Here is a 260,680-nt window from a genome sequence, read left to right as displayed (position 1 = left end):
GTCTATAGCAGACCCCCAGCACAACATCACCCTTGTTGTTCTCCCCTCTAACTTTAACTCAGAGACTTTCAACAGGCCTCTCCAATTTCAGACGGAAGCTCTGGACAATCATAGGGCTCCTTTACATAAAGTGCAACTCCTTCCTCTTTGCCCTGCCTGTTTCCTGAACAGTTTGTACCCATCCGTGATGGTGCTTCAGTCATGCGAGCTACCACCACGTGTTATTCTGATCACGTCTCAGCTCAGTTCCGTGATGGCGAGGACTTCCTCCTCGTTTCCCAGGCTCTGTGCATTTGTGTACAGATACCTGAGGTAACTAGTCAAGTTCCCCGATTTCTTGGGAAGTATGAGAGCACCTCCCCAGTTGCTTCCTCCTGCTTCCCCTTACCTCAGGGCTTTAGTCTCCATCCCCTGGTGAACCTAGTTTAAAGCCCTCCTCACTAGGTTAGTGAGCCTGCCTGCAGATACTCTTCCCTCTCTTCATCAGGTGCATCATGCTCTTCCCAGCAATCCTTCTTGGAATAACATCCCATGGTCGAAGAAGCCAGCCAAAGCCCTGCTGGTGACGCCACCTGCGCAGTCAGGTATTGTTTTGCAGGATGTACCCATTCCTGCCCAGGCCCTTTCCCTTGACTGGCAGGATTGAAGAAATTATGGCCTGAGCCCCAGACCCCTTCACCCTCGCACCCAGAGCTCTGTAGTCACTTTTGATCCACTCACTGCCTCCTCTGGTGGTATCATCAGTGCCCACATGGGTGAACAGCATGGGATAGTTGTCAGAGGGCTGGATAAATCTTGGTAATCCCTTTGTGACATCTTGGATCCGGGTCCTGGGCAAGCAGCAGACTTCCTGAGACAACAGGACAGGTCAGCAGATGGCTCCCTCCATCCCCTGCAGAAGTAAGTCTCCAACTTCCCACACCTGTTGCTTCTTCTTGGTGGCGGTTGTCATGATCCTTCCCACCTTGATGAGGCTTGGCTTGTCTTCCTCCACCAATGGAAAGTGCTCCTCCCTCAGTTGCTGGGGCTGCATCTTTTCTCTAGACTAACTGCTGCAGGCAAAGATGAATATTTCTGCTTGCTGCCAGGACACAAGCTTTCAGTTTCCACCCTCCTGGGTGTCCATGTCCTCTTTCTCTTCTACTGCCACCTCCTGCAGTTTGTGCTCCAGTCCCAGAGATCTCCAGCATCGAATTGATGAACTCATGAAGGAGGATGCTTTGGCGCCTCACCACCTCCTCCTGTAGCTCTCTTGCCTCTTCCCTGAGACATACCACCAGAAGGCACTCTCCAACCTGGCCATCATTGGAAGGAACCTGCAAGCCGCAGTCCCCCACAGCCAAACCTGGACCTGGGTGGTCCAGTGAGCGGTCCTGCCTGGACAGAAACTTCACAGGTGCAAGCAGAGGCAGTGGCTCTGACATTGCGACGTCCTCCAGCCATTTCCCTTGGTCTCTTAATCTGCCTTCTCTTACTGCCCTTCTTCCAAGCCCACCTGCCCTAACAAACTCTCCTGGAACTTGGCCGGTTTACTACTCCTTAGCCCCAAAAGATTTTCTTCCCTGCTTCCTCGCACCAAACTGGAAGGCTCTCCCCGCAAAATGGGTGGGGGTGGGGGGGCAGGCAGGCAAACTGACTTGTGAAGTGCTTACCCTTTTTGCTGGCTCCCTGGTCACTCAGGCAGACCTCATTTATATCCTGCTGGTCCTGAACTGGCTCCATCCCCTCATTAGGACTTTTGTCAGGCCCATACAGCAATCACTTAGCAAGCAGCAATAACTCAGCCAGCAATACTCCCTTCTCAGAGCCCACTCCCCAAACACACAGAGCAAGCCAAATGCAGCTCTGGATCACTTACCTTCCCTGGGCAGGATCTGGTGCCTAGCTTCTCTTCCACTTTCTCCTGTTGCCCCCAGCAAGCTGCCTGCAAACTGCTTACCCTGTTCACTAGCTCCTTGGTCACAAATTAAATTAAACCATAGTGATGAGTTATCCCATAGGTGAACTGTTTACTGTATTTTCAGACTTTTGTAGGGTTTGGGTGAGAACTTAAAAAAACAAGCAAACAACCCACCACATCTAAAATGTAGTCAAGCTGATGCTCCAGTCACAACTTGACATTTTTGATATTAGAAATCCCTTCCACTATAGCAGCCTTTAATTACCCCAATATGACCAAACATGACCCAAAGCAAATGAATATGCTGTGGGATCCAGCCAATGGACACTCTGGAGCCAATTACTAAATACCACGTTCTGCTATACTGCGGCTGAATCTAGCTGTTCTACTGCCCCATGCTCACATATTACAGTACATGCAAGTGAATGGTATAAGGATGAATGGTGTGCTCCCATCTCAGGAACTGTGCCTGTGCTGCCTCAGAGATTCTATCAACTGTGAACAGACTTAAGACAACCTTTGCAGTCAGTACACAACACAGAACACAACACAGCTACTTTTGTGCTCTACCTTTATAAAAAAAACTACCAGTTTGCAAAGGGTGGGCAAGTATCAGAACTTACTTTAAAAACAGAATTTTAAGCATGTAACAATGGAGAAAAATGCCTTATGGTCTAGGTCAGCAGGACAAGAACATGGAACAAAACCCAAAGCACATTAGCTACTTTTCCTGAAAATGCATTTATTTCTAACTCATTTCTGAAGAGGGTGAAACAAAGTGAAAGCAGTTCCATATTTCAGAATGTCAAGTGCTATCCACAGTAGACAATGGAGAAAGACTGTTTTCAAAAGAAAACCACAGAAGTGAACCCAGATCTACTGAGCTACTCAAATTATTTCAACAAGGCAACTGAATGGTTCAGACAATTGGTAAGAAGCCTTCCGTCAGTAACTTGTTCACATTCAAATCATGGTTGCTTGTGACTTAAGCCACCACCTGATTAGCTACCTGGTGATATTTACAGTGTGCATTCCTCCGTAGTAGGACATGGGCTGATGTCTCAGTTGGCACACCCACTGGCACTCACAAGCACCAAGAAATGGACAGCAGGGAGAATGAATTAGCCCCCCGCACTGGTCTCTTCAGGTCATGCCTGAGGCACATTGGCAGGCAATTTTGCATTGTCCATGCTGCATTTGTTTTGGGATCAACTAGATAATCTTTAATAGAGGCAACCCAGCACCTTTGGTGAGAACAGTGTTCATGTAAAATATATATAAATAAAGCAAGGAGTCGTATAGATGTTGTAGCCCTGACTACACAAGCCACATGGACTCAAATTGGCAGAGTCAACTACAAGTAAGGAGTTGGGGCCAACTGAGCTTTTGATTAAAGTTGGTGCAGTGCCACTGGTGCTTAGGGAACTGCACCTGCTTACATCAGTTTGGCCCCCAGTGCTATTTACTATAGTTTTTACAATAACTTGAACTCGCCTAAAAACCAGTGTGAAAAGAGCTGCTGCTGAAGAACTAGTAAGGACCTACTCAAATTGCAATTTTATGATTTTCGTGGAAACTGCAAAAAATGGCAGTTTCCATGATTTTGCATGGAATTGCAGGAAAAAAATAGGGACTTTTTAAAAATAAGAAGCTGGCTCCCCAGTGGGGATGGTGGGTGGGGAAACTAACTGGCACAAAGGGGAGCAGCCAAGATGGCAGCCACCCCATCCTCCCTCCAGTGCTGAATAGCCAAGAGGGCTGCCTTTCATGCAGCCCCATCACTTTCTGCCAATCAGTGGCGAGGGTGAGGCCACATGAAAACCAGCCCACTCCGTCAATCAGTGGAAGGGGCAGAGCTGTACAAAAGGCAGCCCTATCAGCCTATCAGTGTCAAGGGGCAGGACCACTGCAGCCCCCTTAGGCCATCAGAGGTAGAGGGGGCTTGCTGTGATAAGTCCACAATAATGGCAGCCAGCGCAATTGCCCATCTGCCACCTCTATTTTGGTAGGTCCCTAAAGAATTAATCCTTAAACCAAAATCAAGTGAGTCAGTAACCTAACCCAGTTGCAGGGAAGTCCTCATCAGCAACAGAATTAGACATCTGTTACAAGAACAGATTACTGCAGGACGTGTTATATGGTCCACACAAAACCCAGCAATTAAAAAAAAATTGTCTTTATCAGAAATTCCACTGGGGAAAATTAATTCTCAGTTCTCCTAAGAGAAACAATACTACGGTGTTCTTCACGAGGAAGCTTATTGAACCCAGCCTGCTGAAAAACAGTGTGCAATGGTTGCACCCCCCCTCTGCTTGGAGTGGTTTAACAGAAAGAACACCAGTTTTCATACTTGTCCAAGCCAGCAGGGAGGGACACTCTGGAGCTTGGATCCTAGCCATCATTTGGCTTTTCTTGGCTGAATGAAAAATTCAGCTTAGGATCAGCAAGAATCCTGTGCTTTCTAGAATATGTATTTTCTATGGCCCACATCACTGTTGAGGGACACTCAAGTTGTTGCTATTCCCATATGTTCCCTCACAATTTCACTGGTAAACCTCAAGTCAATTTATACCAAGCTGACAACATGGCAGTGCCACTGGCCAGCAGTGTGGTCCCAGCTGAGCTGCCTTGACTGAAAGCTTCCAGGTGGGACTGGGAAAACAAGCCAAATATAAAAGAAGTGTGAAATCTTTAAAACTGTATGAAAAGTCTGTTTGCTATAGCACAGCACATGCATATGTTTGTATTTGGAGAAGAATTTGTTCCTTCTGGCACTTCATTGGCCCAGCACACAGGTCCACTAGCTGCAGGGTTATTCATATAGGCTTGTACAGCAATGTAGTGACGTATTTTTTCTTGTAACGGTGGGTAGCACTAAGCACCATCACACCATCCTGAGGAAGAAGGAAAAAGAAGGCAGCATGGTGAAACCCTGGGCTGTGTGCAACTGGCAGAAATGGGAAGTGTCCCCACCCCCAACTTTACCTTGATAGAAAGTGCATAGAGGTGGTTCAGCATAACATGATTGGGCTCAGGAAGTAAAGCTGGATCACACTGAAAAACACAGGAGGAGGAGTTACTACCTGTTGTCTAACAGATAACCCCTCAAACCCTTCTTCTGTCAAATTTATACGGAATATTTTCTTGTGTTAGGGTTGGACCAGAGGCAGAAAGGAGGTTATGACCAGGCTTGCTGTTTTTCAGCAAGTTCTAACTGTTGTGCAGTACAGAAATTAGGATTCATGGAGAGTCAAAATGTCACTGTTCTTCTAGTTTTGAGGAGGGAGTGGGGGAAGTTGTACCTTAAGTTTCAGGGAACTATAGCAAAACTATGCATTCTCCCTTAACACCAGCCTAACCCATTAGTTTCCATACAATAGCTTTTTGACACTATCCGGTGGAAAGAAGATTACTACAAACAGATCACTCTGGCTTTCGACAGAAATCTTGCCTACTGGGGTATACTTCCAAGTTTGGGATTGTTGCAAGCAGTCCAGTGCATTTCTTGGACACCTCATCCAAAGAAGATTTGCTTACTCACAGATATACCAGTGTCCTTATTCAGGATGACCTGCAACAGGTGTGGTGGAAGAATAGGTGGAGACTTGAAGCGTTCCTCTGGCTTACAAATGTAGGGATCCTGGTGGTAGGGTCCAGGGGGTGAACTTGACAGCTCTGTCAGGAAAAAGTTGAACATTTGACTTTGAATATTCTGTTCTTTATTATAAGTCCACCAAGTCCCAGCAGCAGTTTTCATCTAAAGAACACATGACTGGTAGAAGCCAGCAGCACACAAGCATGAGAACAGCATTGGCTGATAAAAATATGAAAGAGACTATTTCAAGATTTGGACACAGAAATCTGAAGACATGTAAACCTCCCTCATGTTAAATACCTAAAGTAATCTAACTCAGACCTGCACATGAAGCATGGACAGGCAAAGTTTCAAGGTTGCTGGCTTACTCCTAAGGTTTTTTGATTTCTTTGCCTAACATTTTTATGGCATGTTTAGGACTAGATGCCAAGACAGACTTCCTTTTACATTGTTTTTTTTTCAGTCCTGGTAAACCCTAGAATGATTACTTCTAAGGAATTCCTTCATGCACACAAGGAAGTGCAAACAACCCTACCTGCAGTGCTGAGAGGCGTGGGAATCAGAAGCTGCATGTCTGCGCAAATGACGAGAATAGAGGATGCTTGAGGAACTGCAGAAGTCTGCTGCAGCACTGGTATACAAGCAGACATTCTTCTCATCACCTCTCTTCTCATCACTAACTTGAATGATCCCACAATCTACCCCAACAAAAAGCTCTTCCAGGTAGAGGTGGCCCAGACTAGTTTTGTGTGTGTTTCTGTCTCTCCTTCAAGTCAGCAGAAAGGGCTTTCTAGAAGGAAGATGCTGATTCTGCCATCCTCCAAAGTCCTACTGAGTGGATGCAATCAAGCTACTCTCAATGTTGATACAGAGTCGACAAGTTGACCCCAAAGTTCATTTGTTTTGCCTCTTGCAGTGCAGTTTTATAGGACAGTACTTATGGAAAAGTCACTCACATCAGATGAGACTATCTTCAGTTACACAAGGACACATTAACTCCCAAAGTAATAAAGCCAGTGAAACCCTGTCCACCAAGGCTGGCAACAATGGTTTCAGTGTCAGGTAGTATTGATCCACTTCATAGACCAATGAACTGTGATCAGACAGGGACTTACTGCTGATCCAGATGGGATCTGAACCAAGGACTATTCCCACTCTTTTTAGATTATTTAACTCTATACATATGCAACAGATTTAGGTATAAGGAGAGATTCATCCACTTTGAAGCCTTAACAAGACCAGGAAACTTTTGCACAAATTCAAAGGCAGGATATAAAAAATTAAAGGCGATTCATACCAGAAACATCCGAACTCTTTTGGGAGTCCACCATCAAAGCATCAAATACTTCAAAATCAGTTTTCTTCACCTGAATGATATTGTTAACTGTACCAAGCTGGCTAGTGACTACTGGCTGGAAAGAAACAAGTAGATAAAACAGAAAATGTTCAGGTTTATGAATAGTCTATGATTTAAACCAATATCACACAATCCTCATCTTCAGCTTATTGTTTAGCCTCTTGTTAATGTTGCTGGATGTGATACCAGTAGCCTTCAGATAGACAGTTACCTAGACCAGCTGGTAAAAACATCGACTGCCTGAGCTTGTTGAAACAATCCATCACTATTGTTAGCAAAGGCCCTTTCTGGGAACAGAAACTAATTAATTTCTCCTGTTCTTGTCTATGAATCAAAATTTAAGTGCACAGAATCACAGAAAATGTTACCTCAGAGGGATCATGTGTCCACTGACCATCCACATAGAACTTATACTGGTGCTCTCCTTCAGGCAGGTCCAGGATTGCTACGAAATTATTGTGGCTGCAGTTGATAACAGGCAAACAGTTAAGCCCTTATTCTCAAAAGTCTGTCCATCAACAGTTCCACTTCACTTATCACAATATAAAGTCACTTGCACCTCTTGAAACCTTTTCATTCTTTAAGAGAGTTCCTGAGTACACAATTGCCTATTTAATACCTGTCAGGCATACAAATGCCATCACTTAGATGTACAGAAACAAACTAGAGTTAATGATTGCCTCTGTGGTGACAGATTAGTACCAGCTCTTTTGATACAACACTCAAAATGTTTCACAATAATGCTCAGTGCCAAAGAATCCTTCCCCTGGCCAAGGGGTAATGCTGGGGTTTTGCATTCTTTTTGTTATTCAGACTAACATGCATCTACTAGCTTTGTCCCAACAACCAGAACTTCCCATATAAGATCAGTTCACTCCTGCCTTTCAGTATTTTCTACCCACAAGTCTGTCTTGTTAAACGAACAAACAAATGGAAGATGAGTGTGGCAACTAAACTATGCCCTGAAAAAGCCACTTTGAACACAGGCAGTTTGATTAACTTGTCATTCCTGCTCCGAGTTCCCTGCCTGTTTTGAAGTTCACTGGAATAGTGAAGAAGGTCAGGCAGAACCCATGATAAGTGGACTGGTCACGCAACTCCCTCTCTCATTTTACCCTAAATTTGGGGGCAAAAGTGTGCAGAGTGCAGTCCCCATCAGACCTGGTGTTGCCATTTGAGTTTGAAATGAGTATCCACCAGAAAGACAGGCAGTAAGAAAGCTTATTTGATTTACAGCAGCCGTTGCCAACTGCAAGTTAGAGGGATAGATGCCTCTTTAGATTAGATACTTAGAAATAACAATGGGGAGAATGAATTCAGTGAATTCATAAAAGCTCTAGAGACTGCTCAGCTGATCTGTTGGGCAGAGTATGCCACAAAGCTCTGAATCTCTCCAATCCCTCCTTCTGAAACTGCATCATGTTTATGCTTCTAGCTCAGACCTCCAGAGGCTTTCTGGGCCTGACTCCTGCTGCATTTTATACATTCCCTGTTTCCCTCCACTCCAAAAGTAACAGGGATAGCAATGCTCTGTTAATCCCTTTTCCCTACTCCTGTCTATACATCGCCCATGCTACCTCAGCATGGAATTCCTTTCCCAAACCAATGCTATAAGACACTGGTATACAAGTTCCATGTCACTGCTTACAATGCAACTAAGTTGTGGATCTTCCCAGCATGTCCTGCCTTCTGCAAAAGATTTCTACTTCCTCCTCAAGAGGTTTCAAAGACAATGGTGAAAGCAGCAACAAAAAGAGTCCAATAATCTACTTTTAAATATTACCCCAACTTCAGACAGATAAGATGTAAAGGAACAAGTTTATTACCTCCGTGTAAGAGGGATTTTGCTCCAGTTGTTGAAAGAGCCTGATAAACAAACCTCTTTTCCACCCCCAGTCCATCGAAAGACCGTTGGTCGAGCTTGGGTAGGGGCTTTTTCATTCACTTCCAGGTCTTGTCGCCAGGCGAGGAATTCCTCTTTCTCCAGTGGAGCCTACAAGCACAACATTTTACTCAAGGACAGACACGTGTTGGCTCCTCTGTAAAAGGTAAGGAAAACCCCCAGACAACTAACGATTTGCAGAAGGCAACTTCTCCTTCTGCAGAGCAGTAAACCCCTAAGTTGAAAAATCAATTCAGAGAAGGCTACTATTAGATGAAGAACTGGAGCTGGTACCTCAGCAAACTGTATGCCCATCTGTTTGCAAAAAACACTCTTCACCCTGTTAAGAGGGAGGCCCCCATACTTCGCAGGAAATATTAAAATGAAAGGCAAAATAATTAATTTAATTCACAGCTGCAGCAGGAAATGCAAACAACATCTGCATATGTTTAAGCTCAGTGGTTAAAAAGGGAATTTACTAGAGAAGCCATTTGTTAAGACTCCACAGAATTCTGCAGAGAACCTGCACCTGGATGAAAGGACGATTACTGTGTACACAACATGTGATTATGTTGAAAGATTGTGGATTAGATGTTCTTCCTGCACCCATAAGGGGAAGAATGGGGAACTAAATAGGGAATTCTAACAGAACTTTTGAGATAGAAAACAGTAACGCTCCAGACAACCATCGTGAGTAAGGCAACTAAGCTTAAATGAGCTCAAAAAACACAGCAAAGGAAGCAGGTGTACTGACACACAAGACTTGACAAGAGCTCTGAGCCAGTAACCTTTATAGCTTCTACAATTTATATTTGTTAAATATATGGTACTTCAGCCACAGGAATCTGCTTAAAGGTCAAAGGAATAAAGAAATAAGAAAGTTTTCTTCTCTTAGTTTGGAAAGAAAGACAGGCAGCAATGTTTCAAGTTTCTAGAAATAAGTTTGTACAGAAAATAGCTCAAATATCATTAATTTCCAAGAGACAAAACTTAAAACTAGACAGACTTTCTAAGTCAGCAAGTGTCTGTATCAAGAGGTGAGTGCACTAACACAGGATACCTTCATCTCTTCTGAATGGAACAGGTCTGCATCCTCAGGACTGTCCATCAAGATTTTTGGTCTGTCACCTTTTGTACTAATGGCTCCCCCTGATGCATCTCCTCGGGATGCCTTGTGCCCGCCCTGGCGCTCTATTCCAGCTCGCTCACTGCTTGTGTTCCCCATTTTGAAGCCTTGAAAAGAAAAAGCCAGCATGACATACACATCAGTGGAATCAGAACTCTGCTCTTCTACTTGAAGACTACATGCATACCAAGATCAAATGGCCCTGACACAGACTATATCCTGACGTGTATGACAGCAACACTGGAGGATGGAATACACAGATACCACTGCTGTTTTTGTCCTCCACATGAATCTGTAGATAAGACAGAAGACCAGTTATGGGACTTGGAACCCATTCCTGCCTTGCAGGGAAATCAGAGATAGCTCTCACTGCCATGGATCCATTGTATCCAATGACAATTAAAAGTAAAATGCAGAATCAAGAGTGGGGCAGGAGCAGGGGGCAGAACCCAAAACATCCTCCTTTCCAAGGCACTGTTCAAGTCCATGAGTCAGAATTCCTCTGGCTTCTTCAGGCCTTGTAGAACCTCACTTCCTGGTTGCCCACTGGGCCATATCAACAGGAGGGATGAAGGATTCTCCTGGCTTTGCATAGCCCATGGCCTGGTAGTTAGGGGGCATTGTCTTCATAAGATTTTAGTTCAAGCCCCCTTTAGCTAAGGGGGCTAAAATCTGTACCTCCTGGTTCCTGGATAAGTGCTTTAATCATCAGGCTGTTAGACTATGACAGGGCTGTCCAATTTTAATGCAGTACGGAGCTGCACACAGTACCAATGTGCAGTCCCTGAGCCTTACGCCTTGCAGGCTGCATGGGCTGTTCCCCACCGTACCATGCCGGCTGCACCAGTAGCACATGGCTCCCCTGCCCCATGCCAACAGCATGTGACCCTTGCCTTCACCTTCCTTCTCCTCCCCTCCAGTGCAAAGGCTGCATGCAAACCTCCATGCCCTTGTGTGGCAGTAGGAGGGGTGGCTGCAGGATCCAATGGGCCTATGTGAACCACTCACAGGCTGTCCAACTGGACTAAAAGATGAAGAAGATCCTCTTCCTCCATCAGCCACTCCACCTGGATTTACTCTTACCAAAGTTTCAGGGGTTTACATGGAATTATGCACCTTCCCAAGTGGAACAAAGCATAAGTGGCCATAGCATATCCCTCCTGGGCATGCTCATAAGCATCTTGCCACATAGGTGGAAACAGGGTCTGTATATCATGTATCTGCACAAAGATCTTCTTGCACATCTAGAAGTAAGCATACAAGCAGCACTTTTGACAACACCAAGCCAAATAGGAAATTAAAACCTGTGCAAGAATGAAAGATATTTTCTAGCTTTTCTCTAACAACGTTTTATTTTTGAAACAAAAAACAGCTTGAAAATTCTACTCAGAATAACCATGGAAATGAGGGAAGGGAAACATCTCTCACACAATTTTCTGAGAATGTCACCATTTATTTCAAGAGGCAAGGAATTTTGTGATATCTTTTATTAGATCAAGAGCACAGTTGGGAGAGATTTAGACAAGCTTTCAGGCACAAAGTACCCCTCCTGTGCTTTTCTTTGTTTTTTACTCTAAGAGTAGTAAAGCCTATTAACCTCAAGCCATGGCATTTCAGTTGCCCATGTAATGCATAATTCCATGTAAACCCCTGAAACTTTGGTAAGACTAAATCCAAATGGAGTGGCTGATGGAGGAGAAAGAGGATCATTATCTTTTAGTCCAGTTGGACAGCCTGTGAGTGCTTCACATGGGCCCACTGGATCCTGCAGCCATCCCTCGCTACTGTCACACAATAGGGAAGGGCATGGAGGTCTGCATGCAGCCCTTGCACTGCATGGAGGGGAAGGGAGGAGGAGGAGGCAAGGAGCAGAGGAGCCATGTGCTACTGGTGCAGCCTGCATGGTAGGGCAAGGAACAGCCCCTGCAGCATGCAGCCTGCATGGTGTATGGCTCAGGGACTACACATTGGTACTGTGTGCAGCTCTGTACTGCATTAAAATTGGCTAGCTGTGTCATAGTCTAACAGCCTAATGATTAAATGTTTATTTATATACATATACAAGCCATCCCTTCAACGGGAGAAAAATGTCAAAAGTACCTGAATGACTTCAGTGTGCAAATTTCACTAACTTCTAATGAGTCCTAGGCTCTTCTGTGCCAGAATCTTTTTTTTAAAAAACAATGGGACAGATTCCTAAATCATATAAGCACTTTGCATTTGATGCTGGTTCCTGCCAGTGAGGGAGAGGGGAAACTCCATCCAACTCCAGGACTGTATTTGTGATCCAGACTTTCCAAAATGATCTGAGCTCAACTAGGAGCTTTAATTTCCCAATTAAACTGACAGGGCACCATCAACCAGCAAGCCACGTATGGGGTCTCCATTTTTCTAACCTCCTGTTTTTTTTTCTGTCAGGGAACTGATTGGTCAGAATTGATAGCTTTGTAAGCTGCCACCTGCCCCCTCCTTTCCCTACCCCTCACTAATTTTACTTGTACCGTTCCTCAATTTCTTCATTTCAGGAAAAGGTTAATAGTTAATAAGGTACATGAGAGGTATTCTCTGCCTTAAAGGAGAAAGATTCATGTGTTGCATCTTTGAGAAACTGAAGCCAGAAGCTGTGAAAAAATATCCTTAATACACATACAGGCTGTGCTGTGCATGTGCAACAGCTAAATAACCATTAAACTCCAAGTCTTTGTTATAACCATTCTGAAAGCTCCGAGTAGCACATAAAACCCAAGGAAGAATTAAGCAGCTTGCAAGCTTCACTGTGTTTTTCACATGCAAACGAATGGAAGTGTGCACATGAAAGAGGGGAAAGCCCTTCAGGGGAAGAGACCAGCTTGAGACCCTGCTTCAGCGGCAAGGGGCAGGCGGCTTGCGATGGAGTTATCAGGATGGGTAATGTGGCAAAAGCAGTCCAGTGGCGAGGAGCAGCTGCAAGACACCTCGCACCAGGAGATGCCAGTTGCGGGAGGTCTCATCGTGAGAGGTGGGGAACCTGCCCAGAACAGACCCCCCCCACAACAGGGAGGGGCTGCAGGTGAGTGAGGGGAAGCCAGGAGTGTGAAGAGACCTGCTGGGGTCAGTGGCTTCTCACGCTCGATGCAGCTCAGACAGATGCAAGCAGGAGGAGGAAAAAGCCCGAAGGGATTTCCAGATGAGGCCTTGCCCAAGGCCCAGCCCAGCCCCCAGCAAGGAGGGAGGTGCCAGATTCCCGCTCAGGAGCTGCCCCGGGGCCTCGTGCTTTGGCTCCACCTGCCCAGGGCCTGCAGGCGAGCTGTGGCCTGGCAGGGGTGGGGCTGGGACGCCGTGTTGCCAAGTCTACACTCATTACGGCACGTGCCCTCTAATTTCCACCCTTGTGCGATACACAACAGATCACACTAAGAGGGCTCAAGAGCAGGGCAGTCTGGGGGGCAGTTCATTGATGCAGCAGCAGGTGCAGCGCCGAGTCTCTCTCGGGGGATCTGAGCCGGCTCCCGGGCTCGGCGCCGGCTGGCCCCCACAAACACGAGCGCGTCACCCGCAGCGAGCGACCCCCGCGCAGGAGGAGGACACTTATTCGCAGGCTGCTTTTTTCTCACGCTCGGCAGCTTTTCAGAAACCCGCTCACTGCAGCCTCCGCAGCCACCATCGCATATTTCAGACCCGGCAACGCCGCAGGAGGCGCCGGTTCCCGCTCCCGCTCCGCCGAGAGCCACCGCCTCCAGCCCGCCCCGCCCCGCCGCGCTCTCACCGGCCACCGGAACGCCAGTCGCGCCGGGAGGTCGCGCAGAGTCGCCGCCCCGCGCTGAGCCGCTACCGGTTCCGGCTCCGCGGTGCGCCCAGTCCGGTCCGCCGTGTACTTCCGGCCGGAACTCGGCTCCTCGGCCTACTTCCGGTATGCGCCTGGTGGTACTTCCGGTTGCGGGGCTCAGGGCCTGTCTCGGCCTCCGTCTCCCGACCGGGATTCTACGAGCTCTTCTTCGCTCCCGTCCGAACGGGGGATGGGCTGGCTCCAGTCGCTGGCTCCTCACCAGCACGGAGCGCGCCGATGCCCAGTGACCCGTGCTCCAAGAGCCGCTGACGGGCCGGGGCCAGGCCTGGCCCCCAGCGGCTCGCACACCAGCCCCTGGCCCCTCCCATGGGCAAGACCCCGCTCGCTGGGGCCGCTGCACCTGCCCCTTCCCCCCCCCGCGGGGTTTTGCTTTGAGTGAAGGGAACGGGAGAAATAGTTGGGAGTCAAACAGGTGACAGGGTTGGCGAGCCTGGAAGAGTTATGCAGGCTGCAGTCCCCTCGCCTGAGACCGAGGCTGAGGGGTTTAGGCCCCAACAAGCAAGGAGCTGATGCTTTTGTGGCCCAGCCTAGAGAGAAGGTTGTGAGGGGGTGGCACATATGTGGGTCCCGAGAGCAGAGCACAAGGATGGCTCCCTTCAGCAGTGAAGGTGGGAAACCTGAGTCAAGGGAGACAGCAGGAGCCACAGAGCAGATTTCAAACGTTACCAGGTGTTGCAGAGAGAGCTCAGAAGTGGGATGACTGCAGGAGTGAGAGCGGTGCCAGAAAGCGGGTGACGAGCAAACAAACCAGCCCTGCATACATATTCTGGGAAGCTGGTTTGTCCTGTTGGCTTTCCAGCGGTCCAGCTGTGGTGGCTGTACAGGTAGCTGAGACGTGCTGAGCCAGCTGTGAAACATGATCATATGAGTGCAAACACAGGGTATACAGTGCCTGTCAGATTGCCTTTGTCTACCATTGTATTAAGCTGAATCCCAACGGCTGCAAATAAACGGAGGGTTATTTGTGGGGTGAAGGACTCCTGGGACTGCCTGAATCCTGGTTAAATCCCAGGTACTGAGCCTCACTGCTCTGGCTAGAGCTGGAGTTGATGCAGACATCAGAGAAGGTCCTGGGAATCTGACGGGGAATTCAGCAAGATCTCTATTCCATTCAAGTGTGGCATTGTACCACCAGCATTAAAGTGTGGAAGGATCCCTATAGAGAGGAATAGCACAAGTGTGAACCTAACTATTGGTTATTTGCTAAAGAGAGGAGTTCTCATCTTGGCACTGAGTTATCTCTGATTTGTTTTCCTTTAAAACAATGATTGCTTAATGTAAAATGTCCTCTCAGTCACACAACCATAATTTCATGTAGGAACATTGTTTGTCACTAAGGGGGAATTAAAATCTTTAACACGAATGATCCCTGAATTCATTCTTCTACGTTTTGTCTGTAGGTGGTACTACACACTCAGTGTGTGTACTCCTAGGCTGCTTTAAAACACATAGTAATGGCAGGTATTTCCTTCAAGTGTGTCTAGACAGCCTACTATCAATAAGTCAGATGCCCTCAAGTATGTGTTTTGGTAGAGGGAAAATATACTTTGGCAGAGACATTTTAATTGCAACCCTCCGTGACAATTATTTCCAGCACCTGTGTATCTGTTGTCCATTGTAGATTGTCACCCTATGCATTATCAGAGGCCTCTGAAGATTTCAGCTTTAAAAAAAATATATTGTTTGTAAGCAACTGAAATATTACCAAGGCTTTCTGGAAAGGTCATAGTTAAAATGATCAATAGTCCAGAATGGAATTCTGGCTCCTCTTCTGCCAATTCTAATTTTTTTTTAACAAACTATCTAAATGGTACTGGACAATAGGATTCGCTTACAAAGCTCCCCTTTCTGGCCCACTGTACAGCCTGTTTTCTTCTGGAATGGTCAGGATGGAGGGAGTAAAAGTGAGGATATAGGTTGAAGTAATCCTTTGCATCTGACTTCAGTGGCACTGAAAATTCTCTCAAGTCAGTTTGTCTATGCTCAGGCTCCTCTTGCACTTCTTTCTGTGCTCATGAAAAAATGTTTCCTCCATGGTCTGCTATTCACATTTGCCTTGCATTTGTCCTTTCTATAGCATTGGGGAAGAAAGGGATCATGGGGCTTTTGCTGCTTTTACATGGGAATTGTGTTTTTAATCAGTCTAAGCCAGTGGTTCTCAAACTTCTTTTTTTCGCAGACCACTTGAACATTGCTGAGGGTCTCAGCAGACCATTTAAACTTTTTTTTGCTCTACAAATCAAAGCACACAACTCACGTTTTTATATCAGTAGTCTTACCTTTCTAATGTGATGGATGTGCTTGTTGTTTTGAGCAAAGTTCTGGGAAGTAGGGTGTAATCTTTGTCAGCTTTAGCCTTAGGTCACCTTTCTGCGGACCACCTGAATGGAGCTCACGGACAACAGTTTGCGAACCTCTGGTCTAAGCCATGTGATGGGGGCAACACAGTTGCATACAATAAAAACAGACCAAATAACTGTCAAATAAAGCATTACATTGAAAAGGGCAGCAGAAGCATCAGCGGTGCTCTCTCAGGGCTTGAGTGGCCAGTGACAGTATGTTCTGATGAGGCATGCTTCTAATTTTGTATTTTGTTGACTGAACAAGAGGCTCTGACTCATGACTTGATAACTTGCTGGAGAGTGTTGTGAGTGGAGCATGCGTGGGAACTATTTTTCCAGATCCTGCAAAACAGTTAAATTCTCATAAAATCCAGCTATTCTTTTCTAACAGCTTTGAAACCTTTTAATTTCTTGTCTCCACACACTGTTTAGTCTATTTTTTTGCTTCCTGAGCAAGGTGCTATCTTGGGTACATCCACAGAAGCAACTGCAACGTAGAGTGGAGATACCTGCCTGACTTGACTCACTTGCCATTTGCCTAGTGGGACTGTTGTGCTTAATTGTTCAACATCTAGTCAGCCGGCCACACTGGTTTAAGCTGGAGCATTCTTACTGTAAGGCTCACCTCTTCTCATCCTCTCTAACAGAGCTTTATCAGGGTGTTTGTTACTGGTAGGTGCTATAGTTAGAGAATAGGCAGTGGGCATTGCTCCAGGCACTCCTAACCATCCATAATGAATCCAAGAGGGATGGACATAAATACCACACAGAAATCATCACACACAAACTCCTCCCCAGTCTTTATATGCATGCAGTGCTGCCTGTCCCCAACAAGGGAAATAGTGGGAGAGCAACCCACCAAACAGGGATTAGCCTTTCTGTCCTTGTGGGGTGGTGGAGGTGGTTTCCATAACTCCTAGAAGCAATGTGCTGCTTGTGAATTATGAGGTGTGGATGATGTTACACCTGGAAAAAAATGAAGTTTAATGCTGCTGTCTGTGGTTTATAAATCATCATCCCACCTCCTCTCTAGCATGTCAGCACCCAGGATTCAGCCATCTGGTGGAGTATCATTTTCTCCTCTTCACTCCCTACTTAGAGCCCAAGTCTCTCACAGCTGTTAAAAAGCCTAGTGATGTGGGAAGAAAGAGATTATCTGAAGCCATGCTGGAAGGGTCTGGCAGAGCATTTCCACCCACTAGGTTATTGGAGCACTGGAAAAGCATTTGCACCCCCTCGGGTTACTGGAGCACTGGAAAAAAGGAAGATGGGAAGGGTCCCTCCATTCTCGGTTGCTCCTTTCACTGCATTGCAGACTTGCCTTAATGCTCTTTTTCTCGTTGCTAGACCAGGTTTAAAGTAGAAAAGGAGCTGATCCAGATTCCTACCCATCAGGTTTCTCCAGTCCTAAGGTCCCAAATGATGTTCCTTTTTAATTTAATTTGCCAGAAGGTCAGAAATGCTAATTGTGAGAGGTGTCTCTTGCCTTCCAAATGGCCACACTCCTGGGCTGAGTCAAAGGAAAGCAGGGCATTTTCAGTGATTTTAGAGCTTAATCCTGTTCTGAGTGGCTGTGTCTACACATGCATTTAATTGTGAAGCAGACTAATTAGCTGAAGAGTAAAGCATCACCATCTATCCATGTGATGCTACTAAGCATGGTAAACTAAACACTGCCATAAAATAGTACTGCTGAGGGCTGACTGTGGGTGTAAATTATGCCCAGTTAGTCCAGCCAGGAGGGCCAGACTCTTGTCTGCCACCTTGCCACATAGCTATGCACTTTTAGCACCCTCATACCCCAGCCAGACCCTCTGCTGCTACTCAGAGCCCAGGGCTGACCCCTGCCAGTCCAGCCCAAGCAGGGCAGTGGCTCTAGCATAAACTGCTTCCCCTGGCTCAAATTGTTGCTGTCCCAGGTGCATTTGTTGTCCCAGGCACTTGTGCTGTACCCAAGAATCGTTTACTCTGGCTGGCTCGAACCACTCTGGAGTTTTTTGCTTTGAATTGCATGTGTAGATGCACCTAGTGACTGCAAAGGTATCCCTCACACATACTCCAGTGGCTACCATACTTCTAGGGCAAATAAAGTTTCACAGTCAGATTCTCCAGGGCATGAAGGCAAATTTGTGCCACTTTGCTCTCTTGGAGCTGCTTTAAGTCTGGTGTACATGGCCGCTGAAGGTGAAAGCAGTTCTTTTTTCCCTTTTCCCTGGCTGTTGGTATGAAGCACAGGGGCAAGGCAAATAGTTGGGCACAGCCCTGTCTCCTGCATTCTGGTGAGCCTCTGTACCTTGCCAGTCTCAAGCTGCCAGCAATATTGCCTGGTGCAGAGTTGCTCCAAAATAGGAGAGTATAGTGTTGAAAGACCCTTCCCACACGAAACTCCTCAGCTGCACTGAGCACTCCAGCATCATGGCCTTCTTTGTCACTGGAGAATTTTCCATCATATACCAAGCATTTTCATATTATGTTTTCTGTAACGAATGTGAGAACATGAAACAGAAAAGAAGAGCAACAACAAGCCGGCCTATCCATCCCCTTGTTCCTTTCAGGTTGCCTGTCCAGCATGTCGGTGTGCGCTGCACTCCAGTTATAATTAGAGACTTCTGAAGTGGCTCTTGTGGAAAAAAGTGTCACCCTAGCAAAGAGAAGGTCACTTTGAGAGACTCTGCCTATGCACCTCACAAACACAAGTCACTTGAAACCCAAATCACCAAATGTAGTGGCATTAGCATTTGGTATCAAGTAGGCTTGTATTTGTTTTTACATTTAATAGAGTTTTCTACTTGGATACTTGAGCTGCCGGGCCCTGGAGGTCAGGACTGAGTACATCGGCAGGGTGGAAGCTTACTATGGCCAACCCTGACTTAGTTCAATGGAGGGGCAGGCTGAGCCAAAACCCAGGTTCAATGAGTGGGGGAAGTTTGGATCTGGGTATGACGTTTCCAGACTGGGCTGAGTCTCCCTAAGCTGCAATATCTGCTCCCTCCTCAGTAAGCAGTGAAAAAGTAACAAGGCCATGTTGCTTTTGAAATCCATCCCTCCCACTCTCCATTGAGACCCATAGCTGTTGGGGTGGCATAAAGAGGAGCCCATGCTATTGGGGTAGAATAAGAGAATAAGCCCATGTCAGCAGCCTTCATCAGGGCTCCTCACATCAACACTCACATCATAAAACCACTAGGAGGATCCTATAGGTTATCTGGGCTATCAGTCTGCTCCTTCTTACCTCTTCTTTGCATTTCCTTATCATTGGTCACAGTCTGTAATTTTTCACTTTCTATAACTACTTTGATTGCCCCTTCATAGGGCCTTCTCCTTCATAATCCAACCCAAACCCCTTGTTCTCTGTCATCTTAAAACAAAATAAAACTATCCCTTCCTAGAATCTGTAGCAAAAAATCCACACGATCTTTGTTAGGCTTCATATCACATGGTTAGAGCACCATTATGGTGATACCATTTTGTTGCCCATGTTAAGGTTGGGTCTCAGTGAGACTTCTTGCCCATTTCACACAACAGCTTTTAAGGGATTTAAAAGCTCCATGCCTATGAACAACCCCTGTTGTCAGGTTTTAGAGATGAGACTATAGAATTTTATGTTAGCCAGATTTATTTTTACATTTACCTATTTTGTGTTTATGTTACTCTGATAGCGTATGTTCAGTTTTATAGTTGTGTAGTTTGGTCCTGGGACTGAAGCAGTGACCAGGGAGTCAGCCATTCTGGGCTCTGTTCCTAATTCTGGCACTGACACCCCATACTCCCTCGGAGAAATCACTGAACTCCTCCTTGCTTCAGCTAACTCATCTCTGAATTAAAACAAATAAACACTGGTCTCCCATCATGCGGGGGGTTGTGATAAAGGTACACTAAGATGGATGGGCAGAAAGTGCTCAGGAAAGACAGAACATTGTTTCTATTCTCACTATAAATTATCACCTGGAACAAATCAAACTCTGTTCCCTTTGGCAACAGAGACACATTGTGGATGAACATGGCCCACTGGTATTGTGCATGGTAGCCACAAGTCTTAGTATCTGCCATAGCTCATGCTTACACTAGAGGGCAATTAAAAAAGAGCCAGTACTTAATTACTATTACATGGCGTTCTTTGAAGTATTATAGTAGAGGCCACATTATCTTATAGCTTGCATCAGTTCTCTTCAGGTATAATGCCACTGACTTTGACTGTAGCCCATTGTGTCCAGCTGTCCCATAGTAGCCTGCAGGAAGTTTGGCAGTCTCACTAGGGGCTTGCTCACATTTTAGGAATAGATGGTGATGCACTGCATGCAGAACAGGCTGTTGTGCTTGTAAAACAGGAAACTGCATGCACAAATGGAAATTACCAATAGAAAATACCATTTACCCCTGAAAACAGCACATCTGGGGACAGCTCAGCTTTTCCTAATGAGCCTGCTAACTAAATAGATCATCTGAGGGTTGGACTGGGGTCTTGTAAGAGAAAACAAATTGGGAAGCAGTTTGTCAAAGCTAATGCAATTCTTGTGGGAAGGTCTGGAATAACAGGTCTGCTCTGGGGGCTCTGATTAGCCACAGAAAAATGAGAGCCAGGTATGCAGCAAGTTTGCATGGACCTTCCCTTGGCTCCTTGACTAGAGGAATTCTCCACTTGAGAGTGGTACAGTCTCCAAGACCATTTTCTCCCTGAGGTCTATGTGTGCTCCCCACAGCAACAAGGGCATCAACTGAAGCCTCAGTTTGATGATACAGCCTCTGTCCACTAGAAGCCAATACATCCCACTTAGGCCACCACCAAACAGCCATCAGTTACTGAAGAAAAACTAGTGTTGCATGGTATAGTAAGCAAAGTCTTCATATTCAGTCACCTGGCCCCATGGGCCATCTTTTGCCCTGAGAGCATTCATTTCTTTAGTGGAAACAGTAAATTATATATAAATATATACACACACATACACACATACACACACAAAATAAAGAATACCTGACACAACAGGCCTGCATCTCTTCTTACTGATGAGGAAATTGGGAGCAACTTCATTCATAACAGAAAAGATAATCAGGATCCCCAACAGCAGAGACACAGGTGGAGAAGCACACAGCTACCAATGATATTTGAAGAGATACATGTATGTGCAAATGGAAATTACCAACAGAAAACTCCATCCACCCCTGAAAGCATGCAGAGTATTAACATACAACTACAGGCTGTTTTCCAGACAAAGGCAGACACCATTCCTCTCTCATCCAAAAAAGAAAAAAATGCAGACAACATCTAGAACACAGGCACAGACAGAAGTGACAGTTTTCACCTGATCTGATTTCATAGATTTCATAGACATTAGGGCTGGAAGGGACCTCAGGAGATCATCGAGTCCAGCCCCCTGCCCAAAGGGCAGGAAGTCAGCTGGGGTCATAGGATCCCAGCAAGATAAGCATCCAATTTACTCTTGAAGATGTTCAATGTAGGTGCTTGAACCACCTCCGCTGGCAGACCGTTCCAGACCTTGGGGGCTCGGACAGTAAAGAAATTCTTCCTTATGTCCAGCCTGAAACGGTCTTGTAGGAGTTTGTGACCATTCGACCTCGTCATCCCTTGGGGCGCTCTGGTGAACAGACGATCCCCCAGATCCTGGTGGTCACCCCTGATAAACTTATAGGTGGCCATCAGATCACCCCTGAGCCTGCGCTTTTCCAGGCTAAAGAGTCCCATGGCTCTCAGCCTGTCATCGTAAGATCTGTTTTCCTGACCTCTGATCATGCGCGTGGCTCTCCTCTGCACTCTCTCAAGCTTCTCCACATCTTTTTGAATTGTGGAGCCCAAAACTGGATGCAGTACTCCAGCTGCGGCCTCACCAAGGCCGAGTACAAGGGGAGAATGACGTCCCGGGATTTGCTCGAGAAGCATCTATGGATGCACGCCAGCATTTTGGTCGCTTTACTAGCCGCAGCATTGCATTGGAGGCTCATGTTCATCTTGTGGTCAATGATGACCCCCAAGTCTTTTTCTTCTGTAGTACTAACCAACGTAGCACTGCCGAGCCTATATGGGTGCTGCAGGTTTTTCCTCCCAAGGTGGAGAACCTTGCATTTTTCGGTGTTAAACACCATGAGGTTCTCGTCTGCCCATTTGCTGAGCTTGTCCAGGTCAGCCTGGATCACCCGCCTATCTTCTGGCGTGGATGCTTTGCCCCAAAGTTTGGTGTCATCGGCGAACTTGGCCAGTCCACTCCTGACTCCAATGTCCACATCGTTAATGAAGATGTTGAACAGTATGGGTCCCAGGACAGAGCCTTGAGGGACCCCACTGGTCACAGGGCACCATGATGAGTGACTGCCATCAATCACAACCCTCTGGGTCCAACCACGAAGCCAGTTTCCCAGCCAGCGGATCGTGGTGGAGCCAAGGCCACAACTGGGCAGTTTGGCCAAGAGGTGATCATGGGATACCAGATCAAAAGCTTTTTTGAAGTCAAGATATATGACATCAATCTCTTCTCCCTTGTCCAGGTGATAGGTCACCTGGTCATAGAAGGAAATGAGATTGGTCAAACAAGACCTACCCGCAACAAACCCATGTTGGCTGTCCCTTAGAATGTTAGCCTGGGCCAGTCCCTCAAGGATGGCCTCCTTAATAAACTTTTTTCTGGCTCCAAAGCACAGTGCCTCAGTAATTTCTGTCTGTGCTTGATGGGAGCAGGGCTCAGCGGATGCAGCCTAACACTGTTTTCAAAATGGGAGGAGGGAAGGGAGTGGAGGGAGCTTGTTCTGCGGGTGGCCCAGCCAGTGCTGGAAGGAGGGGGAGAAGGACTGGAGGGCCAAGGGGCCTCCAATCCACCCCTGCCCCTCCAACTCCAGCATGGCTGGGGAAACCGCAGAATGGACCTCCCTCCACCTCCCATCCTGAGTCAGCACTGGAGCTGCTAGAAGGTGGGTGGAGCTAGGGGAAGAGGCTGCTGATACAGGGCCTGTCTCCCTAGATCAGCTCCAACTTGGGGCTCGATCTCCCATCCTCCTGACCAACAGCTAATGTCTGTTGGGTTGGGAGGATTGGCCGAATTCATGACGCTTTCTGTGAAATGCCAGGAGTTAGACCTGGGAGCTGTCCACTTGTCCTCTAATACAACAGTCATCAAAGTTGTGGACAGACACTTACAGACACAATGTGAGCACACATGTACAGGTGACCCTAGAATTGTGGGGACACAAATGTGTGCCCATAGCTACAGGTAGGCTCAAGGGGTGCACACTTTGATGAGCAAGAACTCTGGCTGGGGATGAGTCACTGTTCTGGCAGCCAATTATTGGCTGTTATGCTGACAGGAAGCCATCCAGGCCCCAAACACAGCCTTAAAACTAACAGAGTGGGCAGTGTTGAGCAGACTGTACAAATCTTCCAGAAAGCTGGTAGACTGTCCTGATCCTAGCATCTTGCCTTGACTCCAGCTCCTCCATTTCTGATATCAATGTCTAGCTTCTAACTTGTGCCATGTCCCTGACAATGAATCAGGAAAGTGGACATAGCGGGTAAAAAGAAGGTATCGGGTAAGGTGGGGCCTCTGCAGGACACGCTAGGAAATCTAGTGGTCACACCAGACAACAAAGCTAACCTATTTAACAATTTCTTTGTCTCCATTTTTCTGAGCAGGGACCGGGGCATCCCTCACCACTGGGATCCCTGACGGGCCCAGGGGAGGCGCAGCCAGGCCCAGGGTCAGTGAGGACCTAGTCAGGGAACTTCTGGTGGGACTAGACATGTTCAAATCAGTAGGTCCTGACCATCTCCACCCCAGAGTGCTGAGGGAATTAGCAGAGGTCATTGCGGGACCCCTGGCACAACTTTACAAGCATTTGTGGTGCTCTGGCGAGGTGCCAGGGGACTGGAAAAGGAACAATGTGGTCCCCATTTTCAAAAAAGGGAGGAAGGAGGACCCAGGAAACTACAGGCCCGTTAGTCTTACCTAGGTCCTGTGGAAGCTGTTTAAGAAAATTATCCAGGAGCACATCTGCGAGGGACCAGCAGGGGGGATCATGCTTAGGGGCAACCAACATGGGTTCATTAGAGGCAGGTCCTGTCAGACCAACCTGGTGGCCTTCTACAACCAAGTCACAAAATCCTGGACACAGGTGTCGCGGTGGACATAATCTTTCTGGACTTTAGGAAGGCCTTCAACACTGTCTCTCACCTCATTCTCATTAAGAAATTAGGCGACTGTGGCATCGATGCCTAAACAGTCAGATGGGTCGCTAATTGGCCAGAGGGCCACACCCACAGAGTGGTGGTGGATGGGTCATTTTCGACCTGGAGGGATGTGGGCAGTGGGGTCCCCCAGGGCTCGGTCCTTGGGTCTGCACTGTTCAACATCTTCATCAGCAACTTGGATGAGGGGGTGAAAAGCACATTGTTCAAATTTGCAGATGACAGACACTAAGATGTGGGGAGAAGTTGGCACACTGGAGGAGAGGGACAGGCTGCAATCAGACCTAGACAGGTTGCAGGGGTGGGTGGATGAGAACTGGATGGGACTCAATACTGACAAGTGCAAGGTGCTGCACCTGGGGAGGAAGAACCAGCACCATACCTACAGGCTGGGGAACTCCCTTCTAGTCAGCACAGAGGCAGAAAAGGATCTTGGTGTCATTATTGACTCCAAAATGAACATGGGCCAGCAGTGTGGGGATGCAGTCAGAAAGGCCAGCCGCACCTTGTCATGCATCCACAGATGCATCTTGAGCAAGTCCAAGGAGGTGATACTCCCCTCTATGCAGCGCTAGTCAGGCTGCAGCTGGAGTACTGCGTCCAGTTCTGGGAGCCGCACTTCAGGAGGGTCAGCATCGAAAGGGTCCAGAGGAGGGCTACGCGCATGATCAGGGGCAGCAGGGCAGGCCCTATGGGGGGAGGTTAGGGGACCTGAACCTGTTCAGCCTCCACAAGAGAAGGCTGAGAGGGGACCTTGTGGCCATCTATAAACTTACCAAGGGGGACCAGCAGGGAATGGGAGAGACCCTGTTCCCCTGAGCGCTACCAGGAGTAACTAGGAAAAAAGGCTGTAAGTTGACTGAGAGTAGGTTCAGACTAGACATCAGGAGGCGCTACTTCACTGTCAGGGCGGCTGGGATCTGGAACCAACTTCCAAGGGAAGTGGTGCTGGCTCTTACCCTGGGGGTCTTCAAAAGGAGGCTAGATAATCACCTAGCCGGGGTCGTTTGACCCCAGCATTTTTTTCTGCCGTGGCAGAGGGTCGGACTTGATGATCTGCTCAGGTCCCTTCCAACCCTACCAGCTATGAAACTATGACCCTGGCACAATCTGTGGCTTCCTGACTTGGGTTCCCCAACCTCACATCTAGATTCTGGCTTGGCCACCAGTCCCTGACTATGACCCTGTCCTGGCTTTTTGGCTCTGAAATTAGTTTTCTGATCCTGATTGCACACAGGTCATGACATAGGTAGGCCATCTATAACCCCATAGGTAAAGACTGAATTTTTGCTGCTGTAGCCCTTAGTTCCTGATCAACACAGATACCTCTGTTTGACTCAGCATTCTCATAGCGATTGTTCAAAAGATTCTGGGTGCTCCAGTGCTAATCTTCAGTTCATGAATTGTAAAGCTCCCAAGTATGCTGGCAGGCATGCTTCATAGGGATTCCTTTTCATATTGTCCTATTGACATTAATTTGCAGTTCTGCCTAATGAAATATATAAAGCATGGTGCTTAAACACTCAGCCAACACACTTTGTACAGCAGAGCAGAACTCTCTTATATTTAGAAGCCTGGCTCTAGGGTTACATATCAGGATACATGCACGTTGCTGTTTTGCAGAATGCAGCTGTCCTGCAAGAAATGAAAAGTCCTAATCTGATCCAGGAGCTGAGGCCAGCAATTTAAAGTTTCCATCTGTCTCTGCCTATAATACATGCAGGAAGGAAGAGGGGGTTCGACTTTGAGAATCAGCAAGTGGCTGAAAGATCCAAGAAGGGTTAGAGAAAAATCTGAAGCCTGGAGGATTTTTTTACAAGGAAAAAGATTCTGTTGTTCTGTGTAGGGTGCAGCCCATAAGGAGATGGGAGTTCCTGCCCTGGCATTTTGTGCTCCTTGAATTTTCTATAGCTGCTATTTGTTTGGATCCACCAGCACTTGTAATACAAACTTGGCAGTTCACTTTTCTCTTCCACTCATGCTGCATGCAGTGTGTATATTAATAACGAACCAAATCCAAAAGGTGCTTACCTCAGAGGGAGGCCCTTTATGTGGGGGTAGGAAGGGTGTTGTGCATTTTCTTTTTCTTCATTCTTTAATTACTGCCCCAAATCTGCCTTTCCTATTTAGTCCTCGCAAAAGCAAACCTATTTGTTTCACTGGCCATTATATTAGGAAGATCTCAGTAATTATGACAGGACTTCATGCTGTAATGCTAGGAATGTTGAGGTCTGATATAGCCCATTCTCACTGCAAATCACTGAGATGCTGTTGGGAGAAAGAAAGAAGTAAAAAAATGACATATTATGACACCCACTTTCAAGCAAAATTCTCATTTGAAATCAGAGGAGAGTTTCAGTTAAAAGCATTGGCACAATGATGATGAAGATGTTGATGATACCTAGTATCTGTGTATAGCACTTTTCATCAGCAGCTCTTGTGGTGCTTCCCAGAAGAGGTCAGTGTCATTAGCTTCATTTTACAAGATAGGGAAACTGAGACAGAAATTAAGTGACTTGTACATAGTTACCCAGCAGGTCAGCGGCAGTCTTCTGAATCCTGGTCCAATGTTTTATCCACCAGCCAATCTTGCTTTCTCTATTAAGTTGGAATATGCTGTAGCTCAATGAAAGATACTACTGGTGTTTGGATAAATAAATCTAACTAGTTGTGAAAGCTGAATAATGCATCCTGCTAAGTGCAGCTTACTAAAGAACCATACTCTTTGCATTGAACTCAGCTTTAACTCAGTTCCATCCATATTTCCATTGCGGCTGGATGTTTTCCCATTAAACTGACTTTCTCTTGTGGGAAGAACCATTGGTCTAAATTCTCTCCAGAGTCAAGACAGAGCAATCCACTAGCACTATCTGCCCTGAATTCACTGACGTTCCTGTAGCTCATATTGTTTTAGGTATCTTTACATATATATCTTTTCTTTCTGCTCCAGAGTACATTGTAACTATGCCTACATCAAGTCAACACAGCAATTGCCAGTAGATGGTGCTCAAGAATATGTAGCACTGTTCTTGTAGGGCCAAAACAGCTTCTCATGTACTGAAAATGGTTTCCTTTGGCAGCTCCTCTTGCATTTGGAGTAATTCTTTATTCTTAAACACAAATATGCATTAAGACCCCCCCAAAAACCGGCTTGCCCAACTGTACTGAAAACAGCTACGAAAAAAGACCTGTAGACTACTTAGGGTAAAGATTCGCCTGGCTTCCTATGGTTGATGAATTAAGGGCCTGAGGGATGGAGGACACACTCACTGGCCAGTGAGATAGCTCTCTGTAGGCAATAGGGGCTCCAGTACCTTATAAGAAAGGACCTCACTGGACTATCTTGAGTCCTTGTAAAAGATGCTGAGGTGGGTTGGTCCATATCGCCCATAAAAGGTGTGGGCAGGACAGGTGGTATTAAGGGTGCAGACAGAAGTGTAGCTCCCTGCTGTAACTGAGAATGCTTTGCAGGAAGCGCTCTGAGTTACAGTGATCTCCTGGAACAAACAGAAGTTCCCTGTTGGTTCCGGGGAGACGGGAATCTAGTGCCGCCGGTTTCCCCTAGCAATGGCCTCTCTTCTCTCCCAGCCTGTCCCTGTTTCAGACTGGGAGGGGGAAAAGGAGGAGAGGGAGCTTGTTCTAGGGGTTCCTCAGCCTGCTCTGGAGGGTGGGGTGGGTGTATTGGAGCCCCCAAGGTGGGGAAGCTCCAATACACCAATCCCACCCTCCAGCAGGGGCTGAAAAATCCCCAGATCCAATTCCCTCCACTCCCTTTCCCCCCTCCCACTCCAAAAACAGTGATAGGCTGGCAGGAAGCACAGACAGACGTTAGAGAAGATGCTATGTTTTGAAATGTCTTCATCTGACCCCTCATGCAACGAGGGGTCAGATTTTCATCTGATTGGCCATTTTTGAAGCTGTCTACAGCTGTGCACTTGTGTTTGGCTACAACTATAAACTGCTTTCTGTGGCCAAATCGAGCGCAAATTGTCACGTCTGTCTGCACCCTAAGTTCTTTTGTCCACCCAAATGTCATATCAGTTGCTGGAGACAGTTGTCTTCTTGGTATGGACAGGCTCAAACAATAGTCAACTCTCTCACACTCAACCAGTTTGACACTGGCTGTCAAATACAGTTGAAAATTCTATTACAGACAGTCTTATTGAACATACGTGGATAAACGAAAAGCACTGATATGAGTACATTAGTAAAACAAAACCAAGATTAGCCATGACATAAAATCACTAAAGAACATTAGAAGAACTACTAAGTTTCTCTTTCATAAGACTTAAGTGGTCTAAAGTAAAAGTCTATTTTTATACAACTCAATAATGCTTTAAATCAGCAACACTTATCTTCAAAACCAATGAAGAAAGGAAGATGCAATTTTCAGTTAAATTAATGCCAGATTTCAAAGGCACTAAAATGCCTACAGATGCAGATAGGTACATAGTAGGACTTTCAAAAGCACCTAAGTAAGTTATGTATCTAACTCCCTTTGATTTCAGTTTGGATTAAGCACTTTGAAAATCCCCTTAGACACATCGCTACAGTTTAAGGGACATGTCCACACATGCAGGCATGTGCCAGCTCAAATAGCAGCAGAACAGATTTGTGCCAGAGATTTGTGCCTCAGCACACATGCCTAAACATTCACTTTGGTGGGGGCAAATTGTGCTGCTTGGGGCAAACTGACCCTGCCCAGCTCCTCCTGGATCTTCAGCCAGGGGGACCTAGACGCTGGTGCCAGCACCTGAGCTGGCCCCAGCAGTATAAAAAGCTGCCCTGGTGAGCAGCTCAGGGCTACTTGCCCTCAGGAGCTTCTGAGGCCCAGCCAGTTGGTATCTGGGCACACTAGCCTCTTGTGCCAGCTGGACTGTTGAAGCAGCCCTAACCTAGAGCGGCTTGCAGCAGTCTGGCAGTGAGGGCTGCTGCCTGGCTGTGACCTGCGATCTGCAACAGCGTCTGCCGTCTTGGACCTGCAGCCCTATAACTGCGTGCCTGCCAGACCTGGACGAGGACTGCATGGCTGCCTTGGCTGTGGTATTGGCACTGCTGCAGAGCCTCCTGCACCTCTGGGCCAGCTGTCAGTGGGCCATGGCTGCACAGTTGGATTTCAGGTGGTGCTGCTGTCATATCTTCTGGTGCTTCTGCTCTGCCATCTGGACAGTTATGGCCCAGAAGATATGCTCATTGCGGTGGCCCACTTTGAATGATCAAAGCATGTGCTCTTGGCCCCAAATGGCCAGGTCAGTCACCTAGTCTGCCCTCCAGCTGGGTCCCTGGTACTGGCCCTGGGTAGGCTTCTTTGTTTGGGTCTCACCACTTGCATCGCCAGCAGAGATCCTGGTGCTCCCTGTTTAAAAACTGCAAATTCTCTGATAAGAAATGCAAATTATCTCATTAAAATACCCTAAATCTGTGTTCTTCCACTATTAAAATGAAATGCTACTATATATAGAGAGATCAGTTGGGCAATGTTTTATTGACATAGTTACAATTTTAAAGCCATTTAGAAGCCTACCAGTGCCTCTATCATCATAATAAAATGAATTCTAAATACCTATACACTTTGGCATTTGCTTTTGTTTTATCATAGACAAATCAGAGCTGCCCCTGCCCCCTTCGCTCCCCTGGATGTGGGGCACTGAGCAGCACTGATATGCCAGTGCCCTGCCCCTGCCCTTGCCCCTTACTCCCAACCCTCAGCCCCTGTCTGCCCCTTCTAAATCTCTCCCAGCTGCAGCTCTGGCCCAGCACCAGGACATGAGTCCAGCTGCAGCTGTTCCACCCACTGCTTTGTGGCTCTGAGCAGTGCCAGCCCTTACTCTTTTGCCCTATACCTGTGCCCAGGCCTCAGCAAGCCCCATGCTGTTCCTGGGAAACCCGCAACAAAGGCTCAGGAACTGGGCTGGACAAGCTCTTTCCCATCCAGGCTGGTCTCCCCCTGCACAGGTGGCTTTAGGGGGCAGGGGGTCTCTAAGACTGGCTCTGGTGGCCTCTCCTACCCAAAGCATTCCCCTACCTTTGACCCTCATCTGTCTCTCTCTCACACACCCCTGCTGCCACCTCCCCCACTCCCACCAGCCGATCACACACCCAAGTGGTTTCTGGGACTAGGAGCCCCCCACAGGCTGGGGCCATATATCCCAGCACTGGTGTGGGCACAGGGCAGGGTTGCAGTGCAGCTCCCACCAACAGGTCCTGTCCCAGCCCATTTGGTGGCTGGGCATGCAGGGTGTGAGATGTATGGGGGGGATGTTGGGTTTGGAGGGAAGGCGTGTGTGGGAGGTGGGATTTATGGGTGGGTATAGGGGTGGTTGTAGGGTTTGTTGGGGGGTATGGAGTTTGTGTAGGGCTTTGGGGGTGTGGGGTTTGTGGATATGGGGTTTGTGGCTGGGTATTTGGGTGGGGAGTTGTGGGGATGGTTTGTGGGTGTGGGCGAACTGTGTGGGTGTGGGAGGTACTGTGGGGGTGGGGGGATTGTGTGTGTGAGTGTGGGGGGGACTGTGTGAGTGAAAGGGGACTGTTTGGAAGGGGTGGGTCAGTCCCCTGCCCCCCTGCCCACTTCCCCACACAGTGTACAGCCCCCACTGCAGCAACAGCAGCAGCCATCCCAGTGTACATAGCTCACTACTGGTAGAGCCCTCCTGCGGTGCGGTGTGGTGTGGTGCAGCCCCAGCTGCCTGGGACCTGGCATGACTTGTGCCATGTGGCACTGCACCAGCCCGGCCTGCTAGCACATGCCCTCAGGCAAAATTGGATCACTCAGGCTGTCACCCAGAGTCCTGGCACAGCACGTAGGGCCTGTGTACTCTTGGACTGCCTCCAAGTGCTCTGCATGCCCCAGGGCTGGCCTGGGTTCATGCAGGAAGGATCTGGCCTGGTCCAAAGGTACATGGCCCCTGCATGCAGTGCTGGAGCCCCGGGTGACAGCAAAAGCAGCCTGGTTTTGCCTGAGAGTGCGCGCTAGTGGGCCAGACCGGCACGGTGCCACGTGGCACATGTGGTGCCTGGTCTTAGGCAGCTGGGGCCTTGGTGCGCCACGGGGTTGCTCTGCCAGTAGTGAGCTAGGAGCACCAGAACGGCTGCTGCTGTGGGGGTGGGAGGCTGTGTGCTGTGTGAGGGGGCAGGCAGGGGACACGTCCCTCTGGAGGACTCAGCATCTGGTTGGCTAAGGGCAGGCTCCAGGAGCATACCCTGCGCTGCTTTTCTTCAGCGGGTTTTCTTTGATACCAGGATTTCCCAGTATCAAAATTAGAGTCCATGCTGCAAATATGCAGTGTGGGGATAATTTTTTCATTCCCAGCATGCCTCTTGTGGCATCTCAAACTATTTTGAGATGCCACAACAGGCATGTGCTTGCTCGTCTGGATGCACCCCAGGTGTCTAAATACTTTTGAAGATCTGACCCACAAGTCCTTACACTGCCAAGAGCAGAAGTTCAGATTATTCACTATACTGGATTTTCATATGTTGTAGAAAATTGTAATACAGGATCAGATTCTGATTTCTATTATACAACTACAAGTCCTAATGGACTTTACTTTGGCTTACCAGTTCAAATGAGACTGTACTCTTGCCTCTGCAGGGACTTCCTGCAGCTATCTTATTATTTAATTTCCCTGAACATGTTCACCAGTACTGCTGCCTGATCATCCCTGCCTGCTAGCAAAACTACTGTGATCAGCCAGCCAGTAAAACTTCTGAACATATTAATTTTCATTGGCTGGTATAAGTTAGACTGGAGAAATGAACTGCAATGCCATTTAAGCCAATGGAATTATTTAAGGTTTACACCATTGAGAATGAAAAAGATCTGACCCAACGTTTTTAAAATACATATTTCTGTCTTTCAGTCTTGCCATTGTGTGTGACTTTTGGCTAATTTGGAAGAACAAGCAACTAAGGTAGGAATTCTCTCACTTACCCCAGACCAGAGTAATTTGGCTCAAGTCAGCACTTCCCCTGAACTTAAACTAGTTTGTCAAAACAGAGTTTAGTCTTTTCTGGTCAATTTTGGCTTTGCTATTTTACTACATTATTTCATACTGATGAAAACTTATATCTTCAGTCAAAATAGAATACTAAATGCTCTCCTCACTGCATCACTTGTGTGCTACTGACAAGGCCAGGTAATACTTCCTTCTTGGTTCCATTCCCTTTCTACTGAAATCTGAATTTTTCTAAAATAAACTTGGAAAAATAAATTAATCACTAAAATAGGAGAGACTTAAAATGTTAGAAAGTCACTTCCCACACACCTGAATGAACATTAATGAAAACCAATTTTATTTTGCCTCTCCATGACAGTTTTATTACATCTGATATAATGCAAGCTACAAAAAGTCCCACAAGACATTTGAGACCAATGAACCAGTGTCCAAACATCATTAGGAAGTGCACAGGATGGGCCAGCTCCTGGTCTTACTGAAGTCAGCAGCAAAACTTCCAGCTGGAGAAAATTTACTAGTGTAAATAATAAAGTAATTGTTTTTACTGGACTCACAAAAGATTTGGAAGAACATCATTTAAGAACAGTTTGTATTACTGACTTCAATGAAAAACACAATTTGGGAGAAAGGAACAAACTGCAGCTCTGTTGGCATATACACTCTGTTACCAGGTGTATATACTTTGACAGGTATAGGTTTCAGAAGATTATTCTCATGATAGTATATTTGCACTCATTGCAAGCACAATTCTCCCCCACAAGTAGGCCTGTAAAGTCAGAAGAATTCAACTAACTTCAGTGCAGTCATTTCTGATTTATAACAGTGTAAATGCAAAGCAAACTGAAGTTGTAATAGTAATGAAAAGTCTATGGAATCACAATGGCCTACATCAATGGAGTATCTGGCCCACCATGTTAATCTTGAGCACAGAATGTATTGGTTACAGAACACATTTATTATTTCAACAAGTTTTCAATCCAGAAAATGTAACTATAATTCTGTGCTTTGGTAAAATGCCAGGAAATTGTATTAGCTATGAGGCAGACTCTGTTCCCTTATGTATGTTGGGCAGTTTTGCACTCAGCAGTCATTGGGTTATTAGTAAGAAAGTGGTAGGATTTACCTCTTTGTTTATGGGAGGACAAGATAGTGAATGAAACAAAAAACAGTTATCAAGGTGAGGTACAAGGAAACAAACTAATTTGTTAGAGGCACTGTAAAAATGGATGGAGAAACATATTACTAAAATACAAGTCATTTGACAAAAGAAAAGAAGAGAAAATTTATCTTACATACACAGACTGGACAAATGTAATGATGAAAATGAGCTCAGTGCAAGTTTGATGCCAGACGGAGGCCAATGGGAGGTGGTTGAGCAATGGAGGACAACAGAAAGATCGTTTGGAGAATACTTTGAGATTTGTTGCATGGAACAAGAGATTCCTTAATATTCAAGTGATTGACGTCAGCCTTTGGATGGTGAAAAATCCAAAGTGAAAGAGTGTAAAGCTCAGGATCTCAGAAGGAAATAGCTGCAGTTTCAGGGTGAATTTGTGGCATGTAAAAACTATCATAAATGCATTATTATTATGATTACTATACACTGAGACAGTTTTAAAATATAATACAAATCTTTAAGGGCCTAATCCAAAGCCTGCTAAAGTCAATGGGGATCTTTCTACTGCCTTCAGTGGGCTTTGGACTAGGCCCTAAATCACAAACTGTAAACAGCATAGACAAGTTGGCTTTGTTTCACTAAGTTCAGCCGGCAAACATCCATGGATCCAGGATACATTCTAAATAAAAGAGAAGGGGAAGTCAGTCGTTAAAGGCCAAGTACTCATTGGACACTAGAACAGGAGGGTGTGTGTTGATTTAGACTGAAATTCTTTTGTCAATAAATACATTGCACATGTGGACACACCGCTTTCATTCACTAATTTTGGACTATTAGCTCATCCACCAGCAACTTGCCTCTAGAGAGAGACTTGTAGGGTAAAATCTAAGTCTGGAATGAAGTATTTTTCTTCTTCTTCTTCACACTTTTCATTCCCAGAGGTTTAGAGGATAGTATTCTTCATGCTTAGTCCTGGTCTTCAGATAACATTCTGAAATGGCACAAAAATACGTATTTTTAAGTGAGGGGGGAACAGTGGAGTTTGACTGAGTTTAAATTATTCATTCTACAGGCCTAATGGATGCATTATTAATGGTGCTTGTTCCTGTTAAACAAACATCCCACTGGATTAGTGGTTCAATAAGCTTTTGTATCAAAGCATTAAGTTTCTATTGGCACCAGTCAACTGTCAGTCAGGACTGCATTTTTAATCTGAATTACCTAAATCAATGCAGGTTATGAACTCCTGAGTGCCAGGAAATGGACTGATGATTGCTAAAGGGTTGTTCAACATTTCCATACAGGCAACAGGAACTCTGGCTCCTTAAAGTGCAAGAACCAGCCAGACAGCAATGCTTTATGGATACTTCAGCTACACACACACACACACACACACACCCCAGCAGGTAAGTCTGTGGAGGAAAGGGGCGTGGGGGAGGGGAGGAAAGGGGAGGGGCAGATCAAGGCCCCCATGGTGAGGGAGGGAGTGGGGCAAGGGTAGGGGCTGGGGTGAATGGGGCCAGGGTGGGTTGTGGGGCGGAGTTGTGGGCAGCTTATCGGGGGGCATCGCTCCCCACCATGGGCAGCTTGTCCAGGGGTGCAGGGGTATGTGCGCACCCCCAGGGAAGGCATGGCAGGGCACGTACCCTCCAGATTTGTGTGTGGAGTGGAGGTGGACTGCCCACTGTGGGCTGGGGCTCTGTGCCCTGCTGTCTTTGCCCCGGGAGCTGTGTGCTGGCTGTGCCGCGTGTCTCCTGCCCGCCTGGCTGTGGGAGGCACAACATGGCATCATGTGGCTCCTGAGGCACAGGCAGCAGGGCACAGAGTCCCAGCCCACAGAGGACAGCCCACCTCTGCCCACAAATCCAGGCGGGCACATGACCCCATGCCTCCAGTAAGGGTACACGCAGCAGTGGGAAGCTGCATCCCCCACCCCTGTGCCTCTGGATGAGCTGCCTGTGGCTCCGTCCCATGACCTGCCTCAGCCCTGGGGCCCCATTCACCTCAGCACCTGTCCCTGCCCCTGCTGCACTCCCCCCCTCACTGTGGGGGCCTTGATCTGCGCTCCCTGCCCCTTCCCTCCCCCGGCCCCTTCCCTCCACAGACTTATCAGCAGGGCACTGCTCTACAGGCTGCATTCTTGGCCACATGCAGGGTGTGGCTGCTCATGTAATTCTGTGTCTATGTGTGCCCCCTGCGCCCCCCGCTGTAATAGCCCAGGCCCTATGCCCAGGCTGCCCTGTGGCTCCTCTGCACTGCCACTGCGGCCCTGCTGAGTGGCCCAGAGGTGGTGGTGATGGCATCAGAGTGGAGCCTGGGTGAGGGCTCCAAAGCCACATGCGCAATTAATGCATTAAAAAAATTAATGCAAGAACCAATTAACACATTAATTGCTCACATTAACTGTGATTAATTGACAGCTCTAATCAAAATGACACTACTGATATCAAAGGAAGCTGAGTCAAGCAGTCTAAGGACAGAAGGGGGGAGTGAAAAGATCTGGCCTCTGATCCAGACTCTTCCAGATATACTGTGGACAATTCACATTCTCTCTCCACCCCCAGTTTTTCCTGTGTTAAATGTAGAATACTATACCTTCATGACTCACAGGATCTCATTACAAGGCTTAATATCCTAGTGATTGTAAAGGGCCTTGAGCTCTCAGGTAAATGATGGTAGAGAAGCTGAAAGTATTCTCATACATTTTTTTCCTTCGAAATAGATATTTTTAAATTAATAAGAAAAATTAGTGTGCATCTGCCCCTAGCACAGTAGATATATGCTTGCCCTCAAACCTCCCTGTGGGGATTATACCACACAGAATCACATGGCATACACATGCAGCAGGTCTGCTCTGTAACTGCAACATGTAGAAGCAGGCTCAATTAATCAAGTCTGCTGGAGTGTGGTAATTACTGTGCTCTAGCAGACTCCACCGTCCCATGTATCAGTGTCCCCACACTGAAAAATGGCAGCAGGGGTGCTTAATCACCCCCACTGCCATTTTTCAGTGTGGGGACACTAATTGGTGATACTGGGCTCTTGAAGCCTCTCTAAAGCACGCACCCACCCTCCTCCCACCTCCCAGAGCATGTGTATAAATGCTGACAATGCCCACAGATTACTGAAATCCCTGGGAGTGTGAACAAGTGAGGACTAGCATTTTTGATTCTTTGTAAACTGACATTTCCCACCTTTTCCCTGAGGGCCACTGCCTAGGGTTACTTTTTGAAATCTCTGCAATTTGCCTGAGGTTTGATCTAAACTGAGATTAAAGAGGGAGTCAAAAGTTTATGCTCCTCTAAACTAGTATTAAAATATCCTAACAGTGTGGATGAAATTCTAAAGTAGCTGAATACAAACCACCCCTCTCATGTGTGCATCTACCAGCTGGAAACTTGACCCTACCTTTGGCATCTAGGTTTATGATAAGCTAAGAGGGTGAGCTGCTGATGTGAATGAAAACAGCTCTGGGCACTTGTTCATTGGTAGGAGCCACTTGCATCCCTTTCCTGTGGTATTTTGGCCACCTCTTCTCATACTTATCCTGTCTGTGTTTTGGAGTTGAAAGCTGCTCAGGAAAGCTAGTGTTTTTACTTTGCTCTATCAGCTCTTAGCCATTCCCCACATTTCTATTCAACTCATTCCAGCTTGCTTTGACTATTGAATCCCATCTGAGACTTGAACCAGAAAAATGGTCTTTAGCTGATATGTTTCCCATATGCTTAATGGGAAAGAAAAATTGATTTGACCTCTAACTCCACTTCCAGCAGCACCCTCATCACCACCCACACACACATTAGAGTCAACCAAAATGGTTTTAAAAAATAAGGAGAATGGAAAGCTGCACAGAATCCTGGACTACTGATAGGATTTGGAGCACATCCAGCCCAGGGACTGGGGAGTGCAGCTCCCTCTGGAGTGCAGTGATAAATACAATAAATAAACACACTTTTAAGGGAAAAAAGTTGGAAGGCTGGACTCCTCTTTGTTCAATTAATGAAACATGAACCAAGAGTTCCGTTTTCTTCTTGCAGCTAGCGGGACTGAGATGAAATCTCTCGCTGCACAGGCCCTGCCCTTGTCAGCATGATAGAATTTTAAGATCCTCTCCTCCAAAAACGCAGGTTTGGCACTAACCCATTCACCATAGCAGTGTTAGACTACGCTAGCAAGAGATGTGAAGTCTGAGCCAGTACCCAGTGAAGTCAATGGAAGCAGTGCCACTGGCTTCAGTGAGCACTAGAGCAGGCCTGGAAAGATCAGGCCAGTGTTTTTGTTCAGCAGAAGGCAGGGAATTCATGCTGTTTACTACGATCAAGCCGGAGACAGAGTCAGGGCTCAATGCACAGCGAGGTCTACAATTCCCAGCTCTGTTTCAAGCTTTAAGGAGGTTTGCTCTTGCAGGTCAAAAACAGCTTTTCCCCCTTAGGCCTCAACAGATAAAATGCCTTTTAGTTTGCACTTGGGCCTAAGCTCCACGGTGACGTACGTGGTGTCTTAAGTTACAGTTTAGCAAGGCAGTGCAAGTGTAAGTTACATACCACCAGAGTGTCTGGCGGGGTGTAGCAGAAAAGGAAGCTGAAAGGATAGGGTAAAAGTTATAGCATGTGTAAAGAACAGCCTTCTTTACCTTTCACCTTCCTCTTGGACCTCATCAACATTTGGGAATTCAGCAATTTGTGGAGCTCAACCAGCAGTGACTTGTAAACATAGACAAGGGCATGCCAAGGTTTCCATGAACGGAGTAAACATGTCTTCCCTTTGCATAGTTAGCCAAAGTGGTGCATATACTAGGTTCACTTAACTGCATTTTTGAGTCAGCATTGGCTTGGCCTGCTTCTGCTCAACTCAGTCAACTTCCAAGTGTAAAGGAAACCTCTATTTGCTGTTTCCAGCTCCAACCCTCTTCTATACTTTTGGCATGTAAGTTACACCAATTTTCATGCACTTGCCAAAGGTTAATTTCCATCATCTACAAATCTGGCTCCTGAGTTGGATTTGCTCACATTTTTCCATTTTCCTTTATTTTAATCTTTTCTATATTTCAAGGACAAAATATTCAACAGAAAAAATAACAACATAAAAACACTTGCATCTCTGCAACAGGAAATTTTAGGAACGTGGGCACTGATATCAGAGAATCGGAGAAAAATAGGGCTGGAAAGGAGGTAAAAGTCATCTAGTCCTCCTTGCTCAAAGCAAGATCATCCCTTATACTGTATAAAAATCATACAAACAAAACTGAAAATATTCCACTCACCCCCTAGAAACCAATCAGTTTAACTGTGGAAAAATGTGCATTTTTTCCTTTTTCAATAAAATATTTGCTGGTATGGTTCCATTGATTTCAACAGAGCTCTAATAATTTAGAACATACATGGAATGGGGCAAATGAGATTTTTAATTCTCAACAGAATTTTCCCAATGGAATTAAGGGCCCAAATCCATACTGTGTTGAAATTATCCATTTATCATCGATTCTAAACATGATGCTCTTTCTCCAAGGCTACTGCTGCTCAGCCTGTCAACACATCCACTCTTCTAACATCTGAGCTCTAACTACTCTGTGTGTTTATTTTATAAACAACATTTCAGACCAAATTTAAGGGTGAAACTAAACAGTAGGTTCACTTAACTTTTTCTGTCGTTGAGGCTTATTAGTACTGTATACCTGAACTGACCCCACAGCCAGTTTGTGGTACAGCAGTTGAAACACAACAGTGCCAAATTATAGCATGCTTCAGCATCCCATAATGTTAAACACTGCAGTGTCCTAGCAAACATTACTATGTTTAACAGGCTCTTTCCCATCTTCTTAGGCAGCTGTCGTCCCCTTCCCCCCCCCCGCCACTTGACATACATGTTTTTAACTGTCTGCCCTCCATGAGAGAACATCCAACCCTTACAGAAAGGAGGCCAAATTGTGCTCTGTGACACTTGCTCACAGCCAGAATTTGGCTCAGCATCTGCCACCGGGCAAATCCCTACTAAGAAGAGAGTCACTAGACGTTGCCTTCCATATTTGAAGGCCGGCCTCCCAGCTGTACCTGTCTTGTTGGTGCATCCAAATTCACTTGCTGCACTGAATAAAACTATGTAGGGAGAAGGGTTTCTCAGAGGGTAGGAACTCCCTGAAATATGAAGAGCTCTTCTAGTTTTTTACCTGAAACCACCAGTCCCCATGGTCTATCTGCAGTCTGCCTCAAAGCAATCTCTTGGCACTTCTTCTGGTGCATAAGCGGCTACCACACCTGGCCACGTGCTCTTATTCTTCCCGGCTACGTCCAATATTTGAGCTCATGCACAGATGTGACCAGGCCCCAAGCACAGAATTCCAAGGGCCCCTGGTACCCGCCCGGACTGCGCAGTCCTGGTAGCGCACAGTTATTTTTAGATGCTACGTAGCATTGGTATCATGGTTTGTGCCCACCAATACTACATCGCTGTAGCGATGAGTTATGTTGCTGTAGCTCATTGCTATGGCGATGTAGTGTCTTGTGTAAATGTGCCCACAGAGCATTTAAGCTGACAAATCAAGTTGGACAAATCAGCCTGGCTTCTATAAAGGAGCAGCATGTTGGAATTCTTCGAGGGAGTCAGCCGGTGGATAAAGCAGGACAAGATGTTATACTTTATCATGGGCTATGTTATTTTTCAAGTTATATCCAGTGTGAGAAGCCCTAGTAGTCAAGGGGGAAGAGGGAAAGTTCGGTCATGGATTAGAAACTGGCTGAAGGACAAAAAGCAAAGTGGAGGAATAAAGAGTCAATTTTCCATCATTTAAAGAAGATCCATATGGGCCATCCCATACATCTATAATAAAACTGTCATTACTAGTGATCCGAAGAGGAGGTGAACAGAGGCTGGAAAAACTGCAATTGACCAGAACATCTATGCTAATCAGAACCAGAAAAGACTTGGGGGGTGCATGCAGAGGGACCTAACAATGCCTGGCAATCAGGGAACAGGGCAGAAAATGGAAATCAGTGCTACAAGATAAACATGAGGCTGTACACTTGAAGGTACAGACTACTCGGTTCCCAATTAACTGTCAGGGCTTAGAAAAAAGGCACAAATGTAGCTGTAAACAGGTGGGTACAAACAGATGGTTTCTTTGAATGTGCATAAGAAGTCAAATAAAACAAATTACAGGCCTGATTCTCAATTACTATGTTGCACCACTTGGCAAATCAAGGGGCTTTAAATCAGTGTATATACATCATTTAGACACAGTTTAAGGTTCCTTCATATTACAAGAGCAATGTAAAATGGTTCTGGTATAAATAACAAATTGGACGAAAGTGTGGTTGCCTTTTGGCATGCTTATTATTAATTAATATAAGATAATTAATGATATTTGCATGAATTTCCTGTTACTAGAAAAGAGACGCTGGTCTTACTGTCATACTAAGATTTGGCATTTATATGCGGCAGTGCCTTGCACCTAAGAATCTCCATACATTTCATTTTACAGAGTGGGAAACAGATAAAGGGAGTGTAAATGACTTTCCCAAGATTAAACAGTAACCGTGTTGAAAAGGTCAATAGAAAACTCCATGTTCCTAATACCCAGTCCTTTGTTGTAATCCACAGATAACAATACTTCCTCCACATCTACAAACAAAATAGTATAAAGTTTGCTCTTGTAGGATATGAGAGTGAATCCTTGAATTTTAAAATTAGGCAAATATGATAATCGTTTCTCTTTTAATAATGGAGCCCCTTGTTCAAGCAAAAACTACTTGGCATGGAATTGATCACATTTTACTTACCGTTGTGAAATGAACTACACAAAAGATTCCAATGATCACAAGGCCAATGATAATTGATGCAACAGCAACCCAGAGTGCATTGCGACCTAGTCTTTTTGATCCATCTATGTCTCCTTGATTATAACTATTTAAAGCCTGCAGAACAGAAACAGAGAGTTTGTGACTATTGGTAAACAAAAATATTTCAATTGGTTTCACCAGTAATTTAATTTCCTGCAATTTTGCAACACACAAAAGACTCCAGAAAACAGACCTTTACTTTATAAATATATACTTATACTAAGGGTTAAGTTACTAAGGAGTATGATTTTCAACTTCTATGTTAACTCATTTTCAGGACTCACTCTTTGCTACTTTAGGTCATGATTCTACAGATGTTTCTCATGCTGCTTATACAAGTAGTCCTACTATAGTTATCAGCAGAAAGAGTGTCAATTCAACCCTAATCACACTCATTGCTGTGAGCTAGTGACTTGCATCTTCCTAGAATTTTTTTTTCAGCTTTATGTCAATTTTGATTTCATTCAGTGGAGCAGAAATTGAATTGCTTCATTAGCAACAAAATAAATACAAAAGCTAAAAGAAAACCAACCCCTCCCATTTATTGTTTGCATCCTCATTCCCACACTGTGTGCAACCATACGCACATGCATGCAGATAGTGGCAATGTGTAGGGGGTGCACAAGGGTGCATGTGCACCCTCTGAGAGTGGTGGTGCACTCCCTGACAGGCCACATTCCCCGCTTAGGTGACGGCCAGATGCAAGCACCGGTGCCACCCGTGTGAGCACTGGCCAGGGAGTAGGAGTGCCAGATGAAGCACTCCGGCCACTTGTGGGAGTGCTGCGGACGTTTCCAGGTTGACACACTTGGCTGTGGGGGGACTCCCCCATCCCGGTGGGTGAGATTGGCTGCAGGGGACACCCCGACTAAGGTGGCACCAGTCGCCCATGCATGCACACACATAGATTTAATAGATTTCATAGACGTTAGGGCTGGAAGGGACCTTGCAAGATCATTGGGTCCAGCCCCCTGACCAAGGGGTAGGAAGTCAGCTGGGGTCAGATCACCCCAACAAGATAAGCATCCAAGCGTTTCTTAAAGGTATCCAGAGTAGGTGCTTGCACCACTTCTGGGAAGAATCTATTCCAGACTCTGGAGACTCAGATGGTAAAGAAGTTTTTCCTTATGTCCAGTGTAAAATGGTCTTCCAGCAGTTTGTGACCATTCGACCTTGTTTTCCCTCAGGATGCCCTGGTCAACAGATGTTCCCCCAGTTCCTGATGCACATCTCTTATATACTTATAGGCTGCCACCAAGTCACCCCTGAGCCTTCACTTCTCCAGGCTGAAGAGTCCCATACCTCCCAGCCTCTCCTCATAGGGCCTGTTCCCTTGACCTCTAATCATGTGCATGGCTCTCCTCTGGACTCTCTCAAGCTTCTCCAACTCCTTTCTAAAGTGTGGGGCACAGAATTGGATGCAGTACTCCAGCTGTGGCTTCACAAAGGCTAAGTAAAGTGGGAGCATGACTTCTTGGGTCTTGCTTAAGAGCATCAGTAGACGCAAGCCAGTTTTATTTGCTTTGCCACCTGCAGCATCACATTGGTAGCTCATGTTCATCTTATGGTCAATCATGACCCCCAAGTCTCTTTTGGTTGTGGTGCTAGTGAGTGTAGCACTGCTGAGCCTATAAATATGATGTGGGTTTTTTCTTCTGAGGTGCAGCACCTTGCATTTCTCTATGTTGAATGTCATCAGGTTTTGATCCGCCCACCTTGTGAGCCTGTCCAGGTCGGCCTGAATTGCCAGCCTATCTTCTAGAGTGACCGCACTTCCCCATAATTTGGTGTTGTCTGAGAACTTAACCAGTTTGCTTCTGATACCCAAAACCAGATAATTTATTAATATATTAAAAAGTATTGATCCAAGTCCTGAGCACTGCGGGATGCCACTGGTGACTATACACCATGTTGACTCGGTTCCATCAACTATTGCTCTTTGGGTCCGACCACGGAGCCAGTTCCCTAGTTATTAGACTGTAAGGTTATCGATGTCGCAGTTCCCCAATTTTACTATGAGGACATCATGGGAGACCAAGTCAAAGGCTTTTTTGAAATCTAAATATATGACATCAACCTCTTTTCCTTTGTCCAGGTGATGCATTACCTGGTCATAGAAGGAAATGAGGTTGATCAGGCAAGACCTACCCACAACAAAGCAATGTTTGCTATCTCTCAGAATGCTGCCTTCTGTTAGCCTGTTGTTGATGGTTTCTTTGGTCATTTTTTCTAAGATCTTTCCAGGGACTGAGGTCAAACTGATTGGCCTGTAGTTCCCTGGATCTTCTTTCCTTCCTTCCTTTCCTGAAGAGAGGCACCACATTGGCCCTCTTCCAATCTTCAGGAACCTCTCTCAAGTGCCACAAGTTCTGAAATATCCTTGCCACTGGTCATGTTATGATGTCAGCCAACTCTTTTAGCACTCTTGGGTGTATTCTGTCTGGGCCAGCTGAGTTGTGGATGTCTAGCCTCTCAAGCTATTTTCTCACAAGATCTTTGCCAATTATAGGCATATGATCACCCTTACCTTGGTAGTCCTGCATCCTGTCAGGCAGGGTGATCCCCTTCACAAAACAACTTACCTTATAAAAGACACAAAGCAACTTACCTTATAAAAGCCAAGAACAGAAAACCAGGAGCATGAAGAATATATGTGCTGTAAGTAAGCGTATGAGCAAGCGAGATGAATGTCACTGCAAGGTCTGTAAATGGACCTAGTTCATATCCCATTTTTTTCCAGTGTTTATTTTTCAAAACCAAATTTTGAAGACTTGATTATTAGTTCCTTGTTAATGAAAAAAACAAAGTAAAGACACTTACTGTATGAACAATCACTGGGCAGGGACTTTGCCTATTTAGATTTTTGTAAAGCATTTTATATTATTAATTATCATTATAATATAAATGTGTAGGTGTGCAGCATACACAGTGTTCTGAGAACAGCACCCTAAAATTAATCTGGCATTTGTATGAGTGCATATCTTCAAGTATATGCTTACATACTATATATAGCAACTATTCTATAGTAAGAGTCATAAACTATAAGACCAGAAGGGGCCATTGTGAACACCTAAGTCTGAGCCATCTCTAGAAAATAGTCCATAGGCATTCTCTGAGTTAAATCTTCTTTGTACTAGATTGTATCTTTTACAAGCACTCTGATATGGACAACCCCTATATATTCCAATTTATGTGAGGCAAATGGCATTTGGTAACTATTCTTAAAATTCATCCATTGGAAGGATTAGTTTGAAAATTTAGGGGAGCACGATGGCATGGGAACAGGTCCAGATTTCTTTGTCAGATCAAAAAATGGGATTACCTGCTGTATTTCCCGGAGCAACCAAATTAGTCACAACTTGATTTTTTTATTATTTACTGACATTCAAGACATATGCAACATGTAGGGCTTACCCAAGACACTGAAAGAATTGGTCAAATAAACCAGTCTGTGGGCTAAGTAATATAGATTTTCTTTAAAAAATTAATTCAGGAGGCGGCAGCTTATACTATTATTAAAGTATTTAGTTGTGGGTTGCTTTGTACAACAGACAGAATTATAGCTAATTCAAGGCAAGTGAGGGAACTCAGGCTATGGACAGCAGGAAGAAAATTAACACAGGTGATAATAACATATACAGTTGAGTTTAAAGGCCCAGTTTTGCCCTTTTTTTCATGCTAAAAGTCCAATTCCACCCTCTCTACAGAGTAAAACAGTCAACAAAAGTGCTTCATCCTCATACGTGTTTTGTGGCCAGCAGCCAATATTTTTCACTTAATTTGAGGTTTTCCTGGCAAATTGTCTTAAAGAAAGCAGTGTGACAAAGGAAATAAAGCAGTTGTTTTTTACAGTTTGAAAATTCTTTCACTGCTCTGTGCTGTGTCCTATTTACAAAATGCCTTATTTGGGAGACTTCAGATGGAGATTTATTTGAAAGACCTTAGTATGGTCTAGTGCAGTGGTCTCCAAAGTGGAGTACGCAAGACGATCCACTGGGGTGCGGGAAGAAAATATTAGAACTTCTATTTATATTTATATAAATATACATATATTGGGGGTGCGTGCTTACAAATTTTTTACTGATAGGGGTGCGCGATCAAAACAGTTTGAAGACCACTGGTATAGTGCATAGGCCCAAAATGGAGATACTGATATTAAAGGAGAGATTCATTGCTGAATGAGGTACTGTGAAATCCAGTGAGTTTCCTAATGACTACTGCCACCCATGATGACCCTTATGAAATCTGATGGGGTGATTTACAGAGTTTGCCTGGTTCAGCTACGGTGCCTTAAACATATTTTGCCACAACAGCAAGTCGATACACATAGATCTCTTGTACTAAGTCTGATAGCATAGCACCATGCTAACCTCTGCTGGTTTAAGTGAGTGCTCTAATTCCGTGGTCTGGCCTGAGGAAACACAAGTCTGTACCTAATGATACCTGGGTTATTGTTGTGACCTATGAAATTTAGGACCTGTCCAGTAAAAACAGTAGGAACACGAGAAATGATTACACTGGCATCAGTGAGCTTTGGATTAGGCCCTCAGGGAAGAGCACGGAATGATGGTCTTTAGCATCCTATCTACAGAACTGGGAATCTGTAAAGTACCAGTACACCTGGTATATCTGTTTCTGTGGACTGTGCACACTAATAAAGGAAGCTGTAATTGCTGTAACCACAAGACAAATACATCTTTGTGGCCACTGATAATAAGGATGGATAAGACATCTCAGAGTTTTGGGGTGGGGGTTCTCAAGATGCTGCTAGTGGTCCCAGTTAAGGGTAGTAGAAGGCTACTCCTGTGCACTTACCTACTTTCAAACATTCGTGCTTAACTGTAACTTTGAATTTCACATTCTTCTAATGCCTTTCCATTTTTAATAATACTTTTACCTTTAATTTACTGATACAAACTCTCAACCTTCAGACTTATTTGTGAATACATTTATGTGACACAGTATCAGAAAAGTATTTCAGTTAATATAAATCATATACTTTTGATAGGTAGCTTTCCTGCTGTTACATACCATGGTCTGCTGTTACAGACCATGAAAGTGCATTTGAAACTGAGAGGACACCAAATATTACTGCATAGCTTTTGTTCCCTAAAGACCCAATCCTTAATCTTAGAACTGTTTAGCCGCAGTCAGCATCAGAGGAAGACCAACAGACTGTAATAAGGGGTATCATTTGCCAGACACTGTATATGTTCTGTTTATTAAGGAACATCCAGGGTTTCATGGGGCAAATCCATCCCTGGTATAACTTTCTTGAGCTCAATGAAGTTAAAGAGAATAAATAAATTTCTGTAACTTCCTGACTTAAATTGTGGCTGGTGATTTGTTTTTGAGCAAGGGCTAGTGCAAGTAGAAGGAATAAAGCTAAGCAGGAATTGGATTTTCCATTTAGTGGGAGATCCTGTGAGTTCAATTTCCCCTATCCTCCCATTCTGGAATGAAAACAAAACAGTTCAACATTTTTTTCAAAACAAAATTCCTGCCCCAGGTTTGTTTGGGGTCAGGAAGAAAGTTTCATTAGGATTTTGCTGTTAGTTTTGGACAAGTCAAAAGTGAAAAATCATGTTTCTAATGAAAAGGCAAAATGCTCCATTCTGAAAATGTTAAAGCAGGACACTTTTACTTGAACTGCTTTATGACTTTCTTTTAATTTTTTCCCCCTTAAACTTAACTGACACCCACGTGTTCCTGTGAACTATATTGGTTTTCACAGATGGGAATTTCCTGAAAGAAAAATAGCTTGCTGCAAAATTCCCAACCTACTCCTGTAAAGGAGCTTCTCTTCTTATAGTCCTGTAAGGCAACTGGGCTTCCTGAAAAGTATGTTTCCAGGGATGAACTGCATATTTTGTTTAAGAAAACCAACACCTCTGGTGGCCAAAGCCAAGAGCAGATCAATGTTATTTATTTATTTATTGAATTCAATTTAGTTACTGTAACAGCAGTCCCCTGTATGTTCCCCTGTACAAGGCTGTAGACACCCCAGCACACAGTCAGCTACATCCCTCTTTTTTAAAAGTCATTTTGTTATTTCTGACTATACTTTCTAACTGGAGCTACATTCCCACAAATGTAGGGAAACATTAGCAAATATGCCTAAAGCTGACCAGGACAAATGCTTTTTAAGCAGCATTTGAACACTGAGAAAGGGAAGGACAAGCTCCAAAGGACATGTTGCACCACTTTGCACTTCCACTTCTTCCAAAGACTTTCTGTAATGCCTCTGCTCAAGAAAACTAGCAGACATTCACATTCAAACAGGACGAAGCCAGTTGTGGCCTGAATTGAATTGCCATTGTGAACCTCAGACCCTGAATTCTAGAACAAGTAAAACCAGGCAAAAGTGGCCATATTGCCCCACTGGTCTCTCAACTCAAAGGTCTGAAGGGGCATTGCCAAAAACTAACAAAGGGCATTAACCAGAAATGCCAAGTGGAAATATACATGAAAGAGCCAAATCTTGTTCCATGTAAAGCCAATATGAAGCTTACCAGGCTTCAGTAGAAACAGGGCAGGCACAAAATTAACAAAGGTGTTTGGACACTGGAGTCTGAGCAGAATCTGACCCAGAGCTCAGTGAAATCAGTGCAAGCCTTTTAACTGAAGTCAGTGGTATCTGGATCAGGCTCACAGTGAACAGAGTGGAAACTGAGGAAGATACTAGAGGATAACAATGCATCCATTCACTTTGCTCTTTTGCAGTGCCTTTCATGCTAGGACCCTGCTCACATCTAACTAAAAATACAACACCCCTTCTTTAGGTATTAAAAGATACTGAAAAATCCTTTTTTGAGAGCACTATGATCTGTCTCTGTGGTGGGGTGTATCAAATGGTTAATATAGTAAAGCCATACAACAGAACAGCAGAAGCAGAAGAGAAACAAGTATTCAATATCCCACTGGAAAAGCAGAGCAAGTCAGGTGGGGAGAACATAATTATCCAAGGAAGAATTTTGGAAAGGACACTGGGGTAAACAGATCTCCGTATGCAAAGTGCCAAGGAACCCTCAATGACCTCAGCTCTCTTGGACCGCAGTTTAATGGCTTATGCGAAAGAAAGCATGTCTAGCACTACAGGACTACATCACCCTCCTCGGCTCCATGGAGAAAAGGTTTTGCTTGTATTAGTTTTCAGTGTATTGCCTTTCAATTTTCTTGACTGTTCCCCTGGTTTTGATGCCATGAGCAAGAGAAAGAGAAGCCCCTGATTTCTCCTCTCTTAATGAGAGAGGCAGGAAGTAAGGAAGAGAAAAAAAAAGCGTGGGTAGGTAGAATCTGTTCCCAACTGCAGGAAAGGAAATATGGCCTAAAATGGCTAAGCCTGAGGCCTCTAAACTTGAGAAAAGGTGGAGTGAAATCAGGGAGATCGAAGGAAACAGAGCAGAAATTATAGAGGGCAACATGAGAGACAGAAGGAGCTTGAAAACAAGTCTGTCATTTAATCCCCAGGGTCGGTTAGAGCCCAAGAGATGATGCATTTCTTGTGAACAGTATTTTGGTTGTCAGCATTTGAGAAGAACTTTGGAAGGATGTGACACAAATGGAGACTGAGCCCAAGCCCGCCCCTGCTGGAGTCGGTGGGAGTTTTGCTATTAACTTTTCTGGGAGCAGAATCAGGCCCATACTGGAAGTGGGCATGTCACCATCTCTACTAGCAACAACTCTGTAGCATTCTTTCTAACAGCAAGGTCTCTGATTATCTCTACAGCCTGGGCGGCCAAGTACCTTCTGCAAGGAACACCGCACAACACTTTACTGGGTATGAATATAAATCTGTAGGGATTTTGCAAAATATCCTGGAAAACAAAGGATTTAGATTCCAGAAGATGTGAATGTGCAAACAAAATAATGTTCCAGTGCAGAACAGGGTGCAAGTTCTGGAAGAAGCATTTACAAGTGCTGAAGGTCTATGGGGTGGTAATAGGGTTGCTTCAGAGAAACCTGGGCAGATTACTGGTGTGAGAAGGGAGTGGTTCAGAATGAGGATGATGTGGAGACAAAGGACTTTCATGCAGAAGTAAAGAGCTTTTTCTCTTCAGGGAGTGGGAGGTTAAAAGCTGCCCAGGAGTGTTCAGCATTCAGGAAGTGCTCTTCCCACAATGGTTTCTATATATCCCATAGAGACAATTATTTGAGCCTGCCTATAAAAGCCCATGTGATTTTAAACTGAGCTGTGGATAAAGACCTCTCCATAAGGAGAGAACAGTGTTGTAAGGATCACCAGGGGAACTAATGAGCCAGTTTCTGCCCTCAGCTGTTACATCTGTGCAATTCCTTTGGCCTTGGTGAAAACACAATTTTGAGATTGCAGCAAACAGGCATTTACAAACCATCATGGTGAATTATTATTTTATATTGATATAGTATCCAAAATATTCACAGATGAAAAGGATGCTAGAAACCATCAAACCAAACAGCCTTCAATCAAGAAAGACGGTGTGTAGCATGAGATTTTTAAAAACAAAGAAAAAGGGAAAGGTAATGACAGCCAATGCCCCGCATCTCTGCAAAATGTGTCCATCAGGAACACCTTGGAAATGTTATTTGAATTAATGTTCATATTAAGCATGCATGTTGGTGTCCAAATGTGGTTACTGATTAGTTTTAGACTACTGCGTTTTATTACATTTTGTCTATGTGTAATTATATTAGTACATAAATTGATGAGTTATTTTTTTACTTAGCTCTTCAGCCTATCAGATAAAGATGCAAGGTTAATCTTTTAAAGTCCTTCAGTCCTTTAACAATAGTAGCTTACTAACAGTCTGGGTCATATCAGTTTTAATAAACTGAGACCCAATTCTGCTGCCATTATCCAGACAAGTAATTACTCAAATGGTCTTGGTGAAATCAATGGGGCTACTTTGGTTAGCAAAGATCTGCTTACACAAAAGTTTGTATGGACCAGCCTGTTTTGAACCAGTGAACTTAGTACATTGATTTTCATGTGTTACTGAAAAAGAATTCAAAGTATCCGTGCTTTACATCTTATTATGGAAAAAATAGTGTCAGACTGTCAGAAAAGCCACTATTTACTGCTAAAAATCACATCTGTGGAATGTAAAAGGGTGAAGCAAAAAACACATCTGTTCAGGATTCTGCTTCACAGTTTTCACTTTCATATGCAAATGCACGTCAGATTAAACTTCTGCAATATGGAATTAGCTGATCTAACAGATGTAGTTAATTGCTATAACCTTTGTCATTAGGATAACAGGCTAACAAAGGCCAGGCTTGCCTCATCTTTCTCTCCATATTTTGTCTGATAAATATTTCAGTTTGTATTTATCTAGCAGGAGAACTCTATACTGAAATGCTGATTTATGATAGACACTATTATCTCTTAATGGTTTTGGCTGATCCACTGAGGTACTTAGGCACATGTCTAACTTTGTTCATGTACATTAAAGGTAGGAAAGTGCTTAAGTACTTTACTGAATAGGGAATTTAATTGTCAGTAGGACTGCCAATAAAACTGATGGAAGAAAACACTTCAAGATTCAGGACACAACACTTTGTAACTTTCTTAAGTCTATAAATCTCCACCTCCTTTCTGTCAAGTGTGAGCAGCACCATCTCCCAGGTTCCCCATGGCCATAAGGACAGCTGGATAAAAAAAAACAACAACAAAAAACCCATCTTGGCAGGTCTGGGCTGATGCTGGTAAGAAGAGGAGAGCTCTTAGAAAAAAACTTGTTTCCTCAGTCACAACCCCCACGATCCAGGACATCTGTCCTCACATTGTTAGTCAGTCTGCAGTCCCTGGATTCATTCTGCTACTGCATGCCTGAAATGTTAAGTGGCAAAAAGGACCCAGTTCTCACCATGATCCACCAGAACGTGCACCCCACCTGCCCCGCTCAGTTCTGACCCTGGAGATTTGTGCCTTCGTGACCTCCAAACTTGTGTATCGTTACTTGCTACATAAATATCCCAAAGTGCTCCAAATACTACAAAACAGCAGCCCCTGCCTTTCAGCACAGGTGGCTATAACACACTCCTTTTCTTTCTCCCCCTAATGCTCTCATTGGCCCCACGGCCCAATTCCAGGTCTCTCTCCTGACATCCAAAGTCCTCCATGGGGCTGGCCTGAGTCACTGAGAGATCAAGTCTTCCTCTGCCCTCCTGCCCCTTCAAAACAGGAGCAGGGAAACCAGTAAGTGCAAGACAACCTTCCTTGCATCCATGCTGGCTTCCCTCACACGAGGGAAACGAAGGGTTGCAGGACCAACTCCACCCAGAACTTAATGGAAACAGCTTTTAACTTGGCTTTCCCTTCCTGAACTTTTCCAAGGGAAACACAAACTAAAACACCTCTAAAAGAAGCTAGTTTTCCTAGAGGGTGGGAAGGGAAGAGAGAAAGTATTTTAAGTGTTTGGAAAGCACTCAAGAGCCCACAGTGAGGTGGGTCATGAACATAACTAGATAGGTAGGCATCCAGAAACCTTTACTCCCATGTGCTCCCATCCCACAGCAGTGAGCATCCCAGGCGGGGCTTCTCTGTGCATTTGAGTAGAAAGAGCAACTCGGTTCTTTGGTTCCCGACATCGGGGACACAGACCCGATCCTAGTTGTCTAACGCAAAATGGTGGCTCAGCCAGTAGTCCAAAAGGCACAGCCCTGTGTGCTCACCTGCTCTAACCCCCTGTCAGACCGACATGCAGCAGCTGGCAAGGGGGAAGAGTTGGAGGTGATGTTTCAGGTTTGCCCCCAAAATTGTCAGGAGCAGAGAAGCTGGCAAGTGCAAGACCAAGCTCCCTTGCTCCGGGGGAGGGGAAACCTGGCTGTCCTCACGTGAGGGCAGCTGTGTGCACACGTCCTTTTCACTCTCCCCTAAGACCTCTCCTTGGCCCCGGAGCCCGGTTCCAGGTCTCTCTCCTGGCATTCAAAGTCCTCCAAGGGGCTGGCCCTAGGCACTGAGAGATCACGTCTCCCTCTGCCCTCCTGCCCCTCCGCAGCGGGACCAGCGCTGGTGAGGGCAAGCTGGCCCCCCTCAGGCAAAGGAAGTTCGAGGTTGCTTTTGAGCCAGGACCACCGGTTCCTGCCAGCGTCGCGGGCGAAGCCGAGTACACGGGCCCCGCCAGCCCCCCGGGCCTGTGCCTGGGGCCGGGGCACCTGTGCTGCTGGGCGACCACCCCTCCTCCCGCCGCCGCCGGGACTCACCATGACGGAGTAGACGAAGGCCACAATGTTGATGGGGTAGGAGGGGCAGAAGCAGGAGAAGATGGAGAGCAGCAGGTAGTTCTTGGGCATGGGCTCGGGCGGCGGCCCGGGCAGCTCTTCCGCCAGGGTGGTCTCGGGGCTGCTGTCCAGGACCCGCTTCAGGTCGGAGCCGGCGGCGGGGGCCGACATGGGCGCGGCGGGGCCCGGGCGCTGTGCGCGGGGCTCGGGGCAGACGCGACCTCAGCCCGCTCCTCTCTCCTCCCCGCCGCCCCGAGCGCCGCCCTCGCCCGGCCCGGCCCGGCCCTCGCTTGGCCCCGCGCCCGCGCCCGCGCCCGCTCCGGGGCGGGGCGGGGGCTGCGGGAGCCTCCCGGCGCCTGCACCGCCCGGTCGGGTCCCCCGAGGCCGCCGCGCCCCGCCCCGCCCCGCCCGTCCCGTCCCGTCCCGTCCCGTCGCGGGACCCCGGCCAGGCGGGTGCGAGACGTGCCGGCAGCCCGCGCTTTGCTCCGGGGAACGAGAAACCGCCGGGGGCTGGCGCCGTCGCGGGAGCGGGAGCGGGGCTGCCGGCTGAGGCTGGGGCCGGGCTCCCCCACAGTACCTCAGTGTGACGGAAGGGCACAAGCAGGTCGGATTCACTGACTCCCGGAGACACTGAGGGCGCTTGCACGCGTGGCTTCTATGCCCCTACATCGACAGGGTGGGGTTTTAATTGAAATCAGTGTCGGGGTTTCCACGGCCAGGGGCTCAGTTCTTCCTTTCTTTCCCCAGTGGAGCCTGCCCGTGGCCTGGGGAGGGCCGTGAACTGCCCTGAACCGTGGGAGCCCCCGTCCTTCCCTCCGTGGTGGCAGCACCCCCGGGGCTAGCAAGGGACTAGTTGCGGCTAGCAGGGGAAATGAAGGGTGACAAGAAGGGTTTCTACAAGGACGTCATCAACAAGAGGAAGATCAGAGAAAGTGTGGGTCCCTTATTGAATGGCAGAGGCAATTTAGTGACTGATAATGCAGAAAAGACTGAAGGACTCTCGATGCCTTTTTCACCTCAGTCTTCACAGGCAGAGGTCAGCTCCCAGATTACTGCACCGGGCAGCACAGTTTGGGGAGGAGGTGAGCAGCCAGCAGTGGTAAAAGAACAGGTTAGGCACTATTTAGAAAAGCTGGATGTGTACAGGTTCATGGGGACAATGCACAATACACCAGAGGGTGTTGAGTGAGTTGGCTGATGTGATCGCAGAGCCACTGGCCGTTATCTTCGACAACTTACGCTGATTCGGAGAGGTCCCAAACGATTGAAAAAGGGCAAATATAGTGCCCATCATTAAGAAAGGAAAGAAGGAGGATCAGGAAACTACCGACTGGTCAACGTCACCTTGGTTCCTGGAAAAATCATGGAGCAGGTCCTCAAGAAGTTCATTTCTAACCACTTAGAGGAGGTGGTGGTGTTTAGGAAGTGCCAGCATGGATTCACCAAAGGCAAGTTATGCCTGACCAACCTGATTACTTTCTATGACAAGATGACTGGCTCTGTGGTTGCAGAGAACAGTGATGTGATATATCTTGACTTTAGCAAGGCTTTTGATAAGGTCTCCCACAGCATTCTCGCAAATAAGCTAAGGAAGTATGGGTTGGATGGACTGTAAGGAGGATAGAAAACAGGCTGTATTGTTGGGCTCAAAGAGTAATAATCAATGGTTTGTTGTTTTGTTGGTAGCTGGTATCAAGCAGAGTGCCCCAGGGATTGGGTCTGGGGCCAGTTTTGTTCAATATCTTCACCACTGATCTGGAAGATTGGATGGGTGCACCCTCATCAAGTTCATGGATGTCACCAAGCTGGAGGGAGGAGTAGATATGCTGAAGAACAGGGTTACAATTCAGAGAGTCCTTGATAAATTGGAGATTGGACCAAAAGAAAACTCATGGCATGCGTCCACACGAGTGCGCACGTGGCTCTTGCCCACCTCAAACTCCTTTGAGGCGGGGCAACAGGCACATGCGGTAGTGGAAAAATGTTCCCTGCGCTGCAAGGGGCGTGAAAATTAGACCCCTGGATATCCAGGGGTCTAAAAAGATCAAAGCTGAAAAAAACGGTCTGGAACAATGCCCTGAGGCAACTGGAGGCTGGGTCTTCCATGGAGATGCTTTGGCTGCCAGAGCATCTTTATGGTTGGCCCCTCACCCTGGTGCTGAAACATGCAGTGGGTCAGGCCTCATGTTTCAGCACCAGGGCTCTGGTGCCAGTGAGTAAGGGGCTGCAGGGGGGGGCTGGAGGAGGGGCAAGGGGACCATGGGGGGGACCCCCAATGTCTCCACCCACTCCCCCAGCTCCCCTGCCCCCTGCCGGGGCCAGCCTCTCCCCCCACAAACCCCCCTAAGGCGCCTGATCCCTACCTAGGCCAGCCCCTCTCCCTGCCAGCCCCCTGACTCCTGCCCTGTCTGGCCCCATCCCCCCAAGCTCCCCCCGATCCCTGCTCCCCCACCCCATACTTAAAAAAAAACAAAACAAAAAAACCCAGCACTTACCTCCAGTCTGACTGTGTCTGGCTGCCTGGGGCACCACCCGCACAGTATGGGGCAGGGTGACAGCCCCAGTGGCCCCAGCCCAGGCCCTGCTGCCCCCCCCGCTGTCCTGTGCTGCCCTGGGGGGCTCTGCCAGGAGGCCCTGGAGCCCCCACACCCCTGCTTCTAAGGTGAGCAGAGGCTTTCCCCCCCCCCTTTTTTTTTCTGTTCTTTTTCTGGGTTTTTTTTTAAGTGATGGTGCCTGGGGTTGGGGGAACAGCCATGGGGGCCTGGGGTGCAAGTTGGGTGGGGGTGAGGCTGGGTAGGGCACCCATTGGGGGCCTTGAGGAGCAGGGGGTGGGGCTGGGTGGGGCAGCCATTGGGGGGGCTGCAGCAGCTGGTGGGGGATGGGGCCAGGTGGGGCAGCAATCGGGGGCATGTGAACCTTGTAGGGGAGTGGTAGCCCCTGTGGGGGCCATTTGGCCTCCATTGGGGAGCTGTACCTCTCGTGTGGGGGCCACACCCCCTATTGGGGGGATGAAACCCCTTGTGTGGGGGCTGAATCCCCCTTTGAGGGGCCAAACCCTTTGTGTGGGGGATGAACCCCTGTTGAGGGTCTGAACCCCCTGTTGGGGGCTGAACCCCTTGTGTGGGGACTGAATCCCCTTTTGGGGGGCTGAACCCTTTGTGTGGGGGACAAACCCCCTGTTGGGGGGGCATAGCCCTTGTGTGGGAGCTCAGCCCTCTGTTGGGGGGCCGAACCGCTTGTGTAGGGGGCTGAATCCCCTGTTGGGGGCCATAGCCCTTGTGTGGGGGACCAACCCCTTGCGTGGGGCCCATTGCCCTGTGGGAGGGCAGCAAAATATGTATTCATGAATTCATGAAACCTGTATGTAGCATTCACTGTATTATTATGATAAGTGACTTGCTTTAACACTGTAAGATATATCCATAAAACATTGTCTAACTGATTGCTGTCTCTGTCTCACTTTCTTTATAGTGGTCTTTTGTTTTATTTGCGGAGGAACATGGATTTGGGGGTATTTTAGAGAGTGAATTGGGTTTTTTTTTTATTAGGGATTTTTCAGTTTTCTAATATGAAACACCAGAATTCCTGCTAGGGAAGCCAGTGACAGGACCGTGCTTGCTCAGAGTTAGCACCTTGGACCCATCTGGCTGTGGCTGATCTGGACAAATGGGGCCAGGGGACATGCTTTGACAGTTCAAAGCAGGCCACCACAGCCAGAACATCTCCCAGGCGATAGCTGCCCAGATGGCCGGGCAGGGGCACAAATAGCAGTAGCACTGCACAAAGGCCAACCCTGCAATTGCAGTCCACAGGCAGGTGGCCCAGAGGGCAGATGTGTCTACTGGCTGTGCACTCCCCATCCAAGTCTGGCAGGTGCACAGCAGGTCACAGTCAGGCAGCAGCCTCCACTGTCAGGCAGCTGCAATGGGTAGAGGGTGCAGGGAACTCTCAGGGCTGCTTCAGCAGTCCAGCTGGTACAAGGGGTAGTGTTCCCAGGTACCAACTGGCTGGGCCCCAGAAGCTCCTGAGAGCTAGTAGCCCTGAGCTACTTGCCAGGCAGGCTTTTTATACTGCTGGGCCATGACAGGGCAGCTTTTTATACTGCTGGGGACAGCACAGGTGCTGGCCCCGGGCTCTAGCTCCCTGTGGCTGAAGATCCAGGAGGAGCCAGGCAGGGTTATTTTGCCCCAAGTGGCAAAATTTACTCTACAACAAAGTGCATGTCTGAGCATGTGCGCTGAAGCAAAAAGCCCTGGCTCAAATTTGCACTGCTTCTATTTGGGCTGCTGCAAGCGCACATGTTTGTATGTGTGGATGTGCCCATGAAGTTCAGTAAGAACAAGTGCAAAGTCCTGCATTTAGGACGGAAAAATCTCTTGCACTATTACAGGCTGGGCGCCAACTGACTAAGCAGCAGTTCTGCAGAAAAGGACCTGGGGTTTACAGTGGACAATAAGCTGGATATGAGCCAACAGTGTGCCCTTGTTGTGAATATGAACAACATACTGGGCTGCATTAGTGGGAGTGTGGACAGCAGATCAAGGGAAGTGATTTATTCCCCCTTCTTTGGCACTGGTGAAGCCACAGTTGGAGTACTGTGTCCAGTTTTGGGCCCCCCACTACAGAAAGGATGTGGAGAAATAGGACAGTCCAGCAGAGGACAAGGAAAAATGGCTAGAGGGGCTGGGGCACATGACTTATGAGGACAGGGTGGGGGAACTGGGTTTACTTAATCTGGAGAAAAGACTGAGGGTGGGATTTAATAGCAGCCTTCAATTACCTGAAGCATGGTTCCAAAGAGGATGGAGATACACCAGGGGTTTTGAACCTTTTTTAACAAGTGTACCCCTTCTGTCTCAAAGTTTCAGCTCATGTACCCCTTTATATTTTTTTCTTGTTTTTCATGTTTCCAACTATGTAAGACCCCCATGATGAGGGAGGGAGTAGGGTTGGGGAGAGGGCAGGGGCAGGCTCTGCACAACTGGGGCAAGGCATGGGATGGAACCACAAGCAGCTCATCCAGGGGGTGTGGGGGTGTGCGTGTGCGTGCGGGAGGGGCTTCCACTGCTGCGTGCAACATGAGAGATATGGGAGGGGTGCCCCCAGATCTGTGTGCAGGTTGAGGGCAGGCTGCCGCTGTTGGCTGGGGCTGGGGTCGCATTGGGTTCTTCCTGGTAGGGTGGTTGGGCCAGGGCTGCGCTCGGGGCGGGCAGCAGTGGCACTTGTAGGGGGCTATGGAGGGGGTTGTAGTTAAGTCTGCAGGGCTGTGAGGTTCAAGTGAGACATTGCTAGGAATTGCAAAATTGCAGAAGAAAGCAAAATTGCAGATGAAACGATAGGCTGAATAGTCAAACATTGAAACTATTAAAAAGGATGGAGGGTCATTCACCCCTGTGGAGTGGAGAGAGATTAGCAGGAATCAGGGAGAGGATAATGAGCCACGAAGTCAATTGACTCCTGCAGCACTGACTGAATAAAAATTCTGCTGCTCCTCCCAGGCAGTTGGTTTTAAAGTCTGTGTGGAGCAGGAATCAAAGAGCAGTGCAACTTCACTCTGCCTGGATCTGCCTCTGGTCCTACATAGATCTTGGCTAGAAACAAGCAAGAATACCCAGTGTATTAGGGATAGAAATTGAGAGAGGTAGTTAGCTGTGTTAGTCTGAAGTCAGTCACAAGGCTGCTTAGATATGCACCTTTATAAACTAACTAAATTATATATATATCATTTATATCTATCTATCTATCTATAGATATATATAGGGTGCATCTACATGTACAATTAATGCAAAAGGATAAGCTCTGGAGCTGTTTGTGGCTAGAGCTGTGGAGCCATTGCTCAACAGCTCAGGACAGCTGGTTACTGACACTCAGGTGAAAACTGAACTCCTAAATGACTACTTTATTTCAGTATTTCACCTAGCCAAGGGAAAAACCATGCCAGGTAGGGCACAGAATGGGAATGGTGGGAATGACCACCTTCCTACTATTGATGTTGAACTGGTACATGACCAATTAAAAAAAATAGACATGTATATGACAACAGGACCAGATGAACTTCATCTGAGAGTGCTGAAAAAGCTGGCCAAAGTCATTGTGGAATCCCTGGTGAAACTCTTCCAAAATTCGTGGTGCTCCAGAAAGGTCCCTGAGGACTGGAAGAGGGCCAATGTTGTGCCCATCTTCAAGAAGGGGAGGAGAGAGGACTGGGTAACTATAGGCCAATTAGCCTAACTTCCATCCCAAGGAAAATCCTGGAAAAATTTGTTAAGAAGTCTATGTGCAATAAGTTTGTAGAAGATAGGATTCTGAATGACAGTCAGCAAGCATGGCTTCATCACAGGCAGGTCTTATCTTACCAAGCTCATCTCCTTTTATGACCACGTAACTCACCACCTGGATAAGAGAGAGGAGGTTGGCATTGTATATCTTGACTTCCAAAAGGCCTTTGATCTGTTATCCCACAATGTTCTCATGGGAAAATTGGAGGATTGTGGGCTTAACTGTGCAACCGTTAGGTAGGTAGAAAGCTGGCTGTGGGGTAGGACCCAGAGAGTTCAAATGAACAGATCTGTGTCATCCTGGTGAGAAGTGGCCAGCGGTGTTCGTCAGGGGTCTGTGCTTGCTCCAGTGCTTTTTAACATCTTTATCAATGATTTAGATCTGGGGTGAAGAGCTCACTGGCCAAGTTTGCAGATGACACCAAGTTATGGGGAAGCATGGTCACACTTGAAGATAGGCTACAGATACAGGCGGACCTAGACAGGCTGGCAAGTTGGGCAGAATGGAACCTAATGAAGTTCCACATTGAGAAGTGTAAAGTGCTCCATCTGGGGATGAACAATCCCCAACATACTTACAGGCTTGGTGGCGCCAAACTGACTAGCACCATAGTATGAATATGAGCTGGCAGTGCAACGCTGTAGCCAGCAGTACAGATAGTACTCTTGCATGCATCAATCAATGCATCTCAAGCAAAACCAAGGAAGTTATTCTTCTGCTTTACTCAGCATTGGTGAGACCTCAGCTGGAGCACTGCATCCAATTCTGGGTGCCACACTTTAACAAGGATGTGGTAAAGCTCGAGAGAGTCCAGAGAAGAGCTACCCGTCTGATCAGAGACTTGCATGGCAAGCCACATGAGGAAAGGTTGAGGGACCTGGGACTCTTCAGCCTAAAAGAGAGAAGACTGAGGGGACCTAGTAGCAGCTTACTGCTACATCAGGGGAATACATCAGTTCACAACTGTTCACCAGTGCACCCTTGGGGAAAGCCAGGAGTAATGGCTGCAAACTCCTGGAAGCCAGTTTCAGGCTTAACACTAGGAAAAACTTCTTCACAGTCAGGGTGTCCAGTCTGTGGAATAAGCTCCCTCCAGAGGTGGTGCAATCTTCGAGAGGAGACCAGACAGTCACCTTGCTGGAGTCACCTGACCCCAGTTGTCTTTCCTGCCTAGTGCAGGGGCTGGACCCGATGACCTTGCAAACTCCCGTTCAGCTCTTACAATCTATAAATCAGTCTTTGAGGCAGAGTACACTGCTCCCTGGTGCAGCATCTACAGGTACACCTGGGACAGCAGCAATGTGAGCTGGGGCAGAGCAGTTCTGGGTTGGCAACAGGCTTGGGGAGTCAGCCCTGGGCTCTGGGTAATGGGGTCAGGTGGTGGAGGGGCTGGTTGGGGCATGAGAGTGCTGAAAGTGTGGAGCCATGTGACAAGACAGCAGGCAGGAGTGACCCCCTGCTGCCTGGGCTGCCTGGGCACATTTTGCACCTGCAGTCACCAGCCATACATTCGTTTCATTGCAGTTAATTTCTGTCAGGAGATAGTACTGTCCCTGACAGTACTATGTTATGGTGGAGTTAATTAATTTACTGCATCTTAATACCATTGTACAGGGAGACAGTGATGCTTTACTGGAGAGGTAATTAATGTACTCTGAAGTAAAGCTCATGTGTAGATACATGTGTGCACAGACACACAGACACAGACATACACACACACTTTTGTGAACCCAAGTTCACTTCGTCAAATGGAATTGCCATATTTGTTCATAGTTAAGGTCCAGCTGGCCTAGCATCTGGTTTCCAACCCCAGCTATCACCAGCTGCTTCGGAGGAAGGTGTAAGTCTCCTGCAGTAATACAAGGAATACTTTGTCCCCTCACACTAGCTCTCACCCAGATTTCTAAGAGCAAGAAACTGGTTTAAATCTTGAACCAACATATTTAATGTCTGTCTGAAATTTTCATCTTTGTTAATTATGACAACCTTGAATATTTCAGTCATCCTTACAACAAAATCTTGCTAAATTTTGGGTCATTGTGACTTTTAGTGGTGGTGAGCTACACAAGCAAATTATGGGTTATACTAAAAGTATTTTTCTGTTAACAGTTTTGAATTTGTCACTTTTTAATTACACTGAATTGTTAAGATTAGCCATGGTGCGAGGGTGTGGGTGTGTGGTTTGTGGACAGGTGTTGGATGTGTGTGGGGGGAGGGTAGGGGTGTGGGGGTATGGTGATGTCTGCATGTGTGGCCCCCCCACACTCCCCCAATAGTGCACAGCCCCTGCTGCTGCTGGCAACAGGAGTAGCAGACAGTGGGCCCTTGGGGCTCTCATGGTCCACACAAGCAGATTCCCCCTGGCGGCATATGGCTTGGGCAAGTTCTGTGAGCTGTATGTGGTAGCAAGGAGCAGAGCCAGGTGGGTTTGGCTTCGTGTGGAGCTTCTTGCATCTCACATGCAACTCCTGGGACCTGGCCAGAGCCATGCACCATGGTGGGGGGAGGAACCCTGTGCAATGGAGCCCGTGACCTAACCCTGCTCCCTGCTGCCACATGCAGCTCCTGGGACTCCACTGGGAGGCAGGGAGTGGGCCTGAGCCAACTTTGCTCTATCACGTGGGGGGCTCCATGCCTCTTCCAATGCAGTCCTGTGATCTATTTTTTTTAAATTTGTATCCAAGGCTGAATTAGCCAAAAGTAATTCCAAATCCAAAAGTCCAGAACCATATGTGGCCCTACTACCGGCCAATGTCCTCCACCCACACCTGGGGATTCAGATGTTTCCAAAACTTTTGGCAGGCATCCTACTTGCAGGCCCAAGCCTGGAGGCTTGGGGTTTGGATGCCCCCAAGTTTCACAATGCTGAGAGAGAAAGAAGATAGATGCACACAAACCTGTGCAATGGTCTATGATGGTGGAGGGGGTAGGTCGAAGAAAGTTTCTCAGTCTATAGAGTCTTATCACAGGGGTCCTCTTTGAGGGGAGTGGAGTGGTCCATCATTGAAGATTCTTCTCAGAGTCCATCAGGTGCAGAGCGGGGTTCAGGTGGTCCCCCTCTGGGTCCAGTCCAGTGGCGGTCAGTCTGGCAGGGTTGGTGTACTGGTGGTGGTCTGTGGTGTACTTGACGTAGATGTCATGGGACCAGCGGATGTTGTTGGACACCGTGAGGCAGTGCATCAGCTTGGCGTAGCGGTCGGAGATGTGGCAGGCATGGAGGACGCTCTTGTTGCTGGGGTTCCAGGCTCTGAGCATTCCCACGATGAGCACGTCAACTGTCATATCATAGCCGTGGCCCCTCCGGATGTCAGCCAGTGGGGTGTACTTCTCCCACTTGCAAACCTGGGCATCGTTGAAGGCTTGGCACTGGTTCTCAGAGGGGATGATAATATGCATGATTATGTTCTTCTTAGCCTCCTTGTTTGTGATGACCAGGGATCCTGATTTTCCGTGATAAAGAAATCACAAATTCTCTGATAAAAATCCCAAAATTCATGGTTAAAATTAAATGTCCCCCTACAGCCCCGCTGGTGTTCCTCACTTCTCCCCCATGTCCTTCCATCCCTGCTTGTGTCCCGCAGCCCTGCTGGAGGGGGCCCCAGCTGCCAGGGCTATAGGGCCAGGGACCCAGGTTTGCAACCTCCTGCCCCCAATGGAAGGCAGCGGCTGCTACAGCAGGAGCATGAGCTGTCTCCTCCCTGCTGCTTGCCTCCTGCAGGCATGGGCGGGGTCGGCTCCCAGTGACAGCATGCAGCCCCAGGGGACAGGGGGGACCTGCGCCCTCCAGATCTGTGTGGGGGTGGGGGCAGGGTGGGTGTGCGCTGCCCCCATGCACACAGAAGAAGTGTGGCCAGCGCAGCATGGAGCTTGCAGTGGCAGGCAGCTTTCATAGATTTATAGATTCATAGATTCATAGATGTAAGGTTGGAAGGGACCTTGTAGATCTTCTAGTCTGACCCCCTGCTGTGGGCAGGAGAGAAAACGGCTCAAACGACCCCAGCCAGGTAAGTGTCGAGCCTCCTCTTAAAGACCTCATGCTTGGCCCCGCTATGCGCTATGCCAGTCGCACATGCTACACTCCAGAGGGCCTGGGGGAGGGCAGCAGGGTGGGCAGCACAGCATTTGCGAGTCAAGGTTTGCAGCTGGGCAGGGTTGAGGGTTTTCTGCCCCTTTTGCAAACAGCTCTTGTGGGCTGGAACTCAGCCAGCCTGCAGAGCTCTTTGCAAAAGAGAGAACCCATGGGTTTCTCTTCTAAAAGGGAAAATACACGTTTTCTCTGATAAAAATGGGAAAACCATAGTTTTCTCTGTTTTTCCGTGGGAAACAGAAAACACAGATCCCTGGTGATGACGGTGTCGGGGTGCATCTGGCTCTGGCAGCGTGGAATGGTGCGGTTCACAGACATCTCCCACATTGCAGCCAAGATGGCCCTCACCAGACGGTCCTGGACATCATTGTGGCGGAGCTGCTAGGCTCTGGCATGCGGCCTACAGCGGCACAGCACGTGGGGGAGGGGCTCTGCCACATAGTCTCACTGTTAGTACTTCTTGTCCTGGTGGCTGAAGCGGATGGCCCTGTTCAGAGGCAGGCAGTTGAGGCAGGCACAGTGGAGGAATTGCCAGTCCATGTAGTGCATGAAGCTCCCGCTGGGCATGAAGTGGTTGTTGGAGTCCTATTTCAAGGTGACGTTGAAGACCTTGCCCTGGTCAGGTTTGGCCCTCAGGTCACTGTCGTACTTGTTATGGACAGCATCCTTCAGGAACCGCTCCAGGAAGGTCCTCATGTGGGGTGTCACGGTGACACAGTCAGTGTGTGAGGCTGGTTGCAGAGAGAATCCCAGCTCCAGGCACTCCTTGGTCCAGGTCCAGGTATAGCTGATGCACTCCCGAGGTGGCACATGGTGCTGCGGGCTCGGCTGCACAGCGAGGCAAAGCCCCTGCCATCTCTGTCGAACTTGCCCTCTGGAGAGCTGCTGAGGAAGGTGGCTAAGTCACATCCGGTAGGTTGCCTTGTAATCCTCTTGCTACTACACTTCATCTGAGTCTTCAGGAGGTATCTTGGGATCTGCACGTGGCAGCAGGAAGCAGGGAAGGTTGCTGACTCCACTGTGTGGGGCTTCCCCTTGGTGGTGAGTCCTGGGACCTGCACGTGAGCTGTGGGAAGTCCCACGTGATGGAACTGTGGTGGCCCAGGCCCAGGCCCCACATTCCCACCACCCTGCTGGGTGCAGACCCCGTACTCCATGCCCCACTCCCTGTGCTCTTGCCCAGCTGCAGCTTCCCTCTGCCTGCCACCGCTTCCCTACCTGCTGCCCGGAGCACTACAGCAAGGACAGGAAGAGGAGCTGCTGGAGGCTAGAGGAGCAGAGCAGTTCTCTCGGTGGCTGCAGCTGCAGCTGCAGCAGCACCAGCCCCATCCAAAAGCTGTGTGCTAGCTGGGGCTGGGGCTGGGGCTGGGACCCTCCTGCGCACAAGGGTGGGAGCACAGCATGCTGCACTGGTGGTAGCGGGTGGGGCTCAGCCTCATGTTGAGCACAGCAGAAGCAGCCACGGGCTGGGTCAGATACAATTAATTGGTGGAAGCCCGCCTGTGAGCTGGCACCCCACAAACTGTATTTTGCTTGCCCCTGGACTAAATGGACCCTGAAGCAAAGATGTTAAAATGACCTTGTTACTGTACTACAGGGGTTTTCAACCTTTTTAAAGAAGTGTACCCCTTCTGGTGGTGGTGGCCGGATGCAGAGCGGGGGACGTGGGGTTTGCACATGGCCTGCTGCTGCACCCCAACAACCCCCACTGCTGTTGCCACCCACCGCTGCTACCCACCACCCTACACTGCCACGCACCACTTTCCCATAGCTGGTTGCATGTGCAGTTCCACGGGCTGCTGACAGGCCTTGCACCCGGCCAATTGCGCACCACCCATCAGCAGCCCATGGAGCCACATGCGCGACTAGCTGTGGGAAAGCAGCACATGGCAGCAGCACAGGGCGGTGGGCAGTGGTGCGGAGTGGCGGATGGTGATGGTGGCCACCATATACGAGCCACCATGTCCTGCTGGCTGGGCAGTGCCTGTGTGGCCTGCAGAGGGGCACCACTGCCCTTGCTCCCCCCCAGCCCTGCTCCTGAGAGGCGGCAGCGTGGGGTGGTGGGTGGCTGTGCTCTGTCCCCACCTGCCCATGTGTACACCCTAAGACCTTTCCAAGTACCCCTAGGGGTACACATACCCCCAGTTGACAAACCCTGCTGTACTATATTCAATAGTTAAACAAATGTTGGGGTTTTGAGTATAGAGACTTTGGCCTTCTTGATGCCATGGAAAACAATTACCATTAAAGATCTTTTTAACTGTTCATTAAAAATATAAAAAAGTAGAGAAAAACAGTTAAAGCATTTGAAATAGAAAGTGTCAAGTAAACCTTTTGTTTTAACAACACCTCTTACTGTCTTTCACTTTAGCTGTGAAGTTTTTAGAAGGAAATAACTCTGAATGACATTCTTTTAAATTGGGGTGGGCAATTATTTGGGTTGGTGGGCCACTTAGAAAGTTTTGGTGAGCTGTGAAGGGCCGGGATTACCCTCCTCCACCCCCCACATGCAATAGATCACCAAAACTCCTTAAGTGGCTCTGACCCACGCTTGGCAAGGTGGTTGGGATGGGGCTGTGGGTGGGCTGCAAGTGGTGTCCAGAAGTGGGACAGGTGGGTGGGGCCAGGGCTGGGGTTGGGATTGGAATTGCAGGACTGTGACAGCATGAGGCTGAGGCCCAGGACAGAGCTGCAATCTGTTGTCCTCATACTCCTGCCCGTGGAACTGATGCCCATCTCAGGGTTATTTAACAGCATAGAAAATAAGCATCTTTTAAGCTGTATTCTAGGATTCTGAAATAAAATACATGCAGAGAAGCAATCTGCTGATCTATCAAAATGTCAAAAGGAAAAGTGTCCACATCTTTAGGAATGGTAAGAATTACTCTAGTTCATTTGCTTGCCAATTTTGCCATTAGTATTCAAGTGCTGACTTTCTGTAGTTGCAAAATAACTGATATAGCCTCCAGGGACTTCTAATGAAGAACAATAGCTTTTTGGCTAATATTATCAGTACACTATTTACCTTTTGAATCTAATGCAATCTTGTTAGTTCACTCCAACACTCAACAGGAAAAACAGGGAGATATGGACTAATATTTAGACTCTCTTTTTAAAAAATAAAGTGCTATTATACCCCTCAGAATGGAATGACTAAATCTGAATTGTAATAAAACAGTTTTGTACTTAGGTTGCCAGCACATAGGTATTTAGTGCTGTAAATAATATTGTTTGTATAGTTTTCCCTCCAAAGCACTTAGAATGAAACACAGCCACTTTAAAACCATAATAACCAAACACCCTCTGATAACACAGCAGGCCATATGGCACCATTGATTTTAGAACTGACTTCAATGGGAATGGAAAGCACTGAGCATTTCTCTGAAACAGATCAGTAACTTCCAGGATCAATCAGAACTTCAATCCTTGAAAGAGCTTTCTGGGGCTATAGGGACATGTCTACATTGCCCTAACTTAATTTCTTGCTGTGTTTAATGGCCCATTCCTGCACTCTTTAACTTAGGTTAAAACTTTCATTAGTAATGTTACCTGAGTAAGGTTGGAGAGACAGGGCTGAAAGTACCTCTCCCTCTGCACCCCCATCTGCCCCACACATGCAGGTGTGCATACACACAAGCAGAAAATCAGCCATTTCTGATCTGGAAGGACAGTGACTTACTAGGGACGTGCAAAGTGGGCCCTATTAAATTTGGATTCGGATTCAGCCCGAATCAGGGACAGCAATTCAATTAGTTGGTTCGGATCACTGTCCCTGATTCAATTTGGCCAAATCCCGAATCTGAAGATTCAATGCTGATTCGGAGAATCAGTGATTCGGCCATAGACACAGCTTTAAAAGTTTTTTCTACGTACCTCAAGGTACCAGTGCAGCTCATGACTGCTGCGATGCTGAGGCAGATAGAGCGTCCCACAGGAGTGCGGGATGGCCCTCCACGTGCTTGGCGGTGAATCCAGGAGGCACCAGTCACTGAGATGGGGGGGCACGAGGGGGTGCCCGTGCATGCTCCCTGGTAGACCCAGAAGTGGACTGGAAGTGCTACTGGTCCGCTTCGGGGTCAGCTGCCAAGTGCGCTGGGGAGCCCCCCCGTGTTTCTGTGGAACCCTCCATGCACCCCAGAATTGCAGCGTTCACGAACTGCCTGCTACCTAGAGGTGTGTAGAAAAAACATTTAAAGCTGTGTCTATGTCTGAATTGCCGAATCTTTCTGAATCAATTTGGAGGGTTCCGATCTGATTTGGAAAGATTAAAGGGTTCTCTGATTTGATTCGGATTTGGAGATTCAGTCACTGAATCGGGCTGAATCTCTGCCAGATGGAATCAGGGACTGAAGCTTTGCACAGCTCTGCGACTTACCTCTAACCAATGGGGAACAGCAGGGAGTATTTTAGCTGAGGATCTTCAGGCAGAACTTCTCCCTTATTAGCAACATGCGATATTAATGTCCATGCAGAACAGGAAGTGCACAAGTTTTTAATGAGTAAAAAGTAAACAGATTTTAAAAGTGGTGGGATGTTTACTGGGGGGTGTTTACAGGAGATACTGCGACCTTAGCTTAGCATAAGCATGTGTCTATGTAACTAGTAATGTGCTCAAGCAGCCATGTAGCTAACCAGGCTTTATCAACTCACACAGATATGGTTTGAAGCCCTATCCTTTAATTTGTACAGGTGCAAAAAATAGGCACCAAAATTAAATGTAGAGATTCACAGAAAGCAGAGAGAGAGAGAGGATCTTAGGTAGTTACATTTGGAGAATGACTTTTCAAGAATATAGTCCTGGAAGTGAAATTTGGGGTTGATACATCTCTTTTATCTGTAGAAACACTAAAGTCTTTTGGAGCAAAGGAAACTGTTAGAAAGTATTAATGGATTGGAAAACAAGCAGAAGACAGGAAGTGGCAGGGTGTACAGCGATAATGAAGAGATTACAGTAGTTGGGGGCAATTTTTAAGATGTTTCCATTTGTGATAATGAGAGAGAAAGATCATCTAGAGGCATGTGAGACAAAAGGTCTATCAAATGGCAGCTGCTGCATCTGAATGTAGCAGTTTATTTTATTCAGAAGATACTTTAAAAAGCAAGAAGTGTAGCCTGCTAGGAGGAAATTGATTAATTTTAAATACCACTGAATTGTCTCCACTTAACTGAGAGAGAGAGAGCTACAGATACAGATACAATAAATATCTGAGTTAATAGATGAAGAGGACAGAGGCAGTTTATACTCCTGATAATCTGGGAAATCTCCTGGCCTGAATGACAACTGAAATGAGAAGTTTTGGCTGAAACTTTACAGGAAATATTTTTGAAAAATCAGCTTTCAGAAGTTACTCTTACACCTGTCAGGGCTCAGAAATAATGAAATCTCTAAACTGAATTAGGCTATCTGACAGCATGGGGCAGAGTAAACTAGACCTCTGAAGAACGAAATCAGATGCAGTCATTTTATATGTGGTCACTTCTGGAGAGACAAGAGAGCAGACCAAGTTGTTTTCCAGCTGTTACAGATAATACAAGGTATCTATTTGAACAGCTGCACTCTGATGAGAAAAGAAGTGATATGGTAATTATGCCAGTTTAACCTTTCAGAATAAGTCCTCTGTTATTTTTTTATGGCAACTGGCAGGTTGAATTGGGGCCCAAATTCCTGGAGATTTCACAGGAACATTCCAGTTTCAGTTTAAGGGCATGATTAGCTAGGATACATTTCTAGGTCTCTCTAACTTTGCTCAGCAAGTATGATCAGTAATACTGTAATCACACTGATAGCAAAAGGGCAGAATTTTGTCCATGTTGGTTCAATAGTGTGTCTGCAATGGAAGATTATAGGCCAAATGGTTTGGAGGCTAAAGCGAATGTGGCAGGGAGGCAGAGAGGAAATGTGGAAATGCAAGCAGTCGTGTAAGCGGGACAGGGGAAGGGAGGCGCTACCAGGACACCAGCCTTGGTCACCAACTTGGGTGGAGGGGCACAAAATAGCAGCTGCTGCACTTCTGGCCTGGCCACTACCACATGCCACTGCTGCCACCCAGGATGCTTCTGAGTGCAAGGAAATTTCCTGTATACTCTTCTTCACTCCCTGCCCCTTCAGGGACAAATATAAAAGTGGGTCCTGAGCCTCAGGGCTGCTCTCTCCTGCACACAGAGGTATGCATTTTCCTAAAGGGAGAAAGAAGGAGGCAGAACTTTGGTTCCCTTCCCTGCACTGGCCCCTAGAGCTGGTCAAGTGAACCTGGGAAGGGGGCTTCCACATGCCAGAGAATGGACAGCTGTGTCAGGGACGGTGCCTCTTGAGACACTGTGCCTATCAGAGGTCCCTTGGGGGGTCACTGTGACTCCACACTGGCGTTGCTCAGGTCCATGTATAATGAGTGCATCCTGACCCTGTGGCCATAAGGCAGGAAAGGGACAGCAGTGCCCATTTTAGATTAATCACTGTGCCCATTGTTAGTCTGGAAGAGAGAAGACTGAGGGGGGATTTGATATCAGTTATCAAAGTCCTGAAGGGCAATTGTAAAGAGGATGGAGATAGACAATTCTCTGTGGCCATAGGGGACAGAGCTAGGAGCAGTGGTTTCAAACTATAGCAAAGGAAATTTAAATTAGAGATTAGGAAGAACTTTCTGATTACAAGGGCTGTTAAGCATTGTAACAAGCTACCTAGAGACATCGTGGAATCTCCATCCCTGAATTTTTGGAGAGTAGGTTAGACAGACACTTGATTTATCACAGACTTACAGAGAGGTCAGGCTGGAAGGAGCCTCCAGAGATCATCTAGTCCAACCCACTGCCTGATGCAGGATCACCCCTATCCAAGCCATCCTATACAAACCATAATTTAAACTCTATATAAGATGACTGTCAACTCTAACACAGCACAGACCTAACATTGTAACCTGCCACAGGTAAAGCAGGGGAACTACAGCGACAAACATCCTGTTTCTATGAAATGCCAATATACGCTAAAAAAATCCCAGGTAGAGGACCATACCCCCTGCTACAGAGGAAGGCAAAAACCCCTACAGCCTGCTGAGTAGATTTGCCTTCTTCAGTTACGAGTTCCCCTTGGCTTGTTAACAAAGGACCCACAATTTCTTTGGTCCTTCTTTTCTGGCCAACATACTTAGGGATGATCTTGTCTTGAGCAGGGGGCTGGACTCTAGATGGCATCATGACATTTCTTCTAATCCTATAGTCCTATATAATTCTGGGGGAAATGAAAATGGTAGACCCATAAGACGGCAAATAATGTAATCAAATTTCACTATTAAACTATTGAAATATTTGTATACTCCTTAAATCCCATTCAACCAAGGCTTACAGATGCTTTGTTTTAAAGAAAATCAGCAAAAAGAATATTGTGTAAACCAGTGGTTCTCAACCTTTTTAGCCTCAAGGCACCCCTTGTTAGACTTGAAGCACCTCTGGTGAGACTCAAAGCACCCCTTGGAAAATACCATCTTATTTTTATCTCATTTTTTTGACTAAAGAAAAATAATAATGCAATTGCTCTATCACAAAGACCTCAGAAAAACCACAACAGGTCAGAATGTTTTTAATCATTTGAATTCCTATTTGAAATCTCTGGGTTTGTCTTGTGAATCACGGTTGCACACCTAACGGTGCTGACATTGCTTGGCCCCCCACAGCACCCTTGGAAGGCTCTCAAGGCACCCTGCCACTCTGGCTGAGGATCACTGGTATAAACCCTCCTCATTGCCAAGACCTTCGAGTCTGAAGACCTTGTGTTTATATTAGATGTTGGGAAAGTGGCAAATTTTCAGTTGGTCACTAGAGAAGATTAATTTTTGATAATTTCTTTCTTCAATCAAAGTATTCCGTAATACTCTAGAAACATCTTATTGATCTAAGGACCCCTCTACATATTACAGGTATTGTGCAATTAACTGGTTAACTGCACAATTACCTTAAGACCAGCTACATGTGCAAAGAAGCTGTCACTCATAAAAAGCTAGAGCCAGCCATAAGGTTAGACATGGAAAATGTGTAAAAACTTTATAGCTGGTTGCTATCAGACTTTAATCTGCACATGTAGCAGTGTCTCCCCTGCCACTCAGAGCCCCTAGCAGTAGGGATGCACCATGCCTAGCCAGGGCTAGGAGTCCTGCAACTGAGGGGACTCTCAGTCCTAGCAGCTGATGACTATGGGTCCTGGCACATGGGAACCAGAGTCCTGCAGCTGTGGATGCTGGGCCTGGCAGCCTGAGGGGTATAGCTGCCCCAGGGGGTGTGTGAAACCCCTGAGCCTGTGGGATTGCAGCTGCCATGATTCCCGAGGCATGGGGGCTTCATGCACCCCTGAGCCTGGGAAATCATGGCAGCCTTGATCCCCCAGCCCCAGGCTACATTTCCTGAATCAAAGGTAAATGTCTGTTCACTTTTGTTCCATTTTTAATCTCTGCAGTTTAGACTGACCTGCAAAGACTGAATAAATTCAGCCTCAGGCTTTTTGACTGTCTGTTTGACCTTAGCCAAAAGGTCTCAATCTAAGTCAGTAGGATTCATAATAAACTGTAGCAGAATTTAATTTTGATGCCTCTGCACCCAAGTAGAGTGGCTAGTAGAGCGACCAAAACGCTGGCTTGCATCCATAGATGCTTCTCAAGCAAATCCCGGGACGTCATTCTCCCCTTGTACTCGGCTTTAGTGAGGCTGCAGCGGGAGTACTGCGTCCAGTTTTGGGCTCCACAATACAAAAAGGATGTGGAGAAGCTTGAGAGAGTCCAGAGAAGAGCCATGTGCATGATCAGAGGTCAGGAAAACAGACCTTATGAAGACAGGCTGAGAGCCATGGGGCTCTTTAACCTGGAAAAGTGCAGGCTCAGGGGTGATCTGATGGCCACCTATAAGTTTATCAGGCGTGACCACCAGTATCTGGGGGAACATTTGTTCACCAGAGCGCCCCAAGAGATGACGAGGTTGAATGGTCATAAACTCCTGCGAGACCATTTCAGGTTGGACATAAGGAAGAATTTCTTTACTGTCTGAGCCCCCAAGGTCTGGAACAGTCTGCCAGCGGAGGTGGTTCAAGCACCTACATTGAACACCTTCAAGAGTAAATTGGATGCTTATCTTGCTGGGATCCTATAACCCCAGCTGACTTCCTGCCCTTTGGGTGGGGGGGCTGGACTCGATGATCTTCTGAGGCCCCTTCCAGCCCTAATGTCTATGAAAAAAACCAAATATATATATATATATATGTATATATATATATATACATATATATATATATATATCCTCTAATTCAGTAGGCTGACACAAATGCATATACAAACAGGTTGTTCCCTAGTAAGTCTCTTGCAGTTAATGGTTATCCAGTTGGTTTCAGATGTTTCAACAATCTCCTTCCCCCTCTTCCAGCAATAATAATGTCTATGCAGCAAGAATTGTGAAGGAAAGAAGTTTGCCCATGGACGTGCTGAAAGCATGTATTTATTTTATTTGTTTGTTTATTAGATTTATATGCTGTCCTTCCCAAAAAAGGCTCAGGACAGCTTACAATAAAATGCAAAAAATACAGAAACAGAATAAAATATTAAAATAAGAAGGGACAACAAAAAAATACTTCCCCCCAAACTCCTCCCAAATTCAAAAGCAATCCAAACCCCTTCTACTCCCCTGCCACAGACTAGAGAGTGTTCCCCAGCCCAACCTCACCTCCCAGCCCACATTCCCATTTAGTTCTGTGCATTAAAAGAAGTAGAGAGGAGAGATGACCTTTGTGAGACTATCGTTGGCTAACTTGCTGTGGCTATCATTTGGTGATTCTGAATGAAAAGATAGACTGAACCTCTCCTTTCATATTAAGAAAATAAAGGTTGTACTATATACTGTTGTAAAGGTAATGTTTCTTATCTCTGAAGTAAAGTTTTCTGAATTGGTCTATGATGCTGATGTCTGAAAAGATTAATAAATACCATACAGGTAGTGCTGGAAACAAAGAAGTGCTTTTTAACATTTATCTTTGTCCTGGACATCACTGAGTGCCCTCATATCCCCACTGACTTCAATGGGAGTTAAGGATACTAAAGTGTTATTAATTTATGAGAATGAATTAAGCACATATAGTTCTCTGATTTGTTACAGTTGAAATATTGACATTAGTTATACTTAGTCCTCGGACATAGTAATAGTTGAATACTGTACCAAAGGTGATCCATGGGTTTTTTGTTGTTAATTTGGTTCTTCCTAACCCTATTATGGTGAGTAGCCTTACAAAAAGCTAGACAGAGTTGGCCATTTGCCATATCAAAATTATTTCCTCTTGGATCCACAAAGAATAGGTAAGGCCAATTGGCAGAATGTGATTCAAGAAATTTATTCAATGTGACTTGCTGCCTTGGTTATTCTTCAGCTGTCCTTTCCATGGCCATGGAGGAAGGTTTTCCATAAGCTCACTGGATTCAGAGGCAGAATTTCCATTGACTTCAACAGTAGGTGATCTTACTACTTAGGTTTTGGGGGGCTATTTTGAACATACTGCATTTGGCTCTGTTTTAACAGTTGGATTAATGTATTCTATGATCGGTTTTGTGCATCTTAGTATCAATGTTGTTATTTTTACCACTAACCAGTCATTATTTTAATACTCTACCAGTTTTTGTAAGTTATTATTCCCTCTTTCTGTAAGTTAGCCTGAGTCTTTGTTGGGAAGGATGGCATGTATATTTAATAAATACACCTCAGGGAATTATGTGCAGAAAAATTCAAAATTATGCACAGAAAAATTCAGAATTATGCTAACTTAATTACTTTTATTTTTTTGACAAATTAAATATAACACAATTTGAATCTTCTTTAGAAATATATGCAGGTACTTTGTATTTATACAACTATATAACATATTTTGTAACACAGTTTGTGCGGGGGTTGTGTAGAGGTGTGAGGTGTTTGGGTGTGTGTGTGGGGGATTTGTGGGGAGTTGTAGGGGGGTGTGGGGTTTGTGAGGTGGGTGTATGGGAATGTGTGGGCTTTTTGGAAGTGTGTGTGGGGTTTGTGGGAGTGTGTGTGGTGTTTGTGGGTGGGTGTAGGCCTCCCTGCTACAAATTCCCTCCCCCTGCCCTGCATGGTGCATGGGCCCTGCTACCGGTAGCTCAGTAGCAGCAGGCAGTGGGCCCACAGTGTGCTCATGGCTGCGGCAGGCAGAGCCCCTGGTGGTGCATATCTCCGGTTGAGTCCCAGGGCCTGCACATACTGGCACGAAGCCAGCCTGGCCTGCTGGCGCAAACCTTCAGATCAGATCAGGCTGACTCTGTGCCAACATGCATGGCTCATGGTGCTGCATGTGGGAGCCATGCACCATCAGTCTGGGTAGGCTCCATGCCTCCACATGGGGCTTCCAGCACTCCAGTGGGAAGCCTCACATGGAAGCACAGAGTCATGTACCATTGGGCTGGGTGGGCTCCTTGCCTCAACATATGCCTTCCTGCTGGAGCGCTGGAAGTGCCACATGGAGGCACAGAGCTGGTTGGCCTGGGCTGATGGCGAGCATCCCCCACCCACTCACACATGCCCCCACGCCCACCCACAAACCCCATGTCCACCCCCATCCTGCAGGCAGTAGCTTCCCTCCCCACTACACAGTGGTCCAGTCTCATGGCTCTGTGCCTCCACATGGGACTCCCAAGTGGAGTGCTGGAAGCCTGGCAGAGGTGGAGGCACAGAGCCCTCTGGGGTTAAAATATGCAAAATTATGCAATTATGAATGGCCATGCCCTTTATGAGCAAAATTGTACAGGCAAATAATTTCATAATTCTCCAGGGTGTAAATAAAATAAACAAACAAACAACATTATGTAAAACAAACAAGTAACATTATGAGATAAATGCATGTATTTTTGTATTACTGGGGCTAGTTCATGCTGAAGCTTTAAGCACTATCTAGAGCAACGTTTCTCTACCCGTGGGTCACAACCCAAAAGTGGGTCACAAGAATATACAAAAGGATTGCAAACAAACTTTAAAAATGGATTCTCCTTTAAAGGAGATAAATGTGGGAAACAGTGGCTTTTCCCCTGCAGTCTGACAGAGTTTCAGCCTGCAAGGGGCTTTTTGGGGTCCCCCATACCCCATTCTCACCCGCCCCATGCACTCACTCTGCTCCACAAACTGGGGGCCTGGGGGCAGCAGGTCAGGAGCAAGGGACATTGGGTCAGGACTGGTCATCGATGTTTACAAATGGGTCCTAGTCTAAAAAAGGTTGAGAACCACTGATCTAGAGGGCGAAATGGTTGCATTACCTACCTTCTCTTATTCTACACACAGTTTTGCGGTCATCCTTCTGTACTTCTACACACTATCTTTGCTTGTGAGTTGGAATCTGGGGCTGAGGTTCCCAGCACAAGTATAACAACAGAGGTCTGTACCTACTGGGCAGCAGTGGCTGGGCTGCTTGTGGTAGCTCTGGTGGCTGGTCATTGGCAATGACAGTTGCCCTTGGTTTGTGGGGGTGTAAGTAGGTCTACCACCCATTATGCTCTTGCTTCCCAGACACTATCAGAGGTTCCTGGTGAGATGCTAGTTACTTTGGTAATTTTTTTCACCAGCAACAAATTTGGGAGTAAGGAAGTTCCCATGTGACAACAAACGATTCCTTTCTAGCTCACAGCATCTCTTTATTCACTGTTAAACTTTACATACTGTTATTTAAATTGAAGTAAATAAATAAATAATATGCCTATAACAAGGCCTAAGATGCCCAGACCCCAACACCAATAAAATAATTATCTAGCCTGAAATTGCTACTATTGGTACATTGCCTGCATCAGGGCAGGCAATTATTTTGGGCAGAGGGCTGCTTACCCAATTTTGGCAAGCTGCCAATGGCTGCATGGGTAGCCCTGCCCCTTGACAACTGCCCTGCCCCTTGGTCACCATTGTGGGACCAATGTCCCAATGTCTTGGGACCAATATTTCAGGGCCAGCACCAGTGGGGCACAGAAAGGGGTGCAGGCTGGCAGGGTCTGTAGATCCGGGCTGGGCTGCACCAGCAGGGAGAGGGGGGAGCTGGCCTGCCTCCATGGAGCCCCTGCTGGCCGGGACCAGGTACTCCTGGTGCCCTGCCAGTGTTGTCCCCGGGACACCGGTGTGAGCCCCATGCACCCGCTCACTCCCAGTGCCCCCCAGCCCCATGGTACAGGTGGGGGGCAGTGCACAGCCCCAACCCCCTATTCCCCAGCAGGGAACAAGCTGGTGCTGAGTGCAGGGAAAAGTGGTCCCTTGCCCACCCTGTGACTGGCATTCACTGCTGCAGCCACTCACAGCCAGTGTGGGGCTGTCCTGAGAAGGCAGAGGTACCCCCAGGTGGGCTGTGAGAGGCCACAGCGTGGGGCATCAGCCACAAGGCAGGGGAGGGGCTGCTTTTCCCTGCCCTTAGCACCAGCTTGTAGCCTACACCTGCTGCCAGCCTGGGCCCCATGCCAGCTCTGGGCTCCCTGTTGGGGCTGTGCACGGTGGCAGCAGCTGTGGCCCCCCCGCTTGCTGTGCTGGACAGTGTTTGCCACCACCACCTCTGGGCTGCCCAGCATACAAACTCTGGGTGGGCAGTAGCAGCAAACACTGCCCAGTGCAGCAAACAGGGGGGCTGCAGCTGCTGCCACCATGGCGCAGCCCCAATGGGCAAGCCCGGAGCTGATGCGAGGCCCAGGCTGGCAGTGGGGGAGGGTTACAAGCTGGTGCTGAGCATGGGAAAAGTGCCTCCACCCCTGCCCCATGGCTGGTGCCCTACACTGCAGCTCTTCGCAGCCCACATGGAGCTGCCTGTGCCTGCTCAGGGCAGCCCCGCACAGGCTGCAAGCAGCTGCAGCAGGGAACGCTGGCCATGGGGCAGGTGAGGGGTTGCTTTTCCCTGGGCTGCTTTTCCTCAGGGTCCTTCCCTGTCTGCGGTCCTCCCCTGCCCTTCTCCCGCCCCTTACAGCTCTGGAGCAGCCACATGGTCCCAGACCAGAAGCCCCTGCTGGGTGAGTCTTGCTGTTGTAGGAGTCTGCTGGGCTTCCCCTGGGTCCTACTGCCTCTGGGTCCTGTCATTTTTGCCAGGAACCAAAGGCAGATAAATCTAAATTTTCTAAATTTTTTAGGAGCCCCGTGGGCCGGATAGGATGGGTTCTCAGGCTGGATTTGGCCCATGGGCTGTATTTTTCCCACCCCTGGCCTACATTATGTGCCTTTCCATTCCCACAGCATTCTAAAAAACTCTCTCAGTCCTTTCTCTATTAAGCCGACACCTTCTGTTGTATGCCTGAAATATCAAAAACTTTGGATGTTATTAGACTGACAGTATTTATTTATATACATATTTATTTACTGTTTTAGATTTATATGCCTGGAGAACTAGCTGAAGAGTCTAAACACCCTTGCAAAACTGCCATTTGTTGGGTCCATCTAGCCTAGTATCCTGTTTCACACAGTCAGAGAGTGGACGCTGAGAAGGAAGGTTAAATGGGGCATGTCCAGCATATTTTACTCCCTCTCCCACTGCACCCCTACTGCTGAGAGACTTTCCCTTCAGAAGTTTAACTATTTTGAACTGGGCTAAACTATCAGGTTCCATAGCATCGAGGCAGTGAGTTTCACAAACGAATTATATATTGTATGAAAAAGAACTTCTTTTTGTTTGTTTTAAACCTACTACCTAATGATTTCCTTGTATGTCTCTTAGTTCCAATATTGTAAGAGATAGTAAATAATAAGTCCCTACTTACTTTCTGTGCAGCATTTATTATATTACGTAAAACTTTGTCCTGTCCCCTCAATTACCTGTTTTCTGATCTGAGAAGTCCTAGCCTATTTAGTCTCTCCTCATATAGAAACCCCACCATACCCCAATCATCGTTGTTGCCCTGTAAATACCCTACCCGGACACCCTTCTCTTCTGTCTCCCTTGCTGATGCAGCCAGGACAATGTAGCACACGGAGAGGTTGTTCCTCTGGCTGAACCATGCTACACCACTGTGAATTATTAAAATACAACAATACTATTTGTGGGCTATCATTGCCTTTGTGCTGAGTTAAAGCATCTTGATTGGCATCTGCCATGTCTCTATTAGGCAAAAATCAAAATATATCATTGTGACACTGATGCCTATGGTATTTTTTTGCTTGAATTGCCACATGTGCTTTGATCATTGAAATATAATATTCTGAATTCTCAAGGGTGCTCACATGATAACTTGTAAAAATCTTGTGTGTAATATGCACAAAAATTGACTGCTGCTAGTAAGGTCCTTCATACGCTGTGCAATGGCAGCACTCTTATCAGCTTTTCATTTTATAAGGTTTGGGATGACTTGGGGGCAAAGACAAACCACCCGCTGCCCCCGCAATTCAATTATTACCCGACTGAATTCACTGGATTTCGTACTTATTGAATTACTAGTTATTAAAACCCTCAGATATTACCGTGTAAACTTGATCTTGTTTTGCTTGAGTTTTGCCAAGGACTCAAGTTAGATAAATGCATTTGGCACATGTTGAATTAAACTAGGTTCACTGGGGGATGGAGACCAAAGCCCTGAGGTAAGTGGAGAAGTGGGAGACCTGGCAGAAAAGCAAGCAGGATGGGGCAACGGGGGAGGTGGTTTCATACTTCCTGAGAAATCAGGACAATCAACTAGTTACCTCAGGTATCTGTGCACAAATGCACGGAGCCTGGGAAATGAGGAGGAAGAATTGGAGGGCTAGGATTCAAGTGACCTAGATAAATTGGAGGATTGGGCCAAAAGCAACTGGGCCAAAAGGAATCCTGTGAGGTTCAACAAGGACAAGTGCAAAGTCCTGCATTTAGGACAGAACAATCCCTTGCACCACTGTAGGCTGGGGGCTGACTGGCTGGGCAGCAGCTCTGCAGAAAAGGACCCGGGCGTTACAGTGGACAATGAGCTGAATATGAAGCAGCAGTGTGCCCTTGGTGCCAAGAAGGCTAATGGCATACTGGGCTGCATTGGTAGGTGTGTTGCTAATGGGTCAAGGGAAGTGATTATTCCCATCTATTCAGCACTGGTGAGGCCACATCTGGAGTACTGTGCTCAGTTTTGCCCCCCCTTCCCCCCTACAGAAAGGATGTGGACAAATTGGAGAGGGTTCAGGGGAGTGCAACAGAAATGGTGAGGGAGCTGGGGGACATAACTTATGAGGAAAGACTGAGGGAATTGGGTTTATTTAGTTTAGAGAAGAGGAGACTGAGAGAGGACTTAATAGCAGCCTTCAGCAAGAAAAGAGTCTGGAGCTGGACCGTTCTCAGTGGTGGCAGATCACAGAACAAGGAGCAACGGTCTCAAGTTGCAGCAAGGGAAACTTAGGTTAGTATTAGAAAGAATTTTCTCACTAGGAGGATAGTAAAACACTGGAGCAGGTTACCCAGAGAGGTGATGGAAGCTCCATCCTTGGAGGCTTTCAAAATCCAGCTAGACAAAGCTTTGGCTGGGATGATCTAGCTGGGGATGGTTCTGCTTTGTGTAGGGGGTTGAACTAGATGACCTCCTGTGGTCCCTTCCAATTTTAACTTTCTATGATTATATGAATTACTTTGCTTAGGTTTCAAACCTTTCTGTAATTGAGCAAATGCTAAGTATTTTATATGCTTTTAAAACTTTAGTAGCCGAGAATGGTGTCATGCATTGTGGTTCCAATGCTAGTTTCCACTGGACAGCAGCATTTGTTTACATCTAGTCTGACAAAACTACACCAATATCGGATGTAGTTAGAATTCATAATTAACAAAGCATACTCCTCTTTGTAGCACTTGCTTGGAAGTTTCAATTCTACATTAAGTTGAATACTACCTGTTTCTTTCTGAGAACAATCATTACCAGGTGTTTAAGATCAGACACTTTCTCAATTATAGCTTATTTTTCTAAGCTGTGCAGCTAATTTTCCAGGTATTTACTCCAATTAGAATTCATTTCAGATATGACTCTGCAACACTGTGCAGTGATTTAGACTTGCAGAAATACATATGAATCTTCTTCTGTTTGTTTAAATGAGAAGTTCTTAATATATTTTTTATTTTCTAGCAGTTTTTTGCTGAAAAAAATTGGCATTGGCTTCTGTGGTTAGAGCTGCAGCAATTTTAACAACAGAGGCATCATTGCTATTCTGGAACAGTCATGTTTATTTGTTTCCTATTTTATACTAGGAAGCACTGGAAAAATATGTTGGAGCCATTCATGTGGGTTTTTACTGGAGTGTTTTCTAGGATTACTTAGGATTCTTCTAATAATATCTTGGTTCATTATGGTTATCAAAGTTTTCAAATACATGGTGGATCAAATTCAGCTATTTCTTATCCTAGTGTCAGTCTAAAATCTCTCATTTGGCTTCCCTGGATTCCAAATATACCTTCCTGTAAGTGAGGGCAGGATTTGACACAGTTTATGTAACTTTCATATTTGGTCCTGTGTATATTTTCCTATGGCTGGGCTTTGTATGTCTGTATTAGTCATGCTAATTAGTACGATTAGTGCCTGCCTGAACTAACAGGCTGAACCCAGGCACTGGGGAACTCTGGATGTGGATTCACATCTGAACTTCGGGGGTTAGGCAGGGTACTAATTATTTGGTAAATAATTTATAACGTTAACACTCTTCCATTGTGTGTCATCCCATGGGAGCTTTCACCCCCCTCCACCCCAACACAAGCTCACTTTTCTCATTAAGGCTTTGCAATACAGCGATTAGATCCATCTTCAAATTTGGATGTGATTCACCACTGCATTACTTCAGTTTTACTTCAGTGGAATTACAACAGCCTAAAACTGAAGCAGCATAATGGTGAATCAGGCCCCAACATTTTCTTAGATGGCAACTAATCTTATTACTCCATTAAGCGAACTTTTACTGAGAGAAAAAGTACAAGGGGAATGCAGTCCTGTGAGATGATGAGAACAGCACTGTATGACAATACTGCTTCCCCTGGGACTGTTAAGCAGGGATGTTCTTGAACACAACCCACCCACCTGCTTCACTTGTGCATGCCAAACCCAGGAATATGGCCATGAAGCCACCCTGTTCTCCAGGACACCAGAAACAGATGTCTCAAGGACGCATGGGGGCACCTCCAGAATGGCTCGATGGCCACATTGCTAGGTTTGGTGTGTGCAAAAGAGAAGCAGATGGGTGTATGCCCTCAAGAGTGTCCCTCCCTGAGAGCAGCAAGGACACAATGCAGGGCATGACTCAAGGGTAGAAATAATTGGACTTGATTTCCTTGAACTTGTGTGTCACATTTTTAAATAATTTCTAATAGCCTAGTCAGAAATATATGCTTGGTACCAGCATTTTTGTGCCCCTAAAGGGGGCTGCAGTTACATATCAGGGTATTTGTACATCCATCAACTTGATTTGTCCCAGCAATCAGGTGCATAGGTGCAAAGAACCCTGGTTTGGAACAGAAATTTCATTCTAAGGATAAAAATACAGCTGCAATTCTACCCTTAAAAGACTGTCTGCCATTTCTAAAATGGGCCGTTTATCTCCTGAAAGCAGTGTTTGCAGCTTATGTGACTGCTCAGTTTAATGATAAAGTTTTCCTATTAAGTTTTTTGGCCCAGAAAATTTGGTGGCCCTCTCATGGAACTTAGAGAGGGCTTTTGAGAAAAAGATATCAAATGTTTCTTTCATGCCTATAACTTCAATTCTTTTGTATCAGGACACATCAGTACTGTATTCTGGAAAGTCTGCAAAAATCATGTCTGTTCTTAAGTACTGTGTGGGCTTTCTGGGGTTCTTATCTCAATTACTCAGATTATTTGGGTCATAAATGATTGTGTTCTTCTCCCATCTTCTCTTCCAGCTAACAGCAGAAGAACAATTTAATCTTCCCTTCCAAACCTTCCACAGTTTCTATTGCATTTTTAGTAGCAAATAAATCTCTTAAAGGAATAGGAAGATGTTGGTTAGAATATTCTTGGAAAGTCTCTAATATATAGGGTTGGCAAGCCGGTCAATTGACTGTTCAAATATTGTCAACTGACCAGTAAATCACATAGGAAACAAACTAATAACTCTTCTGCGCATGAAACGAAGGGAAGATCAACAATAAAAAGTAAACTTACCTTCACTGAAGCCATTGACATGTTCACTTTAAGGTGTGGTGGGATCTGCTCCACAAGCCCAATGATCTTGCCTCCTGCTGTGCCACACCTGCATGGCAGGACATGTGATTTTGTAATCAGGTATTAGATTCTAATTGTGCTTGCCTTACCAGTGCAGGGGGAACTAAAATCTTGATCCTGGGCTCCTCTTGCACCAGCAATTTGAAAGCCAGGTTCCCACAATCAGCTGATTGTCAGCTGGGGCCTGGGATTGAACCAGAGTCTGGAACTGGCTCCAGTCTGGTCCACCCCACCAGTTGACAAGCAGCTGATTGTCAAGACCCCAGCTGGCCAGAACCTGCAGCTTTTACTTAACCTCATGCATGGAGACCCTGGGATTGTGCGTCCTGCCCAGCTGAGTGCTGGGATGTTTTCTGACATCCTTGGTATCTGGGGACCCCAGGATCAAGGAACCTGTCTCTGATCCTGGGGTCCTGTTATACTGGGACCTTTAAGAACTCTGTGCACAGCTGGGCACAGAAACACACAGTTTTCTGATACCCCAGTGCATAGGGATCTTGGGATAAGGGAAAGGCTCCTTGATCCAGGACTCCCTGGGCACCGGGGATGTCAGAAAACTGCACCTACAGCCTAGCGGAAGACATGATTTTTAAAGGCCTAGGGTGCAGTGAGCCCAGTGCCAGATCTAGGCACAAGCTAAGTAAGCTACAGCTTAGGGCCTCACATTATGAGGGGCCTCTAAATATGAAAAAAAATATAGTAAAACCTCACAAATCTGGTGTGCTCGGTCCTGAGCACATGCTGGAAATTTGAAAATGCCAGTATTTGAAACTGGCATTGCAGCTGGTCATGGAGCTGGGGAGAGGTGTGGGGGGTAGCATCAGCCAGTCCCAGAGCACCAGCCACATGCAGAGCAGTGGCATGGGGTGCTTAATGGAGGCAGCAGCAGCTGCGTGCAAGCTTCCCTCACTAATTCCAGGCTGGCGGGGGGAAGAGGCAGCCGGTCCCGAAGCAGCGGGGGAAGTGCCTGATTGTGCAAAAGCAGATTTGTTCCCCTTCTTATGGAGCAGGTTCTCCGGCACCTTTGTTCTCAAGTATATTATTAACTAGGATCCACTTTTTCTTTCTGAAATCATGACATTCGTTAGCACAAATTTGCCCATTCATTTTGGATCCAGTTGTGGTAGCTGTACTGAAGCTAAGAGCAGCTACATAGGGCTCCATCCAAACATGGGGCTCAGCAGTTGGATTCTTTGGGTGGATCCCCATATTAACATATATTTCTGGCCTGGCAGAAAAAGGACAGCTCTACGGCTGAGCAGGTTCCCATTGTTTGAGAGTCTCTTTGGCTACTGTTGCGCTTTGACTGGATAGTGGAAAGATCAGTGTATCACACTGACCACAGTGATGCTGGATGCATCTACTAGGAATCTACCAAGTCCATCTCAGCTCTACCATCCCTTTCCAAGTTTGCTGGATTCCATCACAGCCAATGCTTATTTATAGCAGAGAACAAGATTTTGTTCATTGTAAAGCATCCCTCCCAATAGAGGGCTGGAAATTTAGCGTATAAAATATGTTTATTCCAAGATCATAACATAACATACATAAAATATGTAATTCCACTGTGGGATTACATGAATTTAATCCAAGTATGCATTGTATCAGGGCAGAAGTATACTTGAATCCATTGTCAGAGCACTCCTGACATTCTTCTAATGCTCCTCTGGATTATGAGCCTGATCTGCTTCTCACTGAATGCAATGAGAGTTTTGTCATGAGCTTTTTCTGTCTGAATGGAAGCCAATCTACGGATGGTCATTTATGAGTGTAAAAAAAGAGTTATGGGAAACCCATCTCCCCATCAGCCCTGCAGCAAAGGTAGCCATAATCTGTCTTCCTAAGTGCAATTTGTGTGCATGTGCACAGGTTGGTTTCGGATTCCATCGCCGGTATGTCAGCCAGCATTGCAGCCCTCACAGACGATGAGCTCATTAGCTTTGCAGCTCCACAGAGAGAGAATTGCCCCAGCTTCACTTCTCTTTGCCCTCCAGCTTCTGGGTAGAGGGCTGTCGTTCTCTAAAGATGCAGCAGAGGAGTGTGAACTTGGACACATCATGCCTTCTTCCATACTATACTGCAGGGGTGGGCAAAGACCAGCCTTTGGCCAGATTGGGTCTGTGGCAGACTCCATTTCCCAGCAACCCCTGCTTATGTCGCTGCAGCTGGTTTCCATGGAGACCCCAGCAGCAGTGACAGCGTGGGGCCAAGGCTTCCATGGAGACCAGTCCCAGCAGCGCTGGCAGGGCCCGCAGTGAGGCAGGGAGCTGCTCTGGGGCTGGGCTGTTGCGGTGACGACACTGTGGTCTGGACCCGGGGCAGAGCGGCGATCCAGGCAGGGGCGTGCAGGCAGCGGATCGCGGCTCTGCCCCGGTTCCAGACCACACTGTCACCACTGCAAGATCCCAGCCCTGGCCGCGCGGCAGCTCTCCACCCAGCCGTGTGGCCTGCCAGTGCTGCTGGCGCCGGTCTTCATGGAAACCCTGGCCTCACAGCGCTGCCACTGCTGGGGTCTCCATGGAAACCAACCTATGCTGGGAAATGGAGTCTGGCTCCTGGCCAGATCCACCATTTTGCCCACCTGAACTGCACTGGCATCATATCTCTTTTCTTTGTCCTCTGCATCATTCTGGCTCTAAGACCCATGGAAGAATCCCAAGTCTGAGGAATTTGCTTGTAATACTATAGAAACCTTCCCCCACAAAAATGCAGTTTCTTGGAATTGCCACTTGCTCCAGCGAGAGGACACACTATGGTAAGAGGACGCACTATGGTGCAGCTAAACAACATGAGCTGGCAAGTGACAGCTTTTTGCTGTCAGTTGCTTGAGGGAATTCTTTCTGGAGAACCTGCTCCAATAAAACAGAAATCATTTCTATGAAATACAGAGGAATCACTCCCTGAGGGATCTCCCCTCCTTTTACATGCTTGCAATGGGAAGTTAATTTGCAATAGTTACTTCCAGAAGAATGCACTTAGCAAAATGTCTAGTCCAAGTACAAAACTGCTTTGTCACCAAATAGCTCAACGGAGTCCTGAAGAATAAGATAAATCATTTTCCCAGGAGTAAAAAAGAAAAAAATCCTTAAAAATTCAGTGTAACCAGACCCCTTGTCTCTCTCTCTCCCTACATCCTGAACAGTTGGTGCTCCCTAGTAATTGTTTTAAGGCATATGAGAAGATAGATACCTTGTTAGACTCAGGAAGCAGAAGTGGGACAGTTAAAAACTCCTCCAAATTGCATCCTGATTAATGACATTTCTTCTATTTTTGCCCTTTCTTCTTTTTTTTCTCTTCAGTTTCTTTTGATGATTAGAAAAAAATTACTGCTGGGTAAGTTTATTTTTCAGTTTGCTTGGTGTAGGATTCTTGCAGAGCTCCCAGCATGGTGATATTGATTTCTCAACTCTTACTCCAAATAATAGACTATAATTGATTTGCTGGGTACAAGACCAGGTTGGTCATTGGCCTTGTTGCAACAACTTATTTTGGTTTCAGTGACCAAGGACTGTGATCCAATGCCCATCCAACGCCCATTATAGTTAGAGAGAGTCTTTCCATTGACTTTAATAGGAATTGGATCAGGTCCCTAATGCTCTGGGGCTTGTTACTGTGTGCTTTTATCTTCTGGAATGCTAGAGCTCTGATATTTATTAACAAGTCTTAGCAAAAAGAATTGCTGTTATTTATGTCTAAAGCCAAATATAGCTACATCTCTTTTAGACACCAGCACCGTGCCATTAATTTATAAGACAGCAGAACAGAGTGGTGACACATGCTGCTGAAATTCCAATTAAACAGATATACCTCTATTTCAGAATATAACAAGAATGATAGTGACATTTATTTACAATGAAGCACCATATCTTCGAGAAGAATAGAGGTATTTATTTTACAATGTCAATTTATAAGAGGCTGCTGGTTATGGCTAAAATAAAACAGAGGAGGAGTATTGTTTCTGACACAATAGAATGGTTTGCTCCCTTTCTTGTATAGTAAAATATTTCCTCTGTGAACAACCTAGAGATATTTATCTCAAACCAGCTAATAAGCAGAAGGGAAGGCTAAGTGAAGGAGATAAGCATTATTTATTACTTTATGACCTTTTAAGGTACTCATCAGCCTAACATTAAGGCAGTTCACAAGTAATGATGAATGTAGCCTTCCAACTTGTGAGGCATGAAAAGTAACACTGGAATAAGAGCAGAAGCAAAAACTGAGGTCCAAACACCTTGGGCATGTTGCTTAGCCTGTGTGTGTACCTCCATTCCTCATCTGTAAAATAGGGAAAATGTTAAAGTTCAAAGCACAAGGAAATACAGAAAGACCCAAGCAGGGGGCTACGTAGTAGAGGATGGGGGTAAGGGTAGGAACACAACTAAGTTACATATGAAATATGCAGCCAACTAAGCCTGGGGTGGGGGTAGGAGGGGAAGGAGGGAGGGAGGGGGCGTGATACTCACTCACAGGAGACGCTGCACAACAATACTGCATTGCAATAGGGAGATGCTATGCTACCCTTCCTTGCCAGGGTGCTGTGAAAAAAAAATGCATAAAAAATTGTACAGCGAATTGTGAATACCATAGATAATTATATATATAATACAGGAAACAAATGTGCTATTTCGTTAATGATCATTAAAATATGCTAATGTGTATTAAGTGTCACTAAAAACCATGGGTGCCTATAGACCAGGGATGGGCAAAATATGGCCTGTGGGCTGGATCTGGCCAACAGAGGGGCTTTGTCCAGCCTGCAGTGGATCCCTCAATCCTGCCTAGCTCAGGCATCCCCCCACAGTAGTGTGTCCTGCTGCCTCCTGGGCATGCAGCAGGGCTGCAGCAGCCCTGCACTGGATTGCCTTTTTAGGCAGCTGCTGGCCCTAGCACTGTGGTACTGGTGGGGACCCCTGTGCAGCCCCATCCTGCCCTGCACCTGCTGTGGACTCGCCTGCTCGCTTAGAATAGTTGCAGCAAGAGCAGCACCAGTGGGACAGAAGTGTGCTTGGCATGAGGAAAAAGCAGACCCTCTTCTTCAGTGCTGCCCAGTGCTTCCTGCAGCAGCTGTGTGGAGCCTGTGCTGGGCTGGGCTGGGCTGCCCTGCACTGTCATGGCTGCATCTGGGCTGCCTGGAAAACCCCACACTGAGCACACTTCTGCCCCACTGGCACTGCTCTTGCAGTAGCTGTTTAGAGTGAGCAGGCGAGTCTGCAGCAGGCATGGCGTGGGGAGGGGTGGGACTGCATGTGGGTCCCCACCAGTACTGCAGGGCTGGAGCCAGTACCTGCCTAAAAAGACTGCCACAGCCTTGCTGCATGCCTGGGGGTGGCAGGACACACTCTGGGTGGGTGGTGTGGCACAGGCGTGGGGACCAGGTCAGGGCTGTGTGCATCTAGTTGATCTGCTTTTGCCAGGGTTAGTCTGGAGTGGGTGTGGGGCAGGCTGTGGCTGCACTCTGCTGGCAGTGGCAGGGAGGCACTGCAGGGTGTGTGGGCTCTAGGTTATTGCGGGGCAGGGGCGGGTCTTGACTGGCTGAGGGGGCCATGTGCAGGGGGCTCCCATGCATGCCCCACTATACTAACAAACCCTCCGCCACAAACCCCACAACCACATTCTTCCCCACACAAAATCACACACCCCACAAACACAACACCCCTCCCACACATACCCACTGGTCTCTGGGGAAAGCCCTAGTCACTACTACCTGTACACACCCCACCACACACATGCAACCACAGCCCCCACACACACCCTCCCTCTCCACACACCCCACGAACCCAATAGCCACCCACACATCCCCATAAACACACTCCCACAAGCCCCCCATACCCACAACCCCCCATAAACCCCATGCCCCTCAATCCCCCATACCTCCCTCCACCCCCCCCCGTAATATACAAGAGTAAGACTCCATTTTGAGCTATTATGCAATCACCTCTATACATACAATGCAAACACACACAAATCAGGACAAAAAATTATTTAAAAAAAAAATTAAAATATGTTATTGTAGATGTTAGATTCTTAGTATATAATTTGGTGGTTTTTTTCCTGGTTCCAAACCTTCTTCCCAAAAGGAGTACTTCCAGGGCAAGGGCAGGGACTTCTGGTTTCAAAGATCAGGGGTTAGGGTGTGGAACTTCCAATACCAGGATGGTGACCAGGGGGCAGGGCATGTGGTAAGGGGAGGAGCTACTCTAGCAGCCCTTGACAGCTTGTCAAAACTTGTGAAGCAGCCCTCCAGCTGACATAATTGCCCGACCCTGCTATAGACATGCTGTGAGGCTGCTCTGACATGCTATAATTACAATATGTTGGAGTTGGCTCACCTAATCGTCTGTGTATTAGTGTCCCTGCTCTTCAAAATGATGGCGGGGGTGCTTGAACTAAAGCTTGTTGAACAAGCTTTAGTTCAAGCATCCCCTCCACCATTTTGAAATGTGGGGATGCTAATACATGAGATGCTGTGGTGCTTCAATTACAGCGGCTCTCAAAGCTGCTCTAATTAAAGCGCCCACCCCTGGAGCATGTGTAAAAGTGCCCCATGCTCTTTAGTTAATATGCATTAAGACAGACTAATGCACATTCGTCTAGTACCTCACAGTGGAGGTACTAGATTTAATCCATGTAACGAAAGTACATTAGTGCACATGTAGATGTGCCCAGTAGGTAGCTAAGGCTTATTCAAACAAGGAGAAGTTATAGTTCATACAGCTTTTTAGATGTATGAAAAAGGTAAAGCAGCATCTCCCACACAAGATAAGAAGATTTACAAGTACTAAGGAACATACCTAACTACTTTTCCATATAATTACATTAAATGAAAAGAGCTGATTTTTTTGGTAAACCAGGGAATAATTTATACCAGTGGAGAAACATAAGCAAGTTCATGGATCCAAACTGCAGAGAAAGCCCCAGCATCACAGTAGTTGCTACAGTATGATGAGTCTCAGGATAGGCATAGTCATACTGGGTACATCCACACATGCTATTAGCATGAAGCAATAAACTCCAGTGCATATTGTGCTAGAGTTTATTGCTCCCTGGTGCTGCATCTTCATGTGTGCCCAGGACCACAGCATGTTGAGCTGGATAAGAGCAGCCCTGGCTGGCAGAGGGCCCAGAGGGTCAGCCTAACACCCTAGAGCTGGTCAGATGTGGCTCAGCGTGTTGGGCGGGACCTGTGTTGATGCGCAGTAAATAATACCTCTGCAGGATAGTACTTGTATTTACAAGTACTAACCTACAGCGGTAGTTATTAGTTTACCGTGCCCTAATAAAGCAGCACATGTACATGTGGAGACCTTACAGCAGCGCTAATTAAGCAGCTGGGTAGTAAATGTCTCATGTAGATGAGTTCACCAACTAGTGAAAGTACCTTAAAAAGCACATGAAGCCAAAAATGGCTGGAGCTCACATGGCTGTACTTTTCCTGGTGTGTACAAGATCACAAGTCCTGCTAGCCCTACAACCTGAACTGTGCTAGCAACAAATTACTTAAAAAACATTCAGCACAGGCAGTTCTGGCAGCTTCCAAACATAGTGTTTCTGGAATACTATGACTGTGGTATAGTTTTTATACCCTTATTTTCACAGGGAATTTGCTTTAATAACCACTCTTTTAACTATATATTGAAAAATCATAAGCGATGGAGCATTACCAAGAGGCAAAAACAGCACTTTAATGGCAATCAGTCAAAGATCAATAATTAAGGTCATTGCATCGATACACTGATCAAGAACTGTGCTCTTAAATTAAAATGATATAAGTAAGTTATATTACAACATTAAAAAGTTCAAGCTTATTAAAGTGAAGTGAGTGTCTCCCAGCTGCCAAGAACTATCTCGTTCTCCACTTGGGCAAAGCCAGATGGGCAGCAGTACCTCCCTTCTCTTCCCACCTGTCCCTCTGATGGGGCCTTAGCTGTAGAGAGTAGCCAGCCAGCCACTGGAGACAGCTTCAGAAGTCATCATTCATACAAATTCCAGCAGCTTGGACTGGATTTTCTCTGACTAGTGCTGCTTGCTCCAATCCTCTCCCCTCCCTTCCTCTTCCCTCCCCTCCCCTCCCCTCCCCTCCCCTTTCCCTCCCTTCCCAATCTTTTCACCTCAGTTCCTCTTTTCACCTGAACCTTTCACTAGGGCTGTGCAAAGCTTCGGATCATGACTTGGAGATGATTCAGATTATTCAGAGGCCGAATCTATGAATCTGAATTGAATCGCTGGAAGCTTTAGGCTTTCTGTATTGATTCAGAGCTTTTGAATCACTTCGGAAAAGATTTGGAGCCAATTTGGTGATTCGGCCATAGAGTATAATGGGGAAGCAATGAAATATGTATAACTTTGTTGTTTTTTATCTGATTTGGATGAAACTTGCAGGGATGGCAACTGCTGCTGAGGCCACAATGCATGCCAAGTTTCAAGATGATTGGTACAAGGGATTGGGGGAACTGCACCCCAAATTCTTGAAAGTAAACCTCATGTCACATGTACATGTTACACCACAGGGGGGTGAAAACTGCAGGGGTGGTAGCCCCTGGTGAGGCCACAAAACCTGACAACTTTCAAGAAGATCGGTGCAGGGGTTTGGGGGGACTGCACCTCAAGCTGCTGATAGGCAAAACTTGTGACACAGATGACCCTGTGTGCACAAAGGTGGAATGGGCTGAAAACTGTAGGGGTGGTAGCCCCTCCTGTGGCCACAAAGCCTGCCAGCTGTTGAGGAGATAGGTGCAGGGCTTCTGGGGTCCTGGACCCCTTGCTGCTGACAGGCAAAACTCGTGACATGGGTGCTTGTGCAACTGTCTGTCTCTGTCTTGGGGCAGTTGATTGTCTGTATTGATTATTTCCTTTCCTTAGCCTGTGGTTTTGTAGGTGTTAATTGTTGCTAATTAACTGGCTACATTAGCTAGCTACTATGTATTGAACTGGTCCCTGAGTGAATCATTGGTAAGTGGTAACACAGTAGCTTAGCACCCAGGCCTGCAGTAGTTTCTCCCCCCTCCCCCTGCCCCAAGACAGACATAGTTGCACAAACACCCATGACACGAGTTTTGACTGTCAGCAGCCAGAGGTCCAGGGCCCTAGAACCCAGAAGCCCTGCACCCATGTCCTTGACAGCTGGAAGGCTTTGTAGCCACAGCAGGGGCTACCATCCCTGCAGCTTTCACTCTGCTGTGCCTTAACACACCCAGTGTCACCCATGTCATGAGTTTTGCTTGTACGCTGCTTGAGGTTGAGTTCCCCACAAAGCCCTGCACCTATGTCCTTGAAACTTGGCAGGCTTCATGGCCTGAGCAGGGGCCATTACCCCTGCAGTTTTCAGTCTGCTGTGCCTTAGCACACACAGGGTCATCTGTGTCACAAGTTTTGCCTATCAGCAGCTTGAGGTGCAGTTCCTCCCAAACCCCTGCACTGATCTTCTTGAAACTTGGCAGGCTTTGTGGCCTCATCAAGGGCTACCATCCCTGCAGTTTTCACCCTCCTGTGATGTAACACATACATGTGACATGAATTTTGCTTTCAAGAATTTGGGATGCAGTTCTCCATGAACCCCTGCACTGATCTTCTTGAACCTTGGTAGGCTTCATGCTCTCAGTAGAGGCTACCACCCTTGCATGTTTCATCCAAACGAGAAAAAAATAACAAAGTTATACGTATTTCATTGATTCCCCATTATACCCTATGGCTGGATCTCCGAGGCAGCTCCGAAGCTTTGGAGCTGCTTTGGCAGATCAAAGCAGAAACACGGTCTGGAGCTCCAGATTGGATCGCTGGCATCTGAAGTGGCCGGATCTGAAGATGGCTTGAATAGCTGCCTACTCGCACAGGCCTATCTCTTACCCTCTTCTCTGTGCTTAGTCTCTCCCCAACCTCATTTACTTTTCTTTCCATTTATCTGATCCTCTCCCAACATCACACTGCCCCAAATACCATGACGCCAATTTGACTTTTGTTGTCAGCATACTGTTGCCATTGGTGGTGTTATACCCCTTCCTTCCACCTGTATATTAAACTTATTTAAATTGTAAAACCTCTGCTACTGTGTTTGTACCGTGCTCAGCAGAACCATTCCTGGTTGGTCTTTAGACACTACAGTAAGCATGACCAATAGGGAGATGCTGATACCAGACAGCTGTGTTTGAACAGAAGAGAGTGGCTGCTATCAATTACTGATCTGGATGGAAGTGCTTAGGAAATGCAGTGATGGGTACTACAGAAAACTCAAGGACAGGTAGATCACTATGATAAAGTCTAATGCTTTGCAGCCCCCAGTATAGGTTAAACAGCACGTGTGGTACTGCCCAGAATCCCCAGTGCTGCATTTTACAATCTCATCCTGACATATACTGCCTGCTCAAACTTTTTGCTTGTAAGTGGGGTGGGGAGGGTCCAGTGAAGGCAGTCTTATGGCAATCTTGCTCCTATCCTGTACCTCAGCTATGCTTTAGGACTTTCAGAGTCTTTTTACATCCTTCCAGCCTTTTATCTGGCATAAAAGGACTGGATTGGGGGTGATGTTCTTACTCAGCACTGAAGTATTTATAGGTCCATCAGCAAGTAGGAAGCTGCTATGTCTAACCAGGGACTTTGTTCTCAGAATTAGAGGATGGCAAGCTTTAGATCCAGATTGTCATCACCTGGACAAGAGGAAGAGTGGAAAGTTGCAGTTTTTTGGGTGAATGCCTCCTCTTTGGCAAGAAAGAAGAAAGGAGAGACAGAAGAGCTATTTATTTCCAACTAAGATGTGCAGAGGATGACCTCTCACTCCTTGAAACACTGCATCAATGAATTATCACATTCACCACTGATATGATGCTTTATATGTTTAAAACACTGCACAGATGTTAGCTAATTACATTTGACAGAAATATCTAATGGTACCTGTGGATAGATACATTAGGTCAGATTCTCGACTGGCTCAAATGAATGTAGCTTGACTGATTTCAATGGAGATATACAGATTTGTATAAGATGGATCTGGATCTGGCTAGTTGTGTTTCCATTTCTTATCTGTCTGGGAAGAGCTGTAGTCTGCTGTTTTGCTAAGAATGACATCCTCAGTTCTGTACAGTATTCCACACCTATGGATTCAGACTGATGGAAAAATAACTGTCAGCCTATGTAATGACAGCTCAAGCACGAGCTCACAGACTGCTAAATCCTGATGGATTTTTGGCTTGCATGTAATATCAGCTGCTACCACAAGATGTCATCCCAGGCCAGGTAATGGAGCATGATTTGCATGGCAGATAAAAGGATATAGTTAACACAACTCACTTTAGTAGAGATGCTTTTGTACCAACCATTGTAAAATGAATTACAAGAAGTGAAACATGAGGATTTACTGTGAGATTTGTACAGAGGAATGACTCAGAGGGGGAGAAAGGAAACAGAAAGAGGATAAAGACTGAAGGAAGAAAGTGAGTGGGGTGGGGAATGGGTGGATGTGAAGCCAGAGAAGTAGACAGAAATGAGCTCTGGAACCCTCATCCTGTCCTTATTTGTTGGGATTCTTCTGCACGGACATCAGTGGGTACTGGATCAGCTCCCAGAGTTTCAGAGTGGAAAGGGCTTAGAATTGGCCCAGGAAAAACTTGCACAGGAAGAACTCACACTTCTGCTTGCAGATAATAACTTCGATTTACCGTAACTGGGCAGTACATATTGAGGGCTACAGGTTGTACAGAAGGGTCAGAGTAGGGAGGAATGGGGGTGGGGTTGCTCTCTAGATGTAAAGGAACACTATACATCTACCCTTATCAAAATGGGATCAGAGGAGGAGAAAGTTGAGGCATTGTGGGTTAGGATACATGGAGGTCGAGGGGAAAGGGACTTGGTGGTGGGGGTCTGCTACAGACCACCACACCAAGAGGAAAAGCTAGACTTGGCATTCTTGAGGCAGCTCTCAGAGGCTGTACGATCTAGGGACATGGTTGTCATGGGGGACCTAAACTACCCTGACATCTGCTGGGAGAAGCAGTCTGCCAAATCCAACTGTTCACATAGGTTCTTAATCTGCATGCAGGACCTTCACTTAATGCAGGAGGTATATAGTCCCACTAGGGGGAATGCCTTACTGGACTTGGTGTTGGCTATGGGGGAAGACCTGGTAGGGGAGCTGCAGGTTCGCGGTCACCTTGGGGACAGTGACCAATCGTATTCACCACACGGCATAGGGTGGGTAAGATGACTAGTAGGGTGGAAGTGCTTGACTTTAGGAAGGCTAATTGCAGTGTGCTTAGGAGTCTAGTCAACGACGCACTGCAGGAGAAGAGTATTGGCAAGATGGGAGTCCAGGAAGGGTGGTCGTTCCTAAAGGAAGCGATCCTTCAGGCACAGAGGGAGACTATCCCAGTACAAGGGAAAAGGGGGAAAGGAGCCAGAAAACCTTCCTTGACTAAACAGGGAAATCCAGGGGAGCCTAAGGGCAAGAAAGAAGGCATATAGGTGGTGGAAGCAGGGGGAAGCTACCAAGGAATAGCTTCTTGGCCTTGCAGGGAGGCAATTAGAAAGGCCAAAGCAACGACAGAGCTGAGGCTAGCAACACAAATTAAAGACAGCAAAAATTCTTGTTTAGGTATGTAGGGAGTAAAAGGAAGGCACAGGGCAGCATAGGAGTCCTACTGAACAAGGAGGAACAATTAGTGACAGGGTAAGGGGGGACAAGGCTGAGCTATTCAATGAGTTTTTTGCCTCAGTGTTCCTGAACAGGGCTCAAGATAAGTCTCCTACTGGGTTCTTAGATGGGCATCAGAGGGACACCAACCTACCAACTGTTGATGCTGACTTGGTGCAGAGTCACTTGGATGGCCTGGATGTGTTCAAGTCAGCAGGCCCAGATGAGCTGAATCCGAGGGTACTGAAAGAATTGGCCGGTGTCATAGCAGAATCGCTGGCACGGCTGTTTGAACGCTCATGACGCTCGGGTCAGGTCCCAGAGGACTGGAAAAGGGCCAACATGGTCCCTCTTTTCAAGAAGGGGAGAAGGAGGATCTGAATAATTATAGTCCAGTCAGTCTCACCTCCATCCTTGGAAATGTCTTTGAAAAGATTATGAAGGATCATATTTTTCCAGCGGGAAAAATAATGCAGCAGGGAAACTAGCATGGATTCGTAGCAGGTAGATCATGCCTGACCAATCTGGTTTCGTTTTATGACAGGGTCACAAAATGCTTAGACACAGGAGTAGAGGGGGATTTTGTTTTCTTGGACTTTAGCAAGGCCTTTGATATGGTATCTCATCCTAGTCTCAGAAATAAATCAAGAGCCTGTGACAGATGTTTACATGGTCCGGTGGGTGGCAAATTGGCTCAGTGGTCGCACCCAGAAAGTGGTAGTAGATGGGTTAGTATTGGCCTGGAAGGAGGTGGGTAGTGGGGTCCCTCAGGGTTCGGTCCTTGGACCTGTGCTCTTCAATATCTTCATCAGTGACTTGGATGTGGGTGTGAAGTGTACTCTGTCCAAGTTTGTGGATGATACTAAATTGTGGGGTGAGGTGCATACTCCGGAGGGTAGGGAACGATTGCAGGCAAACCTGGACAGGTTAGAAAAGTGGGCAGTATACAACAGGATGCAGCGTAACAAGGACAAGTACAGACTGCTGCACGTAGAGCACAAAAATATCCAGCACACCTGGCTGGGAAGTGACCCTCTCAGCAGCATAGAAGTGAAAAGGGATCTCAGAGTCATAGTGGACTCCAAGATGAACATGAGTCACCAGTGTGACAAAATCATCAGCAAAGCTAACCCCACTTTATCATGCATCAACAGATGCATGACAAATAGATCCAAGGAGGTGATACTTCCCCTCTATGCGGCATTGGTCAGACTGCAGTTGGAGTACTGTGTCCATTTTTGGGTGCTGCACTTCACAAAGGGTGTTGATAGACTCGAGAGGGTCCAGAGGAGGCCACTCATATGGTTAGGGGCTTACAGGACAAGTCTTATGGGAGAGACTGAGGGACCTGGACCTCTTCAGCCTGCACAAGAGAAGGCTGAGAGATGATCTTGTGGCCGCCTACAAATTCATTAGGGAGATGCAGCAAGGGATCGGAGATGCTCTGTTCACCAGGGCGCCTCTTGGAGTAGCAAGGATCAATGGTCACAAACTGACAGAGAGCAGATTTAGGTTGGATATCAGGAAAAACTTCTTTACAGTAAGGGTGGCCAAAATGTGGAATGGGCTTCCAAGGGAGGTGGTGCTCTCCCCTACCTTGGGGGTCTTTAAAAGAAGGCTGGATAGGCATCTGGCTGGGGTCATCTGACCCCAGGACTCTTTCCTGCCTAGACAGAGGGGTCAGACTCGATGGTCTGTTGAGGTCCCTTCTGATCCTAGCATGTATGAATCTATGGGTTCAGAGATGAATAGAAAGGTAGCGAAAGTGAGAGAGAAGATGAAGGTGAACTTTTCCCACCTGTAGAAGAGCTAAGTAAATAGTACCATGTTGATATGAGAAAGTGGGAACATAGCAGAGCTTAGAAGGCTCATACTCATGATCAGGAAGAAATGGGCCACAATCTAAAAAATCTCTTTCTTGGCTCCTTTCAGAGAAAGCATTGGTTCCAAACTGAAAGAGCATGAAATAAGAAGGTAAAACGACAAAGCTATTATCAGACTTCATTAATATACTGTAGTGCAGTATCACGGACCCTTCAGGGATCATTGTACTGACCTGCATCACTGTTTTTCTTTAGCTTGTAGCTAAAAGATGAATCAAACTCCATGGTTCTGCACAATAAGATGCTCCTCTAGGTGTTGTGACAGGCTTGCTAATTAATTATTTTATTCCAAGCTCAATGCCTTTTTTCAAAGTTTTAAAAGATGCTCAGCTTCCATTTCCTGCCTGTTACTGGTTAGAAGTCCTTATCATTTTTGAGTCAGCAGAGCAATGGCAAATGTGTGCTGGGGAAAATGGTGAGAACAGTTACCTACTTTTGTAAAGCTGTGGAGTCACTACTGGAAAATGAACAATTAAAAACAAGCACCTAGAATACAGAACATTTGAATAACAGTTTTAATAAGGCAAAACTTTAGCCATATTCAGGGGAAAAAATCTTATAGAACAAACAATGTAAAAATCAAACATTTTAGCAATTAAGACATAAAATCTGATACAAAAAGCATCCCGTTTAAAGCTTCAAACAGACCTGCTGGAGATTATCGAAAGCAGAAGTAATGGAGCAAAACTGTGGAAGACAGAGCTGTGCAACAAATAAGCAGATAGAAAACTAAAAACAGGAGGTGGTATTATAGACAAAGGGAAAAAGGTGGAAAAGTGTTATTCCCGCTCAGTTCTCCATTGCTATCTGTTGAGTATTTCTGTCTTCACTCTAAATAGAAACTTAAGACCGAGGTTTTGGTGATCCATGATGTCATCCGAAAAGGAGCAGCTATTTTTAGTTTCTATTCTGTGTTGGTCACTGCATAAATCTAGCCTGATAGTAAAAATCAGCTCTGTGAAATCACATTTCAGTGTGTAAATGGCATACACAATCAGTATGTTTTTCAAAGGTGCCTTTCTTCCAAATTTCACTGACGCATACTTCAACTACAAACAGATCCCTGCTTGAAGCAACAAGACTGTCTTCTTGTAGCTAGGAAACCATCTTCTTTGACCATTCAATAAAAAGGTGGAGCACTTTGCATTCTTTTAGGGATTTTGACTTGAGTCTGCAGCCACCCTTTGTAAACTTCTTCTTGGATCTGAACAATATTTTCACGCACAAACTGAAATACAATAAGGAACTTTCCTTAATGCTTGACATTATATATTGGCATATATATAAAAGGTATTGAGATAGAATAATACATCAAACGACTGCACTATATAACGTTTGACTGGCTGCCAGAGAGACCAATCTGATTTTGGAACAACCATTCCTGAGGCTACAAACTGTTAGTACATCAATTTGTGTTAGCTTGGTTTGACAAGGATGAAAAGAGAAAGAAGTATTTTACGTTAACATTCAACAATAGTGAAGGTTAATTAAAATGAATAAAAATTGAAAACTATGGGATCATCCATGTTATTTATATCCTCAAACTGTCAAAGCCATTTTAATGTAAAGCTTTGCTTTTACCTTGAGCTTGTGTTATATTAAATTGGCTTAAAGTTGAATAAAAACATTAGCCTCAGCTCTTTTGTCAAAACCAGCCAGCTTACACTCAGTGATGTTTTTCCTGTTCCTGAAATACTACAGCTGCCTTTATCAATTCCAGCCAGAAGGAACACCACAGCTTCCCTCCTCTGTGTATATTTGTAAAGAAAATATAAGAGGTAGGAAAAAGAGCTCAGCCTCATTAATATCTCTTTGTTTTAGCAACCCCTACTGGCAGTAGAGCAAAGGAACAAAATACAGAGGAAACCAAATTGAAACAAGAATCAAAGACAGACAGCTATAAAAATAAACTGCAGCAACAGAGAATACAAGGCTTTATAAGGACACTATGGATTTGGAAAGGGGAGCCACAATAGCTAACAAATGCTCTGACTCTGGAAATATCTGATATAAACAGATGTTGGGGATCAAGAAGGAATGGCTAGTGTTCATAAGAGACCAAGTAAGTGCAGCATAAACAGGCGGGGTAGAGAATGCCCTCACCTGGTAGCCTAGTGCAATTGTTCTCAACCTTATTAGCCTCAAGGCACCCATCACTTTTCTGAATTTAGCAGCACCTCAGATTCTGGCTGCGGTTTACTGAACTAAAATCTAAATTCAGAAAAGTGATGTCGGGCTCCCTTGAGGCTAAAAAGGCTGAGAAACACTAATCTAAATGGTACTGGGGAGGGTGGCGGTGGATGCCAGACCTCACTCTGCTGTGCTCCGCTCTTTTCACTGCCTGGCGCCCCTCCCCATCCCTGAGGGGATAAGAGTGGTCCCTGTGGCCAAGGCTTCTCCCATGGGGCTGTGTTGGCAACCAGAGCCATCTGCCACCATGGCTTCTCCTGCTGGCTTTGGAAGTGTGGGAGAAGCCACAGGGATGAGCTGGGCTAAAAAGCATGGCTCCGAACATGCATCAACCTGCTTGCAGCAGAGCACGGTACTCAGAGAGTGGGGGTGGGCAGCACAAGCATGCCAAAGGGCAGGGAAGGGCAGCAGTGTCAGGTCCCCAGAGGAGCAGCTTGCCATGCTGCTGAGATGCTGCAGCGGGTGTGAGGAGCTGGATGGGGGAAGGAGAGTACTTTGTGGACTGGGTGCTGTGGCACTCCACAAAAGATTTCATGGCACCCCAGGGGATAATCATTGGCCTCATGTTTAGGACACTTTCCTGAAAACAGCTGAGATAGAGAAGGTTTGAACCTATCTGAGGTAGGCCTAGAACCCAAATCCTGCACTTGCCAGGCCACTAAACTATTGGGCAAAAGGTGAGTGTGTGCTCCTTTTTGCTATGTGTGCACACTCAGCAGCAGTCAACCAGTGTGGCCTGTTCTTCACCTAAAGAACTGGGGATTGAGGCTGAGTTCAGTTACTTCCCAGCACTGATTTGGATTGCAGGCAATTTAGAGCCTTGTTACATGGTAATTTTGGTTAGCTTCTGGAGTTCTTAACCCCTGGATTGTCTGCACATTAACAGCTTAATGTGGCATTAAACACTTGTTATATGGCTCAAAGTTATGCCACTGCAGGGCAGGATTATCTCTGATCTGTACTACCAAGCGCCTATTCCATTAAGGTGTGGCCATTCCCTACAGATGTGCTGCCCAAATTGTAGGGCTGTGTGAAGCTATGGTCCCCAGTTGGATTTGGTGGAGATTCAGCCTGATTTGGTGGCTGAATCTCTGAATCCAAATCAAATCAGAGGACTCTTTAATCTCTCTGAATCAATTTGGAACCCTCTGAATCAATTTGGAGAGACTCGGACAAATTCGGTGTTTCAGACGTAGACGTGCAGCTTTAAATGTTTTTTCTACATACCTCTAGGTAGCCGGGGCTCTGCATACTGTGGTGCTGGGGCAGATGCAGTGTCCCACAGGAGCATGGGGGGCTGTGCAGCGGACCAGAAGCACTTCGAGTTCATTAGGGAGCATGCTGGGGTGGCCCCCTTGCACCCTCTGGCTTGACAACTGGTGCCTCCTAGTCTGGGGGGGCACCTGGGATCCCCCTACAGATGATTGCTGGGCTGGGGGGGCATGGAGGGACCCCCAGAGCGCTCCCCGGTAGACCTGGAAGTGGATTGGAATTACTTCTGGTCCACTTCTGGGTTCACTGCCGAGCACGCTGGAGAGCCTCCTGTGCTGCTGTGGGACGCTCCATCCACCCCAGCACTGCAACAGTCATGAGCCCTGCTGCTACCTCAAGGTATGTAGAAAAAACTTTTAAAGCTGTGCCTGTGTCTGAATCGCTGATTTGCCAAATCAGCATCGAATCATGAGATTCAGTTTCAGCCAAATCGAATTGGGGACAGTGATTCGAATCAATGGATCAAATCACTGCCCCTGATTCAGGCCAAATCCAAATCCGAATCGAATACAGCCTGTTTTGCACACCCCTACCAAATTGGAGTCCTCCGGTATCCCAGGAGTCCCTGCCTGTAGAACAGGGATAGAAGCCTGTCTTGGCTCACCAGTTGTCTAGTGGCAACTCACAGCTACAGCTCCTAGTCCTACCTTGCTCACCAGGCCTGTTATTGGCAAGTCACAGCTGTGCACATAGGGGACAGTCAGAGAAGGGTGTGACTGCTCCGAACTCCAAGCTAACAGTAACACCAATCAACATTTGTACAGTTCACAGTGTAAGGTGTAGCAAGGCCCTTAGGCAGGAGTTAAATGTGTAAATATCCAAGTTGTATCACTTCTGAGCTTATTCAATAGGCCAAGTTTAGGTACCTACATAGGTTTTCAGGGAAAAGTGCAAGTGCTTAATGATTCTAGGAGCCCAAGTAGTTCTGCAGGTGCTGCTGGGGGATTACCCTTTGGACATGCACATATTGCTCCTATGCCATTTGTGACAGCACTGGTGAGAAGCATCACCCATTTCTGCTCTGTATATGCCAAACCCAGAACGAGGTAAAGTCAGCTGTGGACACCCCCATCACTGCTCTTAAGCAAGTCAGAGACCAGTGGTTTTGAGACTTGTGTTGGAGAGATGTCCCCAGGGCAGCTTCACTGCCTTATTTCAAGGTTTGACACATGTATCAGGAGTGAGTGGGCAGTGTTTTACTTCTCCTAAGAGCCCTTTGTGACTTAGGTGCCTAAATTTTGTTCAAGTCCTATTTAGGAACCTGCAAGGTCAATCAGGAATTGACCCTTGATCTTTGCCTTTGTACCTCAGTACCCACCATGCAAGATGTGCAGTTACCTACGTGGTTGCCATCAAGAGGTTTCTGCAGATACTGTGGATCAAAGAAGGAATGGACTGAGCTGACAACCAAAAACACAAGGTGGCATCATTGCCTTGTCTATAAATGACTTATTTGGACTATGCAATGTAGATTAATATATAATCTCTTCTCTTTCCTTTCCATGCTTTCTTTCCTTTCTCTTTCCCTTACCCTTCTCTCTTCTGCAAATTGTTTCTGAAGACACTTTATTTGAGCCACTTGAGAGGCTCTTTAAACATAGCTGGAGCAGCTTCTATCTGTAAATGGCTGAAGGCTCATCAAACAAATGTGCACTTTTCATAGTTCACTATTGTGATCCTTTTCCTATAGTGGTTGGCAGACATCACAGCCATGAATTACAAGTCTTTTTGGGCACTGTAGTGACTGAATATTCTTTTCTACGTATTCTAGCTATTACAGTGTCATTTTCACTCCAGCAGCAAATAAATAGGTAATGAAATAGGAATAAAACAGTAATCATTAACAGTACTTTGCAAGGAGTTCAAAACACTCTACAAAGGGGGCAGTGCTACCTACCTTGATCTTGCACAGACACAGTCTGCAATTATATATCATTGTAATTTTCGATTGAGTAATCACACCAGAAGGTGTCTGGCCTTCCTCTTGTCCCCCATCTCCCCTTCGCTAGAATGTTTCAGCTCACCTCCACAGCTGCAGAGATGTCTGGAGAACACAACTCCCATATACGTAGGTCACTCAGCACCTTCAGAAAGGTGCTGGGACGGATCCTTAAGTCTGGGTTCTTGCCAAATTTTTCCAGTTTCTTTAAGATTTTCTGTGTGCGACTGTCATTCTTCACAGCATTGGGCAGTCTGGATATCAAACTCAGAAACCTTTAACAGAAAGAAGAAAAGAGCAGCGGCTAAATAAATAGATGCCTTTGAAACTGATGTTTACCCAGCTGGGTACCTCAGACCTCCCTGAGATACTTTTGCTTGGTGCAGTTTCTAGGAAATGATGGAAAAAACCACTTGTTTTTATTCTTCTCAGACCTCTGCACCCAATTCCTCTTGCATGGCATTAAAAACACCCCTTAAGTGTTCATTTAAATTCTAGGTGAAAACCTGTGGTATGGAAGCAAACAATCAAATATTGACAAATGTTTCCATTTTACTTCTGATTTGCCCTTTTCATCTTTTGTCTCTCTATTTTGTTTTGTCTCTGTAGATTTTCTAAAGCAATCGGTGCCTGATCTGACACACTGTCTGATTTTCTTTACTGTCCCTTTTCCTGTTGCTGTCATCATATTTTTCCCCTGTGCTGGTTGACATAAATCTCACTGATGTGAATGCACTGTAACACTCAATCTTTGCCATTTCACTCTGAATATGGAGACTCAAGAAAAGAATTACACACTGCAATAAAAATAAAGCTCTTGTGAAAAGACTCCCATTTTCTCTTGACTTTCTGTGTAAATTTTATAGTGCTGCTTTGACAATCCCAGAGATGGATGTCTCTGACCCTATATGGTCTCTTCCAGACGATATACATGTGAGGGACTGCAATAGTGTCTCTCTAATCCTATCAGAGTCCTGAATACACTGGCATATCAGCTAATCTTTAGCAGAAAGTGCCACCTCTCTCTAGTAGAAGACAAATACATACATGTCAGCAGCAAGAGGAGGGTCTTCCCTAACCATTAAGACAGGAGGCAACTTAGTCCTTGTCTATACCAGAAGTCCATTGCTTGTATGGCTACACTAGCAAACAGGGGGCAGATTCAAGGGGTATGCTGGGGGTGCAGCTGCATCCCCCTTTAGCTGTGTAGCATGTGCAGGGAGCTCTCTGAGCTTACCAGCTCATCAGTGCAGTTGCTGCTACAGCCTGCACTGGTGCCATGCTCAAGTGCAAGGGGTGAATGCTGCTGCCACTTATTCCCCTCCTCTTTTCCTTTGCTGCCAGTTTTGATAGCAGGCAAAGGAGTGTGGAGTGTGGGGTGGGGGGAAGGAGGGTAATCAGCAGTGGCATTCACCCACTGAATACCAGAGGCAGGCTGATGTAGGTTCCAGCAGCAGTTATGCTGATGACTTGATGAGCTCAGAGAGCTGACTGCACGTGCCACCTAGCCAAGGCCAGATCTTAGAACTGCGGAACAGGGGGCACAAATACACTGTAACATGGGAATCAAGCCTTGGGAGGTCAGACTTCAGGTGGTCTATTGGCTTCCATGGGGGTGTAGATAGATAGTACACCCCTAGGAATCCTAGGATTTTGAAAAGGGAGGTGTAGATAGCAAGGTGCATCATCACATATTTTTTATCCACGTAAAACTTCTAATTTCTTTTTACTAATATACTAGGGGTCAAGGGCAATGCCATATTATTCAGTTTAAGATGGAAGTAAAAACAAATAAAATTTTATTGGAATGTGCATTAATTTGCCATATCATATGATATGTATAAAAACCCCAACCAGCTAGGCAAAAAAACCAATCAAAAGATATTGTTTCTTTAGTCCTGTTGTCATTAAAATTAAATGTACATCTCTTTCAGATTCATAAAACACAATCTAGCCTTCTTGAGCACCTGGACAGTGCATCTAATATTCACTGAAAATTATTTCCACACCTGAGTTGATGTTTACCTGAGTTCATATTTTTAGAATTAAAAATAATCTGCAGGGATGTGAAATAAGAGCAGCATTAAGAGGAGCAGGTAACAGACAGCAGAATTGCAGAAGAAAGGATAGCTTAGTTACTGGAACATCAAGATTATTAAAAAAGGAGAAAGGATAAACCACAAAGTCAGGTGACTCCCTCCTTGCTGCCTGGCTTCTGCCACTGTCAGGCAGTTGTTTTTAAATTTTGGGTGGACCAGGAATCAAAGCAACATGTGACTTCACCACTGCATGCCCTTTTTGATCTGCCCCTTGTGGGTTTCTAATTAGACATTTTATTTTGCTTTTGGCAGACTAAGGACTTTGAAACGAAGAAGAACTTTGGTTTTACAGGAAAGGCTTTTTGGGCACGGGGAGGAAGAACGAGTTCTCTACTCAGTCAAACTAAGTATCTGTGCTCTCTCACCAGTTGCATTCATCTTCATCATGTTCTCTTTCAGCTCTTGTTCCAGATTGTCTCATTCTTTCTAGGTCTCTTTCAAAACACTTGATACTTTTTAAAGCTTGGTATTTCTGTGAACATTTCTCTTCCCGCCGCCTGCAATAAAACTTAAAAAAATTAGAATGGGATATTTTAAAAATGAATGTTCTTGCTGAGAGTTAACTAGGAACATAACAAAGACAGTAGAAGACTCATGGATGAAAAAAGTAAATTATGTTCAGTCTGCAAGTACTAAAATTTTGTGTTTTAGTTGTGATTTCTACATTTAAATCTCTTCAAACAATTTACAAACCATAATTAATCTGTGAGATAAAGAACACACTTAGAGTTCAAATGATGTAACAAGACATTACAACCACCTCAGGGCTGTAAACAATTGTTTAAAAGCAATTAGGAAAAAAAGAAAAAAACCCAGCCATGTTTGTTTGAAACCTAGTGGAGAATAGGTTGAGCATACTTCTCTGAGTTGGAATTTTAGCTGGGAAACCAAACTAATATCTGTAATCATATGAACAACTCTATTACATTAGATTGAATGCAAGGAGTCAGGTAAGGCTGCAGGACCTTATTTCAATGTAAACTTAGTGAACAGAGTGCCACGTATTGACTTAGCAATGCTGTTTCCTGCTGCACATCAATGCTCCTCAGACGTCTTTGCCACAAACACTGATCAACCCCGGTATGCTTGTGAGATTTACAATAATTACATATGAGAAGATCTCAGGTCTTTTCCTCTCTGAGCCAGTAGAATTTAGAAATGTTACAGGTAAGACTTCTGTTCTAGAAGAAAGGATCACAAACACTGGCTGACCGATAGACCCGAATTAATGCTGGCCGAGGAGGAGGCTGCTCACTTGTCCTTTGGGTGAGAGAATTCTGAAAGCCCAGGAATGATGTTAAAGGGTTTGTGTGGATCGGCCTTAAGTTTGGATGATTTAGTAGTCACTCTTTTGGGGAAAAGAGGTAATGGCCTCAAAAGTAAATAAATCCTGCACTATTAACGGGACAGTGGTCTCAATGTGTGGAGCTAGGGGGACTGAGATTCTCAGACTAAGAGTCAGACTACAGTTTGAAATGCAACAGCTGGTTTTGAGATTCATATGATAAACAAAAAGACTGTCTTCAGTCTGGAAAATGTTAATTGAATATTTCTGAACATAACTGATGCAATTGTGAGTCAACTGGCTAGAGAATAAAGGAGGCAATAAGCTCTATGAAGCTGGGGGAATTTTATCCATAAAGGCACACGCAAAAGTAAATATCCAATGTAATGTCCATAGAAATCATTCAGAGAAAACCTAGTACATTTGCTTGAAAAGTCAGCCTGCAGTGTACATCCTGTGCATGGGTAGGCACAAGACTATCCAGATCGACACACCATTTGTCATTATTCTGTTGCCATGCCATTTCAGTGAGCAGGTTCATCTTTAGAGGGTTTGGGAGCAAGTCCTCGCTAATACCTATAGTGAGGCATTGCATATTTTGACAAAATATAGAAGGTATTCCAGTTCTTACCTTTCAAGTATCTCCAGGTTGTCATGTAAACAAAGTGCTGCTTCTTCAGCTATGGCTGAGAACTTCTGTCTCATCTCAGCATGCAAATTACATTTGCTTTCAATGAAATAGCTGGCATGGCGGCTGCAGGTGGAAAAATACATAAACCTGGAGTTATGCATCTCTGGGGCATAGTGCTGGACTACTCCGAATGTAGACTCTTTTAAAGTGATGTGAAAGGAAAACCTCAGCTCTCGGACACTTGAAAGCTGACAGATCCCCACTCACTGTAAACATGCAAATTAAGGAGCAGAGAGCTTGGTTTAGAGCTGATCAAATGCTAGAAAGAACTGCCTGCAAATATTCATGTGATTCAAGAAGCACATTTTTCTCTCAACCATATCCCTAACCTTTTTGCATTCATCTCCTGGAACATATACCAGGTTTGAGATTTATTGGCAATTTCAAGTTGCATATTCATTTGTAAAATCCACAGTCTACGTTGTTCTGGTTAGTTACATCAACCGTCCAAATCAGCAACAGAAACAAACTGCATGAAATATAAATAAAGAACAGATTGTGAATTGCAAATAATACCAGACACTGAACAAGGCCAGGCAGCTTCCTTATTCATAAATGTTTAAGACCTATAATGTTTTCTCTAACTTTCAACTGGTGAGGTTTAACTAGGCTTCCTTTTTGACCCAGTAGTGGATTTAAACATAGAAGGGCAAATATTTAAGAGAGAATACATAAATTTGGCTTTACAATTCATATTCCTGTTAGTAGGAATATTGTGACAAAGTCTACATACAGTGTATCAGGCAGTATATGTAGTGTAATGGCATTTTGTTGGCTCACTGTGCACCCCTACAGCAGCACAGCTTGTGATCCACCTGTACTGATATCATGAAAAAGATGATATGCAGAACGCTCTGTAGCGTGCTTACCTTTTGGTCCTCTTTATGTGCTTTGTGCTCTCTTCTTCTTTAAAGGTTGCTGTGGTTGTTTTGTCTTCTCTCACAGTCACAGAAAGTGAACTGCAAGAGAAAAACCCAAATCTCTTAAAATAATATAGTATGCATTGCAATCCAAGGCACTGCAAACAGGAATTGGCAATTCTGTAGGTAATAAACAGCTACAATGCCAACCAGCTTCAGCTGGATTGAAACTGAAAACTTTTAAAGTAGCTTTCATCTTGTCTTGGATGTAATCAAAGAAGGCTAAACCCTTTAAGGTGATCACAAAAAGTTAGATCTTTGGTTGTTAGTCATATTAGTGGGGAACCCAAGGTAAAATCCTCATGCACTATCTTGAAAATACAACATAGATTTTAGAACATCCAGCAATTAAACAACTGACAGAAGGCAGTGTCACTGACTATTACGACAACAAGATGCTAGCTGGCGTTTTTATGCTATATGTTTTTCACACAAGAAGCTGACTCAGTGCAGCATATGAAGCTGACTATATGGTACCTGCTTAGATTTTATTTCTACCTTCTAGGCCTCTGTTCCCCTGCTGTTATGCTGTCTTGGTCTGCTGTTGTGTTTACTTTGTCATCCTTCTGAGCCCCATACAGGGAACTGCAAGACAAAACAAGGTTTTAAAAATTATACACAGTATGCTTTCTCCAGCACGAGATACCCTACTGGTGCTGATGAATCACTCCTGATATGACAGACTTAATCAGAACCATCCAGCTTTGTACTTAATATTTCATTTCAACTCAACCAAAGGGGAATATATCACTGCACATGTCTAATTGCAATAATTATCTGTTGTGGAAATCCTCACTATGCTATGGACAGGCTACAGTATCTGGGACAGTTCTTGGTCCTCCTCTCACTGAGAAATTCTTAGTTATCTTCATAGATTCCATCAGAACCCAAGTCAAAACGTGTGCAGAGACGCTGGGTGAGTGATGATGGCCAGAATGATGGCCGAACAGGAATTAGAGATCTAATAGGGATTGAATCCAAGAACTTAGACTGGGCTTGAATAAGACCCACATAAACGAGACTAGATCCAGTGCACTGACCTTTGCAGCCTAGCAGGGCTGCTCTCTTCTAATAGGAATTCCGCCCCTTTTTACCTTCACATAACCTCCCCGAATTTCTCGTCTCTAAAAAGCCCCCCTTCAGCAAACTTTTTACAAGTGCAATTGTTATGGATATGTATGAACCACCTCAGGATCAGCTACTGGCTACTGTTTTTCAAGTTTAGTGGAAAGTTCAACGTAATAATTATTGAATATTATGTATTAGGAATAATTCCTACCACCACATGTATTTGAGCCTTTGAGAAGAGATCAGTGCTATTCCTAAGTAGCATTTTTTCTTCAGAAGGGCTTGGGATCACACAGCCAGTTGTTGCCAATTGTGAAAAACAACCTCTGATACCTTTTTGACTCCACACAGTTTTAGGTACTTTTGCCCCAGCATTTCCTTTAATTTATTAGTGAATATAAATACATACGGGTAGATTTTTAATGATGGTGATTCAGCTGCACAGCTTTCCTTAATAATAGTGGGAGAACTAAGACAAAACCCAATATGCCATATTAAAAATGCACAACTAGTAACCTGATACATAACAAAATTTCACTGATCCCACCTCCCCTTCAGCAGGACAAATACCAGTGTTGTTTATGCATGTGACATTGTATGCCATATGCCTCATGCGAAGATGACTGCCTGCCACATAGCACATGCCACACTCATTCTTCTTTACGTATTCTTACCTCTTATGCCTCTGTTCCAGAAATGTTATGTTCTCTTGGTCCTTTAATCCACTTATGCTAACTCTTTCATTCCTTTGATAGGCTGGTTGTGCACTGCAAAGCAAGACAGTGTGTCCTTGAAACCGGAAAGAATATATCTTTTTTCCAGCACATGAACAATGCTGGTGGTGTTTCTTCCGGGTCCTGAATGGGGGAATTTACATAGTTTCTGGCTGACTGGAAGAGTGGTTTAACTAAAAGATGTGTAGGTCTAGGGGCGGAGGGTGCTGTGGTACAGTTGCATCTTTGATTCCTGCTCTACCTCCAAACCTCAGTAGCATTTCTATTCAGGTGATGCTGAGAGAGTCAATTGACTCCATGGCTTATTATAATCTACCTGGTTCCTGGCAATCTATTTTTATTCCACAGGTGATAATGATCCTCCCTCCTTGTTAACAGTCTTAATGTTCCACTATTCAAACTTATATTTTCGCCATTGCTGTCTGTTACCCACTTCCTGGTAATGTCTCTCTTTTATTTTATTGCCCTGCCAACTGTTTTTAAGTCAAGCTAAACATCAGGGGTAACAATAATATTAGCTCAGGTGAAGTATTAGTGGCATTGTAAAAAAGACTAGATTTTGTTTTACACATTTGAATAAGAGGTGTACATTTAACTATAATGACCACAGGAAGAATGAAACAATATATTTGGACTATTTTTACCATTTTTGCTTAGGGTGTTGTGCTTTTAAAACTTACTACAAAAATCTAGACGATTCATGAACATTCCCATAAAGCTGCATTTTCTTTTGCTTAGATCTAAAACTGAATAATACAGAACTAGGTCCCCTAGCTTATTAGTAAAGCTTCTAGTTTCTCTTTAACTGGAGAAAAATGTGTCATGTTGTATGTGATGATGAGCCACCTCATTATCTGCATCCCTCTTTTCAAAATCCTTGATTCGCTCATGTGTGGGTCAGATCCCCAGATTTTGTAAAATGGTCGAGCTCTACTAGCTTCAGTGGAACTATGCCAAGTTACATCAGTAGAGAAAGTGGCCCATCTGTATGTACACACAGGGTTCATCTACACATGAAATGAATGCAATGCAATAAACTCTGGAGAAGTTTGAGCTGGAGTCAGCTGCTCCCAGGTGCAGAGTCTACATGTATGCCCAGGACAACAACAGTTGGAGCCGGGGCGGAGCAGCCCCAAGATGCCAGCAGACTCGGGGGGTCAGACAAGCGTTCTGGGTGGCAGCGTAGGGTGACAGAGGGCCTGGCTGGGATGCAAGAGTGCTGAAGTGCAGAGTTGTGCGGCAGGCAGCCCCCACACTTTAGCATCCTCATGCCCCAGCCAGCCCGTCATCAAAGATTCATAGAGTCATAGGTGTTAGGGTCAGAAGGGACCTCAATAGATCATCGAGTCCGACCCCCTGCATAGACAGGAAAGGGTGCTGGGTTCAGATGACCCCAGCCAGATGCCCATCGAACCTCCTCTTGAAGACCCCCAGGATAGGGGAGAGCACCACCTCCCTTGGGAGCCCATTGCAGATTTCGGCCACTCTAACTGTGAAGAAATTCCTCCTAATGTCCAGTCTAAATCTGCTCTCTGCTAGCTTATGGCCATTATTTTTTGTGACCCCCAGGGGTGCCTTGGTGGCTACAGCCTCACCAATTCCCTTCTGCGCCCCCATGATGAATTTATAGGCGGCCACAAGGTCGCCTCTCAACCTTCCCTTGCAGAGGCTGAAGAGGTCCGGGTCCCTCAGTCTCTCCTTGTAGGACTTGGCCTGCAAGCCCTTAACCATATGAGTGGCCCTTCTCTGGACCCTCTCCAGGTTATCCACATCCCTCTTGAAGTGTGGCGCCCAAAACTGCATGCAGTACTCCAACCGCGGTCTGACCAGCGCCTGATAGAGGGGAAGTATCACCTCCTTAGTTCTGTTTGTCATGCGTCTGCTGATGCATGATAAAATGTAGTTAGCTTTTCTGATGACTTCGTCAAACTGACAACTCATGTTCATCTTGGAGTCCACCAGGACTCCAAGATCCCTTTCCGCTTCCATGCTACCGAGCAGGATCATCTATATGAGCACTTTGTTGCACTTAATTACTCCACCATATGATAGTGCTGTCCTTGACAGTACTATCCTATGGCAGAGTTAACTAATTCACTGTGCTATAATACCAGCACATGTGTAGACAGCGAAGCTTTACTGAGGAACTAATTAGTCAACTCCGCAGTAAAACGCACACATTGATGAATCCACACGGTACTCGACAGAAACACTTGAACTGTAATTAGGGAGAAATAATCCACATGCACATAAAGGCTAGGAAAGTCTATGTCACAAAAATCACAGCACCTGAACATAGCCCTCCTAAGACTTGAAAAGAACTGAATTGCAGTCTTTGCTGTTGTCCTTCTCTCTTTACTTATTTGTCTTGCAGCCAGGGGGCCTCCCATTGATTGAAGTGGCATTGCATGCCTGTAATAGCTCACATTTTGGGAAAATGTTCAGTTTGAGGTTAATTGAAGCGGCCCTAGAACTTCAATAACATTATGATTATGAATGACATCCGCCTTTACTCACCATTTACTCTTGAACATTTCTAAAACTTGGGGATAATTTTAGAGAGTAAAATAATAGAAGGTCTGCTGGAAATGTTACACAGGGACTACAGAAAATGTAATGGTGGATCCATAAAAAAATATTAAGAAACTGAGTATAAAATGACCTATTTCTCTGTAAAGCTTCTGTACATGGTTTTTACAGGTGTTGTATGAATTGTTTTCTTGTTGTAAGGAAAAAATTCATGACAGGCCCACCTGAAAAATACAGTCAACCGGGCAATTCTGCCACCCATACAGTGGAATGTCCATATCACACAATGACAAATTTAAGCAGTCACTCTCCTGGAAAAATAGTGGTGTGTAAACTCCATCATGATAGGCTTCCTCTCTCAGTTTTGTGGAAGCCAATCAGGTAACATACCTTTGCAGTCTAGTCTTCTTAGACAAATCCTCTGCATCAAATTGTTTTGCCACATCTTCATGTATTATCTGAAGTAACTTCTGTAAGTCTGATGAAAAAATATATTAATAAAATCTGCCAACTAGATATTGCAATCCTTCCTTCCTTTGCAAGGATTTCTGTATACACTGGCCTCAATTTCTAAATATGGTCAGAGGAGAGTAGTGCCCAACCTGAAGCACCTTTAAAAAGGTTTGATATTCAGTACTTCTGAATAACCAGGTTCCTTTAGGATGTTTCATGCTGAGCACCCAAAACAGAACCTAAAATCATTAGCCACCTGTCGAAGTTAGGTCTTTGTTCTTTTAGTGCTGGAATAAGTAACAAATAAGAAAATATTCAACTCTGTTAATATTAATCAATATTTATAATAAACTGTATCAGATGAAATTCAGATCCCTACTTTCATTCCAAAAGATGTATCAATATGTCATACTTAGTTGACTTTGTCACTATATTTTTCTTCTTTAAGAAAATATAGTCTATCAGATGTTAAATTCCATATCTATCTCTCATTTTCACGATATATTTAAATAATTCACCCTCAAAAAATACTTCTTTGGTTCTACCTTCCTATCCAATTATCACAGTATCTTGCCCATTTCTTTCTGATGATCTCTTTTATTAATGCTGCCTTTGTCCACTTCTTCATCTTGTGACTTAATTCCCCTGTGTTTCCCCATCTCTCTTGAACAGCCTCTCTCTCTCTCTCCTCCAAGGTCGTTAATGAAGTCATTGTTCTTCAAAATTCCTCTCAAACATCTCTTTTTACAAGCTTTCTACCATTAGACCATTGTAGCCTTGATGACCAAATACTGAACACAACCATGCAAGAAATACAGTAAGATGATCAACACTACTTTGTCATTTTAGCACTATCCCCACTTCTCACTCCCTAATGCCACACCTTCTGTCATCTGTTGTCATCAGTCCTTGTGCTATTTATAGAATTTTGAGTTGCTCCCACAAGGTGCTGAATATGTCCTACCATGCTGAATTTTCAAGTCAATGAATGCAGCAGTACATTCCTCAGCACAGGGACTTTTCCTTCTCTGTGAAACACCATGCATACTTCAAATATTGCATGGGAGGTTTAGAGTGCATACATGGACTTAACATGCTGTCAAACAACATCTAACAAGATAAGATTACAAGAAATAAGTGCCAGTAGTTATGTTCTTATATTCAGATGCAGGCATCTAAATGAAGTGGCTTGATTTTCAAGAGTTATAAGCCCCTGGTTAGAAACTCTGGAGCTTAAATCCAGACAGTTTCTAATAGTGACTCGCAATTTGTACTAGTATTCCTCACTGTGTGACTCTGATCCTGCAAGAAAGCTGGGTTCCATGACTTAGGGCCCCTCTACACATGCAGGTAAAGGTGCAATGGGATCTGATGCATGATCCATGCAATTGTGCCTCCTGCCATGCCACAAGTATTTAGCAAGAGATGCAACTGTGGGATTGCGAATCAGATCCCTTCCATGCCATATTGCCAGTGCAGCAGGAACCCAATCCTAGGCTCCCCCTGCACTGGGAAAAACCTGACCTGGGCTTCCAGTCATTGGGGTGACCACAACTGACACAGTGTCCCAGCTGCAGGGGTGCTCCGGGAACCCCCACAGCTGGGAGACCACAGCTGTCACAGCTGGGAGACTGCAACTGACGTGGTGTCCTAGCCTGGGGGTGCCCGGAGCACCCCCATAGCTGGGACACTGCATCAGCTGTGGCTGGGAGCCCTGTTACCTGCTGAGGCTCCCAGCTACAGGGGTCCCTGGTTACCTGTTCAATTAATGGTATGATAGGAAGCAGCTACAAAGTTATTACATACATTCTGTGGAATAACTTTGTAGCTTATTCCTCTTTTTATCACACCATTAACTGATTGAACATGTGGCTTGGTGACCGCTTAAAGACGTGATTAACTGGTTAATCATGTCTTAAATGTGACCTATAGATGGGGCCTTACTCAAGTCAGTAAGAGTGTGTGACACTATGCAGTTCCTCTACCTCAACTCCCCATCTGAAGACCAGAAACTTACACAATTTCAAATACTGTGGAAATAATAATCCTTACAGCATCGTTGTGTATTAGCTTAGTATTACTAGAAAAGACAAAACTGCAAAGGCAGATGGCCTTGCAGTTAAAGTGCTGGATTGTGACTCCAGATATCGGAGTTATGATCACATATCTGTAACGCACTCCCACACACTTGGAAAAGCCCCTTAATCTTTGTGCTTCACTTGAACATCTGTGAAATGGGGGTGCTACTACTTATCTACTTCACAGGGATCTATGGTGGATACATCTATTAACAAATGTGAGGGATTCAGATTCTAGAGTGGTGAACTCCACGGAAAAGCTCAAAATTAAAGTATGAGCATTAAAATGAAGGTCCCTTGCACAAATATATAAAACCCCCACTTTTAAATGTGGAAACTGGGAGCCTGAACTGTCAGTTAAAAAGCTTTGGCAGATGCAATCCTGTTAGTATTTAATTCCTCTAAATATTCCTGCATATTTTTTCTGAGGGTGAAGAAAACGTCTGTCATTTGAAATGATTTGCACATACAAATACTTCATTATGCAGCAAAAATGAAAAATCAGGCTTACATTTAGCACTTTGTTATTCAGAGCAGGGATCACACAGTCTGTACACATTAAAAGAATTTTTTAGATGTGGCAAAGAAAGAACGCTTGGAACACTAATCTACTTTTATAGAGCCTTTGCCTGATTAGATGGAGACTGAATAATAATTTAGACAGCCACAAGACTCTGCCTGAGGATGGCAGCTTCCATGTATAATGTGTTAGCATGATGTGACTTACAGACCCTCTGGACAAGTGTAGTGCTCACCCCACCAGCAGCGCTGAAAATCAAACTTGTGGAAGTAAGTGCTATATGGCAGCAGGTACACTACAATACAAACTAAATTATGGCTGGGTAAATGACTTCATATTCAATTACAGACTCACTTCTAAAGTGAAATAAAAACCCTCTGTAAGGAATATGCACAGTTTTTTCTGCTAAGTTGCCTACTTTACCACACGGTGTTTCCCATATACTTTTTAAGTGATCGTAGTGTCTCAAAGGTAAATCTGTATGGATGATAGAAAGTCTAATCTATTTGAACACAAGGCTACAGGGTGACTGAGCTGTTTTATTCTAGTTCCTAATCTGCCCATGAAGCATCCTACAGTCATGACCCCGTGTTAAACATGATGCTGTAGCCACAGAATTCACCACAGACTCCAACTCCTGCTGCATAGATGACCCCCACAATGAAGCTTTTATTTTTCTCAAAGAAAGTTCCCAGCTATTATAGCCGTGAAGCATTCATTTTCTATCTCAAAGGTTTACAGTGTCCTCTTGTTCCTGAAAACAGGCAGCCTGAAACAACTGTTCTGAAGTGGCAATTCCTCCTATTCATCCCAGTGGGCCGTTATCCCTAAAGCCCAATGGTGACAACATAAATGTCAGTTTAAATGATTTTTTTTGCAGAACTAGGATTGTCACATTCTTACACATTAAGGCTGGGTGAGAAATAGTGCAGAAGTCAAGTGGTTGACTGAATAATGTCAAGGGTAAATAAACTAGGAAATTAAAACCCCTTGAATTTTCAAATCGCCTCCACTGTTGGCTGCAAGAGAGAGAGTGTATACAGATTCAATTATTCTTCAATGCCAAAAGCTTCACCTACTATATGAATGCTAAAATTCCATACCAGCTCAAAAGTCTTCTTTGGTGGAAAAAGCACCAGCATTTTTAAGCTTGGTTGTCAACAAGTCTCTCTCCCGCTCCCCAAGAGCATAAAGGCAATGGCATGTAATGTCAGAATAGTTCACATGAGCAACTATAATAAACGGACCATAGATTTTCAGAACTAATGTTGTAAAAAAAATAAAGAAAACAAAAACTAAACACCCAGTGCATTTTAATATGTCCTTAGAGCTGCTGGAAAATTTCCATTTACTTTCAGAATACAGTTCCTAAGGGTGCAGCTACATGAGATGCTTTACTGTGCAGTAGCATAGTTTATTGTGCAGTAAGCGTGTGTGTCTAAATGTGCACATGCTTACTGCTCCGTAAACCTTAGCAAATTTACCTGTGATTAGTTACTGTGCAAAAGCGCTTGTGTAGATGCCTGACTTGGAGCAAATCTGCTCCCAGTCAGCCAGTCACCAGGGGGCGGAAGATTGCTCCCTGTCCCTGGGAGCTGCCTACTGCCAGAGTGGGCTCCTCCAGTGGAGCCAAGGTGGGGACTCTGTGCCCATCCCCCAGCAGCAGGGAGCTCCAAGCCCCCAACTCTGAGATCACGGACCTTGTGCTGGGAGTTAAGGATCTGCCAGTCCAAGCCCTGCGATTGTGGTGCTCACATTGGGAGATAAGGATCTCCCAGTGCCAGCCCCATGGTTGCAGAGCTGGTGCTGGGAGCTTCCTGCTGATGAGGGCTGGGAAGCCTGTTTCCCACCCAGCTCCATAATGGAGTTGAGCAGGAAACAGGCTCCCCAGCTTGTTCCCCACCCAGCTGCATGATCATGGAGCTGAGCAGGAAACAGCTCCCCAGCCCCTGCCCTGTCACTGTGGAGTGGGAACTAGGAATTGTCCGGCTCAGGGACCTGTGCCCTGATTGGTTGATCAAGGTGTGGGACTTGGAAAGAGCTGCAGGGGTGGGGCAGGTCCGAGCCCCCTGTCCCAATATAATGGTGGGGCAGCTAGCTGCATGCTAGATGCCAGCTGCCCCACTGGTGGATTGAGGCAGGGGGTGGGGATCTGCCCCACGGCTGCAGCTCTTTCCAAGTTCCCTGCCCTGATCAGGAAGCCAGGGCCAGGAGCTCCCTGTTCCAGCAGGCAGTCCCTGGGGACAGGGAGCAATGTGCCAGCTCTGGCCAGGACACAGCTGTCTCCTGGCTCAGTGCTCCCTGCCAGCCTCTGGGCTAGCACCCAGGGGGGATCTAGAGCTCCACCTGATGGTGGCAGAGGCCCACTGCAGGGCCTCAGGAAGCGGGAGCTGTTTTCTGCATTAGCAGCAAATCTGCTCCTGTTTCTCTGCATGTGTAAATACCTGCCTGGAAGCATTTACTTGCAAGTAGTTTACTCATGAGTAAACTGCTCCTGGATCTAATGCATGTGTAGATACACCCTGAGTGCTGCAGAGATTCGGAGTATTTTTGTGCAGAGTATGTATGTTGTGTCTATAATTCACAGAGGAGTGTTGTCTGGTTACCTTGCTTTCCATAAGAAGCAGGATGATCCACTGGGTAGGGCACTAGAATGGGAGAGTTGTATGTGGTATTCTCATGTGTGGGGAGGAAGTCACTTCTCTGTTTCCCTTTCTGCCTTGTCTATTAACAATGTAAGCACTTTGTAGGACTGTTTCTTACTATATGTTTGTACAGAATCTAGCATACTGAAGCCTTAGTGTTCTTTGGATGGTACTGGGTCCATACACATGTGCAATTAGCACATAGCGATAAACTCTGGTGCAGCGCACGCCAGAGTTTATTGCTCCTAGGCGCAGAGTTTACATGTCAGCCTGGGACTGCAGCACATTGAATTAGGGAGGGGCAGCCCCCGTAGGTAGGGATCCAGAGGAATTAGCCTGCCAACCTGGGGCTGTTCTGCTCCAGTTCAACATGTTGCAGAGGAGCTGGCTGGGGCATAAGGGTGTTACAGTGTGGGGCTAGCCCGCAGGCAGCCCCCTCATTGTTGCACCCTTGTGCCCTAGCCAGTCCTGATTACCATCTACATGTTTGTTTTGGCGCATGTAACTACTTTGTTGTAGGACAGTACTTGCCCTGGACAGTACTATCCTACAGTGGAGCTATTTAACTTCCTGTGTCCGAATACAGGAACACATGTAGCTGGTGACACTTTACTGTGGAGCTAATTAGCCAGCTCCGCAGTAAAGTGCACGTGTAGGTGTACCCACTGTATTACAAATAGATGCTGCATTCTTCTGAACACACATAACCCTCAAATTTAAGAATGAATGTATGTTTTCTGAATAGAGTTATTCATCCACACTACTCAGCACTGGTGAGGCCTCACCTTGAGTACTCAATCCGATGTTGGGCATTACACTTCAAGAAAGATGTAGACAAACTGGGAAAAGTTCAGCAGAGAGTAACAAAAATGATTAGTGACCTAGGAAACATGACTCACAAAGAAAGGTTGGAAAAACTGGGATTATTTAATTTGGAGAAAAGCAGACTGATGGAAGGATTTATAACAAACTTCATATATACAAAGGGTGGTTATAAAGAGGATGGTGATAGACTCTGTGGCTGCCAGGGAGAACAGGACATAAAATAACGTCTTAAATTGCAACAAGGGAAATTTAGGCTAGATATTAGGAAGAATTTTCTAACGAGGATGATGCTTAAGCAATGGAACAGATTACTTTGAGAGTTTGTGGACTCCCCATTCTTTGAAGCATTTAAGAACAAGTTAGAAAAACATGTGGATGAGGTGGTTTAGATGGGCATGATCTTGCCTTGAACAGGGGGTTGGACTAGAAGACCTCATGAAGTCCCTTCCAGACCCCTCTTTTCTTTTCTTTTTTTTTGGTGATGATTCTATGGCTCTCAATTTAAGAACAAACAAATAAAGAAAAAGCAAAAAACTTTAAAAAAGCATAAAAAACTGCATATTTACATTTAAGAGCTGCAGTATGTAAAACATGGCACCCCCAATTCTTTGTAGTGAAATGCTATATATGTAACAGGGCAAATCTCTCCTGTTCATCTTCTAAGACTGAGGAGTCTTCTTTATCACTTGATATTTCTCAAACAACATCATTTTCTATTTCATGGAGATGGAGATGCAACATTTTCTAAAGGAACACCTCGCAGGCTATGTTGTCAGTGAATTTCATGCCTTAAAAATCCATTCACCCAGGATTGGAAGAGGTACAAGGAGCATTTGTCCAGTTGCCATCAGCTGGTTTTTGCCATTCACAAGTCTTTTGTGATAAAGATTTTTAAGTGATATCTTTAAAAGGCTTATTTGCACAGATCTACAATAGCTGAAGTTGTGATGTCATTATACCTGGGATAACAGGCAGGTTTGTTTTGTGGTCATTAAATACATCAGTTGTGTGTCCTTTGTAAGCATCCATCACAAACACAGAATTCAGCTTTACCAGGGACCCAGACGGCTGAAACAATACTTTTTGAATCCAATCTAACGTAAGCTCCTCTGTCATCCATTCTTTTACCTGTAGTTGAACAAAAGTTCCTTTTGGGAAATTTTCCCTTGGCCAGCTTTTGTGCTCAAAGATAACATACAAAGGTTGTTTATGGCTGTCTGCTGTCACAGACAGCATTATAGTTATCTGCTGCTTTTCATTTCCTTTTGTGATCCCTCATACCTGTTTTTCTCCCATTTTGTGAACTATGGTATTGCTCAGCATGTTGAAAAATACGGAAGCCTGGTCAGCATTTTTGGATATGTCCAGGCTGGTGCTGTCAGATGACAATATATAAATAATAAAACACTTAAACTATAAAAGTTTCTCTTTAAATTGTTTAGGAGGCTTCTGACATACAGAGGTTTCCCTGTGTAATGAGAAGCCTTGCCACTTCACAAATCTCTGCACCCAATCCAAACTCGAATTAAATTGTGAATGCACTATGCCAGCTGCATGTGCCACCTCACCAGCTTTTACACAAATCACTTCCTGATGTACAGAAAGGCCAGAACTTAATTGTCCAATTAGAAATTCACTGACACTTCCCTATTTGTGGGAACCCATGCTTTGGTCTGCTGAATCCTTTACATTTTTTTTTAATTTAGAAAGTTTTGATTTTAATAGTCTCAATTTCCTGACACAAGCTTCATTAACAATATACTTCCTTCCTGCTATTTATTCCCATTTGGTGTTTTTTGCAAATGTTGCAATTTTAGTATAAAGCAAGCTGACAATGATCTATGACTCCCAACTGGTTCTAAAATGGCTGACTGTATGTCACAGCTTATTTGAGATTGGGAAGTCAGATTCCATTTTGTGTGTCTTGTGGCATTCATAGCCCTTTTCACTGTAATCTCTGCACTGTATTTATTTTAGTGCAATTATTTGATAATTACATTGGACTATTTACTACAATTACTCTTTTTACTCCTCCTCTCTTTTTTGTACTGCTTTTACTTATATTTTAGATACAAGTCATTTTTGGAAGAAATATTTCCGTATTTATAAAACAAAATATGCTATTAACAGCAGCAATAATAATTCACAAGTAACATGTACAGTTTTATAAACTTCATATTAAATACATCAGTATTTTCATTTTAGAATTTTAGTGGATCAGTTGCTTTCTGAAGAATTTGTTTCAATTTTGTCATTTTTTATTGACAATCACAGAATCATGGGTCATATGCCAGTTGAATAATCTGATTTCCTGAACATTGGCACATCTATTAGTAACTTGTCCATAATGGGTTCAGAATGCTTCTGCATAGGAAGAATTACTCAAATGAAAATACAGAATGAGCTTTTGAACTATTCGTTCCATTACTGGCTACTCTAGGCAAAACTTTTTACCTTTTAGTACAGCAGGGGAGGTTAAACTTCTGAGTCTGCCAGTCAGGTTTTATTTCTGTAATAATACAGAATATATATATTCTGTGCTTAATAATAGAATGTGCTAATCTACTGACACATAATATTTGCTTGTAGTGAGAGTTTGATCTGATCTAACAAATAAAACTCAATTCCACTAAAAATTAATCTCCAAGGAGGAAGTAGGCGGAATATGGAGAATACAACAAGCTGAATCGTTAGTAAATAATTTTCTCCTATAGTACCTCATCACAAAAGCAAGCACCTGCATGGAGAGTGCTCTTGGCATGTAAGTGAACTTAAGATGGAGATGAGCTTAACTTATAATGCAGCCCCCAGAACACTATTGTTGAAGGCCATATCCACTGAGGCGGACAAATCCAATTTGTGCTCCCATGTGAAGGTGAGTGAAGTCTAACTTGCAACTTCGATGTTTTCCCATAAAGAAATGCTGGCCCTATTTGCTCATCGGGTAAATATTGCTCAATGGAAATGACACTTTACTGATCTCTGGTGATTTGCTGAGCATCCAGTGAATGAAATTTTGATTGCACATAGAAGTAATTCATTGGAAAACTGTGATCTGGTGGTTGATATAATAAACGCTTTGCATTTTTATAGTACTACCCATCTAGAGGTCTGAAACATTACACAAACCTTAACAATTACAGTTCTTAATGCCTGTGAGGAAGCTGCATTTCAGTTCTTCTACTGTGCCGACAGAAAGAATAAGGAAGAGAGAGGTTAAGTGACCTAGCCAAAGTAACACAAGTGTGTGCTATAGCCAGGAGAGTATTTCAGCTACGAACCTAAGTAACTATTGAAACAAATCTATTTTTATTTGCAGCCAAAAAGGGCAACTTACAATAGTTAACAGGCTCTTCATCTTCTCTGGTTTGCTTACTCTGCATCGACTCACTATCTTCAAATTCTCTGGTACCATCAGAGGGAGCTGTGTTCACATTGGCATAGTCTTCAGAGCTGGGGACAAGGGAAGGTGTGCTGCCAGGAGGTGTTCGGCTGTGGGAAGATGACGGACCACTAAGCCGAGAGATGCTTATGACAGATGTTCTCTTGTTTGTTTTCCTGCTAAGCTGAATACGTGGTGCTTTCTGGCTGGATTTCTTGCACAGAAGGAAGAAGGAAAAGAAAGGAGGGGATTTCTGTGACAATGTCTGATAGGCATGGTACACTGTATTTCCATATCTCATTTCAATACTGCAGTCCTCCGGGGGTTTTTGTACCCCACAATTTGCAGCAGTGAATTCAAATAGCTAGTCAAGCTACTCACTGAGAAGTCTCCTTCCCTGGTTATGGCTTTGATATTAATGAACTAATATAATTTGTAAACAAGTAGCACTGAATCTTCACAGAGGTTTGAAATAAAAGAAATCCTTAACTTTTTCACCTCTAAGGAGAAAAAAGGTCAACACTGTGGTGATAAATGTTCAAGCCTCCTCCTCTTCCCTACCACATATCCTGAGAAATGAATTTCCTGTGTCAGAAATATGAAACTTCAGCAGACTGAAATCTGTAGGCGTGATAATCAGAACAGTATGTCTCACATGGCAAATACCCCTGCAGGGATCCAGATCTCGATCAAAGGCTTCGTATCAAATATAAAACACCATGTTTAAATAATGTTCAAATAAATGACAACAGCAAGGCAATTCTGTCATTAATTCAGGTGGGAAGAAAAACAACACACACAGCAACTTGACTGCATGAAGACACATCAGCTTCAGCATCACTTTGGATTTTTTGGCTTTTGATGATTTGAAACCTAACTTTAAAAAAATAGACACCACCTGGAAACCCTTCTATTTAGAAAAATCTCCAACTATTATAAGACTTGCTGAGTGATGTCTCCCCTCTCTTTTCTCTTACCATAAAGGATATTTGCATGAAAACATGAACTTTGTCTTTTTAGATGTTCAGGAACACTTGGTACTCACTGATTTGCTTACTCTGAAATCATATTCCTCTGATTATCAGATCATATTTACTAGCTGTGATGTCACACATGACAAACTTTCAGGTGTGGAATAGGAGCAGATGAAGCCCATGAGATGATATCTCAGATTCTAAAGAAACTTTCATTCCAAGTTGTGAATTATGTCTTGGACATATTCTTTTGGGGCAAGGTAAAGAATAGGAAAGTTAGGTAATTTGTTGAAGGACACACTATATGGCCAATACAAAACCAGGAACAGAATCTAAATGTCCTGTTTCCAAATCCCCTGGTCTAATCCCTAGCCAACTCTAACTCCCTTTGTTTTAATGCAAATACACTTGTAATTAAAAAAAAGTGAGAGAATTCTTACCATTGCCTCAAGAAATATGGGTTATCTCAGCAGAACAGTACCAAAGGTTTCCAGTATGCTGCCTTTAGATAATTTGAAGTTGTCTTTTATAGTTTCATTTCTTCTCAGTTAATGATTTAATTTTTCTTTGTTTACAAAGCCCTTCAGCTAAATGGCTCTATTTTCTCTTTCCCTTTGCTTTCCCCTGGATTTCTACTACTTGTACTGGCTTTGGCACTTGGATTTTATTTTCCAAGGTAATTATTAAGTTTTAATTAAGGAAAAAAAAAGCCAGGCAACTCCAGGAAGTTGCCAAGATGAGACTCCTAAAATGAACAAACAAACTAGAACTCGATGGTCAAAATCTCACTTCACTGAGTAACTCTCAAACCCTCTTCAGTGCTTACTGGGGTAAGGACTAATCATTAGAGATTGGATTAGATGGGTTGAGTCTCCTGGTAGTAAGATATGGAGCAAATACAAGAAAGTGGCTAATATTTTCAGGTACCCACAAGTATTTTTTAACAATATGTTTTCCCCCAACAACATCACTACTTCATAAGTTGACACCACAGTTTCAGTCCTATAAATAGCTAAATATTGGTCTTCCTGTTATCCATTGTCAAAATATTTTTTCTTTAAAATCCAGATAGCCAAGTATCAAGAGGCCACAAGTTCCAGAACATAAAATATCAAATCAGGGAGTAACATTAGGGAACAAAACAGAGAAAACAAATATTCTGAAAGTTAGACTCGGTCATAAAGCAGAAATTAGCAATGAAGTTACCTTTGTGTCCACGATAAAGTGCTCCCATCTGTACCTTGCTGTCTTTTCCTTATTGATTTTTTTTAATGTACTTTTACTGCCACCAGGGTCCCTAAGTGAAAAACAATTTAATGAGTTTTCCGTTTCCAGAATCTTGCTTTTATTACAACATGTTCTTTTTAGAAATGCAATAAATAGAGAATAAATGGTGGCCGATCTCTGTTATGACATTTATCTTCACTTGTAAGGAGGGGAGTGATAACTCACAAGTGTGATAGCTCTGAGTGACTGATAGTCAAAAATGAAGAAAAATATTAAGAAAGCTGAACTTGTGTACTACAAACATACCACAGATTCATTAGACCATACTATATTCTCAGCTGTGTCCATGCATTCCTATTTCCAGATATTTTAAGGCAGTGTAGAAAATGGTCCAAAGTGATTTAACTTCATGGATGCAAATAACTAATGGCAAATTTGGTTTAAGACAGGTGGAGCTTATACTGGTACCAATATTTAAGGTCACCCAAAACCCCTTATAAGACTTAGTTGCCTATAACTTTGCCAAACCTTAATTCTTTGGGCTGAACCATTCCTTGCAATGTATCTGCTTCAGATCAACTTTTTAAAAAAGCTTCAAAGCAATACAGAAGCCAAAAGTTGTGAAGATACATATGGGCAGGGGGGACAAGCATCCAGAGGGAGTTGCATAGGAGAAGAGGAGGATAGGAAAGGAGCCACATCAGATACAAGCAGAAGGGGGCATATACTTTTGGGGTACAGGAAACAGAGCTGGAATTGATCCCAAGAGCCCTGAATCGCTATATTCCTTTCCTGTCTGTAAAACCTGCTTACAAATATGTGCATCTCTACCCCGTGGTCTCTTGCCTGGTTTATGCTCTATGGGTGAATATTTTGGACGAATCTTCCCTTTCCATCCCACCTACCTAACTGTCTTCAAGGCTATTCTGTCATCTCTACTGTATATAAAGCAGAGTACTTATTTGTATCATTGGGATTTCTGATCATGCAGGGAGAAAAAACAGAACAGCCTTGAAGAGGCTGCTCTGCGGAATCAGAGAATATAATTTAATTCATGACTATTGTTCTGTTTGATGTTCAGGTATACAGTCAGCAAAACATCTTGAATAATGCAAACACATTTACATTCAACATTGTTACACCTGTAGGTTGAAAATGTAAAAAATTAAAACAGTATCTCCTACTGATTACACAACAATATAAAGGTTCTGATGTAATTTCTTTGTTTAAAAATACCATTGTTGTCATAAACAGCTGATAAAAAATAGCTAATAAATAGATAACAGGCATTCTATTATAAACACAGTGCATGTGAAATTCCTTTTCCTTTCATTGGGACAGCTATGCAAGGAAAGCTGCAGTCATGTCATTATTACATATATTAATTTGCATAATTTTAAAAAAGTACATTTGGTTTGGAAAACACAAGGTACTTTCAGTTAATGCTGCAGGGTATAATAATAGAGGGCCATGCTATGTCACTGATTCTTACACCTCCCCACTGATTCCAACAGGAAATTCTGTGCAAAATTTGGCACGGATGTGTGGCCCAGAAGTAGTAATAATGTCACTCAATTTTTACATAACAGAAGAGAGAAAAATAACATTTCAAATAAAAAAAGTCTCATCCCATCAAAAACTTCAGGCAATACACACATACTTCGGATTCCAGCAGGTTAACACAGATTTTATAGAGCAGTTAGGTTCAAGAGTCAAAGCTTCCAAAAGCCAGTGTAAAGCACATAGTTGTCGAAAAAGGGGTTCACTGTGAAAATGAAGAAAAAACAAACATGCTGTACTGCAAAGTTGAGAGAAGGAATACTCAGATAATTTCATAGAAAGTAAATTTCTGGCAGACAAGAAATAACAACAATGATCTTGGGAATAAATACAGACTAAATTAATAGCACGGATCATGGTTGGAAGAAAGACCGAATACACCTGTATTCTGTGAAGACAGCTTCTTACACTGATCAGTGCTCCTGGATTCTTCTACCTTTCTATGCATTGAATTAGGAATCCTTGCTCAGTTTCCAGAACATGTTTCCCCATCTTGTGCATTAAAGCAACTTGCAATCTCGGTGTGCAAATATACAGTGACGTAAGTGCAAACTATCACTTTCTTATGACTGTATCTGTAGGGTAATGACCCAACTAGAGAAAAAGAGGAAGGTAAGTGATGGATGTTATTAGCAGAAGCAGTTAGATCTCATATGCTTTGGAGGATTTTTCCCTACTCTCCTATGATTAAACAGTTCAAGACAGCATTTAAACTTTAACAGAATCTCCCCTCTTTTGTACAGTCTCTGCATTTCCTTTTACTCTCCCTAGTTCTCTTTACACTTGTGAACACTGGGATGCAAGAGTCCTGGAAGGTCTATCTTCTGCGAATACTTCCTAAAAAAATGAAAACTTCTTTTTCCTGCACTGATATAATTCTAGATCGCCTCTATTACTCACATCCCCATGTTTCTAATGATGACAGTGAGAGGTGAACTGGGCAACACGGCTGAGTGTACTGAAGAATATTAACAGATGAGAGTTAGGAGACAGTGGCAGGCACCGCTTTGCAATCATGAATCCAAATACATACGACTGAACTAGGGAAGAGGGTTATTTGTTGAAGCCACCTCTGTCCCCTAGAAGCCCAAGACTGAGAACTGTGCAATGGAAGATCCCAAGGTCCTTCAGATCTACTTCCCTGCCTTGTGGCTTGTGGGGAAAAAAATTACAGAGGAGCCATCCAGAGCCACAACCTGACTGTGCAGCTTTAGAAAGCAGTTCAAGCAAGGCCCCACAGGCATGCATGTTCTGCAGTTCACACTCTATACTCTCTCCCCCCTGCGCTGACTGGTTTCTTGTTCCAACCCTATCTTTGTCTTTCCATCTACCTAAAAGCCTCACTTGAAAGAAATCAAATAACAAAACCAAATGGAAAATATAGAACTAGTGTGGTATTTGCCACCATCTCACTGTTCACTCAGTTTGCATGTTATATTTTGAGCTATTAGAACATTTTCAGTGAAACGATTTTCAACCAAAAAGATTGTTTCATTTACATCAAGCATGCTTTCCAGAAACTTAGTGGTTGCAAGGACTTTTTCAATAAGAAAGTTTCTGAGGTTCAGGGTAGTCTTTCTGGTTACTTCCAGAGAAAGACTGAAACTGAATACTGTTTCATGAAACTCCTTTAAAAATAGTTTTGTTTTCATTCTAATGTGAATTGAAGCCAAATTTCGTATCTTCTGAAGCTGTGAAAAGGAATTATCCTTCCCAAGCCAGTATCATTCCCAAGTCAGTACACATCCCTTTCTTCTCGCTCCCTTGTCTGTCTTGCCTATCCATATTATACAATACTGTCACTTTTTCTGTGTTTATACAGTGCCTAGCACAAGAAACCCTGTCTTTAGTTGGTCTCTCAGAACTGTTCCAATAAACATGATAAAGTAAAAGATTTGGGGGAAACATGGGAAAATGTTTTGGCAGCAGAAAGTACTGGATGGGGTTTGATGGTTTTCTTGTGGAAAGGTAGACAAAAAATAACTAATAAATGTTTAAGAGTGTTTTTTCAAGATACTGAAAAGCAGCCACATCTGTCTGCATACTCCCCACTGAATCCAGTGGGATCTGAATGAATGTATCTGAGGTCAAAAGCTGATCCTTAGGTGTTAGCACAAAACAATTCTGGGGTGTATACATTTTTCAGTAGCCCATGCATCCTAGACTATTCTCAACACATCTGCAATGTTGATATACAGCCCTGACCCATCAGTGTATCATGTCATGTGTGTGTCAAACAATTCTATAAACCTGATCTTATAAAGTGCTTAATGCTTTCAATTCCTATTAATAGAAATAGTGGCCATTTGACATTCAACACCTTGTGCAACTGGAATCTAAACAAGTTGTCAAATGCATTGGTATGGAGAAGCTACTGCAAAATAAGCTTTGGTGTAAATTTAAAGGACAATAGTCCATGCTATCTCCCTGCATGGATGCTTCTATTCTGCACTGAGTTCCTTTGTGTAGTTTAGCTTAATCCACCTCCAAAATGCATTAAGGTACATCTCATAAAGACATACTTGCACAGAAATATGTTGGCTATTTCACAAGTCATATGCTGGCAGCTCATGTATTAGCAGACTCATTTTACTTGAAACTCCATTTTCAGATTGGGTGGGTAATAAATTTGTTTAAAACATACATGGCTGCTTCAGAGGTGTTTGGAACCAAGAGGCTGTTATGGACAGGTGTGAAAGGTCGTACAACCGTCTTCATTTTCTTCTTCACTGCCTTCCTCAGCAAGGGGCCATCTGTTAAAAAGAAACTATGGGAAGAAAGATAAAGAAAAACATTAGAAGTGAAAGTTGTAGTATGTATAGAACCAATGAGATGGCCTAACTTCATTTATGTTAACCCCTGTCCACCCTTCCTCTTTCCTTCTTTTTAGAAGACTTTCATGTAGCATAATTTGGGATGCATATGATTGGACTATTACTGAAAACTTTAGTTGGGCGTGTAAATTAAAATCCTCTGGGCATCTAAGATAGTGAGTTTTTTTTGAAATTCTGTAGTGAAAAGACTTTGAGACTGGTCCCATATTCCATGTAACAGGATTCCATGCAACAGAACCCCTGTCATGCCCCTGGTGGCCAAATGGCACCCACCCAGCTCGGGCTCTAAGGCACCCTCCCTTTAGGGTTAGGTACAGACAGTCAAAAAGCCCGAGGCTGAATTGATTTAGTCTTTCAAGTTTAATTTAAGCTGCACAGACTAAATTGAAACAGAAGGGAACAGACATTTATCTTTGATACAGGAAATACAGCCACATGCCTCCAGGAAGGAGTCTGGGACAGAAGTTTTGTAAACCGGTTTGACCCAAATCAGTTACGTCCGATACTACATTCAACTAGGTTTATCTTAAACCAGTTTCAGCCATTTTGAAACTGGTTTATGTGCACTGAGCTTCTATTCTGTTACAGGTTTAAACCAGTTTCTGATCATTTAAACTGGTTTATGTGTAACTTCTGTCCCTAGCCTTAATGTTCACCTGCCATGCCTTGATGTAATTGATTGGGCAGGGAAGCTGCCCAAGGGTCCTAGAGCCAGTCCCAGTCCTACAGTCTGTCACTGGATTCCTTCTCTGAATCCTGCTAGCCTCAAATCCTCTCCTCAAGCAGGATGGGCCCCCCCTTCCCCATATGTGCTCCTAGGGCACCCAATGCCTATAGGGGACTTGGCCTTTTCAGCTTGTGCCCCTTGACTCTTGCTGGGTCTCTTATCTCAGGTCCATCTGTGGTGGACCTAGCTTCTGGGCTCCAGCCTCAATCACAGCTCTGGCCCCCAAAGTCTGTCCTTCTTGGGCACCGGGCTCACTCTGGCCCCCAAGTTCGGTCTTTCTTGTGCACTGGGCTTGCTCTGGTCCGCAAGCTCTGGGGCCTCTGACCCCAAGCCCCTTTCATGCTAATGGGACCCTTCACAGACCCACCCAAACCACCAGTGCAACTCAAACAAAAGCACATAAGCCCACTGGCTCTAACAGCACTCTAAGCCAACCCACTGTCTGCCCAGCTTCCCCTTGTCTTGGGTTCTATCTGCACTGCAGCAAGCTTTCAGTGTCGTACTGATACATGGGCAGGCACTCCAGGGGTCAGCAGAGTCTCCCAGTGCAGCTTTCCAGGGTAGGAGCTCTTCACTCTCTGGCTGGCAGAGTCAGACTGCCTGCTTGCTCTTAGGCACAGGCTTTAAGGGTCTCCTCTACACCCCACCACCTCCAGTCAAGTGACTGTGGGCACTCACAGGAGTTTCCCCTCTTCCTGATGACCTGCCTGCTCTCCCTGATATGTCCTCTGCTTGTTATGCTGGAGGCCCATGCAACAAAATGACAAACTTAAGCTCTTGATTCCCATCTTTAAGGCTCTTCAAGCTTTAAGTCAGGAATAATTAAGAGATTCAAATGATGACACTTGTCTGGCAGATTAGAACTGTTTGTTCACTCAACAGTAAAGTTCATTGGTGCAAAAAGAGAGGTTTCTCAGGGATAGAGGCAAGAGTGCAGAACTTGCTCCCACAAAAACCAAAACCATTTCAAACTTCACCACTTTCCAATTTAAGAGCATCTGTACACATGCTCTGGAGTGGGGGGTGAAGGGGTGGGCCTTTTAATTGGAGTGACTCCTGGACACCACAGGCTGATATGTTTTCAGCATCCTGCATTTCAAAATGGCCACAGGAACACATTAACTAAAGCTTGTTTAATGAGTTTTAGTTAAAGCACCCCTGCCACCACCATGTATTCTAATTAGAATGTCGGAGAACATGTATAGGCATCATGGTACCCTTCTTCAACCTTGCCTTCACAAATGACAGGCTATAGTACTTCATAACAACAGAAGAGCCCATATATAAGTGGGTTTTTGTCTGGGAAGAAGAGAGAAGTAGAGAAAACATCCTATTTGACAAATACCAAAAATATTACTTACTACATCACTGGAGGGCTTCGGGTACAAAGTTTCAGAGTTTCAGAGTTTGTAGGGTTGGAAGGGACCTGAGCAGATCATCGAAGTGACAGAGTGCAGTACATGAAGTTAAGTGATACCTTTGGTCTGAGCACCATGACTTGTTAAAAGTTGGAGGTTTTAGTTTTACTTTTGCAATATACACCATTCGGCTTCTGGATCAGTGCCTAATGCCAGTAGTTGCCTTTGAATTGTGATTTTTTTGGGTTTGATAATATATACATATCTAGTGGGCATGTCTATATGTGTGCTTTAGTGTGCAGTAGATTATTTTACTGCGCATTTAAATGTCACATAAAAAAACCATGAAATTATGCTAATGTGCAGTAAAATAGTCTACTATGCATACAGCATCACTGAAAAACCATGCAAATGCACTACCGTACATTAGGGAAGCCTAATGAGCATTAATTTGGTATCTCACATTGGAGGTACTAAATTTAATGCACATATGAAAAGGCACATTAGATGTGCCCAGTGTCACCTCTTACTGTAAAATAGGGCACTCCAAGGATAATGTATCTACATAGATGACAGGGAGAAGAGGCAGATCAACTTAGCTAGGAATTCCTTGGGTAGCTTAGCATATTTCTGGGCCAGGAACACATTACTTCTTGGATAGTATTCCAGAAATATAGCATGAAAAATAAACATAAAGCTCTGTAGCCTACTGACTGTCAAGGCGTTTGCCATGTTAGACTTAGAACAGGTGAAGCAAGCTTTCAAAACTGACAGTTAAGACAGCTGTGTGAAGAAGTATGCCCTGCATTTATTGCTGCATTAAAAACAGCATGATCGTGGAAGAGGAGAAAAAAGAAAGACCAGGAGCAAGGAAATGTCTCAGGTGCATAAGCCCATAATACTAATTTGCTTTCTCTCTGGGCTACTTAGCAGAGTACTCCAAGGACACAGCTATGCTAAAAAGTATAGTGGGCCCACAAAAAGAAAAGACAAAATGCTGTGCTGCCATCAGTAGCATGATAAATTGGTGTAAATCAGAAATGGTACCGGCCACATCAGTATAGCTGGCAGGTAAGGTCAAAATTAAGCTTCTTATGCAGATTTTTATGAACAGCACCTTTCTTGAAGACTGAATACAGTTTTGGAATAAGATTCTTTTCATGAATATGAAACAGAGTTTTGGGGTCAGCATCCTACTGCCAATTACAGGCTTTTGTGTAGTTGGAATAAAAAAGAAATAAAAAGTGTGCCCCTGACATTCAACTGTCACATTTATTCAATTGAAAAAGCAGTCACTGTTATGGTACATGCACTAGTACAGGGAAATGTATCTCAACATTGGGTTCAGGGGATCGTATCCTGCCTAGATACCCTCTGTTTTATAAATGTGCCATCAAATACTTTGGTTTAGCTAATTCAGTAATGGAGAAACTAGTGCCTAGTCAGTTCTGCCTAATAAGGGGAGATACTAGAAAAGGGATCATGGTTACAGACTAGTAGTGTCCAACCTTCACTGGTTCATGGGCAATAATATGGAGCAAGTATTATCTTGCATGTAGCAGCATATGTTGCTCTCTATGTTGCCCTCAATTTTAAGTTTCTAATTTTCTGGGTTGTGAGCAATGGCAGAGGATCTTGCAGGAACCATACTGCCTATGAACATGGGTTGAGGACCACTGTTTTAGACTGATGTTGTTTACCTCTGGTTAACACAGGTCCATCTGTATGTGCAATTAACATGCCTGACTTTTCAGCACTGAAAATTCAGATTTATTAAACTGGTCTCCCACATGCATTAAACCATGTGCCTGTTAGGAACAAATTTGCTCCTGATGGGAGCAGTTGCCTAGGGCTGCTCCTGCCCTGCTCTGCCCCCCTGCAGCAGCCAGGGGGATCTCCAGGGTCCCCTGGGTGCCATCCATAGGCTGGCAGGGGGCATGAGGGCTGGTCCTGACCGCTACAGGGTAAGGGAAAGCTGTCTTGGCTGTGGGGCAGCTGCCTGCCCATGGAGATTGGGATGGATCCCAATCCCTACAAGACTATGACATCACAGTTAGGGCGGCTAGGAGCTGGAACCAACTTCCTAGGGAAGTGGTGCTGGCTCCTACCCTGGGGGTCTTTAAGAAGAGGCTTGATGCCTACCTGGCTGGACTCATCTGAGTCCAGTCTTTTCTCCCGCTCAGGCGGGAGGTCGGACTTGAAGATCTACAAGGTCCTATCCGACCCTACTTCTATGATTCTATGATTCTATGATGACTGGGATTGCTGTCCCAGATGCCAGGCAGCTGCCGCCCAGCCATGTGGAGATCAGGACCTGTCCCAATGTCCACGGGGCAGGGAGAGCTGTCTCAGCTGCTGGGCAGCTGCCTCCCAGCCATGTGGAGATAGGGACCTGGCAGGCGGTGTGCTGCTGAGCTGGGACAGCTCTCCCTGCCCCCTTGCTGCTTGCTGCTTTGGTGCATTACGCTAATAGACTGCACAATAATTGCCACACAAATGTAGATGGTGATGCTTTATTGGGCATTAGATTAGTTTAATGTGCAGCAAAATGTTTTGTGTAGACACACTCACTATCTTCCAATGAAATATATAGGTAGATCCTGTCATATACCAGACTTTTGGGAGAGGACTCTTTTGGATAAAGATTACAGGTGAATTCTACAAAGGAAATTTGTGCTGTTTTGAACTAAATGTGACTATGAAATCTCTGGGATCCACTGTGCAAAAACATGAGCTTCGTGTTTCCCCAAACCAGACTTTTCCTTGAACCTCTTCTTCATCAGTCCTAATGGAAGTTTGAGTATCAAAGTAGAAACTATAGCAATCATATTGTGGAGTTACTCATATGTCCAACACTTCTACTTTAATAAGAGGAAAGATGTTTCTCTTCTCTTTCCTTATTTCTGGCAGGGAGCTTGTTGTGTATTACAAAATATTGATATGGTAAAAGAGCTGATAACACAATTACATATATAACAATAATGACACTGTCCTATCAATACAGCAGAGAGGTAGTTAGCTGCGTTAGCCTGAAGTCAGGACTGTTGATTTATAATAATATCAAATATATGAGACTAACTTCATTTTTTTGGTAACATATTACTTGCCCTTTCTAAATAGAAAACAACAAAATAACATCCATCACTACACCACAATTTCATCTGAAACTGCAGAGGTAAAACAAAGACAGTACACCCATGTGGTCAGAAGGCTTATGTGCAACAAATCATTTTGGAAACACCTGCAAATAGTTTCTCAGTACAGTTTATCAAGAAAATATTACAGGGATCCAAAATCAGCACTGATTCTCAATGTATACCGAAGAATGATTTAAACTAAATTACTGCCAGTGGGGTAACTGAAAATTAGATTATCTAATGCACTGGATTTTATTTATTTATTTTATATATATATACTTTAAAAAAATAATATTTTTTTTTAAAATAAGAAACACTCTTGCACTGAGAGAAGGGTAGATTAGATAATCTAATTTCTAATAGGTTCTTTGTGATGTGGCTTTATGATGAATTTCATGGGCTCACGGAATTCTAACAATTATTTAAATATCTGCTATTTACCATTTGTCAACATAACTTTGGTCCTTTCTGTGTGGAATACTTACCTTAATTTTTCTTGGGCATAACCATTTGTATTGCAATGTAGTCATAATTGGGTTTGAGTATGAAATTAATTTAATTCTTACTGTTTCCCATAACTCTGCTACCATGGGACACTAATATAAATGTCTTTTAAGGTACTGGGTAGGATTTATTTATTGCTTAATGGTTAGGCACTAATCCATGCTATTTATTAACCCATAATATTCATGATTTTAAGCAGCATAATCCATTGAGAATAAACAACTGTAATTTGTATTTGTTAGTCATAAGCCTCACAAGGTTAAATTAAATATACCCATCCATTATCAACAGTCAGACATGCTTAAAGTATGCCAATAGGTCCTGATCCATTGTCAATTTAAATCAATATAAAGATTCCTAGGCCAGGGACAGAAGTTACACATAAACTGGTTTAAGAGAGCAAAAACTGATTTAAACCTTCAGTGCACATAAACCAGTTTCAAAATAGCTGAAACTAGTTTAAGAGAAACCTGGTTGAATGTAGTATCAGAATTAACTGATTTGGGTCAAACCGGTTTATGAAACTTCTATCCCAGAATCCTACCTAGTTCAAGTTTAATCACAGTCCCCCAGCATCCTAGCATGCTTTTCAGGCCTGGGCTGGGCTGGGCTGTCTGCTCCAGAGAGCAGGGCTGGGCTCGCTCCTCTGCTCCCTAGCTGGAGCAGGGGCAGCTGGCTTACTGCCCCCACCCCCCAGGCAAACCCCGGCTGGGGTCTGGGGAAAGGGAGGGGGGTTAAACTCATCCTCTCTCAAGTATGGAGTTGCCCTGCCCTGCTCTGCTAAACTTTGTGCTGGCTGCAACTGTGGACTACAAATCCCAGAGGCACCTGGAAGCAGGAAGAGGAAGTAACAAGCAATCTTGTGGAGTCCTGCTGCTCTGATGCTGGACTGCAAATCCCAGAGACTTTGGGGGCAGCAGGAAGAGGAAGTGAATACACCTCCTAGGTTGTGTTTACAGTTTTTGCTTTATAATTTTTCAGAGAAAGAACTATTCTTGTTCAAACTTTTATGAATTCAATTCTACTACCCCCCTCCCAGCAGGGAGTGGGGGAAGCCTTGGAGGTGTCTCTGTTCCCTCCACTTTGGCAGTGGCTGATAGCTGTGCTCTAGCACCCCTCAGCTTCTGGCTTGAGCCACTGCAGGCATGTGACTGCATTTCTTGAATCAAAAGTGAATGTCTGTTCATTTGCTTATCAGTTCAAACTCTGCAGTTTTGACTAACCTACAAAGATGGAATCAATTTAGCCTTGGACTTTTTGACTCTATACTTGGCCCTAGTCCTTCAATAAGAAATGAAATTATACCAATAAATACTTAAATAAATAGGCACCTCTTTTACTCAGTGTTCCTGACTGCACTCTTTATACATGTTCCTGATTGTATTCTTTATACTTGTGTAACTCCTTGGTTTCAGTGGAACTACAATGACATAAAACCAATATAATACAAAGGAACAGCAGGCTCAATATATCTGTTCCAGGGTACCTTTGAGCCTTACACGAGGGGAAAAAATGCTTGTATACATCTTTGAACCATAAAATGATTACATCTATGCAATAGAGAACTGGATTTTATTATACCTCATATACTAGCCAGAAAACTATCAGGAAAATCCCTCAGAACATTCATTTTTGGTTATGATGTTAGAGGCAGAAAGAGCACAGCTTGATTTTCCTACAACATGCAGAGCTTGTGGTGCTAGGAGCTAGCAAAATCATCTTTTGATTTGTAAATGGAGACAATCATGGATGAAAGTAATTCAGAGGATGTTTGGAACCTCATGATATCTTTTACAGCCTTTTTCTGGCTAAAACTACACTTAAAAGCTTCTGCTTCAAGGTCTGTTTGAGCAATAGCATGCTTCTTCCACACACAAGATAATCAAGTAATAAAAATGAAAAAAAATACTTTACATTCAATAGTTTTAGCTGTCTTATCTAAGCCGTTTGTCCATGATGGTATCTATAGCACAATGCTTTCTGTGTTTAACACTGTATATACAAATCCTTAAAAGAAACACTGAAGTTAGATTCTATCTCCCGTGACCTTCTCCAAAAAAGTCACTGAGCTGCTTTAGAGACCTTCTTACCCCCTCCACCCCTCAAGTTCCCATTTTATAATATTAGCCTTTTGATAGCCTTTTGATAACTCAGTTTATAATATTAGCCTTTTGATAGCCAGGAGTGATGCAAATATCCACAACAGATAATGATCACTATTTCCCACATAGACTGAAAACAGTTTTTTAAACTCACCTACCGCTGCATACAAGCAGACATGAGTAACATGACAAGCTTGAAACTAACACCCACTGGCAGGGACCCAATCTCTGCATAACTCACATTGGACAGTTTGAATGAATAAACAAAGGTCTGCCAACAGAGTACATTTCTTTCATTATTTTTAGTGTGTTCTCTTATCCTATCCCACATATATTGGAGATGGGCAGATTAATCAGGAAATACTTGCCAATCAGGAAGTAGTTTGAGGTACCCTAAGCCTCCAGATTTTTGTTTTTTGGGAGGAAAACATACCTAAAAATGCATTTAACTAATATCAGATGGAGGGTGTGGCAAACAAAACACTGAATATTCATTCATGTCAACTTTACTGTCTTTGGTCAGGTCTGCACTAGAAACTTTGGCCAACAGAACAATACTGATTATGGGAGTGATTTTTGGGCAGTATTTCTGTGTGGGCCAAAGCTCTTGCTTAGGTGCATTTACACCTTTTGTAAAAGAGTTTTTGCTTGTATAGCTTCTTTTTGCTTGCAGAAATGATACAATGTATACTGGCAAATTCATTTTTTACTGATATAAGTGCTGTCTCCATAACGAGAGTTTTGCCAGTATTGCTATCCTTTCTCAAAGGAAAGACTATTCAGTCACTTCATCAGCGCATCCCAAATATTTGCATCTAGTTCAAACCAGAGGAAAGCATAAACTCTGGTATAATCTGAATGTTTAAAAATAAGGTATAGTTAGGAAACTGAATAAATACATACACATCTATTTGTAGGCTTTTATGCAATATATTCTATCTTATGACTTCTATATGTGATAGAACAGTTGCACTTGTATGAAAATAGTGGCCAGCACTGAACTAAAAGGTTTGTATGAAAAAATGTTCTGATTTATTCAGTAACATTTCTGTTTGTTTAATACAGTAGAACCCAGATAGTTCATGAAGGTCGGGGTTTGTGAATCAACTAGGATTCAGACAGAGCCATAGTTAACAACTGTGCAGAATCACCCAGGTGCTCAAGCTAATTGCTCTGACTGTCAGAGGTTCCATTTCTCCAATCAGCTGCTCAGGACCACTGGTGAGTTCCAGCTGAGTGGAGAAGTGTAACAGGGGGCCTGCTCGGGGCCAATCCAACTATGGCCCGCCCACCTGGACTAACTGCCCATGTTCTTGCCTGCCATGCCTTGTTGTTAATTAGTTAAATAGGTGTTAATAAGTGGGAGGCTGCCCATATCCTACCCTGATGACAGGGGGCACTATCTCCCCTATAGCACAGCGCAAGCCTCGCTGATGGCAGCTATCATTCTTATTGTCACCAGCCCCCACACTGGGCCCCAGAATCCTACTGTTGAACCCCCCCCGACGTCCTCTTAACAGGTGGTCTCCTCCGCCTTCATACCGGGCAACATAGCTCCCTGAGCTGCTTCTCCTTTGGGTGTGATCCCCCCACTGGGTATAACCATTTTACAGATGAGGGACTAAAGCACAGAGAAAGTAAGAACCAGATATTTAAGAGTGTTTAGTGAGATTTTGAAAAGCACATAGGTGCCTAACTCCAGTGGGTGTCTAGGTAATTTTGAAGCACCTAACTACTTTTTAAATCTTCCCTTAGTAATTTATCCAAGGTTACACACACAGTGGGCATGTCTACATGAGATGTTATGGCAGAGGCAGGCAATTATTTTGGGTGGAGGGCTGCTTACTGAGTTTTGGCAAGCCATTGAGGGCCACATGACAGGCAGCCGGCAGCAGATAAATATTAATTTTCTAAATTTTGGAGCTAAGAATGATAAAATCTCAGGGATACTGGAGGTTGCAGGCTCTGAGATGAGAATCAGTTCACACAAGAAGAGTAAATGTAAGGAAACTGTTAACTGGAAACAACAGGAGCAGCAGCAAACCCCAGCAGGAAAACATAGTTATTACCAGCTACAACCTTAGCTAATAGCAGCAATATAATTCTAAAGGTGACCATTTGGGGAATCTAAGTACAGTGTATGAATTCTGTTTCTTATTATCAACTTTATGTACGTACCTGAATCAAAACAAACTGCATTTGATTATAAGCTCTTCTTACTTTCTTTTGACTTCCATTTTAAGCTGAAATTCAGAGGGCTGGCATGACAGGGTTAACAATGGAAGACTGTTAAATCCTAACATGTTTCTTTTCCAATTCAGGTTCCACAGGTCGATAAGCCGGCTATTTCCTAGAAGAACTTGCCCGCCTAGATGCACTAATCCAGTCAAATGATCATTTGATAGGTAGATGATTTTGAGGCTGATGATTTTGAGTCACTGGACAAAGAGACTAGAAGTCCATAAAAAGCTCAGAGCAGCTTGCTCTCTCCAAATTGAACAGGAAGATAACCATATGTAACCCTGGTGGTATGCGGGAAGTACCCCCTCTTTAAATGGAAGGGATGTTAGCGGGAGTGTGTATGCTGTGGGGAGCATGGCTGTCTAGCTATAGGCCAGCTTACCTCCTTCCTTTCAGAGCAGAGCAGACTCAGCGTCACAGTGAATCTTAACTATGTACATGTTTAATCTTACACATTAATTAATAACTTACAGCCATAAACTTATATACATGAATATATATACATATAAATGCTGTTAACAGATATAAATTCACACAAACAAAAAGGCTCTAATTAACCCCAAACTCAAGCATAGGCCTATCTTCTGGCCTTCTGATTAGTCTGCAACCAGGCAGTGATGGATCAATAGTTAAACATATACAACAAGGTTACATCAAATAAACATATGTACCTAAAGATAACCATTATAAACCAATGACAGGAAATACCTGACAATGATAGGACAATATATAAATATATATAATGAGGTTATATCAAACAGAACACACCTACATAAAATAATCAGTGCAATAAATACCAACACAGGGTAGCTTATACTCTTCTTCTAATACAAAGTAAAAGCACAGAATTACAACAGGAATCCCAGCAGCTTGGCTCTGCTCCTTGAAGATGGCAGCAGTCCAGGGTGGTGATGGTGCAGTGCTGGCCTCGCCCCCCCCCATCATATCCCCTCCATCCCTGCCATCATACTTGATGGGCAATTTGCTAAATGATGCCATCATTTAGCAAATTGCCCATCAAGTATGATGGCAGGGATGGAGCAGGGTGGGGTGGGGAGGGGGGTGAGGCTAGCGCTGCACCACCACAGGCCTCCAAAGAGCAGGGCCCAGGGTGGGGAGAGGGGGAGAGGCAGTGGCAGTGGAGGCGGTGGCAGTGTGGAGAGCTGGTGGAGGGGATGGCGGGGCAAGCTCCCCTGCCTTACTCCTGAGAGGCAGTGGCAACGTGGGGTGGTGGGTGGTGGCTCTCCACTCCCACCCCCATCATTCTTGATGGGCAATTCACTAGTACTACAATAAGTCCTACAAGCCAACTACCTGATTATGAGGACTGCAGGTTTAAAAATGCATTATTTGATGGTCTTAATGCCCTAATTAAAACAACATTAGGGTTACTTGATACTGTTGTTACCCCATACCCGCAGCTTAGGGAAGCTATCATTTCAGCTGGAAAGATGGTGAGGGATGCTCAATACCAATCTAAAAAGGAGAAATGGAAGGGGGGGTGGGGAGATGGAACCAGTTCAGTCCATTGCATTTGGTAATTATGGGCCTAATTGGAATGGTGGACTATGGGCTGGTAGAGGCAGAGGAAATTGGAGAAATTGGGGAAACTGAGGGGGAGTAATAAGACACAGTTATCGTCCTTTATGGGAACCCAATAAGGTGGAAGGTGAGAGTCTCATTCAAAATGAAATTTGGAAGAGATTACTGGCAGCAGCGGAATCACAAGAAAAATAGCATGGTTGGCCCACTAGTGAATTGCTTAAAGTTTGGGTCGAAATCCAGAGAACAGCATAATTGGCTTCTGGGGTGACCCCACAACCAGTAGCTCCAGTCCAGCCCCAACAGAACAATATGGATGCCCCAATCTCCCATGGTCTCCTAAATTTATATCTGAGTCATATTTTGACCATTAGGGAAGACCTGTTAATTGGGCTGCTGTGGGGACCTGGTTTTCTGTAATTGATTTAAATAACACATTCTTGGCAATTCCCTTACACCCAGATTCATGGTATAAATTTGCTTTTAGTTTTAAGGGACAACAGTATTGTTTTACCCACATGCTTCAAGGCTTCCATTATGCTTCTGCCATTTGCTACGCTCATGTAATGCACATGTGGGACCAAGTACCTGATCAATATCAACCCGCGGTAATTTCTTATGGGGATGACATCCTAATTCATGGGCCCACTCAAGAATTTGTTCATGAAGTCACAACGGCTGTACTACAAATTATTCAAAACACAGGGTTTAAAGTTACCAGGCAAAAAGTCCAGTTAGTTCAACCAGAAGTAAAGTATTTGGGAATTGTTTTGTGACAACATGGGCAAACTCCTGATGCACAGCGGGTAGAAGTAATTGGAAAACTGCCAGCCCCTACTGATACCCATTCGTTAAGAGCCCTTTTGGGTACCCTAAATTTCTCTCAGGACTTTATTAAGATGTCTGTTGAGAAGTCATGGCCTTTATGGAAATTATTGAAAAAAAATCATCAGTGGGAATGGGGCCCAGAACAAGCAGAAGCCCTAAAAATCCTTAAGGAGAATTTGGCTAAAGCTCCCATCTTGGTGTATCCTGAAATGGGAATCCCTTTTGTTATTCATTTGGCTACCAGAGAGGCAGCTATGGGGGCTACTCTATTACAAAGACAAGAAGGAACATTAAGTGTAACTGTTTATGCATCTAAGACTTTAAGCTGTCCTAATCAAAATTTCACCCGCTGTGCGAAGAAATGTCTAGCATTAATTTGGGCCAGGGAACATTGGGAGTATATCATTGGAAGTAGTCAGACTGTAGTTCAGACTACTCACTCCCCCCTGAAGTAAACTGCATCTGGAAAACTTCAGGATGAGACAGTCTCAAGTTCTAGGTTGACTCAGTGGACTGTGGCATTGATGAATAAAGGCGTTACATTCCAAAAGGACAAATGGTTAGCCCCAACTCCTTATGGCCTAATAGTTAAGGGAGAGGACCTGAGTGTCTGTTGCCAGAATACCAACGTATTAAATGGTGAGTAAAAGAGGGTAGACTTTTTCAAAAAGTAGATTTAGGGAAAATACAAGTGCGGTTGGTAGATGGGTCCAGCCACTATCAGAAGGGAAAAGTGAAACCAGGTTTTGGAGCTGTCTGAGCAAACAATGGGCAAGACATTGCTGAAGCCACTTGTCCTCATTCAGCACAAGCAGCTAAAATAGCTGCCATTTCACAGGTTTTTCAACAAGAAGGGTTAGAGTAAAACGTAGCTATTTTTACTGATTCTGACTGGGTTACTAAAGCTATGGTAACCTAGCTGCCTATTTGGGCAGCAGGGGATTTTTGTACTGCTGGTCACCCATGCCACAGGTGGCAGGAAATATATGGCTTTGTAAAACAAGGAACTGAGTAAACCCAGGTCACTCATACAAAAGGCCATCAAAGGGGGGACTCTCCAGAAAGCTGTTGGAACAATAGGGCTGATGGCTTGGCTAAGCAGGCAGCTTTAATAAGAAAAGGTTAATGTAATCATTATTCTGGCACCAGCAAAGGAACCTAATTTAACCCCTGATTTGGCAACAATCCAGGAGAAGGATAAAGAGATTCAAAACCTAAGGGATTTAGGGCAGGATAAAAGAGGAAAATATATAATATGTGAACAAGAGGGAGTAATTTGGGTGCAGCATAAGGAAAACTGAAAGAAAGTGGGTAGTGACAAAAACTGTTAGAACAAATTCAATTCAATTTACGCACGGCAACAAGGTCATTTGGGATACAAAAATACCTTAAACAAAATTAAAGAAAAGGTGTGGTGGCTCAATAAGGATGTGCAAAATTGGTGTAATAACTGCTTGCCATGTGCTTTGGTAAATGCAGATTCCCAAATTCAAAAGGGTCCTATCATGCATCAATGAATTGAGGGGCCCTGGGCTAGGATTCAAATGGATTATATTGTGCCCTTACCCATGATGGCTATGGGAAACAAGTATTGTCTCGTTGTTAGTGATCCATTCACAAAATGGACAGAAGCTATTCCAACCAAAACTGAGATGGCACAAGTTACTGCTGTTCAATTGTTTAATATAGTCTTCTCCCAATGGGGACTCCCCAAACAAACTGATTCAGATCAAGGTTCTCATTTTACAGGAAAGGTTAGGTAAGAACTTTGTAAAATATTAGGAATTAAACAAAAATTTCATATTGCTAGTCATCCTCAATTCTTGGGACAGGCTGAACAGTCAAATTGAACTCTGAAGGATTCTCTTCTAGGACTGTGCAAAGCTTTGGGTGCTGATTTGATTTGGAGGCGATTCGGTGGCTGAATCTCTGAATCCAAATCAAATCAGGGGACCAATAAAAATGTCTGAATTGATTCGAAGCTCTCCAAATCAATTCAGAAAAGGTTTGGAGAACTTCGATGATTTGGGCAGTCCCTGTCTGCTGCAGCAGGGAGCTGGAGCTGATCTTGGAGCTGGTAAGTAGGGGGCTTGGGTGGGGAGGGGACCATGGGAGGGACCTGCCATTCCCCATTCCCTGTCTGCTCCCTTAGCCCCCTGACCTCTGCCCACTCCCTTAGCCCCCCCATGGCTGCCCTGCCTGCCCCAGCTCCTGGCCCTTTAAAAAAAAGCCCCTATTCACCAGGTGCTGCTGGACAGGGGAGTGAACACCACTGCCCCCACTGTGTGGGGGGCTCTGCCATGACCTCCCCTGGTTCCCCCCAACCCCCCCATGGCTGCCCCACCTTCCCCAGCTCCAGCACTTTAAGAAAAAAACACCAAACCCCCCATGGACTCACCAGCTGCTGCAGCAGCCTCGGGGCTTTGGGGGGCTCGTGCAGAGCCCCCCACATAGCATGGGACAGCGTGGGGCAGCAGGGAACACGCCCTGCCAGGCAGGAACCAGTGATTCCGGGGGTTTTTTGTACATTGATGTGATAACCCCTCCATGGAGGGGTTATCAAAGTGGGCACTTGTTGGGACCCAGAAGTGTTTGGGCCTGGGTTTTTAACTCTCGCATTAAGCATGAGTCTGAGCGTGCTTTGCTGCAGATGTAACCTTGGCTTTAATCAGTGTCAACTTAGCAATTGCACCTTACATGGGGTCACTTTGAGCATGATTTGTTCTTGGCAAAGAAGAGTAAGTCAAGATAGTCAAGATGACCAAAATGAAAACAAAAAGTTGGCCAACAAAAATAAGGAAATTTGCCTTGGGAAAAGAGGAAAAATCGCCAGTGAGACTGACTTCCACCTAAAAATAAGTAGAGTATCTAAAGCTGGAAAATTCTAATCAAAATCAATCAGATAGGATAAGCAGAACTGGGCTTAATAATATGCATTGTAAGGAAGGCTTAAGCTAATTATATGATAAAAATGCAGTAACAATAAAGTATAGGAGAAAACAAGACCTTGCATTTCAGAGCGCCTCCTGAAGAGATCCTGACAGCAATCCAAGAAGATTCTTCCCTGCGTGGAAACCAGATGTAGGAGCCAGGAGCCCCCCAACAAGACTTCATGGTTTGATCACTCAGTATCACTGAGTTAGTTGTACCTTGGGGTGGTGAGCATGTTGTATTGCTTTTGACTTACTGTAGCATTAAACCTTTAATGACTGCAGGCTTAATAAATGTGTTATTGGTTAAGAAGTAACTGTCTCCTGGTCTTGGAATTAATACCTGGCACAAGGCTCAAATCAATGTTACTGAACATAATGTCAGGGACAGTGCTGAAACCTACCCAGTGACCAAGGACAGCGTAAAAGAATACAGGCCTATATGCGTGGGTCTGAACACACTAGCCTGGTGAATATCATCCATGGGGAGCTTGATTAGGGTTGTGAAACCACATTTGCAATTTCATGAGTTCTAGATCCATCTACTGAAATAAACAAAAGGAGGTGGAGCATGGGATTGGAAGACAGGGCCAAATTAAGCAACTTCCAAAGGCCATATCATTTGTATGCCATCCCTACTCATTCTAATGGTCTTCTTCCTTCCAAACTGTTTTTCAAACATTTTTATTCCATATTTCATAAATTTACTTTCTATTCTATTAACTGGATTTAAAAGCAAATCTTACATTAACCATATCAAGTTTCTTTTTCATATGAAAGGTAATATTCAACCTCAGGCACTCCTGTTAAAGCTACTAAGTCCTTCTTTTGTACTGATGTCTAGCTGAATGCAAGCAGCCAAATACCACTTTTAAACATTCAAATTCCTGTGTGTGTGTGTGCACGCACACTGTCAAAGATCATATATGAGGGTAACTTAATATTTTAAAGGATAATCACACTCCCAGATGTTGATGACAGTGACCATAGGTTAAACGATAAAACTGCTCCTTAAGAAAACATTGATCCTGAAGTCACCAAAATGCCAGAATGTCTACTTACTCATTTCCCTCTTCATCTGAGTGTTCCTCATCAGATGAATTTCTGGGTGGCTGGCATTCAGTTGCCCATCTTGCCTGTTGCTCCTCCTGTGCTGCTTTTAGTGCATTCTTCCTCTCCAGTGATTCTTTGTGAAGCAAGTAGAAGTACCCCCGACCCTGCTTCACAGAATTTATCAAATGCCTGCCAAAAATTACAAACAGAAGAACATCAAAGAAAATCAAACCCCACATACTGTACAAAAGCTAAATGTAAACCAGTGTTGTGCTAAGGTCTATTTTCACTCTGAGAGACAATTTGCTTCCTTTACTTATTCCTAGGAGTTATGTGAGTGCATTGAGAGATTACATTTCTCTGTGTTTGACAACCAAACAGAAAGGATTGAAAATTTGTCCCATAGTTAAAAATTAATACCCTACAGCAATAACTTGGTAGTTTCAACTCTAAATATTGGTAAATTGTGTAAAGCAAGCAAACAAACAAAGCTTTGGGGTGGTTGTGACAGGACAGGGCCCCAGAGGTGACTGTGACATCCCCTGGTGGCCAAATGGTATGGGGTATGTGAAATGGGCCCTACTCGATTTGGATTTGGCCCAAATCAGGGACAGTGATTCGATCTGTTGATTTGGATCACTGTCCCTGATTTGATTTGGACACAGGCACAGCTTTAAAAATTTTTTCAACATACCATGAGGTAGCAGGTGCAGCTTGTGATCACTACAGTGCTGGGGCACCTGAAGCGTCCCACAGCAGCGTGGGAGGCTCTCCAGCATGGGAGGCAGCTAACCCAGAAGTGGACTGGAAGTACTTCCGATCTACTTCCGAGTCTGCCAGGGAGTGTGCTGGGGCCCCCCCCGCCGCGCCCCTCTGACCCAGCGATTGGCCGCAGGGGGAGGCCGGGTGCTCCCCGCCAGACCCAGGAGGCACCAGTCGCTGAGCTAGGGGGAAATGGGGGCGCCCCCCTGCGTGCTCCCATGTGGAGCAGCAAGTGTACTGGAAGTGCTTCTGGTCCACTTCTGGGTCTGCTGCTGAGCATGCTGGGGAGTACCCCATGCTTCTGTGGGACACTCCATGTGCCCCAGCAAGGCAGTGTTCAAAGGCCCTGCTACCTAGAGGTACATAGAAAAATCATTTAAAGCTGTATCTATGCCCAAATTGCTGAATCTGTCCGACTTGACTCGGAGAGATTAAAAGGTTCTCTGGTTAGTCAGAGATTTGGTCCTGAATTGGGCTGAATCTCCACCAGATAGAATCAGGGAGTGAAGCTTTGCACAGCCCTACCAAATGGCTCTTGACTAGCCCTACCTCTAAGCTACCCTCCCTTTGCTCTTTCCTGCCATGCCTTGGTATACTTAATAGATTTGGGAGGGAGGTTGCCCGAGAGTCTTAGAATAAGTCTTGGCCTGTCTTCTGGTTAGCGGATCCCTCTTGGATCCCACTTATCCCAATCTATTCTTGGGCTAGATGGGCCCTCCTGGCCTGAACATGCCCTGCAGTACACCAGATGCCTTATGAGCTATTCACAGCATCCGACCTCCCCTACAGCCATGCCCACATCTCTCAGATGTTATGCATCATTATTCAAGTGGGATAGAATAATTGAGACAAACTGAAGATGTGAGACACGCACTGTATGACCATCTCATGGCACACAAACATCTGATGTCATGCTGGAGCTTCCTCACCAGCACCCAATCTCTGAATGCCATACCCAAGGAGACAAAACTACAGATGTGGAATGAAACGCTGAAGAGAAAAAATACCTGACAATGAAAAAATGGACATTTCAATGGCCATGTCCTTGCAACCAGGGGCTGATGAACCAGGGCAAAGGTGGCGATGACTTAACCACCTACATACTGGAGTTGGATGCTCCAAGAAACTAATAAAGCGGGGCTACACCATTGGTTCAACCACTCGTGACTCCAGCAGACAGTCCCAGACTATGCAATACCTGCTGCAATGCCCGCTGCTTTAAGGCGCATGTACAACAAAAGATCTTGCAAAGTGCAATAAGCAAATACAACCATGTGTAACAAAATGTAACAAAATGTGGCGTAGAGACATGAGAAGAAGATAATTCAAGTGGTATACTTGTTCCCAAAACCACCAAACCACCTTCAGCTTTTCTTTCCTTGTTGGGGTTTTGACCTTCCTGGCTTCTGCCCCAAAATTCTCCCTTCTGGGCAGCTGGCCCCTGGCTCCTGTCTACCCCTTCTGGGCCAATTTCACCCTTGCTGAGGTATGGGCCCTTGACCCTGGCTCTTGCCTCTCTCCAGCAATGGCTAAGCCCTCTTGGGCTATGGGTCCTTAACCCTAGTGCTTGCCCATCCTGGGCTAGGAGTTCACCCCTCTTGAGCTATGAGTCCTGGACCCTGGTTCTTGCCTCTCCTGGGCTACGGTAACACCCCTCATGGACTTTGGGCCCCTGGCCCTGGTTCCTACCCCTGTAGGGAAATACTGAGGTCCCTGGCTTCTGTTTCTGCCCTGCTAGGGCTTAAGGCCCACTGTCCCAGTCAGTACCCTGACCCTGACCCCTGGCAGGGCTCAAGGCAGTCATGTGCCCCTCAGACACTAATGGGGCCTCCCAACCATCTGTACAGTCCCAGGCCTGGTCCACCAGTGTAATATTAGAAAAGGGCAAGCAACTGCTTAACACACTCCTTTTCCTTTGGACAAAAAACCATCAACAAATGAAAAACACACTACCACTTTAAGTGGAAACATCACCTCCCTCCCTCCCTCAGCAAGCTTTCCATTCTTTGCTACACTTGGGACTGCAAGTAGAGTCAAAGTAGTTCAGCCACATCCACAGTCCTCTCAATGCAGGGCTCCTTCCCAGGTAGCCCCTCCAGCAACAGCCATCACTTCCATCTCTCTCTCTCTCTCTCTTTTTTGCAAATAAATAAATAAATAAAAATAACTTGATAATTGGTGGTGATAAAAGATAACTATAGTATAGTGTGTGTGTATGTGTGTAGATATATATATATTTATATTTATATAGAGAGTGAGGAGAGAGAGAGACAGAGAGGTGGAGCACCAGTGGGTTGCTCACCATTAAGGGAAGTTGCAAGCTTTGTGGGAGCTTGTTGGCTGAGCAGCAGGGAAAACTGTCCCCAGGAAAATTTTGACAGGGAAAGGCATGTGTCAGAGCACTCATGGTGCTCTGCCACTTTAAGAACTGGGCCAGGCAGCAGACAGGTGCAGGCCAGTCCTGATGAGCACCCATCTTAAGACACAGGCCAGCAGGGCTGGAGGCAACAGTTGCTGCCTGGTGCTGAGGAAGAAACATCTCTTGGTGGAGCTGCTGCTTCAGAAACAGCACAGAGGTAAGGGCAGGAGCTATGGGGCAGCTTAGAGGCTCCTGGTCCTGGGCATGACTTAAAACTGCATCCTGCCAGGATAGGGAGGCCTGATGGTCCTGCCAGTGGTGAGGCAGGGCCAGCAAATGCCAGGTTTGAGGGCCATCCCATTGAAAAGCGGGTTGGGGTGCCTTAATAACCCCTGCCCTCACCCTTTGGTGGGTTACTAGTAACATCAGAGGGATTTAGGGCCAGGTATGTCTATGTAGGACACTTGAGACTGATGGGGCACAAGGCCCAAAGTGGGTAGTGGGGCCAGGCATGCCCATGTGGGGCACCTGAGGCCATTTGGGATGCAAGACCCCAGTAAGAGGGAGATGGGGGGGGGCGGGCAGGCATGCCCATGGGTGGTACCAGAGACTTTTAAGGTATAAAACCCTGGGGAGAGGAGGAGAGTTGTCGGCCAGGCATGCTGACAAGGGGCACCTGAGCCTGTGGGGGTGTTCTGCTCTGGATGCCAGAGAAGGGGGCGGAGTATTGAGTTGAGGCCCTGTGAGAGAGGGGACTCAAGTTGAGGTCCTGTTAACTTGAGGGGCTAAATTTGGTCCAGGTAAGCTTTTGGGGGCCTGAGGCCACAGATGGGCCTGAGGTCAACTGGAGGGCAGCAGAGGAGAAGCTGCAGAGAAATAAGGGGACGAATCAGCAGCCCTGTATGGAGAGCAGGTGGGGGGAGTTATCTGGCTATGAGACAGGGGCAGATTGTGCAGTATTTTGCAAACCACCCAGTATTTGCTTGAACGAGGGTAGCAGGAGATGCCCAAAAGGCCTTGTGCTTGCTGGCCAGGCAGTAAAGTGTATCAAGCCCAAGGGGCCTCCGGGTTAGGGCAGGGTGTGTGTGGCCCCAGGCAAAAGGAGGGGCGGTACGAATGAGGCCCAGCAAGGGCAGCATGAGAGAGACTGTGAGAGAGGCGGTGGAGTGTGAGGGGCCTCAGTGAGAGGTAGGTGATATGAGTGTGGCCCATAACAGGGCAGGTTGTGAGAGGACTAATACAGCAATGAGTTGGGCCTGGTCTTAGGCTGGAGCTTTACACAGTTGTTAGAAACATCTGCAAGGCATGGGACATGTAGGGGAAGGTAGGAGTGTGTACTAAAAGACCTAGACACCAGGTCCCAGAATGGACAGCCTCCCACCTAATTAAGATTGTAATTACTTAACAGCAAAGCGTGGCAGACAAAATAGGAAGGCAGCATGCTCAGAGGCAGAGGGAGACCAGCACTGTGGCAAAGCTGGGAACTCCCCAGCCAGCCACAGTGCTGATCTCTCTCTGCCTCTGGGCACACCGCCTGCCTATCTTGTCTGCCACACCTTGTTGTTAAGTAATTACAATCTTAATTAGGCTGGAGGCTGTCCATTCTGGGCCCTGGTGTCTCATTGTTGCTCTCTTTGGAGGGCTAACCTCTGAACAGTTTCTGCCAGTCCCCTGTCTTCTATATGATAGTCACCATCTCTTGCCCATTATCTTCTACCTACTTCCTGTAGTACTAGCAAGACCCATCTCTCAGCAGAGCTCTTTTCCTTTCAGGTTCCAGGGCTAGACTACTTGCCCTGAGTCAGGCTCTGGTTTATCTTTCTTCCAGGGTCTGTCCCTTTCTGGTCAGGTGACTTCCCTGAATTGGCTACAGGTGTTTTTTTAATTGGGCTTGCTGGCTTCACCCATGGCAGCTTACTGCTCTTGCCTGGCTGCTACAGTAGTGTCTAATTTCCCATGCACAGCTCTCTCCAGTTGTATATTGCAGAGCAGTTACCTCCGTAACTCACAGCTTACAGGCCCCTGAGGCCTGTTTCTTTGAGGCTCCTAACAAATAGCCGTCTCCTATCTGAGGCTCTGCCTGCAGTTGTTCCCCTCTCTTAAGGTAACAGGAGCCCTAGGCTCTTGTTACAATAGTACAAAATGTCAGCTGAAATGTATGTGATTTTTTTTTTTTTTTTTTAAGCGTGAAAACTAAAATACAGTGTTTTCTCTTCCACTAAAATATTGAGTGTTGTGGGTAAAGTGAGGAAACCAAGTAATATTTCCTAGTAGTTCATTAAATGAATGCGTCTCCAAATGTGTATGCCTCTAAGATGGAGGAAGAGGACTAAAGAGGAAAGTGAAACTAAATCTGACAGCATGTCTGACTGAAAGATGATGTGAAATCTAGGGAATAAATGAAAAATATTAAATGGACTGCAGAAGTTACAAGGAAAAAAAGGAGATTATTACAGACAGCTAGACTGACCTATTGTAATAACTGCCTTGAACATACATCCTCAGGACTCACAGAGAAAGTTAGCTGTTGAAACTCTGCATCTGATTTTTACACTTTTGGGTAGGAAATGTAAGTTGCTAAACTACATTATTAAGACAATACCTATGTCTTGTTTTTGGTTGAGCTTTTAGCCAGCCAGGATATACTGTAGATATACTGAGCCTGATTCTCCACCATGTGTTACTTTTAAGTGGGGTTCAATAGGAGGATTCTGGGGCCTATTGTGGGAGCCGGTGATTAAAGGAACATCGAGATGCCATCTGCAAGGCTTGGGCTGCGGTGTAGGGGAGGAATGGAGCTGCAGATAGCGCCCCCTGGCATTAGGGCAGTAAATGGGCAGCCTCCTGCTTAATTAACATCCATTAATTAATTATACCAACAAGGCGTGGTAGATGAGAACACAGGCAGTTGGACCAGGAACAGGTGGGCAGGCCACTTTGAGAACGGCCCCCTGTTACAAAGCGCTAACACCCAACATTAAGAACTGAGAGAGATTTATGCCATTAGTCAGTCCTGGTGTCTCACAGTCAGATCAACATTAGTTTAATATTAAATATGTTGAACTCAGCATGGCTTTGCCTGTTCCTAAGGTAAAGTTACCTCTTGCTTAATTATACCTTACAGCATCTTATTTGCCACTAGGCCACTTACTATCTTAACTTGATTGTCACAAGCTGACAAGTACTGCCCTGAAGCCACCTGATAGTTGCTAAATTCCACTTTCTGTCACTGGGCTTCATTGTCAGTAACAGGAAGGTTGTCAATGAAGCCTGTCAGTGACTGGGAGACAACAGACAAGGGCATTACAGTAAGAAGAAAAAGAGAGGAAGTCATAATGCACTCCCTGTAAGATGACGACAAAGACAGAAAAGAGAAGGTACACTGTGGCAGTGAAATGAATATGGCATAAGATTATTCTGCAGCCTTTGATTAAAATGTTGACTAGTAAGTGGCAGCTGATCCAAGTCAGACAAGAGCAACCGCCCTCTGGCTTAGGGCATATTCTCCTAAATTAATGTGTTGCTGAGTTTTGGATTGTCATCAGGCAGTATTGATTATTTCAGTGCAGATTTATGCTGAAACTAGGCCAGGTTTATTTTACTGGGAAGTAATAACCATCTTTTCTTATCTGAGATGCATTAAAGTATATGAAGGTCATATAGGTAGCGAATAGCAGGTGTTAATTCATTAGTTCTCAAGGAGAATCATTCCCTCCTTACCTGCCTGTCATTTTGATAAACTACTTGTGGATGTTAACTTTTGCCTTTTTCTTTAGTCCAGCAAATGCAAACACAAGTCACTCTACAGAGAGACACTTCTCTGGTAGACCTTTCAGTACTGTTTCAGGAAAAAAAATAAGAGTGCTGCTGTAAAAAAGTCATGACCCTATTAAGAAACACTGTTTTAGGAAATCGCAAAGCTTTTGGAACAAAATCAGGCTTGTTAATTGTTCTTTAGGATTTTGTATTAGAGTTCACTCTTGACATATAAAATGTTTAATAACAAACTTCTGTTTCATTCTCACGTGCTTTTCCTATAGTTTTCTTTCATCACCATCAATTATCAAGATCTTTGTATGTAAAGATATGCTTTCCCCCCCTTCATACTGTTTCTCCCACTCTTTGTAAGGATTTGTTTGAAAACCCTTTGAAATGAAAGGCTTTGTCATGGTTTACAAACCCATAACAGCAGACAGTGAGATTATTAAATGAATTAATACAAACTGATAAAGAGAGATCATTATAAAATAGGAAGATTGTCTTACACACAAAAAGAGCTTCCATAGTCAACGACATTAGGGAAAGAGATACAGAAGTGGTAGGGATTTAGTATAATATTTTACCATTTACCAAGCTTATTAATTAGCTTTTATTTTGTATGCCAAAATCCGTGATCATTTGAACAAAGCTACAGGAGCAGCTACACATTCTTTATTGTGGGACTTAGGGGAAGTCCCAGTCTCAAAAATGGAGTTCTCTGTAACTTCCAAATACTACTACAGAAATAAAATACTGGAAAAAAAAATCACAACAGCATATATAAACTACAACAGCTGCCTAATTAACCAATGGACAGTCATAGTACCAGAGATGTTAATTTTTGTGCCTGTCAGGAACAAGCTTAAACATATACTGACTTTTGCTGTGACTGGGGGAAAAGCATAACAAACTCTAACCTGGAGTATACAGGTAATTAAAACCCACAATACAGAAATGTTTTTCAAAATACTTTGCTGCAATGGTACAACAAATACTTCTGCATTTAAATTCTGGCATCAGAATGCCCAATTTATACAATAACTTAATAAATTTAGCCTGGCTGCCAAATTGACAAGTAGGTAAGAATCATTCATTAAAATGCAAATGCAATCGAGATGAAATTTCAAATACATTTATTACAGTAATTGAGCTTCAGTCAACTGTAGTCACAACACACTTTTTCAACTGCCTTTTAGACGAAAAGATGTGTCTTATTTTTTGTAAGCTAATATCTTTGTCAGCAAGAAAATTAAAATAGTTTTCTGAGTTCTAATAATTTGCAATGGAATGCTTCAGGTTTCTTTATAGGAATATATTATTATAGATAAAGGTCAACCTCATATACAAAAGAATAATCTAGTAGCATACTGCACATATAGCAAATTGATTGTGAACATATTTTCAGTGCTTAGTACAACTTCATGCTTATTAAATTACTCTTTAAATCCTTTATGGACTCTGGGTCATCAGTTAATTGTAATGCAGCTCCATAAAAGTATTGCTGAGTTGAGCTTTTAACTTCAAGATTAAAGATTCCTGATGCATTTCTTTGCATTAGGAGTGACTCACACAAAATTGAAGATATCCATTAATCTGTTTATCTTGATCATAAATCAGGTTTTGGGATGACATTATGAACCTGTCACAATAACAGTGGAAACTTTGTTATCACTGTCAAGCCAAACCACATATTTACCAACATATTTACATTTAATTTAAATATATTAGGCCACTTAACTTCAAAGGAATGATATCAGTGAGGTATTTGACCCCATAAATCAAATTTTACCAAGTTCACTGACACCTGAACATCTACCGTATGTAAACATAATTCATTATGAATAATTTACAAAAGAAACAAGGTGTGCCAATGGCACTTGAGTGGCCAGATCCTCACTCGGGTGGTAAAACTGTTGTAGCTCTCTTGACTGCAAAGGAGCTATCCTATCCAACAGACCAGACCTTCTGGGAGAGCTGCACAGCTGAGTAATGGAAGAAGGTGACCACCAGAACCAGGGCTGCTTGGGCTAGCGTGGAGGTGGCTCCCCAGGTGCAACTGGGGAACAGATTCAAGGCCTTAGCAGCCTTCAAGGAGAAGGTCAAAGGAGATGCCTCTGGGGGGGATGGTGCCACTCTACACATAGCACAGTCCAAACAGGGACAGAACACCATGAGAAAGAAATGCCGAGTCCTTGTCATTGGAGACTCCATCCTGAGCGGAACGGAGGGTCCCATCTGCCGATCCGACTCCATGGCATGCGAGCTCTCCTGTCTACCTGGTGCTCAGATCCAGGATGTTACAGGCATGATCCCAAAACTCATTCGACCCTCGGACCAGCACCCCATGGTCCTAATCCATGTGGGAACAAATGTCGCTGCAGGGAACAGTCCATACCACATCATAAAGGACAAAGAGGCCCTGGGAGCCAAGCTCAAGGAGATGGGGGTGCAGGTGGTATTCTCTTCTATTCTCCTGGTAAGTAATTCTGGATGGCATCATGAGGCCTGCATCAGAGTGGTCAACCGGTGGCTCTGGAGTTGGTGCTGCCAGGAAGGCCTTGGGTTCCTTGACAATGACCCACATTTTAGTGCGGGGGGCATGCTCGAGTGGAATGGGCTTCACCTCTCCACTAAAGCCAAGAGTGTCTTTTCTTCCAGGTTGGTTGATCTCATATGGTGTGCTTTAAACTAGCTTCACCAGGGGATGGGGCCACAGGGGGAAATGACGACACTTCCCAGGCAAGACGGGTGATGAACACACAAGAAGTACCCAGGTAAGTGGCAGGGGTCTGGATAGTCCTGGAATCAGGGGGATAGTGCATACACCCACAGGAGGCCTTAAATGCCTCTATACTAATGCTCATAGTATGGGGAACAAGCAGTAGGAACTTGCCCTCCTGCTAGTTAACACAAACCCAGACATAGTGGGGGTCACTGAAATGTGGCGGGATTCAACCCATGACTGGGTGGTAAACATCAAGGGCTACAGAATGTACGGGTGGGATAGAATGGGGAGGAAAGGCGGGGGTGTGCTGTTGTACATCAAAGAGCGATACACAACCTCAACAAACAGCATGGGGTCGGAGGAGGGGCAGACTGAAGTGTTCTGGGTTAGAATACAAGGGGGTCGGGGGGGAAAGGGACTTAACAGTGGGTGTCTACTACAGGCCACCCAACCAAGGGGAAGAGCTGGACCAGGAATTCTCAGGTCAGCTTGTAGAGGCAGTTAGGTCATCATGGGTGACCTAAACTACCCAGACATCTGCTGGGAGGAGCAGTCAGCTAGGTCTGACTGCTCATGTAGGTTCCTAGCTGAGATATAGGACCTGCACTTAACCCAGGAGGTGCACGGTCCCACCAGGGAAAATGTCTTCCTGGACCTCATCCTGGCCACAGGCAACGACCTGGTGAGGGGACTGCGGGTTCTCGACCACCTGGCCAATAGTGATCATCGCCTACTGGAATTCACAATCCAGTGCAGGGTGTCAAAGGCCTGCAGCAAGGCAGCAGCTCTTGACTTCAGGAGGGACTAGTGACCCAGATCAAAGACAACAAGAAGTCCTTTTTTAAATATATAGGGAGTAAAAAGAAGGCACTGGGTGACGTGGGGCCCCTGCAGGACACACTTGGCAATCTGGTGGTTGCACCAGATGATAGAGCTGACCTCTTTGCCTCCATATTTCTGAGTGGGGACCGGGACATTCCCCACACCGGGATCCCAGACGAACTCGGGAGAGGCACAGCTGGACCCAGGGTCAGAGAGGACCTAGTCAGGGAACTTCTGGTGGGACTAGATGTGTTTAAATCAGCAGGTCCAGATGATCTCCACCCAAGGGTGCTGAGGGAATTGGCAGAGGCCATTGCAGGACCCCTGGCACAGCTTTACAAGCACTTGTAGTGCTTTGGCAAGGTGCCAGAGGACTGGAAAAGGGCCAATGTGGTCCCCATTTTCAAAAAAGGAAGGAAGGAGGAACCAGGAAACTATAGGCCCATTAGTCTTACTTCGGTCCTGGGAAAGCTCTTTGAAAAAATTATCCAGGAGCAGATCTGTGAGGGACCAGCAGGGGAGATTATGCTTAGGGGCAACCAACATGGGTTCATTCAAGACAGGTCCTGTCAGACCAACTTGGTTCCCTTCTACAACCAGGCCACACAATCCTTGGTTGCAGGTGTTGTGGTGGACATAGACTTTCCGGGCTTTAGGAAGGCCTTCGACACTGTCTCTTACCCCATTCTCATTAAGAAATTAGGTGACTGTGGTGTCGATGCCTACACAGTCAGATGGGTTGCAAATTGGCTGGAGGGCCACACCCACAGAGTGGTGGTGGATGGGTCATTTTCGACCTGGAGGGATGTGGGCAGTGGGGTTCCCCAGGGCTTGGTCCTCGGGCCTGCACTGTTCAACATCTTCATTAGTGACTTGGACGAGAGGGTGAAAAGCACCTTGTTCAAGTTCACAGATGACACTAAGATGTGGGGAGAAGTGGGCACGTTAGAAGGGAGGGACAGGTTACAACGCGGTCTGGACAGGCTACAAGGGTGGGCGGATGGAATAGGATGGGTTGCAATACTGACAAGTGCAAGGTACTGCACCTGGAGAAAAACAACTAGCAGCATATCTACAGGCTGGGGAACTCCCTTCTTGTCAGCACAGAGGCAGAAAAGGATCTTGAAGTCATTGTTGATTTCAAAATGAACATGGGCTGCCAATGTGGGGATGCAGTCAGAAAGGCTAACTGCACCTTGTTATGCATCCACAGATGCATCACGAACAGGTCCAAGGAGGTGATCCTCCCCATCTATGTGACACTGGTCAGGCCGCAGTTGGAGCACTGCATCCAGTTCTGGGCGCAGCATTTCAGGAGAGATGTGGACAGCACTGAGAGGGTCCAAAGGAGGGCCAGTTGCACGATCAGAGGGCAGCAGGGCAGGCCCTATGAGGAGACACTAAGGGACCTGAACCTGTTCATCCTCCACAAGAGAAGGCTGAGAGGGGATCTGGTGGCCATTTATAAACTTACCAAGGGGGACCAGCAGGGAATGGGAGAGACCCTGTTCCCCTGAGCACTACCAGGAGTAACTAGGAATAATGGCCATAAGTTGACTGACAGTAGGTTCAGGCTGGACATCAGGAAGGGTCATCTGGGATCTGGAACCAACTTCCAAAGGAAGTGGTGCTTGCTCCTACCCTGGGGGTCTTCAAAAGGAGGCTATATAATCACCTTGCTGGGGTCGTTTGACCCCAGCATTCTTTCCTGCCTAGGGCAGTGGGTCAGACTTGACGATCTGCTCAGGTCCCTTCCGACTCTACCAACTATGAAACTATATACACCAGCAAAGAGTCTATCCCTCTAGGACTAGTACTTCCACAAGGTCCTAATGACTCCAAATTATAAACGATAAACCTGCCACCCCCCAGATATTTGGCCACGCACGTATCATTTAGTCATGTACATTCACTTAATTTATGTAAGGTGTCAGAACGTATTCCAAAGGTAGGCTTATTTACAAAGAATTTCTTGGTATATGAGCTCCCTATGAGTGGAACTACTGATAAAGTATTTTCTACCCTAGGCACTATAGGGCATATCTACACATGCAATTAGTTGTGATTAAATTTACTTCATATTAACTTAATATGCAGAAAGCAATTTTTGGCAGGTGTCTACACCGTGCAGGGACTTGGCACTAAATCAGGGGTCAGGAACCCTCAGCATGTGTGCTGAGCATGCCATGCAAAGCCATTTTGCTTGGTACACCACCGCCAGCCCAGGCTTTCAGCAGCTGCTGCCAGCCACGGAGCCCAGGCTGCTCCCAGCAGGCAGCTGGGATGCTGCAAGCCCTGCTGCAAGCAGACGGGGCTCCACGGCAGGCTGCAGCCAGGAGGCTGCAAACAACTGCTCCGGGCTCCTGCATGTCAGCTCTCTGGCACCTTCCAGGGTAGACATTATGGTTTTTTCGGCACTCTGGCCAAAAAACATTGCCTATCCCTACACTAAATTTAGTGCCATCTCCCTCCAGCCCTGCCATGTACTCCTGTGGTCACCAGGGGGAGCTGCCAACACTTAACAGCCCTAGCTGCCAACACTTAACAGTCATCTTTAGAAGCCAAAACCTGCTGCCAGCATTTTGCAGCCATCTTGGAAACACAACCCCACCCTTGGATAGTTGGCCAGCTCCTTCCCTGCCCAGAAACCATATGCCCAGCAGAGAGGCAGCACGCGGCAGCTCCCTCCTTGCCCACCCTGCCTCCCTATGCCATGACTACTCCAGCCTCTGCCCTTGCCAGCGAGGCCCAGTGCCCTACTGCTCCAGTCCTCCCCCTGGCAGTGACTACCAGTGGCCATGGTGTTTGCTCTGCTGTCCCCATCCCCTCCCCCCCAGGCCCCAGGAAAGCCACACACTTGCCAGCAGGGGCCAGGGCTCCAGGTGCAGGAGGCCCTGGCTGATCCCCTCCTCTTAAACTCCCCACTCCAACCCGCCTGCCTCGCTGCCCACACACCACTTACCTCCTGCTCACCCCCAGCACCACTCTGAGGTCAGGCACATGTTTGAAACAAAAAAGCTTTATTTCCCTCACAACACCCCTCCACCCCCCCACACATAGAGCCCCTTCCCATTCCTCCCCAACAAACAGACCCCCTCCACAATTCTCCCCACCCACCAATAAAAAACCCACTTTACAATATAAAAACTATTTATGATGTCTCTGTTTTTCTGTCCCAGAGTGGGGGACCGTGGGGTGGGGGGTCTAGGAGGCATAGCCCAGGGGCAGGTGCCCAATACCCCAGCCTTGGGCTGTTCCCCCATGGGTCCAGGGGCGACGACGACCCCAGTAAGTGGCAGCCTCGTGTTGCAGCCACCTGAGATGGCACTCCCTGAGGGTGGGCAGCTCCTCCTCTGGCTACCCCAGTGCAGGGCCAGTGTCCCTATGAGGCATGTCTGGGTCCTTGGCCATGTGGCACAGGGGAGGGTGGTGGGGCTTGCCCCAGGTGGCTGACAGCTGTTCTGGGATGAGGGCCAGGCCAGGGGCTCCTTCAGGCAGGAGACATTGAAGGACCTCCTCCCAGGCTCAGGTGGGAGCCTGCTGTGAGGCAGTGAGTGGGACCCAGGGGCCCTGCTGCGCCATTGATGCAGTTGGGCAGTAGTGGGGATGGATGCAACTGCCAGGCCCAGGATGGTGTTCAATGTCTGGCAGTCAGTGTCTTCGGCCTCCACTGCCCAGGCCTGGAGGGCCACCTGCTGCTGGAGCAGTTCATTGGGCTCCAGAACCTCCACCCATGACCAGTGCTCCTGCTGCATCCGGTCCTATACCTCCTCCTGGGTGGTTTCCTTGGTGATATCCTCTGCCCACCAGGCATGTGCTCACACCTCCCACTCCTCTGCTACTGCCACCAGCTGCTGGAGCAGGACAGTCCTATCCATTGTGCACTGCTGGCACAGCCGGCACAGCCAGATGGCTCCAGCGCTGGGTAGCAACGACCCAAAGCATGCATCCCCGCTGGGGCTGGTGGGCTCTCCCCTGTGTTCAGATGTTAACCCTATAGAGGTGAGAGACAGAAGCCTTTTGTGAGAGTTCACAACATTTTAGAGGTAACATGCTCTGCACCAGAGGCCATGCACTGCCTGGCCTCAGATCAGGTGTTGGCTATGCATGGGTGCCTGGTAAGTCGACTGAGAAGACTTGGGTCCATGTGACTGCTAGCCAAGCTCCCCTTTCCTGCTTGTTCCCCTGGTACTGGTAGCCCACTGGGTGCTGGCCACAGGCAGCCTGCCTACCCTGCCTGCTTCCCAAGGCAGGACAGGCCAGGTTGCTTGCAGCACCTGCTGCCATGGCTCCAGACCCTGCTCCCCTCCTCTGCCCCTGCAGGCCACCCACTCTGCTCAGCTGCCACCTGGCCCATGGCACCTGGGCTTGGGGTGCACAGGGCTCCTGGACAACTGGGGCAAGGGTCTGATTGCACCCCCACCATCCCCACTGGGGGGCCTTCCAGGGAGGTGCCCTGGGGCTGGCCACCCTTCATGCCACCACTGCTTCCTGAGCGTGCCCCTGCTGTGTGTTCCCCGCACAGTGCACGATGAGCTGTTTATGCTGGCTGAGGGGTACCCAAGCTACTATGCCCTGCTGCTGCTGATCCCCCTGGTGCCCCAGGGACACCTGTGCTCCTCGTTTATGACTCTGAGCTACAATGGCATGGGAGGCAAGCCTGGGCTGCCCCACAATCTCTGCCACTGCTTGGAGGGCTACCTGTGGCTGCACTATGTGTCCCTACCCTGCACTGCTGAAGAGGACATTGCTGCTGGCATTGATACCTGCCTCAGGGTGCGAGAGGCTGTGTCCACCCAGCTTGGGGAACATGGGCTGCTGAATAAAGTTCTGAACTGTGTTCTGCCTCTCTTCATGCTGTAGGGGATAGAACCCAGGGACAGGGGAATGTGGGTGGGCCTAGGGGCAGGGGCTGGGGCCAGGGCCAGGGGCTGGGACTGAGAGGGCTCTCCAGTGTGGGACTGACCACATGGTGAGGCTGGCAGCTCAGCATGGGCCTCCCCATTGGCAAAGGGGACTGGCTGTGCCTGGTGTCCATGGTGTGTGGCGGGCCAGTGCCTGGCCAGGGGTCCTCCCTGGGAAGGAGCTGGTGTTGCTGGTGGCCAGCAGTGACATTGGTGCCTGCTCCTTGTGGCAGGACCTGGGGCTGCACAAAGGGTGAGGCAGCCACTGGCCAGAACTCCCCAAGCTGCCAGCAGATGCAGCAGCTAGGGAGCAGGATGGGGCAGGACACTTAAGGTCCACGGTCTCTTTCTTCAGTGACATCTCACCAGAGGGGTCAGAATGGAGCAAAGGCTTGGGCAGGCCACCCCAGCTTGTGACATTTGCAGGGACCCAAAGCACCAAAATCCAGGTCAGCTTCTGCATAAAGGCCATGGTCTCAAGGACATGACCTGACTGACAACTGTTGTTGGTCACAGCCATCCACTGTGCCTGCAAGGCACTGGCCTTTAATGTGGCACTGCCGCACCAACGAGGACTGCCCTTGCTCCTGCATGCTGCCCAACAGAACCTCATAAATGTGGACATTCAAGTGCTCGTCCCATTTGAGCTGTCTCAGCACCTTGACACTGCCCCAGAGTACCACAAGGTCACCAACCTCCTCCCAGGTCCTGTTGGGAACTTGGGCGATCAGCACGGGCATGGGCATGTGCATTTGGGCAGGGCCGGGGCTCAATGGGGAGGATAGTGAGGACATGATGTCCTGCGCCAGCTCTCTGAGCCCTTGTGCAGCTGTCTCTGTGATGCCAGCCAAGGACAGCCACTAGCAGTGCCCAGTGCAGGGGCACAGCCAGGGACTGGGAGCCACTCTGCAGAGGCACTTCACCACATGACAGGAGACACTGCTAGGGGTGAGCAGTAGCAGGGAGTAGGTGCTGGCCTTGCTGCTAGAGACAGCCAGCCAGCAGTCCTGGGGGGATCTCATGGCTGGACAAGGGGTGCAGTGAGCTGCAGCCCTTTGCAACACTCACTTGTGGCCACACAGTAGCTCTGGATAGGGGACAGACCATACAGATGCAGCCTGTGTTCTGCTGGGGGGCACATGAGGCCTGCAGTGGTCCAAGGGATTGCATAGGAGCCACCAGGCTTCTGTGTGGTATGCCCCAAGGTACAAAATGGGTGCAGGCTTGAATAGTCTGCAGCTAGGGATTGCCAGAGAGCAGTCCAGCCCTAGGGCAGGATACGCTCCCAGCCAGGAGCCGTGGGGCTGGGCTTAGGCCGAGCCCCTGATGGCAGGGCAGACCCAGCAATAAACTTAGTGCTGGGTTGCATCTACAAGTGCATTACCGTGCATTAAGTACTTAGCAATTTGGGGGTTGGACTAGATGATCTACTCAGGTCCCTTCTGACCCTAGAAACTATGAAACTAGCCATTTTTACTGCACAATAAGGGCGCGCGCATGTGTAGATGCGTGCCCTTATTGCGCTGTAAACTAGGCCAAGGTGCATAACATGTCTTGTGTAGATGCACCCATAAAGTAAGAATTTACTCCTTTGCTGTGGCTTATGGCCAATTTGCAAATAAATAAAATATATATAGCATTGCTTTGAATGCTGTGAACAACACAGCATTTCTAAATGCAGTTTTGTACATTTTCTCAAAAGCGCTTCAATCCTTATCGGCAGCAATTCTCTTTTAATCCAGGGAAAAGTTTTCTTTAGACATCCTGCCAAATTGCACAGGGAATTTTATGATATAAATATGACATGGACACTGCCAATTTCATTGCATTTGTGACAAACTACCCACATCTACATGTGCATTTAACTGTGGAGTAGACTAATTAACTGTGGAGTAAAGCTTCACTGTCTACACGTGTGATGCTATTAGACTACAGTAAACTAATTCACACTGCCATAAAATAGTACTATCGGGGACAGTACTATTAATTGTGGGGTAAATTAACTGTTATTAAATGCATGTGTAGACACTGATCAGGGGTGTAATTTGCACCTGGTCAGCCCAGCCAGCTGGTGACCAGAATCCTGCCTACTGCCTAGCCAAATGGGTCTGCATTCTTAGTGCCCTCCCAGCCCAGCCAGCCCCTCCATCACCTGCCACCACTGGCAGCTGGGCAATACTTCATAACCACAATAAGATCTAGCAGACCTCCTGAGGCTAAAAAGAAAGGCCTACAAAGGATGGAGGATGGGATTCACCTCCAAGGTGGATTATTCTGCACTGGTCCGGTCCTGCAGGGAGCAAACCAGGAAAGCCAAGCCTGCAACTGAACTCCAACTAGCTCTGAGCATCAAGGATAATAAAAAGTCCTTTTTCAGATATGTGGGGATCTGGAGAAAAAGCAAGGACAACATTGGGCCCTTGCTGAACCAGATGGGGCAACTGACAACTGACGCCCAGGAAAAAGCCAACCTATAAAATGGGTACTTTGCGTCGGTCTTTCATCAGTCCCATGAGACGCCCATGCCCGCTACAGGACAGGGAGGTCTGGGTGAGAGATCCTCTGCCCTCCATCAATGCTGACCTCGTGAAGGAACACCTTGAGAGGCTGGATACCTTCAAGTCAGCCGGCCCTGACAATCTGCACCCCAGGGTACTCAAGGAGCTGGCGAGCATCATAGCCCAGCCTCTGGCATGGATCTTTGAAAACTCCTGGCGCTCTGGTGTAGTGCCCGAAGACTGGAAGAAGGCCAACGTGGTGCCGATCTTCAAGAAAGGGAGAAAAGTGGATCTGGCTAACTATAGGCCCATCAGCCTGACTTCTATCCTGGGGAAGATCTTAGAAAAGTTTATTAAAGAGGCCACCATTAATGGACTGGCTGATGCCAACATCCGAAGGGATAGCCAGCATGGGTAGGTCTTGCTTTACCAATCTCATTTCCTTCTATGACCAGGTGACCTATCACCTGGACAAGGGAGAAGAGATTGATGTCATATATCTTGACTTCAAAAAAGCCTTTGATCTGGTATCCCATGATCACCTCTTGGCAAAACTTGCCAATTGTGCTCTTGGGCCCATCATGATCCACTGACTGGGAAATTGGCTCCGTGGTCAGACCCAGAGGGTAGTAATTGATGGCAGTCAATCATCATGGTGCCCTGTGACCAGTGGGGTCCCCCAAGGCTCTGCCCTTGCACCCATATTGTTCAACATCTTCATTAATGATGTGGACACTGACACTGGAGTCAGACGTGGACTGGCCAAGTTTGCCGATGACACCAAACTTTGGGGAAAAGCATCCACACCAGAAGATAGGCGGGTGATCCAGGCAGACCTGGACAGGCTCAGCAAATGGGCAGACGAGAACCTGATGGTGTTTAACACCGAAAAATGCATGGTTCTCCACCTTGGGAAGAAAAACCTGCAGCACCCTTATAGGCTTGGCAGTGCTACGCTGGCTAGCACTACGGAAGAAAGAGACTTGGGGGTCATCATTGACCACAAGATGAACATGAGCCCGCAATGCGATGCTGCGGCTAGTAAAGTGACCAAGACGCTGGCTTGCATCCATAGATGTTTCTCAAGCAAATCCCAGGATGTCTTTCTTCCCCTGTACTCGGCCTTGGTGAGCCCGCAGCTGGAGTACTGTGTCCAGTTTTGGGCTCCACAATTCAAAAAGGATGTGGAGAAGCTTGAGAGAGTCCAGAGGAGAGCCACGCGCATGATCAGAGGCAAACAGACCTTACGATGACAGGCTGAGAGCCATGGGACTCTTTAGCCTGGAAAAGCTCAGGCTCAGGGGTGATCTGATGGTCACCTATAAGTTTATCAGGGGTGACCACCAGGATCCGGGGGAACGTTTGTTCACCAGAGCGCCCCAAGGGATGACGAGGTCAAATGGTCATAAACTACTGCAAGACCGTTTCAGGCTGGACATAAGGAAGAATTTCTTTACTGTCCGAGCCCCCAAAGTCTGGAATAGGTGGTTCAAGCATCTACACAAACACCTTCAATTGGATGCTTATGTTGCTGGGATCCTATGGCCCCAGCTGACTTCCTGCCCTTTGGGCGGGGGGCTGGACTCAATGATCTTCCGAGGTCCCTTCCAGCTCTAATGTCTATGAAATCTATGAAATATAACCAAAGTAGTACAATTTGAATGTTTCAGACTGTTATACCTATGGATTAAGAACAGAAATCAACAGAAGTATTTAAATATACATTTAAAATTACCTGCAATCCAGCCACTTAGATCACTTAAACTAAGGAGAGACAGAGCAGATTACCACTTGGATCTCAAGAGAATTCAAAGTAATATCTAGCTAAAGGAAGAACTGCAAAGTATATCTGACCTCAATGGTTTCAAAGTATGGCTACCTTTAGGATCTAAAATGAGACTGAAATACTGACAACCTGTAATCATGTAAGAGCTCCTGGCAATTTTTAAAGGAATAGAAATTTTAATGCCAGATTGAAGTGCAATAATTAAAATTTTGCCTTTGTTGTTGCAACTTCATTTGGATAGTACTCTTTTTCACTTCCTATCTGTAAAGTTATGTGGTGTTCCTGTGGAATAATACACACGTAAAACATGACATCTGAGAAGCTGCAGCAGTTTAATGATTGAACTAATTCCTTTATGTCTCATAACTACCTGCCAGGCTGTTATGAGATTTGTGTAGTTAATGTCTATAAAACAGTTGGAAGTGCTGATATAAAAGCAGTTCCTCATTATCCAAAAAATCAAGGAGGTATGGAAAGTGACATTCTTCTAGTTCAGTGATGCTTGGCCCAGTGGAGCCATGCCATCTGGCCCTTGGGGATCCTTACAGATCCAGACATTTGGCAGCAGTGGGGTAATGGCACCATTAATTGTTGCTTTGCTGCTGCCAAATTTCTGGACCTATGGGTAGCCCTGGATAACATGGCCCTGCACTCTAAATTGGGATGACACATGGGGTTACTCTTGGCCACACAGAGTCAGGCCATACAGAAACATTCAGTATGTGACTGGATCCAGTGCATGGGGTCAGGCCAATGTGTGGCTAGATTACACATGAAGACTGACCCCATGGGTGCATCCAGACAAGCGTGCACGTGCCTCTTGCCCCATCTCAAGCTTTTTTGAGGCAGGGCAACAGGCACGTGCAGGAACAAAAGATGTTCCCCCCGCTGCAAACTTGCAGCACGGGGAAAAAATTAGACCCCTGGATATTCATGGGTTTTAAAAAGCAAAAAACCCCCCAAAGTTTAAAAAAAGTGAAGCAGGGCACAGAGGCAACCAGAGGCTGGGTTCTCCACTGAGACACTCTGGCTGCCAGAGCGTCTCTTTGGTTGGCCCCTTGCCTTGGTGCTGAAACACCTAGGCCACGTGTTTCAGCACCAGGGCTCCAGTGCCCATGAGTAAGGGGTCGGGGCGGGGCTGGAGGAGGGGGGAGGGGACCCTTGCTGGCCCTGCTCACTTCCCCAAACCCTGCCCTCCCTGACCTCACCCCCTGCCAGCCCCCTGAGGCTCCCAACCCCTGCCCTGCCCCATCCCCCACCAAGGCCCCCAAATCCTGCCCTTCCAGCCTCAGCCCCTGCAGTCCCCCGAGCCCTGTCCCCCCACCCTATGGTTAAAAAAACCAACCCTCTGGCACTTACCAGCAGTTGTAGCTGCCATCTGGCTGACTGGGGCCCCGTTTGCACACTGCTGGGCAGAGGGACAGCCCCTGCAGCCCCTCCCCCAGCCCTGCTGCCCCCCCCGCTGCCCTGTGCTGCCCAAGGGGGTGGGGCTCTGCCAGGAGGCCCTAAAGCCCTCCCCATCCCTGCTTCTAAGGTAAGTAGAGGCTTTTTTCCTCATTTTTTTCTGCTGTTTTTTTTTAATGTGATGGTGCCTGGGGCTGTAGGGGCAGCCATGGGGGCAGCAGCTGTTGGGGGATGGGGCAGCAATCGGGGGGGCTGGGGTGGGGCATGTGGGGGGTGGTAGCCCCTGTGGGGGCCAAACCCCTTGTTGGAAGGCCATAGCCCTTGTGTGGGGGCTGGACCCCCTGTTGGGGGGCCAAATCCCCTGTGGGAGGGCAGCAAAATATATATTCATGTATTCATGAAACATGCATTTAGAGTTCACTTTATTATGATAAGAGACTTGCTTTAACATTGTAGATATATCAATAAAACATTGTCCAACTGATTGCTGTCTCTGTGCCACTCTCTCTTTATAGTGGTCTTTTGTTTTAATTGTGGAGGAACATGGATTTGGGGGTATTTTAGAGAGTGATTTGGGGATTTTTTTTAATCAGGGTTTTTCAGTTTTCCAATAGGGAACACCAGAATTCCTGCTAGGGAGACGTGCTTAGAGCTGGCACCTCAGACCCAGCTGGCTGTGGCTGATCTCCTGGCCAGATGGACATGCTTGGACAGTTCAAAGCAGGCCACCACACCCAGAACATCTTCCAGGTGACAGCTGCCCAGATGGCTGGGCAGGGGGCACATGTGGCAGTAGTGTCACACAGAGGCCAACCCTGCAACCACAGTCCACTGGCAGTTGGCCCAAAGGGGCAAATGCCTCTACTAGCTGTGCAGTCCCCATCCAGGTCTGGCAGGTGCACAGCAGGTCACAGCCAGGCAGCAGTCCCCACTGCCAGACTGCTGTAGCCCTGATTGTTCCCTGCACCCTTTCCCCACTGCCAGACTGCTGCAGTGGATAAAGGGTGCAGGGAACAATCAGGGCTACTTCAGCAGTCCAGCTGGCACAAGGGGTAGTGTCCCCAGGTACCAACTGGCTGGGCCCCAGAAGCTCCTGAGAGTTAGTAGCCCTGAGCTACTTGCCAGGGAGGCTTTTTATCCTCCTGGGGACAGCACAGGTGCTGGCCCCAGGCTCTAGCACCCCCTGGCTGCAGATCCGGGAGGAGCCAGGCAGGGTTATTTTGCCCCACAACAAAGTGCATGTCCAAGCACATGCACTGAGGCAAAAAGCCCTGGCTCAAACTGCACTGCTTCTATTTGAGCTGCTGTAAGCGCATGTGCTTGTATGTGTGGACATACCCCATGTGGCTCTGGCCTACAGACTGACTCTGCACCACTCATCTGGTGCACAGGGCCAGTAGGCTGGGTACCACTGTACTAGACAACAACAGAAACCTTATTGTTATGCAAAGAGTTGCTCAAACACACCCTGAGAAGAAATACATGCGTCACTGTGTTAAGATACTTGAGAATACGCTGTGTCATATAGATATAGTAACTTCTGATAAACAACAAACTACTTCTGTTTATGAAATTTCAAACACATGCACAGAGTCTTCTATGAAAAAATGGAAACTGAGACTCAAGAGAGCAACCTGGAAAGTCAGAAATGTTGATAAGAACCTAAAATAGCCATTTTCCCAGTGATTGATGCTAGAGATAATGATTCATACATCCATGCACTTAAATAGATGTCTTTGCCCATGACTGCTGTCTAATTAATATGAGCCATCATTCATGTAAAAAGACTTTTTCTTTCCTAAAAAAATTCTGCAAACTGCCAGCAATGACAGTGCTAGAAACATGCCAATTAGAGTGATTTCTGCCAAGCTGCAAAAGACCACATAACACTGGTTTCCAAGTAACTGACATTATGAAGTATTAACTACAGAAAAAACTAATATTAGTAGATAAACATTGCCCTTTACAGTTAGTATTGCCCAATTTTTTCCTCCTCTTTCCTTCCATTCTCCTTAACCCCACTCTGCCTTTTTTGCCTCCATTCCACTAAATCTTACAGTAAACACTTGTACTAATGAATGCCAACTTATCAATACCCTTAAATACTGAAGTCCTTACTGTCATATATACATTAGAACAGGCTTAGTATACAGTCTCATAGGATAAGCTCAGTGAAGGTCGGAACAAAAAAACCCCTAGCCTAAGAAATTCTCGCCATTTGAAATCTTTCTAAAAGTTGCTGCCATTCCAAGCACAAAGGTAGTCAGTTTTGTACTAAAAAATACCCAAAGACTGCTTCTCTTGCCCACCGGAACTAAAAGGAACAGGAGAAACCCTCCTTAGTGTGCTGTCAGTTCTGACATAAAAAATGCTTTAGCCAGAGCTGGTTGAGCACAGTCTGACTTGTATGTTTCTTCCTTCAGGAATCTGTAAAGATCTTAAAGAAGAAACATTCAGATTCTTATTTAGAGCATAAAAGGCAAACAGTGGAATACTGTTAAGATTAAATTGCCAGCAGTTTGACACTTATTTTTGTTCAACCAATGCAACACAGTGAAATAGATGCACAAGGGGCCACTTTCTTCATATTTCAAAACGCAGTAAATCTACAGAGGTTTAAACATGCCATTTTTGCAAATACGGGTTTGAGTGGTTCATAAAGCAGCACAGAATCTTTCCGTTTGAACAGGTAGCTTAAAGCTGTCAAAGCCTTGATGGCAGTGATCAGACATGGTGATATCTTGTCAGCTTTATGCTGGTTCATCTGCTTAGATGATGTCCTGGGACCCTCTGCAGAGGCAGTTCTCTTTGCCTTTGTTTCACCAACACAAAAGTGATCCATTGCTTCCCATTTAGTTCTGGCACCACCTGCCACAAATCCATGCTATTGCTCATACAGTTGGCCTTTTTCACATTTAGGACAATAACTTTTCAGGACCAATGGAAGCTGTTTCTAAAAGAAACAGATAAGACAGTCATTTAGAACTGCACCTGGTCAGAAAATAGGAAACAATCCACAAGAGTTTCCTAGATATTTTTCCTAGTTCTTCCTTGAAATCTTTTGATGAATATTTGATCAACTTTACATACAAGCAAAAGGGAAAGCAGAGCGCTAGAATTACCTCCAGTGCAAAGGGTAGTATAAGGATTTAGAAACAAAGAGGGACTCAAGGGAGGTAAGTGAAATGAAAGTGTAATACGCACCTCATTCAATTAACTTCCGGTGTAATTAGTTTAAATCCCTTTAGCTGAAGGGTAGAACAGCCATTTTTTATGAATAATAGTAAAAAAATACTTGATTTTGGTTCAATTTTTCCTAATTGCTTTGCAGACCCTTAAAGTTTTCCTCTTGTATCTGTACTGACAAACAGAATTCTGTCACAGGGCTTTCAGCTGGAAAAAAGTAATGAGGCAGGATTACTCCTCCTTTGCTTGTCCTTTTAATTTATCCCTTGAATGCCTGGCAACCCATAAGAAATTGTCCAGAGGGGAAGAGATACAAATGAAGAGAGATGAGCACAAGATAAGTCTGTATGCAGATTATATTATTTTGCCAATATCACTCCTTTCAGAACTCCCTCTGCCTCAATTCCTCCGTATTTGTCTAGAGAAATAGTAGGTATCGAAATAATTAAAATAAGTTTCACAGAATGGAGTATTCCCAAAGAGTGGCACTCACACCTCTCTTGTCTCCCATTTCAAAGCTGCAAACAAATTTCCAACAGTATCTCAAAATATTTCTTATCCTTTCCAATGTCATCCACACGAGCTTTACTTACAACTGAAACAAATACCCAATGACACTGTAAAATGGCAGCTTTATCTCCTATCCTGAATGGCCAGAATTGATACAATTAAAATGAATGTACATCCCAAATTTATTTATTTTCTGAATCTTCAAATGACAAAGGACTCTGGTTTCTCATTTGAAAGGTATACCAAGTTAAATCATGTGCAAAGACAACCTGGATAACTATGAACATTTTTTATGGGAATACCTGATTGCTCTGACTTACAAAGAAAAAGAACAGGTCATCATCTACAGATTCTTCAGTTGGTTTATCCTTTTCTGCCTGCACACAGACAAGTAAACTCCTAATTTAAATCATTTGTCCATTTAAAACAAGATACACCTAGTTAACTTAATAATCAAATGAGGGAGCTGAGGTGGCATGGGCACTAAGGCACAGGGTTGACAGCCTAGAGGCTGCAGCAGGGCACAGGCCTGTCAGTGTCTAATGAAACTGCAAATTCTGCTAAATACTTTGTCACAAGAACACAAAAAGGAATGGAAGGATAGTGAAATGAACCCAGCAGTACTGTTTGGTATGTTTCATTATCTACCGAAGTCACTAGTGCAATACCTTTGCTATATTCAGGTCCACAGGCAGGCTGCTGACCAGGTCCCGAGTATGTGGGGCCCGAGGGCCTGGGCCCCCCTTGGGAAGAGGGCTCCCACCTGAAATGCATACAACTTTCCACATGTCCATCATCTTAGCTCTGCCCCCTCAGCAATAATAATAGTTGGCACCTATAGCTGACACTATCCAAACACTTTCAACACTCAAAATTGTATTACAACAACTTTTGTACTAATTTTACAACAATAAACTATTAACTATTCAAGTTCAAGTTCAAGAGCAATTTTTGAGCAATGGCCATACATTAGCTTCCATCAGAGATGCCAGGAATTTGTCCATGTAAAACATGACATAGATCATTTTAATCCAGTAAACATTTGTTCCCCCCCAAAAAAATTCCGGGTTGCACTGCAAAGTATATTCAGCACTTCTGGCAATAGCTGCTTAGTGAGCTTCTCTGTCTAAATACAGAAAAGACTTACCGCCTCAAAAAACTGCTCTATTTTTTTTTCCTTAATGGAAAAAGAGACAGGCAAGTTCAAATGCACTTCATTTTCACCATAAAGTGATCTGACATTTCTTCCCAAAAGGAATGACTTGTGTTTGGCACAGAATGAAGACTGCTAGTATTAACTAGAAAGGTCACTAATCAGAACAACCTGATTGGTGGTGGAGGCAAAGAAATGTTTGCCTTCTTAAAGATATTTGAAATTTGATATGGTGGCCATTATGACATAATCTGTGAGATTCTTTTCCAGCTTCTACCACTGCTACTCTTCTCATCTTTCCTTGTCGCCTTTCCTGGCAAGAAAATATTTTCAGATGGGCTCATTTAAGTAAGCCTACTCCTTTCTAACTACTTTTTTGTATAGCTGTGACAGTGTTTCTAGTGCTCTTGTACACTCTTTCTGGGTAAGCTGAGCATCATGTGTGATTTATCATTCATGTCTTTCTGGATTCAGAGGTGCAGACCTTGAATGCTTAAGTTGCCTTTTTTGATATGTGTTCCTATATCTTTCAATAATTTATGATTAGTTATAAAGACTTCTGCTCTTTTGTTTCTCAAACAGTAACTCCTTTCCCAACTGTGAATTACTGAACATTATTTTTGGATCATATGTAGAGATGTCATAGGAACAAAGCAGTAAGAAAGGATCTCTCTCAGAGCTGGATGTCATTTCAAAGTCTCTGTGCTTGAGTTTGCTTAGTCTTAGTAAAAATAGCAAAGAAGATGTTCTGCTGCAGAACTGAAAACATAATTCTTTGCTCAAAGTTAGGAAGGTATTTGAATGCTGAAGGACAAAGGCTTTGTCTCTACTACTGTATTGTGCTCTATCCATGTGTAATGTGAACCTTACACTGACAAACACTTGGTTATGTCAATCAGAACTACTTTAGAGGAACTCAGATTCAGTCCTCACTTAAAAGGAAGTTGAAAAGCTCTGACTTACGAAGAAAAAGAACAGGTCATCATCTACAGATTCTTCAGCTGGTTTATCTTTTTCTGCCTGCACACAGACAAGTAAACTCCTAATTGCATTTTGGCACAGGCATCTGATGTTTTTAAACTGACAGAGTTCTATCTAAAGTGACCTAACACAGCCAATGATTTGTAAAATCTTGGGTGCAACAATCAACAGGGAGCACAAACAGTACTTTAAGAGCATCAGGGAGAAAGAAAAAGGGAAAGACTGAAGATTGACAATGGAGGACTAGGATAAGCAGCCACTCTGCCTACTATGTTCGTTTTTTGTGTCACTGAGGGCATTGAAGGAAAAATATTGTGCGTGTTTGAAAGAATGTGGTTGTAAGTGGGTGTGATGTCAAAATTACAGGTTATCATTATTTTTATTACGTGTTTTCATATCCTAAGCAGAACTTAAAAGCAAAGAAGCAGCTCCCTATTGCCCTCTGGCTGGAGAACTTGAGGCAACTCTGTTGCTTTCCATCCAAGAGGCTGAAAGGCATATATGATCCTCCTTCTTGTCATATTTTCCAACACTGCAGATTGCTGGGAAATTTCTGGGAAATGTCCAACACTGCTGGAACTGAGTGCCTGTTCCTAGCCCATAACTATTAGCACATATTTCTTTGCTGTCATAAGAAGGAAAGGCAGCATCAAAGGTGCCTTGTGGCTGCTAGTGGCTCATGTTCAAAAAAACTATTTTCTTTTCCCCCTGCTTTTTCTTTTCTCAGCTAGCTCCTTTCCCACATGCTGCAGTTATTATCCAGACGTATTCCTACACATTTGGGATCCTGAATAGTGATGCAATTATCTAAACCAGAGCTTGCACCAGGCCACAGGTTCCTATCTCAAATATATTTTTTCAGTAGGGCTATTGGGTCATTACTCCTCTTTTGTCATTGCTATTTCTCTGCATGGTGGATTTAACATCATTCAGATAATCAAGATAAGTGGTTGGCATATTGTTTGTTTGTTATAACGGGAATCAAAACATTTCAATGCTTATACGATATACAGAGGAGTATAGTAGAAGTGAGTAGAAGTGAAAGTAAATTAATTGAACTTATGCCAATTTTGCATTGAATATAATTTTATGGCATATGATACAATTAAATGATTGAAACAATTAGAACTGTATTATAAAGTAATATGAGAAACTGAGAAATGTCTTCAGTTAAAGTAAGAGTAAGCAAAATGTTCAATATTGGGCACATCTATATGAGATGCTACTGCCTAATAATACTGTGCAGTAGTATATTAGCACCGTTGGTGCTGTAACGTGCTACTGTACACTATTATTTGGATCCTGTGCAGTTAGCATCTTGTGTAGATTCCTACAAAATGTGTGCAACAAATCCTGCACTTGTTCCCTTGAATGTGCTAGAAGATGATCTAAAAAAATACTTTCCTGAAATCTTTATATTTAGTAGGCTGCTTTAAAAGAAAATAAGTCAGAGAAATAGAAACACCAGTGAGAAATAAGCAGAGCACTTTAATTTCCAACACCTTGGTTGCAATTTGACTTTTTAAAATAGTCTTATGTTATTCATCTCATCTTCCTATTCAGTTTTCTTAGTTTACCGATGGGGTTACTAATACTTACCTACTCATCTGTCTCCCTTCTGGGGTGTTATGAAGATTAACTAATTAATATTTTGTATGTACACAAATACAAGTGACAAATATTATTAGATTTCTCAGTTAAATACAGCCACATTTTAAAAGACTAGGAAAAAAATAAAAATATGAATAGCAATATTATTAAGTTGAATTCAACTGAATTAAATAACTTTTAGGTTTTACTGAAAATGGTGGAAGAAACTCCACCCCAGCAGAAAATATTTTTGGCTTTCAGTCACAACGGACATGAGATCCTCATACACATTGTGCTGTCCATGCCAATTTAAAAAGAAATATTTATACAGGAGAGCTCAGTTCAGATACATCATCTAGTTTCCAGTACCAATTTACAGTGCTCTTGACAGAGGTGAAAAGAGGTCAAATGATTTGCACAAGGTCATAACAAGAGTCAGTGGCTCAGCCAAGTCTTAGAATCACCATCCTCTTGATTCATACTCCTTTGCCCTTACCATTAGATCATCGGCCATCCCTAATACACTACTGTCATACTACCTGGAACATGCTGGGGGGCAAAAGCAAAATTGAACACTTTTTTGTTTTTTCCACATAGTCTGGCCTAAACACACCAAACTGCATTAATGTTTAGTTTTACATGGTAAAACATTATAAAAAACAAAAACATGCAAGCCTGGACTTTGAGTTTTTTTCTGCTGCTGAAATCCCTCAGTTACTTTCTCTGGGTCAGATCTGTAGTACAATGATGGGGCTTTTAACAGATGCCTGCCAGTTCTGTATAAAAAAAATGTTACATACTACTCTCCAGGACCAACAGTCTAGTGCTTTTATAAGTACAATTTGCACTTGAGGGCTCTCTAAAATGATGGATCTACCAGACTGCTATTAAAATATCCACTATATCTGAGAGAAACTTTTGAACTTTGCTGACAGTATTCCCAAAGAAAAGCTAATTTGAATCATAATACTTCTAGGCTGGCCAAGTCCAAAAATTCTACAACCTTAAGTCATTTATTATAAGCGTCTTTTGTTTAGCCCTGTTGTAAATAGTAGTAATAAAAAAAAAAATAATAATAATAATAAAAAAAAATCACTAGGCCCACTTGTTTCAGCCAAGCCCTCTGTGGGTCTGTTTTTATGTACCCATGTTCAGATTTTTCATATGAAATGAACTAGAATGTCAGTCTTGAAGCACATATTATGCAACCTTCTATATAGAACTGGCTTATTTCAGAGATTCCTCTTTGAGGCTTCCCTAGAAAAAGACTTCCCCTCAGCAAAATATCTTTTATAACAGCTGCAATCAGATCCACCCAGAGCACTTCTGTCGTCTAGAACCTGCACTAGCTTCTTCTCTAATGCTCAGGGATATGGGCATATAAATCAAATCACATGGGTTTTACTAGGTTCAGATTCCTTTGTAAGGTTCAGAGAGTCTTTAGCTCTGATATACTCATTTTAAATTTCAGCAAATTAAAAATGTAAAATTGAGAGCCCCAGAAGACAAAGTTCTAACCTGATCTACAAAACTGACATAATTTAGGAAAGGCATGCTTTTCAATCCTGCCTTAGAGTAAGACTCATCCTAGTTTGTTAAACATCATCTGTGGGAAAAGGAGGTAGTTCTCACTCTTCACACCCAAATCAGTCATGGACCTCTCTCTGCCGAGTCTTCTAAGAATGATGTCATGTGATTCACAGAGTCACAGAAATTTAGGGCTGGAAGGGACCTTGTGAGGTCATCGGGTCCAGCCCCCTGATGGTCATTTGTGTACTGCAGAATGTTCAAAACTAAACAACGATTTGGAACGAGACATGTTCCATGTAGATGTATCCCAAAACTCAACTACCAAAACTAAGCTGAGGGGGTTTACCATCAAAAACCTGTAATTTGACCTCCAAGTGACAATCCCACTGAAATTTAACTGTGAACAATGAATTCAGCCAGCCAATCTAACAGAGCTAACAACACGTTTCAGGCAAATGAGTCATGTCTTATCAAACTGGTCTTTCCAACTTTGATGATGGACATTGTATTTATTGCTGTTTGGTTTTAACAAATATTTTGTTACCAAGTTTATGATGCTAAATGTCATTAGGACTTAACCATGATAATGGGGCAGGGGGGAGACAAGACAGGGAGGGAGACAGGGGGCAATGAAAGAAGAGGGGGAGGCTCAGTCCAGGCCCCTCTCCCCAGCCCCTCCCCACTAGCTGGTGATTATCAGCAGCAGCTGGGGGGAGGGAAGACAGGGGAACAGAGCTCTCCCACCACAAGAGGACCCCCCCCCACAGCTTGCTGGCTGGGGAGTTGCGGGGGAAGGGGGGTAGTCCAGGTCCATGCAGCAGGATGGCTTCCTTTCCCCAAACCTCCCACCCCAGCCTCTTGACAGCTGCAGCCAGGAGCTGTACTCCACGGCTGCCCAGCCAGGCTTTTCACCAGGCCAGGAACTGGGTCCTTGAGGAGGTGGCAGTGGGGGAGAATGGACACCCCGTCAGTCTTACCTGAATCCTAGGGAAACTCTTTGAAAGGATCATCATGGAGCACATCTGCGATGGGCCGGCCTCAGGGATGATGCTCAAGGGCAACCAGCAAGGTTTCATTAGGGGCAGATCATGTCAGACCAACCTGACTGCCTTTTATGATCAGGTCACAAAAAACTGGATGCAGGTGTCGCCGTGGACGTAGTCTTTCTGGACTTTAGCAAGGCCTTTGACACCGTCTCCCACCTCATCCTCATTAAAAAAATATCGGTGACTGTGGCATTGATGCCTACACAGTCAGATGGATTGCAGATTGGCTGAAGGGTTGTACTCAGAGGGTGGTGGTGGATGGGTCATATTCAACCTGGGGAGAAGTGGGCAGCAGAGTCCCCCAGGGCTTGGTCCTTGGGCCCGCACTGTTCAATCACTTTATCAGCAATTTGGACCACAGGGTGAAAAGCAACCTGTTTAAGTTCGCTGATGATACCAAAATTTGGGGTGAGGTGAGCATGCTAGTAGGGATGGAAAGACCGCAGCAAGACCTGGATAGGTTACAGGGGTGGGCTAACAAAAACAGGATGCGTTTCAATACTGGCAAGTGCAGGGTGCTGCACTTGGGCAGCAGTAACCAGCAGCACACTTACAAGATGGGAAACTCCCTTCTTGAGAGCACGGAGGCAGAAAGGGATCTTGGAGTCATTACTGACTCCAAGATGAACATGGGCCGACAATGCGAGGTCACGGTTGGCAGGGCTAACCGGACCTTGTCGTGCATCCACTGGTGCATCTCTAGCAGGGCCAAGGAGGTGATCCTCCCCCTCTGTGCAACACTGGTCAGGCCACAGCTGGAGTACTGTGTCCAGTTCTGTGTGCCCCACTTCAGGAGGGATGTGGACAACATTGAGAGGGTCCAGAGGAGGGCCACCCGCATGATCCGGGTTCAACAGGGCAGACCCTACAATGAGAGACTGCGGGACCTGAACCTGTTCAGCCTTCACAAGAGAAGGCTGAGGGGGGACCTGGTGACCGTCTATAAACTCACTAGGGGGGACCAGAAGGGTTTGGGAGAGACCTTGTTTCCCCTAGCGTCCCCTGGCATGACAACGAATAATGGCCACAAGTTGTTGGAGAGTAGGTTTAGATTAGACATCCGTAAGAACTACTTCACTGTCAGGGCGGCTAGGATCTGGAACCAACTTCCAAGTGAAGTGGTGCTGGCTCCTACCCTGGGGGTCTTTAAGAAGAGGCTTGATGCCTACCTGGCTGGAATCATTTGAGCCCAGTTTTTTCTCCTGCCCAGGCAGGGGGTCGGACTTGAAGATCTACAAGGTCCCTTCTGACCCAACTTCTATGATTCTATGACTTCTATGACCCCTGCATATGGACCTGGACTGGCACCCCCCTGAGACTCCAGCCAGCAAACTGTGTGTGTGTGTTTGGGGGGGGGGCGCTGTCATGGTAGGGGGAGTCCTTTCCCCACCTCGCCCCAGTTCCAAATGTTGCTGTGCTGCAGCTTCTGGCTGCTGTTGTCAGGAGGCTTGGGTAGGTGGGAGAGGAAAGGGAGCACCCCCACCACAGTTTTTTGGCTGGGGTCTTGGGTGGTGGGGGTGGATCTGTACTGTAAGGGGGCTCCCTTCCTCCCCCCGCTGGCCCTAGTTTCTGGCATGGTGATAAGCTGGGCTGGACTGGGCAGCCCTCCGCTGCAACTCTTGGCTGCAGCTGTCAAGTGGCTGGGATGGGAAGTTCCTTCCATGTGGATACAGCCCAGATCTGCCCCCAACCCTGAGACCCCAGTCAGCAAGCTGTGAGGTGGCCTTTGTAGTGGGGGGTTCCTTTCCCCGTCCCCCATCCCCTAAGCCTCCTGACAATGGCAGCTAGAAGCTCCAGCACAGGGCTGCCTGGCTTGACTTTTTGCTATGCCAGGAACTGGGCCCAGGGGGGAGGGTGGGAAATGAAGCCTCTCTGTTCCCAGTGCGATAAAAAGTGGCACAGCCTGGCTGCAGTTGGGAGATGCCCTCCAAGCTTGTGGGCACAGGGCTTGGTGGGGTCTGAGCCAGGTCCACATGGCAGAGAGGCTCCGTTTTCTCCCTCTCCCCTGAAGTGCTCTGAAACAGATGAGCACTAGCTGAGGCTAGCAAGCCACCCAGTGAGGGTCCCTTGGGATGACAGCAACATTGTGTGCTGAAGTACAATGGATATGGTACAGATGTTCAAAAAAGTGCTCTAACCTCAAGTGCTTTAATCTAATACCATATCCATTGCGGGTTAATTTAGAGCAGGATCTGCCATTTTTAAAACTCTTTAAGTGCCATGAACGTCTGTTCTGTTATGACTTTAAAGCACTTACTGTGTGCTTAACGCACATTAAGTATAACATCTGTACCTAGCTTTAGTGTTCTAGTTGCACTATAACGTGTGTTCTAAGAGGATAGTTATATTTACTTTGAGAAGTATAGTTCGGAGTTTCTCAAATTTTGTGCAATTATAAGCTTATGCTAATGTTGCAGGTCATACATCTTTGTTTTTAATATATATATTGCTAATAAAGCCTTTCAGCAATTCAAAAAACACAACATTTCCCAGGCTTAACCTAAGAAATGATCTGTTTCTTGGACTAATGATCTGTCTTTCTTATTGCTCCTTGCTTTAATTTGGCAATTGTTGTGTGGAAAATGCTTTCAGAGACTTTAAGTCTACAGACCTTGTTGTAAACACTTGTGTAATCTGTATGCTGCTGGGACTGCCAGTGGTAATTTGTCAGTGTTTATTTGCAGCAGGTTATAACTAAGCCCTGTCAGGAGTAAATCATCTTTTTTTTAAACAACTGCTTGTTTTAGTAGCAAAAACTTAATTATTTTTTCTAAGTTAACATTAACATTCACATTTAGAAAGTTAGAAGTTTCCAGGAAAACATTTTAAAAGACTATACAAATGCAGTTTAATAAATACTTAAGTTATTATTGAACAAATATAATAAATGGTACTTGGGGGTACGTCTGCTTTGCAATCAGGAAGTGAGATTTAAACACTTGTGCATCAAGGAGTTTCAATCTTGTTGATCTGTTTACTACCTCTCCTGAGAGGGAAACTAGAACCCAGAGCTCTTGGGAAGCACACATAAGTGACTGAGGAAGCTTGAGAGTTGTTCTGGTTTCTGGACAACTGGACTGCAATCTCACATATCACAGCATGGATCAGACAGGGAGTCTACATATTGGAAGCTGACATTGGAGGCAAAGATAAAACATGCACATTGCTCTTGTCCAGACTCTACTCTCTTAAAAGCACACAGGATCCAAAAGTTGTAACCAAACCCAACCAGGGATCCTGGTTTTCTCTGATTAAAAAAAAACAACCAATTTTTGGGTTAAAGAAGTAACCCAAAATCCACATTTTCCCGTGATTAAAATGAAATGCTACGAATACATAGCTATATATGGTGTTTCATTTTGATCATAGAAAAATGTGGATTTTGGATTTTTTTTTAAACCTGAAAATTGGGGATTTTTTTTAAATCAGAGAAGACCAGGAACCCAGGTTATAACAGTTTAGTGATGATATATTAGCAGAACTCAGCCAGAGGTGTTACAACTTTCTACTTCTATGTTTGAGATGGGAAGGAAATAGATTATTTTAAATGAATGCATATATTCATTCCTACAGTGGCATTATAATCATTTCCCTATTGTTTTCTATTCCATTCTTGACGCATTCTTAATGTTTTGTTTGTTAACCTTATGTTAAGATGATAACATTAGAAGCAAGTGTCAATGTTATACAAACAGAGTAATATATTCCTTCTTCTGAACCCTTGGGATTGCTGCCAATTATGCGCTTAACCTTGTTGCTGCTAGTGCTGCTCAATAAATCCCTCATCTTTCTACCTGTGACTCTGAAATGGTCACTTTCTGTCACATTTTTACCTTGTATGAGTAAGATCTTTACTGAGAGTCCTCAGATTCTTTTCTAGTTGCTTGAATGGAGCAGGTTTCTTCAGACTTTCCTGTGGAGCAGACTGAAGATAATGAAAAGGAAAAAAAATTGTGTTAGTGAAAATATTTCATTATGACTGGACAGAAGTGGCATCCAATGTTGAGGATGCATGCTAGTTTCCATTCTAACCTTCTGCTTTTAATCACTAATACTATATGAAATCCTTACCTGACATCTGACAGGCTACATTTCTGTCTGTCATATTCTTAAAGTGTACATAAAATAATTAATATGTTTTCCCCATTACAAGGCAAAAAAAAGTTCTCGCAACATTTTTGACTAACTCTACAGTTAAAGTTATAGATCAGAGGTGAGCAAAATACAGCCCGTGGTCCAGATCCAGCCTGCCAGGCAATTCCATCTGGCCTGTGGGGCCCCTCTGTAAGCCCTGGCCATGGGGTGCCCCTCTGCAAGCCAGTGCCTCTGTACAGGACGTACAGCTCTGGTTGCTAAACAAACAACCCCCACTCCAGCCTGGCCTGACCCCGCCCCCCCCCAGTCCTGAGCTAAGGGGTGTTAGAGACACCCCATGGCTGTTCCAGGCCTCCTTGCCCGCAAGCATGGACATTCAGGTAAGTGCCCCAACAGGCCAGGGCCAGGGCCAGGGCCAGGGCCTCCCACTGGGGTAAAGGGGGTGGGAGAGTGTGGAACCGTGTGCTGTGGGGCCAAGCTGGGCTGGCGCCCCATGCTGCAAGAGCGCAGGAGCTGCACGCTATGGGGCTGGGTTGGGCTGGTCACACTTGCTGCCACCACGTGCAGCTGGGGACTGGGATGGGAATGCAGCAGCTGTGAGTTATACCACCACATGCAGCTCCAGGGACTCGCACACTCCACAGACTCTGAGGACCTCCCTGCTGCACACACATACCTACATACCCCACCCTCCACCATAACCTCAAGCACATCCACACTCTTCCATAGCTCCCCCATACCCCACCATAATCCCCTACACACCCACAGACGCCCATGATCACCTCTTGGCCAAACTGCCCAGTTGTGGCCTTGGCTCCACCACGATCCGCTGGCTGGGAAATTGGCTTCGTGGTCGGACCCAGAGGGTTGTGATTGATGGCAGTCACTCATCATGGTGCCCTGTGACCAGTGGGGTCCCTCAAGGCTCTGTCCTGGGACCCATACTGTTCAACATCTTCATTAACGATGTGGACATTGGAGTCAGGAGTGGACTGGCCAAGTTCGCCGATGACACCAAACTTTGGGGCAAAGCATCCACGCCAGAAGATAGGCGGGTGATCCAGGCTGACCTGGACAAGCTCAGCAAATGGGCAGACGAGAACCTCATGGTGTTTAACACCGAAAAATGCAAGGTTCTCCACCTTGGGAGGAAAAACCTGCAGCACCCGTATAGGCTCGGCAGTGCTACGTTGGTTAGCACTACAGAAGAAAAAGACTTGGGGGTCATCATTGACCACAAGATGAACATGAGCCTGCAATGCGATGCTGTGGCTAGTAAAGCAACCAAAATGCTGGCGCGCATCCATAGATGCTTCTCGAGCAAATCCCGGGACGTCATTCTCCCCTTGTACTCGGCCTTGGTGAGGCCGCAGCTGGAGTACTGCATCCAGTTTTGGGCTCCACACTTCAAAAAGGATGTGGAGAAGCTTGAGAGAGTCCAGAGGAAAGCCACGTGCATGATCAGAGGTCAGGAAAACAGATCTTACGATGACAGGCTGAGAGCCATGGGACTCTTTAGCCTGGAAAAGCGCAGGCTCAGGGGTGATCTGATGGCCACCTATAAATTTATCAGGGGTGACCACCAGGATCTGGGGGAACGTCTGTTCACCAGAGCACCCCGAGGGATGACGAGGTCGAACAGTCACAAACTCCCGCAAGACCGTTTCAGGCTGGACATAAGGAAGAATTTCTTTACTGTCCGAGCCCCCAAGGTCTGGAACGGTCTGCCAGCGGAGGTGGTTCAAGCACCTACATTGAACACCTTCAAGAGTAAATTGGATGCTTATCTTGCTGGGATCCTATGACCCCAGCTGACTTCCTGCCCTTTGGGCAGGGGGCTGGACTCGATGATCTCCCGAGGTCCCTTCCAGCCCTAATGTCTATGAAATCTATGAAAAATATCCCCCCCACACACTCCTACCCTCCACCATACAACACCTACCCTAACCCTCCCTCCCACACCCCACTGACCACACCCATACCTCCCCACACACACACACACACACACTTCCCAACCACCCCCTACAAACACTCCCTTACCCCCGCCACACAATATACAAGAATAACACTGTATTTTGAGCTATTATGCAATCACTCCTAACACATCTAACAAATGCACATAAATCCTTGCGGCCTGTAACAGGGGGTTCTTAGGGCTGATTCGCCTTTGCTCCACCCACCTGTTTCTGGGCCAACCGCCTGCCTTCTCACCTGCCATGCCCTGTTGTTAATTGGTTAATGATCTTAATTAGGTGGGAGGCTGCCTGTTTCTTGCTCTGATGCCAGGGGGCACTATCTGCGGCTCTGTACCTCCCCTACACTGCAGCCCATGCCTCGCAGATGGCATCTGCTGATGTTAATCTCGCCGGCCACACACTGGGCCCCAGACTTCTCTAATCAGGACCCCTCTGAGATCCCTCCATTTCAGCAGCCTACCCCACCTTCATTCAGGCTATCTAGCTCCCTGAAACTGTTTTCCCCTCTCGGGTGGCACCCCCCAGGACCTTTGGCCTCACCTCCAAGGCCGGTCAGAAACCCCAGGCCCTCTTAGCTCCGGGCATCCCTCACAGTGGGCCCCTGGCCCTTTTGACCGTTCTGGTCCTGGCCCCAGCATTGACCAGTCAAGGGTAATCTCTCTATCAGGTCTGAGTCTCTAGCTCCACTCTCTCCCCTGGGGTCTGCCCTTTGGGCCTTAGTAGCAGGTGACCCACCCAGTCCTGGAAGCTGGGGTTAAGGCACCCCAACCCGCTTTTCATTGGGGTGGTAACTGGCCTGGCATTTGCTGAGGGCTCCCACACCACTGAGAGCCCCACCAGGCCACCCACTCCTGGCAGGGTGTAGTTTTAGGTCATGCCCAGGACTAGGAGCCTCCAAGACATCCCCTACAGCTCCTCCCTTACCTCCATGATGATACCAGTGGCCAGGCAGCGTTGCTACCTGGCCTGCCAGCAGGGAACAGATCTATTTATATAGGCAGCCAGGGATCTAAAATAGCTACCACAATCAAGCACCTGCTGGCTGCTTGGCTCTGATCTTAAAGTGGCAGGCACCAACAGTGCCCTGCCACACAGCCCTTGACAGCTCACCAAAACTCATTAAGTGGCCTTCCAGCTGAAATAATTGACAACCCTTGATATAGAAGATAAAAAGTTCATATGTGTCATGGAACTAACTCTCACTTAAAAGTAGTATCTTTGAGCGTTCCAGAGAAAATCTATTTTTATTTCACTGTTAACATCCTTTTAAAATTATATGCTATGCACATGCATTACTTTTTGCATCTTTTTTGTTAAGCTTGTAACACATGTAATGAAAGCAGGGCTCACTGTGCATGAATGCATGAGTAAATTTGTGGTTCACTGCAATGTATAATATGGGTGTCCCTGGACAGAGACAAAGGGTATATCTACATAGTACAATGCAGTGCCTTGCAGATACAGCTTCTTGTACATAAGCTGGCTCAGATCTCTGCATGGCACTACATTGTGTTATGCAGAAATACCCAAAGCATACATGGGAATTGGCTGCAGACCTATGCATCTCCTAAAGTCCTGCAGAGGTGCGCAGGAGAGAGATTATTCTAGGGTTGATTGCATAGGAACAAAAGGGATTTCTTTACTATGCTCCTTAGAAAGTATGCAGTAGGAGATTTTCTTCCTTGCACACACTAAAGGTTTGCAGGAAAAAAAAAAAAATGCATAATTTAAGAGGAAGGTTTTAGCTCCTATCTCAGTCTCTCTGTACCAAGCAAAACACATTGCATCAGTACAGAGAGGCCAGCCGATGCTTTTTATGAACAGCAGCGTTTATAAGTGATTCTAAACTAGACATCTGACACTCTCATAAAACTTTTATAATTTCAAAGATATGCTTTTTGGAATCTTATTTGTTGTTTGTTTTAAACAGTAAGGGCTAACCTTTTTAGCAGGCATGCTACAAATTAGCTCTATGAACTCCCTGAGTGTCACTGATCCCTTTATGCTGCTCTGCTTTCTGTACCCTGCCCTATCTGCCACTTCAAAAATCCCCAGAGTCTATACCAATCTGGCCATGGGACAAAACTCCTTCCTGACCCCAAATATGGTAACTAGTTTGAACCTGAACAGAGAGGCAAGACCTGTTAGCCAGGAACCTCCATCTTCAAGTTCCCAGTATGCCAAAAGCCACAGATAGGGGATGCCCATTAGGGCTGTGTGAAACAGCAGAGTTCTGTTTTGACTGCCATTTTAGCAGGACAGTGTTTTGTTCTGAGTTTCATTTCATTTTAAAGCACTGCTCTGTTTTGTTTCGTTGAAACAGTTTCACTGTATCAATGCTATTTTGATGTTTTGCCCATAAGCAATAATGGGGAATCATGAAACTGCCTATAACATTGTCATTTTTTGGCAGATTTGAATGAAAACAGCAGGGATGGTAGCTCCTTCTGAAGACATGAAGCCTGCCAGGTTTCAAGGAGATACATGTGGGGGTTTCTGAGAAACTGCACCTCAAGCTGTCTGCCTCCTTGATTTGGGTAGGTCCCTAATAAAGAGCCATGAAGTCAATCGAGCTCCTTAGCACTGCCTGATTACAAATGCAGCTGCCCCTGCCAAGCAGCTGGTTTTAAATTTTGAGTGAATCAGGAATCAAAGGAAGGTGCAAGTGCATAAGGGCACCCTTCTCCCCCTCAGATCTGCCCCTGCACACAACACTTTCTCTTCGTTACTTTTATACTGAGGCAAAATCATGATCAAATCATCCTCCATTCTCCATAGCACATTCAGTTTTGTGCTAAACAGAAGGGAGATTTAGCAGATTTAAACCAAGGAAAAGGTTAACACACACTGAAAAAAAGGAGCTTATTGATGGATTGTAAAATCCAAATGTGGAGAGTGAAATGTACTTTAGAATGGTCAATGCAGTAACCAGCTTCCAAGGTTTTCTTTAAATTGATAGCACTCGAACTGTTTCAGCGTAGATAGTCACAAACTATACTGTAATTCTGCACACTTATATGACAGGACTAAGTACTCGCCAACTAGAACATATGCTTGGGTGATCTTGGATGAATTACAGCAGCGGGCTTGCCACAGTAATTGTTCTGTGCTTAGCAGGAGGCGGCATTTGAGTGAAATATTTCTAAGACCTTCAATATTTAAAATAATGGATTTGGGTCACTTTGGGTAAAGGCTGAAAAAAATCTGTCTATAGGCTAGATATTCAGCAGGTATAAATCTGTGTATCTCTACTGACCTTAGAAGAGCAACACCAAAATGGACCCGTACAAAAATCTGGCTCTAGAGATTTCTGAATGAATGGTGCTCACAGGTGCTTGAAAATCAGTATAAATCAATGTAAAGAAATGAAAAGCATAATTTTAATGTGTTATCCATTTCTGAGCTGATCTCAACATAGCTTAAGTGTCTGCCTTTTGAAACATGTACATTTAAATTAACACAATGGAATAACACTAATATTGCTAAGCTTGCAACAGTTCTCTTAGCAAAGTAGGACTTGATTCTGTAGTCGTTTCTTAGGCAATCTTTCTGCTGACTTCAGTGAGAGTTTAAGAACAGGAGAACTGGGGTTTGGAATGTTTATCAGGCGGCAAAAAATGGTTTCTTAACACACTTTCAAATTGGTCTCAAAATCGAAAGCATCAACATAATATCATTCTGTACAGTAGAGAGTCAAGCCATGATTCATATATGCAAGTATCTAAACAAGTGAGAGAAGTCCTTCCGTCTAAAGCTAACCATTTGCTTAAGTGTCTTGTTAGATTAATTGTTTTAGCGAGTAATTTAAACTCACCTTTGGCTTGGGGGAATCCTTTGTAGTAGTCATCTCTTCCTGAGGAACATAGACATCTTCTTTTGTTGGTTCCTAGAAAGCGAGTCAAAAGCATGTAATCATATTATGCTGCAGGTTGTAAAAATCAGGGTAGTAAAGGACAACAGTTACAATACACTTGTGCAAGTCAGTTTTCTTGTGCTAAATTTATACATATTCATAATAAGCATAAATGATAGCTAATTTTCATATGGAGAAAGACAATCCAGTTGAATAATTTCGGCATACATAAACATATTATTTATGTCATCTACAAACACCATTCAGAATGCAAGCACATTTAAATTACTATGCTTGAGTGCTTACAGTGTTTAAAGAATAAACTTTCTCATGGAACATTGTTAGCTGGTCCAACTGCATCTAACCCAAAAGAAAAATCCAATTTCTAAAACTTGGACCAGGAATGTACTTACTTGTAACTGTTCTTTTCTGAAGATATACATTGTGACAGATCATTATTCTTGGGTATGTGTTTTTTGCACACAACTAATGTAGACTCATGCCAACCCTGAAGTGGAATATAGGCAGATGTTCCTGTCTCCAAACACCAGTTTATTTCTAAGTTCTACCAGATGCTGCTGCCAGTTTCTGGCAGAGCCGGGTACAGGGGAGTCCCAGAGCTGCTCCTGCCCCACTCCAGCTGCAGCTGCCTGGGGTGTCAGGCTCAGCAGAGGATAGCAGCAATGGAGGACATGTTTCCGTTTCCTGCACCTGCTCCCTGCCGCCCCCACCCCTCCATGTCCCCTGCTAGACAGGAACAAGTGCTGGAAGGGGGAACCTGCCTGCTGCCACCTCTGTCTCCAGCTTTTGCAGGCATGAGGGAAACCCTGGAGCCACTCCTGTCCCACTCCAGCTGGGGGGCCATGGGGAGCAGTTGCACAAGGAGCTGACTTGGGCAGGGACAGCAGTGGCTGTGAGGGGGCTTGTCCTACTAGCACATACTTCCAAGCAGCCCGGGACACCTGTGGGGGAGTGGCAGATAGGGAACGGGTGCCAAAAAGGGGAATCTGCGTACCACTGCCATTGTCCCCAGGTGACCCTGGCATCCTGAGTGGCTGGTCCCCACAGCCCCTGGCTGCAGTGAGTTAGGAGCAGATCTGGGGCTCCCCCCACCCCCAGGTCAGTGGGGGACAATGGTAGCAGCAGTAGCAGTGGGTGAGTTCTCCTTAACCTTTGTGTGTCTGTTGCCTGCCTTGCTCCGCCAGTGTCCCCTGCCAGCCCACCTTGCTCCCATCCCCCACAGTCTGAAGAGTAGTGTCCAATCATTAATTTAACAAATGTATTAATAAATGAATGTAATTAAATAAACAATAACATATTATTTGCTTCGGGAAGTTTCTCCTGGTTGCCGATGAGGTGATCACTTTCTAAATGCATTTATTTTTAAAAACTAGATATATGAATACTAAATAATCTATGCAATTCTACTTACGTCTATAAAATGGGTTTTCAAAACTGTCATGATTTTGGAAATTAATTTTGATCCAGTCCTTGCTGGATTTTGATTTTGGAATCAAAACCTGTAGGACAAAGCATTGCCTATCCAAATTCAACCTAATTTTTTTCAGTTTCTAATGCATCTAGGCTGGTAAAATTATAGTTGTAAGCCTGAACTTCCGCATGTACAATCCTGTATATATGTGCTTTAGGGTATGTTAGATACAAATAAGTATTCTGTTGTGTCATTCTACCAGACAAGGTAGGACCTACTAGTTCCCATTTACAAAGATAAAATGTAGAGTGGCTCTGAGTGAGTAGAGGATTAAGCTAGCTGGGGGGAACCCTAGAAATTGCCAGGGAACTCAGATTAAGGTTTGTGGCAGCCCAGTGGGGGGTGCTCCTGTGCTAAGCCTCCCAACTTACTGCACCTACCAAGCTCCAAGTGCCTCCCTGGGGGTGCCTTATGTCTGGCTGACCCTCTTCCTGGAGCTCATCCACAAGCCTGGGAGTAACGCAGTCCCCACTCAAGAGTCTCAGTTTGTTAGTGGCTCTGTGCTTCTTGAGGTTAATAAAGCTCTACAGGCTTTATAGATTGGACGGGTACTCAACCCACTGCAAGAGCTTGGGGTGCTTCCCTTAGTCTGAAGCACAAATAGTGGTCTCCCTTAGTCAGCTGGACCAAGGGGACCCCAAGGCATAATCTAGACCTTCTCCCAATAAGCCTTCCATGCCAGGTACAGTGGACAGCTTTATTGATTACAAGGAGTAGGTTTGGAATAGGGTACAGCAAAATCAGAGAAATACCTTACAGCAAACTGTGTGGCTGGGTAGCCTTTGATCACACATCTGAGTTACTGCAAGATATATACAGGCAGTCCTTGGACTTACGACACAATTGGTTCCTGAAAACCGCATTTTAAGTTGAAATGTTGTAACTCGGAACCAATTTTCTCATAAGAAACAATGTTATAAATGGGGATTGATTCCTGAACCAAGGCCCGATACCCTATTTTCACCAAAAATACCTCGGAATGTTGTACTCAGTCAATCACAGGTGAGTAATATAGCTATTTATATTAATGTATTTATATCACAAATAGCAATCATATTGATTTGGAGGGACTTCTTTGAGGTGACTTTGCTGGACTTTTTGAAGGGTTCTTGGCTGGAGTCTTCTCAGGAGACTTGGCTGCAAGTTTTTTCTAGAGTCGTGTCTGCTTTCTTAAAGAAAGCGTCCAAGCAAGTTTGGACAGATATTCTCCAGGGAGATGAGCGACACAGCGAACTTGTTCGCTGGCATGGCTTCGCTGGCATCGGATCAAGCTTTGTAAGTTGAAACTGAAGTCATAAAGTTGAAACAAGGTGTCAGTTTATAAATGTAAGTGCAAAACATTGTAACTCAAAGCATTTTAAGTCGAGGACTGCCTGTATCTCGTCAGGTTTGTAGGTTCTCACAAGCATCATCTAGAGGCTGATAGAGCTTTCCTCTGGAGGCAGGCAGTTCATAGTGTGTCCATATATTTCGAGAGAGAGAGAGAGAGAGCTGCAGATGTTCAGCTGCTCTGTGTCTTCATCAGGGCTGCCTTCCCCCCCGCCCCCGCAGCGCTCTTGGCTTATATAGACCTTCTGACCTCATTTACCTGATCCAATAAAAGCCATCAGATTTTGGCTGCCAGCCAACCTTTGAAATGCATCACTGGTTACCCGGCAGAGGGACAGGGTCATTCACCTCTCCTCCCAGCCTGATACCTGTAGCTTCTCATATCCACAGGAACAGGTTTCTCCCTCCCTCAGGAATGTATCCAGCTCAGGTTATACTCCAGGGTTACCTGAAGCACATGGGGACGGGGCTGCCTGGCCATATTGAGATGGCATTCTGCCACAAGGTTTATGCTTGTTCTTCAAGAGAAAAGAGACTGAAGTCAGGAATGCAGCAGAGTTGCATATTAAGAAGAAGAATCCAATTTGTGTACACATGATGTTTCAAGAATAAGGTGAGAAGTGTCCACTCAAAAAATATTTGAGTTATTTTAATGTTCATCCTCCAGTTTTCTTTCCCTCACCTTCTGATATCTCTTCTATTTGTCTTACTCTTTTACTGTGATTTTCTTCCCTTCTCAGGATCTTAGTTCCATTCTATTAAGGTTTTTTATACTATTTTTATTACTAGAGTATCTGAGACCATTCTTGCCTGGCTCCTACCACTAGATCTTTCCCAGGACAAGTTGCAGTGATGCTACAAGCCATGTTCTCACTTTTGCTCTCTCTCTCAAATACTCATGATGAGCAGCACAACACAACTACTGTATTAACTCACATACCTGATGACCCTGAATATAAGATAACCCCCCAATAAATTACTGTAATTTTCCATGTATGGAATCTAATTATTTGTGGATCATCTTAAATTTGTCCCTCCCCCTCTCCCAACTGCTGTAGATGGTAGGGAAAGATGTGATGAGGGAGGTAGTAATGGGGCAGGTGGTAAGGCACAGACACTGGGGGAAGCAGTAAGGGAGCATGTGGTAGGGCAGGTATGGGGGGCAGTAATGGGAGGCAGGTGGTAGGGGGTAGGCAGTGAGAGGCAGGCAGCTTGAGCTTGCCCCCTGCTGCCTGTCTCCCAGCCAACCGCACTTAGCCCCCATTGTGCCTGCCCCCCCATAGCCTCAGGTTGCCCCTAGTCCCCTTTTTCCTGTTCCCTGCTCCTCCCCTCTCCATGCTGCTTCTGTCACTTGCAGCCTCAGGTCCCTGCCCCCCTTTCTTCCATCTGCCCCCCACCCCACCTGGCCTTCAACACCCCTCCCTGCCCTTACCTTTGCTCTGCATGGGCAAGCTCTATCCCTGCTCCAGCCCAGGACATGGAGCATGGAGCTCCAGTCTACCCCATAGCAGTGATATGGAGCTGGCACTGCTGTTTCAGCCCAACCCTGTAGCCGCAGTGGCAGGGTGTTAGCACCGATGCTATGGGGCTGGGCTGGAACAGCAGTGTTAGCTCCATGCCACTGCTATAGAGCCAGGCTGGAGCCATGCTCCATGCCCCTGCCTGCCGCAGGGGCAGAGCTTGCTGGTTTGGAGCAAAGGTAAGGAGGAGTGTGGCAGAGAGGGAGAGAGATGGGGGAGCGGTGTGGCCAGAAGGAAATACTGGGGGCTGGGAGGAATGGCAGGGCATGCAGAGGCAGCTGGGGGAGACAGGTGGCAGCTATGGCTCTGGCTCCAGCTTCAGCCCCAACTCTGGGCTTGGGCCAGAGCCTCAGCAGTTGCTGCCCCTCTCCTCCTCCTCATGCTTGACATTAAGGCAAGGGGCTTTTCCCCCCATGTTAAATAGGGGGGAAAACCTTGTCTTCTAATCAAGTAAATATGATATTTAGTGTAATGGTAACAGAATAAAGATGGGGTTTTTTCTTATGTTCCACTTCCTTATCACGCAATATCAGACTAGAACACAATCAGGCCTTAAAACAGGCCACATATAGCTGCAACTCCATCATATATCAACACGATTGTTTTTAATTTGCAGTGCTAGATATTAGAAAAAATGAAGGAAAACAATACTAGTCTGTTGTATCCATTAAACTCAACAAAATCTTATTGAAATGATCCAAATCATTTTTATAACATTACATGCAAGATTCATGAGAGGTTTGTGTTTAACGTTTCTGAATCAATGGGATTTTTCATCCTTTTAAAAATGAAAGGGGCAGTTCTAGTGATCATTTCCGATTTTCAGTATTACAGGAACAGCAAGACACAACATCACACAGCTGGGTATGCTTCAAGCACTGGTATGTTTACAACTATCAAACTTCATATATTATTATATGAAACATGAACCAAAGTGAGATTGCATGGGAAATCATCCAAACTGTTTCCAGGAGGATGATTAAGGTTTGTCATTTGTGTTATACCCTAGCAGCTCTGGATATAAAAGAACTACAGAAAAGCTACAGTAGGGGGAGCTAGATGCTACCTGATTGACTACAGTTATTTTCTTGCAAACCTAAATCTAAAAGCTTACAAGCCTTGCAAATAAGGCTGTACCACCCATGTCTGTCCTGGGGCATTCTATGCATGTCTGCTGTATCATTAAATCCCACCAGTCTTCCTTTCTGAGGAAATGGATATATTATTTTGAGTAGCCCTTTCACGTGTTCCTCGAGCTCCCCGGTGCTGTGGCAGATGCTCTGACTTCATTCTTAACATGTCCCAACTATTTTTCTTTTTTTGGAATAACTTTTGAATTTATGCTACCTCCATCACAGAACACCCCTTAGCCGTATGACTGAGCTGGTAAGCCAGAAGCAAATACAGTATCAACCTGGTGAAATAACTCTTAATCATATAAATAACTGTAATTAGGTCTTGTGAAACGCTTGGTGTTCAGGTGGTTAGTTGGGTTTGGGTTGCCTAAAGCTATCTTCTGGACTGAATTCTGACTGTTGTGTTTTATAGGCAGTATTCAAGTGGAGTCCCAGTGTGGTACTCAAGAGCTTTTATTTTATTTCACTTTTTTACAGCAAGTGCTTAGTACTGGCCTTTTCTTTCATTAGAACAAGGAAATATGAAACAGACATGAGGACTGAAGGAGAATTGGCAATTAAACACAAAGATTCCCAGTCAAAAGGCTTCATTAAGAATGTGAGGACTGTAATATTAACCCTATGCTTAAAGAAGCATTAATAAAGTGCTGCAACTTTAAAGAAACAAAAGCTCTACACAAACGAAAAACTCTCAGATATTGGCCAAATATTGTGATTCATTAAAGCTATCTTGCACTGCTCTGGTGATGCATGGCATTGTAAATTGGCCACTTGAGGATTCCCTTTGCCAAGGGGAACCCTTGAGTATTGTGCAGCTGTTGCAACAGCTACTGTTCCATGATTCCCCATCTGTGGCTGCAAAGGGACCAAGGAACCAAAAGAAGAACATGGAGCAAGAGAAAGATTGGTCTTGTGGGTGGGGCATACAAATAAAATTCAGGATATGCGGGCTCAGTTTCTAGCTTAGACACAGACTTCCTCTGTGATCCTAAGCAAATCATTTAGGATCTAATCCAAATCCCACAGATTTAATGGGAGTTCTTCCATTGCTTAATATTTCTGTGCCTCTACTCTCCAACTGTAAAATGGAAATAATACTTCTCTGTTTACACTTCATCTGCACAGGAGTTTTTACAAATAAATTTGTTACTTTTTATGAAACATTTTGATGCAACGGTGAGGGAGGCCACATGTGTAGAAAGAGAGCAGCCACAATCTTGGTGTTTTTGTATTTAAACAAGCTCAAATAACCTGCTATTGTTTATAAACTTGATTTTCCTCTGCTTATTATAGTCCTCATCGAGTTTTTTTTATTTCCTTGTCTCCAGTGACTAGTGACCTAAATTTGTTACAGGTTTTTGAATATTTGGGTCAAATTAATTTTTGATGTAACTCCATTAACTTCAGTGGAATTGCTGCAAGCTTGTCTTTGGCCCTCATAGTTAACTTTCCTATTAAATATTTTCATAAAGTGACATGAAATGCATGCACATTTCTATATACTGTATACTTCATACACGCACATATACACCTCCCCCTCTATTTATGCATTTTATATTCCTGTGTTTTGTTTTTCTTTCATTTTTATTGTCATTGGGCCACCTACCAGAAGTTTTAGCTTTATGCAACTCCAGATATCTACTATTCGTTATTTGGAAATATGTGTGTGATCAATGAAAATGTATCCATGCTTGGTTAGTATTTTTACATACTCTCCACCGTTGAAGTAAACATCACAAATATGCTCCCCCTCATCTTCTGGTGTTTTAAATGAAGACATTTTGGTTATCCATTAGTGCATTCTAATTATGGGCAACTGGTGCCTCCTGGTTCTGGGTGGCACCAGCAGCTGATTGCCTATGGCTGTTGTGCCGGTGGCAAACTGGCAGTGCTGTCGGTGCTTCTGGGAGGGGGCACTGGCCGGTGCTCCCCACTCCCCGGTTGGCGAGGGCCAATTTCGGGGGAGAGAGGCATGTGCCTCCCCTACGCATTGGCTATAATTCTAACAGAAATTTTTGTAATCCTTGTTGATAAGAAAAAAAGGTCTTCCTTCAAAGACTTATTCTTCTGGCTCTTGCTGTACTATAAGGTAGTCTAGGAAATAGTTGAAGAGCTCCACTCAAGGATATGCAAATAGTTTTCAAAACTGACAGTTTTCCCCCCAGTGCTATACAGAAATACCAACCTCCTTCCCCCCTCCCCAGAACCACAGTTCATGAACCAAGGCAGGAATTCCTAATAAAATTATTAGATCAACATCTTCTAGAGCACAGAGTCTCTATTCAAGTGAAAAACAACAACAGAAAGAAAAAGAAAAAGAACAGGCTATTCTGTTTCATTTCAGAGTGAGAACAAAACTAATTTGAGAAGGGGTGGGAGAAGAGTTACTAGCCTCAGGAAATTCAAGGAAATGCAATTGAGAAAGAATTATCTCTTTAATTACTTTCGACCAAATCAATAAAAACTGCAGAATAAAGAAGTACCACGACTGCCACATGAGAGAGGACAAAGCACAGCAAAGTTGAAGATGACCACAAAACTAAACAAGAGACATTCTGGGACGAATCAAAGCTCATTTCTCTCACCGAGCGGAAAGGTACTAGGCGAATACACAGTCAACATATGGAACAAGCTAATGGCTATTTCTGACCGCCACTCTGTACTGAAAAGTGTTGAGTGTATGCTGCAGTATTTGTATATGAAAGAAAAATTATATATTATTTGCCTATTTTGTCAGCCTTGGGGGAAAAATAAACAAGCCAAGGTGATTTATTTTTTTCCTATTGATCTTCAAAATTTTTTCCATACCTATTCTGTGGCTGGGAAGGAAAAGTGAGAATAATATTCTGACTGTAAGTTTAATATGGCATGGCACCTATCCTTGTAAATGTATTAGAGAGGCAGGGCAAGATGCCACCTCTCCTGTGGCACTATTCCCAGATGTGAGTAGCAATAATCAAGCCTGGAGTTTACCAAAGTGTACATCAGCACAGCGACCTCCATACTTGATGGGGTGGCACACATTTTGCTGGTTAATCACAGATGAAGGAGTATTTTTTGCTGCATCCAATAGAAATGGAGATTCCAAACGGACCCCAGGGCTCTTTCTCTCTGTAACTCCATCCTCATAGTTATTCAGCAGTTCACAGTCTTTAATATATTTATATTCACTACACTGCTAGGAGGTAGTAAAGTGCTATTATCCCCATTTTCTACATGGAGAATTGGGGCACAAGACTGATTTTCCTAGGATCACGGAAGTCTGGGGCAAAACAAAAAACCCGAAACTTGGTCTCTCAAGCCACAGACTTGCATACTAGCCACTGGGACATCTCCTGCAGGGCGAGTTAATTTCAGAGGAGATACCACAAACAATGGGAAAGATTAAAAGAAGATAAGCAGTTCTCTGGACTGCTTCTCCCTTGACAGCAATGTCTCAGTCTTGTCTAGATTCATATTTCCACAGTTCTTCATGTAATTTTGAAATTTTGCCTAGACTCTGAGAAGTCTGAAAGTCCTCTTTATATTCAGTAGCTACCACACACGTACTATTGAGATTTCAGCCTGCTTTATCTCATCAGCTCCCCCATGGGTCCTGAAAACTCCTGAGATAATGTATCTTGTGCACTCCATCCCTGGATCAGACAGCATCTGAATTAGCTCCTCTGGAAAGCGTGTGCTGTCTTGACATTTAAATATTAGCAGGATGATCTGATTATTCTTGTCTGTAGACTCATTAATTAAGAGAACACACCCAAAGAAGTTTGATTCTTGTGTGACCACTTCTTGCATTTGAGGCTCCAAGAGAATGAAAAAGCTATTCCAGCTCCAACTTTATATTCCCTGGATCTGAGAATCCTGATGTGAACCAACACTGATTGTGTAGTATGAGTCAGGTTGCTGTGATGCAGAGCAGATCAGAAAACTCACTATCAGTGAGATAGATCATGGCTGATAAAAAGTTATTAACCACAGAACTTGTATTGATATAGTCCTGTTTGCTTTTGACCCATGTTAAATACATTACACTAGATCTGGTGTTGCTGTAGTAATTTTTCTAGGTAGCAACTGGTGTTGTCTGTTTATTTTTTGCTCCAATGGCTTGTCTCCAGCAGGTATGAAGGTCAGTAATCACCGATCACTGTGGTAGTGATCTACAGTGGCATGTCTGCTCCACACTGTAGAGTTGAGTAGGTATCAAGAGTGCTTAGCACTCCAGATGTGGTCCTGTGCTGTAAAAAGAGGCAAAAATAATGATGGTGCATTCATGAACAATGAAATTAGGGCTGAGAAGGGATTTTTGTTTGTTTTTTTAAAGCATAGGTATTAGGAAGTTTGTAGCAGGTCGGGGAATTGTAGCCTGCTTTGAAGTCGGGGTTACCCAGTGGAGGAAACAGGAGAGAATGACGTACTCTTAACAACCAGCCCATGCCCTCACAAAGAGATAATTGAATCAAATATCAACAATGCACTAGACAAGGTGAAAACAGGGGCTGGCAGATAAAACACACTTGGCCTTCTTTCTGAACAAATAACGGTCATGTTAGCTGGATGAAAACTTTTGAATGTTCCAAATTGACCATTTTTCCCCCCAAAAGTTTAAAATTGCAACAATTGTTTTCCAAATTGGTCCATGAACATTTGTTTGTATGTTAAGCCAGCTCTATTTAACATGCAGTTATTCTAAAAATAATAATTCCTTTATAGCGTAATACCATCAGATGACCCAGAAGAATCTTGGGGAAAAAATGGAAGTTACTCTTTCACCTATAATGGAGTAAAGCTTCAAATGGCAATCTAGGCCAGACAACAGCAATGGAATATGCTGCAGACTGTGTAGCTTTAGAGGGAACAAATTGACTTTTAAGACTTTCACTCCATGTAAGTTGCCATGGTCTAGACCTTAGTGAGTGAACATATTCTGGATCAAAGCCATCAACTTAAAAGACAATCACTTCCTAGCCTTCATGTTGAGATGCATTTTCAGGGAGATAGTAGGGGCAAACTTTTACTGTTGCTGTTTGTTCTGTGGATAAATGGAGTGCTTCAGTCTGTAAGACCGTTAAACTGATATCTTTCATAAGATCTAAATTCATTTTAAGTTACAACAACAAAGAAAACACATTAAAAATGCAACATGACAAGCTTCTTGCTGTAATTTTCTCACACAGCAGCTGCTCCAATATGTTAGTTGCACAGAACGAAAGAGCTGGCTGTACTTTCTAAAGGACTTTATTTCAAATAAGCCGGTTCTTAAAGGTCCCTTGATCTTAAGCAAGAAAGTCTTTTTAAGTAGGCATAAGGATGTAGGGAAGGAGTGGAAATATGGGTAGATTCAATAGCTAATTAGGGTGAAACTCAGACACTGTTCTTGGAAGGAATTATGGATACATAAGCAAATCTTGCTTTGCTTTGTAAACACAGCTTAGTATGGATCAGTCACTAAAGCTTATAACTGAAGCTCTGTGAAGTAATTACTTTCATAGCTTTATAAAAGCCCCTTTACGTAACACAAGCTGAAAAAAGCATAACCTTTACGGTGGTTTCAACAGTTTTTGTATAGGCCACTTTCACTGGTATCTCTGGACACCAGAAGACTGATTACAATCTATTACATCCACCTGAGAATGTTTGAAAATAATTCAATGAAAATTTATTTGACTCAAATTGCAGGATGTATGATTTCTGATTATATGAGACAGCTTTATCGCTACTTAGTACTGATTTTGTAATATCTGATGAGATGCAGGCAATTCTTTTTTTTAGTATTATATTCTTTTATTTCTTTTAGTTCTTTTATTTTTGCAGTTCACCAGTAGAGCCGGTACTAATATAAAGGGGCTGTCTCAATGGGGACTCCCAGGGAAAGTATAAAAGAACTTAAACGGTGTGAAGTCAATGTGTATAGGATAAAATATATTAGAACCCCACCCCACCATAGATACTACTATTTAGGACCAAAATAGCCTTTGGGGACACTAGTGCATTTTAATGTTTTATACCCAACTCCACACCCTTCTTGATTCACTTTAACTTCCCTGAGGGTGCTCACGTGAACAGATCCTAAGGCAATCTGATTCAAGTTGTGGGGATATTTAATATGAACAATCATTTGTTGGGCACCTTACAGAGATGTAAGTAGCACTGAAATAAGGATGGGCAGGGACCAAGTTGTCCCTGAAAAGAGTTGAGTGATCTGAAGGCTACTTGCTGTTATTCAGTTAGGTGAACTATGTTGTTTGTGGATAGCTTCTAGTGAAGCTCAGGAACTTCAGTGTGAGACAAGTATCTATATTCATGCAAAATCTGGCCCTAGATGTGACGCAAAGTAGGTTACACTCATATTCCTGCAGCAGGCATCAGGCAGCTTGTGTGGGTCAAATGAAAAGATGCAATTGCTTCTATCCCCAGCACCTGAAACCTCTTCATACTGTTCTCATTTGAGAATGTATGTCCTTTTACCATATTTTCCACCATTCTTTGGAAATACTAACTTCTTCCTTCTAGAAGCAAGCTATTCTGGGATGAATTTTATTAGTATTTTTTTGATTCAGAGGGCATCTATACATGTGTTCCAGGGTGGAGGGGCAGATGTGCTTTAGTGGCTCCAAGAGCTTCTCCAATTAAAGCACCTGAAGCTTTACATAAATTTGGCATCCCACACTTCAAAGTAGTGGTGAGGGAGCTTGAACTGAAGCTCCTTGGACAAGCTTTAGTTAAAGGGCCCCCACCACCTTTTTGAAGTGTGGGGATGCTGAATAGATGTGATGCAGAGGCTGCTGAAGTGCATTAATTAACACTTTCCAGCAGACTTGATTAATTAAGTGAGCTCCAACATATGCTAATTAGCATCAGATTAGCACATGTATAAGGTACCAGAAGGTAACTTGAGCAGAATCTTTGTATCTATCCTTAAGCTTGGCTTTGCTTCTTGATCTATTAAAGGGTATGCACAAACATTTGAGGAGGCTAGGGGGAGGTTGGATTGAGTTAAAATGGCCACTTGATCTAGAGTAAGTGGGGATGGGGGGGATGAGTGGGGGGTTGGGGGGGACAAGCTGGCTGCAAGGGGTGATCAGGTGGACAAGTTGGAGTCTGTGGGAGGTTGGTGGGGTCCAGCAGGGTTTAACAGGATCAAGTAGTAGGTTCCACAGGGGGGGAGAGGGGGGAGGGGAGGAAGCGCTCTCCCCCACCTCTTGGGACCAGGGGTTACGTTTAGCCCCATGACACCACCCCACCCCGAGATGAACACCACCTCCCACCCTGAAAACCTACCCTGCTCCCTTCCCCCCACCCTGACATTCTTCCTTGGCTCCTGACACTGGCAGCAGCTTGTAGGATGGGAGTTTGGCAGGCTCGGGGAAGCTGGCTGGTCTGTGGGACTATGAGGGGAGCAGGGTTCTCCATCTGGGGGAGGGTCTGGGGCCCTAAAAATAGTCTGGGGGTGGGTTAGGAAAGCACAGCCCTGGGCTGGGACCAGCAGCTCCCTGGGCTGGCCCTGCACTGGGACCTGTATAGAAGTTCACTTATATTGGTCTCACAGGACCCAAACTAACTTAGGCTAACTCAGAGATACACTTAACTTAGATCAGGTTGGCCATTTTTAGATTGATTAACTGTCCTGAACTTCTGTACAGTTTGCATTTAGATCCATCTACCTAGGGCTCCAAGTGTAAGGTCCATACCCAGGTGAACTAAAGTATATTTTTAATGCAATCTAACCTCTTCCTAAGCTCTTCAAACAACTGTATGTACCCAAAGAATATGGACATTTGTAAACCACTTGTGCAGCAAAACTGAGAAAAGTTTACTGCATAAGAAAAAAGGTTTATTAACAATAGATTGCTCTATTTAGAGAGATCCATCTTGGGGGTCTTCCATTTGCAGAATTAAAATAAGACTGTCAGTGATGGACTATTCATAAGTGTCATATCTGATTCTGATTGCACTCTCAGTCCTTGCAAATTGCAATAAGGAAATGTAAGGGCTAACCGAACAACTAATAAAGTAATCTTGCCCTGGCCTCCATAATCCACAGCGTTTTTTTAGATATTTTTCTTGTCACAATTTTAATTTTGCATAAATTAGGGTGGACAACTTGTTAGACATATCAAAACATGATTGTCACTCATCTTCTCTATTATGTAGAGCTCAATTTTTAATGAAAATCAGTAGCCTTAAAGAACAAAATTTGAGTAATTATTCCTCTAAAGATTTGTATATTGGCTATGTTTTCTAGTTTTAAGCAAACATTTTGAACAAGATTTCTTATGCTGGACATTGGGATTTGGTCCTATGAGGAACCTGGTTAGTTTTTCTGAAGCCAGAGTTTGTATGTAGTCAATGGTACATTATATTCCACGCTAAGACCTATTAATGAAAGAGATTCTCTCTCAGTCTATTGATTTCTGAAATGTTTTGTTTCATTTTTCTTACATTACTGAGTCATCATCCTGGATTTTTCCCACCAAATGGTGATAGCATGAAATAAAACTAATGTGGACTATGCTACAATGTATTTTAGAGGCTTTAACTTAGTAAGTCATGTTGCATTTGTTTCTGGATAAATCGTGCTTGTTTTTGTGGACAAAAATATCCTGAGATTGGCATGACATCACCCTTCTAATTAGGGTTTAGTGAGTGGCTGAATGAAGCATTGCTTTTCTGCCTTTGATGCAGTCCCACAAGCCCAGGATAATTGTATAGATGTACTTTGCAATATCTTGGGGTAAACTGTTACTACAGCTCTTATTCACAGAACGTTTTTTTTTATTTATCCCAGGACTAGGGACATGGACATCTGTACAACTTCACTTTGCCTGGGGACAAAATGGTTTATCCTGGAATAAATGTAATGTCTGTTTGCAGCCTAAAGGACTGTGGTGGAATCATGAAGTCCTGAAAAGACTGCCAACAAAATTAGGTTAATATAAATGTAGCAGGTTAGTAAAAGGCATGGCCAGAGCTAATTATATATTTTATTTTGCTGTAGCTGATATAATGTTTCCTGGAAAGTGCTCCCAGAGAATTCAGTTAAATGAATAGAAAAAAAATTTGCTAAGGCCCAGTTGCAGGGGACAAGTACCTTTGTTCTGCATACCTCATTTGTTGTGAAATAGTAAAGCCCCGCTGTTGGCCCTAATCAGCTCAAAAGCCAATTTTAACTTAGTTGCAGGGCTGAGGAACCACACCAGTTCAGGAAGAAATTTCTGGTGAATAAATAGGAGCCTAGTTTGTAAACATGTAGAGAGGATGTTATCAAATTAGCTGAGTGCCCAATGTATTTTGTGGTGTGTAAATATAGCGTGCAGGTCTTGGAGCAGATGCATAGTAAGTATGTTCCTGTGCTCTATTCCAAGAATCTAGAGAGTGGCTGGGTCAGGTGTCCAAGATAAGATACAGACATTACACATTAGTGTTAGGGTAACAATATCTGGATCTTAGAGAGCACTGGATTTGCAGCTGAATAAAAGGCATGACCTGTGGCAGCAAGTGAATCTGTGTGAGTCTGTGTGCTGTGAACCAGCTACAGTAAGGAATGAGATAAGATACAGGGCCCCAAAAAAGGTGGAAGATGGTACAACGTAAGACAGAAAAACAGACTGGAATGCGAAAAACAACACATAATTGGTAACAGACTCCAAGATGAGCATATGCAAAAAAGGTGAATGGTGATTGGTGAAGAAGCCTCCAGAAGCTTCCTGGTTTTGGTCAAAGTCCACCCATTGACCAAAGAAAAGGAGTCAAGGTCTTAGACATGTGCTCATAGCAAGAAGTCATGTAAATGAATGAAATACACAGGCAATTCCATGCTAATGAAGCAAACAGTAAACAGAGGCAGAGCTTGAGATGGGAGGAGAAATGGGTGAAACAGAAGGTGGGACAGAGGTAGAATAAATGTTAATGAGTATAAACCAAAGTCTATAGACATGGGAAAAAACTATTGTTCATTGCGGCTCCCTGTATTCTATTGGTGAGGGGCCTGGCCAGAAGCTGTCTCCATTCTGAATAAAGCTATTGCGAGCAATGTGTGCTGGTGTAACAGGATCCATGGGTAATTGGATCCCGGCTGGACTCGATGATCTCCCGAGGTCCCTTCCAGCCCTAATGTCTATGAAATCTATGAAATTGGACTGTTGTCTCCCTAGTTGTTGGGTGCTGCATGGAGTCAGGTTCTAACAATTAGACTGGTCTACGTGATCTGAAATCAATCTAAACCCATAACTGTACAGAAGTTTGACATACATAGACCAGTCTAAAAATGGTGGAACCCAGTTTAAGATAGACCTGGTTCAATGTGGACTTAAATTGGATCAACTTAGGTTATACCAGTGTATCATACTTCTGTACCAGATCCTTTTAAATTCAAGTTAGATCACTGTTCTCCATCATCCCCGCCTCCTTTGCAGCCTTCCTGCTACTCCCCTATTAGGGAGGTATGCTAAGACTCGGCCCATCCTTGCTCAGGCTGTATGCCCAGCAGGCCCTGCCCCCAAGCGCTCCCAAAGCTGAGTCAGCACAGCCCCTCTCCCCAGCCCTGCCTCCTGACCCCAGCCATCTGTCAGCCACAGACAGGCAGCAGGGGGAAGGGAGGCATCTGTCCTCCCCTGAACAAGCCCCAGGACTTGGGCACCTGAGTCCCTGGGCCATGCCCCTCCACCCCATCATGAAGCTCCTCACGATGTAACACAGACCTGACCCTGAGCCCAGGAGAACCCCTGCAACCTTGGCTCCCACATACCAGATCTCTGAGGCCAGAGCCAGGAACTTGGACTCCATTGTAAGCCCCCTCCTGCACCCCCGAGCAGGAGCCAGTGTGGGTGGCTCACCTCTGGTGGGTCATGGTGGCAGGGGGCAGAACATTGGGACTGGGCTTGCCTGGAAGCAACCCTATGACCTTCATCACTTAGCCATTGCCAGCAAGTACCCGGGCCATGTGTACCTGGGGTGCAGCAAGGCTTTTTTGGCCTGCAGCTACAGGGTCCCAGAGTACTAAGGTTGGGGGAGGGGAGACCACTGAGCATCCAAGTTGGGGCAAGTGGGCAGATACCTCTGGAAACTTCAGAAGCAGGTAGGGCATGGCCAGCTGCCTCCATATTGCAGGTACAGGACATTGGAAATTTCCAGGCCAGGGCATAGGGCATTGTCAGAATCATGGTGTATTTACTGGAATCCCCTGGAAAGTTTGAGTTTGTGTGGGTGCCCCCAGTCACTCGGGAGCAGGGGCCACACCCAGTTGCAGTGAGAGGGAGAGCCACATGCCAGGACACACTCCTACATGCATCCACCACTCCTTCCATCGGCACCCTCGCCACAAGGCCCTTAACCACCCATGTACACTGAGACCCCATGGGCACTGCCAGGGCCCAGACCATGGATGAACCCATCCCTTCCTCCTCCACTAACCAACCCTAGTCATTACAACAGGGACTACAGGGAGATAAAGGATCTCATTGCCAATTGGGGAGAGGAAGAGACCCAGCACCAGCTCCAGAAAGGGCACCAAAACAGGGATGTCTTCAAGCACATCTCCCTGTAGTCCCAGTTGTAGTGACTAGGGTTTGCTAGTGGAGGAGGATGGGATGGGATGGGGGGCAGGGAGAGCTCCAATGCCATGCACATCATGACCCAGACATGGACCCTAAGCCCATGCACTCCACCTCACAGGATTCCTGCCTCCCCCAGTCTCTGATCCCATTGACCACGGCTAAGCATGTGAGTCCCAGGACACCATTCCCCACCCTGCTGCCATGGGTGTTCTAGACCCACTTCTCTGACACCTTGCTGCTCCACTTTCAGACACAAAAAGTGCCCTCCAGGCTCCCTGCTACCAGCACATCAGTGGCTACTGCTGAACTGTGACCTGCAGAACCCATGGTCAGCCCTTCCCTCACTTCTGTTGAGAAGTCATGCAGCCCAGGAAGGTACTGTTCACCCCATCTCCTCACAGCCATGATGGGGACCCAGGCCCTGGGGATAATGCAGAGCCTCTGGGAGGAAGTGGGGGTGAAAGGAAGGAGGAGCAGGGGACACGCAGCTGCTACAGGCCATTCTGTGGCCCTCCCATAGGCTGTTGGGGTTGAGAAGTCCAGAAGGGGTTGGAGAGGCAGTGCAGGGCTGGAGGGCTGGGGGGGGGGGGGGCGGTCAATTGCCCCATCCTGACTGCTCACAGCATAGTGTCCTAGGCCACTAAGTGCTCCAGAGGTTTCTATTTTTCAGTACTAGGCAGACCACTCCCCCTCTCCCTTTTCCTGCTTCTTGCATCCTGGACTGCAGCTGAGGTGCCAGGCCCCCTTCCACTTGGCTTTGGGTCATTAGCAGCCCACCTCCCATTCCATGCAAACATAAATCTGCCTTAGTCACACATCCCTGCCCTCTCTCTCAGGGCAATGCTCAGCTCCTGGGAGAAGTGGAGCCTCATCCCAGCTGGCCAGACTACTGCAGTGGTGCTGAAAAAGCATCCCTACCCCCTGCACTCCTGGAAAGGCACTAAAAGGGATTGTTTAACTCTGCAATAACTGTGTAAAAACCAGGCACAAATGTAAGTGCTCAGCACACCACCCCAGTTGGCAGTGTCATGGGCCTGGATGGCAAAGAAGACAACAAGGTCAAGGGCAAGAAATAACATGCAGCTATCTATGAGAACCACTGATGTTGCAGTATAGTAGGAATGAGAAAAAGTCCCCCTTGCTAAACAACCCTTTTCCCTCCCTCTCAGTTCAAGAAAGGCACTGATTGGATGGCAGGAATCCCGCATGGGAACCATTATTCCAGCTGGTCTGATCCCGCTGCCAGGGTAACTCCCAAATTGTGCACCTGGAAAGGCTTGCAAGTGTTATAGAATCATAGAAAAAAATTAGGGTTGGAAGGGACCTCAGGAGGTCATCCAGTCCACCCCCCAGCTCAAAGCAGGACCATCCCCAACTAGATCATTCTAGCCAGGGCTTTGTCAAGCTTGGCCCTAAAAACCTCCAAGGATGGAGATCCCACCATCTCTCTAGGTAATCTGTTTTAGCGTTTCACCACTATCCCAGTGAGAACATTTTTCCTGATCTCCAACCTAAACTTCCCTTGCTGCAACATGAGACCATTGTTCCTTGTTCTGTCATCTGCTGCCTCTGAGAACAGTCTTGCTCTATCCTCCTTGGAACCACCCTTCAGGTAGTTAAAGGCTGCTATCAGATCTCTTCTTAGTCTTCTCTTCTGCAGACTAAACAAACCCAGTTCCATCAGCCTCTCCTCATAAGTCATGTGCCCCAGCCTCCAAACCATTTTCATTAGCCTCCACTGGATTCCCTCCAACTTGTCCACATCCTTTCTATAGTGGGGGGGCCAAAATTGGACACAGTATTCCAGATGTGCCCTCACCAGTGCAGAGTAGAAGGGAATAATCACTTCCACTGATCTACTGGCAATGCTCCTACTAATGCAGCCCAGTATGCTGTTTGCCTACTTGGCAACAAGGGCACACTGCTGATTCATATCCATCTTACTGTCCACTGCAACCCACAGGTCCTTTTTTGCAGAGCTACTGCTTAGCCAGTCAGCCCCCAGCCTGTATTGGTGCTTGGGGTTCTTCCATCCTATGTGCAGGACTTGTCCCTGTTGAACCTCATGAGATTTCTTTTGGCCTAATCCTCCAGTTTGTCAAGGTCCCTCTGAATCCTAGCCCTACTCTCCAGCATATCTACTACACCCCCCAGCTTTGTCTCATTCAAAAACTTGCTGAAGGTACAATCCATCCATCTTCCAGATTAGTAACCAAGACATTGAACAAAAACAGCCGCAGGACCAACACCTGTGGCACTCCACTTGATACTGACTGCCAATTAGATATTGAGCCATTGATGAACCCAATAATCCAAACCTGTTGAGCCCAACAATCCGGCCAGCTTTCTATTCACCTTACAGTCCATTCATCCAACCCATACTTCCTCATCTGTCCTGCAAGAATGCTGTGGGAGATGGTATCAAAAGCCTTGCTAAAGTCAAGGTATATTATGTCTGCTGCTTTCCCTGCATCCACAGAGCCAGTCATCTTATCATAGAAGGCAATCAGGTTGGTCAGGCATGACTTGTTCTTGGTGAATCCATGCTGACTGTTCCTAATCACCTTCTTCTCCTCCAAGTGCTTAGAAATAGATTCTTTGAGGATCTGCTCCATGATTTTTCTGGGGACTGAGGTGAAGCTGACTGGTCTGTAGTTCCCCAGATCTTCCTCCTTCCCTTTCTTAAAGATATTTGCCCTTTTCCATCATTCGGGACCTCTCCTAATCACCATGAGTTTCAAAAGATAATGGCCAGCGGCTCTGCAATCACATCAGCCAATTCCCTCAGCACTCTTAGATGCATTACATCTCCCCCACGGACTATACACATCCAGCTTTTCTAAATAGCCCTTAACCTGTTCTTTCACCACTGAGGGCTGCTCACCTTCTATTCAAACTGTGCTGCCTGGTGCAGTAGTGTGGGAGCTGACCTTGCCTGTGAAGACCAAGGTAAAAAAGGCATTGAGTACTTCAGCCTTATGCTCATCCAGTCACTAGGTTGCCTCCCACATTCAGTAAGGGACCCACACTTTTCCTAGCCTTCATCTTGTTGCTAACGTACTTGTAGAAACCCTTCTTGTTGCCTTTCACATCCCTTGCTAGCTGCAACTCCAACTGTGCTTTGGCCTTCCTGACTTCTTCCCTGCATGCCTGATCAATATTCTTATACTCCTCCCAAGTTGTTTTTCTAAGTTTCCACTTCATGTAAGCTTCCTTTTTGTGTTTAAGGTCACTGAAGTGTTCTCTGCTAAGCTAGGCGCATCGCTTGCCACATTTGCTATTCTTCCTGCACATCAGGATGGTTTGTTCCTGTGCTCTCAGTAAGATTTGTTTAAAATACAACCAGCTCTCCTGCACTCCTTTTCCCCTCACCCTGGCCTCCCAGGGCTATTTGTGGTTGGTGAATGCCTGGGTGGCCTGGACCAGGCAGAAGATGGGGATGTGGGTGCCATCCATAGCCCCCATCCGGTTGGGCAAGCCCATGTGGCAGAAGCTGGTGACTACCTCCTATAGGCTGGTGAAGCAGATGGTGCAGTTGGCCAGGATGTCCTGGATGACCAGGCACACCTCCCAGAGGGTCTCTCTGGCCATGGTCTTGCTGGTTAGTGATGTAGTAATAACTGCTGGGGGTAGCCAGCTTCATAATGGCAATGGCCACTCACTTTTCCAGAGTGAGGGACGGCCGCATGTTGATGTCCTAGCATGCAATGTGGGGAACCGGCTGGGGGAAAATGCCCATGAAGGTGGTCCAGCACATGCATAAAGTCTGGACCTACTGTTAGTCATTCCAAGTGCTCAGGACAATCCACTCCCACCGGTTGGTGGTTCTGGGTCCATGCCGTCAGCACCACTTGGTCTGGAGGTGGTGCCAAAGCACCCCAGCATCCATGGAGTCCTGGGTAGCCTTGCCCTCAATGGCTGTGTGAAAGTCAGTGGCTGAGTTCGGGATGCTTGGCAAGTGCAGGGTGCCGTTGGTGGCCCTGCACAGGATGTCCAGCTGCTGCCTTCAAAGCACACGCATGCCATGGTGATCAGCTGCTGAGTTATGTCTAGCTGGGTCTGTGTGATGTCCCACAGCCTCCAGCAAGAGTTGTGCAGGGCAACAAGCAGGACACGCCACAACCCCCGGGTCTCTGCACTTGGGCATGGGTGGTTTGACACCATGGCAGGGTGCAGGCAGCCTGGGACACAGAGGCACATGCAATTCACAATGGAGGGCACTCACTCTGGGGCTCTTCTGGAAGCCTAGGGCTGGACGCAGGGGAGGGTCTTCAGTGACATGGCAGGGGGTTGGGGGTATACTTGCCCATGCCTGGCAACCAACCAGGGGTGGCCTGGGCACTCAGTCTCCAGTAGCCTGGGGCCCATGGGGCATGCTGGGAGGTGTGCAGGAGCACCCTGAACCTGCTGGCCTCAGCCAGTGAAGGCAGCCTGCATGCTGTGCCTCCCCCTCTCCCCTCAAAAGGACAAACATGTGTAGTGTTCGCTACTGATCTAACCTAGGCCAGTTACAGAAAACTGCATGAGTTAGACTGATTTCTCCTTGGGCTTTTTGAATGTCTGTACTTAGCCCATCACATGACAGCAACCTGAAGACATTGGGAAGGCCAAAGAGAGGACTTGGGTTTGGAAAAGAAATACAGACTGCCTATACATGTACTCATTGGTGTTCTAATGAATGCTGCAGCATTCCTGCAGTGACATGTGTATTAAGTTCCCATGCATTTAAAAAATGGTTGTGGGGAACTTTTGCTAAACCTTGTCGAATAAGGGGGCTTATACATGTGATGCTGCTGCATTTAATTAGAAAGGCTGCCTGGGAGCTGCTCTAATTAAACCCACACCCCTCAACTCTGAGCATGTGTATAGGCAGTCATAAAGCCTGTGGTGAAGATTAACATTAAGTTGAGCTACATTGTTTTTTTCATACAATAAGCTGCTGTGCTTGAGCCACTGTGGCTTTACTAAGGTTCTTTATGTAAATAAAATACCTTTTAAGTAAAATCTTAATGAGTTTTTGATCATGCCAAATGGCTATCAACTACTAATTTTAGAAACCAGAGTCACTTTGGACTTCTGCAGCCCTTGAGCTTTCAATAGGCCAACAATATAGCTAATACAGTAGGAAAAAAGATTTTCCAGTGACAACTAAATGGATAATTTCAGGTTAGTTGGAGAGAAGCTTATTAACAATATTTCTCTTTCTGTCAGTAGATCAAATGCATATTTTAAAACATTGTTTTTAAGGGTTGAACTCTGCATCTCCTAACCAATTCAAGAACAACAACATTTTGATTTACAAATTACTCTTAGGCTCTCTCTCCTCTAAGGAAAACAGGCAGAGAGGAACAAAAGAACAGAGTGCACTAAACGAGGACTGGTAAATCTATCTTTTTGATTAGTGTTATTCCACAAACCTATAACTATAATCCAAATTTGGCCCTCTAAGGCGCATCCACATGAGTGCGAACGTGCATCTTGCAGCATCTCAAAGCCCTTTGAGGCGCTGTAACAGGCATGAGCGGGAACAAAAAAAACCATTCCCCACACTGCAAATTTGTAGCACAAGGACAAAGTTAGACCCACCCAGGGGTAAGAGAAAAACCACCAGGAAAAAAGGCAGGGCAGGAAAACTGGAGGCTCAATCCTTCATAGAGACTTTTTTTTTTTTTTTTCCCTGTTTTTTTGCACCGGGCCTGGAAGCACTGCAATACCAGGTCAATGCATGGAGTGGATGCAGCATGCTCCGGTTCCACCACCCAATACCAAAAAGAATCTGCTCAATATAGACCTCCTAGGAAGGACATATCAGAGACAATTACTCTGGAGAGGTCGCCTACATGGTTACTCTGCTTCCCCTGCCAGGTAAGTACACTCTGGTAACCAACCAGAGCATCTCTATGACTGGCCCTCACCCCAGTGCTGAAGCATGCTGCCTGCCTGTGCAGAACAGGCAGTGTGCCAGTTGCAGCGAGCTGGACCTGGGCTCCTGCTGGTAAGTAGCGGGTGGCAGGGGCTGGAGGAGGGGGGAGGGGACAATGGGGGGACCCCTGCCCACTCCCCTAGCCCCCCCAGATCATTGCCCTGCCTGGCCCCATCCCCCACAATGGATGCTCTGCCTGGCCCCATCCCCCGCCTGCCCCTCGAGCCCCATTCCCTGCGTGCCCTCCTCATTGCTGCCCTGCCCAGCCCCATGCCCCACCTGTCCCCAACATCCCGACAAAACAAAAAAAAGCTTTACACTCACCAACAGTAGCAGCTGCTGTGGGCGTCACTGGGGCCTCGTGGCAGAGTTCCCCCATGCAGTGCAGGGCCCAGATGATAGCCACAGCAGCCCGACAGTGTGACGAGCCGCACAGCGCCCTGCCGACCCCGGCCACACCCACTCAATAGAACAGTGGCAGTGTGGGTGCCAGGCGGCTGGGGCCTGCTGCCCTCTGATGCCTGGGGGGGGGTGCTCTGCCACAAGGCCCCAGTGACCCCCATGGCAGCTGCTACTGCCGGTGACTGTGCAGCATTTTTTTTTGTCTACTGGGTAGCAGGGTGATGATCTGGGAGCCCCACTGCCCCATGCTGCACAGGGGGTGGGCTTTGCCACAATGCCCCAGAGCCCCTGTTACTGCCGGTGAGTGGGAGGCTTTTTTTTTAAAGTGCTGGGGGGCTGGGGCAGAGTGGAAGCAGCCATTGGGGGGTGGGGCTGGGGTTGCAAGCAAGGGATGGGGCTGTGCTGGGCAGCCACTGGGGGGGTCTGGGGCAGCAGGTGGGGGGTAAGGCTGGGTGGGGCAGCCATCGGGGCAGCTGCAGGAGCCAGCAGGGCATGGGGCAGCAAGCAGGGGTGAGGCATGTGGGCACTGCAGGGGGCAGTAGCCCCTGCAGGGGCCATGTGGCCCCTGTTGGGGGGGGGGGCTGTAGCTCCTGTGGGGGGCTGTGGCCCTGTAGCAAACCCTCCAGTTTTTTTTGTTTTGTTTTGTAAAATGTATTCCCTCCCCTTTCCCAACCATTTCTGACTTTCTGCCCTCTCTATCCCTTATAAGTGATTACAAGTAGTACTAGGTAAGCTAACTTCTTATTGTAATAAGCCCCTTTGTTAATATATTGTAAATAGTGTTCTGTTATGTTTGTACTGATTTTACTGTATTATATTGTATTCCTATTATTTGTGCATTGATTTTTATTGTTTCATATTAATATTGTAGGCTTTAGGCCTGTGTCTGTAAAGTGATGTCAAGTATCCATTCCCACCTTGTTCCCATGCCCTGTTGTGTAAGTATGTTCCAATTCTGTAACCTCTCCCATGTAAACTAGTTTTCCTTGAATACCTGAAACCAAGAGTGAATGGATGAGTGAAACACAAAGATAGCAGGACCCCTACTACATCACCCCACCATCAAAACCAATACCTGGACCAACAACCCAGCCACTGGAACCACCCTCAGCATTCAAGAAACAAAAGATGAGACAACCCACCATTGTGTCAGGCTGCAGATGCTTAGTATGAGCATCTGGAACCCTCTTGAACAGGGCTGACATTGTCTGGACATGCCCTCCCCATAGGAGATCATAGGTAGTCTGCCCCATAAAAAGGGGTAGTGAAGACTGACTCCTTAGGATGCCATCTACACCTAAACCAGACCTGCTTCACATCATACTGCCCATCAACCCAGAGGTCCTGCCAGGGACCCCCTCTGGACAACACCTGCTGGAGAAAGTCTCCAGCTGGCCATCAAGGACCCCCTCCCAGCCTGGATATCACCCAAATCCTCTCTTCAGCCTAGGACTTGGACTCTGTTTCTCTTTCCTACCTGGACTCCATCCCTTCCCCTGAGTCTTTCTCCTGCTACCATTGTGTGAATGTGTGTGGGAGTGCTTGTGTGACTGTGTGTAGGAACCAAGCTGTATAGTAGTGTTCATTTAATAAAACTGTTATTTGGAACCCCGAGTTGGGTTTTGCTTTACTACGGTTCTGGCCCTGCTCCAATCTCTGCTCCTCACCCCTCTTAACTTCTGTCTCATTTCTCCCTTTCCTGCTTCTGGCTCACTGTCACTTCCAACACCTGTCCCATGCTCCTGTGGCACCGGCCGTCCTGAGCTCCTCTCTGCCTGCAAACCCGTTTCTTTACTATTGCCTTATCCCCACTGCCTTTCCCCTGATCTCTGCCACTTGCTCTTTAGTTACTAAGCACCCTAAGCATAGGTACCACAGGCACCAAACACACACGCATTGTCACTTGAGTCCGTGTTTAACCTGTGTGTATGTGTATGTATTGTGTATGATTTCATGCCATTATCATTAGAGCATGTATGCGCTTTAATTGGTGATAGGTATGCATGTGCCTAGGCTGGTAATCTTGGATATGTACATGCCTGAGTTGGTAGTGTGAGTGTATACACCTAACTGATTTGTGTGTTTGTATATGTGCAATTGTCACACCCTCCCATCTAACAGCATGATACTGAGATCCTGAGCATTGGCCTAACCCCACACTACAACAGCCCCTGTGGGGGGGACTGTAGCCCTGTAGGGAACAGCCCATGAGCTGTGCAGAGGGGCCCTGCAGGGGTAGCAGACCCATCCCTCCTGAGCAGCCCCTGCACAGTCCCCCCAGAATCCACCTACATCTACCCATACACCCCATATCCCTCCACAGCCACCCACATCCTCCCACCCCCCTCCTGCAAACCCCACATCCCCTCAGCATGCATTCTGTGTGCTCAGCTGCCAGGATGAGACCTGTTGGTAGGAGCTGTGGCTGCAGGGGTAGATGTCCCCAAATCCTGGTTAGTGAAGGGGTCACAGGGAGCTCCAACTGCTCTATGGTAAGAAAACCAAAGGCAAACAGCAAAACATATAGGTATTTAGAATTCATTTTATTTTGATGATAGAGACACTGGTAGGCTTCCAAACTGCTTTAACACTGTAATACAGCAATAAAACATTGCCCAACTGATCGCTGTCTCTCTCTCTCCATATATAGTGGTCTTTTGCTTTAATTGTGAATTTTGAAGTATTTTACAGAGTAATTTGGGGATTTTTTTTTTTTTTTAAAATCATAGATTTTTCAGTTTTCAAATAGGGAACATCACAGTTCCTGCTAGGGAGGCAAGTGGCAGGACCCAGGCAGAGGAGCCTGCTCAGAGCTGGCACCTTGGACCCAGCTGGAGGTGGATGACCTCCTGGCCAACTGGGGCCAGGAGGACATGCTTTGACAGGTCAAAGCAGGCCACCACACTGTAGAGCTACTGGGAACATCTTCTGGGCAATAGCTGCCCAGATGGCTGGGCAGGGGGCACACATGGCAGTAGTGCTGCACAAAAGGCCAAGTCTGCAGCCACAGCCCACTGGCAGCTGGCCCAGAGAGGCAGATGCCTCTACTGGATGTGCAGTCCCCACTCAGGTCTGGCAGGTGCGCAGCAGGTCACAGTCAGGCAGCAGCCCTCACCACCAGACTGCTGCAGTGGGTAAAGGGTGCAGGGAACCCTCAGGGCTACTTCAGCAGTCCAGCTGGCACAAGGGGTAGTGTCCCCAGGTACCAATTGGCTGGGCCCCAGAAGCTCCCGAGAACGAATAGCCCTGAGCTACTTGATAGGGCAGCTTTTTGTACTGATGGGGCCAGGACCAGGAAGCTTTTTATACTGCTGGGTACAGCACAGGTGCTGGCCCCGGGCTCTAGCTCCTCCTGGCTGCAGATCTGGGAGGAGCCAGGCAGGTTTATTTTGCCCTAAGTGGCAGAATTTGCTCCACACCAAAGTACATGTCCGGGCATGTGCATTGAAGCAAAGAGCCCCGGCTCAAATTTGCACTGTTTCTATTTGAGCTTTTGCAAGTGCATGTGTGGATGCGCCCATAAAAATTCAAACCATTGATGTAACTGTACCACAAGGAAAACATTAGTTCAGTTTTATAATCTAATTGTTCTATGCTATACATAAAAATACCGTTTTCTTCCAAACAGGCTTCAACACGTTTTTGTCCTACCACTCTAATCTTTTGAAGTATTCCAAATCACATTTTAACAAACTCACATGACTGAGTTTGTATAACTAGATATTTAATGACCTGTAAAATGAATAGTGTGCATCTGCCAGCCCACAAGGAATTTGCTTTTTGCCGCCTGCACCTCACAACATTGGACCCAATGTTCAATTTCTATTTTTATTTAGACACCCATCCCTCTTTATTTCCTAACACAAACAACACATTTTGGGTATAGTTTCACAAAGGTCATTAAAAAAAGGAAGGAAATCTTTGAAGCTTTTACACTACCCTTGCAAAAATCTTTTAGATACAATGAACAAACAGCGTTAACAACAGTTGACAATGGTAGGGAACAAGCTAGTTACGTAATACCCATAATGCTCCAGTATTGAAAATATGCATTTTATAAACAAAAATAAGGACAAATTCTGATTCACTGTTGAACCATCTATTGTTTGTGTAACAAAATGATATTGACTTTAATGAACAAACTACTCAATGCCAAGAAGTGAATTTTGTTGATACAATCAAATTACTAAGAAGAACCAGGAAGTAATGTGAATTCTTGAGTAAATATCCTACAAATATTATATTGACTCTATAGTACCAGTTCATGCTTAGAACAAAAACATGAACAGTACACTTTACAAGGCAGATCCTCAGCTGGTGCTACTCCGCATACCATCACTGAATTACAACAAATAGGAAGCAATTTATATAATCTGAGGATTTGACCATGAAACATTATTTCATAAAACATGAGTTATACTACATATATAAGCCATTTAAGCTTTATACTTAAGGATTCCACTGTTATCCAAAACTATTAATAAAAACAAAAAAACCAAAATCAACCCTAAACAGTACTAACTATGAACTGCACACATCTACATGTGCTTGTCTTCATGTGTCCAGGACTGCAGCAATTTGAGCTGAGGGGGCACAGGGGGTCATCCCCAGACTCTGGGTAGCAGCATTAGATAGCGAAGTGCTGTCTGGGGCATGACAGTGCTACAATGTGGGTCTAGGTGGCAGGCAGCCCCAGTCACAGTCTACACATGCATCTGGGCATACATAATTACTCTGCTTTTGGACAGTACTTGTCCTGGACAGCACTATGCTACAGTGGAGTTAATTTATTCACTGTGCCATAATATGGGCACATGTGTAGACTGTAATGCTTTACAGTGAAGCTAATTAGTTAACTCTGCATGTGAAGATACACCGTGTTTTATTCTCTCTGTGTATGCATCTAGATCATTGATATTTGACCTTCCAATGGATAACCATCGCCAGTGACATTTTATGGAAGTAAAAATAGCCATATGCATGAAATGTATTACAATAGCGGTCCACTTGCCTCAAACACTTCCCTCTGTTTTGATTTCTAGGTTGTATTCCATTAGTCCTAAGGCTTCATGTCACACAGCCATTAAGTCAGTTTTGAAATGACAGTGTCATTTTTAGCTAACCTCACAGAAAAACATTACAAAGTTTCTCACACTTGTATTCATGCAATCTGCCATTACACCCAGTGGTGCTTGAAAGCCTTGTTCCAAAGGCATGTATCTTTATTGTACCAGAACAATGTCTCCAATAGCTAAATTACTCTGTCTTGCAAACTAATGCTTTGTACCATTTCAAAACTGAAATGTCTTGTGCAGGCGATACAAACTAACATTAAATTCAAGAGAACAGATACCTGAAAACTGGCCGAAAAAAAAAAAATGCAGACAAAATATTTTACTGAAAACTCCTTTTATTGAATGTGCAAAAATTGAACCTTTTCTGATTAGAATGGCAAGCGGTTGGAATGGTGAGAGGGCTGCTTGCAAAAGGGTGGTTTTTATCTGCTTTCTACTAGTGGATGAAGTAGAAGCACTGTCAAGTAAGAGTGATTTCTGTCAGGCAGCAGAGCTGTATGAATTCAGCACTAGTGAGCCCTCTGAAAAGGCCAGGGGAAAAAAAAAAAGTCCCAGACTCTCATTTGATGAACTTGGATAAGGATCGTTAGAGTCTTGCCAAAGTTTAATTTCTCATTTTACACATATTGCCATCTTTGCTTACAACCTTGGCTGTTGCCCAGTAACACAAGTGTTATATAAGATGACAGAAAAACATAGAAATGTCTCTGATGATTTTAAAGTGAGCTTATTTTCCAGAAATCCACCTCTAAAAACTTCAGTAACAAGCAATGGCAGCATTTGCTCACGCAGAGCTCATGGCTGAAGTGCCTGAGAATGCTCCGGCACTGACACAGCCGTCTGCACGGAGGATTCAGCTCCCTGAACTGTAATGAGCAATTTGTCTCACAGCCTTGATCCACTGTCAGTTTAGTTGACACCGACTCCAACCATTAATTTCTTACGTTTCAGTAGACCAAAGACAAAAATGAAGTAGCATGAGGTAGATACTGAAACCTATCAACCTGTTCTGTTACCATAAAAAGTTAACACGCAGCTCACACGGGCCCTTTAGAAACAGAAATGTTTAGCCTAAGCTGTGAAGCACCAAATTCATTATGGTAAGACAGTTGAGCGTCTTTCCTAACTACTGTCTACCCAGTGTATTGTGCTTTTTGTGACTGAAAATGTAAATAGAAAAAAAAAAAATGAACAAACAAGTAATGAGCATCTAAACAAATACATCCAAACACCAAAACAAAGTGGAGCCATATAAACAACACAGCATCCAACCTGCAGGAGGATGCAAACATCAGATGACTTAAGACTCTACCATCTTTATGCAAGACACTTGCACAGAGATTTCCTCACTCCATCATAAGAACTGGAGGCCTTACATGCAGTACTTACTTCATAGACTGGAAAGGACCTCAGAAGATCATTGAGTCCAGCCCCCCGCCCAAGGGCAGGAAGTCAGCTGGGGTCATAGGATCCCAGCAAGATAAGCATCCAATGTACTCTTGAAGGTGTTCAATGTAGGTGCTTGAACCACCTCCGCTGGCAGACTGTTCCAGACCTGGGGGGCTCAGACAGTAAAGAAATTCTTCCTTATGTCCAGCCTGAAGCGGTCTTGTAGTAGTTTATGACTGTTTGACCTTGCCATCCCTTGGGGCGCTCTGGTGAACAAATGTTCCCCCAGATCCTGGTGGTCACCCCTGATAAACTTATAGGTGGCCATCAGATCACCCCTGAGCCTGCACTTTTCCAGGCTAAAGAGTCCCATGGCTCTCAGCCTGTCTTCATAAGGTCTGTTTTCCTGACCTCTGATCATGCGTGTGGCTCTTCTCTGGCCTCTCTCAAGGTTCTCCACATCCTTTTTGAATTGTGGAGCCCAAAACTGGACACAGTACAGTACCAAGGCTGAGTACAAGGGGAGAATGACATCCCAGGATTTGCTTGAGAAGTACTTATGGATGCAAGCCAGGGTTTTGGTCGCTCTACTAGCCACTCTACTTGGGTGCAGAGGCATCAAAATTAAATTCTGCTACGGTTTATTATGAATCCTACTGACTTAGATTGAGACCTTTTGGCTAAGTACAGAACAGACAGTCAAAAAGCCTGAGGCTGAATTTATTCAGTCTTTGCAGATTAGTCTAAACTGCAGAGATTAAAAATGGAACAAAAGTGAACAGACATTTACCTTTGATTCAGGAAATGCAGCCACATGCCTGCAGCGGTTCAGGCCAGAAGCAGGAGTGCTACAGTATGGCTCTCTGGCACATAGCCAGCATGGGCTGTGTGTTTGCTAGCTCTTCCTGCTGCCTGTGAGATCTGTGGGATTTGCAGTGCCAAAAATCAGAGCAATGTGACTCTGCAGGGCTGCTTATCACTTCCTCTTCCTGCTTCCAGCTGCCTCTGAGATTTGTAGTTGACAGTCGTAGCCAACACTAAGTGTAAGCTGGGGAACAGACGTTTAACCCCACTCCTTGGCCCCAGACCCCAGCCCAGCTTTGCCTGGGAGGAGGGCAGCCCCCTGCCCCTCCCCCCTGCAGACTGGACTGGGCTGCACCCCAAGCTGTCAGCCAGCCCTCACTGCTCCAGCTAGGGAGCAGAGGGGAAGAAGCCCTGAGCATAGCCCAGCCTAGGGCTGCAAAGCATGCTGGGATGCTAAGGGACTGTAATTTAAACTTGAACTAGGAAGGGGTCTGGGACAGAAGTTTCATAAACCAGTTTGACCCAAATCAGTTAAGTCTGATAACTAACATTCAACCAGTGATCTTAAACCCGTTTCAGACACCTTAAAACTGGTTTATGTACACTGAACTTCTGTTCTGTTACAGGTTTAAACCAGTTTCTGATCACTTACACTGGTTTATAACTTCTGTCCCTAGCCTTTCAAAATAAGTTGTTCAGGACTGCAGTGAGAATCTCTCAAACTTTTAAGACCCTTGAAAATAACATTTTCTAGCCCAGTAATCTCAGTGATTTTTTTAAAAATTAAACTACAAGAGAATTATTATGGGTTTTCAATTACTTTGTCATGCAATAAGTGCATAGTCTCAGAATTGAGTATTTATAACCATGCCATAACTGATTAAATAGAGCAATAAGCATCACCTCTAATATATTTGTGAACTGAAATTAAATACTGCTTAACTTCTATTCTCCTATTAAACGGTCACTTCTGCAGATAATTCATGTTCAGTATCCACTTATTCCGGTTTAGGCTGCTATTGGGCAAAGTTTTCTTCACTGCTGTGCTGCCATTGTGCTGGTAGATTGGGCTTTGCCATTTTTGGCAAGCGGGGATTGGTGATGAGTGAATCATTCTTTGTAAAATATGTTTGCCAGCTAACCTGCCACTTTGCTCATACCTACCAGAAACTATTGTTCCTACTATCTGTCATTCAACAGCCATTTTTCAAAACTGTTGCTACTAATTCACCAGTTACCAGATGTCTTTCTCCGAGATTTTTGTCCCATAGCTCATGCCATTTCTATGTTCCTCCTTCAAAATACCCAATTGCTTGAGGTAAAATAGGGAAGCTAAATGGCACTGATATTCATATCCCACTTTTTCTGTAGTCCTACAAAATCAAATATAGTGAAATGATACACTACCAAAGAAGATCTACTTTACAACAAAAATAAATACATCTTTGTAAGAGTCTGTTAGATATTCAGTTCTCTGCAGCTAGCATTCGGGATCAAAATTAAAGAGGCACATGTGTCACTATTTTAAGAGATAGAAGGAAAAAAAGACAACTTTCTCTGAAATGCAGCTTGGCAAACATAATGGAGGGTAGATATCCACAAAAATCATAGCATTGACCCTTAACAAACCATGTGTGAAAAAGAGAGACACTCTTGAGGAAACAAGTCTGGCCAGCAAAGTTTAAGAAGTTGGAGAATTTCCATTATTATACATGGTAGGTTTCTTCTAGGAAGCATCCTAACAGAATAAAATCTACAGTAAACACTCTTCTGTAGCCCACAGAGGTCAGATGTACATGGCTTCTAGGAAAGGACTGGGAGATGAAGAGTTACAGTCAGGTTGCTAGTACTTATAGAGGTTTGGGAGGATTTAAGTAGGCACAGGCCTTGTTTTGGTCCACAGCACAGGTACAAGGTTTCATCCCTAGAGAACAGCACATTGCATGAATATACAATTTATGTACATCTGTTTTTTCTCTAGTTCCCTGGACTTTGCAATTCATACTCTATCCTGTTACCTATTTCTATACCACCACTGTTTCTACAAAATTCAGTATGCAGAGGATCTGCTCTGAATAAAAAGCTGTAGAGCATTCAGTGTAAATGTTTCCGATTCCAGGTATTTTTATTCAGAAAGGAGAGGATATGGCCCTAAGCAAACAGCCGGTCCCATGGCTCAGCTCACTCTGCTATCAGGTATTGCCGCAAGTGATTATGTGGAGTCCATTTTAACATTGTATGATCCAGCAGCAAAAGCTAAATTCCTCATGGCCAGATAAACTCGTCCATCTGCAACACATTTGCTGCAGTTCAGATCCTTTCCCAATACTCCACAGCATTAGAGCTTCTAATCACAGTCAGTGAATTTCAGTCACCGTGTGGATGCCCGTTAGGAGAATTTAGTTAACTTCTGTCTTTTGCATGCACTTTTTTTGCTGTTTTATGTTGCGCTCTCACAACGTCTATGTTCGGAAAATTCAGAAAAGTTTGAGGTAGCTGTAAGTGGACTACGTGACAAAACTGCGTAGTAATTTTGTGAGTAAGATACACAAAGTCAATGAACCATGCCGTATAGTTATATTAGGTTATTGCTATGTTTCTTATATACCTATATTGTTGTAATTCAATATGGCAGAGATTCTCAATTAGGGTGCTACAAGATCCTTTTAGAGGTGCCAAAGGGTATTGCACAACATTAGCACTGTTGGGTGTGCAAACACCTACACATGATTCATAAGATAAACTCAGAGATTTCAAATAGGAGTCCATAGTGTCCAAATCTAAGACCTGGCATTTTCTGAGGGGTGTCTTGAGTCTAACAGTGTCAAGAACCACTGCAATAGGGACTCTTGCCAAGTAGAAAACAATAGCTTTCAACGCCACTTAAAGACCAGGCAGAAAGCCGTTGGTGTGCGGCATGAGAGCAGGTGGCTGCTGCCAGCTGGGGCCAGCAGCAGCATTAAGCTCTTCCAGGCACTCAGGGTAGGCAGCAGTGCTGGGAAGGGGGCTGCTGCCACCCTAAAATTTGTTGTAGCCCCCCGCATTCTGCCCTTCCAGGACTGCCACCAAGTGCCAGGAAAAACCCAGTGCTGCCACTGGCCCCAGCCTGCAGCAGCAGCCTGCTCTCATCCCATGTTCAGATCTGGGGGCACACTCCCCCCAGGAAGAGCCCAGTGCAGCCCCAGCCCTCCCAGGGTGCACGCAGCAGCAAGAGCTATACCCCTCTATCTTGTTTCCTGCAACCACTTACAGTTCCTTCTGCTTTGCTCCCTGCTGCAGCCCTGGCCCTCTGCTTCTCCCCACTCACCCCAGCCCCTGCTGCAGCAGCCAACACCACCTGCCTGCACCACGGCATGGCACAGCCCAGGAGCTGGGGTGAGTGGAGACAAGTGGAGCCCTGGGGGGTTTGGGGAATGGTGCAGCACAGTGGCTGCTGGCAGCTGGTGTTGGCCGCTCCCAGAGCAGCTGCAGCAGGGGCTGGGGTGAGTGTGGCCTGTGGTTAGAGCACTGTACTGGGACGCACAGGTACAGGCTCAAACACCTTCTGGGTGAGGAGGGTTTAGAACCTGGGTCTCCTGCTTCCTTGGTGAGTGCCCCCAACTACTAGGCTAAAACATAGGAAGGCCCAATTTTTCCTCATTTATGTTGGGCAGAAGTCCTGAAATTCTTGCCCATGTGGTACAGCACACCTGCACACACAGAGTGCACTCTACTGTGCACGCTCAACAGCCACGTGGATTCTTGCAAACTTTGCATGTGACAAGTGACAGCTATGAGGCTGGGTAACAGCCACTGGGGCACATAAAATGAAATAAAAGTCTGCTCTGTGCTTCTAGAAACCTGTTCTAGATTTACACTAATAAAGCCTATGAAAAAAAATTGGCTTGAGTCAGATCACCATCACCTGAACTTATTCAGCAGCCTCTCTGGATTCTCTCTGAAATCACGCACACGCACTCTGAGCAGGGTGTGCGGCCCAGGGCAAATCGGCCTGTGCAGGACCCTGCCCCCAGATGCAAGGAAGCCAGCAGCAGATTTGGCGGCAGCAGGGTGCCAAGCAGCCAGACGTGAAGCCGGTGGCAGCATGGAGTCTCCATGGCCACTCCACTGGAGTCTGTGGGGCGCCCCGAAGCACGGGGCCCCAGGCAGTTACCCCAATTCGCCTTCCCTAGAGATAGCCCTATGCACACAACATATGTAAACATGTGCTGGCATGCACATATACATACACATACAGAATATGAAGTCAAATCATTTGAGGCCTGAGGCTGGTACCTACACACACAGGGTGTGAACAAGTGTTTGCTGTACCCAGTCTGTGTATAATTAGCTTCCTTTAAGCCAGCTACATCTAGACTGGAAGCAAGCACATGCAGTAGGTTGCCACTGTGTGTGCAGCCATTTGCTGCTCCCAGGAGCCATGCAAGGAGCCCAGTGCTAGTAACTTGGGGGAGAGGTGTGAAGGATCAGGGCAAGGGGGTGCCAGCAGGCCTACTGAGATGGGGACAGACTGGGGGCTATTGCTTAAACATGAATAAAGGTTTCAGAATTAATCTCTTTCATAAAAACTATTTAGGTCAGAGAGAGAAAACCTAAACACTTTAACAATAAGTCATTGAAGAACTAGGCAAAAACATTTTCTTAACGGATTAGAAAACAATTACTAATCATGTTAAAATGCGATTTAGTGTCAGGTACCAGTTGCACATAACATACTGAAAGCTTAAAACCTGCAACTATTTTTCCCAAATGAATAAAATTTCATAGTAACATTATAGCTACTACCTCTATTCCCCATACCCCACTTTGGAGCTCTTAATGTAAAGTGTGGCACTCATATAGCTGCCTAATTAACTTGACTATTGTCTGCTAAAAATATCCTCTATCTTAGCTCTCCTTCAGTGCAAATAGCATAACATTAATTTAATGGAAAGGTCACATTATACTACAAGGAATGTAGTGACATTCTATTATGTCCTTCTTCTCCTGCTTTTATGCAACCCCCCCCATCATATTTGTGCATTCAATGCTTTTTCTAGAGGCATTTCATGAATAATGAGAAGCCATAAAAACACTGCTTTCCATTGTTCAGAATTTAACACACATCATTCTATAGTCTCAAGAAAAGTGAAAGAACACCTACCTGATTTCACAGATATGTTCTTCTGTATGTCAAACCTTGCTTCAAATAATGATTTCCACCCCCACACTGTTAGACACCTTCATTTACTTAGCCTGTATCATACAATATTCCAATTTAAGGGCTATGTTCAAGTTTTTAGGATTCAAACCAGCTTATCTTAGAATTGTTATTTTTTTTTTGCAAGTATAATGATAACGGTGTCCTGGCTAAACTTCAACTTGCATAATGATGTTCTTCCCATTTAAATTGCCTCTTCCCTTTTAACTGGCTACATTATTTGTCATCATCATTACCTTCTTTCCTAAACTGTCAAGTAATGTTTCCATGCCCTGGTAACCAGAGGTGGTAGCTGATGTGATCTCTCCATCTACTTTGTAAAGCATCTGGACCTTTTTTCAGGTGAAAAGTAATATATAAATACAGTATGTTCTTATTCCAAAAAGAAATAAACAAATCCCAAGTCACAGATAAAAAAAGCGAATGCTCTGCAGAACCATGGTAACTGAATTTCTACCTCCTCCGTTTTGTTTGGATTACCCGAAACACCATATTTATGTTTTTCTACTCCTATTTAAATATTTTTTTGCAGCCTGTGACAAGGGGTTGTCTCAAGGCTGATCACAATGTCAGTCCACCCACCTGTCTAGGGCAGTCTGCTCACCTGACTCGCCTGCTGCATCTTTGTTGTAATTAACAAGTTGTTTTTAGGTGGGAGGCTGCCCCTATAATGCCCCAATACCAAGGACATAATGCATGGTTCCAACTCTCCCATGCCTCGCAGATGTTATACTATTATTGTCACCACTCTGGCACTGGGCCTTCTGGTCCCTGTGTCTCTTTGCCCCTCTGGTGCCAGGCCCTAGACAATTAGGTGCCCTGACCACTGGACATTAATGAGGCCGACACCTCCCCTTATAGCCTCACATCAAAACCACCAATACAAACAATAACACAAGCATAAGCCTCTGGGCTACAACACAACAACAACAAAAAACAACAACAAGGGAGACTGTGCCATGCCCTGTGACAGGGGCAAGCTCGGGGCCAGGTCTCATGCCAGCCCACCCATCTGTCTCTATAGCGCAGTCTGCCCAGCCTCACCTGCCATGACTTTGCTGTTCCCATAAACTGGTGGAAAATGCAGGAGACAATCCATTACATACCCCAGTGACAGAGGGTGCTATTTGCAGTTCCAAACCTTCCCTACACTGCACCCCATGCTTTGTAGATGGCATCCAAGGTATACCCATATCCCAGCCCCTAACTTCAGCCACACTCATTGGGCTTAGTGCCCCTCACTCATATTGGGCCTCCTTGCCCCACACATACAGTTGGGGCTCCTTGCCTCTCACTAGGCTCCACACCCCTCACTAGGCTCAATGCCCTTTCCAAACTCTGGGCTCCTTGCCCCACTCTGGACCCCTTGGTCCTGCTGACCTCCTTGCTGGGTTACCCACTAGGATATGGGGGTTGCAGTTAAGGTGCCCCTACCCACCTTTCACCAGCAAGGTAACTGGGCTGGTATTTCCTAAGGGCTCCCACATCACCAGGAGCCCCACTAGGCCACCCATCCTCAGCAGAGTGCAGTTTTAGGTCATGGCCAGGACCAAAAGCCTCCAAACCATCCCCATAAGCTCCTGCCCTTACCTCCAAGATGCTTCATACAGCCTTTCAGCCAGGCACTGTTTCTGCCTGGCTGCCAGCAGCAAACTGCTGTGTTTATATAGGAAGCCAGTGTTTTAAAATGGTTGCTGCAATCAGGCTCCTGCTGGCTGCTTGACTCAGCCCTTAAAATGGGAGGCAGTGCAAATGCAACTATCACATGCCCCTTTAAGAAGGCAAAACTTCCACCCTAGGATAGTGTGTCTCTTAGTCCTGGGTACCTTGTAGACTTCTGGAGCCTTAGTCCTTGTAGGTAGTAAAGCAGGCAACAAAACATCTCTGAGTAGCTGTCTAAGGCTGGGCTCCTTCCCTCCGCAGTCTCCAGAGGGAAAGTGAACCCTGCTAGCTCCAGCCCTGAGTGTGATGAAGGAGCCTACTTGGGGCCAGTCACCATACTGGCTTCCCCTTTGTCTAGGGCAGTCTGTCCTGCCATGACTTCTTGGGATGTACATGTTGTAATAAGCAGGAGGCTGCCTTTTTTAATGTCTTGATGCCAAGGGGTTTACACATGGCTCTGACCTTTCTTTACCATGTCCCATGCCTTGTAGATGGCTTCCAAATTATTAGGTGCTCCAGTCAGAAGCTGGGTCAAACTCTGTCCCTTGCTGGGCCTCTCGCACACTACACATACACTCTGCCCCCTCTCACAGGGCCTCATTCCCTCCGCCCCTCACTGGTGCACTAATAATCAGCCCTGCTTCTCTTGAGCGGCCCCTTTGGGCCATCAGGCTTGCCTATGTTCACTCCGGGCGATCCCTCTGCAGTCCTTCGGATGCCTCCTGCAGTCTACTCTATGGGTGACAGCCTTGTGCCTAATGCTAGGTCAACTCTAACCACCAACCCCTTACCAGGCACTAGGCTCTTCCTGCCCCCTTTCTTGGGACTACTCTCCATCCCCTCACTGGAGTTAACTTTATGACCCGCTTTTTGGGGCTTGAGGTCTTACAATCCCAGGGACTCAGGTACCTCTCCTCAGATGTGCCTAGCCCCATTGTTCATTCTATAACCACTGGGTAGTGGGGCTGTTACCAGATTTGCCCATCATTTTGGGGTGTGCTCATGTATTAGGGATACGTTTTGAGGGTCTTGGTAATTCTATCAATGTGCTGCTTGTGTTACTTGTGTTTCTATACAGAGCTGTATATCTCCCTTCTGCAAGTCCTCACCCCCCAATGGAGCTATTTTGCAGGACTCAGTTTCAATGGGGCTGGGTTCCTCCAGCCACCAAATCAGTCATACACACAAACACACACAGATCAACGTGACATGCCTAACCCAGCTGGGTTGATCAGCATAGACAGGCTGACACCCTCATATGCCAAGAATCAGTTCATCGAAGCAACAATAAACTGCAGTCAGACACAAGCACACAGTTAAACGGAATACCTCTGAATCCGGCTGGGTGTCCAGCTGACACCCTCATGGGCCAGCATTCAGTTCATTAGGGCACGTCTGAGCCACACTGGGTCAATCAGCCTGTACAAGCTGATCCCCTTATGTGTTTCAAACTCAGCATGTCCCGATCTTTAGCCTCTTGATGAGCAGACCCCACACTATTTTTGGGCTTCACAGGGATCTTTGCTTAGGTAAAAGAAGTGTTGCTACAGAGCAAGTGGGAAAGGAGAAGTAGAGAAGGAAAAATATACCCAGTTACTACCAGTTTGACTATAAAAGTTATTTGTTGCTAAGTGTATGAAATATATAATGATACTAATAGTAATAGACATGCAAAAGGAAAAACAAACACAAACAATTACAATACTACCCTGGTTTCACAAAGTATTTGGGGAAACTTAGCTCTAGCTTAACTAATACAGTTCAGATTCAGAAATCTATACCTAGAGAGAAAAGAGGGAGAGCGAGAGCTGGGATCTCACCAGTCCAAGGCACTCAGGTTGCAATGCTGACAGGTAAAGTTCTTAGCACAATCCTTAAAGGGAGACAGTCTGTTTCTCCCAGCTTCTTGAGAACAACAGCGGATGGTGTTAAAGAGACTTCTCCCCTTGAAGCACACACACACTTTGCTGCTTTACAGATTTTTATACCCTCAGTTCAGCTTCTTCAAAGCATTCTTAATAGTGTAAATAATTGTCTTTTCTCTTGACAAGGGGTTATCTGGTTTGGAACATCTCAAGAAACTGCTTGATAACCAGGAAAAACATGAAGTTAAGGAGTAACCAGACACTTAGGAGACAGCTTGAAATTCCTATGGATAGCAGATGTACTTGGATGGGATACCTCATTGTTTCTTCAGAAACAATAGATAGTTTCATAGTTAGTAGGGTCAGAAGGGACCTGAGCAGATCATCAAGTCCGACCCCCTGCCACAGGCAGGAAAGGATGCTGGGGTCAAATGACCCCAGCAAGTCTTAAAGACCCCCAGGGTAGGAGTCAGCACCACTTCTTTTGGAAGCTGGTTCCAGATCCTAGCCATCCTGACAGTGAAGTAGCGCCTCCTGATGTCTAATCTGAATTTACCCTCTGCCAGCTTGTGACCGTTACTTCTAGTCACTCCTGGCAATGCTCAGGGGAACAGGGACTCCCCCAGTGCCTGCTGGACCCCTCTGACTAGTTTGTAACATCCCCCCTCAGCCTTCTCTTGTGGAAGCTGAACAGGTTCAGGTCCTGTAGCCTATCCTCGTAAGACCTGCTCTGCTGCCCCCGATCATGAGAGTGGCTCTCCTCTAGATCCTCTCCATGTTGTCCACATCCCTCTTGAAGTCTGGCACCCAGAACTGGACACAGTACTCCGGCTGCAGCCTGACCAGTGCTGCATAGAGGGGGAGCATCACCTCCCTGACCTACTTGAGATGCATCTGTGGATGCATGACAAGGTGCGGTTGGCCTTCCTGACTGCATCCCCACACTGCCTGCCCATATTCATCTTGGCATCAATGACGACTCCAAGATCCTTTTCTGCCTCTGCACTGATCAGAAGGGAGTTCCCCAGCCTGTAGGTATGGTGCTGGTTCTTCCTGCCCAGGTGCAGCACCTTGCACTTGTCAGTGTTGAATCCCATCCTACGCTCATCCGCCCACCCCGTAACCTGTCTAGGTCTGATTGTAGCCTATTCCTTCCTTCTAACATGCCCATATCCCCCCACATCTTAGTGTCATCTGCAAATTTGAACAGGGTGCTTTTTACCCCCTCATCCAAGTCACTGATGAAGATGTTGAACAGTGCAGGCCCGAGGACCAAGCCCTGGGGGACCCCACTGCCCGCATCCCTCCAGGTCAAAAATGACCCATCCACCACCACTCTCTGGGTGTGGGCCTCCAGCCAGTTGGCGACCCAATTGACTGTGTAGGTGTTGACACCACAGCCCCCCAGTTTCTTAATGAGAACAGGGTGAGAGACAGTGTTGAAGGCCTTCCAAAAGTCCAGAAAGACTATGTCCACTGCTACCCCTGTATCTAAGGATTTGGTGACCTGGTCGTAGAAGGCCACCAGGTTGGTCTGACAGGACCTGCCTCTAATGAACCCGTGTTGGTTGCCCCTAAGCATAATCTCCCTGCTGGCCCCTCGTAGACATGTGCCAGAATAATTCTCTCAAAAAGCTTACCCCTGATAGAGGTAAGACTAACTGGCCTATAGTTCCCCGGGTCCTCCTTCCTTCCTTTTTTGAAGATGGGAACCACATTGGCCCTCTTCCAGTCCTCTGGCACCACACCAGAGCACCATGAGTGGTCGTAAAGCCATGCCAAGGGTCCCGCAATGACCTCAGCTAATTCCCTCAGCACTCTGGGGTGGAGATTGTCTGGACTAGCTGATTTAAATACATTCAGTCCCTCCAGAAGTTCCCTGACTAGATCCTCCCTGACCCTTGGCCTAGGTGCACCTCCCCTGGGGCCTGAGGGGGGGCCCAGCAGGGGTGCTGATCTGGTCCCTGCTCAGGAAAATGGAGGCAAAGAAGTCGTTAAATAGGTTAGCTTTGTCATCTGAGGTGACGACCAAATTTCCTAGCATGTCTTGCAGGGGCCCCATGTTACCCGGTACCTTTTGTCCCTTACGTATTTAAAAAAGGACTTCTTGTTGTCCTTGATCTGGGAAGCTAGTTCCAGTTCCATCTCTGCCTTGGCCTTCCTGACTGCTCCCCTGCATCCCCGAGTAACCGCAGTATAATCCTCCCTGGTGATGGCCCCTCCCTTCCATTGGGTGTACGCCTCCCTTTTAGCTAGAAGACATTTCCGGATGCTTTTGGTGAGCCATGGGAGCTTTTGTGCCCTCCTGCTCCATTTGATCCATGTTGGGATTACCTCTCTTTGGGCTTGGAGGATCGTCTCCTTAAGGAGCAACCACTCTTTTTGGACACCTGGCTTCCCTCCCCTCCAGGGCCTCAGTGCTTCCCCAACTATTCTTCTTAGCTCATTGAAGTCCGCCCTCCTGAAATCTAGGGCTGCTGCCTTGCTGTAGGCCTTTGCCACCTTGTGCTGGATGGTGAATTCCAGCAGGCGATGATCACGGTCTCCCAGGTGGTCGAGCACCCGCAGCCCCCTCACCAGGTTGTCACCCGTGGCCAGCATCAGGTCCAACAAAGCATCTCCCCTGGTGGGGCTGTGCACCTCCTGGATTAGATGGGGGTCCTGCATTTGGGCTAGGAACCTATGTGAGTGGTCAGACCTGGCTGACTGCTCTTCCCAGCAGATGTCTGGAAAGTTCAGGTCACCTATGATGACCACGTTCTTTGTCCTAACTACCTCCGTGACCTGACTTAAGAATTCCTGGTCTAGCTCTTCCCCTTGGTGGGGTGGTCTGTAGTAGACCCCCACTGTTAAGTCTCTTTCCCCTCGACTGCCTTGTATTCTAACCCAGAGCACTTCCGTGTGCCCCTCCTCTGACCCTGTGCTACCTGATGGGGATGTGTATTCCTCCTTAATGTAAAGCGCCACACTCCCACCTTTCGTCCCTGTCCTGTCCCTCCTGTATAGCCTATAGCCCTTGATATTCACTGTCCAGTCATGTGATGCTTGCAGCATCAGAGTTTTGGATTTTTACTTGTTGTGAACAAGCCTCTACTTAGCATGACTTTTTCAGGTAGTGTTCATAACTTTCTGTGGGGAGGACTTCCACCAGTCATCCCGGGAAAAGTATGACAACACTTGTGATCAGGGCTCCGATGGGCTGGACGCTGTGATGAACCCTTTACCATTGTTCAAATGTTGCCCATACCCCCTCTGACTTGGTCTCTTTGCCTCAGCATTCCCTAACCTGCCAGCCGAGTTTTAGTCAATCAAGTTTAAATAGGCCTCTCATAGTGGGACTGGGGAATGTACAGCCCGAGATGCCAATTAAAACTTTTACTTCTGCTTAGAGGTGTGTGTGTCTGTGGGTTGATTAGCATTTGGAGCACAGATTCCCCATCATGCAGTGCTCCCTTGCTTATCTGATCCCAGAATTCACTGCAGTCTTTGCTTCGGGCTTTCTGTTCTCCATCTTCCATGTAAATGAATGGTCATCTGGTTCCATCTAGGATGCAAATGAGACCTAGGGCAGTTGCTCACTTATCTGGAGGCTTTGGGTACATCTCCCACTGCATCTTAATCAGTTTTGTTTAGGTGTGGGGGGGAGGGAATTCTTTGTGAGTCAGACAGGCTCTGTCCTGTGTCAGGGTTCCCCAACAACATGGAGCTGAGAGGTAACAGGGCTGGGGTTATAAGGTGCCCCTACCCACCTTTCACTGGGGAGGCAATTGGCTTGGCATTTCTGGAGAGATGCCCCACCACAGGCAGCCCCACCAAGCCATCCTTCCCTAGCAAGTCATACCCAGGACCAGGAGCTTCCCACTATCCCCATAGCTCCGGCCCTTACCTCCAAGGTATTTCTGAGTAGCCACTCAGCTGGGTGACGTCTTCGTGGTTGCCAGCAGCAGACTGCTGGCTCAGCCCTGAGTGCCTGAGCTAAATGGAGTCTGCTCAGCTCTCTCTTTCAATCACATGGCCCTTACCAGGTCATGTGCCTGCCTCATCAGGGCTGCCCTGCTGTCACTCATAGCCCTTAAAGTGACCAACAACAAAGGTGCTCTGTCATACTGAGCTTATATGCCCCCAGGGCTCTGCCTCCTTCCACTCATCTGACCGCCTGCAGGTGCTGTCCAATTACCCCATTAGGCTGTTGCTCAGGCAACCTTCAGCTGTGGAGCTTTGCCAAGCCTGCAGGGCTCCCTGGCCAGGCTGCTTCATTCCTTAAAGGAACAGGGACATCTTAGTGCCCTGCTACACAGCCCTTGATTAAATTCAATGTTGGAAGACATCAGTTATTAAACCTAATGTGTTCTCTCAAAAATTTTGTATCTTTGTATTCCTCCCTTGGGTAATTTCATTCAAAACTGTAACATCATGGATCCCCATTTGCTTAGTTAGGTCAACCATACAATCCCTTTGTACTACCATACAGGGTTCCTGTCACAGTGGGGTAAGGCACAGAGCAGTGAGTGACATGCCCACATACAACTTGGTGGTCAGTGGAGGGCCAGGAGTAAAACAGAGGTTGCCCAGATCCCAATCCCATGCTCTGTCAGTGAGGCCACACTGCCTCTCCATCTCAAGCTTGAATATCTCACATAGGGCTAGACAAACAGTCTCTCCCTACAGCATACTGAGGAGCCAAAATTGAGATGCTTTACTTCCAACCTCTGCTTTCACTGCTGGACCTATGGTATCCAGCAGATGCCTGAGAGAAGCTTTTCATAGAAGCGTCTCACATTCAAAAGTATTACTCTAGAAATAAAGTACTTCAGTAATTCAATTTATCTTGTTCTTTTGGAAGCTGGAGTTGCCAACATATTATGGTGAGGAACACAAAAGAAAATAATTTAATATATTTTTAACAAATAATCTATTGTTCTAGTGCTGCATTATCTCCTGTGCTACTGATATTATCTGGCACTACCAACTCTGAGTATTAATAAATGCCATATTTATTTGACTAGAAGATCATCCAGATTATAAGACAATCCCCCCACCCCCCAATAAATAAACTCTATATATGGAAAATATATACATTTATTATAACTTTCCAGATATAGTATCTAATTATTGGAGGTTTCCCTTGAATATATCCCCTCCCACTTCTACAGCAGGGAAATAGATCTGGGAGGCCAGAGAGCCCTTTGCTCCCTCCTCCCCAGCGTTTTACCCTGGCAGCCCCTTCCCTCTCCTCTTACTGTCAGACCCTGCTCTCCTGTTGAGAAATATGGACCAAGAAGGAGAAAATAATCTACACAGGCTATATGCTAAATTCCCTCATTTTCAAAGAAGTGTTGCCTCATCAACATCCTCCACCCATGACGTAGCAAGAGTGTTTTAAAGCATACATTAAATGAAATTCAACATGAGTTGCTCATAAGTGCTTTGTGATTTAGACCAGGGGTTCCCAAACTGTGGTACACATACCTCTGGGGGTACCCAAGACATATCTTGGCGTTATGTGGAGAAATTATGTAATGGCAGATTTAATTTTAATTATAACAATAATTGGCACTTAAGGTGTTAAAATATAAAACATATGATGTTAGAGGTATGCAGACAGCTGGTAAACCTGGAAGGCAGTACACAGTAAGAAAAATTTGGGCAATTTTTTATTTAGACAAACAAAATAATTGTAGAAATAGCACTAATGTGTCAGCTATTTACCTACTGAAACTCTTCATTTTCATTTGCTTATTAATAAATTTAAATGATTACACTGAAACCTTAGCAGCACTGGACTCCACATGCACAGAAATATATAAATAAAGGGTACATTTTTTTTCTGATGAAATAGCTTTAACAATACTTACCTTATAGAACCAGAAACAAAAGTATAGATTTTTTGTTTTTTTGTTTTTTTACAAAAGTATAGACTATGCATCATATTAGCTCAAAGCCCAAAGGTTTTATGATTTCCCATACTGTTCCCTGGGCTGGACCCCACCAGAGTCAACAGCATTTCAAGCCATGGTGAGCCACAACATTGCATGCAGTTCACCCAGAATCCCTCTGTCACCTTCTCTCAGCCTGGAGCATATGATTATCTTTATGGCAAGGGTTGCCAGAATCTGGAATGGGCTTCCAAGGGAAGTGGTGCTCTCCCCTATCTTGGACTCTTCAAGAGGAGATTGGACAAGCACCTGGCTGGGGTCATATGACCCCAGTGCTCTTTCCTACCCAGGACAAGGGGTCGGACTCAATGATCTATTGAGGTTCCTTCTGACCCTAACAACTATAAAACTATGAAACTACAATTAGTGTGGCCCCGTCCTCCATATTGACCCCATGACTCAGCACTGCTCAGTATGGGTGTATAAACCACATACCTCCCACAAAGGATTGATGTGCTAATTAGCCACCACTCGTAACTGAAACTGGGAGTTCTTGTCACAAATCCTGGGATACTCTAAAAATATATATGTAGATGAGGAACAGGGCAATCTGGTCCAGTTTCACCACATGGAAGGTGGAGCCACACTAATTATAAATGCCATGCCAAGAGAGGGCATGGCAGGGGGATTCTGAGTGAACTGTATGCAATGTTGTGGCTTACCATGACTTGAAAAAAAGTCAGCAGTGAAGAGGATTGCATTTAATGGGCACTTGTATATGTCTTGTTCATATGGGTTATACTAACTAGCCTACCTTCTTGGTCTTTTAGTTAAGACCAAGCAAGACTGTGGGCATTCTTGAGTTCCAATGCTTCTAAGCCTAGGACTTGCATGTAGGATGCCTGCCATGGATTTCTGAGAGTATCTCAAGCCCTAGACTGATAACAGGGAAGATACTTACCCAGTGATAGAACCACATAGACTCGAATGACTTAGAACTTGACTTACTGGGCTTCACCCAATTCAAAACTGATTTCGCTTTGAGTAAGATATTAAGTAAAATAGTATTTGCCCAATGTGGGTCATGGGCCATGTGTTTTATAGTCATGCTCAGTGTTGGCTCCATTTAATCACTTTCATAGCTGGTTCCCACTGCTAAGCAAATGCTGTTTTTGGCTTGCTTGAGATTTGGCTTGGCTGGCTCGCTTTTTGAGATTTTTCTGTATGTAATCAGAAGCTAAGGGGCTTTTTTCCCCATGCTGACAGGGGGGGAAACTTGTCTTATATTTGAGTAAATATGGTAAGTAACTTGCACAAATCAGTTATAGATTAGATAACAGGAGCGATATAAAACAATCTCTTCTCCAGTCCCTATTAACTGAGTTTTTATTGAACATGACTTAATGAAACACGGTGATACGGTTAAGAGAATCATAAGAAACAACCTGCTGGTATTGTGGGTCAAGTACGACTGTGTGAAACTCAGCTGTTTACAGAAAGCATGAAAATATTTTTGTGCAGTGATTTTCTTTGTGGTAGTGTTGAAGTGATGGTTGCAGCTATGATGGTCCACAAATTACGCGAGACAAGGGTTTTTGTGGGTGATATCTTATTGGACCAACCATGAAGTAGGTCACCTACAAAAGTCCTTGCTTCTCATTTCTTTGAGACAGTTCTTCAGGTTCTTTCACCCCTGAGTTTTCCTTTTAGTTTCAATTTTGAATCTATAATCTTCCCTGGGAGTCAGATGAAACAGCAGAGTTTCATCTCATTTAATTGGAAAACCATGTGAAACCATACATGATTTGATACAAAGAAATTAAGCTGGTGTAGAGTGCACTAAAGGTGAATCTGCACAACCTCTGTGATAGGCATGTTTTGAGCTTTAAATTTAAAGCGAAACATAAAACCCAGGTAAATTTTGTGCTATCTGGTATTGATGTAAACTCATTAAACAGACCAGGTTCAGAGACTTGCTTTGATTAAGAAAATGCTTTCATTATATATGCTAGAAACATCAAAGAATGGGTATGAACACCAGTTATTTCCCCATAGTTCCTATTCTTTCCTATAAGTTATAGGACTTAATTCTTCCAACTCTGGAAGCAAATGTCACTCTAGCAGCCAATGGCTGGCCAGCAGAGGAGGTAGTTCTGCTAAGACATGGAATAGGCTGTTCTTCTTGCCACGTATCCTGAAGCGTTGTTTTATGCTCTGCTTAGGAGAAACACTAAACCTGTTAAAAATCTAATGTTCTGAAAATTCACCGCAAAGTGTCACCTTTGTAATGCACTTCTTTCCTGCCTCAGGCACGATATTCCAGATCAATTCCCAAACCTAGGTGAGCAATGCAATTCGCTATAATGACAATTCAAGCTGTAATCACACAAGTGTAATGCACCATGACTGTACCAGCAGTCTGACATTTGGCAAGTTTACTAAGACTTTAATAACAATGTATTATTACATTTGATATGCTTCCCTTAATTCATTATGGAAGCAGCCTTTAGGAATAGAAATTGAACTTTTGAAACTGATTAGATTGTTTTGAATTTAATAGCATGGAGATTGTGTGGACCCTACTGGTTAGCTGCTGTTCCAGAGATATGTCAAACAATTTGCTGATCATAAACCCTTTATTTTTATGGAGCACCTCTTATTCTCCAGTTAAGCTCAAGTAGATGGACCACCTAAAATCTAGTATTTATATTCAAAAGTCAAGCAACCATTCTTAACGAAAGATTGCACTTTGTTATAACAACATAATTTTTGAGCACACTACTTGCTTCTGTTCTGTCTATACCCCAGTTTAACATTTAAACTTTTTAACTGTTAGATAACCTCTTTGAAGGTTTACATCTAAAAGAGAAATCCATTTCATCTGGAGAAATAAATGAGAGTTGGGAAATGGGGAAATCCTAAATTATAACTCTAGTTTGCTATGGGAAAGACACTTCACTTTTTTATTCAGTTTCTCCCTATGTAAACTGGTGATAACATTTTCTCACCTATTTCCCTAGATTGTGTGAATTAATTGATGCTGAGCAATGTGAATAGGAAAAGTGTTGTGTCACGATTAATAATAAAGCCAGCTACTTCACCATTAAGAGATTGATACTCCTCTTCTAGAATGACTGCAGAGAATGACTACTAAGAATTGATACTGCGTACATGCTCATGAACAATGCACACCACAGTTGCAAGATAAATCAAACTTACATAGAATGAAGAATAAAACTCAAACCTCGTTTCAAAAGTACAGGTTTCCATCTTTTGAGCTAAATAATCCATTTAATGTCAGTGTTGTTATTCTCTTTTAAGGTTGTTGTGACACTTGTACATAACAAAAATTGACTTTACTTTTTGTCCTTTAAAAACAGTGAAGAAGATAGGTACAGAAAAAGGATGTTAGCAAAGAATTACTTAGGTTACATAATCAAGTAGGAACAATCAGGAAATGCCAGGTTTATCGATACCCTCACAAGTTTAATTCTGCTCCTTTGTGCACAGATATTACAATACACTCTTAATGATATGATTATGCATTGCTATATTTTCTCACATACCACATTCCTCAAACAAGACATACATCTTTTTTTGTGGAAGGCAGAATGAAGAAAAGAAAAGATTTTTTCAGAGTTACAGCTGCAGAGGCAGAAACCGAGCCTAAACTTCACCTCTTTCACCCTCCATTTCCTGCTCAGGAAAAAGCTAGAGCTTTAACCCTTTCAAAGCTAAACTGTCATCAGTTCTTGGTTGCTCAGCCAAAAGCTGGAACTTTAACTTCTGCTGAAGACTGGACTCGATGGGTGGATCCAGAATCTTGAAAAGAGCAACAGTCTTCAGAGTTGTGAAACAGGAGAAGAGAGACCAAAAGTAGCTAATAGCTAGCAAATTGGTGAAGAAAGGCTAGCTTGAGTAGTGGAACATAAAGACCATTAAAAAAGGAACATGGTCATTAGCACCTGTGGAGTGAAGTGCAATTAACAGAAACTCAGATAGATATTATAATATGTTATGAAGTCAGTTGACTCCATTAGCACTGCATGAGTAGAAATGCCACTGCTGTTGCTAGGCAGCTGGTTTTAAACTTTGGGAAAGTTTAAGCAGGAGTAAAAGCAGGGTACGACTATACCAGGCATCACCAGGCTTCCCTGCCCAATCTGCTTTTCCTTCCATGTGGCTGCTGAATGGAAGAGAAGGAAAAGAAGCAGAAGCTTTTTGCATCTTACAGCATCTCTGAGCTTTTATTCTGGTCAGAAAATCAACTTCCCCACCTAAGACGTGTCCTCCAATTTTGGAATATTAATTTTTGGGGAAAAGGTGATTGTAGAATGTGAGTAAGCATGGTATTTCTTTCCAGGACCTCTTCCTATATAGTGCACAAGCTGGATGCATGAAGAACTAAATTAAGACAAGCAGGGAACCTAACTCTTGCACTTCTTAATCTTCAATTGTTTGACTTTAAAATGTAAATACATGTCATTTAATATAGAGTTTACATATAATGTGGGGGGGATGCGTCTAAGTTAGTAAATCCAAACAGTAGTACACAGTTTTAAAAAAGTCTAGAGAATCTGATCTGATGTAGTATATATGTTGAGGGTGCCAGAAAGATATGTTACAATGTAGTCTCACCTGTAAATTTAAAAAAATTACATTTAAACTGAACTTATTTTTCCCATGAGCAGAGACATAATTAGCTATGTTAGTCTGAAATCAAATGGAAGGTAGTATAGATTTCCAACCTTATAGACTAATCAAAATAGATAGATATATAGTAGGGCTGTGTGAAGCTTTTATTGTTGATTCGATTCAGAGGAGATTCAGCAGCCAAATCTCTGAATCTGAATTGAATCAGGAGACCCATTAATCTCTCCGAATCGAATCAGAAGCCTCCAAATCAATTTGGAGAGATTTGATGATTTGGCCATAGACACAGCATTGTATGTTTTTTCTACATACCTCAAGGTATCAGCTTGTGAACACTGAGGTGGTAGGGCAGATGGAGCATCCAACAGGAGCGTGTGGGGAGTTCCCCACATGCTTGGTGGCAGACTGAGCACTTCTGATCCACTTCCGGGTCTGTTGCGGAGTGCACAGGGGACCCTTCCCTCCCTCCCCCCCAGCTTGGTGACTGCTGCCTCCTGGGTCTGGGGGGGGCACCCAGGGTCCCCCTGTGGTTGATCACTGAGCTAGAGGGGTGCAGGGGGTCAGACCTGGAAGTGGACCGGAAGTATTTCCCATGGGACACTCCATCTGCCCCAACATCGCAGCGTTCAGAAGCTGTGCCTGGTACCTTGAGGTACATATAAAAACATAAAGCTGTGTCTACGGCCAAATTGCTGATTCTTTGAATCAGATTCGAATCTTCAGATTCAGCCGAATCAAATTGGGACAGTGAACCGCATCAGAGAATCAAATCACAGTCCCCCAAATCAGGCCGAATCCAAATCTGAATCAAATACTGCCCACTTTGCACATCCCTAATATATAGCAAAAACTTTGGCTAGTTGTTCAGGTATAAATCTACCCAGCATTCTACTTATTTTTACCCATCAAGTCAAATACTCTCGTCCCATCCTGCCCTTGCTGACAACATCACTATCTTTTCTGTCACCTAAACTCAGTCTTAATGTTCCTTTTGACTCCTTTCTAGCCCTTCACTCTAAAATCTCAAAAATCTGTGTCCCTCTCTCAAGCTCTACAATCAAATTATTCAGTCTTCCTTTCTACCACTTCCATTACATACCTGGAGAAGATATGCCTCCAAACGTTTACTAAACATTTAATGTACAGCAACACCTTACATACAATAACATAACGCCACTACAGTAATAGACAAAGTTAAGCTTAAGTAGGTGTGAAAAATGGGTGGATGATTGTGATGAAGGATTATATTCGGCATTGGACACACAGTTGAATCACACTAACAATCCATTTTCAAGCATTGTAATGTTTGTGCTTGTCAGTTTTTGGTCACATAAAATGTCATTTTCATCGGCCACATCAATGGTCACCAACCATCAATGGTCGATCTTTATTGACCAGGGGATCCTGGAGCCTCTTGAAGTCAATCCTAGGCTGGGGGGCTGAGCACATGCGTGCATGCATGCTCACCTCCCCCAGCCCAGCAGGTTAGGGAGGGAAGGGGCAGACGCCTGGGGGGCATGTGCAGTTGGGCTCGGGGCACAAAGCCCAGCTCAGAGTGGCAGCTGGTTCTGCTGCACACAGATTGGGGGGACATGTGCCCCCCTCAAAAGTGGGGCAGTACCAGCAGCTGCAGCAGCTCTGAGGCAGGGAGTGAGGTAGAGGCAGGGGCAGGCCCTGCATAGCCAGTGCAAGGTGTGGGACATGGGGAGGGGGGACACACAGCCTGGGAGGGCACTGGGGAAAGTGTGCCCCTGGATCTGCTGACAGGGTGGGGGTGAGGTGGGTTACCAGCTGGGGCTGGGATGGTGCCGGCCCCTCTTGGCCAGGCTGCAGTGGTGGCACTGGGAGTGAGGACATGGGTGCCAACCATTTCTGGTGCCAGCACCGCCCACCCCAAGCACAAGCACAGGCCAGGCTTGCTGAGCACAGCTTGGCACAGTCTTCCAGCTTGCAGCTGGAGCTCCTCCCACCCCCATGCCCACCAGCCCCCAGGTCTTTGGTGGGGGGTGGGGGCAGGCTGCGCTAGACTGGGCTGTTCTCGCTGGGCCTGGGCCATGCTGGTGCTAGAAGGGGCGGTTGGGCGGGGGCTACCCCCACCCCTGGCCTCCCTATCAGTGTCACTGCTGCAGCCTGGCCAGGAAGAGCCGGTGACACCTCACCTTGCTGGCAGATCTGGGGGCACACAACCCCCCATGCCCTCCTGGGCTGTGTGCTTCTCCCCCCCATGCCCCCCCCAGATGAGCTGCTTACGGCTCCATCCCCCGCTGCACGCCAGGTGTTCAGGGCCTGCCTCTGCCCCATTCCCTACCACCCCGCTGTTGGAGGGGGGGTGCAGATTCAGGCCCCAGTGGTAAGGGAGGGAGTGGGCCTAGAGCTGGGGCCTCGATACGCCCTGCTCCCCCCCCACAGCCCTTTCCCCTCCACTCTCCCCGTTCCCCTAGCCAGACTTACCTGCTTGGGGGGAGGGGAAGAGGGGGTATAGATCTTTGGTTCCTTTTTAAATTCCCGAAGTGATCTCTGACCTGAAAAGGTTGGAGATAATTGGGCTACATAGAGGCTTTTGAACCATGCAGTTTTAACCTTGAGAAGAATTGTGAGTACAATGTATGGAAGTGGTGTTGAACTCATTTGGAGCCCTGGGCCGGATCCAGATTGTGAGGCTCCTTGAGGGCCCAATCCATCCCAGGGTGGCGGGGGGGCAGCTGCCATGGTCACTGCAGCAGTAGGTCTGGCAGTGCCAGGAATCCAGCAGCAGCAACGGGTCTGGAAATGAGGGTCCACCAGAGGGTTGATGGAAGGGTTCTGGGGGTGGTGGCGCCAGGGAGCTTTTCACCACCAATGGCCATAGGTCACAGGGCCAAACGCGGCCCAATGGCAGGCCACACTCAGCAACTTCAACTATCCTGCTAGACCAGGTAGAGTGGCTCCATGGGCTGGCTTCAGCCCACAAGCCATATGATTGATATGCTTGCTTTATGGTAATACACAGCAACAAAAGTACAAATATCCCAGCAAGTCAGACTCCATCCATGGAGGTCAATGCCATCCATATACAATAGTTAGTAAAAGTTCTTAATTCCTTGCTGCTGTTTGTGATCTTGGTAAATAGAGGAAGTGTTAATGGGGCACACCAGCTTTCATGATTAAAAGCAAATCTACAATGTCACCTCAGATGAGGAGCGTGCATGGATTTTGTCTTCTCTGATGATTATCATGTCAAGGGTTCACTCATACAAGTTATCAGTGGAGGTTATGAAGCTTGTAGGAAAAGTTATTGGACTAACTGCCACAGTTATGTTCTTCCATCACTGAACAGAAGAGTTATTTTTCTATGTTCTTTCAGAGAAAATATAATATTTATGTGATTAATGCCAAAAGAAAAAATTGAACAGTTTAAATTTTACACACCAAAAATAAAAAGGGAACAAGCAGAGGTTAGCCAGAGCAAAGACAAACTATCTGAAAAATCCTGCTATGTTAATTAAGCACAGAAGTCTCCATGGAAACCCAAGTTGGGCATACTTATATACCCATTTTAATTATATGGAAAGCTCTGCAAAGGAAGCAGTGTGCACTGAAGGTATTAAAGTATTTCAAACATTTCTTGATGTATATCCAGCAGGTCTCTCAGGGGCATAAGATGATGTACCCTTTCATTTACATTGTAAGTAGTAAAATCTCTCTTATGATGTGACACTATGAACTCTAAAATTGTAATCATAGTGTAATTGTGCTTGCAACTGCTCTTTTGTTTTACATTATGTGCAACTAATCTCTCATATGTTTTGGTGATAGTTAGGTGATTAACTGAAGTTATCAGTCCACTGATAGTCTTTTCTGTACCCTCTACTTTTCTCACCTATTCTGGAGGACTCCTAACATTCCAAATTTCTGAGTCCCTGCAAGCAGTTGTCATTTTAGAAAGCAAAAATCACCATAAAACTATACACCTCAGAAATCATTCCTACTTTCCTTAGAAATGTCCCTTAAAAGTTACCTTATAGTCAAATAATGTGTACACACATTCAAATAATGTGGGAGAATTCTCCCAGGTTTGTTCTCCTGGTAGAGTGACTTACCCACAGCCATATGTACAGATGTTTGAATGATGAGGTCCTGGAGACTGGAGAGTTTACATTGCTGACAGGGGGAGGAACTTGTGCACACACCTCAGCATGCTCTGCAGGCTTCCTTAGTCTGCCTGGCAACAGACGGCAGCAGTGCATAGTAGGGTAGCCCTGACTGGCTGACACAGACTGCCCATGATCAGCCTAGGTTTCTGTACCGCACAGTGTGGGGATTGCTAAGGGGGCATGTGCTAGAACAACAGAGTCCAGCGAGCAACACACTGTCTTCCTTGTGGGGAGGCCTGCCCCTGAGAGACGTGCTGGATATACATCAAGAAATGTTTGAAATACTTTAATACCTTCAGTGCACACTGCTTCCTTCGCAGAGCTTTCCATATAATTAAAGTGGGTATGTAAGTAGGGAGAGGGGGAGATGCTGAAGGTCTATGTTCTCTTCTGAGACAAGCCACAGCATTCACTGGAGTGAGTGCCATGTTTTGCATTTGGATCTTAATATAAGTAGACACATGGGCCAATTCTTTTCCTTTGATTTATTAATATATTTTAAAAAATCCATTCACTTTTCCAGGAGAAACTCTCCTGGGACTGATTTAATCCCTGTTGTTCCCAGGTTTTTTTTTTCCTGGAGTAGACATTTTTACCCTAGAAGAAAAAGTCTGAATATCTGTACATTTGTGGTTTCTCTTAGGAAAGCAGCAACTTTCCCACAAGAAACTGAATGTCTGTATAAGGCCAAAGTGATTTTTATTAGTTCTGTACCAGTGTCAGGTTTAAGCCCCATCAGGTCTACCAATGGGAGCTTTTACATTATATAGACAGAAATTGCCCTCTTCCCATGTAAAAGGCCTTTGGATTTGACTCCAGTCTGTATATGGTGCATACAACGCAGTTTCAACTCTGTAGGCATTTTGAGGTATCTGAATAATGTTACAGCATCTTGATTCTCAGGCAATTGTTTGTTCAAAATACCCAAGGGCAGACAGGAGCAATGTTGGATAAAGAAAAATGTTAAAGGTGCGTACAGCAAAGCAACTCTGGAGCAGCCGTTCACAGGAGTACTGTACTCCACAAATTATTCATCTTATAACTGTTGATCTGGAGAAGTACTACATGAAGTACTTGATCCAAAGCATTTGGATCTTAATATAATTTCATAGTTTCTAATATAAGTAGACAGATGGGCCAATTCTTTTCCTTTGATTTATTAATCTATTTTTAAAAAATCAATTTTTTAAACCCATCTGTAAAAATATAGGTTTGTTAAATTATGAGTCTGTACCTAAACAGTACAACTGAACAATTTAACCAGGGTGCCAAGGCATCCTGGGGTGCCTTGAGATTCTTTCAAGGGTTCTGTAAGGTGCCATCGAATGTCAGCACTCTTAGGTGTGCAAACATGATTCACAAGATAAACCAAGATATTTTAAACAGGAACCCATACTGTTAAAAGCTTTCTGACCTTTTGTGGTCTTTCCAAGCTCTTTGCAACAGAAGAACTGCTCTATTATTTTTCTGTAGTCAAAAAAATGAGTGAAAACTAGCAGGTGCCTCAAGTCTCCTGAGGGATGCCCTAGACTGAACAAGGTGTGCTTTGAGTCTAAACAGGTTCAGAACCACTGGGCTAAGCCATAATACCTTCTAGGTATTGGAGGGAGGTGTGGAGAGGTACTTCATTTGGCTACTTATTTCATAGGGAATTAGTAAGTGTTCTCCCCAAGCGTGCTGGATCTACTAGTGCTAACCACTTGCCTTGCCTCAACAGCACTCCTCAGCAGGGTAGTTGAATTATGATTGCCCTTTGAAAGTGTGGACTAAAAGGGAAAAGCTCCTTGCATTACCTCTTTGCCTTAGCCTATCTATGCGGGCACAGCTGTTATTTGTCCTTAAGCTTCAGTCTGGAATAGAATATTTTTGCAATAGAAGTTTTAGTCCTTTTTAGTTCTCTAAAATGAATACCTTGACAGATCTTTAACTACAGCAATGTGAATAATGCCAGGGTAATTTCTAGCCAATATAACTGCTGTTTTCTTCTCCAGTTTTGGTTTAAAACATTTCATTGCTGATGTTGTTATCAATCTTATCTAGTGACCTATTTACCTAAAAGCACACAATTACAGAACAGACTCTTATCACAAGTACAGAGCACACTGGGACATTAATGACACCGAGCATTTTGTAGAATTGGATTGTTTAGGGCTTGGTCAAAAAGGCCACCTGCTTTTATGTAAAAAGTCAACAAGCCACCCCAGAGGTTTTGCAAATGAATTTGTCACAGCAATTATGGCAAAAGAAACTATATGAACATGATAAAGGTGACTAATATCACCATGCACTGTTACACCAAGGAATCAGAAAAAGACCTTTAACACACTGCTCTGAACACTTAGGAAATCAAAAATGCGGTCTGCAAAGTGACATTCTTTGACTTACAATGAATCAGTGTCGTCTGCATAGTGTGTGCCCGACCTTTGAGAGAGAGAAAAAAAAGAAATTCAACCCAAATCAAGTAACTTTCAATTATATGTAATGGATGCTTAAAGGGTTGACTTTTAGCATTTAGGCACAGACTCACTGTGGGTACAACGCAGGATGGTACATGTCAAGGGGAGTCATGCAAAGAATTTTAAAAAGCTAGGGCACCAGGTAGGAGAGAAGCAACTTAATCCTGCTGTTCTGTATGACATGAATGTACTGCTTAGCTGCACAATGATACTGCTAGAGTAGACGGGGCAAAAAAGTGAGAACAAAAGTAAAAAAAAAAATCAGTGTAGTAAACACATCACAAGACACTGATGGTGCTCGTTGAAGGATGAGAAGAGGAGCGTACTGACATACCAGGAAATTTCAACTTCTGCAGATAGAAACACCATTGCAAAGTGAGCCACCCAACTGTCTTCAGATAATAGACACTTTATTGGCCTGAGGAAAAGCAGGCTTCCTCAGGTCATCTTATCACAAATAAAAGTGACCTGAGGAAGCACAGTTGATGCCTGACACCTTGTCCAACAACTCTTCCAACGATACATTAATTGAATAAAAAGATATCATGAAAAAAATCCTTGCCTCTCACACAAATACTAAACATTTTGAACCTCTTCTGTCACTGTTACTGGTTGCAGCATAGAAGTGTTGGTTTCAAAGGACTGCAGTGGGATGCAATTCCTTTGTCTGACTGGCTGGCATTGCTTGCTGTTCTCATTGCAAGATAGATGTTGTATTCCAATGACTTACATCACCGCAGATCTTCCAAAATACAACAGTTAGGCATTCAAATACTGATTGTAAGTTTCCAGTGATAACAGATTTACTTAATAACAACACAGAAATAAGCAATAAAAATACAGCTTTTGGGGAGCCTATTTGTTGGCTAATATCATACGCTTATCACCAGGCACTTAAATAATACTATAAATGTGTAATTAGCTAATGATAATTATACTCTTATGTTCACATCTTCCTATGTAATCATGTCCTAATAGGTTCTCAATCATTTTTTAGTTCTTTCTGGGAGATTTTCCATTTAAGAGTGCTTGTCAACAGATACTAGTTTACAGAAGAACTCCAGCCCAGGTCTAATTCAACTCCAACTAGCTTCAAGCATCAAGGACAATAAAAAGTCCTTTTTCAGATATGTCGGGAATCGGAGGAAAGCAAGGGCAACATTGGACCCCTGCTGAACCAGATGGGACAACTGACAACTGACACCCAGGAAAAAGCCAACTTTTTATTAAATGGGTACTTTGTGTCGGTCTTTCATCAGTCCCATGGGACGCCCGTGCCCGCTACAGGACAGGGAGGTCTGGGTGAGGGAGATAGTCACAGGAGCACTGAGGTGTCCTGTGCCTTAAGTAAAGGAAATGGCTGGCTGTCAATCAGCAGGGCAGCAGCTGTGGGTTGCTGTGGTAACCAGCCGGTCAGGTGACTGGAGGGGGGCAGGGCCAGGCCCTTTATAACAGCTCAGGCCTGGGCCCAGGAACACCTCCCCTCTGACAGCTGCAGCTCTGTGGGAGAGCTGAGCAGCAGGGTCAGTGATGGTGGCTGGCTGGCTGCAATGATCCAGGGAGAGAGAGAGAGAGAGAGAGAGTGAGAGAGTGTCTAGACAGCGGTAGCGACTGAGAGTCAGCACTGTGTGCAGGTGGGATTGTAAGCCGGTAGGCCTTTTGGTACGTTATAGCCGGCTGGCTGACTGCTTGGTTTGTTTATGATTACACCGGAGGACCAGGTGAGGCTGTAGGGGTGCAAGGAGGCCTCACGGGGGCTCCCCAGTAGCATGGGGGTTCCCGGTGCCCAGCAGGGGCACAGTGAGTAGTGCCACGGTGGGCACAGCACGAGGAGTGCCGGAGAGGCGCTCGGGGTGTGGGGTTTGTAGCCCCAGCCACGAGAGGTGCAGCACAGGCCCCAGAGTGGGGCAACGGGCACGAGAGGTGCGGCACAGGCCCCAGAGTGGGGCGAGAGGCTCCAGAGAGGGCAAGGAGCGGCAGAAGAACCGTGAGACAGGCCCAGTGGGGCGAGGCCTGGGCCTGGCAAGCCCAGGGGTGCCGGTAGCAGGGTGCAGGTTGCAGCAGCAGCCCAGGGGCGCCGGTATCAGGGTGCAGGTTGTCAAATCGGCCCACGGGCGCTGGTAAAGGGGCGACAGGCGCGTGACTGACCCAGGGGTGCCGGTAAGGGGCTGCCAGTTGGTGGGATAGGCCCAGGGAGATTGGAGAGGGGCGCCAGGGTGTGACAAGCCCCAGGGGCGCCAGGTGGGTGACAGGCCCGGGGGTGCCAGAGAGGGGCACCAGGGCAGGACGAGCCCAAGGGGCGCCAGAGAGGGCGTCGGCAGGCAAGGACAGAATAAACATCCAGGAACAGCTGCGAGGCTTGGGGCGTGCTGAAGGGGAGGTAGGAGGCATGCATTGCCCTTAAGGCAGGGGTGCGCCGAGGCACCCCATACGGAGTAGGGGTAGTAACACTCACACCATTCACCAGGGGATAGAGGCAGCCTCCCTTCTGAACTAATTGTCATCAAAGTCATGGCGGGCGAGAACCAGAGGGTGCTGAATCACCTTGAGTGATGGTAGAGGGCGCTAGGGAGTACACGGCCACTCCTAGGCCCCACTCCCTCACAGATATCCCCTGCCCTCCATCAATGCTGACCTCGTAAAGGAACGCCTTGAGAGGCTGGATACCTTCAAATCAGCTGGCCCTGACAATCTACACCCCAGAGTACTCAAGGAGCTGGCAAGCGTCATAGCTCAGCCCCTGGCACAGATCTTTGAAAACTTGTGGCGCTCTGGTGTAGTGCCCGAAGACTGGAAGAAGGCCAACGTGGTGCCTATCTTCAAGAAAGGGAGGAAAGTGGATCCAGCTAACTATAGGCCCATCAGCCTGACTTCTATCCTGGGGAAGATCTTAGAAAAGTTTATTAAAGAGGCCATCCTTAATGAACTGGCTGACGCCAACATCCTAAGGGATAGCCAGCATGGGTTTGTTGGGGGTAGGTCTCGCTTGACCAATCTCATTTCCTTCCACGACTAGGTGACCTATCACCTGAACAAAGGAGAAGAAGAGAGTGATGTCATATATCTTGACTTCAAAAAAGCTTTCAATCTGGTATCCTAAAATCACCTCTTGGCAAAACTTGCCAATTGTGGCCTTGGGTCCACCACGATCTGCTGGCTGGGAAATTTGCTCCGTGGTTGGACCCAGAGGGTAGTAACTGATGGAAACCAATCGTCATGGTGGCCTGTGACCAGTGGGGTCCCCCAAGGCTCTGTCCTTGGACCCATATTGTTCAACATCTTCATTAATGATGTGGACACTGGAGTCAGAAGCTGACTGGCCAAGTTCGCCGATAACACCAAACTTTGGGGCAAAGCATCCATACCAGAAGACAGGAGGGTGATCCAGGCTAATCTGGACAGGCTCAGCAAATGGGTGGATGAGAACCTGATGGTGTACCTGATGGTAACACGAAAAAATGCATGGTTTGCCACCTTGGGAAGAAAAACCTGCAGCATCTTCATAGGCTGGGCAGTGCTACGCTGGCTAGCACTACGGAAGAAAGAGACTTGGGGGTCATCACTGACTACAAGATGAACATGTGCCTGTAATGTGATGCTGCGGCTAGTAAAGCGACCAAAACGCTGGCTTGTATACATAGATGCTTCTCAAGCAAATCCCAGGACGTAATTCTCCCGTTGTAGTCGGCCTTGGTGAGGCTGCAGCTGGAGTACTGCATTCAGTTTTGGGCTCCACAATTCAAAAAGGATGTGGAGAAGCTTGAGAGGGTCCAGAGAAGAGCCACGTGCATGATCAGAGGTCAGTGAAACAGACCTTACGATGACAGGCTGAGAGCCATGGGGCTCTTTAGCTTGGAAAAGCGCAGGCTCAGGGGTGATCTGGTGGCCACCAGTATCTGGGGGAACGTTTGTTCACCAGAGTACCCCAAAGGATGACAAGGTCGAACGGTTATAAACTACTACAAGACTGTTTCAGGCTGGACATAAGGAAGAATTTCTTTACTGTCTGAGCCTCCAAGGTCTGGAATAGCCTGCCATTGGAGGTGGTTCAAGTACCTACACTGAACACCTTCAAGAGTACATTGGATGCTTATCTTGCTGGGATCTTATGACCCCAGCTGACTTCCTGCCCTTCAGGTGTGGGACTAGACTCGATGATCTTCCGAGGTCCCTTCCAGCCCTGATGTCTATGAAATCTATGGAACTCGCAGAGGGTTCTAATCTCCTGACTATTCTGTTTAGACTTCACTGTGACTAATGAAAGGCTAACTTTTGGAAGGCCCATATTGCAAATATATTAAACAGATTATATTTTTTACTTCTAGCAATTCTACAGTTCACTCACCCAGTGGTTGAAATGGTAAGGTATAGTAATCTGAATATATAGTGAATCATAATAATATTCCAGCATAGTGCTATGGCAAGGTACGTTTGGTCTTTTAAAGTAAAATCATATTTTATTACATAAATTAGGTTGAGATTTACAAAGCTACTAGGGGGTTTAGCCACACAAATCCCACAATAATAAAAGAGTTGGGCAGTTAATTCCCCCATGAGCTTAGAAAATCTCCAATTTAAGTTACAGTCATACACCGTATTTTTAATACAGACCTGACCGAGATCAAGCTCATTTTTGCAGAAAGTATACATTTTTAACCTGGTAATTTGACTTAAATCTCAAATACCTGTATTCAAATTCAATTTCAATATCTCCCTTTATAATGCCCATATCCTGTGCAAAATTTCCACTGACTTCCACATTGTAATGGAAAGATCAAACTTAAAAGGTATTTGTAGGTTCAGAAGAAAGTTTTTAGAGGTCAAAGATGATGGCTATATTGGTAGTACACCCATGTACCCACAGAACCATACCTTTGACTTAAAAGGGCAAGATGATCAAACGTTAGAAAGTTAGAAAAATAACGCATGGGAACCAGTGCCTGTTTGAAAGCTTTAAAAAGTCAGTGTAAGTCTTTATATCTCTAAATGTTCTTCCAACATAATTCTCTGCAGTGAATGTAAGCAGTGAGTAGACAGAATCTCCTCTGCAGTGGGTGATTAGTCTCTCCTATGTTTTCCTCCCATCTACCACACCACTACTGCTTGCCATAACAGCTGCAAGCAACTGGCTCTTGGGTATCACTTTAGAAAGTATAGCTCAGTTGAAATCAAGGCCTACATTATTATAGTTACTGGGGTGCTGAGAGTAGAAGAGTATTTGGGCATATTTACACAACAGGTGGAGTTACCTCCCTTGGATGAGAGCATGAACATAAGGGAGACTTAAATTTTCTGGCATGAGACAGCAATCCTACAGCTAACAAACAGGATTTTACAATTTCATCTCAGGTGCAACCAAGCAAACTAATGTTTTTGTCATTAAATCAGACAGTAATGAAGACCCATGGTAGAGCTCTACCCACTTACACAATATCTAACAGCAAGGGGACTATGATGAAGTAATACTTAAATGGGTATTAAATGTAACAGCAGATCCAGCTAACAATAGTTGACTTTGTGAACTCCGATACAGATACAGTTCGTAACATGAAATAACTTTAACTGATTCAAAGGCTTTCACACCACCCTCTTTGATAACCTTTTCCACTCCTAGCCCCTCATCTTTTTCTTTGACCCATCACCCTGTTTCCAATTCTGAGATGTCCCTTTTACACTCGGTTCCTAACTCACTGCCCATTCTATAGATCAGGGGTATCAAATGTATGGACTGCAGCCCAGATCCAGCCCAACGGATGGGCAGAGTGAGTCTGACACCCCTTCTATGAGCCCATCATCTCTTTGATGACTCCTGTTCTCTGTGCAACCACCCTTTTCTCATTCTTATATATTGCCTCTTCTGTTTGTTTTCTTTCCTTCCTTTTTCGGGGTGATCTGATTACCCATCCCACAAAAGAGTGCATTCCTCCTTCTCTAACTTTCACTCTTATTCCTCTAATTCCTCTGCTCTGTTAAAAGAGTAAGTACTATAACTTTCAACTCTGAATACCTCTCTTCTTGGTTCTCAATCTGCAACACAAAAGGTCAGAGCGCTGCATTTGGCTTTGTTTGTACAGATGTTCTGTGCTGTCATTATTCATTCTATTATATTGGAATTATTGATTATTAGGCCAGCACGGCACCTTGCTGCAGACTTCCTTCTTGCTCTTTAAACAGAAATTGACTGAATGCTCTTTTCTATGGGAATGCGTCTCCTCAATTTAATTACAGCACGATGCTCTTTTCACATCTACTGAAAACCAAAAATAGGAAACAATAGAAAACAGAGCCGGAGAGGCAAGCCTACCTGAGGGAGCTGTCCCAAGTAGTAGAGGGTGAGTTTCTTTGGCTCCAGGTAGAGCATTTCCCCGAGCTCCTGGTAGGGTTTCCAGTTGGGGGTCCAGTAGCCTTGCCGAGTGAGCTGCTGGTGCCGTCGGTGGTAGTTCTCCCAGAACACGTCCTCCTGCCTGGGCTCCCAGCGCTGGTACACGGTGCTACTCCTGGCCCGCACCTTCACGCCTTTCTGTGTGGGGCTGGGCAGTGGCTTGATGAGCACGAAATAACGGGGGTCCAGCGTCTTCGTGTTCCCGGGCATCCTGCCCCTGCTGTTCATCGGCTCCTTGGCCTCTCCCTAACGCTGCAGGCGGGTTGGGGCCCCTCAGCGCTGCAACAGGGGGCTGCAGCCTGGCCCCTGGGCCGAGCCCAGCACAGGAGCCTGCCCCTGAGCAGCACTGCCAAGGGCACGGGCCAGGGCTAGACCAGGCTGTGCGGCCCGGCGTGCCCCTGGCACGGGCCTGGGCCGGCTCCTGCCTGCATGTGTACAGGCCTGGGCCGGGGGCGCCGCGCTGGGAGGCGCCGCGCCGCGTCCCTCCCCTCCCCTCCCGCCGCCGCGTCCTCCGTTGCCCCGGCAACCCGCCCCGCCCCGCCCGCCCGCCCGCGGGAGGCGGCAGCTGCCCCGGGAAGGCCGGGGGAGGTTGCTGGGCCCAGCAGCGGGCCCCGCGTGGGGCAGCCGCTTCGTCCGCCGGCCGCCTCCAAGCCGCCGTGCTTGAGAGAGAGATTGACTTGGGGCCGTGCGGCCTCGGCCCTGCCACCTGCACGGAGCGAGCCCCTCTGCCGCCCGCAAGCTCGGGCCCTTGGGCCGACGATCTGTTCATCTCCCCAAGCCGCGGAGAAGCGCGAAGGAACCGGTCCAGAGCAGCGTTTGTCGGGTTGCTTCCGTGCCCGCCGGCTCCCATTTTACAGAGGGGAAAGCTGAGCCCCAGGCAGGTGGAGCCACTTGCTGGAAGTGACACCAGGCCTGTTCTTGCTCCTGCTGAAGACAGAAAGCCTCTTGATTTTACTAGCGTAAGGCCCGACTACAGTTGCCAGCAGAGCAAGATTATTACTCGAGTCTCTTGCCTCCCAAGCTCTGCTTTAACCGCTACGCCAGCGGTTCCCAATCTGTGGTACAGGCAGGGCTGCCCCTAGGGCATGGCGAATCGGGGCGACCGCCCCGGGCCCCGTGGAGCTGAGCAGAGCGGCCACAGCCCCTCCTGCAGGGCCTGGTGCTGGTGGCTCCCCCTGTGCCCTGCGAGAAGCACGGAGACTCCCCCTCCTTGGGCGTGGGGGAGACCCCAGACCATGCTCTGCTTTTGAGGGGGGTCCCACAGGCCCTGCGGGGTGTTAAAGGAGCCCCGCACAGGCTGATTTGCCCTGGACCCCAAAACCTGCTCGGATAAGCTTTGGGTACAGGTACCACCAGCGGTATGCAGGCAACCTGTCAGTGGTACAAGTTAACAGATTTATTATAATTAGTGTATATGACAAAAATTTGCAGGTCATACTTAAGGTTGAATAATTTTAAATTGATGGTGCGCGATCTGTGACAGTTTGGGAACCGCTGCACTAGACAATGCCTTGATAAATAGCTTGGTGCCTCCACTACATTTTCAGTAAAACCTTTCAAACATCACTCAGATCGTGGCAAACAGGCAATAAATGTTGGCAAACAAGAATTCAAAATGAATGCCCTGCTGTATCTTTTCTGCTCTACAATACAAGCAATTCCAGCAGGAAGAGCTGAGCATCTGAAGTACATGGTTTCCACCAAGAAGCCAGTTGTAGCTCATCAAAAAGGCTCCAAAACATTTACGTTCTCTTAAGAAAAAAGAAAACCTCTTAAAGGATTTTATTAATAAGTACATCGCTCATTTTCCAAACCCAGCCTCAAATATTGAAAAAATGCAGCACTCTCATTTACTGTCTTTTCATTTAAATGTTCTTTCTGTCAGGAAAAAAAAAAAAGATTCAGGAGCTAGGATACATAACTATTTTGCCAAAGGCCAAGATGCAGTGATCTTCCCTGATACAGCTTTAAATCATTTACCAAACTTTCCTTGCTAGAGATCTAAATCTATAAAACAGAAGTAGATAAATACAAAAACAAACTCTTCCATATACTTCCCCCGTCACCCAGACTGCATCCCAAAATTGCTGCCTCTTCCTGTATACAGTATTTCTAGGACCTGACCTTTTCTAACACGCAACAAGCAAGGGACTGTTTACAGGCTATTCAGGCCTGAGGCCTAGAGGTCTGGAAAGGAACAGCAGTTGTCCTACTTTTCCAGGTGTGGATTTATTTTCCCAATGGCATTTAAATTCAACTGTGAGCATCTACAGGCATTTTTTTGCGTTCTGCTTGTTTGGTTCTAGATGACGGTGCCTTGTTTCTGGTTTTTCATTTTCTTTGATTGTTGTATTCCCAATTCTCACTTGTTCTAATATATTTGGTTCTACACTGGCACAAATATAAATTAAAATGTCCTTGCCAGTAGCAGACCTATGAGTCAAATCTAAGATTAAACTAGAAGCTGACCTACAAGCTTTGCCGCTTTCTAAATGGTTCTGAAAAGTGGGAGACTTGTTAATTTCATTCGGGTGCTGTTTGCAAAGCTGTAACAGGAGGCTACAGGTTTGAGCTGTCAGTCTGCAGGGTTCTTTAAGATGAACCAGCACCAAGTATACTTGGTTTGCTGATGGAAGAGTACATTTACATGCAGAAAGTTTTTTCCCCCCTTATTCTTTATTTTTGTTTCTTTAAAGAAAGGCTGAATGCTGCCAAAATTGGCAGCTTAAACTTCCATATTTTCAAGAAAAAAAAGCTTACTATTCTGCATTAGTAAGTGGGTGAGAGGGTTTTCTACAACTTGATCTACCCCATATAAAATATGGAACAGAAGTATCAGAAATATTTTTCCCTACCTATTTAATTACACAGAGCTTAAAAACAGACTCACTCATCCAAAGAGAAATATCCTTTACCTTGCAATATATTAGCCAACAGCATGGATTGTCAGAATTTGGTAAACCATGATAATGCAGTCAGAATTTATTTCTTGATATGCGTATACGAAGCATGTCCCATACTAAAAATCTCTATGAAATAGCTCATTTCCATGATTTTCTTAATATAAATTGCAACATCTCATTTACCAGAAGACTTTTATTCTGGGGATTTGACAGAAATGCCTGATCAACCAGCGTCATGCAAAAAAATTGGATTTTTAGAGCAGCCTTAATGTCTAAAAATTTGATTTTACATAAATACAATGATCCCTGTCCTTGAGAAATTGAAGCTTGATTGGTCTTAGTGATTTGTTTGCATTAGAACAAATCTCATATTTCATAAATCTGAACAGTGAAGCAAGGAAATATTCCAGAGTTCAACATCTAGCTCTGGCAATGATGTTTTCTGTAGTAGCTGAGGGAGTATGTTATATGCATTTCAAATAGCACTTAAACATCTATTATTACTTGTTATTTTAGATTTTTTAATTAATATTGCTAATGTACCATTGACTAAAGGATTTATTTTGACTTCAACAGGAAGTTTACCCATCCAGTGCTCTGAATATGTATTTTGTGGTACAATGTATACATCTGCATCATGAACTTTTACTTTTCCAGGTATTTATACAGAAGAGGGATTCCCCTTAGTTGTACTCCATCCATTCTCTTCCCAAAAGGCTGGCTCTAGGGATGACTATTAGGACATATTACAGTTGCTAGTAAGTTGGAACCTGCTAAATCAAAGGAGAAATGAGATTTGGGGCTTCTTAATAAGAAAGCTCCCTGCCAGATCTCCCTACATTCAAATCATATCAGCTCAAGCCTCTTAGCTATTGCAAAAGGAGAGATGCGTTCTTCCAGGGAGCCAAGTCTCATAGCTCTGTATTTATAAACAAATGGGAAGCAATGAAAAAATGTGCCGCACTACATGCTTCACTGAGCAAATGGGCAACTAGCCACCTGAATCAGCGGCAATTTCTGGATGGCCTTCATGCATAACCCCAAACATATTGCAGTAATCTAGACTAAATATCCAAGTACTGTAGCAATATAGTTGCCATCATGCAGCATTAAAAGGCCTCTTTATTCTGTTTCACATCTGCAATCCCATCACTGAAGAGATTGTCCAAGAAATGGGATATGACGATACTAAGTCTTTGCCGAAGGAGATGGTTGGGGCCCAAACAGTCTGAAAGCAGGTGGGTGCTTAGCAATGCATCACTTGAGCTGTTTATATTTCTGTACACAATACCTACAGATAATGATAGGCACACTGTACATATTGTAAAAGCAAATTGTAAATACATAACTTACTGAGTGCCATCAGTTTACACAACCTGTACAAGCATATTCACAAGACAAAAGGCTTTCAACCTAATTCAAAGAGAATACAGTTGACACTTGCAGTAGAGCAGTAAGCAGGTTATATTAAGGTGGGGCTTGAGAGCAGCTCCCTTTGGACAGAAGGGACAGCGTGGAAAAAGGTATGAAACCAGAAGTGGAATACAAAACATAAATCAGGAGATACAGATATATACGCAAACCAGGATGGCGTAGGAGTCAAGGAGGGAATCAGCAGGAAATGAAAGGAGGGAGGCATGGCTCAAGTTGTTCAGGACCTTGCCAGTGAGAAGTTCAAACTTGAAAGCAAAGCCAGAAAAGTGGGTTAGAAAGCAGGTGCAGCAGCCTGGGGGTTGGGCCTAGTGAGTACCTTCCCTAAGGTTTTTGCTCAGTACAGGACTTTCTCTATTAGGTTTTGTCTTCATTCCCAATTGCTTTGGATATCAGAATCAGCACAGCCAGATTAGCACTGTACTCTGGCTGGGCTAATTAGTCCCATGGAAGTAGAGTATGCTGGCCTAGGGAAAGCACCACACTGATTTGGCTCTGCTGCTCCCAGTAACTGAGCTAGCTCTGCTGTCTCTGCACGGCACTGCGTTGTGCTGCCTAGACATGTCTTTTTGTTATATATTTACTGCCAGAAAAGGTGTGTTGTAGCTGTGAGATAAATATAACACGCATTAAATGTTTTACAGTAGAAACATAGGAAAGACAAGGCACTTTACTGTGAGGTGAACCAGGCAAGGTCAACCATTGGCAAGGGGTATGATACTGATCTTACCTAGCTATCCCAAGGCAAACACTGCAGGTGCCTTGGCTCTACTTAGAAGTGCACAGCAAGATACCTGGGGCAAGTCTACTTTCTCTGTTAAAAAACAAGTGCACCTTTATGTCAGTGAGGATAAGGCCTTTATTATACAGCTGCTAGTGCTGCATCCAGTCTCTCTTTCTGAACACCTTTTCGTGCCTCTTTTTTTTCTTTAGCACTACTTCCACTGCCTGGGTCTCCTGCTGATCTTTCTTTTGCTTCTCCTATCACTTGCACATGTTACTGGCTGACCTGAGATGTAACCAGGGTACTATGGCCATTTAAAGACTTCATATATGGTATTTTCAAGTAGCCCAGCTTGCTTCACGTGCAGTCAAAGCTGTTGACTACAACAGCAGTTTTCCCTGCATTAGGAGATACTGCAGCTTTAAACTGTCTCTGGTAGAAATTATTAGATTTTCTTTCTCTAGCTTGCATACTCTACTTGCTCTGAAGTTTGTCGCTCAATACTCTGCCTGCCTTAAAAGTTGCAGGAAAGTTGCCTCTGAAAGGGCTGACAATGAATAACAATTGAACTGCCTAATGCTCAAGCCCCTTGCCCACCTCTGAGCATGGTGCAGGTTAGTCTATTTATATGGAAATGCCACTTCTTCCACAGACTGCTATGTATATATTACTCAGAATCAAACAAACAAAAAAAAAGATATGGATTTGCAGATTTACATTTTTTGGAGATAAAATGTTCACAAACATTTTTATTCTGCAGGATGTGAAGAATCCTGGGTAAAGCTTTCTGACTTGATCAGCACCTGTTATACAAACAACATCAGATTCTTTTACTCCTTGTTTTTACTGTCTCAGATAAATTTCTCTTCTGCTCTGTTCGTTGTCTATTTCATTTTCAAGGGTTGTTATGAGAAAGACAGGTAAGATTTTTTCCCCCTGTAATTTCTCCATCTCACTTACAATTTTGGTGGCAATTTAACAGCTTTTTACAAATTACATTTTTATCTTTTCTTGGTTATCATTGAGTAGAAAGACACATTTTTTCACCATACTTTTTCAGTTCTCTATTGTTCCTGCATTTAAGGAAAACTTCTGTATCTCCTTTTTTTGTCCTTTGCTTCTGCTTTCTTATCCCTCAAGGGCAGCCTCGGAAATTTTAAGCTGTTTTCTGACTATCAGATGATCCAGTATAGTCTCTTCTTCTGGCAGTTTTGCAGAAACTGTCTCTCTCTCTCTTCAATTTCTTCCACCTAAATGACACCCTTTTCTCAATAAATTACCCTTTGTCTTTCAAAGTAATGTCTCTGAATGTGACATTTTGAATGTATAATAGTTGCATTCCAATGTATACTTTTATCAAGCATCAACCACAGGGCCAATAGAAACTCACTGGTGCAGAAAATCAAAAGATTTGCATATTTGGGCTTTATTCTCCCCCAAACTATTGTGCTGCGTTCTTTAATTTCTGAGTTTTATTTTTGAACCATGATGAGATTTTTTTCTTTGCCCTTTCTTCTTTTCTTTCTGGCCAGGAAAACTTCCTCTCCCCCAAATACTGGTAAAATTACTTACCTAGACTGAGTATGCTGCCAGGATGGAAAATACTAGCATCTGTACAAATTCTCTATCAGTCTACAGTAAATGGAGTATTTTCATTGTTTGTCTCATTTAAAGTCAGAAGGTAGCAACTGTGGAAGCTGGCCCAATCAGTCAACCCAGTTCAGCATTTCTCCCAAGTGATTATCTTCAGGCATTTGAGTCAACTGTGTATTAATTGACAGAATTGGTTGAACAGAAGAAAACATTTCAATCACCATTTAAATTTTGTTTAACTACATTCCCTCTTCTGTCCCATTTCATTTCATCCAGAAGACTGAATGGGCATGATTGGCTGTAAGAAGAGGACATTTAAAATATGACCAGATATTTGTAAAAGGCTAAATGTTTTAATTTACAATTGCACGCAGTCACACAGCAGACCCAATTATCACATAAAAGTTAAACACACTCAGGAACAGGCTCAGACTTCAATGACATCAAGGGAAAACCCCATGTGACTTCAAGGAGCTCCAAACTGGGTCTTCAATCAGGCAACAAGAATGTAGTTAGAACTCTGACCTTATACTTATTCATAGGAAAACCACAAACATTATAGCCCTCAAGCAAGGTAAAGAAACTTTAGAGGTAAATATGTTATAGTTGCATCCAATTAAAGGCTTCTTGATTAAAAAGTATAAAAAAGAACAAGTGTGAAGATCAAGACCAATGGATAAAATCTCAGCTTTTTTGGTTTCTGAGGGGCTAAAATTTCAACATATACCAGTATGTCTCATTTTAACCATATATTTAATAATGATAACTCACTGCAGACCAAGACATTTTCACAAAAATAATTTGGGAAATAAGCAGTGTTGCTCAACCTCAAGCATTCAAAGATTATTTGTTCTTTTGAATCTTACATTCTCAAAATAATGAATGTTACAGTCTCATTTGTGGTTTTCTGATTTCTGAACCTTTAAGGTACATGAACTTGCTAATGGTTCCAATTTCTTCTCCATAACCCCAAGGACTAGAAACTTACTTAAAGACAGTCAACAAAAAATAAAATAAAACAAAAACACCCCTCCGCCAACAGAGAGAAATTTCTCCTGCAGTCTCTCAATTGCATACATAGGCTGTGTTTTAAGAAACATACTGAAACAATCACCAGACTCATAATTTAAAAACAAAAGAAGTCATGAGCACTGGCAATAGTGAATAAGGCCCTGATCCCCCAAACTGCTTTACATCAACAAAACCTAATTTGTTGTATGTGGGAAGCAGGGCAAATTAATACCTGCTCCCCTGTTTGTAGAGGATGCACTAGAGTCCCAGTCATGCCCACCAAAACAAACATGATTAATAATAATGCCTTATATAATGAGGCTTATATAAACAAATACAGAAATTAAACTACCAAGGAAAGCAATTGATGTACGGTGTTCAAACAAGATATCTCAAATTAGTTCAGGAAGAAGGAATTTGAGAAGTCTCAAGAAAAAGAAAGCTGGAACGAAATTCAAATAAATTAAAAATAGGGAAGTATGTTGCACCAGACGGCTATTTTCTCTTCCTCCAATGTTTTATGTACTTGTTTACAGTAGACATGTGCCCTACAATAGTTTTTTAAAAAACCCAAACACTCCCTGTCTCAGAATTCAGATGGACCATTGATTTTGTAAATATTGCCATGCAATAATGAAAGTGATCAATTATTACTGATGACACCCATGTCCTTGTTGAGTCTAAATGCTGGGCAGTAAAAACCTAGTAAAAACCTCATGCTGCTACATGGAAAGCTTTAGTTTGGGAACAACAGCTTGGAGAATTCATATAATTCCTGGGTGGAAACATACAGGAATAGCTGGTTTGAGTGCTATTGGCTATTTCAGAAATAAATAAAACTCATGTCCTTCCAAGACTGTATCAAAACTAAGTGCTTCAGCAGTCACTAAGAGTGAGAGATCAAGGGATCAGTGACTGGCAGTAAAAGGAAATGGCTATGACTCTGTACACAACAGAATCTGTGCTACTGAAGACTATTATAGCTAGCACATTTATAAGTGCATGTGCTCAGAACTAAAGAGATACACAAGAATCTGAGCCTACTGCAACAAATCCAAGGAGAAAAAGGAAAAGGGACAATACTTGAGGGAAATTAGAAATGATTTCAAATCTTAAGGTAAAGCTTAGATTCTTCCTAAAGTCAACTGACAGCCCCAGAAAAATGCAACTGGCTGCTCTTCATACTATTACTCCTCCTCTTTTCCTGCATGTTGTGGCATCCTCTTGTTCATTAAAGATTTGGTGAAATCCTGACCTCATGGATGTCAGTGACAAAACTCCCCTCTGTTCAAAGGTGAAATGCTTGGTTACCTGTAGAAATCTTAAATAACTACCAATTTCTCAGCCTCCTCACTGCTAAGAAGTGTTTTGCAGACGGCTTGCGAATATTCAGCCAAAAAGCTGTTGTCCTTGGTCATCATTTCTGATCTTTCCCACTTGTTCTCCATAACTGGAATCAAGAAGTTCCATGACAATTTCCCCCCGAAGAAGAACATCTTATTGGGGCATTCAAGACAAAAATATTTGTAAGAAAATTAATGTGGGGAGAAGAGAGCCAGGCACTGCATAGGCTCACATAGATATGTTCCCTGCCTATTCTAAGACATAGGGTGCATCTACACAAGATGCTACATTGCTGTACATTGTTGCGACAGCGATGTAGCATCATCAGGCACAAACCATGATGGTGATGCTACTGTGCAGTAGCAGTTAAAAATAACCGTGTGGTGATAGGACTGTGCAGTAATGCTGGTAACAACCGCACAGTCCGGCACACGTGTAGACATACTCAGAATGGTGCAACTCAAGCATGCCATTTTTATATACTGTAACCAGTGAGCAAATATGTCAGTCAGGGAAGGCAAAACAAAGCCCCCAGCTACAAGTTTGAGTCCTTTGCTGCAGGATGACTTCATTGACATAATGGAAGCTCACATTTAACATTGTTGAATTGTACAAGTCAAGTAAATAACAGCCTTTCTCCTCTGCTTGCTACCCTGGCTTTCTTAAACTGACAGGTTTCTTGAAGCACTGCAGAGTAGGGTTTTGAGGAGTTCTGGGTGGCCATTCCATTCTTATGCTATAGCACAGACAGAGCAGAGGTACTTATGTGGGAAACTGATAAAGGAACAGATATTTTTTGCCCAGCATGAAGCAAACAGATTGGAAATCTCTGCAGAAGTTGTCAAGATTGAGTCCCCAAGTACTGTAGCTTGGGACAATCCTATTGCATCCGTTCACCTTCTGTCTTCCTTCCAAGCACTAGACAAGCCAAACATTATTTTATAATCCTGGCATCTGGCATCCAGCTCTCAGCAAGCCTCTAAGCCTGACACCATAAAGATAAATGAGCACGTTTCAGTGGCCGACTTCATAAAAGTATATGAAAAGTAGTTAACAAAAGGGTATTTCACAATGCCAGTAATGTAGATGCAACCTCTGAGATAACTAATTAACTGAAGCAGCAATAAAAAGGGGAAGCAGCTTCCCATCTGTGGAAATAGATGTTATTTTATGGAGGTTCTAATTAGTTATGCCCGGTCTGCAGTTTACTTCATTTCATCAGGAAAATGCTCGTATGCTAGATGCTGCTGACTTCACAAATAACAGTTCTTTTGAGCTAAACAGGGAGGCATAATAAAACCAGGAGGGAAAAGAAGCTTCATTTTGGAAGAGCCTCACAATAGGCCCTTGAAAGTGATATCCTTTAGTTGCTCGTTTTCATTTGTGACAAGAAAATCATGCTTTTAGCTGTGCCCAAGTAGCAAAAAATGTGAGGGGATGCATTCCAAAATCCAGTGGCAGCTTTGCCTGGATCTCCAGCAGAGAGCAGCAGTGAGTCTTTTCAAGATGCAAAAACCAGGGTTAAGAGCAAATTGAACCAATGTTTCAGTGAAGTTCTCTAGTTTGCAGGAGGACAAAGTTTTTGGGGTAAATCTGATATCTTTTATTAGACCAACAAAATAGTTGTAAAAATTCTTCTTTGCAAGCTTTCTGGTACAAACACCCTTCATCAAGCTGAGGAAACATCTGCAGTCGGTCTGTGCTCTTCCTGAATGCAATAGAAAAGAAATCAGAGGCCAATATGCATGGGAGAAAGCCAAACAGTGAAAATGCAAATTGAGGCAGTCAATGAGTGGGGATGAGGGGAGGGGAAGGGGAATGTAGGCTTGGTAATAAGGGGATGATCTAATCAGTGACATAAGAATCGAAGGGAAGCTGGGTGATAGTGACCATGAGTTGATCACTTTCATTACCCATTGCAAAGCTGGCAAGTCAGCAATGCAGTAGTCCTCGGCTCTAGGAAAACTGACTTTCATAAGCTCAGGAGTTTATAATGAGTGGTTGCTCCTTAAGGAAGCAATCCTAGAAGCACAAGGGGAGTCCATCCCAACTCATAGGAAACATGGTAAAAGGACTCAACACCCCCCTTGGCTCAACAGGGAACTCATGGACCTCTTATGTCTAAAAAGAGAGGCTTATGGAAGACAGAAGGAGGAATTTCTCCACTAAGGAGGAATGTTTTGCACTGGTCTGCACCTGCAGGGAGTGAACCAGAAAAGCCAAGGCTGCCACTGAACTCCAACTGGCTATACAATTCAGGGACAATAAAAAGTCCTTCTTCAGATATGTGGGGAGTCAAAAGAAAAAACAAGGGCAACATTGGGCCCCTGCTGAACCAGCTGGGACAGCTGACTACCGATACCCAGGAAAAAGACAATCTGCTTAATGATTACTTTGTGTTGGTTTTTCACCAGCCCAAAGGGACCACCTTGCCTAACATGATGCGGGATGACCAGGGTGAGTGTGAATATATGCCAGGAGGGCTGCGGGGGCTGTACTGGAGTCCTCCCGGGGGTGCATGCCCCCGATCTACACGTGGGATGACAGGAGTCACGTGCTGCTGCCTGGGGTCAGTGGCAGCAGCGATCTTCCCGCCGCTGGGTATGGGCTGTGCCCAGCACCAGTTTGTCATCTCTCTCTACTTCCTTTCATTTAAGACCTGTTTGCCCCAGACCTCACTGGCTAATCTCAAAACATTTCTTGAACTTTATGTGCAACAGAACACATCTTTGAGAAATGGCACCCAAACCCCTTCAGCTGCACTGCTGACTTGTTTACTCCATAAATCCTGTTTCTTAAAACAAGAGAAATATGACAACTCAGGTCCTGTACAGAAAAGGACTCAACAGGTATAAGCAATGGCCATTATTGCTAACACACTGGCAGCTGCACACAGAAAGAGCTGAAAAAGCACAATAAAGGCCAGATTCTAATACAGCAAACCTCCCTAAAGGTATGGGTGCACATATAGGATATTTGCTGCATGATCTAATTTATGCTACTGTGAGTGAAAGGAAGTATATGTTAAGCCAAGAAGTACCCTTTGACCATCTCACATATTTCTGAAGGGAGGATATGGCCAACAGCTGCAAAGCTGTCAGGCTTACAATACTCTAGGGTCTTGAATATGGGGAAGGAGGACTTCTAAGACTTGTCTTTGCTTTTACACACAGAGGTTAGAGTAGTTAACTCTTCTCATTGTTTTTCTTTTCCTATCATGGCTTATGAAATCACATTAATGCTCAATGAGATCATCAGGATTAATGGTCTAACAGCTCATACCAAAGGAATTAGTCATGCTTGGACCCTTAGTCAAATATATTACCTCTGCAAAAACACTGGGACCTGAAAACCAAGACTTGAGTCTCTGCTGATAACAATTAGATCCCTGAAACATGGAAGATGTAATATTTTAGCCATCTGGAAAAGTAAACTTCATTGCTACCCAAGAAAGAAGGATTTCTTCACCTCCCCGTCTGCCTCTGACATTGGATACCTCCAGGCAAGAAGACAGCCTAATCTGCACATCATAGAACAACACTCTCACAAAAAAGACTCTTGGATATCCAGGGGAATGAACTTCCACCCTCTACTTCCCCTGTGCAAAATTGAGTTTCTTTTCTACCTAGGAGGACTTTTACAATCTTTGAATTTTCCTCAGCCTGAAGAAGGGTGTATGTGCCTGAAAGCTTGCAAAGAGAGAGGGATTATTTTGCTACTATTTAGTTTCTCTAATAAACAATAATGCCTCTGATGCAAGAGCTTTGTGCATCTCTTTTTCTCAGATGAATACGGCTACAAAATAGATCCCTGCTAATAACAACATACTTGTTTTCTCTGGTACAAACCAGTGTAAATCAGGAGTAACTCTACTAGGCTGACATAAAGCAGATCTCAGAGG

At 45.2% G+C, this 260,680-nt stretch overlaps 3 protein-coding genes and 2 long non-coding RNA genes across 6 annotated transcripts; all 5 read right to left on the bottom strand.

Annotated features, from left to right (window-relative positions):
* Positions 1–2,622: 2,622 nt before the first annotated feature.
* PRKAB1 (protein kinase AMP-activated non-catalytic subunit beta 1) lies at positions 2,623–13,748 on the bottom strand. The gene is made up of 8 exons (XM_090063151.1): positions 13,606–13,748; positions 9,795–9,967; positions 8,679–8,845; positions 7,221–7,314; positions 6,793–6,907; positions 5,442–5,575; positions 4,886–4,954; positions 2,623–4,794 (listed from the first exon to the last, which is right to left on the bottom strand). The coding sequence occupies exons 2-8, from the start codon at positions 9,957–9,959 to the stop codon at positions 4,717–4,719; spliced, it is 822 nt and encodes a 273-aa protein (XP_089919277.1). The 5' UTR covers positions 9,960–9,967; positions 13,606–13,748; the 3' UTR covers positions 2,623–4,716.
* A 2,447-nt stretch (positions 13,749–16,195) lies between these two features.
* LOC149857586 (uncharacterized) lies at positions 16,196–26,489 on the bottom strand. Its single transcript, XR_016444349.1, has 3 exons — positions 26,248–26,489; positions 21,001–21,118; positions 16,196–16,370 (listed from the first exon to the last, which is right to left on the bottom strand). It is a non-coding gene; the product is annotated as an uncharacterized LOC149857586 (long non-coding RNA).
* Positions 26,490–32,485: 5,996 nt separating this feature from the next.
* TMEM233 (transmembrane protein 233) lies at positions 32,486–52,689 on the bottom strand. Of its 2 annotated transcripts, XR_016444293.1 has the most exons (4): positions 52,308–52,689; positions 41,064–41,198; positions 34,146–34,279; positions 32,486–33,967 (listed from the first exon to the last, which is right to left on the bottom strand). XR_016444293.1 is itself a non-coding variant. In XM_090063480.1 (3 exons), the coding sequence occupies exons 1-3, from the start codon at positions 52,494–52,496 to the stop codon at positions 34,268–34,270; spliced, it is 336 nt and encodes a 111-aa protein (XP_089919606.1). In that variant the 5' UTR covers positions 52,497–52,689; the 3' UTR covers positions 32,486–34,267. The 2 variants fall into 2 exon arrangements, 1 of the variants encoding a protein (XP_089919606.1); XM_090063480.1 differs by having other exon boundaries at positions 32,486–34,279.
* Positions 52,690–85,921: 33,232 nt separating this feature from the next.
* On the bottom strand, positions 85,922–96,561 carry LOC149857584 (uncharacterized). Its single transcript, XR_016444341.1, has 3 exons — positions 96,515–96,561; positions 86,307–86,374; positions 85,922–86,114 (listed from the first exon to the last, which is right to left on the bottom strand). It is a non-coding gene; the product is annotated as an uncharacterized LOC149857584 (long non-coding RNA).
* A 235-nt stretch (positions 96,562–96,796) lies between these two features.
* On the bottom strand, positions 96,797–248,219 carry CCDC60 (coiled-coil domain containing 60). The gene is made up of 16 exons (XM_090062608.1): positions 247,696–248,219; positions 184,889–184,960; positions 178,837–178,928; positions 143,998–144,177; positions 127,377–127,499; positions 124,833–124,937; positions 123,152–123,242; positions 120,927–121,185; positions 111,459–111,546; positions 108,480–108,572; positions 107,236–107,322; positions 106,687–106,776; positions 105,758–105,880; positions 104,207–104,338; positions 101,828–102,017; positions 96,797–97,569 (listed from the first exon to the last, which is right to left on the bottom strand). The coding sequence occupies exons 1-16, from the start codon at positions 247,999–248,001 to the stop codon at positions 97,462–97,464; spliced, it is 2,139 nt and encodes a 712-aa protein (XP_089918734.1). The 5' UTR covers positions 248,002–248,219; the 3' UTR covers positions 96,797–97,461.
* Between the last annotated feature and the right edge of the window lie 12,461 nt (positions 248,220–260,680).

The sequence above is a fragment of the Crocodylus siamensis genome, chromosome 9, assembly GCF_052110815.1.
Source record: "Crocodylus siamensis isolate JL-2025a chromosome 9, ASM5211081v1, whole genome shotgun sequence".
Classification (NCBI taxonomy): Eukaryota; Metazoa; Chordata; order Crocodylia; family Crocodylidae; genus Crocodylus; species Crocodylus siamensis.
Note: the sequence above shows the minus strand (reverse complement) of the source record. Positions and strands in the feature narration are given on the sequence as shown.

Coding starts and splice junctions, on each gene's coding strand:
- CCDC60 (XM_090062608.1), bottom strand. CDS start 248,001: ATGAACAGCAGGGGCAGGATGCCCGGGAACACGAAGACGCTGGACCCC. Junction 105,881..106,686: donor CACATAAAGAGGACCAAAAG/GTAAGCACGCTA, acceptor TTCCACCTGCAG/CCGCCATGCCAGCTATTTCA. Junction 97,570..101,827: donor ACATCTCTGCAGCTGTGGAG/GTGAGCTGAAAC, acceptor ATTGTATTTCAG/TTTGTGCGTGAAAATATTGT.
- TMEM233 (XM_090063480.1), bottom strand. CDS start 52,496: ATGTCGGCCCCCGCCGCCGGCTCCGACCTGAAGCGGGTCCTGGACAGC. Junction 41,199..52,307: donor CCTTCGTCTACTCCGTCATG/GTGAGTCCCGGC, acceptor TCTGTTCTGCAG/GCTTTAAATAGTTATAATCA.
- PRKAB1 (XM_090063151.1), bottom strand. CDS start 9,959: ATGGGGAACACAAGCAGTGAGCGAGCTGGAATAGAGCGCCAGGGCGGG. Junction 6,908..7,220: donor GGACACATGATCCCTCTGAG/GTAACATTTTCT, acceptor GTTTCTTTCCAG/CCAGTAGTCACTAGCCAGCT. Junction 4,795..4,885: donor TCTATGCACTTTCTATCAAG/GTAAAGTTGGGG, acceptor CTTCTTCCTCAG/GATGGTGTGATGGTGCTTAG.